The sequence below is a fragment of the Pongo pygmaeus genome, chromosome 7 (assembly GCF_028885625.2).
Source record: "Pongo pygmaeus isolate AG05252 chromosome 7, NHGRI_mPonPyg2-v2.0_pri, whole genome shotgun sequence".
NCBI lineage: Eukaryota > Metazoa > Chordata > Mammalia > Primates > Hominidae > Pongo > Pongo pygmaeus.
The window spans coordinates 36,968,989-37,257,346 of NC_072380.2; the positions used below are offsets into that span (position 1 = coordinate 36,968,989).

Sequence of the window (288,358 nt, forward strand, 5' to 3'; positions counted from 1 at the left end):
AGCAAAGCTTGGAACCAACCCAAATGTCCATCAGTGATAGACTGGATTACGAAAATGTGACACATATATACCATGGAATACCATGCAGCCATAACAAAGGATGAGTTCATGTCCTTTGCAGGGACATGGATGAAGCTGGAAACCATCATTCTAAGCAAACTATCACAACGACAGAAAACCAAACACTGCATGTTCTCACTCATAGGTGGGAGTTGAACAATGTGAACACATGGACACAGGACGGGAACATCACACACCGGGGCCTGTCGTGGGGTGGAGGGCTGGGGGAGGGATAGCATTAGGAGAAATACCTAATGTAAATGATGAGTTGATGGGTGAAGCAAACCAACATGGCACATGTATACCTATGTAACAAACCTCCACGTTGTGCACATGTACCCTAGAACTTAAAGTATAATAATAAAAAAAAGAAACTAAATTTAAACTTCATCAATTTCCCAAGTTTAGCTCCCACTCAAATGTCCAACGACATTGACATTAAAGAAAGCCCTACAAGGGACATTTCAACTTCCCTGCATCTGCCAAGTTCTCATGTTACAATTCCAACCCAGTTCTCTAGCATTGTTTAGCTTAATCATTTCAATGTCCATTCATTCAATAAATATTTATTGCATATCTACTGTGTCACAGGCACTGGCCTGAGCTCTGAGGACAGAGCTGGGCATAAGTAGCACCAGTTTCTCCATTCTTAGTGCTGACATTCGATCAGAGGACTTCATTCTTTCAATTCAGTTCAGCACTTCTAACTTCAGCCTCTCATTCTTTAAACAATCCAAACAAATTTTGAGCTTGATTAAAATATGCGATCACTTTTCCCATCCCTCCTCCTATTGTCCTCTTCCATTCATCTTCCATATTAATCTTTTAAAAGCATCAGTGTCACTTTATGCCACTCCCTGTTCAAAAATCTCCAATAGTTCCCCATGACTTATAGCAGGGAATCTATTGACATTTATAAACCTCCTCTCTCTGCCGTTTTTGAGGACCGCTGTTGTGTCAGCTCCTGTTATTGAGATGTGTACGGCCCAGTCCCCAGGTATATTAGAATGGAGAATAAAACACAAACTCCTTACACTAACTGCAGCTATGCCTGACTTCCCTTTTCTGTTCAGTCTTCTGAATCTCTGATAAAGGAGCATTAGTACACTCTGTTGTCAATTAACCTTCCATATCCCTGCCTGAGATGTCTATCTTTACCCTGATTCTCCTACCTAAAAGGCCCCAATACTTTTGATCCCTCCCTTTCTTTAGCAATTTGTTTCTCTTGAACTAATTTCTCATGCTATTATTTTAATCCCTATTTACCTAAAAAGAAAAATCGTCTCTTGAGAAATCAGGGCTTTATTTGATAAATGTGTGCCTTATTCATAGCACCTAAAAGTAGTGGGCACACAGAGGCATTGAGGGTGAATGCAAGGGTTTTTAGGCTTAGAAGCTGCAGACCTTGGTTTAACTCTAAGAGCCGACATAGTCAAACTCATTTTCCTTATATCTAAAACGAGAACTATAGCACTCGCCTTTCAAGTACTAAAGAATAAAATTAAAACACAAAGTTTTTTAAAAAAATAAACACAGCTATAAGCATGTTAATTTGCCAACAAGGAAACATGCCATTGAAGAAATTCACTTAGTTGTATAATAGCTAGAGAAAAAGAAATCAAGGGAGTTTAAGTGCTGGAAAGAAGGAGTTAATGGTGGTTATGCTAGTTAAGCTTTGAAGGCTGGCACTATGAATAGAATGAGTCTGTGGGTCCAGAACAATTGGTTGAAATGAGTCCCATTGTTCATGGGTTAGAACAGCTTCTTCAGTTACGCCCAGTAAGAGTCTAGAGTACTGGGGTCATTCAAAGGTTATGTCTTCCATCTGCTTCAACTGGCTAGGGTAACTTATGAAATACAACACTGAATTTTAGTATCTCCTAAGAAAGTGCCACCTTCAATGAAAAATGTCCTTTATAAAGGTTTAAAAAATCTTAAAAGCCAAGTAATTAAAATGTATATATTGTCCAGCATATAGTAAGCATTTAATAAATTATATGTGGCATTCTTATTGAGTAATATTTGCTCATTAATTAATTCTTAGATTGGCTCCAAAAGGCATGCCCTTGAGTTTTGGTTATCTTTGGAAATAATTTTGAAAATGAGAAGTAAAATTATTTTAATAAATAATATGTTAGCAGCTGTATGGCTGAATTGTGTCCCCCCGACCCCAAATTCATACGTTTCGGTTTAACTCCTAGTACTGCAGAACATGGCTATTTTTTTTATTTAGGGCCTTTAAAGAAGAATTACAGTAAAATCAAGTCAAAGGAAGTGGGGGCTAATATAATATGTTTGATTTCCTTATAAGAAAAGGAGATTAGGACACAGACACATAAGACAGATCTCAACAACAATGTGAAGACACCAGAAGACAACCGTCTACAAGTCCAGGAGAAAGACCTCAGAAGAAACCAATCCTGCTGACACCTGTAGGGTAAATGTGCCTGACACCAATAATTTAAGCATAACCTTAGAATGACCCTGTATGGTAGACACACTTTAGTGTGTGTTCTGAGCTATTGAATCTGGGAGTGGCCAACCTGAAGATTCATTCCTTGTCTATAACAAACATCTAAGCCCCACACCCTGTCCCATGGAACATAAGCCATACAGGGGATTGAGGGAGGCTCTGAGTTTGGGGTTAAGTGAGATTCCCAGGTGGAGATCATTAGGGGAAGCGTGTTCAGTGAAAATGCGATATAAAGTGCATGACATTTGGAGGTGATTGTGTTTTCCTGTCCAGCTTGCTGCCACTGGGGCATGCGGCAATGTTGTTCAGCCTGCCACCACTGGACCATTTCTATAAGTAAGTTGGTTATCCTGTCTAGCCCGCTGGCACTGGACTCCTCTGTATGTAAGACCCAATAAAACCCCATGTCTTGTTTGCTGGCTATGGGTCTATTCTTAGGCCTTTTGAACCTGGTTTCTTCCTAACTGACGTTAGTGGGGTTTGGCACAACACCACCTTGATGTTGGCTTCTAGCTTCCAGAGTTGTAAGGAAATGTATTTCTGCTTAAGCCAACCAGGCTATCGTTTATTATGGCAGCCCCAGCAAACTAATACAGGGGCTTTCATGTATTATATCTATTTTAACCATAACCCTGTGTAGTAGATAATATCCTCATTTTACAGATTCAGAAGCTGGGGTTAGAAAAATTAGGTACACTGGCTTGTATTTTTATATTGTCCTAACTGCTGGAGATCTCATTGAATCTTTAGGATCAGGGTTCAGACCAAGATAAGGCTGGTGAAGCACTTGCCTCAGGCTTAAAATTTAAGGGATGACAAAATATTCATCAATAAAGATAAACGGGTCTGGCGTAGTGGCTCACGCCTGTAATCCCAACAGTTTGGGAGGCCGAGGCGGCCATCCACCTGAGGTCAGGAGTTCGAGACCAGCCTGACCAACATGATGAAACCCCGTGTCTACTAAAAGTTCAAAAAAAAAAAAAAAAACTAGCTGGGCGTGGTGGTGCATGCCTGTAATCCTAGCTACTTGGGAGGCTGAGGTAGGAGAATCGCTTGAACTCAGGAGGCAGAGGTTGCAGTGAGCCGAAATCATGCCATTGCACTCCAGCCTGGGCTACAAGAGTGAAACTCCATCTCAAAAAACAAAACAAAACAAAAACAATAAATGGCTCAATGCAATATATTTTACATTCAACTTATTTTGGGGGTAATTGTAGATTCACATGCTGTTATAAGAAATATTACCCAGACTCTTCATGTACCCTATTCTCAGTTTCCCTGAAGGATAACATCTTCCAAAATTATAGTACAATATTATACCAGAGTATTAATCTTGATACAGTCAGATACATAACATTTCCATCACCACAAAGACCCCTGGTGTTGCCCTTTTGTAGCCACACCCACTTTCCCCATCCCACTCCCTGCTGACCTCTGAAAAGCACTAATCTGTTCTCTATTTCTATGATTTTGTCATTTCAGGATTGTGAAATAAATGAAACCACATAGTAAGTAAGCTTTTGGGGTTGGCTTTTTTCATACAGCGTAATTCTCCGGAAAGTCATCCAGGCTGTTGTGAGTCTCAGTGGTTTGTTCCTTTTTATTGCTGAGCAGTGTTCCATGGTATGGATGTACCAGTTTGTTTAGCCATTCGCTCACTGGAGGATACCTAAATACTTTACTTTGGGGTTTTTAAGAGTAAAGCTATTATAAACATTGTATACAGGATGTTTTGTTTTGTTTTGTTTTTTTGTCAGAAGATTTTGTTTTTATTTTCCTTTTTAAATTTTTTTCTTAGCTTTATAGATATAATTGACAAATAATATGGTGCAGGGCTTTGTGTCATAACTCTTCATTTCTCTGGGATAAATACCCAAGTATGATGGGAGTTGAATGTTTAGTTTGTTAAGAAACTATGGAACTGTTTTGTAGAATGGCTATATCATTTTACTTTCCTACAAGCAATGCATATGCAATCCAGTTTCTTCACTTCCTAACCAGCATTTTTAATTTTAGCCATTCTGACATATTAAGGGATAGCTCATTGTTGTTTTAACTTGCACTTCCCTAATGGATAATGATGTTAAATAGCTTTTTGTATGCTCACTTGTCATCAATTTATCCTCTTTAGTGAAATATTTGTTTATATCTTTTGTCTTGTTCTAATTGGATTTTGTGTTTCTTTAATGCTGAATTTTAAGAATTTTTATTAGTCTAGATATTAGTCATTTGTCAGATTTATGACTTGCAAATATTTTCATCCTCTTAAAAGATCATTTTTAAAAAGGTTTTTTAAGTCTAATTTATTAATCTTTTTCTTTTATAGACTGTGCTTTTGTGTTGAATTTTAAGAACTTTTGCCTATTGCTAAATCCCAAAGAGTTTCTTTTACATTTTCTTTTCTAAAAGTTTTATATATTTTCTGTTTTACATTTAAGTCTGTAATCCATTTTGAGCTAATGTTTTTATAAGATGTGAGACAGGTTGAGATTAATTTTTTTGTCTATGGATGTCCACTTTCTCTGAAAGGCTATGTTTCCTCCATTAAATTATTTTTACATCTTTGTGAAAAATTAGTTGGTCATATTGAATGGGTCTCTTTCTTGGTTCTCTGGTCTGTTCCATTGATGCATGTATCTGTTCTTCTGCCAATCATCCACTGTTTTGATTACTATGGATACATAAATATTGAAATCAGTTTGCAAGGCAAGAAACAAACTTGCCTTGTTCCTGATCTTAGGGGGAAAGAATTCTGTCTTTCACCACTAACTTTGGGGTCCCCTCTAGGCTTTTGGTAGATGTTCTTTGTCAAGTTAAGGAAGATACCCTCCGTTTCTATTTTGCTGAGAGATTTTTTTTTGTCTTGAATGTCAATTGAATCATGTCAAATGCTTTTCCTCCATTGATTGATATGATTATATGATTTTTGGTTTTAGCCTTTTAATGTAGTGGATTGCATTAATTGACTTTTGAATCCATCCCTGGAATAAACCCCAGTTGGTCATAGGTATAATTCCTATTATATGTTGCTGATTTATATTTGTTGATATTAATTTACAAATTGTACTATTTAAGAACTATTTTGATCTGAGGGTTTTTTGTTTGTTTTTGTGCTGTTGTCAGATTGATGCTGGTTTCATAAAATGGAAAATGTTTCTTTCTCTTCAATTTTCTGGGAAAATGTCGTTTGAATTGGTGTTAATTTCTTTTTAAAAGTTCAGTAGAATTATCCACTGAAACCATCTGGACACGAAGATTGCTTTTGGGGGAATTTTAAAATTATGAGATCAATTTTTTTAACAGTTGTAGGGCTATTAAAATTTTCTATTTCACATTTGTGGAGTTGTCTTAGTGTTTTCTGACAAATTGGTTCTTTTCATCTAAGTTGTTAAGTTTATATATAGAGAGCTATTTGTAATATTCCCTTATTATCATCCTAATGCCAACAAGGTCTCTAATGATATCCCCTATTTCATTTCTGATTTTGGTAATTTATGTGTTTCTCTGTCTCTCTCTCACACACACACACACATCAGTCTTGCTAGAGGTCTTTGTGACTTTTACTGATATTTTCAAAGAGCCAGTTATTTGTCTTATGTCTTACCGTTTTTATTTCTGTTTTTATTGGTATTGTTTCTTTCATTCTCCTTGTTTTTGGTTTATTTTGCTCTTCAGTTTTTAGATTCTTAAGGTGGGAGCATAGATTATTGATATGAAACTTTTTCTCCTTTCCTTTTTCTTTTTTGAGACAGGTTGTGCTCTATCATTCAGCCTGAAGTGCAGTGCCAAAATCGCGGCTCACTGCAGACTTGACCTCCCACCTCAGCCTCCCAAGTAGCTGGGACTGCAGGCATGCACCACCACTCCTGCTTAATTTTTATTTTTTTATTTTTTTATTTTGTAGATGAGGTTTTGCCATGTTGCCCAGGCTTGAGCTCCTGGGCTAGAGTAATCCACTCACCTCAGTTTCCCAAAGTGCTGGGATTATAAGCATGAGCCTCCATGCCCAGCCCTTTTCCTCTTTTCTAATGAATACATTTAGTTCTGCCAATGTCCCTCTCAGCACTGCTTTAGCTGTGTCCCACATATTTTTTATATGCTGCATTTTCATTTGGTTTAATATACATTTTGATTTCTCTTCAGACTCTTCTTTGGCCTATGGATTATTTAAAAGGGTGTTGTTCACTTTCCAAATGTTTAGAGATTCTCCTGTTATCTTTGTTACTGATTTCCACTTGAATTCAGTTGTTGGACAGCAATTCAACATAAGCTCATTTTTCTATAAGTTTGTTGAGGTTGAATTTATGACCCAGTACATGGTTTGTCTTCATCCTTTGGGCACTTGAAAAAAAATGTGTATTCTGCTGTTGTTGGGTGGAATTTTCTATGAATATAGATTAGATACTATTAGTTGATAGTGTTGTGAGTTCTCTTCCACGTTCTTACTGATTTTCTGTTTAATTTGTCTATTAATTATAAAGAAGGATAAGAGAGAGGACATAAATTACTAATGTGAAAAATGAAAATGGAGGCATCACTACAGATACCATGGACATTAAAAGAAAAATAAATAAATACTATGAACAACTATATTCCCCCAAAATTGATAACTTAGACGAAATGGACCAATTTCTTGAAAGACACAATCTTCCAAAGTTCACACAAGAGGAAGTAGACAATCACAATAGGCCTATATCTATTACAGAAATTAAATCAGTAATTAATAACCTTCCAAAAGAGAAAGCAACAGACACAGATGGGTTCACTGGCGAATTCTACCAAATACTTAATGAATAAATTATACCAATTTTCTCCAATTTCTTTCAGAACATAGAAGCAGAGGAAATGCATCCTAATTCATTCTATGAGGTCAGGATTACCTTAATATCAAAATAAAAAAAATACAGAAAGAGAAAACTACAGGCCAATAGCTCTCATGAACACAGATGCAAAACTTTTCAACAAAATATTAACAAATAAAATCAAACAATGTATAAAAAGAATTGTATTCTGCAACAAGTGAGATATATCTCAGGTATGCAAGTCTGGTTCAACATTCAAAAAGCAATTAATGGAATCTGTCACTTCAAGAGTCTAAAGAAGAGAAATCACATTTTTATATCAGGAGATGCAGAAAAATCATTTAACAAAATTCAAAACCATTCATGATTAAAAAAAAAACCTCTCAGCAAACTATGAATAGAGAAAAACTTCGTAAACTTGATTTTTTAAAAATCTACACAAAACCTACAATTAACATGACCCATAATCATAAGAAACTAGAAGCCAGCCAGGCGCAGTGGCTCACACCTGTAATCTGTAATCGCAGCACTTTGGGAGGCCGAGGCAGGTGGATCACAAGGTCAGGAGATTGAGACCAACCTGGAAAACATGGTGAAACCCTGTCTCTACTAAAAATACAAAAAAAAAAATAATAAGCTGGGTATGGTGGTGCATGCCTGTATTCCCAGCTACTTGGGAGGCTGAGGCAGGAGAACTACTTGAACTTGGGAGACGGAGGTTGCAGTGAGCCGAGATTGCACCACTGCACTCCAGCCTGGTGACAGGGCGAGACTCCATCTCAAAAAAAAAAAAAAAAAAAAGAAACTAGGAACCTTTCTGATAAGATTAGAAACAAAGACAAAGCAAGGATATCTATCTTCTCTCACCACTTCTTGTTGATATTACTCTGGAATTCCTAGCTAATGCAACAAAGACAAGAAAAAAATTAAAAGGTATACAGATGAAGGAGGAAGAAATAAAATTGGCTTTGTTCACAAATGGCAATTAAAGAATTGACAAAAAAAACTTTACTTGTAACCAATAAGTGATTATAGCAAGGTGCACAATAATACAAGGTTAATATTTATAAAACTCAGTCTCTTTTCTATATACCAGCAATGAATAAGTACAATTTGAAACTAAAAGTACAAAACCATTTACATTAACTCCCACAAAAATGAAATACTTTGGTATAAATCAAACAAAATTTTTATAAGATGTATATAATGAAAATCACAACACTCACATGAAAGAAATCAAAGAACTAAATAAATGGAGAAATAGTCTATGTTCATGGATAGGAAGACTAATATTGCATGATGTCAGTTTTTCTCAACTCTATCTATAGATTTAACACAATCTCAATTTAAATCCCAGAAGGCTGTTTTGTGGATATGAACAAACTGATTCTGATGTTTATAGAGGGAGGCAGGTGACCTAGAATCGACAACGCAATATTGTAGGAGAACGAAGTCAGAGGACTGATACTACCCTACTTTAAGATCTACTAAAATGTTATGGTAGTCAAGACAGCATGGTATTGGCCAAAAAAAAAAAAAAAGTAGAAAAATTGTTCAGTAGAACAGAAGACAAAGCCTAGAAACAGACCCACATAAACATAGGCAACTTGATCTTTGACAAATGAGCAAAGGCAATACAATAAAGCAAAGGGTCTTTTAAACAAATGGTGTCAGCAACTGGACATTTACATAAAAAGAATCTAGACACAGTACTTACACCCTTACAAATATAAACATTAAATATATCATGAACCTAAACGTAAAATGCAAAACTAAATATCTCCTGGACAATAACAGGAGAGAACCTAGATGACATTAGGTATATAATGACTTTTTAGATACGACACCAACAGCCTGATCTGTGAAAGAAATCATTCATAAATTTGACTTTGTTAAAATTAAAAATATCTTCTCTGTGGAAAACACTGTCAAAAGAATGAGAAGACAAGCCACAAACTGGGAAAAAGGATATTTGCAAATCACATATGGTAAAGTACTGTTAACCAAAATATACAAAGAATTCTTAAAACTCAACAATAACAAAAATACAACCTCGTTTAAAAAATGGCCAAAAGATCTGAACAGATAACCTCACTAGAAAAGATATATGGATGGCAAAAAAAATAGTATTTAAAAAGATACTCAGTATCGTACGACATTAGGGAATGGGAAATTAAAACAACATTAAGTTATTCTCACACTACTATTAGAATGGTCAAAATCCAGAACATTGACAATGCCGAATGCTGGTTTGGATGTGGAGCAATGGGCACTCCCATTCATTGCTGGTCAGAATGTAGAATGTTACAGCCATTTTGGAAGACAGTTTGCCAGTTTCTTATAACTCTAAACATACTTTTACTATACAATTCAGCAGTGGTGCTCTTTGGTGTTTACCCAAATGAGTTGAAAATTTACATCCACACAAAAACCTACACATCAATGTTTACAGCAGCTTTATTCACAATTGTCAAAACTTAAAAGCAACCAAGATGTTCATGACTGTTTTATATATATATCCATACAGTGGAATAGGAATGAGCTCTCAAGCCATAAAAAGACATACAGGAAACTGAAATTCACATTACTAAGTAGAAGAAGTCAATCTGGAAACACTATATACTACATGTTTCCCACTATGACATTGTGAAAAAAGGCAAAACTATGAATACAGTAAGAGGACTAGTGGTTACCAGGGATTCGGGGGAGGAAGAGAAGAATAGGGAGAACACAGAAGATTTTTAGGGCAGTGAAACTACTCTATGATACTAGAATGGTGGATCCAAGTCATTAGCATTTGTCAAAACCCATAATAGGTACAACCTCAAGAAAAAACTCTATTGTAAACTATGGACTTTAGGTATTAATGAAGTGTCAATGCAGGTTCATCAATCATAACAAATGTACCACTCTGGTAGGGATGCAGGTAACAGGGGAGGCTGTGCATGTGTGGGGGCAGGAGGCATATGGGAACTCTGCGTACCTTACAATAATTGTTGCTGTAAAACTACTGTAAAAAATAAAATCTGGCCGGGCGCAGTGGCTCACGCCTGTAATCCCAGCACTTTGGGAGGCCGAGGCGGGTGGATCACAAGGTCAGGAGATCGAGACCATCCTGGCTAACACGGTGAAACCCTGTCTCTACTAAAAATACAAAACAAAACAAAAAAAAATAGATGGGTGTGGTGGCAGGTGCCTGTAGTCTCAGCTACTCAGGAGGCTGAGGCAGGAGAATGGCATGAACCTGAGAGGCGGAGCTTGCAGTGAGCCCAGATCACTCACTGCACTCCAGCCTGGGCAACAGAGCTAGACTCCATCTCAAAAAAATAATAATAATAAAATAAAATAAAATAAAATATTTTAAAACCTGACTTCATATTGGCCTTCTCTGACACAATTCCTGTAAGGGTCTTGGGCACCCTGTTTCATTTTCACAAGTGTCCCCACTCAGTTACCAATTTAATCTTTGCTGGCTTGGCTGGAGTGGAGCCAGTTTTTCTGCAGTATTTGGATAAAGCAGAGTAGCTATTTTCTAAAAGTTTCCTGTCTTAGTAGACTGCCCCTTTCCTGATCCTTTGACTAGTGAAAGCATCTGTTTGCTGCTGGGACTTGTTGTCTGTGCTCTAATTGGCATTTGTGGGTTGCTTGCTTCTTCAGTTACATGTGCAAGTGACACAAGGTGAAAAGAAAATCGAGCGAGTTCACTGCTGTGTCATTCCTCTGGTCCTGAGGAAGCCTTCTGCCTTCATTACATATAAAACGTATGTCCAAGGTTTTTAGTTGTACTTAGTAGGAGGAATAGGTGAAAGTATTTGCAATTTATCTTTTCAGGAGCACAAGTCCCAGTGCAATAATTTAAAAAATCAAAATTAATGCAAAAAAATGCATGATGAATAAAATATCAAAACTGTAAAGGCAGGATCAGTATTACTAAAGTTTCCTCTTCTTTGAGCCTCCAATGTGGCCCTGTGCAGCACCATTATTGATCTTGCCTATATTTAACATTTAGAATTTGCCTTCCTTTAGCAAAGAAAACAACAACCAATGGCTTAACAAGAGAGGCATGGTTTTTTTTTTGTTTTTTGGTTGTTGTGGTTGTTGTTGTTGTTGTTGTTGCAGAGGGGAAGTCCTGAATCAGCAGCTCTGTGCTAGGAGATGCTCCATGGCATTATCAGGAATTTGGGCTTCTCCCTATTGCACCATCTTTAGCCTGTGGACTCTTTTTCAAGGTCACTTTGTGGTATTCATGGCTAGTTGAGGCCAGAAGGAGGAAGAATGGCTGGAGAGCACAGATGGGCTTATGTTCAGCTGAAGCAGCATTTTTCAAGTAGCCTTTCCACAAATTCTACACATTTCCATTCACATTTTCCTGGTAAAGAGATCCTTTTGCCTCTTCTAGCTAAACATGAAGGTTGAATATAGTCTCCAGTTCTGAGCTGCAATATGCTCAGCTAAGAATCAGGGTTATCTATCTGAGGAAGAAGAAGATATCAAATGTTGGAGGAAGGGAATTAACAATCTCTGCCATACATATGCCACTTGGTAAGTTCCCAAAGTCTGAAAGAGACTGGCCCAATTGCTGTATATCTCAAGATGCTGTAAATGTTGGTAAATAGGAATAATTTGCTTTGGAGGGAAAAGCAAAGTCAAAAGCAGTAAGTATAAATGCAAGACCTCAAGGTACATGCACACTGAGCACTGCTGGAAAACATCAACACTCACAGTTCCCGTCCACCCTTTTCCTGGGGCTGACTTGGAAGTTCTCACTTATCATCCTGGTCAATGTGAATGGATGCTACTTTAGATCCAAAGGGCAATATGTCCTGTTCGCTGAAACAAAGTGTACGTTTTTATTTCCCAATATCCATCCCATCACTCTAGACATTTAAGAGGCAAGTTCTCATCAGCATTCGGGATACTGTGGATGATATCAATGTGTTCACATTTCCTGCTATTAAACTCTCTGTTTTCACTGCTGACAGCTTTATGGGGTGGATATAAAGTTTTCTTGGGCGGCTCATCAGTCCTAGAGTAGCATACCTATTCGAGAAGGAGGGACAGAGCCCCTTATTGTAGCAATTTTGAACAAGGTCAAAAGTTTTTCTGGCATGACCCAACCCAATGCAATAACAGGACAATAGCTCCAAGCCAAGGGCTGAAAGGCAGAATTTTATTAAATCTTCAAGGAAAAGGGCAAAAAAAAAAAGAAGGCCATGCATCTGCAACAGAAAAATTTATGTTTTTTTAAAGGCTAAAAATAAATAAACAAAACCACAGAAAAAATATAAAGCACACATGGAGTAAAACATACCTGTTCTTTTTTTAGTTTTCAATGATTTTTTTCATTGTTTTTTAATTTTTAGTTTATGTGTATGTATATTTTTATATTTACATACCTTTTGATATATTTATACATTTAAATACAAATATATTTCATTCACCTGATTTACAGATTTTAATATAACACAGCTTTTTTAAGGTTAATTCAGAAAATATTCTCATATACTTCAACTTGGAAGAGCAGGTGGAAAAAAAGAAAGACATAACACTTGAAATGACCTTGTCAACTGGAAAACACTATCCAGATATTAGGAAGAGGATTCTGGCATTACCACCATCCAAGAGCTAAGCGTGCAGTCTTACCTCTCAGAGAGATGAAAATATTCCCCAAAGGTACACATTTAGGAGGAGTCAGAGTCAGGACTCAAACTGACATAAACTTCTACCTGCAAAATACATGCTCCTGTCCAGGTATAAGGACACAGTAGGCATGAATAGCAGTGACGCAAAGTGCAACAGCCAAGCCATACTAGAGAACAGCCGAGAGCAGGAGTGGCCTGGTGCCGGGCTTCCCCAGGCTTCATGAATCCTGACATCACCTTCTGCCATGCACTTAGCTAAGGGTCTTCATGTTCCTTACACCTATTACTCATTTTTTGAAAATGTGATATTCCTGTGTAATCTGTGTTCATAGCTCTCCAATTCTTTTCTACCCTTGAGCCACACAAAGTGCCTCTGGTGGTGAATTAGGAGGAACTGTGCAAAGGATTAAACAAAAATGACCACATCACTTGACCTTAGAGGAAAATGAAGTTAAAGGCCCTTTCCTCCCCTAGGCTGATGATTTCTTACTCTGATTAATGAGGTTAGCAGGAAAAAGCCATTCTGCACCCATCTCCACTTCATTTATTTTAAGACTGCATGCAATTGTATGAGAAGGCAACAATTGCCCAGTTGGTCACTGGAGAGTTTCTGTCTCTCCCTCTCTGACCCACTCACTTCTATTGGCCAAGTGCTCTCAGTGTGGGGCCACTTGTCCCAGGGCACTTTGAAATGGGGATGTGTGTTCCTCCACTCAGTACCCATTTCTCTAACTTGCCCATTATCTCTCTTCTAGAATTCTCAAGAAAATAGTTTTTAATTCATTAGCAACTTGTTAGCACTGGGTTGCCATATCAATTCTTTTTATGATTATGATTATTATTATTATTATACTTTAAGTTCTAGGGTACACGTGCACAACGTGCAGGTTTCTTACATATGTATACATGTGCCATGTTGGTGTGCTGCACCCATTAACTCATCATTTGCATTAGGTATATCTCCTAATGCTATCCCTCCCCCTCCCCCCACCCCACAACAGGCCCCTGTGTGTGATGATCCCCTTCCTGTGTTCAAGCATTCTCACTGTTCAATTCCCACCTATGAGTGAGAACATGTGGTGTTTGGTTTTTTGTCCCTGTGATAGTTTGCTGAGAATGATGGTTTCCAGCTTCATCCATGTCCCTACAAAGGACATGAACTCATCACTTTTTATGGCTGCATAGTATTCCATGGTGTATATGTGCCACATTTTCTTAATCCAGTCTATCTTTGATGGACATTTGGCTTGGTTCCAAGTGTTCGCTATTGTGAATAGTGCTGCAATAAACATACATGTGCATGTGTCTTTATAGTAGCATGATTTATAATCCTTTGGGTATATACCCAGTAATAGGATGGCTGGATCAAATGGTATTTCTAGTTCTAGATCCTTGAGGAATCGCCACACTGTCTTCCACAATGGTTGATCCAGTTTACAGTCCCACCAACAGTGTAAAAGTGTTCCTATTTCTCCATATCCTCTCCAGCACCTGTTGTTTCCTGACTTTTTAATGATCGCCATTCTAACTGGTGTGAGATGGTATCTCATTGTGGTTTTGATTTGCATTTCTCTGATGGCCAGTGATGATGAGCATTTTTTCATGTGTCTGTTGACTGCATAAATGTCTTCTTTTGACAAGTGTCTGTTCACATCCTTCGCCCACTTTTTGATGGGGTTGTTTGTTTTTTTCTTGTAAATTTGTTTGAGTTCATTGTAGATTCTGGATATTAGGCCTTTGTCAGATGAGTAGATTGCAAAAATTTTCTCCCATTCTGTAGGTTGCCTGTTCACTCTGATGGTAGTTTCTTTTGCTGTGCAGAAGCTCTTTAGTTTAATTAGATCCCATTTGTCAATTATTAAGAGAGATGTTAAAGTTAACAGAGGAACTTGAAAATCTTTTAATGCTAAGATAACACTTGCCTGTGAATACAACACTATGGAGAAAATAGGTAGGGATGTTGGAACTTTCAGTCACTCCCTAGAGACTTCTGCCAGGATCAACCTGCTCCCAAGGGTCGAATTTGAGCTCCCTGGCAGGCTTCTGACTTGAAGGAAATATGTGGAGAATAGTCATATCCTTTGTCCTCTGAAGTGCCACTGGTTTCTGTGGGCACTGCAAAAATCCAGAGATTGAGAATGGTTTGAAAAAAAGGTGCTTTTGTAATTGAGAGAAATGTCTACAGCTGTGACTTTCGCCTCATGGATTCTATGAGATCTTTTATTTTGCAATTCAAGACTGCATGGGTAGCAAAAACAAATTATGTGGCATATCAGAAGCATTAAGTAAAATTTAAAATAGTAGAATAATATATCCAGTCACATCACTGTATATAATCCTGTTTAAGAAATGGTTCTTTCCTTTGTTTGTTTAACTTAGTCTAAAATTTCATCAGATACCTGAGGCATCATTATAAGATTTTAAACCAAGATTAGTTCAGCATGTTAAAGAGGAAGAGAATATTTCTCCTCAGAAATTCAGTAAAAATGGGTTGAAATGTTGAATATCATTCCTCTTAAATAAAGCTGACAGAATATAAATCACCCTTAATGTGTCTTATCCTCTTTAAAAAATGCACCAGGAGAAAATGGTCTCTGCTCTTCGTATACTTTGAAGGGTTTTAATCCTCATTCATTTTCTAACTTAGGTGCAAAACAAAGGACACTGAAGACCAAGGCAAGAGTTGGGTTTTCATACTAAATGAGATTTCTGGTTTACTTAAGATGTTGCCCAATCCAGAAATCATAATCTCAGAACAGCTGCCAAATTAGGAGGCAGTTCTGGGTTTTCCTATCACCTGACATTTTCCAAGTTTGCCCTTTGTCCAGACCCAGAGTTCATTTTCATGTTAATCAAATTTGTCGAGTTACCAGGTGGGCAGGACCACCTGACCTTGTGAAGCTAGCTCATCTGTTTCTCAAACCACGAGCAGTCCCTGGTAAGAAGTAATTCTTGTTAAAAAGAAGTAGAAACCCCCATTCGTGACCAAAACAACTTTTAATTAGAATTACACAAAAAAAGAGCATTTTCTGTAGATGTTCTCCACTTAACAATTAAAACATTAAATATTTATGTTTTAAACAGAAAATACATTTTAAAAAGCCTAGGACCCTACTGCATTGAAGCCTATAATTATAGGAATAATCTATATATGATTGCTTTCTCAAATTAGAAACACTAATTACCTCAGCAAGTTAGTCTCGGATTCATTTGGTGTAGACTTATACCTTTATGCATGAGCGTTGCTAAGCCAGGATGATCCAAGCAACCTTAAAAAATCTCCTTTATCTGCAGGCCTAGGCTGTTTGAGCTCAGTCAGTATTCATGAGAAATGTCCTGGCAATTAGTAGTGAAAGCACAGAGAGAGTCTGATAAACTAAAGCTCAGAAAATCTTTAGGATTCAAAATGGTGAGATAGTTTAAGGTAGAAATTGATCACATAGATTTCAGTTCTGGATTCCTAAAAACAGATGTAGCAGAGGATTTCAGGTACAGACTGATAAGCCTTTCTTTACATGGGGTGCCCAGTAAAGCATGGTATTGAAAATCTGTGGTTAACTTTGACACAGAGAGGAACGATGCCATAGAGTTTCGTAAGTACCTGGTCAGCGATAGGCACTCTAGGTTAACATGACAAAGGCTAAAGTTTTCTATAGAAAACATAAGGATACTCTTGGCTAAATTAAGGCTGTATTAAGTTTTATTAGAGCTGTCAGAACAGAATCTGTAACAAGGAATCCAGATTCTGAAAACATCTAGGTGCCAAGGTCATTCAGATTTTATTGATCTGAGGACCTGAAAAGGGAACTGATCCATGGGGAGCATTGCCGCTGCAACAAGACAAAGTACTCGATGCTTTCGGCAGACATCATTTCTTTTCATCTGAACACAGACCTTATGAAGTAGGTATTATGAATCTTCATGTTCACATAGTTTACTAGTAAGTTATAGCACCAGGTTCAAGTCCAGGCCAGTGTGACTCCAAAGCCCATACATTTCCCACTGCATTATACTGTTTATGTGGAGGAGGCAGTAGGCATTGGACAGTAAGTAAAATTAAGTTAGCTAAATTACAAATGCATTCATGCTTCGACCTAACCATTCTACTTGGAGTAATTTACTTTGAAAATATACCTGCAGAAGTCCAAAACATAATTCCCAAAGTTATTGACTGCTGCATTATTTGTATTAGTAAAAGCCAGGAAAGAACATTAGATGTATCGTAATAAGGGAGAGGTTAAATAAGAAATGATGCAATTATACATTAAATTACTATGTAGCCAGATAAAAAGGTTGAAGAAAATAAATATACACTTACATGGAATAATCTTTAGAAACAGTTAATTAAAAAACTAAGATGAAGAACACTGTATATAATGTTAACATTTATGTGAGAAACAAGAGGAAATAAGAACATATATATATGACTTTGTATATTATACACATCCTTAAAATAAGAATCATCAGGAAAAACAACCAAACATTTTTTAAATGTTTACCTAGACATGGTAGAGAGCTATGGGGTGAGGGGACAGAAATAGAAATTAAATCTCTCTGAACTTGTTGTTCTGATTTTTAAGCCACGTAAACATCACACAATGCCTAAAAGTAAATAATAATAAAATAGAAAAACAAAGCAATAAAAATTTTAAAGTGAAAACCATCTGAAACAAATGAACTTTATAATATTGGCCACATGGAGCAAGTAATTATTTCACTGTCATTAAAAATAGCACTGATCTAACACTGGGATATATTCTAAGACAAAAAAAAAATACGAAAATAAAAGTAAAACTTTACCCAGAAATTTTGTTTTGTTTTCCTCAGTGGTAATATTTATTTCCTTGTTTTGAATCATTTCTGTGAATATTGTATTATGCTACAAATAAATAGTTGTTTGTTATTTTATATCAAGATTTCATTTGTAAGGGAAAAGAGATACAAATCTAAAGTTCAAGAAGTTAAGTAAATCTCTTGTTCAAGTTAAAATAAAAACAAAATGATAAATTCATGATTTTAAAAAATGTATCCATGAAAGAGCCGAAGAGCAATAATACCTAAGTAGTATTGGGCACCACTTATGTCCAAAATTTGCTTTCTATACAGCATTCTTCTCTAAAGGTGACCATCCTTATTTCTGAAAATAATAGATCTGTTTCCAGATCTAACAGGGAAAGTACAGTGTTGGGACATTTTTTGGTCCCAGAAAGCAAAAAGTATTCCAAGATTAATGGAGTTCTGTCAAAAGGACCCAGGGCCCAGTCAAAAGGGATTCTACCAATCAAAGTTGAAACAATCTGAGTAACAAAATAAAGAAAAATGTATTTGATTGAAGCATATCGAATATATACAATTTCAGACTACAACGATGCACACACACCCCTACACACTCACATAAAAAAAAAAGCTTCCATTAGACATGGAAGCACATCCATCTCTTATACTAAGTCCTTCTGTGGAAATTGGTAAATTAATGAATTAAGTGATTATACTTTTACTTTATAGACCATAAAGTGTCACCAAATAGCCCTAATTGATGAGGGAAAACTTTTATTATAGAAAAGCATTGAATAACAGTTATAGATGGAATGACGGGGAAATAACACCACCATTTAATAGCTCCTAATAGGTATTTGATTCAGGCAAGGAGCAGGAATGAACGCTAAAATCATTAACTGGCAAGTTGATGGTGCTAAAAATACTGCCACATAGATAATCTCCTAATTGTAAAGGGAAAAAGATAACTTTACAATGGAGAAATCTGACTGCCACTATCATGAAAAATGAATCAACCAATCATTTTATGCCTCCTGATAGGATGCAACATGAAGTACCTAACATCATCAATAACTTATTTTGTTAAATGTGGTTAAATATAAACAACATAAAATGTACTATTTTAACTGTTTTTAAGTGAACAGTTCAGTGACATTAAGTGCATTCATATTGATATGCAACTATCACCACCATCTATCTCCAGAACTTTTTATCTTCCTAAACTTACCACCCATTAAACACTAACTTCTTACCTTCTCCTCAAAGCTGTGATGACCATCATCCTACTTTCTGTCTCTAAGAATTCGACTACTCTAGGTACCTTATATATGTGGAATTATACAATAGTGTTCTTTGTGACTGGCTTGTTTCACTTACCAATGCTTCGATGTTGTAGCATGTGTCAGAATTTTTTTCTTTGTAAAGATGAATAATATTCCATTGTGTATATTATACTAATCATTGTCTGAGCATTGGGCCTATTTATTCCCCCTGAAATTATCATTTATGAACCCTCAGAATGGCCACATTTCTCCGACATTCCCTTCCCCTATTAAGTTGGATATACAACTATGTGTACCTCATTCAGTCATTGGATAACTATCCTGAAATTCTCCAGTGCTTATGAACATTAAATTTATTTGTATGCTTTTTCCTCCTATTAATCTGCCTCTTTACCAGTTCATTTTTAGTGAATCTTTATCACTGGATTTCTCACAAGAGAAATCCTTCCTTTAGACTGTTATATGTTATATAACAAATTTATATATATTATATAATAAATATATATTATATAACGTATATTATATAACAAATTTGTTTATTCATGCAACCTTTGATGGACACTTAGGTAGTGTCCACCTTTTGGCTACCATAAATAATGGTGCTATGACCATGAGTGTATAAAGATCTGGTCTACTCACTGACTTCAGTTTTGGGGGCTATATACTCAGGAGTGGAATTGCTGAATCATATAGTAATTCTATGTTTAGTTCTTTGAGGAACTGCTTTACTGTTTCCCACAGCAATTGCATCATTTTACATTCTTACGAGCAAGACAAAAGGGTTCCAATCTCACCACATTCTGGCCAAAAATTGCTTTTTCTGGTTTTGTTCGTTTGTTTGTTTGACAATAGCCATCCTAATGGGTGGTAATTGGAATCACATGGTGTCTCTCCTGCTATTATTGTAGATCTGCCTTCAATTCTGTCAATATTTGCTTCATATATTTAGAGCTCTGATGTTTGGTGCATACAAATTTATAATTGTTATATCTTTGATTAATTGACCCTTTTATTATTATACAAGGTCCTTCATTATATCTTGCAATGGTTTTTGACTTAAAGTCTATTTTGTCTGATATTAGCATAGGAACCTCTGCTTTCTTTTAGTTAATATTTACATGGAATTTCCCACCCTTTATTTTTCACTTTCAACCTATGCATATCCTTAGATCTAAAGTGACTATGTGGTAGATAGCATATAGCTAGATCCTTTAAAACAAAAATCATTCCATCAATCTATGTCTTTTGTTAGAGAGTTTAACCCATTTAAATTTAAAGTAATTACTGAAAGAGCAGCACTTACTTTTGACATTTTGTTCTTTATTTTTCATATACCTTATAGCAGTTTTTGTCTCTTGTTTCCTGTATTACTATTTTTTTGCTTATTTAATTTTTTATAGTGACATATTCTAATTACCTTCTCATTTTATTTGTGTATATTCTATAGATATTTTCTTTTTGGTTACCATGGGGATTATATTTAACCTCCTGAAGTTATAATAATCTATCTTAAATGAATACCAACTCAATTTCAATTGCATACAAAAACCCTACTCCTTTGTAGCTCTGCCCGCTTTATGTTATTTAGTCATAAATTACCTCTTTATATATGTGTACCTGTTAACAGATTTATAATCAATTTTATGCATTTGTCTTTTAAACCTTATCAAAAATAAAAGATTGAATTATAAGCCAAAATTACAATAACAATTTTTAAAAATGTCTTTGTACTTACCTTTATCAGAGAACTCTATATTTTTGTATGGCTTTTGAGCTACTATCCGGCATCCCTTCATTTCAACTTGAAGGACTACATTTGGAATTTTTTGTAGAGCAGATTCAGTGGTTATGAACTTTCACAGGTTTTGTTTATCTGAGAAAGTCTCAATTTCTCCCTGTTTTTTGAAGAACAGTTTTGCCACATACAGAATTCTTCATTGATGGTTTTGTTTCATTTATTTTTTTCAGCTTTGTGTACGTATCATCCCACTGACTTCTGGCCTTCAGTGTTTCTTCTGAGAAATCCACTGATAATCTGGGGACACACTGATAATATTGGGAAATTCTGTGATGTATCCATGACATGAATAGTCATTCTGCTGTTGTTCTTCTCAAGATTCTTTCTTTGTCTTTGACTTAGCAATTTGATTATAATGTGTCTCACTGTGGGTCTCTTCAAAAGTTTGTTGATCATTGAGCTTCTTACACTTGTAGACCCATGCCTTTCCTCAAATTTTGAAAGTTTACAGCAATTATGTTTTTCAAATAATCTCTCTACCCTTTTCTCTCTTTCTTCTCCTTCTGAACTCATCTAGTGTGTGTATTTGTCTGTTTAACGTGCCTCATAAGTTCCTTAGGTTCTGTTCACTTTTCTTAATTCTTTTTATTCCTCAGATTAGATAATTTCAAATGTCCTGTTTTCAAATTTTCTGATGCTTTCTTCCTTCTGCTTGAGTCTCTTGTTGTATTCCTGTAGTAAGTTTTTTAATTCAATGATTACATTTTTCAGCTTCGGGACTTCTGTTTGGTTCTTTTTATTAAATAGCTTCTAGCTCTTTGTTGCTCTTCTCATAGTGTTCATTTATTACTTTCCTAAGTTTCTTTAGTTATCTGTCATGTTTTTATTTAGCTCTGCAAATATTTAAGACAGTTATTTTAAAGTATTTTTCTAGTAAACATGATGCCTATGTTTTTTAGGGATAACTTCTGGAGATGTATTTTCTTCCTTTGAATGTGTCACAATTATTTATATGACAAATATGGGAAAATGTTCCAATTGTTTGATTTAGGTAGAGGATATATGGGTGTAATTGTACTATTCTTCCTGCTTTAAAAGATATTTAAAACTATTAAAAATAAAATGCTCAAAATTCAAGCGGTCTAAGTAGAGTAGAACAGGATTAAACCACTTATAAGAGCAGAAACTTGTGGTGGAAACAAACGGGGAGCTGAAGTAGCTAAACACAGTTCACAGTAGTTGGAATACTCCTCAGTCCCCCTGATTTTTCTCTCACTCATGTTTCTCTAGTACATATGTGTTAGACAATAATAAGCTGGGAATGTTTGTACCTGTAGATGTCAGATGAGGTTGATACTTTCCTTCTCCATAGATTACAGGCAACATAAATATAGAAGCAGTATTTTTTGTTCCTTTTGTCACTCCTTATAGCATCTACCTTTACAGACACTGCCATGGTTATAAATTACCAAGAGGCTTATGAAAATTTTAAGAGGGGAGTGACAATGATAAACATTGCTATAATTTTGTACTTCAACCTCTGTCCATACTTCTGTGAAATGTGACTTTACAGTACTTCCCAACAAAAGGTGGAATCTATTCCTTAATTGTTTGCATCTGGGCTGGGACTTGCTTTGACCAATAGAATACAACAGAAATGATATTTGTACCAGTTCCAAATCTACCCTTCAAGAGGCCTTGCATGCCTTCACTCTCTCTCAGAATCCTCCCAGCCACCATGTGAACCAATACAGGCTAGCCTGTTGTGTACTAAAAGATACCTGCTCAGTTCTCCCCAATACCCCAGCTAACAGGCAGCCAACCTGGCTGACCATAAGCTGACAGATGCATAACTGACAACAGAGCAGAATAACTGGACAGCTGAGCCTAGCCCAAATTGCTGACGCACAGAACTGTGAGCTAAAAAAAAAAAAAAAAAGTTATCTTTTAAGAGATGGGGTCTTGCTCTGTTGCCCACGCTGGCTACAAACTTCTGTTCTCAAGCAATCCTCCCACCTCAGCCTCCCAACTGAGACTACAGGTATATGCCGGAGCAAATGTCTCAAATGGTGGTTGTTTTAAGCCACTCAATTTGAGGTGGTGCTTTGCATAGAGAAAGATAGATGATGCTAAAGATGAAGGGGGATGATTTTAAAAGGAAAGAGAGAAGGAAGAAAAAAATAAAAGAGCTCCTGAGCATATGTATGACTTGTTTTCATGGATCTCTTAAACCTACATTTTTTTTAATTATAGTTTCTGTTGCATTGGCAGCATTTAGCAAAGACACAAAAGTTATGTTGCATTACTTCTGTTTTCTCATGCATGGGATCTGAAATATTTTTACTGATAAAAGAACTCATTATAATTCAGGAGAGTTTATCTCATTTGCCATTAGTTCATATCTACAGAAGGAGCATCTGTCTTCCAGCAATTGGTAGCTACTTAGTCTCACCTATCAGTTTTCCCTTTGATCAAGCCCACATACCAGAACATTGTTGCTTTCCTGTGTCTGTTACTACTTTACTTTTTTAACTGCTTTACTTTTTTAAAGCTGTTAATAGAGTGCTAAGTGAGGTGACACCTCAGACATTGACCAGATTCCAGAAGACACAAGGATTCTGGTCCCCAATTCGAAGCTCCTAATTTCTTCCTCTACCTCCACCATACACCACCTCTGAGTATAAGACAATATACCAGGAAATACATGATGAATATTAGCCAGTAAAAAAATACTGACAAAGACCTAAAAACTGATCAATATCAAAGTCTACACTAAAGGTATTTATTTGAAATATTTATTCACAATCGGAATGTCAGCGTGCTGTCTTGATCCTGTGTAAGGATCTCAAAGAATATCTGTGGACAGAGAAGATTAAAGAAAAAGCAGAAGAAGTAAATTTAGAGAAATATCAAACTAAAGAATCCCTCAAGTGCTTCCCCTTCTCCCTCCGCCTCACCTTTTCCCCTGCCCCACCTTTTCCCCCGCCCCATCAAAGGTTTTGAAAAATTGTAAGAAGTCTGGGAAATTCAGAGGCTGAGCAGAGCAGAGATGCTTATGTTCACCAGAGAATAAGTTGGAATAAAATAGAAGAAGCAGAAGAGACATCTGATCCACTTCTGCTTCTGTAATATTGGCTTCAGCTACCTTTCTCTTGGGTCCTGATCTTCTCATTCAGTGAGATGCTCTGACAGATTGAAATAAAGTGATTAATGCAATAAATTTAATTAATGGACCTGTCAAGCAGTTCAGCTGCAGTAGTTAATGTACTTCTGTGGCCCTCTCATCCCTCCCCACCTAGGGTGAGAGGGACAGGAAACCAGTGGCTCCCAACACACTATGCAAGAGAATTGCCCAGATATTTTAGTTAAAAAGGTAGACAAGACCCCATCCCTGACCCACACTGAAATCAACGTATTTAAGGATGGGGGCCTACTAATTCAAATTCAGAAAACTATCCCAGTTAATTTTCCTGCAGCCACTCAGATGCTGGTTCATGGATAAAATTTTGGAAATCACTGGAGAAGATGAAATTAAGATCAAGATTTTATGATGTGATATTTGTAGAGGTTTTGGTAGAGTTAGCTGACTTCTATAGAATTAGTTTAGACACTTCCATAAATATGCCATTTGAGTGAGACTCTAAAGCAGACAACACAAATATAAATACCTACAGAATAAACAGGCAAGCAGAAAGCGCCAAAAATCGGAGACTAAAGCCCTCTCTAAAAGTCATAATCCATTACTGCCATTTAAAAATGAGGGCACAGTGAGATTGTTCAAATACATACAAACATTTAGATATTTTAAAGTGAAATTTCTTAGTTTTAAAATTGTAACAACTTAGTTATAAAAACTTAAAATACTGTTTTAATGCCTAACTGGATGCTTCTATGGGTCTGAACATGATTGCTCTATGAGCTGCCTTTAGGTATCCGCAAATAAGTTGTTACCTTTGTATAATTTCAAACTATAATAAAATTCTGAAGTATTCCAAGTATCAAAAGATGTTAAGCACAACAAAAAATTACCCCAGATTGAGTAATGACTAATCTTTACCAAATCTAATTTTTTCACTTGGTATGCATTAGGGTAGTATAGACATCATTCAAAACACAACTTGTATGGGGCTCAGCAGCACCCCCTCCGCAAACACAAACTTGAACACACACAGATATTATCTATCAGGGTCTATCTGTATGATGTTATACACACCAGGTGTTTGTTTTAGTCTGGAGGAGGGCACCTTATTCAGGGAGACTTGGGATAATGAGATAATGAAACAACTACTACTACTGGCAGCGCTTCCTGAACTGTGGTTTTTGACTCCTTGTGGAGAAAGATGTTAAAACCACAGGATAAAATAGCTGTTTCCTTGAGTCTTTATGGGACTCTGAGTACAAGTGCTGCTTGGGGGTCTGGGTGAGAAGGTCAAGGTCAACACAAGCCAGGTGATGGGTATTCTCTGGTTACTCTATAGCTCCAGCACCTGGAGGACTGAAGGAGACTATAGCTTCATTTGGTGTCACTGAGATGCTGCAGCTTTTATGGAGGTGGGGTCAGGGCTTCAGCGTCATTTGGAGGGGCAGCCCTGACAGTGCCAAATATGGACTTAGAGTCACTTGTGAGCAGGCACCACCTACAAAGAGAGCACAGTTGATATAAGCCAATTGGTTCCTGTATGTTCCTGTATGTTCAATGAAACTATGCAGGCAACTCCCAGAAAATTGATGCCTCTGCACCACATACCTACCACCATCACCATCCATGGCCCTACTGAATGCCTTATTTACCCTAATGATTTCTGTTAAGGACAGACCTAAGCCAATTTAGCCATTCAGAGTCATCAGGTTCTCCTTGGTAAATATTAGTTGCCTCCAGTGACTAGTGATGGCTGGAGCCAGTTGTTTTCTCTACAATGTTATTGCTAGATGCTATGTTAAAAAAATACAAATTCTGAAACAAGTACCAATACTTACTAATGAGCAGGCATCAAAACATGCAAACAATGAGGTCTTGCAAACTTGAGGAACTGCTAGCTCTCCACCCTTCCCACTCTTCTCTTTTGCACTCCACAAGGCCACTAACAGCTCATCCTGAGACAACCCTACAAATACTCTGATGGCAGAAAAGCAATGTTTCTAGTCTCATAGAGCAAATAATTCTCTATTAGGGGAGAAAGTTGGGAATAAGTGGAGTTTTAGAGCTGAGGTGCTCCTCAAAAAATATTAGCCTGCTGGGATCACAGAGGATTAATCGTGCAAGACTAGATTTTTCTGTACAAACTTTTCCAGCCATCATCTATTGAATGCTATTTATTTCTCCAACAACATATTTTTAATATTCCTTATGTCAGTTAATAAACCCTCCAGTACTGAATCAGACTGTGATATGTGAAACACACTCCGTGTAGCTACTTCTGTGAAGTGTGAACTGTGGGATACAGTTTTCTAAATTCCAAACAACCACCTCTGAAGCATACTTAAATGGAAATTGCTGGGTAGCATTCTTTATTTATGTGATCATCCCTGCAGTATAGATTCATGTTAACTTGCACACACATCCACACCTCACACTCTCCAGATATATTTTAGATAATAAAATAATATCCCACAGGACACTATTTTTGGACAAGGAACCTACTTTATAGTGAATTAACGTTATAGTAAAGGAGATTAAGCTCGTAGGTTTCACTGATCTTACTCTCTATTCAATTGTTTAGAAGCAGCTGGCTCTGTAAAATAGAATGGTAGATGAAGACTCTGGCACAATGTTAATTAGGAGAAAATACCACATGAGACAGAGGTGTTGCTCACAGGCTTGGTATCCACTCTAAACAGCAACCAACAAGAGGCTCTTTCTCCCTGAATATATAGGCACAGAATTCAACTGGTTGAAGTCAAAGGAGTCCCTCTTGTTTTTATACACATAATGGTCTTCTCACAAAATTTCACCTTATGCAGAAGCAAATATATACCTCCTTGACAAGCAAGATCAATTTTATTGGCCAATATCCCAATATTTTAAACCTCCTTTCCTTCTGTTGAATCAGTGGCTGGAGAAGCCCAAATTTATCAAGTGGATGTCTCAGCTTCATATACAATGGAACCATTGTTTAGTCTCCTGCTGGAAGCACCACTATTCTCCTGAAATATTAAAATCTTAAAACCATGGGAGCCTGAGGTTTATCTTGTATTGGACAATGAAAAGAGTGGTATATGGCAGTAATAAGACTTGTTGCCTGATCATTTAATATGGTTTGGCTGTGTCCCCACCCAAATCTCATCTTGAACTGTAGCTCCCATAATTCCCATGTGTTGTGGGAGGGACCTGGTCAGAGATAATTGAATCATGGAGGCGGTTTTCCCCATACTGTTCCTGTGGTAGTGAATAACTCTCAAGAGATCTGATGATTTTATAAGGGGTTTCCCTTTTTGCTTGGCTCTCTCATTCTGTCTTGTCTGCTGCCATGTTAAGACATGCCTTTCCTCCACCATGATTGTGAGGCCTCCCCAGCCACGTGGAACTGTGAGTCCATTAAACCTTTTTCTTTATAAATCACCCAATCTCAGATATATCTTCATCAACAGTGTGAAAATACCATTATTTGAATCTCCTTTCAATATTTGGGGAATTCTTGATGAGAAGCACAGCATACCTCCCCACTATAAAAGCTGATTATTCCAGGTAACCACCATCCAAGCCTCTTTTGTAGTTAGTGCATGGCATGTGGTCTAAGCATAGCTAATAACAAGCACTCATTCTGGAACTTGAGTAAGAAACTGATGAAACAAAGAATCAAGATAGGAAGAAACTTCTCTGCAAGCAGATGAAAGGTACATCTAGCTTCCAAGGTCACCAAGCTATGAAATGCCAACAACAGCATCCAGTGATGAGTGTCACAATGAGCCCAATGCCCACTATAGTGCTCAGGGATCATATTAATTTTCTATTGCTGTATAACAAATTATCACCATCTTAGCCCTAAAAACAACACACATTGATTTTCTCACCATTCTGTATGGCAGAAGTCCAGGTGGGTAAGACTGACTTCTCCATTGCAGGTTTCATAAGGAAGAAATCAAGGTAGTGGCCAGTCTGAGCTAATTCCTAGAGGCTCTGGGGAGAATCTGTGCAGAACAGGGGCTCTTCCATGGTTTCCTGGTGACTTTTCATGTATTTACATAGCTCATGCATGCAAAGGCTTGAACAACAGCTTACCTGAGCTTTAGAAGAATACTTTGTGATCCTTCCAGAATAGGAGAGGCTAGAAGGATGATGAGGAGCTTCTGTGAGGCCATCTCCCACTGAACCTACCTCTCCCAAGTGGCATTCATGAGATGATATGGTTTATTGTGGCTTCCCAGGTTATGGTGAGGAATGGGAATGTCTTCTCTGCTCCCCTGAAAATGGAGCTGTAGGATATAAGACTGCTTAGCTACAGTGTAGAATTATCTCCTCAGCAACACCATAGCCCATAATCCATATTACAGCCCCCTTTTGTTTCTGTATCATTCTTTCTGCTGTGAGGGATTAGGACCATTGGGAACTGCAGCCCTTGGTTAATCTTCCCTCTTGCTGTCTATATAAGTAAATCAGCTGTTTGAATCTAAAAGTGGCTTATTGTATTTTTACTAGTTTAAACAGTAAACGAGTCTTGCCTTGTCTTGGGTTTGCTTGGAGACCTGCTTCCAAGCTCATCCAAGTTGTTGGCAGAATTTAGTTTTTTTGTGGATGTGGGCTGAGTCTCCCATTTTTGCTGACTGTCTGCTGGGAATGGCTCTCATCTCCTTAAGGCTCCAGTCAACCCTCATCATGTTGCCGCCTCCATCTCCACACCAGCAATGGTGAAATTTTTCTCATGCTTCAAATCTCTCCAACTTCTCCATCAGATCTCTTCTTTCTCCTCTCAGAAAAAGTTCTGTGTTTTAAGGCTCATATTATAACATTGGGCCCACCTGGGCAACATGGACTAGTCTCCCTATTTTAAGGTTCATAAACTTAATTACATTTGCAAAGTCCCTTGTCATGTAAAGTAACAATGTCACAGGCTCTGGAATTATGGTGTGGATATCTTTTGGGATACATTCTGCCAACTAAAATTGGAAATGATGTTGGCATCTCATCAGACCAGATTTATGGCACAATTTTAACTCTTGCTCTGCCTAGATGGCTTTCAAGCTTGGTTCTACAGCACTTCTAGCTACTCAAGCTACTGTGAGCTACTCAATATTCCTCTATAAATCCCTCTCCTGCTTGTCAGAGTCAACTTTTATTTCTTGCAAGTAAAATTCTAACTGATACAGATCCACATCATTTTTAGCACTGTTGACAAATATTGGATGACATTTCTTAGGGCTTAAAAATTTTTGCCAAATGATCATAGCCCATAGACTGGCTTACAAATATATCCTTCACAACTTTCAAATAACAATGACATCTTGGCATAAAAAGCTTCCCTTTCTTTTTTGAGACAGTCCCCTCTGGGGCTTGTGGTATCAATGTCTGTAACTGTCTTATGAAATAATTCCTTATTCTCGACTGACCATTGTAAGAGAAAACAATTGAGAAAGTAGTCACCCAAACACCAACACCTTACCTCTCACTCCCAGTGAGAATCTTCCATCCTACTCTCCCCTCCCTCAGTCTTATTCTCAGTCAAGCTTGTTACACAAATACCATCTGGAATTGCAGAGGATGCAATCACTCCATATCATTTAACTTCTGCTACTGTACTTTGAACTAATTGTTCCCCTTCCTCTAGGAACCATCAGAGGTAACCCCACAATATCTTGCATCCCTGCTGACCTTAGGTACCACCTGCACTCTTGTCCCCTTCCTGCTTGGGACCCCTCATAGTCTGGTACATTGCCTTCCCCTTCCTGCCCATGCAAAGCCTACACTGTGCACTTTAGGTAGCCTCACCTGGAAAGAGCTAGTCCTTCTTCAACACTTGCTGATTGAGCCTTTACTGAAAGCTGGCATTCCCCAAAGGACTCCATTTCTCCAAAACTCCCCCAGTTGAAGGCCTTTTATATCCCTCTCTCATTTCCCCACACTGCAGAGCCATGAGGTAGTATGAGTGTTCTCTGTGCTCCCTCTTGCCTCTTCCATACCCTTTCTCCTTCCTCCTGCAATATCCCACCTCCTCCGATACTCAAGCCACCAGAATATACCAGAGATGCTGCTCCCTCCTTGCTATCATCTGCAGACATCTCATTCTTTCCCATCTCTTAACTGAAGAGGTTACCAAGCAAAATGGCTTGCTCCTAAATGCACAGGAAGCCAATATTATATCCCTGGGTTTTTGAGAAAAGAAAAGCATTTTTTATTGCAAGTCAACCAACAAGGAGACTAGAGTCTAACTCAAATCTGTCTCCGTGTACTGGCTCCAAGGCAGTCATTTTATTAGAAAAGGTTTAGGGGGTGAATTGTGAGATTAGCGGGTAATTGGTAGGCGGAAAGAGGAGGACTAAAAAGTTCTCAGGCATGCACAGGTATCTCTTCACTGCCTTCTCATGAGTCAGTCGCATGTGCACATTTGACGGGCATTAGTATGAAACATGTGGTCGAAATTTGGGCCGTGATGTCAGCAAGCCCATTCTGTACAGACTTCAGTTGGTCATATTGGTTCCAATCAATTTTAATCAATTTTTGGCAGTCTTTTAAATCTCATAAGTTGGGGGAGCTTCAGCATTTCAGCAAGTCTTTTGTTGCTATTTAATCTCCCATCCTACAAACTCATGAATATGTCTTAGTCATTCGTTTCTTTAACTATTTTGGGCACAGTTTCAATTTGATATGGTTTGGCTGTGTTCCACCCAACTCTCATCTGGAATTGTAGCTCCCATAATCCCCACAGATTGTAGGAGGGATCTAGTGGGAGATAATTGAATCATGGAGGCAGTTTCTCCCCTATGGTAGTGAATAAGCCTCATGGTAGTGAATATGTCTCATGAGATCTGATGGTTTTATAAGAGGTTTCGTTTTTTGCTTGGCTCTCATTCTTCTCCTGCCTGCTGCCAGGTAAGATGTAACTTTGCTCCTCCTTCGCCTTCTGCCATGACTCTGAGGCCTTCCCAGCCCTGTGGAACTGTGAGTCCATTAAATCTCTTTTTCTTCTAAATTACCCAGTCTCGGGTATGTCTTCATTAGCAGCATGAGAACAGACTAATACACAATTCTTGTGCTCTCTGCTCAGATTCCACCTTCTTAAAGGAGCCTTCCATGCCACCCCATCTGAAGTCACTTTACCTCCACCCCATTTCTTCTCTAGCCCATCATCCTGTTCATTTCCTTCAGAGCATGTATATTCTGAAGTTTTTAAAATTACTTTATTCATTTGTTTAGTGTCTGTTTATCCTCATTGGAATAAGCAAGGTCTTCATCTTTCTATTTCACAGATATAACCTCAGTACCTAGAGTAGTGTCTGACACTTTAAGAAAAATTACCTACCTGAAATTAAGTCACAGTTACATGAAGTTCTACCTTGATGTTTTACCCGAATAGCCAATTTTCCTACTGCTATTGATAGAATAGTAAGCTTTGTTCCTGCTAACATGCAATGTTTTATGATATATTACATAGCGATAAAGGGATTTTGTACTCTGTCACTTGGATGCATTTGTCTGACTGTTCTGGCAAAGCCAAACTGTTTTCATTACTGTGACTTGATAAACTTGGTAATAACTAGTAGGACAAGTTTCTTCCCACCCCTCCTTTTTTTTTTTTTTTTTTTTTCAGACAGAGTCTTGCTCTGTTGCCCAGGCTGGAGTGCAGTGGCAAGATCTCGGCTCACTGCAATTTCTGCCTCCCGGGTTCACGCCATCCTCCTGCCTCAGCCTCCCAAGTAGCTGGGACTACAGGCGCCTGCCACCACGCCAGCTAATTTTTTTTTTAAATACTTTTAGTAGAGACGGGGTTTCACCTTGTTAGCCAGGATGGTCTCGATCTCCTGACCTCGTGATCTGCCCGCCTCGGCCTCCCAAAGTGCTGGGATTACAGGTGTGATCTTTTCCCCTTTTAAGCTTTTCAGAGGAAGTCTCTTTTATATGGACATTAGAGTTCAACTTATTAGGGCACTTTCAAGGTACAATGACAATGGAGTAAATCATGAGTGGAAAAAAAAAACTTAAATTTGATTATATAAAAATATGAACATTTTGGGAGGCTGAGGCAGGCGGATCACCTGAAGTCAGGATTTCAAGACCAACCTGGCCAACAAGGTGAAACCCTGTCTCTACTAAAAATACAAAAATTAGCCAGGCGTGGTGGTGCGTGTCTGTAATCCCAGCTACTTGGGAGGCTGAGGCAGGAGAATCATTTGAACTCGGGAGGCAGAGGTTACAGTGAGCCAAGATTGTGCCACTGAACTCCAGCCTGGGAGACAGAGTGAGACTCCATCTCAAAATAAATAAATAAATAAATAAAGTTAAATAAAAAATAAAAAGAACTTTAGTATGTTGCAAAACACCAGAACCAAACTTGGGAATGCAGCAGTATTTGCGTTGGGGTTAGACAGACACTGTGAGTCCTCTTAAGGAATCAAGTCAAACCATCCTCAGGACCAGCCTCAACCTGCCATCAAGCTCCCAAAGGCCCTACCACCACAAAATGCTCAGGGACAGGGCAGGGATGCCGCACAGAGCCCATCACTTGGAAATATCTGGGAGCCAGTGAGAAAGAGAGAACAGCAACCCTCAGCATAATCAGGATTTAAATGTGTCCACAGATCTGACAGATGGACTGGACAGAAAGCAGGAAATGGAGGAGTGTGTCTGGAAGAAAGGGCATGCTGCTTGATGCACTAGAAGCCAACATCATGGCTTTGGATTTTTAAGCAAAGAAAAGCTTTTTATTGTAGAGCAACCAACAAGGAGAGTGGAGTCAAGCTCAAATCTCTCTCCCAGTGCTGGCCTGGTATTTTTATTAGAAAAGGTTTAGGGGATGAATCTGGAGATTAGTAGGTGACTGGTGGAAGGAAAGGGGAGGTCTGGAAAATCCTCGGACATGTGTAGTTGTCTCTTCATGCCTACTCCTGGGTTGTATGCATAAATTCACAGGGAGTTAGTATGAAGTATGCAGCCAACATTTGAACGAACTTGTTTTCTGTGCAAACTTCAGTTGGCCATATTGGTTCCAACCAATTTCAGCCAGTTTTGTTATTTTATAAGCAGAGGGAGTTTTGGCATTTCAGCAAGCTGATTTTATTTTTTGTAATGTCATCATGTAAACTCAAGAATTGGCTACTGGTTTCTTGACCTCTTTGGGGCACAGTTTCAAACGTGTCAGAGCCTAAAGATCAGTGAAAAGGCTGCTCAAGGAGTGGGTGAAGCTGGCCTGGCCATGCCTGTTGCAGCCCCTCTATTCTTGGAGCCCTCTGCTATCTGAGAAGGAGAAACCTAAGGCAGGAAGGAGCAGAAGGAATTCTGTTTCCAAGAACCCAGTGAACTGGTGTAGAAAGCTCTTTCTGAAGAGCTGGTCCTGCCAGTCAGTCACAGAGAAGATCCCCTTGTTGGTTCAGGAATGTGGAGAACAGCATCAGGCTGATGGCCAAGGATGATGAGACAGAAGGAGCAGCCATCATAGAAAGGTACAGATGCCTGATTTTCCAGTTCCTCCCCTTTCCCTAACCAAGTTCTAGGGAATAATGGGGTGAGAAGAACCCCAGTAGAGTTCCATCAGGAGGTGGAGACTCTAATTTGTGGAATTTGGAATTGCTAAATATTTGTAATCACTGGTAGGCGAGGTCAAGACACCTATGAGCTACAAATAAGAGAACCAAAGGGTTAATATTATCTTCAATGGAAAAGATGTTCTTAACTCAAATAAAGGACTAGCTTTCCAATGGAAAAAAAAAAAAAAGTCAAACTGTATCAATAGATAATTTACTAGTGAAGGACTGTGACTTATAAATGCACAAGTACAAATACTCAATTTGAAAATAAAAATAAAAATTAAATTGATAAAAGACATATCAACTGAGCATATATATATATATATATATATATATATATATATATATTTTTTTTTTTTTTTTTTTTTTTTTTTGAGACAGAGTTTTGCTTTATTGCCCAGGCTGGAGTGTAATGGCACAATCTCAGCTCACCACAACCTCCACCTCCCGGGTTCAAGCAATTCTACTGCCTCAGCCTCCCAAGTAGCTGGGATTACAGGCATGCGCAACCATGCCCAGCTAATTTTGTATTTTTAGTAGAGACAGAGTTTCTCCATGTTGGTCAGGCTGGTCTCGAACTCCTGACCTCAGGTGATCCACCCGCCTCAGCCTCCCAAAGTGCTGGGATTACAGGTGAGAGCCACTGCACCGGCCTATACTTTTTAAATGTTAAATATAATAATGTGGGTGAAATGCAGAAGACCTAGGAGTTCCAGTAGGCATAAAAATATTTCAAGCTTCCTAAGAAGAGATTTGGCAACAAATATCAAACACTTTAAAAGAGCTCATCGTCTTTAAAATCGTAATTTTATTTTTAGGACTCAACCCAAGGAGCTCACTGGAGATGGAAACAAATATTTACAAAGATGCTTATGCAGCATTTTAATCATAAAAACATTGAAAACAGCCTAAATATGTAGGAGATGGCTAAATAATTAAGATAATGTAATAAGTGTTACACAGTCATTCAAACGATGTCTTAAAGTAATGTTAGTGACATGGAAAATATTCCATATATAATGTCCAAAAGAAGAAAAAAAGATGCAAAACGATATAGTATGATTACCTACAAGCCATAAAATCACTGAACTGTACCTCAGGCATTACCCAGGCCACTGCGATCATTTTATGGATGAAGAAATTAAGGTTCAGAAAAGAAATTAAAGATCGGAGAGGATAAACGACTTCCTCAAAGTCACAGAGTTAGTTTGGAGCAGAACCAGGACTAGAATTCTGAAGTCCCTGAACTCTCCACTGAATGTTTCTGAAACTGGCTCACAAAAATTTTCCTTAACCATAATATGCATGTATGCGTTTTTTAGGGGCTTCCAACCTCCTACCTATATCACTACATTTCTCTCTCTTTCTCTCTCTTTGTCCCCCACCCCCTTTTTTTCCATTACTATTACCCTTATCAATCTATTATGACTCTGGCTACTAAAACTGCCTTATCTCCAAATCCTTATCTGACTAGGTAAAGGGAATTCTTTTTTGTTCTTTTCATCTGTATCAGATCATTAACACTTTAAGAGATATACATTCATGTCTACGGCCATACCACACTGAACACGCCCGATCTCATCTGATCTCAGAAGCCAAGCAGTACTTGGATGGGAGAAATATACATTCATGAGGGGAATGTCCCTAGGCCTTCTCAAATTTGCAAATCTGAAAATACCCCTATTACATATCATTTTTCCATAAAATGCTATATAAAGTACAACTTAAAATTTTAAGTGACCTCCTTAGACAATTAATGATTCTATAAATTCAGTGCTGAAGGCTTTTACACAGCTATTAAAATAAATTCTGGCAGAAATAGTTGCAGAAATAGTTCCACAGATTGCTCACTCTTGTTTCTCTGTAGAATGCATGATAATACTGAGTTGAACTCATCATTTGACTCTATTTTTTTTCTTTTCTGTCTAAGAAGTATAACCTTTGGAACCACTTAACTTTTATCCCAAACTTAGCTACTGACTTTCTTTTCAAGGCCATTTTTTCAAAAGAAATAAATGTGTGTTTTCATGCTTGGTTTTTTGTTGTTGTTGTTCTTTTGTTTAATTCAATCACTACCCATAGCAAGAGGCAGTGCTGAGCAGAGAACAGAGTTGCGTCTAGATTTAGACACAGGGAAGCCAATTATGTACTCACCTATTAAGATCACTCTAAAATACTAAATTTGAATTCATGATGTCGTTGTGATGGGGGGTGCCTGTAATCCCAGCTACTCGGGAGGCTAGGCAGGGAGAATTGCTTGAACCCGGGAGGTGAAGGTTGCAGTGAGCCTAGATCAAGCCACTGTCTCAAAAAAAAAATAAACAACAACAACAAAACAAATTCATGATGCCTGCAAAATTATTAATTACTATGTTACAAAATAATTGAAATTTTAAATGTTATCCCAAAATGCCAAGTTTTGTTTTCCTTTAGAGTTTCACTCCTAGTAAGACACTTTATCATCTCGAGTCTATTTTTTAATATTTTCCTTTGCCTACCTATCCCACTTCCAATTAGCTGAGTGGCTATTGTGTGTTCCTAATCTCGTCTGTAGCGCAGTGATAAACACGTTACCAGTTGCTCAGTACTTACCTGTTTGTCTGACAAAAGATCTGCAAACACTTCAGGCCCAGATTGTTAGTGGGATGGAAGCAGGAAAAGTCTAAAATGCATGCTCTTGGGATACCCCTATGGTCTTATACAACTCAGTCTTTGATTTCCTACATTATCCCAAAGCAAATGCTTTGCTCTATTATAAGCGATTAAAATCTATCATGACCTATCAAGTCCTTTCTTTAATGAAAGTAGAATGAGAAATATGTCAGTTAATACAACAAATGAAAGGGGGAAACTGCACTGTAAAAGTATGGTTGAGGAATCAAATTTCACTGTCCCTTGCATGAAATAAAATAGAGATGGACATTCTACTAGTCATGTTCTTCTTTCCTTATCTAGAAAATACCAGTCACCTCAGAATTATTGGATAAGTGTGTTAAGACAAAGTCTGGCCTCATCATGCTGACAACCATGAAGGGTCTAGAATGTGGCCCAAAATGCTGGAAGCCCAGACTTCTCACTGGTGACCTAGGGACAGGCCCTGTTCATTATTACATACATATTTGGGACTTTGAACAATTCAATTATATTTTATCTGTACTTAATCTTGGAATATCTTTCTGTTACAAATTCATTTTGGTTAAGGGAACATCATAAAGGGCGTTTTTCCTACAATTATGATAAAGCTCACCAGCTTTTAGCGACTCTTTGCATCTAGGAAATAAATCTCAATTAGATTTCACATGATAAATACTAGTGTGTCTTGCCACCATTCCCATATGCAGTCATAAACAAGTCCTCACTATTTTACTCACAAATGTCTCTCAATTCCACCCACCCTTCTCTGTTTCACCCTTATCCACCTCCACGCTGTCCTGATTGTGCACTGACCACCCTTTTTCATTCTGGTTCCCCACCAATCTCTTATTCTCATTGCAGAGAGACGAGAGATTTAGAAAATGTAAATCTATTGTCAAATCTAGGCTTAAATGCTTCAAAGGTTTTCCAGTGCTTTCAGGAAAAAAAAAATGCACAGGATAAAAATCCAAGGACCCAAGAGCCTTGCACACTTGGCCTGACTCTAGCCATGTCCAGTTCCACTGTCTACATCTTCTCCTCACCTTAGCCCCGTTGTTCTCCAACCACCAGGTTGAAGGCTATGTCACCTGGAGAGTGGGACCTGGGCCGTAGGAGAAAAGGGTGGAGAGCAAGCTAGGGATTGTTGTCTGTTAAGTGTCCCAGGTGATTCTAATATCAGAATTGAGAACTATGCCTCTCAAGTAGTTTGGAGCAGGTACTTTACTCTGAAATCTCTTTATTTATTTATTTATTATTTTATTTTATTTTATTTTTTTTGCGACAGAGTCTCACTTTGTCTCCCAGGCTAGAGTGCAGTGGCACGATCTTGGCTCACTGTAGCCTCCGCCTCCCAGGTTCAAGCGATTCTCCTTCCTCAGTCTCCCAAGTAGCTGGGATTACAGGCATGTGTCAACATGCCCAGCTAATTTTTGTATTTTTAGTAGAGATGTGGTTTTGCCATGTTGGCCAGGCTGGTCTCAAACTCCTGACCTCAGGTGATCCACTGGCCTCGGCCTCCCAAAGTGCTGGGATTACAGTCGTGAGCCACTGCGCCCAGCCTCTGAATTCTTATAGAAACTTATCATCTTCATTCATAGTACTTATTTTTATTTGTAATTTTACACTGGATCATACCCTTGAAAGTTCCTTGGGAGCAGCGACTCTGTGTAGCATAGTGGGCAAGTACCTGCCACCACATAGAAGCTTCTCTGTAATGACTTGTTCAATGAATGAATGAATAAAGGAACAATGGCAAGCTAGTTGATTATTTTACTTAAAATATTTACTATGATACAGTGCATTTTCATTTTAAAGACAATAAAAAGTATATTTTAACAATTTTTTTTACTTTTTTTTGAGACAGCATCTCACTCTTGCCCAGGCTCACTGTAGCCTCAAGAACTCCTGGGCTCAAGCGATTCTCCTGCCTCCACCTCCGGAGTAGCTGGGACCACAGGCACATGCCACCATGCCCGGCTAATTTTTTTAGTTTTTGTACAGAAGGGATTCCCTTTATGTTGTCCAGGCTGGTCTCAAACTCTTGGGCTGAAGTAATTCTCTCACTTCAGCTTCCCAAAATAATGGAATTACTCACATAAGCCACTGTGTCCCACCAAATATATATGTATACACATATATATACATATATATATTTTAAATGCCTATATTTTCACACTAAAAGATAGCAAATGACCCTGTATTACATTTCCTTCTGGTCTTTTTTCTAAGCATAAATATTTCAATATTAATAAAGATAATATTGTACATTTAATGTGGCTACTTAAAAAAAAATTAATATTCTTGGCCGGGCGCGGTGGCTCACACCTGTAATCCCAGCACTTTGGGAGGCCGAGGCAGGTGGATAACAACATCAGGAGATTGAGACCATCCTGGCTAACACGGTGAAACTCCGTCTCTACCAAAAATACAAAAAAACTAGCAGGGCGTGGTAGCAGGCGCCCGTAGTCCCAGCTACTTGGGAGGCTGAGGCAGGAGAATGGCGTGAACCTGGGAGGAGGAGCTTGCAGTGAGCCAAGATGGCACCACTGCACTCCAGTCTGGGCGACAAAGCAAGACTCCGTCTCAAAAAAAATAATAATTATAATATTCTTTTGTGATAATTTTCCATACTATGAATGGCAAGATAATCCACCAATGGATGTCTTATTGTTTTCATTTAATACTTAGGTACTTTCCATTATTTTTCCATTAAAAACAAAAATTATTCTTTTGAAGTTTTTTTTGAAGTTCTAATTACTTCCTGAGCATAGATACCTTAAAAGTGAGTTACTAGGCTGGGCTCAGTGGCTCATGCCTTTAATCCCAGCACTTTGGGAGGCCAAGTCAGGCGGATCACTTAAGGTCAGGAGTTTGAGACCAGCCTGGCCAACATGGTGAAACCCTGTCTCTACTAAAAACACAAAAAATTAGTCAGGTGTGGTGGTGCGTGCCTGTAATCCCACATACTCAGGAGGCTGAGACAGGAGAATCAGGTGAACTCGGGAGGCAGAGATTGCCATGAGCCAAGATCACACCACTGCACTCCAGCCTAGGTGACACTCCGTCTCAAAAATAAATAAATAAATAAATAAATAAATAAGTTACTCAGTTAACAAACTAAATATTTTGATGCTTCTGCAATATTTACATTTTTAACAGCTGTATATGAGGCAATATTTTTGCACTCATGACAAAGAAAGCTTTCTTTTATATGAGTTTTCATATCGTTATCAAATATTAGCTGTTGTCTTCATCACTGAATGTTCATGTTTCTTTTCATTTTTCCAGTAGTGTTCAGTATTACTTACAAATTTTATGAGTTATTTATAAGAGGTACAAAATTTTGTACCAATTATTTGTTGTAAAAATGTATTGCTTGGTTTTCATTTTATGATGTTTATGAACTATAAAGAATTTAATTGTCATATAACCTAAGAAATCTATTTTTGGTTACTTTTTTCATTCTTTTTATGCTTAGAAAGTCTTTTCCCCTACCGTATCATATAAATAGTAACTGGATTTTTTTATTTCTGGTTTTAATTTTTTTATCTTTTTAAAAGGCATTTATTAGTAAATCACACTCTAAAATTAAGAGGAGACATGGTATAAGGGAAAAAAACCATGCTTTGGGATCAGAAGATTAGGCCTTCTATTCCTAATTAAGTCTGTGATCTTAGACACATCAACTCACATCCTAGAGTTAATTGGGTATCATAACACTCATTATCTGGGACTGTTATTGTAAAGGAACTGTAAAATGGCTAGATCCCAAAAATGTTATTTCTTCCTCCTTCTCCCCTTTTCACATATGTTCATTCTTACAGTTCCTGACATTTTCTCATCTGGAATGACTCTATCTCCTTTATCCTCTAAATTCTACCTGGTCATTATTATGGTCTCTTCCTTAAAAACAGTACCTGATCTCACATCCCTCCTTCGGGTTGCACTCTTGAGGTTATAATAAAGTACTAAATTTATTTTTCATAGTTTTTCATTGTGTGTCTGTGTTCGCTCTCATCGCATAGCTATCTCTTCCAGCAAACTCAATGTTTAAAATATGAACAGATTTTGCAAGATGTTGTGGAGGATGCAAAAGAAGATCTGAAACTCTCAGCTTCCTACCCTACCCAAACCAAGAAGATAGTACTTTTAAAAGATAAAGGGAAGGGACAAATTAATCCCAGACATGTACACCAAGCAAGGAATGGCAAATGATGTATCATAGGTTATATCCTCTTCCTGATGCATTTCAGAACTCTGGAGCTGTCCCAGTCTCCAGAGTTCAGACCTCAAACTGAAATACTTCTAGGTGACGTTGGCTCCACCTGCTAGAGCCCACTTCTTCCTGTCTCCTAGGGGACAACATTTCCTGCAAAGAACCACACCCTCCTCATCTGGCTGCTCCTCAGGAGAGCTCTTGTCTGTGCAGGCTGCAAATGCAGCTAATTAGGTGTGGTGACTGGCTTCAGCCTTTCCTGTGCTTTTCCCTTTTCTCCCACTCCCACCCCCTTTTCTTTCTCGTTAGATTGAAGAGGTCCCCTTAGATAGAGCATGATTTCCAAATCAGAGTGGTGGAGGCAATCAGGAGTTACCTAAAGCCCTTAAAGTTCCTTCATTAACATGCAGTGCCCCTTTGTAATGAACCATGTGGCCAGAAACAGGAAGGAGGTTTAACCTCTTTACAGAGAAGCAGCCTCAGATGCTGAAGGTTTCACTGTCCAAGATACAGGCAGCAGCTTACAACAGATCTGCCTGTAAAGCTTAATAGTGAGAGCAACGATTTTGGAGCCTGCTAGACTGAGCTGTGAGTCAAAACCACCACTTATTTGGCTCAGAGACCATGGGCAAATCAATGAATGTCTCTGCCCCTGAAATTTTTAATCTCTAAAGTGAATCAATATATATCTATGGTGAACCCCAAATATCTAAGTCAGGTCTCCAGTCAATTTAGGAAGTTTATTTTGCCAAAGTTAAGGACGTGCATCTGTGACACAGCCTCAGAAGGTCCTGATGACATGTGACCAAGGTGGCCAGGGTACATCTTGGTTTTATACATTTTAGGGAGACAGGAGACCTCAATCAATATATGAAGCTGCACATTAATTTGGTCCAGAAAGGCGGGACAGCTGGATGCAGAGAGGAGGCTTCCAGGTAACAGGTAAATAAGACACAAAAAGTTGCATTCTTTTGATTTCTGGTTAGCCTTTCCAAAGGAAGTAATCAGATATGCATTTATCTCAGTGAACAGAGGGGTGACTTTGAATAGAATGGGAGGCCGGTTTGCCCCAAACAGTTGCCAGCTGGATTTTTCCCTTTAACTTGGTGATTTGGGGGTCCCAAGATTTGTTTTCCTTTCACACTACTATGCACTTACTGTTGAGATGATTTAGTGAGGCAGTCTGCAAAAACTGTTTAATATAGAACTCTGTGCTCAATAAATAACAGCTCTTATTACAGTAGTCCCCCTTTATCCACAGGGCATATGTTCCAAGACTCTCAGTGGATGCCTGAAACCCAATACATGCATACAGTACAACGATGATTCCTACACATGCAGAGCTACAATAAAGTTTAATTTATTAGTTAGGCACACTAAGATATTAACGACAATAGCAAAATAAAACAAAATAACAACAATAATAACAAAATAAAACAATTATAACAATATCTTGTTCACAATTTCACAGATAGAAGATTTGCTCTTACTATATCTCTTAGCAACCTCACCATACAATTTCTTTTCTTTCCTTATGGAGAATTTTCACCTTTTCACTTTAAAAAAAAGCACTTGATGGCTTCTCTTTGGAAGATCTGAATTGCCAGCATCACTAAGGTTGCATTTGGGGGCCATTATGAATAAGTGAAGTGGCATCATTCATCTGGGGTAATACCTGAGGTTCCTTGTCCCACAGCCACAGAAAACTAGGATTTGGATACACCAGGGTGAGGTTCAGAGCAGAAGTTCAATAGGCGAAAGAAAGAGAAAAGCTCTCTAACTGCGGAGAGGGGTCCCAGTGAAAATGAGTTGCCAGTTCCTTTGTGAAATGAACAGGGTTTTATAGACTACCTTGAGGAGGTGGTGTCTGATTTGCATAGGGGACAAAGAATTGTTTGGACCAGATGTGCCATTTACATAGTGTGCAAAGAGGCTGGCTGCCGCAGCTGAATCTGTTGTTATGCAGACGGTTCTCTACCTGGCTGACGCCATGTTGCCTGCTTCTTTACGGTACACGTGGCAACAAAAATAAAGGGAAGATGGAGCCTCCATGTTGAACATACCTGGCTTTCAAGTAGCCCTTTTCTATTGGCACAGCTGCTGGCACGTACCTGTGCAATCTTCCAGCTTGCTTAGGTCTGCAGCTCCATTTTTTTGTGGGAAAAGAAATAATTTGGGGACTGCTCTTTATTAAAAGGGAAATTCCACCGAGGACTCTCTTACCCTCACTATCTGCCTAATTCCTTTTTAGCTCCTGTATCATAAGGGCGACTTGACCCCAAGCACTACAATTCCACCACACTCAGTTTAATAACCAAGAGGGCTCCTAAGTGACTAGTGGGCAGGGAGTAGAGACAGTGTGGGACCTCTGGTTAAAAGGATTAATGTCCTTGATGGAGGTGGAGCAGGATGATGTAAAATTTTATCACACTACTCAGAATGGTGTGCAATTTAAAACGTAGACATCTTTTATTTCTGAAATTTCATGTTTAATATTTTCAGATTACAGCTGACCATGGGTGGCTAAAACCATGGAAAGTGAAGCTGTGGATGACGGGACTGCTGTATTATTATTGAGTGCCCGAGTGCTGTCGCACTGAGGGCTTGATACTTCAAATTGAGAAAGAGCTTTCCTCATAGTACCTAACTTGACCTCATACTGTCTACGAGGCTTCAGGGTAGGGTAGGTGTTTTATCTCCATGGATTATGTAGGGTTTTGTTTGTTTTTTTGTTTTTTCCCAGATCTGATAAGTAGCAAATCCAGGACTCAAAGCCCTCCCTGGAGGATCCAGGGCACTTTTCCCCTGGCCACAGGCGCTCTTGCCTTTCCAGTAGAGGAGCTCCAATTTGTGGAGGCCGTGATTCCCCTGTGAATAATGAGCTTCTAAACAATGAAGAGTGGTTTGTTTGGTTTGTTTTCATTCCATCTACTAGAATCAGCCAGGTAGTATTGAAGCCCAGAAGCCTTGCTACTGTGTGCTATCAATTTGTTCAATGATTATTCAAGGAGCAGGTGATTTCCATTAGATGGTCCATTAAATGGGGATGTGTGTCTTTCAAACTGGAAACTCTCAGCAAACAGAGAAGCAGAACTGGCTGGTCTGCCTCCCTAGGAGCCACTGTCCCCAGGCTCACCTTGGGTGGGAAGGATAACAATGTGGTTATCTGACTGTTGTGTGGTCAGGCCAGGTACTAGACTCTGAACATATCCACTGCCAACTGTTATCTTAGCCAGCAGTGAGAAGGATATGAGATGGGTCAGGGAGGGAAAATGACAACCAGTGTGTGACAGACAGGTTTAGAAGAAGACTCTAGAAACCAAAAGAGCTCACAGAAGCTTATTTTCTAGCTGGAGAAGGGGTTAGCTAAGCCAAGAAAGAAAGTCCTAGATGATCCTTCTAACATCACCATGATCTTTCTGGGGAAAATGAGTTAATTACCTTCTACCTTTCTGTGTTTTTGTTTTGTATGGGCATATTAAATGGGGAAAATGGTTAAGACTCTCCCACTTATGTCTTGATTTCTGTGTTAGACCTTGGTAATCTATGACTGAGATCATCTTGTAACATGGTCTTTGCTGCAAGAAAAGCCCATGCTCAGGAAGACATTTTGAGTGGAGATGCAATAAATGAGTTTATTTTTTAATTCTTTCACTAAGTTTACTAATCCAAGGATGGTGATCCAGGACAAGGATGAACTTTGCAAACCTAAATCCTCTCTGGATTTTCACACGTTACCTGTGTTACACGCAACCACCCTGCCTAGTTATACTAATGAGATTCATATCCATAGCCCCGAACACTTGTCCTTCCAGTTTCATTGAGGTGAGCACCAAGGTAATTGCCAGGAAAGTCGTCAAGGGCTCTCCTGTATCTCATTGTTAATCAGGACTGCATTTCTTTCCCCCTATTCTGATCAGGGACTGCAAAGATGTGATTTCTGAAGGGTTTATTTGGCACACCCCTGGGGGAAAAAGAAAAAAAAAAAAACACACACAACTTTTCCTTATAAAGGGGGGTGGAAGTGGTGGAAGTTGTGGGGGGGGGGTGTTGACAGTTCCCTAAGGGCAAAAGTTAGACAGTGTTGCCCTCTGCTGGCAAAATTTCCCAAGAGCGACCTTTGCTTTGAAGAAACTGCAATGACACTGGCTTGTCAGGGACTGGACACAGGGCGTGCGGGACACAGCATACTTGCGTGTGGAGAGGAAGGTGTCACTTGCTCAGAGATGGCCATTCCATAGAGAGTTGCTACCTTGACAAGCAAACAAAATCTTGCCACCAAGTTGCTATGCTTTCTCCTTTCACTATCTCTCCTGGCCACAAAAGATTTGATCTTTATCTCATCTGTAGTACTCCCTTCTCCCATCAGTTCAATGCTTGTTAGAAATGAGATTAGAAGATATTTTAAAACTCAGAGGATTTGCCAAATCAAAGGTTTTTCCAAATAAGCTTACCATTAGTCCTCATGACTGCTTGCCATCCTAGGGTTTTCTTTTTTTCTCCGAAATACTATGCGTGTGGATGAATTGGGGTAGCTCTGCTTTCGCAGTTTGAAGAACAAATTCTTCTGCCTGGGTCTCAGTTTCCTCCTTTTTAAATAGAATGAACAGAATTAAGTGCTAAACATATTTAATGCTCAATGACTCTTGTACCCCAATACCTATCCATATGGTTTTTGCATTTTATATTCCAAAGACCCATAATTCAAGGACATGCTGAAAAAAGAAAATAAATGTATTAATGCAAACAGCTCCACATCAAGGGCATTGCATAGAAAGGCAGCTTTTAGACAAATGCAATTGAAATCACAATACTGATGAAGAAAGTCAGAAATACCAATAAGGAAGGCAACATTACCCTTTGATGGGAGAAAGAACAAAGCTGGGTGAATAAGTAAAGCTCTGCATAAGAATATGTTAATCATGTAAATTTGTTTGAGTTCTTTGTAGATTCTGGACATTAGCCCTTTGTCAGATGAGTAGATTGCAAAAATTTTCTCCCATTCTGTAGGCTGTCTGTTCACTCTGATGGTAGTTTCTTTTGCTGTGCAGAAGCTCTTTAGTTTAATTGGAAGGATATGAACAGACACTTCTCAAAAGAAGACATTTATGCAGCCAAGACACATGAAAAAATGCTTATCATCACTGGCCATCAGAGAAATGCAAATCAAAACCACAATGAGATACCATCTCACACCAGTTAGAACGGCAATCATTAAAAAGTCAGGGAACAACAGGTGCTGGAGAGGATGTGGAGAAATAGGAACACTTTTACACTGTTGGTGGGACTGTAAACTAGTTCAACCATTGTGGAAGTCAGTGTGGCGATTCCTCAGGGATCTAGAACTAGAAATACCATTTGACCCAGCCATCCCATTACTGACCCATCCCATGCCATATAGGATTTATAATCCTATATACCCAAAGGATTATAAATCATGCTGCTATAAAGACACATGCACATGTATGTTTATTGCGGCACTATTCACAATAGCAAAGACTTGGAACCAAGCCAAATGTCCAACAACAATAGACTGGATTAAGAAAATGTGGCACATATACACCATGGAATACTATGCAGCCATAAAAAACGATGAGTTCATGTCCTTTGTAGGGAAATGGATGAAGTTGGAAACCATCATTCTCAGCAACCTATTGCAAGGACAAAAAACCAAACACCACATGTTCTCACTCATAGGTGGGAATTGAAAAATGAGAACACATGGACACAGGAAGGGGAACATCACACACTAGGGCTTGTTGTGGGGTGGGGGAGAGGGGGGAGGGATAGCATTAGGAGATACACCTAATGTAAATGGCGAGTTAACGGGTGCAGCACACCAACATGGCACATGTATACATATGTAACAAACCTGCACGTTGTGCACATGTACCCTAAAACTTAAAGTATAATAATAATGATAATAAAAAGAATATGTTAATCAGTTTCAGGGTATTTCATTTGCCTTATGCATGCACCTTATAGCATTTGTTTGTATTTTCTTGTAAATATGTGAATTAAAATAAATTTTATTATGGAGAGTTATTTTATCTATGGTGTTTTAGTTTCTCTCTTAATTGAAAAACTACTGGGCTGTCCTCAAACCAAGAGGGACCTAACGGCCAGTCCTTTCAACTCCTGCCAGAGCTCGCAAGGAGACAGGAGGCTGTGGCGAGGAGTGTTTGCATGAATGTGCCAATTCAACAAGATCTGATACAGAAAGATGGCTTTCATCTCCTATGCTGTTGGGGGGTGACAACTGTTTTTTAACCTAAGCCTCATGTTGGGACTCAAACAGATACACAGTTTATTGTAATTAGGATTTTGGAAACACATTCACACAGCACCCATGGATATAATGCAACCAGCCACTGGGCCAAGGCTTGGTGATTTGCTTTAGTCTTTTAATGATAGACCACTAATTCCAAACAGGAGCGGTAGAGAGGATGGGCAAAGGGCTGGCATCAGAAGCTTGGCCAGAGTTGCTGGTCAGAACTGCCAACAGTGAGTCTCCACTGCTGTCTCCTTCACTCTGCTTTGTGGTGGACATTAAGCATTCCAATAAAATCACCAGCTTGATGCTCAGCTGGCCTGATTGCTGAAGAGACTGATTGCATTATTCATTCTCATGAAAAGATTTTTAGGACTCTCAAGGATCTATAGAGATTATATTAAAAAAAAAAAAGCTCCAGAGTTATCAACAGTTTAATTTATCCTCCTATTCTCTCAAAAGGAACAAAATCACAGAAGACAATAGACAGAGCCTGAACAGAAAACAGGTTTTCGCTGAGGCTGAACGAGTTTGGAAGCCCTGCATGTTATGGGATTGGGTGCCCCTCTCTTAGCCTTTTATTTTTTCTTATTCATTTCCCCTTTCCACTTTTTTTCCAGACAGGTTTCTCTATCTTCTTTAAAAAATAAATAAACAACACCCCCTCCACCAAAAAAAAAAAAAAAAAAAAAGCCCCAAAACAACAAAAGCTTGCTGCTTGCTAATTCCCTATGAAATACTTCCATCTACTGGCTGAATGGAGAAGACTCATATTTTAACTTTTGTTGAATTTGTACCACAATTTATGAACACCACTCTTCAAATATTTAATACAAAAAATTAGGAATCGCAAATCCAAAAATTAAAGAAACTGAGAAATGCTTTACTTTGTATTTAGCAATAGACCCAAGTAATATCCCCATGTATTTGATATAGGTATGAACATACAAATGCACTTTGCAAACACTCAAAATGAGGCACAGATCTGCAGTACTGCAGAAAGCAAATTGGTGAGAAAAAAGGAATTGAGAGACTAGGGAGAGCAATGGTAAGAGATGATCTTTCTGTCAAGCCAGTCAGGATATTTTAAATCAGACCACATAGGGAACAAGGCCGTGGCGTTAGAGATAAGTCAGAGACAGTGGCCAAGGTAACCACATTCTCTCTATGAAGAAAGGTAATTCCGTGAGATCTAAAAAGAAACCAAATTGGATTTCAAGTTATGTTATTAAAGGGGATGCCTTCAATAAAAAGCCATTCAGAAATGATGCTTCTTCCTTTGTGTTCATTTTTTAAGAGTCCATTTGGAGAATGAGGTCAGATTCTAGAAATATGGTAAGGTGTTTACAGTCTGTTACAGAAATAATCTAAGATTATAGAATAAAAGATTGGTAGTATGTCAATGCCAGAAGGGATCTCAGAGATCATTTCAGACTCTTCTTTACACTGATGAGAAAACTATGCTTCAGGGAGCATAAGAAACTTGTTCTGAGTCTTATATTTCAGAAGTATATTAACAAATTCAACAAAAAATACAAATAAAATTTAGGGTTTCCATATGGATTTTAAATGCATTATATTGTTTGTAATATTCTTTCGAGAGTTGTTAGTTTCTAAAAGCAGATCCATATGCACAACAGAGCATCACAGACATCCTGCTATTGGGTTAACATTTATATCACAGTGAAACGTCTTGCTGTGGTTTGTCCATTTAGAATAAACAGGGAACAACAGACTGCAGAGAAAATACAGTGCCTTTTTCAAAGGGTAAGTCTCAATAGGTCATGAGGCGAAATAAAATATGGATTGAATTATGTTCCCTTATTACCTGGGTGTGGTGGTGTGTGCCTCTAATCCCAGCTACTCAGGAGGCTGAGGCAGGAGAATCACTTGAACCTGGGAGGCGGAGGTTACAGTGAACTGAGATCACACCACTGCACTCCAGCCTGGGTGACAGAGCGAGACTCTGTAGGAAAAAAAAAAAAAAATGTTCCCTCAAAAAGAAGCTTCTCTGAAAGTAATTAATATGTCACATACCCTATTGGTGAAATGTAAAAAGAGGGGTTAAAACAAAAATGAATCCTTAAGGAGGTCTAAGGTAAAGACTTCGTGACTTAAATAACTCCATGTACACACGTTGAGAAACTGAAGCTGTAATCTTTAAGTCAATTTCCTCAGTGAGAGATATAAGAACTCAGCAAGGAGAGATTTCCCTGGAAGCCCCCGGCTGTGATGGGCTTTCGCCATGACTCTAGTGCTCTGTGGCATTAAAGCCATTTCCATCCCCAACTTGCTTCTGCCATTGACTGGCTGCATGAATTGAGGATTGAGGCTTAGCATTTCTCAATGGTATGAATTTCCCAATAGTATGAATGTGCTCTGAGGATATAAAAAAAGCTCTGCTTGTAGAAATAGAGAAATGTGGGGTTATAGCATTAAGTGCAATGGATGCATTTAGGCACTTAAGAAGGCAACATTACAATATAATTTATTACTTCCGGTAGCATTGCAAACACACACACACACACACACACACACACACACGTATTCATGAGTGCTGCTATCTACACTTAAAAATGTAATTCTTACTTTCCTTTCTCAGATATGGCATGTTTCTTCAAGAGAGTAAATTTTTAAAATTAAACATTTATTCAATCCCATTATAAAGTATAATTTTCCAGAATATTTGAGTGCCCTGAGGTAAATTATAGAAATGTGTACAAAGTGAAGCAATTTTTCTAATCAAATCACAGACATGTTAAAAAATCCATCTGAACTAAAGAAAAGAAAAGAAAAGATTCCGTAGCACAGTCTTCATTTCTTAGATTTACTATTAAAGGCATAGCAGTGAAAAGCCTCCCGGAACCACCCAGAGGTATCACTCACAGACCCAGGATCAGCTTTGAGGCTTCCTGGCCCTCATGTCCCAAATGCTGACTTTTCCCGACATCACTCACACCTGCCCACTTGTGTCTCTTCCCACCAGCCCCATCCCATCAGGACTAGCGTCCTGTCACTGTCGAGACCAGCTGTCTCTGCATGAAAACCAGTGTGATGCTTTTACAACGGAAATGCAATGACTTACCTCCCTTCTTTAGAACCTATCAAATATTTCCTCTTGACCTTAGGATAAAGTTGTTCTTGGTTTAGCCTAAGCTGGAACACAAAGTCTTGCATAATCTGGTTCCCTTTAAGTCAGCCAGGTTGGAAAGGGTCCCCGGAACACCTCCAACCAGCCTGCGCACTAGGAGAAATGCGCACTGGGGTGGAGACACGGAAGTTCATGCCCTTTGGAGCAGGGAGGAGCCTGGCCCCTCCTCTTCCTGTGTGGAACCTGGGATTCAACTTGCTGGCGGGAAGCGCCCGAGCAGGGACTCGCCTTGCGAGAGTCCCTGATTCGAGCCTCTTTTCTTCCTCTTCACTCAATACAACTCTCCCCTACTCACCATTCAAACCGCCTACGAGCCTAAATTTTCATGGCCATGGGACGGACAAGGACCCCGTCTTTAGCCGAACTAAGGAAAAGTCCTGCAACACCTTTACACACGCCCAGCCTTCTCTTGGGTCACTGCGTTCCACCTGGCCGATGATTAATGCACTTCAGCACTTTGGGAGGCCGAGGCGGGCGGATCACGAGGTCAGGAGATCGAGACCATCCTGGCTAACACGGTGAAACCCCGTCTCTACTAAAAATACAGGGGTGGTGGCGGGCGCCTGTAGTCCCAGCTACTCGGGAGGCTGAGGCAGGAGAATGGCGTGAATCCGGGAGGCGGAGTTTGCAGTGAGCCGAGATCGCGCAACTGCACTCCACCCTGGGCGACAGAGCGAGACTCTGTCTCAAAAAAAAAAAAAGAAGGAAAGAAAGTGCATTCTCCTTTCCACATATCTTCTCAGCCTGATCATGCTCTACCCCAGCTTCCTTAACCCCTTCTGTAGTCCTGGCCTGGGAAGCTTTTCATTCTACAGACCTCAGCTTCAAACAAGACGTATTTGAGGTAGCTTTCCTGACCCCCTCGATCCTCACTAGGTTAGTTTATTTTCTAAACACTTTTTGCAGTTTGTCATTGTAAATGTCTTCCTCAGTTGACTCTCTTCTATGAGGGAATGAACTGGATTTGTCTTAGTGTCCCTGGTGCTCCCAGTCCTTGGTATAAGGTAATTGTTAAACACACACACACAAACACACACACACACACCACAAAGATTCTAGCTTGCAGCTGGTAGTGAAAAAAATAGTTATTGTTTTTTATTCTTATCAAACCATCAACTACAAGGAGAATACTATCTTAATTACTGTGAAGGGTATCATTGCTTCAAAATTCTCTACCTTCCAAGTTCTGAACACTGAACTGCTACCAAGCTACGAAGGGCTATGCCTAGTCACATGTCCACCCATCACCAAATAACTCACTAACCGAGAATAATTACCAATTTTTTTTTCTTTTTTTTGAGACAGAGTCTCACTCTGTCACCCAGGCTGGAGTGCAGCGGCACGATCTCGGCTCACTGCAACCTCCACCTCCCGGGTTTGAGGGATTCTCCTGCCCCAGCCTCCCGAGTAGCTGGGATTACAGGCACCAACCACCCCGCCTGGCTAATTTTTTTGTATTTTTAGTAGAAAGGGGGTTTCACCATGTTGGCCAGGCTGGTCTCAAACTCCTGACCTCAGGTGATCTGCCTGCCTCGGCCTCCCAAAGTGCTGGGATTACAGACGTGAGCCACCGCATCTGGCCATAATTACCAAATTTAAATTTGCAAAGATGGTGACACTTTGACACTTGATCCAAATCAGGTGCCCCTTTCACTACACACACATACACACACACGCACATGCACACACACAATGAACCATGCATTACACACTATGGATGATGCTTTCGTCACAAGAACAGTTTGCCATCAAAGATGGGAAATATGGAGCAGAGAAATCTGGATAACTTGGGTTAAGTTTCATGCAAATTCAGTATTTCATTCACGTGACAAATATTTTTGAGGATCAACAATGTATTCATTCAATCGCCAAATATTTACAAAGTCTACACATTCCCAGGCATGTGCCAGGTACAATACTAGACAGAGTAATCGGTGATGAGTAAAGCGGAAATGATATCCCGTGCTTGTGGAGCTTACAGTCTTGTGAAAGGAGATAGAAAATAAACCAGGCAACAAGTAAATCACATAACAACAAATGTTGAGTACTATGAAGTGCTATAAAAGAAAGAGTCAGGGCACAAGACAGGGATGCCCTCTCTCGCCACTTCTATTCAACATAGTGTTGGAAGTTCTGGCCAGGGCAATTAGGCAGGAGAAGGAAATCAAGGGTATTCAATTAGGAAAAGAGGAAGTCAAATTGTCCCTGTTTGCAGATGACATGATAGTATATCTAGAAAACCCCATTGTCTCAGCCCAAAATCTCCTTAAGCTGATAAGCAACTTCAGCAAAGTCTCAGGATACAAAATCAATGTGCAAAAATCACAAGCATTCTTATACATCAATAACAGACAAACAGAGAGCCAAATCATGAGTGAACTCCCATTCACAATTGCTTCAAAGAGAATAAAATACCTAGGAATCCAACTTACAAGGGATGTGAAAGACCTCTTCAAGGAGAACTACAAACCACTGCTCAAGGAAATAAAAGAGGATACAAACAAATGGAAGAACATTCCATGCTCATGGGTAGGAAGAATCAATATCATGAAAATGGCCATCCTTCCCAAGGTAATTTACAGATTCAATGCCATCCCCATCAAGCTACCAATGACTTTCTTCACAGAATTGGAAAAAACTACTTTAAAGTTCATATGGAACCAAAAAAGAGCCCGCATCGCCAAGTCAATCCTAAGCCAAAAGAACAAAGCTGGAGGCATCACGCTACCTGACTTCAAACTATACTACAAGGCTACAGTAACCAAAACAGCATGGTACTGGTACCAAAACAGAGATATAGATCAATGGAACAGAACAGAGCCGTCAGAAATAATGCCACATATCTACAACCATCTGATCTTTGACAAACCTGAGAAAAACAAGAAATGGGGAAAGGATTCCCTATTTAATAAATGGTGCTGGGAAAACTGGCTAGCCATATGTAGAAAGCTGAAACTGGATCCCTTCCTTACACCTTATACAAAAATCAATTCAAGATGGATTAAAGACTTAAATGTTAGACCTAAAACCATAAAAACCCTAGAAGAAAACCTAGGCAATACCATTCAGGACATAGGCATGGGCAAGGACTTCATGTCTAAAACACCAAAAGCAATGGCAACAAAAGCCAAAATTGACAAATGGGATCTAATTAAACTAAAGAGCTTCTGCACAGCAAAGGAAACTACCATCAGAGTGAACAGGCAACCTACAAAATGGGAGAAAATTTTCGCAACCTACTCATCTGACAAAGGGCTAATATCCAGAATCTACAATGAACTCCAACAAATTTACAAGAAAAAAACAAACAACCCCATCAAAAAGTGGGCGAAGGACATGAACAGACACTTCTCAAAAGAAGACATTTATGCAGCCAAAAGACACATGAAAAAATGCTCACCATCACTGGCCATCAGAGAAATGCAAATCAAAACCACAATGAGATACCATCTCACACCAGTTAGAATGGCAATCATTAAAAAGTCAGGAAACAACAGGTGCTGGAGAGGATGTGGAGAAATAGGAACACTTTTACACTGTTGGTGGGACTGTAAACTAGTTCAACCCTTGTGGAAGTCAGTGTGGCGATTCCTCAGGGATCTAGAACTAGAAATTCCATTTGACCCAGCCATCCCATTACTGGGTATATACCCAAAGGACTATAAATCATGCTGCTATAAAGACACGTGCACACGTATGTTTATTGCCGCATTATTCACAATAGCAAAGACTTGGAACCAACCCAAATGTCCAACAATGATAGACTGGATTAAGAAAATGTGGCACATCTACACCATGGAATACTATGCAGCCATAAGAAATGATGAGTTCATGTCCTTTGTAGGGACATGGATGAAATTGGAAATCATCATTCTCAGTAAACTATCGCAAGAACAAAAAACCAAACACCGCATATTCTCACTCATAGGTGGGAATTGAACAATGAGAACACATGGACACAGGAAGGGGAACATCACACTTCAGGGACTGTTGTGGGTTGGGGGGAGGGGGGAGGGATAACATTGGGAGATATACCTAATGCTAGATGACGAGTTGGTGGGTGCAGTGCACCAGCATGGCACATGTATACATATGTAACTTACTGCACATTGGGCACATGTACCATAAAACCTAAAGTATAATAATAATAATAATAATAATAATAATAATTACAATAAAAGAAAAAAAAAAAAAAAAAAAAAAAAAAGAAAGAGTCAGAAAGCCGTAAGAGAGACCTAGGGAGAACTGAAGGACAGCAAAATAGCAGCCACTACTGAAGTGAGTGCTCTGGACAGAGGAAACAGAGGCATTGTGCTATAAGGGCCTGGACCAGGAAAAGGTTTGCACGTCCTCATAGCTAAGAGGAGGCGGTATGATTGGAGCGCAGCATAGATGATGTGTCGTGGGGTAACCAGTCGCTGTGGTTTGCCAGGACTAGGCGGTTTCTCCAGTCACTGGACTTTCAGTTTTGAACCTGGGACAGTTCTGAACAGGGACTGTTCGTCACTGTAGGTTCAAGATGGGTTTGAAGAGACTGATTTTGAAAGCACCTGCACATTTTTCAACTCATTTGCAGACAGTAATATTATTATCGTGATAACAGCATATTAGAAGGACAAACTACCTGCCTGTTCGAATTGAATGGAACCCTTTTTATGTTCATAGAGCAATATCTGCAAAAAGGGAAGAGGTGCCCAGGATGCATTATAATACAGCAGAATCAAAATACTTTGAAAATAGTGTTAGCCCAAGCAGCGCCATCCTGTAAACCCCTGCCATTTTGCACAGCCTGGTTAGGGTGGAAAATTCCCCTGGAGGGGCTCGGGCCGTGAGAAACATCCTGGCAAGTCCCAGGCCTAACTGTCAGATTGCAGGAAATTCTTCCCTTATCACATCCTGCCCTGCGGCGACCCATACTGCCCCACCTCTCCTGTGGGGACCTACAACTGCTCCAGTCTGTAAGCAGGGCTTGGGCTCCAGCGCTGTCTGGTGTTCCCCTTCTGCAAGTCTTTGTCCAATAAACCTGTGTTGCTGTTGAGCAACCTCCCCTTGTCTGTTTCTTTTCTCCATCCTAACAAATAGTAAATAGAAAAAGTGAAGAAAATGAGAAAATTAAAGGGATAATGATAGATTAATCATTACTTAAAATGGAGAATACTAAGTAAAAGATGTGGATGAATTTTGGCTTGGAAACTCTGATCTTGTCCACATAGTTGTAAGAGTGTATGCACACACACATATGTGAAAGAGATAAACAAGTGATTTCTCCCTCCCTCCTTCCCTTCCTTCCTTCCTCCCTCCCTCCCTTCCTTCATTCCTTCCTTCTTCCCTCCCTCCCTCCCTTCATTCCTTCCTTCCTTCCTCCTTCCCTGCCTCCCTCCCTCCCTTCTTTCCTTCCTTCCTCCTTCCCTCCCTCCCTCCTTCCTTCTTTCTCTCCCTCCTTTCCTTTACTTCTTCCTCCTCCTTTCTTTATAATTAATGCCATTCAAAAAAGGAACTGAAATGGCTAATGGCATCTTATATTGAGTTTTATGCTTTTCAAAATATGTTCACACTACCTTCTTGAATCCCCACAATAATTCTATCAAGTAGGTATTATCTTCCACATAAAATCAAAAGACTACGAACATTAAAATGACTTGTTAGACATCACACAGTAACTTAATAGAAGGACTGGGCTGGAACGCAGGGCTCCTAACTCCTAGACCAGTGTTCTTTTAAACATCGCCCTTTGTTATTAGCTAGCTCAATGACAGGATTTTGTAGAAATTATAGGTAAGCTTAAAGGCAGGAAATGTAACTGTGGCAGCAGTCCTAGGAAATGCTACAGTTATCTTCTGAAACAGCCTGCCAAACAGCGTGGAGTCATGGCAGGCTCCCAAGGACAACGTGATGATTCCTCTTGGGCCTCTTCACCTGGTGTCAGGTTATCTTCGTAGTAACTGGGGTGAACTAGGCCCTCCACTGGGCTCTGACATTTCGCCTGCCACTTGTGCACACTGAAAGGCATGACATTTCTTACACCTTTGAAAACATCAGGGAAAATCAAAGAAATTTCTCTCATTCTGAACTTTACCTCTGCTGGGCCAAAGGTTTGCTGCCAGGGCAGTAATAAAAGCAAGAAAGAGGAGAGTTCCATAAAGAAGAGATAAGTGGAATGGATTTATGGGCTGAAATAACAATCAACCAATGACCACACTAGTTAAATTGCCTTCTTCAATACCTGCACTCTATACTATGCCTTTCTTATGTAAAGAATAAACAAAACCTTTTTTTTTCTGTTTCAAGGTAATCTTGATTTTCATTGTGTGTAATTAAGGAGTACAACGTGATATTCTTTGGATTGATGCACAACAGATACACATATTTTCAAGTCACGTGATAATTTAATACATTCACATAATTTGTACAGATCAAGTCAGTGTACTTGGGATATCAATCAACTTACATATTTGTATTTTCTGTATGCTGGAAACATTCAAATTTTTCTCTTCTAGCTATTCTTGAATGTACAACAGATTATCATAAGCTGTAGTCACTTCACTGATCTATAGAACATTAGATGTTATTTCTTCTATCAAACCAAATATTTGTACCCATTAATCAACTTCTCTTTATCCCACTTCTTTCCTCAGCCACCCTTCCCGGCCTCTGGTAACCATGAATCTACTCTCTATCTTTACGAGATCCACTGTTTTAGCTTCCGCATATGAGTACAAATGCAAAATGCTCTTTTAATATACTTATGCATAGTGAAACAGGGACTACAGTCAAGCAAATTCACGTATCTATCATCTCACAGAGTTAATCTTTTTTTGTGTGCGTGTAAGAAGAGCCCTTAAAATCTACTCTTTTAGCAAAAATCCTGAATACAAAATAATTTTGTTAATTATGTTCTTTGTTCTGTGCACTAGATCTTCTAGACTTACTCATTCTGCATATCTGCTCCTTTGTATGAGGGATAAATAAAAACTTTAAAGTACTTCTCTCTTCTGTCCTTCCAAGCCCACTAAGCATGTGGCATCCTCCCAGATAAACAACTCATTCACACACATAGTTGGCTGTTGTTTCACTCCAAAGGAGTTGATTTGAAATTATTTGATTGCCTTAACTGAACTGATAACCAGCTGATCATTGCTACAGATAATGGGATTTCTTCAAGGCATAGAGAAAGTCAGTAACAATCCGATCTAGAATTATGATTTTTTGACTATTCATATTGTAGGCCCTAGCCATCTCCAGTTGTGTATTCATTCACAACCCATGAGCTGGCACCGGGAGACTGGCAGACCCTTGTTCCTGGAACCTCTCACTGGTTATCACGCCTAACGTTGGAACACTGTGGTACAGTGAACTCTGATTCCTGGAATTGTTACCAGGTGACCATGATGTCATCAAATGGCCTGGCAATTCTGTCTACTGATGTCTCGAACATGTTTCGGACTAAGCAACGAAATGAAACTTGGGAAGACTTGCCAAAAATGTCCTGCACAACTGAGATCCAAGCAGCATTCATTCTCTCCTCCTTTGTGACCTTCTTCAGTGGACTCATCATCCTGTTGATCTTCAGGCTGATCTGGAGATCTGTTAAAAAATGGCAAAACATCAAGGGAACAGGAATTATCTTGGTCAGTTTCCTTATTAGGGATCCCTCTGTGTGAAGTCGGAGATGAGTTTGGGGTAGTTTTGTGTTTAGTAAAAGATCTAAGCTTCATTCAGTTTTTCAAGCTAACAGAGTCAGCTTCTATGGCCTGGTGCCTCAGAACGGGTGGTAAGCCAGACCTCAGGCCACATTTTGAAGCCTGAAGAGACAGGGCCAGGCCTCTTCTCTCTCCCATCACTGGAAAAAGCAATGTTTTGTGTGGATAATGATTAATGTTAGCTCTGGAAACGGAGGTCACTGTTCTGAAAAAAAGGTTCATAAACACTATGTCCATGCCTCTATCTTGAATTTTAACAAGACAATTGTGCTAGGTCATAGAAAGGAGGTGAAAGGGAACAAGACATCAACGTCAACCTTGCTTTCATAAATTGTTCATGCATAATGCATGTGTACTGACGTGTACATTGCCTTTTGTGTACCATATGAAGACAATACATTGAGTTGCACATACACAGAGAAGCCCATGCATACATGCCTGTGCCATCCAGTCATAGATGCAAGGACATTTCTTATACCCAAACAAGCTTAGCAGGAGTTGATGTTGTTGAATAACAGCTGGCAAACGATGATGATGAGAATAAATGATGTATTATACAGATAAGGCATTGCTTAAGAGCTTGAAATAAAGCTCTCAAATGCTGTGTAATGGATGTTCTATTATCAGAGATCAAAGGCAAAGAGTTTTACTATACCCTGTGTAGTTTGTTTCCAATTTTGCTTCCCAAACTTTCTTTCTCTGATAGATTATAGCAATTTCCATAACACAACACATTTCACCTGTGCATCATAATATTGAAAATTTGCTTAAAACATTTCTTTTAGTGCTAAAACCTACATAAAATACAATTTATAAATTGGTAAGTTTTAAGGTTATTGGTAATATGGAATTTTGTTTTCCATATTTGAAAATTATCCAATATTGAAGCTTATAGATTTTGTTCCTAAACAGGTTTATTCTATTGATTATTTCTACATTATGGATTTTAAGCAGTGGCACAATAATTGGAGAAAGAATTCTGGGATACTGACTTATGGGTAAATAGCTATGATGAATCTGCATCCTTGTTTCTACCTTGTTTTGTTGTTGTTAATGCACAACTGAATTTGTAGGATTTTTAAATCTTCTTAGTCTTCTGCTCCAGGCAATGTTCTTGTTCTCCATTATGTTCATTTTGTGTGATTACAAAAATGTGAGAGTACATTTGTCAATTTCCTATATTTTTCATTTCTTACTCTGGTGTAATTTATGTCTACACTTCAATCCAGGTGTGCCCTTTAATTACAAATATTTAGCAAATGTTACAAAATGTTAAGAAGTGAGCCTGAGCAACCAGAATGCTGTACCATTCTGCTTTCGAATCTTGAGGAAAGAGTTTGATCAAGTTGAGTTACTTTTCAATAATTTGTTTTGTTACATCAAATTAAGAGTGACCTGTTTTTCTCTAAGCCTTTGGAGAAGTTGGACAAATGCAAAAAAAAAAAAAATCAGAAATCTAGGTGTACTGTGAAGAGTTATTTTAAAAATTATTTGGAGAGTTACAATTTCTCTCCTTAAATGTGTGTTTAAAACATTTATTACATCTATAAATATGATTTTATTATATCTTAGGACCAATTTGTTTTTCCACAGAAGGTAGTTCCAATTTTATGATGGAATTCAAATGAGTATTCTATATTAATGTCATACCTAGTATTTTTTTAAATTAATTCTCAGACAACATTTAGAAACAGACATGAGTCATGTGTATTAGAGGGCAAATCATTGATCAGGATGTGAAATTTTATCAAAGAGTTTTTTAATGAGACTTCCCTTCTTCAGAAAATATGAGTAGAAAAATTAAGTGATTTTGAAATCCTGGCTTCATATAAAATGAGCTTTTTTGGAAGTCAGAGGGACTCATCTAGCTTGGTGTGGGTAGTCCTAGTTGGTTCGTGTATTTCTTTGTGGTGGTTCTAGACTATTATCAACAAACAATTAATGCCAGCTCAGGCCTCAGCCTTTCCTCATTGCCTGGTATTAGGAAAGTCATTTAATTTCGCTATACCTTGGTTTCCACATCAATATAAAATTTATTTAGTCATGCCTAACTTTATCGTACGAGATTACTGTAACATTCAAATATAATAAGTAAAGACATTCTATAAATGTGAGGAAGGATTTATAATTTCAGAATACAACAACACCAGGCAAAAAACTAAAAGCAACACAAAATTGCTGAAAACTTCCCCCTTCTCTCACAAAATGCGGACACTTAAGTAATCACCTAAAAAAATCAATTTGTAATCTTTTTTTCTTTGTCCACATATCTTGATGAAAACTGTTATGCTTATGCCCAGAGCAGAAGGAAGCATGATGCTCCCAATTCTGATCGTTGCAATGATGTCAGTTTGAAGGGTCTGGGACTGAGTATACATGAGAAAGACATGGAGGAAGACTGCAGAATTCAGTACAAAAAAAAGCTGTGCGGAAAACCAGGAAAATGCAAATCCAGTAAAATCCCTTTTATGAAATATTGAATAAGCAACTTCAGGGTTCCCTGGTTTGGACAAGATAGAGCGATTTTTGACTGATACCATCACAAGAGGCTCTATCAACATAAGTAAAACAGATTTCTTTCTCTCAGATCCAGCTCACATTATAAATTTCTTTCTCTTGATTATAGGAACTGTTCACATCAGGTACCATCGCTAGGAACCATGTAAGAAGCCTCCACTTTCAGGGACAATTTCGTGATCGTATAGAAATGTTGCTTTCGGCCCAGACCTTTGTGGGGCAGGTGTTGGTAAGTACATTTTCGGTGTTAGCTTGCTAACAAACTTTAGCCATAGGTGTGATTATAGTCAGTATAAATCAATTGATTCCCTAGGTAAACAACTGATGTTCCTTTGGTCGTCTTTTCTGTAATATCACCACCTCCCCATCCCCACCTCCTTGTGTCTACCACTCTTTACCCATTATCTTGCTTTGTTTATCTCTGGAGTGAATATAATTACTAAAAATTGTATTATATTATTATAATAATTTTATAATATTAATATAAATCATGATATATTATTAATAATGTTATATAATTAATATGTAATACATTATCTGTAATAATATGTAATTATATGGAATAATTATATAATTATTAGTAATTATATTCTTACTAATTATAGTTAATTACTAATTATATAATTATATATTTATAAATAGTAATATATATTTACTAATTGATTATATATTTATAATTATATAATTACTAATTGTGTATTAAAATTATATTTTATATTTATTTTCAGTCTTTCCACTTGGAAGAAAGCTTTGTTAGGGCAATAGTTGTGAGCATTTGGTTCTCCTTATATATGCAGATGGGTGTGCACATAGATATTTTCAAAAAATGTTTAGTAAACTAATCAGACCTGAAGTCTATAGCTACTTTCCTCTTCTTTGATTTCAATAGACCTCTTTATTTCATTATGCAAAGTAGCCTTTAGTGTCCCTCTGTGACATTTATCACTCTACTTCCTATTTTAATCTCGGTAATTTGAACGTATTAAATCTCACTTTGGGCATCATCTCCTCGGGGCATCCTAACCTTACCTCTTTATTAGGCTAAGAGTTCCTCCTCTAGCTTCTGTAATATTCGTTGAGCATTGCTATTAAAATTATCTGTGCACATGCTTGTCTCTCCCAGAGTACAGTGAGCTCCTGTCCATACTATGTCATGGAAATGTTTATTTCCCATTGTCAGGAAATAACAGATGCCCTATAAATGAAGATTGCACTGATCATCCTTTCAGTAGTGTAGTTTGATCTAAAATATGAAAAGATGAAATTCGTAATTAGGGGTATGCTGCCATCAGATGGTCTTATGGTGGAAGTAGGTTCATGTGAGCTAAAGATTATCCTCTGTTTTTTATAACTAGCAAAAACATGGCTCTTTTCCAGTTACTGTTTAATTCCAATCTAATAAATTGCTAAAGCTTGGTTGGAAGTATTAAGTAAAACTCCTTTCATAAAAGCTGCAGGGAATGTTGAATCATCTGGAAATGTGCCTCTCCTTTTTCTGTCTTCTAAAGTTTTTGATCTCCTTTGCTGAAATCTCTGTGGGTATGACCCATTGAAGAAGGATTTTGTAATTCTCTCTGATGATATCAGGGATTTCTTGGTTAGGATCTCTTCAAATGTTCAAGTCATGTTTGTATGAGAAACTTTGGGAATAATACATTAAAGGTCACTAGGGTGAGGGAGAAGGGAACTTACAACATCCATCATATGAGCATTGCATATGGGAAGTGGGTGGGAAAGGAATGATGAAAAATTATATACCAATAAAAATTACTTATTTAATGAAGGGAAACTGTATTATTTTAACCTATAACAGCTGGTGATTATCTAGTTGGAACAGCAGGAGGCAAGGAGTAAAGCTTAGATTAGAATAAATACTCTAGGCCGGGTGCGGTGGCTCATACCTCTAATCTAGCACTTTGAGAGGCAGAGGCAGGAGGATGGCTTGAGCCCAGGAGATCAAGACCAGCTTGAGCAGCATAGCAAGACCTCACCTCTACAAATAATTTAAAAGTTAACTCAGCGTGTTGGCCTGCACCTGTGGTCCCAGCTACTCGGGAGGCTGAGATAGGAGGATCGCTTGAGCCTGGGTGGTCAAGGCTGCAGTGCTGCAGTGAGCTGTGATCATGCCACTGCACTCCAGCCTAGGCGACAGAGAGAGACCCCCTCAAAAAAAAAAATACTCTAATATTGAAAGGCATGACTGAGCCTCTTAGAGATCCCAAGTACAGTTTTAAGTTCTCTTAAAATGGCTTATAGTTCCTTCCTTCTATCCTTCTTTCCTTCCTTTGTAATTCGTTTACTTCTTTCAACAAATATTTATTGTTTGCCAAGTACATGCTAGGCCGACATTCTAGGTATAGTGGAAAGTTCAGGCAAGAGACTTGCATTTAAGAAACTTAAATTCTAGTGAGGGTAGATATGAAAATTACATACATACATAAATAAGATAAATTCAGATGAGGAATGCCATGAGGGAGATATGAGTGAAGTGTTTGTGAGGTATGGTTGTTATGGAGTAAGATCACAGTGATGAGAGAAAAAAATCTCTAAAAAGGTAAGATTTGAGCTAAAGCATGATGACAAAGAATAAAGCAATTGAAGAATTAAGGAAATAGAGTTCCAGATTGAGAGAATAGAATTGTGAAGGCAGAGCTCCACAAGAGTTTACTGCAAGTACCAGAAGGAGGCTCCTATGCTAGGGACATGGAGGGCACGGGACAGCGAGGTCTGAGAAGAGACTGGAAAATGGCACAATGTCTTAAGATTCATAGGGAGGAGCTAAAAGACTCAAAGGGAATCACTCTGTTCTAAGGTAAAGGGATGTCTGAGATCTTAAAACATGAGTTGACATGGTCTGATTCTATTTTAAGGTTCAAGAGGCACTAAAGGCTGAAAATAAAAGAACTGTCAAAAGTAAGCCAGGAAAATGATGGTAGAAATTAGGAATACAATTTTAATATCACGTAAGTTTAAGTTCAACAAAATTCAACCATAACCTTTGAAATGATAAATGTAACAAACCACAAAGAAGATATAACATCATTAACATCACTGCACCAAAAATATAACCCCAAGATAGGTAAAACATTAAAAAGTTATTTTGATAAATGAAAAATAATTAAAATAAGTGAACTAAGTATCAAATGCAAAAAGTTAGAGAATAAAAACATTAAATCTAAGCAGAATAAATTTAAAAGATAGTTAGAAATTAATGAATTATAAAACAGCCAATTACTTCAAACAATGAAATAGAGAAATCAATAGCTAGTCTATAAACAAGGAAAAAAAAGGAAAAAGTACAACTATATGAAATAAGACATTTAAATGAGAAAATAAATATAGATAAAAAGGAAATTGAAAATATATATATGCAATTAACTTTGAAAACTAGATGATTTTTACAATAATATGAATTACCAAAACTGTCCATAAAAGGAGAAATTTAAACAGACAAAATATCTGGAAAAAACAAAGTTGTCAAAGACCCATAATCATCATCACCACCCTCCCTTTTTGCCCCTTCGATGAGAGACTTGGGTGATTTCAAAGACCAGTCTATAAAACCCTCAAGGACTAGCTATCTCTAATGCTATTTAAACAGCTCCAGGTCATGGAAAAGAAAGCATTACATTTTCTTTTCCAATGAAGACACAGTACTTATATGAAAATCCCCCCAAATAGCAAATTTTTATATACCCTACAAACTAACACCCTTAATACTTTGAGGGAGAATACATGGGCAACCACTCAACAGAAGACAAAGAAAAGGAATAAGGAGGAAGAGGAAAATAGGAAGAAGGGAAAAAAAGGAAAAGGGGAAAGAGGAAAAGAGAAAGAAGGAACGTGAGAAGGGAACTCCAACAGTCAAAAAGATTCTCTTCAAAAAACACGCCCTCTAGAGGTCTTCCTATATTATTAATATTAATAGAATATGACAAGGTATCGATCAACTCTGTAGCATCTATGGGTTTGATGTTTAGTGCATCTATGGGTTAGGTGTGGTATATCAATTACCTGCGGAAAAAAGCTTTCTTCTAAATTTAGTTCCAAATATGATCCTGTTCTCAAACAATTATCTTATTCCTTTTTGAGATTTTGTGTTGTTGTAAATTATGTAACTGACTGTGTTTCTCTATTGCTTTGTGGCCAGAAAATGTAAAACCAAAATTATGGCTTATTTTTAGCAAGTGTATCTATTTTTAGCATCCTCCCAAGCACTACTGTATGCTCACATTCTGTTTTTCTGGCCTCTCTGGCTTCTTTTTTTTTTTTTTTTTCAGGTAATCTAGCATTTTGTGTTTTTGTATTCTGCCTTAAATCCTTTCTGTAAATGCATAACCTTTTCAGTGAACATGTAATCCTCTCTGTAGATAAATTAAGCCCCTAGCAACAACAACAGTTGTCAAACTTAGTATACAGAATAACTAAATGCACAAATAAAGCATCATAATTCATTTGGAAATGGGAAAGAATATTTCAAAAATGGTGCCTGGAATGACTAAATTACTTATTTTGCTGTTTTTTGCTCATTTTCCTAATGTAATGCAACCTCTCAGAAAAAAATAAGAAAAACATAAAACATATTGGAAAAGATCAGTCTCTTCATATTTTATATGCATTGTTTATGTGAAAATAAAATAAACCTTTTCCACCACCTTGAGATGAGCTGTATCTTTATCTTTGTTTTTTTCCACTTCCTTTCCTTATTCCATATTTTATGTCGAATATACCATCAAGCATCAAGAATTTACTTTTGTATATAGCATGAGAATACAGTTTAGAGATCATTATCACATGAATAAAGAAAACACTGGCAGGAAACACTACACTATCTTCCTAGAAATTTTTTTGCAGATGATTACCTTGTTTATGTTTTTCTCTGCAGTGATCATTTATGGATATTATTGTTTATCTTTTCATGCACATGATACAGTATTTTAAAAGTACAAAGTAAAAACTAAATTCCTTCCTTACCCCTATCCCCAGAAGCAAGTACGTACTGCCATGAGTTTCTTCCTTCAAAGCTCTGCAAATTCTCAGCAAGATTGTCAGATTTATTTTATTTAGGTGTTCAGGCCACTTAGGATACTCTTCTCCTCCTATAATTGTATCTATAAATATAAATTTTGAAATAATGCGTTACTTCTTGTGGCACTTGTTTGTGGAGAGTAGTAAAGTGTATGTGGCTCGTGAAGCCAGTGGAGGTAAAATTAGATCTGAATTCAGGTTAGTCCATAGATCCTGTCTTCAAATAGGGATACACCCTGCAAGAAAGGGAGGGATGTCAACAGGTTTCTGAAGGGTCAGCAGGTGGAACAGTTCTCCAACTTTCCTAGGTTCTACTTCCTAATAGTGATGAAGCTGCAAACTCCACATGCTCATTTTCCTTTTCCCCACTGCCATTTCACAATCCGTTTTTCAAGAGAGGCACTATCATTACCTGCTTTTTAAATGAGGAAACTGACACATATCTCATAGAAATACAATGTAAAATTTATAAAGTGGGGATGAAAAATACTATCTATAGATTTCAATAAATGAGCTAAAATATAAGAATAAGTTAACATTGTAATCATTATTATAGTGTTGTCATTATTACATGAGTTAATAAGTGTAAAATATATATAGGTTCTGCATATAATAAGCATTTATAGGTATTGTTATTAATATTTGTATAAACAAAATATCTCAGGACTTATATCTATAAACATAAACAATGACTAATATTGATGTTGAACCCTGTCTCTTTCTAACAATAAGTGATATCTATAAATACCTACATTAATTTGAAAAACCCAAATGTGGCACATATACACCATGGAATACTATGCAGCCATAAAAAATGATGAGTTCATGTACTTTGTAGGGACATGGATGAAGTTGGAAACCATAATTCTCAGCAAACTATCACAAGGACAAAAAACCAAACATTCGCATGTTCTCACTCATAGATGGGAATTGAAAAATGAGAACACTTGGACACAGGAAGGGGGACATCACACACTGGGGCCTGTTGTGGGATGGGGGAGGGGGGAGGGATAGCATTAGGAGATATACCTAATGTAAATGACAAGTTAATGGGTGCAGCACACCAACATGGCACATGTATATATGTGTATCAAACCTGCATGTTGTGCACATGTACCCTAGAACTTAAAGTATAATAATAAAAAATAAAATAAAATAAAAATAAATAAATAAAAAGAAAAATCCATCTCATGGATGAATTTCTTATAAAATTTTACTTTTTGTTTTGTAATGATCAGCTTATAATGTTGTTTAATAAAAATTATAATGACAATTCAATCTAGAAAAAAATATATAAAATAATATTTTGAGGCAGATGTCAAGAAATTTAGATTCCTTTTTGGTTTCTTGCACCTATCTTGAGATTTCAAACGTGCTCTCCCATTTTTCCATTTGTTTATTATGGGAAACAATATTTGTTAGGGGCATTAAGCAGTAATTACTAATCAACATGACATTTTATGTTGTAACTAGGATGATCATAAACACAGATTTCTGCTAGTTGTCCTAGCGTAATTGTTAATAGAGCCTCTTTTATTCTTAAAAGTCTATATATGGTCAGGCATAGTGGCTCACACCTGTAATCCCAGCACTTTGGGAGGCCGAGGCAGGTGGATCATGAGGTCAGGAGTTTGAGACCAGCCTGACCAACGTGGTGAAACCCCGTCTCTACTAAATATGCAAAAATTAGCCAGGCATGGTGGTGCTCGCCTGTAATCCCAGCTACTCAGGAGGCTGAGGCAGGAGAATCACTTGAACCTGGGCAGCAGAGGTTACAATGAGCTGAGATTATGCCACTGCACTCCAGCCTGGGTGACAGAGCGAGACTCTGTCTCTCAAAAAAAAAAAGGTCTATATGTTTGGACAATAAATAATATAGTCACCTTTGTTTTAAATGAAAGCAAGTCACAGGTCATTTTCCAAAGAAGAGGAGCCAACAGGGAGAACACAACTTTGTCTCCTTGATAGCCCCACAGATTAAATTCCAGCTTTGATTAGAAAGAACCTTTTTTTTTTTTTGGTATGCCTCTTTTTCTCTAATTTGCACCTTTCTTCCCCTTTCCTCATGGGTCATGTTCCTACCTTTTGGTCTCATTTAGCTTTTTTGGAGATGTACATGTTTCATTAGTCTCATGAAAAAGTAGCTTTATTCATTAATTCTACATACATAAATATATATATACCTCAGTGTGTGAGTACAATTTATACACATACACATATGTATAATTAATATCTTCCTTCGCCTTCTTAATTTTAGTATTTTTTTTCCAATTTATCTTAATTTTCCTTTTCTCCCCCTCTAGTCAGTTATATGAACGTATCACATGCTACACCACCAGTTCAGGATGAGCATTTTCTCATAAACTTTTTCTGGTACCCAAACTGCTTCCTCTTACCAGCCAAAAGTCCATCCTGGCCAGGCATGGTGGTTCATTCCTATAATCCCATGACTTTGGGAGCCTGAGGCAGTAGAATCACTTGAGCCCAGGAGTTTGAGACCAGCCTGGCAACATAGTGAGACCTCATTTGTACAAAAAATAAAAATATAATTACCCAGGCATGGTGACACACATCTGTTGTCCCAGCTATTTAATTGAAAGGCTGAGGTGGGAGGATTGCCTGAGCCCAGGAGGCTGAGGCTGCAGTGAGCTGAGATTGCACCACCCACTCCAGCCTGGGCAACAGAGCAAAACTCTGTCTCAACAAAAACAAAAACAAAAACAAAACAAAACATAAGAAATGAAAGTCCAACCCAAGCTGAAGAAAGAGAGGTCTAGTTGGGCTCTAAATTTCTTGGGAGGAATCCCTAAATCCATGTTTCCTCTTTGCAAGGAGATGGGGCAGGGAGAGCTAATTCCAGCCCACAGGGCAAAAAGGATTAATGGGTAATAAACACATTGCTCAATGGTTCTTGTGAAGCTTGCCCTTTAAAAAGAACATCCTCAGGACAGGTGTTTTCAGTGGCAGTGGCTCACACTGTTAGCTTTGGCAGAGGAGCCTGGGCTCCTTCCCCCTAGAGCCTCTACCTGCCTCTGTCACCAGCAGTGACTAATCTTGGATGTCTCATGCACTTGGCACTTTCTCTTAATCACTGACCCTGATTGCAGATACCCAGCAGCTCTGTCAGTAATCCCCCTCACATCTGGCATCCACATCCATGCCTTGTCCAGGCTGTCAGTAATCATCCCCTTCAAGGCCAGAAAGTGGCTGGTCAATGAGGGGCACAGGGACTTGGTAGAAATGGCCCCCAGGATGGTGTGTACCTGATCCATCCCAGACTGGCACCCCAGGAAAGTTCCTCAGTGGTTGGCCGAAGGTGATGTGGGGGTTGGGCTGGACACTTGCCCCTTCCTTTGCAGAAGCAGTGTGGTACTTTCCAAACTTCTCCTGTCCATAGTTCCCTGAATCTGTGTCCTGGAGGATCTGGCTGTACTTGACTTCCTCCTTCCAACATCGTATTGATGAATTCACTGGACAATTGGATCTTCACAGAACTTGTGTTCTTGGCTGGGGCAGCTTTGATGAGTGTCTTTCTGAGATCCAGCTCATCCTTTGCCCTCTGGATCAGCTTGGCCTTGGGCTTGGGGTAATATTTGTTGTCAGTCTGGGCATCCCTGTATTCAGGACCAGAGTTTCATCATCTCCCTCAACTTAGCCCAGAGGCACAGGACAGCACCACAAGCCCAGGCTAGGTCCCACCATCTTGCACAGCCTTCACCGTGGAAACAGCTATCTGGGCTGGCCAAATTTTCCAGCTTCTTGAGTTGAAATTAATTGTATCCGAATTTTTCCTCTGAGTACTTCTTTGGCTATATCTCAGAGACTCTGCAAGTAATGCTCTTATTTTTATTGATGCATAATTCATCTTTTAAGTTGTTTAAATTTTAATTTTGGTTTTTTGTTTGATACATTATCTATTTAGAGAAATGTTGTATGCTTTCACTTTCCTCAGATGGAGGGGTTTTCGATTGGGGATAGAGTGGCTATCTTTTCTACTTTGGTAGAAATTTATGGTCCAAGAATGTCAAAGCTTTTATGATTTCTACTTCACGGAATTTATGGAGAAATTCTTTTTGCCTAGTACATGATCAATTTTTACTACCATGTAATGGAATTTTGAAAGACTATTTGATGTATAAGCAATACTAATTATGTTATATGTGTTTTCCGTATCCTTAATTATTTGCTGAATGATTGAAAAGGACATGTCAGACAGCTTCATTTACAATTTTTTAGTTTTATTGACTGTCATGTATTTCCAGCAGACTTTGAATGATATATTCTTATACGATATCCACTGATATACAAAGTCACCTATTGTATCTTCTTGGTTGATAGTGCCTTTCATCATTATGAAATATCCATTTTTGCCAAATTTTGTATTGTTTTTGGCTTTGTTTTGCTTTTGCTGCAATATTTTGGAATGCAATATTAGCATGTAACATTGATCCTCCTGTTTTCATTGTATTCCTACTGGACTAGGATATCTTTGCCCAGCTCTCTTTCAATCTTTCTTTCTTATTTCTTCTTAAGTATGTCTCTTGGAAGTGTCATATAGCTGGATTTTTGTTCTTGTGTTGATTTAAAAATACATTTATTTTTTAATTTGCCAGGAGAATGTAATCATTTTCCTTTATGGTGATCTATTTTATTGGTATTTATATTATAATATTTGGAGATTAAATATACTGCATAATAGAATATCTAAATATTAGTGGCTTAAACAAACAAATGGGAGATCTGTTAGCAAGAAAGAGAGAACAGGTATTGGACACACACTAGGAGCTCTGCTAGGGTCTGAATTTCCTATCTCACCAGAGAGGCAGAACTACATGATGATTGTGAATTTCAGGAGATTTTGGTTCAAACACTTGCGCCTCCACTTCCTAGTATGTAATCTTGAGTGAGTTAATTTTTCTAAATTGGAATTCATTCACATAATATGAATATAAAGGAGGTTATAATAACATCCATTAGAGTGTTGCAAGGAGAATTCTATCATAATACATGTAACCACTCAAGGCAGAGTAAGCACTGACCATTGGCTGATATTTACATTTCTACTTTTTTTTTATTACTTTAATTTATTTTTTGGCATCCTCTACTGTGGATAATTTAATTTTAATAGACTATTATAGGCATTATGTAAATCAAATGCAGAACAAACTGTCTGCTCTATATTTCTCTGTGTATCTTTGTGTGTTTGTTATATCTATATGCTCCTTTTGTATGAGAATAATTGCAGGGGAGTTCTGGTAGCATTATACATCTAGCATGATTTCTTCTTAATATTCGCTTTAAAGTTTAAAATTACATTAAAACCTAATTTTATCAGTTTTATTATGTACCAGTTTTTCTTACATAACATACTATTTCTTTCTGAATGTTTCTTCTTTTTTTTTTTAAAGAAGTGCCCATATTCATTTGCCATGGGGAAGTGTGGGTAGTATACTTTCTGAATCTTTGAGTGTCCAAAAAAGTTTTTTTCTTGCTCTTACAAGTAAACAACAATGTGGTTGAGTTTAGAATTCTTGGCTTGCAATCTGTTTTTCCTAAAACTCTGTAAAAGCTGCTCCAGTGTTTTCTAGCACTTAGGGCCACATGCCAGGTACTAAGCTATTGTCTAGCAGCTCCAATGTAGCCTCTCTCCTCTGTTTTGTGAGGCGGGGCCAGAACTCAGCAAGTGTGCCTCTTCTGTAAGCCTGCTCCTAGACTCTGCCAATCGGGAGTACAAGATGAGGCAGGAAGCCTAGAGGTCAGAAAAGGGAACTGTTTGTAGCTTCTGTGTTTCGTGTCTGTTCCTTTCAGTCCCACCTACTCAACAGATTTTTAGTCCAGTTGCTGTACTTGGTTCTTGTTTCCATTTTTTTTTCTTCCAACACTGCCACAAGCAGCTCACAGCATCTCTGCAGAGGCACAATTACCATCAGTGCCAGGATCCTTCCTCTTAAGTCTTGAGGACTAAGCTGATTATTTTATCTTGCCCAAATTCCTATCTAAGGGATGTGGGGAGTCATGCCCTACAAACCATAAATTCTCATCAGATGGGTTTTATTTAACCCTATATATTGTGAGTTACTTTCCAATCTGAATGGCATAGCATTATGCCAGAAGAAGAAAGTCAAAATATTTTACCCCAAAACATGTTTCTTTGCCGTATTTTGAAATGGCCCTGCAAAGCTGTCCTTTGTGGGGGAATATTTGCATCTGTAAAGAATCTCTATTAACATAGCTAGATCTTTTTCTTCCAGGCCCTCCCAATCCTAAAGAACTTAACTAAGAGTCCAGCACATTTTTAAGATCTGGATAGGAAACACGTGTCATCTATTGTCTCTAAGGGCAGCCATCATAAGACTTCAGAAGAACCTTGTTCTCCACAGTCTTTAACCTTAACCTGAACATTTCCTTTCTATCAACCCCAGGTCTCCAGACAAACTCAACCAATTGTCAACCAGAAAATGTTTAAATTTACCTATATCCTGGAAGCTCCCCACCACTGCTTTGAGTCCTGCCTTTCTGGACTAAACCAATGTATTTCTTAAATGTATTTGATTGCTATGTCATGCCTCCCTAAAATATGTAAAACCACGCTTCACTCTGACCACCTTGGGCATGTGTTCTCAGGATCCCCTGAGGGCTGTGTCACTGGCCATGGTCACTCATATTTGGCTCAGAATAAATCTCTTCAAATATTTTACAGAGTTTGACTCTTATCGTCGACAGTCTGAATCCCAACTCCAAAAAGCACCTCTTTTAAACTACTAAATTTTCAGAATTCCAACCTCTTTTTTATTGATTCCCCAGGCACCAGGGTGCAGAAGCTCATAGTTAGTTATGCCCGTGTTCCTCTTTTTGCCTTTCTGATCCTCCAATCCTACTTAATAAATTTTTAAAATTCAATTCTCTTAAAGTGACTGGTGTGACTTCTGCTTTCCCTTCTGGATCCTGACAGATACAGATTAGAAAGGAGAATAACAAAGTCAGTCTTACTCTCTTTAGTTTGCAGATAACCCGTGTTTTTATATTTTCCAATATAGAAAGTTATAGCCTATCTTCAAAATCTGAAATTTTGCCATGATATGGCTGTGTGTGTGTCTTCTTTCAATGTTTCCTCCCTGACAAGTCTTGGTGGGCCTTTTAGATCTAGACTTAGGTTAGTTTTCAGTTCAGGGAATCATCTTTTGCTTTTTTCTTTAGCTGTTCTTTTTTTGGGGGGTGGGGGCAGGGTAGAAGTCTTTGTCTTATCCTTCTAGAATGCCCATTATACTTGTTTCTCTTGCATTTAACCTCTCTGCCATTTTTTTTTTTTTTTTTTTTGATGGAGTATCACTCTGCTGTCATCCAGGCTGGAGTGCAGTGGTTCAATCTCGGCTTACTGCAACCACCACCTCCCGGGTTCAAGCAATTCTCCTGTCTCAGCCTTCTGAGTAGCTGGGACTACAGGCACACACCACCACACTTGGCTATTTTTTTTTTTTTTTTGTATTTTTAGTAGAGACAGGGTTTTACCATACTGGTCAGGCTTGTCTTGAACCCCTGACCTCAGGGGATCCTCCCACCTTGGCCTCCCAAAGTGCTGAGATTACAGGCATAAGCCACCGGGCCCGGCCCCTGCCCTTTTAATTATAATTTTTATCTCAGTGTTTTTGCTTGGTGGTTTTGGAGAATTCCTTTATTCTAGTTCACTTTCATCAGTATCCATTCTGCTATTCAGTACCTCTATTGAGACATTAATTTTGTCAATCACATTCCCTCCTGCCCTAAGACTTCTCTCACTTATCATTCCTTCTGATTGTAGGCTGCATTTATTTTATCAGTATAATATCCTCTCAAATCTCACTAGAAACTCTAATTGTAACTTTAAAATGTTGAATCGTAACAGATTCTGTGTTAACCCTTTCATGAATGTCATTCCATGTACTTTCTTTGCCTGATCCTCCTGTTTTCCTATACTTCTCAGAAAACAGGCACTTATCCATGATATGTTAATATTTCCAAAGTTTAGAGTACTCCTGGTGCCCCTTTTAAACAAACTGCATTGGATTTTGTTTCTTATCTGAAGACCCCCCACATCTATCCTCTAACTAAACAGGGTTTTTTAGATCCCATTGTGAAAATCAAAGTCCCAGGTTTCTATGTGTTTCCTCATAAAGATAAGCTTGGGGAATAAGGCTGGGGCCAGCAACTCTACAAACAAGGCTCTGTCTGGATGAGGTCTCCACTCTTTCAGTTAATTTTTCTTTGACTTCTTTCTGATGTGATTCGTAGAAAAAGAGCTGTTGCCACTAGCCAAGAGGTTCCTCCTCTGAGAGTGCTCAGCCTCAGGGTGTCTCCTCTCGGCCACTATTTGGCTGGGTGGTCCCATCTCCAATCCATGGCCTCCATGGCTCAGGTAAAGGGCTTTCTACCTGTCTCTGAACAGCCAGCTCTTCCAGATTTTGCTCCTCAAACCCAATGAAAAATTTACAGCTCTTCTCAGAATTATCTATCATTTCTACCCGACTCACTGAACAGTGTCAGTCAGAGCCCTGGCATCAGAAAATAGTCATCTTGCGAGTTGGTAAGAATGACTGACAACAGTATATGTTTGAAAAAGGAAAGTGTTATTGGAAGGAAAGAAAACTGCGGTAGAGTTCAGCAACGTGCTTCAGCAAAACAGGACTGAGTGTTCACCAATGTGCTTCAACGAAACAGGACTGAGTGTGCAGCAAGGTGCTTCAGCAAAACAGGAGTGAGTATGTTGAGATGGATTTTTCCTTAGGGGTGTTTCTGGACTTTAAAGCAGGAGCTTAAGGGAAATTTGAACCATATTAGCCACATGGGTCATCATAAATGATTACATTTGTAGACATTTTGGTGCCTTGATGTCAACAAGGGTTGCGCAATGAGTTTCTACATGCATGCAATCCAGAGATGTATAGAAATTCTAGTTACTTATAAATTAGGGGGAAAGAAACATAGAACCAGATGCCTGCTTTAGATAATAGGAAAGTCTGATTACTTGTAAATTCCTCAGGTAAGGAGTTTTGAATATGGATGGTCTGCTTGATGGGCACCAGGTGATCTTTCCTCTCCTTAGTGTCCACAAAGCTGTCAGCTCCCAGCGCCTTCTTTTGGTTTTAATATACATTTTGCTGTTGGTTTCCTATGATTTCTGGGTAATAATCTTTGGGTTTGTGGTATTCAATTCTTAGTTTCTATCTTTTTTTTTCTTTTTAAATTTACTTACATGTTTTTATTCATTTCCATGGGTTGGGGGGGGTTTGTAAATGTAAGTCATATATGCCATCGTCTTTCCAGAAATCTGTCAATATTTGATTTTTACTTGAACCTTTTATGGGATTTCATAAGAGAAAAAATGTATATAATCATATGTAAAGAAAAGCAAAAGGATTTCATTAAAATTATTAATAATTATCAATATGCTGCTATTAAATGTATATATGTGTGTATATATACACACACACACATATATATATCTCCACTCCCAACAACTTTTCTGAGCTTCAGACCACAGTTGCAACTGAATATCTGCATGAAACCATCAAACTTAGTACTATCTTCATCAACACTTAACCTAGATTTTTTAAATGGAACTTACAGGGCCAAGCGCCTTGGCTCACACCTGTAATCCCAGCACTTGGGAGGTCAAGGCGGGCAGATCGCTTGAGGCCAGGAGTTTAGGACCAGCCTGGCCAACATGGTGAAACCCCGTCTCTACTAAAAATACAAAAATTAGCCAGGCATGGTGGTGGGTGCCTGTAATCCCGCTACTCGGGAGACTGAGGCAGGAGAATTGCTTGAAGCTGGAAGGCGGAGGTTGCAGTGAGCCGAGATTGTGCCACTGCACTCCAGCCTGGGCAAAAGAGTGAAACTCCGTCTCAAAAAAAAAAAAAAAATGGAACTTACTATAAGAGCTGAGACCCCAACACTACCACTTACAAAGCTCTTGAAAGAAAACCAGTTGAAGCTCCTAGCCTCTTACCCAATCACTTGTAAACTAGGGTCAACTTGAAACAGAAGAGCGTTTTTGGAAGGAGCTCTGCTGTTGGAGAAATGTGAGGGTACTTTCCTCTCATCTCAAACTTAGGACAGGAAGCTGAATAGGGACCACTCAGAAATCTCAGTTCGCCTTCCTTGGAACTTTGGGAGCACAGAGGACAGGTCTGTGGCTCCTTTGTGGCTCATTGTTGGCTACCTGCTTTGTGTCAGACGAGTTGCCACCCAGGACATAATCTGTCCCTTCCAGTGTTTGTTGGAACAAAGAAACCTTAAGAGTTTCCATGTGCCAGATGTGAATCACATGGGAGAGACTTCTATAACCAGCTGAATGGGGAATCTGGGAGGATAAGAGTTCCAGCAGAAAATAGGAGGGTGAGAAGTAGTGAGAGAAGAGTGGCCGTGAGAGAACAGGCTTCACCGAAATCAAGGGAACCACAAATGGGATGCTTAGCCATTAAATATCAAAAAGATTGTCTTTCCTCTTCCCCTTCCCCTTGCATTTTCCCCCTTTATTTTGCTTTGTTTTATTTTCAAAGAATTTCACTTCTAACATACCAGATGATTTGCATATTAATTATCTTCATTTGTCATCCAGGCTGTGATGTCAATGAGGGGGCAGGGATCTTTGTGTATATTGATCACTGCTGAATAGAAGAATACTTGGGTCCCAAGAGGAGCTAGAGAAATATTTGTGGAATTTGAACATGAATTCAGTTGGAATCTCCAAAGAACAGTGGGACCACTCATGAAAGTAAACATTAAAGACCTTTCATGCCCAGAGAGCCCCAGGGTGTGAGCTTCATGATCTAACACCAGTCAGAGAAGCAAGTTCCTTCTCTGATGTCCCCTTTCTGATCCCTCCCCACATGGAGCTACAATTCTGGAGAGGTCAGAGGTAGCCTAGTCAGAAGAATCTAGGAATAAAAACCTAGAAATGGTTAATAGAGATGAAACTGAGTCCTTTCACAATATACATAGCCCACCCAAGGAATATCTGAGCTAAAATAAAGAGAAGATTTAATCCTAAATGAAATCCAGAGTTTCATTATTAGAATTACGCTGGACTGAACATGTTCAAAAGCTGGATGGTTGGAAACTAGAAATAACTGGAGGAATGTTAAATTACCTAAAATTAACCTGAAATGTCATGAAGGCTGCCAAAGATTTTATCCAAACACCCCCAGGGCTTTGAATGGACAGTTTCCAATTGCATGCCCTGAGTTACCCCTATTTTACAGAGGCACTGGCATGGTAAAAAAAAAATCACCTTCTTCTCACTTGTAGCATTTTCCCTACTGTGAAAATTCTGGCTATCCTTTAGGGAACACATGTCTGGAATTTTTTCTATAATATAACCAATAATTCAAATCCAGGGTCTATTTCCAATAACCCCTTCTTTTCTAGCATGCGATAAATTGCATAAAGCCTATTAAGCCCTTAATAGATGTTTGATGAGTGAATAAGTGATCACAGGAAAGGACCTCTTGAGATCAAAGATTAAAAGGCTCTAGAAGCAGCAGGAAGGACGAACTGTGTATTCTGAAGTGTGTGCAAGTTAAAATTAGGTAAGTAAAATGGGTACATATTCATTTTTTTAATACTCAGTAAAGGTCCAATCAAGTTTTCTTGAATCGATAAACAGATGAATGAATGAATGAATGAATGAATGCTAACATAAGTGAATATGTGAATAAATGGCTACACGTACACAGGCATGGTAAAAAGAGAAAACACACTTTTGTCAATTTATTTAATGCAAATGAAGTGGATTTAGACATTTGTCCCTGTTTTTCATTTTCAGGTGATCCTTGTTTTTGTACTAAGCATTGGGTCTCTTATAATCTATTTCATCAATTCTGCTGAGTGAGTACATTGTCCAGTCATGCTTGTCTGCTATTATCAGTATATTGCTCGTCTAATTTGGAATTTTCTCCTCAGGAATAATGCTTAATATACTTTCACACACACATGCACGCACACACACAAGCTCATAAAAAATGATACGTTTGGCTTCTCCCAGTAAGCACTAAGCCCAGCTCTGCAAAATATACAAGAGTTTTCTTGTATCCTGCCACCTTCCACTGCTAGGGGTCAGGGTGGTCTGCAACCCCCACCCCAGATTTACTCTGGAGTCTCTGGGACACCAGCCTTCAGCTTTCTTTCCCTCACTTAGGCCACTCATGAAGGTTTTATATGTCTTTGGTTTCCTTAGGTGTTGGAACAGAAACTGTCGTAGTTTCAGGGTTTCTCATAGGTTTCAAGCAACTTCAGATGGTATTGAGAAAGGAAAATGCCAGCCCTCACCTGTGACAAAGAAGCAAATTGTTGCCTGCTGTCCTCTGAAAGCGTCCCTTTCTTATTTCTCAGGGTTAGGGCAGCTATTTTGGACAAAGCCCAATCTAATCTGAATTCCATGTCAATCACTTGGGAGTTATATTGGATTTCTAGCTAAAATGGAATTGGGATTGCAGGGCCACAGAAAGCCAGGCAACTTTAGAGAACCTAGGGAAACTGGTTGTCTTTGCATTGTAAATTCCTAAGAGATATTTTAGGAGATTTTCTTTGAAATTGGTTCAAATCAATCCATTTGACCTAGAGTATCTCTGTATCAGAAGAGAATAAAATGAAAATATACTCACTAGATAGATGATCTTGCAAACCAAGAAGAGCCCCATCATCTCTCTGGCTCTGAATCCCCACTGTTAAAATGGAAATAGAACCAATACATACTATGAAAGAAATTGTGGGTAATTTTCCTGTTATTTCCAGTGCCATGGGCAGTCCACTGGTTTTGTTCATGCATTCCTCTACTCCCAAGAGAAAAGTTAATTTCCTTGAGATCTTAACTTAAGTGTCTGGATTCATGGTGAATAAAGAAAAATTTTCCTATTCTTTCCCTTTAGTTGGTCTTATATAGACACCACTTTTAAAATGTTCATCTTCACAAACTGTCCTTCTTTCTTTTCCAGCCCTGTTGGAAGCTGTTCATCATACGAAGACAAAACCATTCCTATTGATTTGGTTTTCAATGCTTTCTTTAGTTTCTATTTTGGATTGAGAGTAAGTACCTATTGAAAGTGGGAGTGAATATCCAAACACCACAGGCACAACATACAGAGAACTAACCGTGTCTCAGTTAGTCCTACAATCTGCCCGAGTTTTCAAACTCTAAAGATAGATCATCTGTGCCCTAACTTGTTAAATATATACCGATCCCTAAAAACTCTCTCTCCTGCACGTGAAACCCTAAACCAGGTTAAAAGTTCCAACACAACATGAAAGTAATTCTTTTGTTAAATGCCATCACCGTGTTCCCATGGCCTCCTTACTGGCTTCCCATCTTTACTAATAATGACAAGCGAGCAGAACTTGAGTAGCAAGTCTCTGGAGATGTCCTTGGCTCCACTGGTGGCATGCCAGCAATACAACTGTGGAAAATAACTTTGTATCTTTGTTTCATTTTGTTACACTCATTTGTTAAATATTTCTCTCACTCGAGGTATTTATTAAGACCTGCTCTAGATCTAGATTTCAATCTCTTCATTTCCTGTTTGTGGGAGACTAATGTGTGTATATAAAATATACACATATATGTATGTATATATAGGCATGCTGTGTATAAAAACATACCTTTTTTTTTTTTTTTTTTTTTTTTTTAGACAGGGTATTGATTTGTCACCTAGGCTGGAGTACAGTGAAGCGTTCTCAGCTCACTGCAACCTCTACCTCCCAGGTTCCAGCGGTTCTCCTGCTTCAGCCTCCCGGGTAGCTGGGATTACAGGCAGCTGCAACCATGTCCAGCTAATCTTTGTATATTTGGTAGAGATGGGGTTTTGCCATGTTGGTCAGGCTGGTCTCAAACTCCTGACCTCAAGCTATCTGCCCGCCTTGGCCTCCCAAAGCATCCACATAGCATATAAATATATGTGTCTGTGTATATGTAAAATAGAAGGAGATCAAGGCTTCAGCTGATAAGTAAAATGTAGCTGAATAGTGCTATCTCTTGTGTTCACTTTAAAATTCTTGAGGGTAACAGAATTTGTGTTATTCTGTTTCCATTTCTTAGTTTATGGCAGCTGATGACAAGATCAAGTTCTGGCTGGAGATGAATTCAATCGTAGACATCTTTACCATCCCACCAACCTTTATTTCTTATTATTTGAAGAGCAATTGGCTAGGTAAGTGTGCTGTGGGAACGGGTAGCAATATCTAGGAATAAAACAAAAACTCAACGTTCATTTATAAGTATCTATTTTTCATTTTTCCTTAATGCCTGACTGTCATTTTAAAAACCTCTCACCTTAATAGTATGGTTTTGTAATACACTTGCAGAAACCTTTTGACTTTAACACTTAGCAATGCAGCAGGCACACAGTAGGTGTTCAATAGTTGTTGATGGAATTGACTGTATTTGTAATGTGAGAGGCAAGGCTCCAACATCTCATTCCCCTGGTAGCACCTTTATGCTGGGATCCCACAGGAGCTGGGGGAGATGAAAAACCTCCCTTTGTCTTTAAAAGCTAATCATCATCTCCATATGTGCTATGGCATTTTAGAGAATTATTTAATTAGTTGTTTTGTCTTTAAGGTGAATGTGTTGACAGTGCATGGACATTATGTAGCTTTTATCAGTTTCATGTAATTTTATATTATGATTTATTATCTATAAAATAAATATGAATTCCATTCCTTGCTAATGTTATTATCATACCACCTAAACTAAAACATCATTCAAACATTGTGAAGCATATCATAGAGATTGTATAGTCAGGAGTTTAAGTGGTTAAGGGAAATTTTGCTCTCCGTTCTAAAGAAGAGTTAAATAGAGTAACATGAATAGTCCCCATAATATGTGAGGCATATTCTACATGCTTGATATGGATGCTATATCATATGGGGAATAGTCCCCATAATATGTGAGGCAAGCTTCTACATGCTTGATATGGATGCTACAACTCTGTGAGGTTGGTACAATTATAATAGTACCATTTTACATTTTACATTCCCATCTTACAGATAAGGAACTAGAGAAGGCGAGGGGATTGCCTTAGGTTATAACAGTGTCCGGGCTAGCATTTGAACTACAGCTTATGCTGTTAAACCTATAACATGAAAATAGATTTGGAACATGTCTAGAAGAAAAAGAATGTAAGCGATTCCAATGGTGTTATAATGTAGGCTCACTCTGGAGTCACCCTCTGATTTTGGCAGCTTTCTCCTTTCCATTGGTTTGTAGGTTTAAGGTTCCTAAGAGCATTGCGGCTGCTAGAACTCCCTCAAATCTTGCAAATTCTACGAGCCATCAAGACCAGGTAAATAGCCCTGACTGAAGTACTGCTTACTTATTAGTTTGGATTAGAAAATGAATGTATTAACTGGACCTTAAACTCAATGCATTTCTTATCAGAATTTCAGTGCAAAGATCATGTAATCTCTCAGCTGCCAAAATATTATTTGTTCACATTCTCCCATTATATTACATCTTACACTAGCTGAAAACTTTGCAATCCTTTTAAAGAGCTGGTTTAGTCTTTGTTTTGTAAAGCTATGGTGTATAAGTTTATTTAGGTTTTAATTCTAGGTCCCTCCACCAAAAAAAAAAAAAAAGTCAAAGTAATTCAGAGGCGTTGGTTCTATATATTTGCTTTAGTAACTCATGTCTCTGCTGGCTAGGTAAAAAAAAAAGAAACACTTCTTCAGCCATATTGGAATGTAAGACAATTCCCCGAAGCATACATTACCCAGTAGCAGCAAGCAGTGAATTATTTCTTGCAGAAATATAGCCACCTAAGTATTTCCAGACAATAAGAACAGAATCCAAACTACCTTTGAGCAGCAATACTTGTAAAATTTTAAGCGGTTTGGTCTGTTACCCACTCAAAATCTCCATGCCTTGACAGTCAAATTAGAAGCATCAAATATTAGAGGCCAGGTGGATTTCACTGCTATGTGTTTATGAATTATGAAGAAGCTGGAGGAAGAAAGTCTGGTCTTGTGTGATGGGTGGTCCTGCCTGAAAACCAGGGAGATCTCAGCTAAGCTCTAGGGCTCTCCTTAGGTGACAAGGGCCCCTCTGATCTTTCTTCACTTAAAGACCCTGTTATCAGTTCAGCAGTCTGAGTGACTTTATATTTTTGTGTTCTGTTCAGAATTTTATTTTGCAAATCTGCTCCCTGAATTTCTACCCCTTGGATTCCTAGCATAATGCATTGCATAGTATTATGTTGGACAATATAACAATCTCTATGATCCACATGTAGATATTTTAAAAAGTGATATGAGGCTAGTGGATATCGCAGCAAAATTCAAACTTTCCAAACAAGTATATGTGACTGGGCAAGTTTCAGAGCTGTGTTTCTCAACCTCTAATGTGTATATGAATCAAGCAGAGAATCTTGTACCAATGCAGATTGGGAGATCGGGGCAGGGACTGGGATGCTGCATTTCGAATATGTTCTCAGGTAACGCCATTCCTTCTGGTCCATGAGCCACACTTTGTGTAGCAACATCTTAGAGGATGAGGTGTTTATGTTGTTCTGGAATCTGTTAGACCCAACAGCTCTTTGTCTCTCTTCCTCTAGTAACTCAGTGAAGTTTTCCAAACTGTTGTCAATAGTTCTCAGTACCTGGTTCACAGCTGCAGGATTCATTCACCTGGTAAGCATCTCATCACAATCCCTAGTGGTGTCTGTTGTTACCAGCATCCATTTTTTGAAAAATGGAAGGAAACCTGCTGAGCCCCTGTCTCCATCACTGTAAGCCAGTTGGAGGTGTGTCTTTCTACTTCCCATTTTCAGGTTTTCTTTACCCTCATATTCTCACAAATATGCGTCTCCTACAATCAAAGTGTCTCTGTTCCCTCTTCCAACTTTCAAAACCTACTCTTAGGGAAAGACCTAGTAAGCTCCAAATGTATCAGCAATAGGTAAAATGTATCACTATATCTTATAAGGGTTCTGGCATTAAAAAAAAATTAAAAAGTGAAGGAAACAAAGCCAGTTACAGGATTTCAGACTTATAAATGCTGAGACATATAAGGGAGGATTTACTGTTGCAAAGGGGAGTTTGGTGGCTTTCTTGATCCTCCTGAAATCAATCTGTATACCTAGCTGCCTCCTTTGCCTGTAGGAAAGTCTGGTTCTTATCCCACATAATGAGAAATCTAGGAAATGGATCTCAGCTGTAGGAAAGGAACTCCTGGACTTTACTTCTTGAGGACAGTTGAGGAGCAGTCATTAGCAAATACAGAAATTGATGGGAGATGTTAAAAGCCCGCAAAAGCCTTTGAGATAAACAAAACAGAATGCATAACAGGTCTTTTTTATCTGAGCCCTTCTCTCAAAATTAATATAAAACAATAACAATTTTAAAATACATTAAAAAGTTACCATTGTTCAATTCAACAAGAAAAATGTCAAATGCAAACAAGGATATGAACCTTCAAGAAATCTGAAGCTCTCTACATCCTCCTCAGCACTCAGGAAGGAGAGAGATTTTCCTGAAGTGTCACAGCACTAAAGGCTGATTCCTAGATTTAGAGAATTGAACCTTAGAGTCCTGGGCCCACCAGGGGATAAGCAGACATTAGTGTCCCTGTAGAAACCTCGTGGCCACCACAGGATGCTAAAGGAAAAGTCATTAGGACTTTTTTTTCTTTTTCCTTTAATAGCTGTCTCAATGAGAGGCTCTAAGGCTTAATGTGGCCTACAAGCATATTATTATATTTGACCTAATTATGGTTTTTTTTGTTTGCTATTTTGTGTCACTCGCTGACTTTTATGAAGAGCTCACATAAAAATCAGAATTTCTGAATTCTTTGGGAAAATATAAAGTTCTAATAATCCCATTCTCCCAAGGCCACCAACAGCCATAGCTGAAGAATAGCTTCGGATCACGAGGTCAAGAGATCAAGACCATCCTGGCCAACATGGTGAAACCCTGTCTCTACTAAAAATACAAAAATTAGCCAGAAGTGGTGGCATGCATCTGTAGTTCCAGCTACTTGGGAGGCTGAGGCAGGAGAATCGCTTGAACCCAGGAGGCACAGGTTGCAGTGAGCTGAGATTGCACCACTGCACTCCAGCCTGGCGACAGAGCAAGACTCCATCTCAAAAAAAAAAAAAAAAAGCTTCTCCCTATAGCTTCTCCAGCTTCTCCCTATGTACAGCAGGTGCTCTTGGGTTTAACACAGTCTCTGCCAGGCCTACTTGAAATCATTATAGTCTTGCTCCACTCCTCTAAGGATATGAGCATGTTTCCCTGCTGGACATCTGGTATCCCAGGAAAGGAGACCTCCAGCAAGGATGTAAGCACAGAAAAAAGGAGAAGCAATCAGATGGCATGTGAATTAGACAGTGCCACTTTGAGCCATACCAGTTTCTAGAACATTAAAAACCTAGAAAATCTATATCCCAGAACAAAGAAAATAGCAGATTTTATTGAGGGGATATTTGAAATGACAAGCCAGAATAAAAGCTATGGTTGCCCTAACTCACCATCTTCCCATTCTCACACTATCCTTCAGCTAAATGATGATATCATTCAAAGATGAGTATTAACTAGAAAGGAATCAATATGACACCTGTGCCTAAATTCTGCTAAAAATAACAAGAAGGTGTGTTGGACAGCAGAGAAATATTAGCATAATAGAAGTTACAAAATAAAACAGTTATGAGAGCAACAATTAAGATAATTTGCCCAAGGTAACAAAGGAAAAGTTAAGAAAAAAAGTCCTTTATATTTAAAAAATAAAAATAAGTTTTTTAGAAAAACTGGAAATGATCCTTCATAGAATATTTATACAGTTTTAACCAAGGGATTATTAAACAATAGAAGTAATTGAAAGTGGGCCAAAAGATATCAGAGAAAAATAAGAAGAAGAGTATTACGGAGCTAAAAACCACATTAGAGGGAAACAAAATATAATAAATTTGACAAAATCACATTCAAAACATGATGGACAGGACTGGAGCAAAAATCTTGACATGGAAAATAACAAAGATACTCAAATGGTTGTAAAAAAGAAACATGAAAGGACAATATTGATTCAACCTACTGTAAATATCATTAGGGTATTACAGAAAATAACACAATAAATGGGACCAGAAAGGTGTTTTAAAACAAGGTGTTGAACCTGTAGATTAAAGGATAGACTGCATTCCATGAAAGATAATTCTAAATTATTAATTCTAATCATATATTGGAGCAGTTACAGACATCCTGGGATAAAAAAGATAATCCAAGCAGAACAAAACAGGGTCTATACAGGGGAGAACCAATGAGACTAGCTTCAGTTTTCTTGACAACATTGGTCTATACCAGAAGATGATACAGCAGTGTCCATAAAGTTTGCATAAAAGAAAGTGTAACCTGTCCTGTAATTTTAAGCATGCAAGGGGAAATGCACCAGTGAGCTTCTTTTGAATCTGTATTAATAGCTTAATGATAAAATTCAGCCACATAGGAGATTAATGGAAAGAGAATTCAAGAATGGGGAAGCCATGGTAAGAAGTAGTGGTAGTGGCTGGGCACGGTAGCTCACACTTTTAATCTCAGCACTTTGGGAGGCCAGGGCAGGCACATCATTGGAGGTCAGGGGTTTGAGACCATCCTGGCCAACATGGTGAAACCTCGTCTCTACTAAAAATACAAAAATTAGTCGGGCGTGATGGCAGGTGCTTATAATCCCAGCTACTTGGGAGGCTGAGCCAGGTGCATCACTGGAGGGCAGGAGTTCGAGACCAGCCCGGCTAATGAAACCTAATCTCTACTAAAAATATAAAAAAATTAGCTGGGCATTGTGGCATGCACCTGTAATCCCAGCTACTCTAGAGGCTGAGGCAGGAGAATCACTTGAATCCGAGAGGCGGAGGTTGCAGTGAGCTAAGATCATGCCACTTCACTCCAGCCTGGGTGACAGAGTGAGAATCCATCTCAAAAAACAAACAACAAAAAACCCCTGATATTTTGGCCAGGCCCCTTGGCTAATGCCTGCAATCCCAGCACTTTGGGAGGGCAAGGAGGGGCGGATCACCTGAGGTTGGGAGTTCGAGACCAGCCTAGCTGACATGGGGAAAACCTGTCTCTACTAAAAATAGAAAAATTAGTCAGGTGTGGTGGCAGGCACCTGCAATCCCAGCTACTCAGGAGGCTGAGGCAAGAGAATTGCTTGATCCCAGGAGGTGGAGGTTGCAGTGGGCCAAGTTCATACCACTGCGCTCCAGCCTGAGTGACAGAGCAAGACTCCTCTCAAAAAAAAAAAAAAAAAAAAAAAAAGTAGTGGTAATGATTACTGAATGGATAAAAAATAGAGCTAAGACATAACCAAGGTAATTATCACTACAGACTAGAATGTAGATGCACAAATAAAATTAATATAGCTAATATAAATGTTGATGGGCAGGTAAGGGGAGATGAGAGAGTGTCCTCATATTCTTTTTCCTAGTGTATCTTATCTAAAGTTGAAACAAAGTTTAAAATAATAAGAATTCAGTTTTGAAATATGGAGCTAAAATAGATAATGATTCAGTCTGTTAACATTAGTCCATAATACTTTACCTTAACTGTATTTCCCACCTTGGATTGATGGGTCAATGCTAACATGGTTAAGAGGAAGAACAGTGTGAATAAGTGGACCCGCAGAAGGCTGCCAGCTCCCTTCCTCCATAAACTAAAGAGATACTGAGAAAGTGAAAAGGGATTTGAAACACCAAATTATTACTCCCAAGGACAATGAGTTAAATTTTAAAGCATTCTTTAAAAAATTATAAAGGATATTTCCAGGTTAAAATAAATTTAGTTTTACTTTGTACATGTTGTGCCCTGTCGTATTGAATCCCTGTACTACGACATTGTAAAAGGCACTATGGGATTTTAGCTTAAAGGGAATTGTGCCAATAAATATGAATGATTTAAATCTGTGTGACTTAAATTTGGTTTTCTTGTAATGTATGTCTTGGAAAATAGTGAAGACTCCAGAAGTCAGTGACTTTGCAACAGTATCCACTATCAGCCATAAGACTTAAGAACAGACATATAATCCCATTCTTACTTTGGAGAGGAGTATTATAGGGGTCCACACTCTTAACCTATTCATTAAATTTAAGAAAGGATCAGCACTTGGCACATCACTTTTAAAAAGGGAACAAATATCTGAGCAAACTGCATGGTTTCTAATTTCCATCTCAGTTCTTAAAAACAAAACAAAAAGCCCCCTTCCCCAGTCAGACATCTCTAAGATTTTATCATCTTTTGTGCTAAATAGAAATGGAAAACATCTAGAAAATATGTGAGCTGAGGAGAGAAAAGGATCTAAAAGAAAAAACAAAGAAATGAATATTTTATTATAAACTATGCATGTATAAATGTATGTTATATACAATATGTTATATTATGCAATATTTTACATATATTTATAATGTATGTAATAATGTGTCTAAGTTACTTCATTTATCTAATATAAAAATTCTGATAAATTTAGTTTTCTTGAAAGGTGAAGACTCAAAGAAAAAATCAGAGGAAAATATTTTTAAAGGTTTTTTAAAATATTTAAAGTTAAAAAATAACTTTAAAATTTAAAGTTATTTTTTAAAAAAAAATCACTGAAAAGACCACTGTGCAAAGAGGGAAACAACTTGGAAAAATCGGTTTGTTTTTCCGTAGACACTAGCATTCTATGTGCTTAAGCTCACTGAAATGAAGTGCTCATTTAAGTGCTTCTTTCCTTAATGATAATCCTAATCTGGTTAAAAAGTGAGAATATGTCATAATTGCTCAGTCTGAGAGCCTTTGGAGTCCCCTGGCTCCAGGATGCAATGCTTGTGCCCACTTGAAAAGAAAGCCCAGAGGCATCTGTCCCCTGTGGAGCTTTTCAAATGCTGTGCTGCAGCTACAAGCCATCTCAGATTTCGGCAATGATCACAATTAAGGAAACCAAGACTTTATACTCACTACCCATGATTTACAAACTCTTCCATTTATGTAAACTCTTCATAGCAACCTGAAAGCCATTTGGTATTTCATTTGGATTAAATGAAGTGCAATTAATCTAATGTTTTGCCTATTCTTTAAAAATCTTCTCTTGGATTCTATTCAGACATTTCCTGAGTCTTCTCTCTTTGGACAGGTGGAAAATTCTGGTGATCCCTGGCTCAAAGGTAGAAATTCACAGAATATATCATATTTTGAGTCAATTTACCTGGTCATGGCAACAACGTCAACTGTTGGCTTTGGAGATGTGGTAGCCAAGACATCCTTAGGACGGACCTTCATCATGTTCTTCACACTGGGGAGTTTGGTGAAGAATATTTTTAATATATTTTGAATATAGCTACATAAACCAGAAAATATTTGGTTAACAGTAATCAATGAAGCAATATAGGTTTAAGAGTGAATGTTGCATTACTTGGGGCACATATCAAGGGCAAATGAAAAAATGCACAGATCCCATGTTTTCCAAACTGCATCCCCTGGAGCTCAGGATAAAATTGCTTGGTTTCCAGGAATGAAGGATAGTAGACAAAGGAAGCAGAATTTCCTTATTAAGCTCTACATTGATTTGAGAAAACCTATCTTCCTTCATAGTTTGCCCATCAAATTAAAGTCTTTCTTCTAAAGAGGAAGGATATTTGAGATTTGATCTGAAGAAAATTCCATTCCTCCCAGCTCAAATGAGTAACCTTTCACTAAAACAGCATTTAACTTTAGAGATATGAACATCTGTGCCTGGTTTACGAGTGTAGCAAAGGCAAAAGCCTTCTTTTCTTTTAGTGACTTTCATTTCAATTCCTTAAAAACCACAAAAGAGTTCTCCACTCCACTTTTTTGATATCTACCCATCCACGGTCTCACATCCCTTTTTTCAGTCATTGTCTCTTAACCCTCCTCTGTCCCATATGCTTTCATTTTTCCAAGCCCCAAATAGAATAAAGTCAGAGTGAGAAGGGAAGTTAGAAGTGATAAAAGGAGGGCCGGGCACAGTGGCTCAGGCCTGTAATCCCAGCATTTTGTGAGGCCAAGGCAGGCGGATTACCTGAGGTCAGGAGTTCGAGACCAGCCTGGCCAACATGGAGGCATTCCATCTCTACTAAAAATATAAAAATCAGTCAGGCATGGTGGCAGGCACCTGTAGTCCCAGCCACTTAGGAGGCTGAGGCAGGAGAATCCCTTGAACCTGGGAGGCGGAGGTTGCACTCCAGCCCGGGAGACAGACAGAGACTCTGTCTCAAAAACAAAAACAAAAACAAAAGTGATGAAAGGATAAGACATGTGGTGAAGTCACCTTGCTGCTATCCTTTGCTTTCATCATTTTGAATACAGAAAAGCCTTGTATTAAATTTTAACAAAATTCAAAGGCTGAAATAAGGAAGAAAAACTAGGTCCCTTTAATATGCTATCATGTGCTCTTAGATGACAGAAAGTTTTATGTGCCCTCCTTTTCCTTTCTAATCTTGACATTTTTGGAGTATCCATCAAAATAATGAGAACTAAGGTTTTATTTGCTGATCAATTTTAGATATTATTTGCGAACTATATACCTGAAATGGTGGACCTGTTTGCTAACAAGAGGAAATACACCAGTTCCTATGAAGCACTCAAAGGAAAGAAGTAAGTAGTGTTTTAAGTATAATTTCTACAGTTTAAGAAATTCTATTAGCCATATATCTCATTCTAGACATCTATTGTCTGGCTTAGCTGTAGAACCCAAGGCGAATATATCAGCAACATCCTGCATTCACTAAAAAGGATTGTGCTAAACTAAATACCACAAGAAAATGATATTTGCTACTTGACCCAAACCGCTACATAGATGCTCATAAGAAAACTAAATCAACTAAAATGACAGATAATGTTGTAATTCACTGTCAATAAATATTATTGATGATGGCACTATTTGTACATTCGTTTTCACTAACTTCTCCTATAGCCATTACCAATTGTCTTACTCATTTTCCTTGTATGGGTAACTTATGGCTAACTTTACATAACAGATCAGATTAAAGCCATGATTCCAATTAAAAATAATTAATTTAATTCAGTTGTCTTAGCCAAAGCTCCCCTAAACCATCGGGGGCTCATTTATGGATGAGGATTTGCCAGCGTGAGAAGTTTCTACCCTGTCTTCTATAGCGCCTCCTAGATGACTGATTTTTTTTCCATGCCACAGCCATGTGTTCCCAGGAGGAAAATGGAGTGGAGTTGTTTTTATATTATTTCTTCTTGGATTCATGTTACCTTAGCTTCCATTAGGTTTTTTTCCCATCTAAGACAAAAAGAATGAAATGGAGATCTTAAATTCGATGTGATGCTTTTTAAAACTTAATCCCTGTCTGCTGTAATGAAAGAGGCATAACGGAGATAGGCTCCCTGAAAGCAGTCTCTTAATACAGTTGGATGAAAACTGTAATTGATCTAGGACTATGAAGAGGAAAGGAAAAATATGATGAACTGAACAAAAGATAAATAATGAGAAGCAATGGATTTAACTAGATAAGCCAAAATCCGGCCTCATTTGTCTCAGGAAAGGCCTATGGGACACACACTAAATCAGTCAATAGTTCTGGGAACTTTAATGTTAACTTAGGCTAAAATTATGTTTTCAGTTTTCTTCAATGACTAATAGGAGAAAAATAGCTCCTTTAAATGCATTAAACCTAAGAAAATTTTTCATGACAAAAACTATATGCATAGAGTTCTGCATCTGTCTTCAATGTCCCTCCACTGGGCTCATGTTTTTGTAACTACCAGATATTTGTAAATGTGGAAGATAAGCTGAAACAATCTGGAATGTGCTGCTTTCTCAGCCATGATATTTGGCTGAGAAATGGAAAAATTGATGAACTTTTCTGCTCCTCAAGAAAAAAACAAACAACAACAACAACAACAAAAAACCCTCTATCAGACAACTAGGAATCAAGTGAAAAAATGAAGTAAAAAGTCTATTATAAGTTATAAATAAATGTGAAAAATCTAGCAATAGTAATAGTTGCTCTTGTATTCTTAAAAAGCTAGGTGCAATTTAAATGTTTGGCATCATATTCTACTTGAGATGAGATAGAAGACTGTGGATAGCTGATGCTTCTTTTGTATTAGAAATGCAGTCCTTAGTGTTTCAATGTTTAAAATCTGGGTGATGCAGGCCAGGCACAGTGGCTCATGCCTGTAATCCCAGCACTTTGGGAGGCTGAGGTGGGCGGATCACCTGAGGTCAGGAGTTCAAGACCAGCCTGACCAACATGGAGAAATCCTGTCTACTAAAAAAATACAAAATTAGCTGGGTGTGGTGGTGCATGCCTGTAATCCCAGCTACTTGGGAGGCTGAGGCAGGAGAATCATTTGAACCCAGGAGGCAGATGTTGCAGTGAGCCGAGATCACACCATTGCACTCCAGCCTGGGCAGCAAGAGCAAAACTCCATCTCAAAAAAAAATAAAAAAATATCTGGGTGATGCAAATACCATATTTATTGAAAACTAAGTTTAAGCTAATTATTCATCTCTAAATGCTGACAGGAAGGTGCTTGTGTTCCTCGGATGATCCATCTCACCTGTTCTTGCTGCCTAGGTTTATTGTGGTCTGTGGAAACATCACTGTGGACAGTGTGACCGCTTTCCTGAGGAATTTCCTCCGCCACAAATCAGGAGAGATCAACACTGAAATTGTTTTCCTGGGAGAGTAAGTATATCTGTATGGCTCACGGGTTCTAAATTAATACTTAAAATATGTGTGTATATTTTTAATGCAAGAAAATTACCTCACAATATTTATAGAAAAATTAGGTATTGATCATAAACAAAAAAGAAAAGAAATCTTTGACCAAGCTAATCTCTGCAAATATTTTGGAATATATCTTGTCAGATGTTCTTCTGCATAGGTACTAATATGATTTAAGTGATTATTATTTGGCATTTAGGTTACTCTACACGTTATTATCATACATGACTATAATCTTATGCAAAAGCCTGGTGCACTTTATAATTATTATTCTGTTAATTCTCAGAATTAGAAATGTGAAGTTCAAATCAACACAGAAATGATTGTTCTTGATGCTGTTGTTGTTCTATGCAGTCTATCTTTCCACTAGCAGAGCCTAAGTCAAATATTTTGTCAAGCACTGGGAAATACATATTTAGTACAGAAGGATTTTAAGTATAGCTTAGGTATACAAAATGATTTCTTATATTTTAATTTTGTAATTTTCAATTTGGTAAGATTGGCTAATTTTCTATGTTTTGACTGTTGGCTTTTCTCTTTGAAATTTCTCTTTCTTTCTTTCATCCTCTCCTATTAAGTGGATTACCTGTTGCTTTATTGACTTTTCTACTCAATATATGTTGATACTAGCCATTTCGTGTTATATGTTATACATGTTTTTCTTCCAAATTCACCTTTTAATTTTTTTCATGCTTTTATTTTCATACAGAAGTGTTTGATTTGCATGGACTCCACTCAGCTCATTCTTTTAGTGTTTAAGATCCATGGAATTGCTTTTGCCTGCTGTGTAGAGAATTAACTTCTTTATTTTTCTCAAATGATTCATCAGTTACCCAAATATCATTCACTAAATAAGTCAGCCAGATTTTGAAATGACATTTTGATCTTACATAGGATTGTATATAGCATCGCCTCCATCTTCTGGCACTGTGTAGTTGAGCACTCTACTTTTGCATTATGACATGTTCAATTCACCATAAATTTGGGCCTTCATGTATGGAATAACCGATAGCAGTTTGAAGCACTCTATGATGTTACTGACAGCCAAGAATTCCGTTTAAGTAGCATCACTGTGTCCATCTTTCTAGCAATTTGTGCATTATTTAAATCTTTTGTTAGAAAACAGTAAAAACAAAGAGTACAAAACTAGAGATTAAAAGCTAATTATTATAATCCAGTTGAGACAGAGAGGAAATCAATAGATGTGTGACGTGTTTTACCCATCGTTGCATTTTTATGGACTTACATGCGTTGTTGTATGTACTTACCAAGATAATGAACAAATTTTTTTTTAATTGTGAAAAATGTGGAAAGTATCTAGAATTTTGTTAATTTCATCTATACTCCAATGACTGCAAAAATTTACATCTTCTCTTGGACATTCTCTGTGGCTTCGTGTTTACACAACTAATTGCCTCCTGGATATGTTTAACCTAGTGTTATGAAGGCCCCTCAAGCTCAACATTCTCAAAAGTGAACTTATGATCTTGTGTTCCCCTTTCCAACTCAAAGGCAAACAAACAAAAATCAAAGAAGGAAAGCAAACAACATTTTCTATCCTAGTAAATGAGACCTGATTAATATACTTCCTTAAAACAGAAACCTGAGTATTATCTCTGATACTCCTGTCCCCCTCAATCCTTATATACATTTTCATCAATACCATTAACTTTGTCTCATATGTAAATCCTAATTCTATTTCCACCATTTCTTCTCCACTACCACAACTCTATTCATAGTTAAATCTTGTCTTCCCAAAATTTCTCTAAAGGCCACTTTATTTGTTTATTCTTTGTGCTCCAAAGCTCTTCTCCCTTTATATGACCAATTTATTCCCATCCTTTCCACTCAGAGAGACAGTCCCTGTCCATTCTATCTAAATTGGTGTCCTCTAATTTCCTTCTATCTCATTACTCTATTTTATTTCCTTTAAAGCAATTATCACAATCTATAATTGTGGTAGAGTTTCCTTTAACACAGCTGTTAACATTTCTTTCTTTTGCTATATGCCCCTTCTCCCATTTAAATGTGAATTCTCTTTCTTCTCCCTTTGAATCTGGACTGACCTGTGGCTTAATTTGATAAACAGAACACAGAAGATGTGACACTTTGCTACTTCAGGCCTAGCGTTTAGGAGGATTGACAGTTCCAGCTTCCACTTAGAGCCCTGAGTCATCATGTAAAAAGCCATACTACCTTGCTGGAGAGAAGGCCTAGTCAGCTGTCAGCTACTCTAGTCACATAGCTGAAGCAACAGTCATGTGTATGGCCACTTTGGACATTCCAGCTCCCTGTGAAGCTCCTGGATGAATGTACCTATGTGGATGCCCCTAGTCAACAATACATGGAACAGAAGAACAACCTAGCTGAAACCAGCCAACCTACAAAATCATGAACATAGTATATTATTGTTGCTTAAGGTCTATAATTTCTAGGATGGTTTGTTTTGCAGAAATAGATAATTGATACAACAAGTGGTACTAGAAGTGGGGTGCTATCATACCAAGAGCAAAAATGTGGCCTTTTCCTTGGAACTGGTGGAGACAGAGGCCAGAAGAGTTGCATGGAGACTCAGTAAAGGCTGGAAGAGCAATGAGGAAATTGCTGTAGGGTGCTGGAAGAAGAACAGCCCATGCATGGTTTTATGGCAGAATTTTAGTAACACTGTCACCAGCAATAATATGGAAGACAGGAAATGTACCTAATGAAATTGTGAAGCTAAGAAGATTTCCCAAAAGAAAGTCATTTACTCTAGTTTAATCATGCATGCTAAGGTATTATGAGAAAATTCAGCAAAAAAAAAAAAAAAGAAATTCTTTAGTTTTCGAGCAGAACTTAGAAGAAATATAGAAGGCCCAGAACAATCTTTCCAGATGGTCAAAAAAAAGGAAGAATGACCTCAGAGAGAAAAAAAATCAAATTTAGGGTGCAATCTATAATATTTGACCTCAAGGTCAAAATTGAATCAAGGATGCAACTGTAAGGTCATTTGTTAAGACCTCAGAAAGATTTAAGGTGGTGACTTACAGAGGCTCTCAGTCAGGCAAAGGGGCTGCAAAGAAGCTTACAGACATTCTTCTCGGAAGCCTGACATTGTCAAAGTGGAGAGAGATCTGTCTGCAAGGAATCATGGATCTGACTTTTAAAGCATGACGTGAACCTGAATTAGGTTTATAGAAAATACTCAACAGAATTCTGCTTCAAACAAAATTTTTCTGATAGCAGCCCTACCAACTTGAAGTAAAAGGGAAAGAAAGAGTTGAAAACGAAAAAAAAAAAATGCTTCTGAGCCCAATTTAGCACACACAAGAATCAGGCAGAGAAAGCTACTGAAGTATAAACATAGACCTTTTATTAAAGAAAGGGAGCATGATGACTCAGGATCAGAGGACAGAGAAAAGAATTACGGACAATAGATTAACTCGTGAGCACAGAACTGGGCCATAATTGAGAAACATTCTCTACCCCTAATAACACAAGCTCAGATTTCAGAATTTCTGTGGACCCGTGATTTCTCAGTGCCCTCCGTTACAACCCCCACCACTTTTGATGGGGCTTGCCCGTTGCAATTTTCCTATCCCTGTTGGTGTCATCATGGTGAGTTGGCTGTTGGATTTGGGGTATTCACTTCTCCATTCAGTTTACAGGTGTTCACATCAGGACTAGATGTATTTAAGAGCCCCCATCCAGGTCTAGGCCTAATTTAGATGACAAGATCCAGGACTTTGAGCTGATTCTATAAAGAGATGAGACTTTGGGAGGAAATGTGAGAGTATTTTGTACAAGGGAGGGATGTGGATTCTTGTGGCCAGGATGCAGACTGTGGTAGTTTAATGATGGCTAATAGCAATTCCTCTTTATACATACAGATGATCCCTGGTTTATGATGCTTTGACTTAAAACATTTTTTTTTTTTTACTTTATGATGGTGCAAAAGCCATATGCCTTCAGTAGAAACCATACTTTGTATACTCACTTTCAGTACAGTATTCAGTAATAATATAAGATACTCAACACTTTATTATAAATGGACTTTGTGTTAGATATTTGACCAAATGTAGGCTAATGTGAGTGTTCTGAGCATGTTTGAGGTAGGCCAGGCTAAGCAATGATGTTTGATAGGTTAGCTGTATTCAAAGCATTTTCAACTTACCACGTTTTCAACTTATGATGCGTTTATAGGGATGTGGCCCCATCATAAGTTCAGGAGTGTCTGTATTCTGCTTCTCCTACCAAAAGTGGAGTCCATTCTCCCTTCTATTGAATCTGGGCTAGCCTTTTGACTCACTTTAACCAATAAGATATCAACAAGTGACAATATGCCAGTTATGCCAGCCCTTAAGACTCCTGACAGCATCTGCTTTTAGTATCTTGGAGCCTTGAAATATAACTATAAAAATAAATACACACACATCTATGTATGTATATATGTATCATACATATATACATACATATATATACATATGTATGTATGATGGAGAATAAGGTCCATCCCACTGCCAGTCTTTCCAGCTAGCTCAGTCGAGGCAGCACAGATGTAAATGATGCCATCTTGGATGTTCTAGACCACTAAAGCTCTCAGCCAAAGTCAGTCCTATAAAGGACTCTAACAAAACCACAGGGAACAGAAGTGTCACCCAGCTGAGCCCAGTCAAAACAAGGAATACAAAAAATAATAACTTGTTATTTTAAGCTACAAGGTTCTTGTAAGATTCTATACAAAAATACATAAATGATACAGTATTACCATTTTCTTTCTTTGGTTACTTGTTTATTGCTTGAACAAAGCAGTATCTAACATATTACTCTATGAAATGTTATGAAAATAAAATATTAACTTATATTTCCATAAGTCAGACTGCTTAGTTGCATGCAAGAAAAACTATGGCTAAATTAAGCAGAAAAGAATATAAAAATAGATATTACACAGCTCTTAAAACCACCAAAAGCCAGATAACTAGGCTTAGAGACTACACAGCAAGGAGCAGTGATGATGTGATACCTCTTTCCTTGAGTAATTTGTTTTATGAGTGGGCGCATAAAGGTCGACTTCCTTGTCATTCTTTATGCTGACTGCATGTGTCTTATACATTTTGTATACGTACTATTTTTTACAATACAATTTAAAAGATGAGAACTTTCTAGGTTTGACAAAAGAAATCAGTTCTCGGATGAGAAGGTACAATAAATCATGTATACTTCCATGTACTTGAAATGTGAAAATCAAAACATAGGGATAAAGAGAGGCATGCATGTGAGTGTTGTCATAACAGAGGGGGCAGCTAATTCAGCAATTGTTAGGGGATGGGGCAGATCAGAGTACGTATTCAGAAGAAAGTACCATTCAAGAAAGTATTAGGTTGGTGCAAAAGTAATTGTGGTTTTGCCATTAAAAGTAATGCCAAACAGTACGTGACTGTAAGTTACACATCAAAAGCGAAATACTTACCATGAAGTGTTTATCTCTCTTTCCCTTTCCCCAGTCCTACTGCTCAGAGACAACTGCTTTCAGTTCTTTCAGACTTAGTATTTCTTCAAATTTTAAGTCTAAATTTTACCACTTTTTTGATTCCTCAGTTATAAATGGTATTTATTAACCATCAGATTTGCAAATGAGAATTGTTCAACACTCTGCATCACTTCTATTGTTTCAGTATTATGATCTTAAATCTGTAGTTACACGATTAGTGTTTATATCATTGTGGCAAATAAATATTATTCATTGCAGATTCAAGTAAAAGTGTATAAGGATAACAGTATATTTCCTCAAAATTTTATTTTCAATCCTCAATGATTGTTTCATTTTATAATATGTTTATCATATATCTTATATCATATAGTATATATAATAGAGGTACCATGTGAATGACAATAAATATTTTCCGATTTCTCCAATATGTAATAATACAATAGGAACAAAAGTTGAGTGAGAAATTTCTAAGAGTTGCACATGGGTCATTGGACTATAGAAAAAATATGCCAGAACATTTATTCATGTCTAAAATAACAAGGAAATAATTAATCTCCTTGTTCAAACCTATTTTTTTTTTTTTTGAGAAGGAGTTTTGCTCTTATTGCCCAAGCTGTAGTGCAACGGTGCGATCTCAGTTCACTGCAACCTCTGCCTCCCAGATTCAAGTGATTCTCCTGCCTCAGCCTCCCAAGTAGCTGGGATTACAGGCATGCACCACCACACCCAACTAATTTTGTATTTTTAGTACAGACAGAATATCACCATGTTGGCCGGGCTGGTCTTGAACTCCTGACCTCAGGTGATCCACCCGCCTCTGCCTCCCAAAGTACTGGGATTACAAGCGTGAGCCACCACACCCAGTCCCTGTTTAAGCCTTTTTTATACCAAAATATAATTCAAAATATCACTTAGAATTAAAGTGATTATAAAGTGAACATCCATGTAACTACCACTCAAGTCAACAAATAAAGTAGTGCCTCCTTATCTGCAGTTTTCCTTATCACAATTTCAGTTATATATGGCCAGTTGTGTTCTAAAACTTAGTGAGTACAGTACAATATGGTATTTTGGAAGAGAGACTGCTTGCATGTACATTTTATTACAGCATATTGTTATAATTATTCTATTTCATTATTAGTTGTTATTGTTAATGCCTTACTGTATCTAATTTATAAATTAAATGTTATTATAGGTATGTGTATATAGGAAAAACGGTACTGTATATACAGGGTTTGGTACTATCTGTGGTTTCAGGCATCCCCTGGGGGTCTTGGAATGTATCCCCTTCGGATAAGGATGGATTACTATATTCCATAGCTAGCACACCAACACAACCCTCTGCAGTTGAAGCTCCATCTTTAGTTCCTAGAAGTAACTACAGTTCGGACATTATATCTTATTATTTTTTGTCTTATCTTCTATGCTTATTTAGAATATTATTTTCCTTTTCCTGTTTTTTTAAACCTGTATAAATGGAATATAAATTTATTTACCTCAATGTTATGTTTGTTAGATTTATCCATATTGCAACTGCAAATAGTTGTATAATACTTATTTTTATTGCTGTGTAGACAATATTCTATGAATGCACCACAATTTTTCTTAATCCATTCAACCATTGGTGGCATTTCTCCCCTGTACTTTGGCTATTATAAAGAATGGTGCTGTGCAAATTTTTGTATATGTATCTTGGTACCCAAAAATATAATTGTATGGTAATAAAGTTTAAATATTTTTCTTAGGTAGAACTGTCAGTTGTCCGAAATGATTTGAACGATCTGTACCATACCAGTAGCCCTGAGAGTTCCTGGTGCCCTACATCCTACTAACACTGGAAATGTAACTCGACAAACTAACACTTAGAAACAGCAGTCTTTTTAATCGTAGCCATTCTTGTGGGTAGTACTTTATTAAGATAGTGGTACTTCTTGTGGTTTTAATTAACATTTTTCTCATTACTAGTGAGGCCAAGCATCTTTTCAGATCCGTAAGCCACCTGGACTCCCTCATAATAAATGATGATCCATTTGTCTTGACCATTTTTATGCTGAATCGTTAGACCTTTTTTATTTGCATAAGTTATATGTGATTGGAACCTTTGTCAGGTACATGCATGATTAAGCTTATTTCATGTTATAAAATCTACCGACTTAAAGTTTTATGACAAATTTCATTAAATTTACCTTAACATTTAACCTTTTGTTCTATTTATCTCTTCTTGCACCTCTGCTCTTCCTTCCTATTGTAATGATTTTCTTCATGCCAAAAAGTAAAAAAATTTTGGTATAAGTTTAAGGAGTACAAGTGCAGTTTTGTTACATGGAAACACGGTGCAGTGGAGAAGTATAGGCTTTCAGTGTAACTGTCACCTGAATAATGTACATTGTACCCATTAAGTAATTTCTCATCTCCCAACCCCTAAAACTTAAATTTTCCTTAAATGCAGATCTACCAGTGACTAACTCCGTTGGATGTTGTTTGTTTTTTTAAGTGTAAAGATGTCTTTTTTTTTTTTCATTCTTGAAGGACAATTTCACTGATACAGAGTTACAAGCTGACAGTTTATTTACTTAAGAACCATGAAATTTTATTCCACTTACTTCTGACTTCTGTTGTTGCTATTAAGAAGTCTGTTGAATTACCTTGTTGAAAGAGCTATCTTTTTTAAAGGTCATACATTTTACTTAATATGGATATATGTTATACTTTTCCTGTGATGTGTATAGGTTTGAATTTCTATTAATTTACCACAGTTAGGATGCATAAATCTCCCTGAGTCTCTGGATTGGTGTCTTTGATCATTTCTGGAGGATTCTCAGTTATTTTAATTATTTCTTCAAATGTTGCCTGTGTCACCTTTTTGTTTCTCCTTTTCTTCCGGGATTCCAATTACAGGTTAACTCTGCTAGCCTTTTTCTTTTTTATTGTTCCAGTTATATGTCCTGATTTTTTATTTTTTTTATTATTTTATTTTATTTTTTGAGATAGGGTCTTGCTCTGTCGCCCAGGCTGGAGTGCACTGGCGCAATCTTGGCTCACTGCAACCTCTACCTCCCGGGTTCAAGCGATTCTCCTTCCTCAGCCTCCCCAGTAGCTGGAATTATAGGTGCCCACCACCACGCCTGGCTAATTTTTGTATTGTTAGTAGAGATGGGGTTTCACCATGTTGGCCAGGCTGGTCTCCAACTCCTGACCTCAAGTAATCTGCCCACCTTGGCCTCCCAAAGTGCTAGGATTACAGGTGTGAGCCACTGTGCTAGGCCGTGTAACCTGAATTTCTTATCCTCTCTTTTGAACTTATCTCTTCCCTTTTTATATCTCTGTGTTGCATTCTGGATAATTTGTTTTGACCTAGATTCCAGAACCTTAGCTCTTTTTATGTGTTTAATCTACTTATAAATTCATCCATTAAGTTTTCAATTTCAGTTATTATATTATTCAGTTCTAGAATTTACATTTGATTCTTTTTTTAAAAAAAATAACTTTTATTTTGATTTCAGGGCTACCTGTGCAGGTTTGTTATATAGGTAAACTTGTGTCATGAGGGTTTGTTGTACAGATGATTTCATCAGCCGGGTATTAACCCCAGTACCCATTAGTTATTTTTGATTCTTTATCAAACGTCCTGTTTTTATTTTTTGCATTTCTACCTTACCTTTTGTGTATTTCAACAAAATAAGCATAAATATACTGTAGTTAGTGTCCAATAATTGAATGCCTCATGTCTTTGATTTTACTGGCTGTGGCTTCTGCTGAATGTTACACATACTGTCTTGTTTTCTTTCTTTCTTGTGTGTGTGCCTATTGTCTTACATTATGCACTGATTCCTGTTTTGCACAATTATACATGGAAACACTGTTAACTTAGAAACATGATGTTACCTTCTTCCAGAGAGTGTATTTCTTTACTTCTTTGAAGCACAACAGGGCACTTCTGCCTCAGGACCATCTAATCCAAGCTCAATGCTTGAAACTCTCTGTACTTCCTAGGTGACAAACTCAGGATGACAGCCCATTTATAAGCTAGTTTATTCAATTTTACCCTTCTTCTTTGCTTCTATGCTTTTGTTATGCCAGTTTATATTTTGGAAAATATATCAAACCCTTCATTTTGTATGTCAGGGGAACTGCACTTTTTTGTCCTTTGACTTGTGTAACAACCAAATGTTATCTCAGATTGGTAGCTGCTTCTTCTGAATTATAAAATGCGTTCAGGGGAAGAAAATTGGACTTAACTCCCGAGTTATTGATTTCTCTTAAGTTTTGGCCTGATAACTCTTCATTGTCTGCTTATATCATTGATGACTTCTTAGGAGACATGTTTAATATTTCATCCAGCTTTTTTATATATCCTCAGGAGGGAGTTGGCTGAAGTTACCTAATTTATTATTCTTGAAAGTAGAAGCTCTCAGCTCTGTTAATATTGTATGTATGCAAATATAAACAGAGTTCTCACTTTTCCACATATGCTGATGGTCATTTATCACATACTGAATCCAAAGTGTTCTAAGGAAAAGGGGGAAGTTTCACTCATAAGGACTGATAATTTCAGAGTATTTGAAAATATTGTAATTGATAGTGGGCCTGATAATAAAGGTGTATTGAGCCCATTGTACCATTGTAGAGACTTGGCTTTAGGGAAAGTAATTTTCTCTGTGTCAGTTCTGATTGTTGGAGTACTTTGAGTAGAGGGATGACATGATTCTTCATCAATTGTGAGAATTGCAAATTTCTTCTTCAGGTTTGTAATTTGCCTTTTTACTGAATATTACATGTTTTTAATATTTAAAAATTTTTAATATTATCACAAAGATTGAATATTTTCTATGATATTAAATCACTTTTTGTTTTTTGTTTGGAAAATCTTTCCCTATCCCAGTGTTTAGAACATGTTGAACTACATTTCCTACTAAGATTTAGTTTTCTTCTTTGAGTGTTAGAAAATCAGGATGAGATTTATTATAATTCTTAGTCATAACATTCATAATTGGTTTACACATAAGCACATTTTGGTTATCTATGTTACTAGTTCCTTTTAATAATTTTGTAAGCACCAATGCATGAACTCACCACCAAGGTCAAATTTAGGACAATAATCTATATCTAACTGTATAATCCTCCCCATATTTCAACTTATGGTCAATTTTTTAAATATCACTACCATTCCTTCTTTCGCATATGTTTTATTACATCTATATTCACATCTAAAATGTGCATATTAGTTTAGACATGTTTAACTTTATAAAAGGAATACCATACCAATGTAATCTTTGGGATTTTATTCAGTTTATATTAGTAAGATGCTTTCATATTTTTGAATGTTGCTGTAGTTAATTGGTTGTTCCTGTTAGTGATATTCATTTCCCTCAGTTCCACTCTTCTTTTGGTGTGATTAGGGTTATTTCTATGTTTTGCAATTGGAAATAGTTTTGTTATTAACATGCTTATATATGGCTCCTGGTGGACACACGAAATAGTGTTTCTGTGTGCATGTTTTTGTGCATTTGTGCTTGTACGTGTGTGTGCTTAATAGTGTCAAGTATGTGAATGTTCATTTTTAGGCCATTAATCATTTTTTCCAAGTCATTGCACCATTTGCAAGCCTATCAGGAATGTGTAAGAGACTTCATATATATATATACACACATTCTTTCTAACAACTGGTATGGTTATATGTTTTAATCTTTGCAATGAAATCAATGTAAAATGGAACCTTCTTGTGGGTTTTGATTTCTATGCCCTTTAGCGCTACAGATGTGGAGCTTCACCATTTTTACTAGCCACACATCTTTTCTCTTTCCGTGACATACTCATCCATGTGTTTTGCCTATTTATTTTTTTACTTAACTATTGTGTGTGGTTTTTGTTATTTAATTTTAGGAATGTGTAATATATTATTTGCAATAATTCTTCATCAGTTGTGGGAACTGCAATTTCTTCTTTCAGTTTAAAATTTGCCTTATTACTGAATATTACATATCTTCTGATGCTTAAAAGTTTTTAATATTATTATAGTCAAATATTGAATATTTTCTATTCTATTAAAGCACTTATTGTTTTTTGTTTAGAAACTCTTTCCCTATTCCATTGTTTAAAATATGTTGAACTACATTTCCTACCAATAATTTTAAATTTTTGTTTTTGTCATTTATGTCTCTAACTCATTTAGAATTGTTTATAGAGTAAGATACATGTATAAAGTTTTTACTTTATTCCATATAGATATAACTATAGTATCAATGCCAGTTATTGACCAAATCCTTCCCTCTCCTCACTGATCTGGCATGCCACCACTGTGAATAGAGTACTTTCTATTTTATAGATAAATTTTATATATTAGTCTTGTAATTAATTTGTATATTAATCTTATATCTAATCACATAAATTTTATTTTTTTCTTTGGTAATGTTAGGGGTCTCCATGTAAATAATTGTATATATAATTAATTGTAAAATTATTTATATTTGTGTAATTATAATTATTTGCATTAAAACAATTTATGTTTATTTTATTGTCTTTATAATAAAATAAATATAAATGAAGATTTATAAATCTGTATGAATCTTTATCAAATTTTCTATTGCTGCATTCATACTACAGTCTTTTAATTACTAAATCTTTATAACTAGTTCTATCTATCCCTAGAGCAAGTCTTTTTACCTTTTATTTTGTTTTTTTATAGTTGACAAGCTTTACTTGGCCCTTTATATTTTCTATAAATTTTTAAATTATTTTATCATGTATACTATTTTATTATGAAAAACTGCAGAAATTTAATGCGAATCTAATTGAAACTTTAGATGCAGCATTGACTGCTTTATGCTACAAACTCTTTCCAACTTTTACTATACTGGGGTTATTCATTTATTTAGTTCTCATTTAGTACCCCTTAATAATGTGGTATGATTTCCCAGGTAGAGAGCTTACTAACTTTTATTTCTAGGCACTTGGTATTTTCTGATATTAGTAAAAGTAATATCTTCCAGTTGGGTTTACTAGTTGTTTGCTCTTAGTACAGGAAAAACACAGTTAAATTTTGTATATTAGTCTTATATCTAACCACATAAATTTTATTTATTTCTGTAGTAATATTAGGGGTTTCCATATAAATAATTATATTTATATTATTTATATTTGTATAATTATACTTATAATTATTTACATTAAAACAATTTATCTTTATTTTATTATCTTTGTAATAAAATAAAATAAATCTTTATTAATCCAGATTTATAAATCTTTATAAATAAAATAAATCTTTATAATAAAATAAACATAAATTGTACACATAAGGATTAGAAAGAAGGAAATAAACTATTTGTCTGAAATAATATAATTATTGCTGAGACATCAAATATAATGTTGAAAAAGAGCAGTGATGATATCTTTTCTTTACTTCTCATTTTTAAAAGCACCTTTAATATTTTTTCATTAAAGATATGTTTTTTATTTTAAAGATACTTGTTGGGTTAAAAATATTATCTTCTATTTCTAATATACCATGAGTTGTATTTCTTAACTCCGAAGAAATATTTCTGTCAATTTGTCTGCATCTGAGGTGATTATGTAAGTGTTGTTTTTTAATTTGTTAATGTGGTGAATCACACTGATATTTTTGATAATATGATTATTTTGTCTTTTTTAGTATTGGTTAGGAACTATTTCCTATTTTTAATGTCTTTAAAAGGCTTTGTATAAAAATGAGACTATGTGTTGCTTTAAAGTATGGTAGAAGTTAAATGTGAAACCATGTAGAACTAGTGGTTTTCTACATTTTATTGGGGGGGGTATGTGTGTTTGGGTGTGTAGGTTTGTGTGTGTGTGTGTTTGTTGTGTTTTGAGAGATTTTAAACTACAGCTTCAATTTCTTTAACAGTTTAGGCTTTTTATTTCTTCTAGAGTTAGTTCTGGTAAGATATACTTTTAAGTAATTTGTTCATTTTGTCTACGTTTTCAGAGCTGTTGACATTTAGTTATTTGCTGTCTACTTTTGTTATTTTTTATATCTACTTTGACTATCTGTATTGTATCTTCTTTATTCAATATTTGCATCATTTTTGTCTTTTATTTTTTCTCCATTAACTTTACAAAACTTTTGTCTATTATGCTAGGTTATTTTTCAAAGAACTGACTTTTGATGTGGTTTATCTTCTCTGTTTTATCTTTTTGTTCCTTTTTCATTGTTTCTTATTCTTGTTTTTATCATTTCTTTTATTCTTATTTCCTTGATCCTATTCTGTCTCCAAAGCTATAAATTATTCCTAAAGCACTGCTGTTGTTGTATCCCAAAGCATATATATTTAATATTTTCAACATATTTCTAAGGATAATGATAAAGAATTGTTGCAATTTCTTCTAAGCCCATAATATTTTTAGCAGTCTATTTTTTTATTCCTAAATCTGAAAACTATTTTTATTTGTGTTTTGGTTAACTTCTAAGTTAATTGTATTGTGATCAAAGATCATTATATATAATAACTGTGTTTTTGTACTGTGTTGAGGCTTTCATTGTCTGTCAAGTAAACTACCATTTTGATAAATATTTGTGTGTTCTTTATAAAAATTAGTTCCTCTAAATGTTCTTTGCAGAATTTATAAATATTAAACATGTGTGTTCAAAATCCATGATGATTGTTTTCTGCGTGCTCTATCAATAGTTTAAAAAGATATGTCAAAATCTCTCATAACAGTGGCAGATTCATCAATTTCTCCTTCTAATTTTTTTCATATTTGCTTCTTATATTTAAAAGCCATTTTATTAAATGTATAGTTGTTTTAAAATGTTATGCCTATTTCAGTAACTCAGTTTTTTAAATTAAATAGTGAACTTTTTCATCCTTAGTAATTACATTTTTTAAAAAAATAGCATTAACTTGATTTGTATTTTTTCATATTACTATGAGGGATTCTACTAAATGTACCAAATATGTTATAAAAACCTCTAAACCCAGAGTCAATCATCTTTTTTCTCTCATTGCTGCCACATTCTTTTTTGTCCAGGACCCCTCCTTCTTTGGAACTTGAAACCATATTTAAATGCTACTTGGCCTACACAACGTTCATTTCTGGATCTGCAATGAAGTGGGAGGATCTGAGGCGAGTTGCGGTAAGATCTAGTTGTTTTTGTTCCTTGTAGTTTTCCTTAGTTGCAACAATTAAAATGATAGGATATATTGCTTTTTAAAAAAGGTATTATTTCAGCTTCTTTAATTGGTGGAAAATATAACTTCCTCAACTTTAAAAACAATTGTAAAGGAGGTGTAGTAATTGACCTCCAAATCTGATTTCAGAAAGTCAAGCAGACCTCACTGTTTGCCAACACTTATATTTAAATTATTTATTTCACAAAATTCTCTATCTAAATCAGTTTTATTTTATCAGCCTAAGAGGTCTGAAAAAGGTATGGATAGCAAGGTGTGTTTGATCTTACCACACAAATAGAATTCTTACCAGAAGGCAGATCTCTGAGTCCGTCAGCTTTAATCAACTTCTCCTCCTAAATGCATGGATATGCTTTCCAACAGGAAAAACATGAAGGAAAATAGTAGAAATTTCATTAAAAGTTGTGACTAAAAATAATGAGCAACAGCCAACCCTCTAGACAGGTTTGGCTTAAGATCAAAGGCAGCTTCTTGTCATGTTCTCAGTCTCGGAGAATCAACAAACAGAAAATTTTCTGTTTAAAGCCAAGATCTATAGAGTAAACATGAAGAATTGACAGACCCAGAAAAATATTTCTCTTTCCTGCAATTTAGTACTGTAAGAGCCACTTCAGTAATTTTCTAGAACTTTGAAATTCACACTCCACCAATATTAAATAACTGCTTACTTAGAGCCAAGTAGACTCCCAGTTCCTCTGTTTTTACTGTCCTGAAAGACAAATAAATACACAGACAGTTGCTTATAAAGGTCTTAGGGCTTATCACTAGGCATCAAATAATGGTGATGGTTGGTAGGAAAAATATAACTCCGTATTTTACCCATTTGAAAGCAATCTTTTACGTATGTCAGAGACCCTGTGCCCTGGCCCATCAGCTGCAAGCCTTGCCCGTTGCAACATTTGCAGGACAACAATCCTGATGTAAAGACATCCTCATTACAACTCATTCCCAAATGTGTCCTCTTTTGTGTTAGCAATTTTATTACAAAATTCTAAGAAAACCCGAAAGGGGAAGACCAGAGTATTTCCCATGTAATTAACAAGGTGGCTCCTGTCCGATCTTGAAGGGTAGGTGGAATCTGCAGAGGCATGCCTGATTATAGCCAACCCTTTGTGCAGTGATTCCCATGCTGAAGATATTTCCAACATTATGAGGTAAGAAGCTGTGTTTTGTATGCTATAATGATTATTTTTTTCTATCTCTTTTAAAGTAATGCTCGGTACATAAGCATAAATAGGAGAAAATGCTGTCTATCATATCACTAGGTTCATCGTTTTCCAAGGTTCTGCCTACTTTTTGCCCCCTCCCCAAGACTGTGCAGATGGATGCAAAAGGAAATGAAAACAGAGCATCCTGAGTGTGAATGTGCTTCTCCATATAATTCCCTGAAGTTTCATATGTATAGTAGCCATCTGAATTTAAGAAGCAAGCATACAAATAACTGATTATTGTTCAGATAGAACCATTATAACTAATATCCTCTCCTCAAAAACAAAGATGCAATTTTATGAACCCTATTAGTGCACTTTATTTATTGGGATTTTTCTGTAGTAGTTGTAGTGAAAGATTATGCATGGTCCGGTATGATGTGCTTTTTGACCATCGGTAAGTATTTTCTTTTCTTTTTTTTTTTTTTGAGACGGAGTTTTGCTCTTGTTGCCCATGCTGGAGGGCAGTGGCGTGATCTAGGCTCACTGCAACTTCCGCCTCCCCGATGCAAGCAGTTCTCCTGCCTCAGCCTTCCAAGTAGCTGGGATTACAGGCATGTGCCACCACGCCAGGCTAATTTTTTATTTTTAGTAGAGATGGGGTTTTACCATGTTGGTCAGGCTGGTCTTGAACTCCTGAGCTCAGGTGATCTGCCCACCTCAGCCTCCCAAAGTGCTGGGATTACAGGCTGGGCCACCGTGCCTGGCCTGACCATGGGCAAGTATTTTCAAGATGGCTAGAGTCAGTGCTATTACATTAAACTGTGAACTCTTCTAGCAAGAACGTGACTTGTGATAACAAAGATCTAACTGTGATTATGATGACAATGGCATTTTGGCTAATCCAGACGAACTTCCAATCTCCAGAGTAAAATAAACACAGATAGCTGAAGGTGACATTACATATAGCAAGAAACAGCTGAAAATCTGTACCATACATAATACAGTAAATATGAGGTAGATCTTAGTTTCTTAATTTGTAAAATGAGGAAGTTGAATTAGACAGTCTATGAACTATTTCAAGCCATAGACTACCATCAAATTTCTATTTTTACATGTAATTATTAGGTTTGGGTTTGAAGGCTAAAACATGAAACTGTTGATTTCCTTCTCAAGAATTGGCCTCAGAAGAAAGAAGAACACAGTCTTCTAATACCAAGAGATAATCATTCCATAGATTTGGTTGGCAAAGTCATGAAAACAATGATGCTCTTCTGTGTAGGCTACTAAAAACATTTTTAGAAAACAACACAACAATAAGCTTTATTATAATGCCAAGTTTTTCTATGCTTACCTACATATCAATTTAACTCTGAATTAAATTATATTACAAAGCCCTTTGGCTATGACACATGACTAATGAGAGTGTTCGGGGTTTATATAGGGTGCTCTCTATCAAGAACTATGACTCTACCACTAGAATCATCATACAGATACTGCAATCCCATAACAAGGTATAGTAACATTCTAGCATATTCCATCTCCTTTTATCTATATAGCTAGACGAACTTTTTTATTTTCTAATGGATGTGTAAATAAAAAGTTTTTGCCAATCATGGGTAAAATTTGGAGTCTCATTAAGATGGATAATCACTTAACAATGTAAATTGGGGGAAGAATTAGAGGTTTAAGCCATTTGACCTGATTTTGCAACTCTAGCTATTTTTGTTTCAAAAAATGAGAGCCATTGACCACTAACCACTTTCAAATGCTGAATTTGTTCTTATCATTTTCATTGACCTGGGCACCACTTTTATGTGCAAAAATGAAGAATATATGATTTCAAGTAAATTAAGAAAAAGAAAGACATCCATCCATAAGAGCTTTCTTGAGGTGTGTTTATTCCTAATGCTTGACCTGCTTTGTACTATGGAACAGGTTTATCTGCCAAAGATTCCCAGCTGGAACTGGGACACTGGAGACAACATCATCTGCTTTGCTGAATTAAAGCTTGGATTTATCGCCCAAGGCTGTTTGGTGCCAGGCTTGTGTACCTTCCTAACATCTCTATTTGTGGAGCAAAACAAAAAGGTAACCTTGTAAATTAATGTTGGTTCTTGGCTCTGTCCCCATGTCCTACATATTAGGATCAGAAATAGGAAAAAAAATTGAGAAAAGCATCAAGGCTCCAAGAAATGAGATTTGACTTCTGCTTGGGCTGGGAAGGGATTAGAAGATCAGAATTTAAAAGTCCCAGGTACCACATTGACCTTGAAGAAATCATTTATTTTATTCCTGCCTAAGAATATTTATCTACAAAACAGAAAAAATATAACTCTGCTTCCTACCTACAGTCCAGGATGTTTTAAATCAAAGTACATTCATCAAAGTAGAAGCATTGAGTTATTGAAAGTGAAAATATAAATAAAGGTTATATTATTAATGAAGGATTCATATATTTCAATACAAATTAAATCCAAAATAGTAATTGGTATAATAATTATATTCATCAAATAGAAATTATACAAATAGTAATTAAAATCTAATTTTTCCAGGTTGTTTTAGGGAGAATTCCATGCAGGAATAATAACAGTAACCACATGATGAGTGCCTACTGTCTTGTGTTTCTCCTTAATAATATGTTAAGTTAGTATCCCAGCAGTGAATTGGTGAAGCTAACTAACTTGATCATACAGTAAGTTAGTGAGCCGCAGAGCTAGAACTGTCTGGTTCACAGTGTTGTTACCACAATGCTCTATGCCTCTGGTGTTATTTCCACACAATGTCTCACATCAAGATTTTTGATATTTTTGTCTGAGACAAAGTAAGGGGCTAAAAGTGACTCTTGGGATAAATTTTGGTAGCACAAAAGGTGGTGTTCCAAATATCATTTCCATGAAATGCTCCAGGCAAGGTGTGCTAGCCCTTGGCTGGACCTGGTCTTCCTTTTATAAAGCGCTTTAAATGACCTTACTTTCCATTTAATTCTGAGTCCATGCTTGCCTTTCATACACTTGACTTCCCTCTTGACCTCTCTTTGGTCGCTCTTTCCTCTGTTCTCTTTTTTCTGTGTTCAGTACAAATGTTTGCATCTTTTTCTGTTTCTTCCCTGGTGCTATTTAAGGAAAAGCAAAAGAGGTAAGAGGTGCTCTGGCCAGCTATATGCTAACTGCAACAAATGGAATGCTTCTGTATTTCCTTCTGTGAATGTGAAGAGATGTAATATACAGGTGAAAAGAAATGGCAGTCAGGGTGGAGGGAATGAGCCTTCATGCAGCTACAACACACAAGCTTTTACTTCCATGTAGTGGTCACTGTATACAGCCTAGAAAACGGTTGATAAGGACACTGTCTTTGTGTTGTATATTTAGAAAGTAGCAGAGAACTTCAATATTTCTTGTGATTATTGTGATTTCAATCTCCATGGTTGGAGAAAGTAAATGGAAATAAATGGAATGTGAACTCTATATGAAGACTTATCCTCCTTCATGAAACTATAGAAGATAGGGATGTAAAACCATCCTCTTGTATTTTTCTTATTTAAAGAGTTGTGGCCAGGTGTGGTGGCTCATGCCTGTAATCCCAACACTTTGTGAGGCTGAGATTGGTGGATCACTTGAGCTCACGAGTTCGAGACCAACCTTGCCAACATAGTGAAACCCTGTCTCTAGTAAAAATATAAAAAATATTAGCCAGGCATGGTGGCATGAGCCTGTAGCCCCAGCAACTGGGGAGGCTGAGGCAGGGGAGTCGCTTGAACCTAGGAGGTGGGGGTTGCAGTGAGCTGAGATCACGCCACTCCACTCCAGCCTCGGCGACAGAGTGAGACTCTGTCTCAAAAAAAATAAATAAATAAAATAAAAATAAGATCTAGAGTTGTAACCTTCCCACTGAAGATGATCACCTGTCATTATTTATACAAGATGGATTTTAGCTTACAGGAATTGAGAGATATTTGTGGTCTCCATAATGTTTTTTTGAGTGAAGTCTGAAATCTACTTTCAGGAATCCTTACTGAACAGCATCAGGCAAAATATGTGAAAGCTGCATTATTCTTTGGTGCTTTCGATTCTATAACAAACTATCGACTTTGTTTTAATGGCTGGGACTCCAGAGTTTTATGACTGATTTCTCTCAGAGTAGGCCCTTACTTTCCCTGACTGTCAATTTCTCTATCTATAAAATTAAAATTATTAATCTCATAACTGGCTTTTTCCAAGTATTGAGTTAATATTTGTAAAACTTCTGAGAACTCAGATTAAAAGGCCTTGAATCAATGCCATGTGTTTTAATTATATTGATCATATTGTGAGAAATTGTAGCTTGAAGAACATTTCCAGTTGGTCCTGGGTTCAGAGCATGGCCTTAAACTTAAATTTACATTAGATCTGATCCAACTGGCTTACTTAAGCACTCAGATTCTTTTATCCAAAATCCTCCTGTTTTCCTTTCTGATCTTTTTAAATCTATCTCAGGAAGTGTTCTCCATCCCCACACTATCATTTTTTACCTTCTTTCAAACATTGAAACATTTAGATTAGAAGCACTAAGCCAATTTATTTAGTTATTGGAAATTAGTGGTATGAACCACCTAATAATCAGAGCCCTCCTCATGAGAGGACTTTAAGAAAGTGGGAAAAGGAAAAGGATTCATTCAGCTGAATCTTGGTGGTGGAAGTAGGCACTGGAACGCCTGAAATAGTCTGTCCTTTTTAGTAGGGCAGAATTGTTTGTCTATGTGTTTGTTTTTGTTTTGCTTTTTTTTGAAACTGCATCATGACCATCTGAAGAGAATTTCTGAACCAGCCATAACTCTCCGCAGCAACAGTGCTCCTAAACGTTTAGAAATTCAAAATTTTCATCTGAGATTCTGGGTTTTAAGAAGACTGTCTTGCCATATCAGAACAGTGTGGTGGTGATTCTCATGGCAGTAGGTGGAGAAGGATGAGTAAAGGGTCCTACACAAACGTCAGCCACGAGTTCCTAACAGCCTTTCTGTTGGGTTGGGTGCATTTACCAGTTTTGAGATATCTTTCTCCTTTCACATCTCCCATTTCTCTGGAAACCTACCGTTTGCCTTGATTTCTCCATTCTCTCTTCCATGCATCAGGATGGCCCTTCAAGTTCATTTGAACTTATGAAGGGTTCTGATACTGGACAGAAGCTGTGAGTATTTTCTTCTTTGAGGTATATGGTTAGTAGAAAACTAAAATATTTTAAGCCAATCTTGAGTAGTCATATCCAGAGAGAGAGAATTTAGATTTCACATTAACTTTTCCATCTGATTTTTACTAACTCAAAAGCTGAAATCAGGACTGGGTGATGGAGAATTCTCACTGCCAGCAAGGAAACTTGAATGACATCTGGAAAGAAAATAAGTAATGATGTGTCTGCCTCATCCTGAACTCTGGTGAAAATAGTTGAGATGGAGTTAGCTTTTTAGTTATTCCTTTAACATTTCTCTAGTTAGGCACTAAGATAAATCTCTTTTTTATGACTTACATGCAATGAAGACTCGTTTGTGCTTAGCAGAATATGCAGTGTGAATTCTAACATTCTACATTCCTTGTCATTTTGCTTCGTGTGGCATGATTATGTATTCCAGGTTACGCCTAAACAGACCTGGCAGAAACACTTCTTGAATAGCATGAAAAACAAAATTCTGACCCAACGTCTCTCTGATGACTTTGCTGGAATGAGCTTTCCTGAAGTTGCCCGGTAAGTGAAGTGTGAAATACTTCCCTCGTTCTTCAGACAACAACGTTCTTTCAACAACGTTCACTGAGGGCCCACTATAGGCCAGACTCCATTACAAACTGAAGATCTAAGAAGGGACAGCCCAGGGTCCCTGAAACTTAGAAGTTTACAGTTGGGGTGGGACAATTTCATCTCTGTCCCAGTTGGCGCAGTGGCTGTTGGTTACTTTAGGTGGATTCACTTACAAGGGATCATTCCACATTGGGAGTTCTTTCCTCTAAGATGTTGGTTTCCTCCTAGGCACAGGGCACAGAGTGTTAGTTATTTTGTTGTTCACTGACCCCTTGCTCTCCTTATGTCTCCTCGTCTTCCTTCCCAGGCTCTGCTTTCTGAAGATGCACCTCCTGTTGATAGCCATCGAATACAAGTCCCTCTTTACAGACGGTTTCTGGTACCAATAAGTCTGCTCATCTCTTCAGTTTTTTTTTTTTTTTTTTTTTTCTGGAGAATCTTTGTGATTAAGACTTTTTCCAAAGATGCAGCTATAACTAAGCTCTTTCCCTTTGGTGGATTGGCTGAGAGGCAGCCTCTGGGGCTCCCTGACTCCTCTGCTGTGCTGTCTCTGATGGCTTGTGTTAGGGTGGTGACCCTCTTGGGCAAACACTTCTCTTTTGTTCCTCGGACCCTGCCCCAGTTCTCTCTCAGGAGCAGAGAGGAGAAGAAATGGTCACCTTCTCAGATCTGTTTCTCTTAATAATATTATCAGATCTTGACCATGAAATAATACCACAAAGTTGAATTATTTGTGATAAAAATGTTCCCACAAACACTGGCCATGCAAAGTAAAGGACAATGCTGGGCACGGTGGCTCATGCCTGTAATGCCAGCATTTTGAGAGTTTGAGGCAGGTGGATCACTTAAGGCCAGGAGTTCGAGAGCAGCCTGGCCAACATAGTGAAACCCTGTCTCTACTAAAAATACAAAAATTAGCAGGACATGGTCATGCACCTGGGCCTGTAATCCTGGCTACTTGGGAGGCTGACGCATGAGAATTGCTTGAACCTGGAAGGCAGAGGCTGCAGTGAGCCGAGATCATGCCACTGCACTTCAGCCTAGGTGACAGAGCAAGACTCTGTCTCCAAAAAATAATTTTAAAAAAAGTAAAGGACAAAATATGGCAAAATGGGAATCTGACCAGCCGACTGGACAAAGGCTTTTGTTGATAGAGTTGATAAAGGAGACCTATCATCACCAGACATCAGCATTTCCCAAAAACCCATAAGTGAATAAATATGAAAGTAAGAGAAGTTATCACGTAATGCGAAATAAAATTCAGAGCAAATGAAATATACATAAACATAAATGGAAGAAAAGGTGGAAAAGAAAGACAAATAGATACTATAATATAGAGAAAAAGATCTGTAAAAAAAAAAAGAAAAGGGGTGGGGCTTAAATGGGATGAGGGCAAGAAAGACTGTGTGTTGGCTCATGTGTACTTTTCAGTGAAAAATTAACTTGTGCTAAATAGGAATTAATAGACTAGTTTCTGATCCTGACTGATTTGCTGGCCCTATAGCCATGGATAAGGATTCATCATTTGTGGAATGAGGAAATAGTGTTAATGAATCTCTCACGCACCTTCCTGTTCTAAAATTGACATTACCAGAAATTGTAAAATTATAGGAAAACATTCAAAATGCAATAATTTTCAATTATATCGGATGGACTATAAAGGAATTATTAAATGTGAAAAGTTTGGAAAGAATCAAAGACCTGTCTGAGTTGACAGGATATAGAAAGCATCTGGGTAGAAGACATCAGTGGGATTATAAAAAGCAAGTCATCAAGAAGAGAATAACAAGTAGTATTGTCTGGCTGCCTAAGTTCTGTTTAAAAATCCTGCTGTGCTCAAGAAAATCTCACAAGCAAAACCTCTGAATGTAAACATCTGCATAAATGAGCCTCCTACTAGAAACAGGTCATAGTAAAATGGGTAGACTTGGAATCATAAGCCAGGTAGTTTGGGTTTCAGACTGGCCCAAAATTTTATCAAGTTTTAGTAACAACTTTGTTTTTCAATCACCTGGATTATATGTCAGAATTATTTGCATAAGTTTTTTTGTTTTTGTTTTTGTTTTTGAGACAGAGTTTCATTCTTGTTGCCCAGGCTGGAGTGCAATGGCACAATTTCGGCTCACTGCAACCTCCACCTCCCAGGTTCAAGTGATTCTCCTGCCTCAGCCTCCCGAGTAGCTGAGATTACAGGTGTGTGCACCATGCCTGGTTAATTTTTGTATTTTTAGTAGAGACGGGGTTTTACCATGTTAGTGTTCTCAAACTCCTGACCTCAGGTAATCCACCCACCTCGGCCTCCCAAAGTGCTGGGATTACAGGAGTGAGCTACTGTGCCTGGCCTGTTTGCATAAGTTTTAAAGACTTATAGATTCCAAAACCCTACTTTTCACTGCAAAACCAAATCTTCAAGGGTGAGCCTGAGAATTCTTTCTCAAGTCTCCATGATACAATTGGTTTATTCACTGGAATCTGGAAACTACAACCACATGCCCTTAAGATCCTTTCTACCTCTTAACATTCTAGATTTCTGTAAACTTTATTAAGATGACAGTTAGGACATCACAGACCAGAAACATTAATATTTATTTAGCAACTAATCTCATATAGATTTAAGAGGCCCTGTTTACTACCTAGCACACATGTACCTCAGTGAAAAGGGGATCTATGGAAACAGAGATTTAACTTTGCCTTCTCACTGGGAAGTCTGGCGAATCAAAAGGATTAAGTTCTGATTTGGCAAATGTATTGATAAGAACATTCCCTTACATGATTGACACTTTGTGACCAACACTGCTATAGACCTGTTACATATGTTAACTCTTGAATAATCCTCACAACAGTGCTGTGAGATGGGTACTATTATTATTAGTCTCATTTTACAGAAGAGGAAGCTGAACCCCAGAAAGTTAAATGATTTTCCCAACCTCACACAACACCCAAGTGGCAGAGCCAGGATCTGAACTCAGGTCCTCTGGCTCCAGGGCTGTGCTTCTGTAACCATTCTGTAGTAAATTCACTGCTGCCATTATTGGTAGAAGGAAGACTGCACATTTAAATAGTTGGACTTTAAGCAAATATATTGAAATTCTGGGGGAAAAGCCTATCTTTTCTCACCTTATAATTCCTCTTCTAATTGGCAAGCTTGAAGAGATCGTAAGACTTGCAAAAGACTTGGAGAATTATAAGAATTTTTCTTAGGGAATTATTTGTCACCTGCTAACAGATGAAGCTGGATCTGACCCCAGTCACTTACTGTAATGATTTTGTTCCAGGGACAACCATTCTCTGATAGAGCAACCAGCCAAATCATAAAGAGAGAATCAACTAATAACTCCATGTTAGGAAAATCCTTAGGAGAGGCTCACCTCTTTTCTCAAATACAGTCAAATATATGTTTTATTGTGACAGTATCGTCATAGCTAGATATTTAGTATGAGTTCAGAGAAACCTTTCTCCTTTAAAAAAACAAAAAACAAAAGAAGCAGCCAGGCGCAGTGGCTCATGCCTGTAATCTCAGCAGTTTGGGAGGCCGAGGCAGGTGGATCGCCTGAGGTCAGGGGTTTGAGATCAGCCTGTCCAACATGGTGAAACTCTGTCTCTACTAAAAATACAAAAAATTGGCCAGGATGGTGGTGCACACCTGCAATCCCAGCTACTCGGGAGGCTGAGGCAGGAGAATCACCTGAACCTGGAAGGCAGAGGTTGCAGTGAGCCGAGATCGTGCCATTGCACTCCAACCTGGGCAACAAGAGTGAAACTCCGTCTCAAAAAGAAAAAAAAAGTCTATGTAAGACACAACTAAGCATGCATCTGCTAGTTAGTGAGCATCAGCCAATAATATTTAAGGGGCCACAGTTGTATTTTCTTTTCCTTCCAAAGTTAAAATCAATTATTTCACTCACTAATATGTCAGTAAATACTCAGAAAAGGCCATCCATTGTCTGAGGTAGTAATCTACCTGAACACAGCTATACAGCCTGGGTCTATTCTTGGCATAAGACTGAAGAACTTTGGCCGTGCAAGCTCATTTATTTTTGTGAGGGTCCTCTAACACTTGAAAGGTGTGAGTATCCCAGCAACAGAATAAGCTTTGCCAGAATTAAAACTTCACCTCATTTCGATGTGAATACAAGAGGAGGGATGATTTTTGAAGGAGGAAAGAAGAACTTCGGTTCTGCAAAAAAGAAGTGAGGGGAGTTATAGGGTTGTAAGATCTCACCATAGACATCTGAATTGAAGGAAATAAAGGCAGGAGATCCTGATAAACAGGGAGAAATGTCGGTAATTTGAAAAGCCATAGCAGAGTACTGCATCAAAGAGTATCATGGACAGAAAATTACAAAACAATATTCTCAAACACATAAACCACAAGAAAATAGAAAATCAAAAGGTTCAAGTAAGATAACAATAGAAATAATTCACATGGTTCCTGCTGTCAAAAATCTGGCAATCAAAATAAGCAAAACTGAAGTCAAAAGAAATGCACAACCTCAAAAACTGCATAGGTGAATACAAGAAACTTTTGAATCCAGCTGGTGAATTAAACATTAACTTTCAATGGCAAGTGGCCTAAAGATGAGCACTACTAGTATGACGCTAAGCCTGGCAATTGTGTGGTCTCGGCATATTTGTCATTTGATAGCTTAAATCAGCAAGATGTTGTGCACCTGAGTTGGTCAGACCATCTCAGATGCATGACAGAATCCAGGAGAGACTTCCCCGCAGGTCCACTGCGTGTTCAGCTCACTGATCAAGTTGTTCCCTGGCTCCTCTCTGCATAGTCAGCCCCAATCAAACAAAGAATTACAAATGTCAAATTCACATTCTCCACTGTGTTTGGCAGTAAAAGGAGGTTGAATACGATTAACTTAGCAACTTAGAGAATCCATTGATCATAACAGAAAGAGGCACCAACTGTTGCCACTGAAATCAGAGGGAAACATTACCGTGTGTTTATTTTTTGTTTCCAGTGGTCTGATACTAAATCCACCTGCACAAGTTAGGATACGTAAGAACACATTAGGGTTCTTTATTGCTGAAACTCCAAAGGACGTCAGAAGGTAATTTTTTTATTACTTTATGGGGGAAAAGCACTAAAGCAACTACAGCTTAATGGGAGGCCCACTGAGTCAGCACCATGCCTCCTTTGCGTTAAGACTCATAAATCATTCTTGGTTTTCTTTCATTGTCCAGAGCCTTGTTTTACTGTTCAGTCTGTCACGATGATGTGTTTACTCCTGAGCTAATTACAAACTGTGGCTGCAAAAGCAGAAGCCGGCAGCACATCACAGGTAATTACACTTTATTTCTGGCTGTCCTTAGCCCAGCCTCTAGGGAGCTGCCAGAGGAAAGAGAAGAGGGTTCCATCTCTTAAAAGGCAATGTCCATTTGAACTTGGCCAGGAAGTGGCAGACATTTCCTCACTGACCACACGAGAGGTGAGAATCAGTGTTTTAGAGCTGGAAGAAACCTAACTAGTTATCTAATTCAATTCCTTTAAAGGCAGGCAAATGCATTTTAAGAGATCCAGTCACTTTGTCCAAAGTTACATAGCCAGTTAGTGGCATCACCAAACTCAATCCCAGGCATGCTGACTTTCAGCCCATTGCTTTTTCATGATTTCACAGTTTTTCACAACTTCAGATTGAAAATTCAGCCTATATCTGACCACTTGGTTGGCCATGAGGATGCTACCTCATGACCATACCTTGAGTACCCTGTTTACTTAATGGATAGCAAGAAGTTTAAAGTTTACTCATCCTGACATGGTGCCGAGGGAATGTAATTTTCTCTATTTTCTCTAACTGAACTCAGCAGTTTACCAACACCCCTTTCCACTTAATGGCAGAAAAGAAAAAATTAGTCTCAAGCATTCATAATCACTTAGTCCCTTCTGGTTTAAAATTTAGCCTCGGCCAGGCATAGTGGCTCATGCCTGTAATCCCAGCACTTTGGGAGGCCAAGGGGGGTGGATCATGAGGTCAGGAATTCAAGACCAGCCTGGCCAAGATGGTGAAACCCCGTCTCTACTAAAAATACAAAAATTAGCTGGGCATAGCAGCGTGCGCCTGTAATCCCAGCTACTTGGGAGGCTGAGGCAGAGAATTGCTTGAACTTGGGAGGCTGAGGCAGAGAATTGCTTGAACCTGGGAGGCAGAGGTTGCAGTAAGCTGAGATCACACCACTGCACTCCAGCCTGGGCGACAGAGTGAAAAAAAAACAAAAAAAAAAACTTTGCCTCATCCAGGTACATTCAGACTCTTTGTGTAAAACCCCAGGGTTTCAGAATTTAAACTTAAGTCAATTCAAAATATGAATTTTCTATCAGGTCTGTTTTCATCCCTAAGGTTCTTGTTCTCTCCTTCTTCTCAGAGTGCTATTTAAATGCAAGAATAAGCTGGCTTAGCATCATGAGTGTTCTTGCAGTGAACCACAAGTCTTCATTGATTCCTCCTGAGGGTCCTCATTAACTTTGGTCTGCAATCGTTACCTTCTGTCACCTCTGCATCAATGACCAAGGAATTTGCTCCTCCTGGCTTTGGGTCAGGCTCTATCACTTGTTACTGAAATCCATTCTCCTAGTCTTGAAGTCTGCAAAACTCTTTTCAGTAATCCTTGTCTTTTCATTCCTTTTTAAATTTTTTTCTGTTACTTTTAGTTCACATGTAATAATTGTGTATATTTTTGAAATACAGAGTGATATTTTGATATAGATATACAATGTATAATGATCAAATCAGGGTAATTAGCATATCCATCCATCACCTCCAACTTTTGTCATTTTCATGTTGTGAACATTCAAAATCCTCCCTTTTAGTCTTTTGAAAATATACAATAAATTATAGTTAACTATGAAGGACACTATAAATTATTCCTCCTGTCCAGCTGTAACATTGCATTCTTTAACCAATCTCTCCCCATCTTCCCCTCTCTCTCCCCTTCTCATCCTTTAATAACCACAAGTTGAGTCTCTACTTCCATGAGCTCAATTGTTTTTTAGCTCCCATGTGTGAGTGAACATGTGGTGAACCTAATGTCCTCCAGTCTCATTCATGTTGCTGCTAATGACAGGATTTCATCCTTTTTAATGACTGCATAGTATTTCATTGTTTATACATATCACATTTTCTTTATCTATTTATCTTTTGATGGACATTTAGGTTGCTTCCATAACTTAGCTATTGTGTATAGTCCTACAATAAACATGGAAGTGCAGATATCTTTTTGATACACTGATTATTTGTATAGATACACAGTAGTAGAATTGCTGGATCATATGGTGGATCTACTTTTAGTTTTTTGATGTATTCCCATACAGTTTTCCATAGCAGCTATACTAATTCATGTTTCTACCAACAGCATATGAGTTCCCTGTTCTCCACATCCTTGTCAGCATCTATTGTTTTGTTGTTTGTCTTTTTTGTAATAATCATTGTAACTGGAGTAAAATGATAGCTCATTGTAGTTTTGATTTTCATTTCTCTGATAATTAATGATGTTAAACATACTTATATACCATGTGTATGTCTTTTGCAAAATGTTTATTCAGATCTTTTTCCTATTTTAATCAGATTATATATTTTTTGCCATCGAGTTCCTTTGATATTCTGGATATTAGTTTTATGACAGATGAATGGTTTGCAAATATTTTCTCCCATTCTACAGGTGTCTCTTCCGTCTGTTGATTGTTTTCTTTGCTGTGCAGGTTTTGGTTTAATATAGCACCATTTTTCTATTTTTGGTTTTGTTCCCTGTGCTTTTGAAGTCTTAGCAATAAAATATTTGCCTAGTTTAAAATCTTGAACCATTATTTTCTTCTAGCAGTTTTGTAGTTTTGGGTATTCCATATAAGTCTTTAATCCATTTCGAGTTAATTTTTATATGGGGTGAAAGAAAGGGGCCTAGTTTCATTCTTCTGCATATGGATATCCAGTTTCCCCAGCACCATTACTGAAGAGGATCCATTCCACTTGGTGTGTTTGTGGCACCTTCATTGGCCTAATGTTATTTTAGTCTCTCTGCTGTTTGGCATTTTAAACTCTCCTCCTTTATATGCATTTGTATGTCAGGACGTGGAAACTTCAGTGGGTTTCTCTCCACATTTCTCCCCACTTACAGATGCTGTCTTGTTTCTTCTTCTGCAGTCCTCTTGCATTGTTGCTAGACACAGTTTCAAGAGCACCCCACCAATAATCCATATGAAAAGGGAAGCATCTCTCTCATTTTTCTCCTTGCACATCAGACAAATAATCACATTTTCCTGGCCTAGTCACCCCTTATCAACCTGAAGCACTGTATATATGTGTGGGGGAGGGAGTGGAGAACTGGGTTCTTTCTCAGAGATCAGGCTCTGTCCTATCTTTATAACATCTTTATTCAGATATATTTCAAATACCATGAAATAAATATATATCCATTTACAGTGTACAATTCAATGAGTTTCTTTATACAAATAGAGTTGTGTAGTCATCACTACAATCAATTTTAGAACATTTTCCTCACCTCAAAAAAAACCTCATACCCAATAGAAGTCATTCCTCCTTCTCCTCAACCCACAGCCCTGGAAACCACTAGTCTACTTTCTGTCACTGTAGATTTACCTATTATGGTCATTTCACAAAAAAAAAAAAAAAAAAAACGAAACAAACAAAAAAAAACCCACAACAACAACAACAAAAAAGGATCCTATAGTTTGTGGCTTGTTGTGTCTGGCTCCTTTTATTCAGCCATGCTGTAGCATGTATCAATACCTCATTTCAGCCGGGCACAGTGGCTCATGCCTGTAATCCCAGCACTTTGGGAGGCTGAGGTGCGTGGATCACTTGAGGTCAGGAGTTTGAGACCAGCCTGGTCAACATGGTGAAACCCCATCTGTACTAAAAATGCAAAAATCACCTGGGTGCGGTGGTGCGTGCCTGTAATCCCAGCTACTTGGGAGACTGAGGCAGGAGAATCTCTTGAACCCAGGAGGTGCAGGTTGGCAGTGAGCCGAGATCACACCACTGCACTCCAGCCTAGGTGACAGAGCAAGACTGTCTCAAAAACAAACAAACAAACAAAAACCCCACCAAAAACCTCATTTCTTTTTCTTGCTGAATATTATTCTGTTGTATTTTTCTTGCTGAATAATATTCTGTCATATAGATCTATACCTCATTTTGTTATACATTTATCTATTAATGGACATTTGGGTGGTTTCCACCCTTTACATATTGTATATAATGCTGCTGTGCACATTGGGGCACAAATATCTGTTCAAGTTCCTGCTTTCCATTTTTTTTATGTATACATCCAGAAGTAGAATTGCTAAATCAAATGCAAATTCTATGTTTCATTATTTGCGGAATCACCACACTGTTGACCACGGCAGCTACACCATTTTATGTTCCCACCAGAAATGCAGAAAGTTTCCAATTTTTCTACATTCTCACCTACACTTACTTTTCATTTAAAAAAATAATGGTCATCCTAATGGTTGTAAAGTGGTATCTCATCGTGGTTTTGATCTAAATTTTCCTAAATGGTATTTTTTCATGAGGATCTTATTGACCATTTACGTATCTTCTTTGAAGAAATATCTACTTTGATCCTATTTTTAAATTTGATTATTGTCTTTCTACTGTTGAGTTGTATAAGATCTTTATATATTCTAAGTACATAGTCCCTCATCAGATGTATGATTGGCAAATATTTTCTGCCATTCTGTGGTTTTGCTTTTCATTTTTGTTACATACTTTGAATCACAAAATTGTTTAGTTTTGATGATGTTCAATGACGTATTTTTTATTTTGTCACTTGTGCTTTTGTGCAATATCTAAGAAGGTTTTGACCAACCTAATTAGGTTTAGGAAGATTTACTCCAAAACTTTCTTCTAAAAATTCTGTATCTTTGGCTCTTACATTTAGATCTGTGATCTTTTTTTTTTTTTTCCTTTGGTACAGTGTCTCACTCCATCAGCCAGGCTGCAGTGCAGTGGTGCAGTCATGGCTCACTATAGCCTCAACCTCCTGGGTTCAGGAGATCCTCCTGCCTCAGCCTCCAAAGTAACTGCGATTACAGGCCCACAACTATGCCCAGCTAAATCCTGCATTTTTTGTAGAGATAGGGTTTTATCATATTTCTCAGGCTGGTCTCGAGCTCCTAGGCTTAAGTGAGCCACCTGCCTCAGTCTCCGAAAGTGCTGGGATTACAGGCATGAGCCAATGTTCCCAGCCTCTATGATCTATTCTGAGTGATTTTTGTTTATGGTAGAAGACGAGGATCCAACTTTACTCTTTTCATTGTGGCTATCCAGTTGTCCCAAAATTCATTTATTCAAAAACTATTCTTGTCAAAAAACAATTGACTTTAAATATCTGGGTTTATTTCTGGGTATCAATTGTATTCTATTAATCTATATGTGTAACCTTATGCAAGTACCACACTGTCATGATTACTATAGTTTTGTAGTAAGTTTGACCCTGGGAACAATAAGTCTCCAACTTTGTTATTCTTTTTCAATATTATTTTGTTTAATCTGGATTTCTGCATTTCCATGTGGATCAGGATCAATATGTTAATTTCTGCAAGGAAACTAGCTGGGATTTTAACTGTGAGCCTATTGAATCTATAGATCAATTTTGGAAATATCTTAATTATATTAAATCTTCTGATTTATTGATATGGTTTGGCTCTGTGTCCCCACCCAAATCTCATCTTGAATTGTAATCCCCATGAGTCAAGGGAGGAACCTGGTGGGAGGTGATTGATTATGGGGACGGTTTCCCCCACGTTGTTCTTGTGATAGTGAGTTCTCACGAGGTCTGATGGTTTAAAGTGTGGCGCTTCCCTTCTCTCTCTGTCTCTCTCTCTCTCTCTCTGTCTCTCCTACTACCATGTGAAGAAGGTCCTTGCTTTCCCTTCGTCTTCTGCCATGATTGTAAGTTTCCTGAGACCTCCCCAGCCATGCAGAATTGTGAGTCAATTAAACCTTTTTTCTTCATAAAATAGTCTCAGGGAGTTCTTTATAGCAGTGTGAAAATTGATTAATACACGATGAACATATGATGTCTTCATATCTACTTAGATCCTCTTTAATTTCTTGGAACAGTGTTTTATAGTTTTCAGATCATAGGTGTTGTATTACTTTTGTTAATTTGATTACTAAGTATTTTATTTTTATTGCTACTGTAAATAAAACTGTTTTCTTAGCTTTATTTTTAGATGGTTCATATGTAGTATATAGAGGTACAATTGATTTTTGTATATTGGTCTTATATCCTGCAACCTCACTGAATGTGTTTATTAGTTCTAATAGTTTTTTGATTGCCTCTTATTTCATTTTCTTGCCTAATTATCATGGCAGAACCATCAGTACATTCTTAAATAGAAGTGGTGAGAGCTTGTATTTTTACTTTGTTCCTGACCATAGGGGGAAGGCATTCAATCTTTCACCATTAGTTATGATGTTGGCTGTGAATTTTTCATAGATGCTCTTTATTTGGTTGTGGAAATTCTGTTCTATTCCTATATTGTCAAGGTTTTTTCTCATGAAGAGCTTTGATATTTGTAAATTTTTTTTGCTTTATTGAAATAATTATGTGGTTTTTGTATTTTATTCTATTAATGTGGCATATTGGATTAATTGATATCCAAATGTTAAACCCACCTTGTATTTCTGAGAGAAATCTCACTTGGTCATAGTATAGAATCTTTTTTATACATTGTTGGGTTTGATTTGCTAGCATTTTGTTGAGGAATTTTGAATCTATATTCAATACAAATTTTGGTCTTTAGGTTCCTTTTCTTGTATGTCTTTTTCTGCTTTTGCCATCATGTTAAAACAGGCCCCATAGAATGAATTGGAAATTCCCTCCTCTTTTATTTTTTGGAAGGGTGTGTGAAGGGTTAGTGTTAATTCTTCTTTAAGCATCTAATAGAATTTTACTTGTGAAACAATCAGGGCCTAACTTAACATTTTTTATTATTAATCAACCTCTTTACATGTTATAAGTTTTTCAGGTTTTCTACTTCTTCCTAAGACAGTTTTGGTAGTTTCATCTACCAATTTGTTCATTTAATCTACATTATCAAATTTATTGATTTATATACATCTAATCATATGAGTATACATCTGATCATATAAGTATACATGTTGTATACTTATGTGTACATATGATATGCATAAGTATTGCTTTATATTTCTTTTATTTTTTCAGACCAGTAGTAATAATCTGTCTTTCATTCTTTATTTTGGTAACATGAGTATTCTCTCTTTTTTGCAGCTAAACTTGCTACAATGTTTATCTATTTTGTTGATCTTTTCAAAAAGAACAACTTTGTTAATGTTTTTTTTCTAATTTTTTCTATTCTATAATTGATTTATTTTCATTCTAATTTTTATTATTTCCTCCTTTCTTCTAGATTTGGGTTAACTTGCCTTCCTTTGTTCAGTATCACCTAAGGTGAAACATTAAGTGAAGTAATTGATTTCAGACTTCTCCTTTCTTTAAAAAAGGAAAAAAAAAACTAGGCTGCCAGGTGTGGTGGCTCACACCTGTAATGCCAGCATTATGGGAGGCTGAGGCTGGCGGATCACCTGAGATCAGAAGTTCGAGACCAGACTGGTCCACACACCAAAACTCCATCTCTACTAAAAATACAAAAATCAGCCAGGTGTGGTGGCACATGCTTGTAGTCGCAGCTACTCGGGAAGCTGAGGCAGGAGAGTCACTTGAACCTGGGAGACAGAGGCTGCAGTGAGCCAAGATCATGCTACTGCATTCCAAGCTGGTTGACAGAGCAAGACTTCTCTCAAAAAATAAATAAATAAATAAATAGGCATTTATATCTAAAAATTTCCCTCTAAGCACCTTTAGAAGCATGGTGTATTTTTAATGTGTTATGTTTTTATTTTCATTAATTTAAAATACTTTATAATTTCCTTGTGTTTTCTGTTTTCTTTTTTTGTATGTTTTTGACCCATTATTTAGAAATGTGTTGTTTTTACTTTCACATATTTGTGAATTTTCCTAATTTTCTCTTTTATTATGTTCTTATTTAATTCCATTGTAGTTAGAAAGCATACTTTGTATGACAAATTCTTATAATATTTTAAGACTTGCTCTATTGTTTAATACATGGTCTATCCTGGAGATTATTCAATGTATACTTGGGAAGATCATGTATTATTCTGTTGTTGGATGGAATGTTATATGGATGTCTGTTAAGTATAGTTGGTTTATAGGGTCAGTTAAGTATAGGTTGGGGTGTGTGTGTGTGTGTGTGTGTGTGTGATTTTTACTTCTTCATGTGGATTTGAATTACTGCCTAATGTGCTTTTATTTCAACCTCAAGGAATACTGTTAGTATTTATTGTAGGGTTTGTCATATGTCAACAAGATCTAAGTTCTTGTTAATCTTAAAAATGTCTTAATTTATCATTTATTTTTGGAGGATAGTTTTGCTAACTATTAAATTCTTTGTTGGCAGTTGTTTCTCATTCAGCACTTTAAATATTTCATCCTACTTCTTTCTGGCCTCTATTGTTTCTGATTAGAAATAGCTTTCAATTTGATTGGTCATCCTTTGTACATGATGAGTCACTTCTGTCTTGCTGATTTGAAGATTCTCTGTCTCTGTCTTTGAGTCTCACATTTTTTATTATGACAGGTCTCCATGTGTCAATCTCTTTAAATTTATCCTACTAGGAGTTTATTAAGCTTTTTAGTTGCGTAGATTAATGTTTTTCAACCACTTTGAGAAGTTATTGGCCATTATTTCTCAAATATTCACTCTACTCCTTTCTTTACTCTCCTCCTGGATCTTTCATTAAATCCTTTGGTACACTTGATAATGTCCCAGCGGTCCCTTAGGCTGTCTTCATTTTTCTTAATTCATTTTTCTTCCGTCCCTCAAACTGTATAATCTTCATTCACCTATCTTTGAGTATGCTGATTCTTTTTTTTTTTTGCATGCTCAAGTCTGATCTTTAGTTCCTCTTGTAAAGTTTTTATTTCAGTTCTTGTACTTTGAACTCCAAGATTTCTACTTAAAAAAATTTGTAACTATTTAATGATATTCTCTATTTTGTGAGACATCATTCTCATATCCCTTTTGGTTATTTATATATAGGTTTTTAAAGCTTTTCAAATATATTTAAATTAGCTGATTTTAAAAGTCTTTGACTAGTAAGTACAATATCTGAGCTTCTCTCAAGGACGGTGTCTATTGAGAGCCTTTTTCCTGTGTATTTTTATCTTTCTTGTTTCTTTCCAAGTCTTATGACTTTTTGTTGAAAATTAGACATTACACAGGTTATAATGTGTTATTTATGGAAATCAGATTCTCCAGTAGACTTTCCAAAAGTCTATCTCTCTGTCATTTGTGGCCATTGAATTTTCTATTCTGTTAGTTTAGTGGTAAGCTTATAATTGGACAATGATTTTTGTTAAACACCTGGAACCAAGAAGTTTCTCAGTCTTTGTCAAAGGATTCTGTGTTTGTGTTGGGGCATGCCTTCAATATTCAGCTGTAAAGTTGACAACTCTGTTTAGCCTTCATTTTCTGCTTGTATGAAACCTCAAGGTCAGTCAGAGATGAGAGCTTTGGAACTTCTCAGGCCTTTCTGCTTATGCATACAGCTTTACACAGTTCTGGGCATCTTCATTATCATTTAGATTTCCAGTAATATTCCAGAGTTTTTCAAAGTCCCTTATAAGTAAGAAGACATTTTATTCTTCAGTTTTCCTTTTATGCTTTTATTTGGTCTTCAATTTGCCCGGCTATCTGTTGCCTCAGGCACATGTGACATTAATATATTTGATAACACTCCCTGGGAATAGGCTTGTAGCACTAGATAAATGCAAATGAGGTTGAAAAAGACAAGCCATTCAAGTAGGGTTATGCAGGGAACCACCAGACAAGTCAAATGATGACTCTTCTTTGGAAATAAGGCTTTTGAATAACTATATTTCTGTTGTACTCCCTCTAGCGCCAAGAATATGGAGTATTATGTTTTGAAAGCTATCGATGAGCTGTGGAGCTGGAGATGAAACTAGTGTAAATTAAAACAACACAAATCTTATATCTCTTACTGCTATCTATTTATTTCTCTTGACTAAATGTTTTCAAGGCTCCTGTTGGTTAGTTTCCAGAGTTCTGAAAAAAAAATAATTCTCACAAGTTTTGCCAGTTTATTCTATTTTTATGGAGGGGCAGCCTATCTCGGGTCCTTCCTCTACCTTTTATTTTATTTTTTTTTATGGTATCTTGTCTTCATTTTTTAAAGGTAGTTTTCCTGGGTATAAAATTCTTGGTTGGCAGTTTATTTCCGCACTTTTTTTATGACATCTTATTGCCTTCTAACCTCCGTTTTTTCTGCCAAGAAGTCAGCTGTTTCACATGTAAACCACATTTTTCTCGTGCTGGTTTCAAGATTTTTCGTGATGTAGGGCACAATTTACTCCACAACAGTCACATTTTGAGGTTCTGGGTAGACATCTATTAATATTTGCGGAGACAGTCTCCAATTTATTAACCCCTCTAGTGAATAATTAACATCAGTTAATGTACTTTTCAACTATAAAACTTTTATTTGATCCTTCTTAAAATTTGTATTTGTTTATGGATAATGTTTCTTTAGGGAGATATTGTCATCATACTTTTATTTCTTTAATCAGGATTTCCTTCATTTCTTTCAACATATTTAGAATATTGGCTCTTAATATTTTTTCTGCTAACTCTGACATGGACTCTTGCACAGAAAGTTTCTTTTGCCTGCTTTCCCCACCCTGTGTATAGCTCATGCTTTCCTGTTAATTTTCATGTCTCATGCTTTCCTGTTACTTTGCATATCTCATATTTTGTGTTGAAAATGGATATTGTAGATAATTATAGCAGCTCTGAAAACCAAGGCTTGTTGTTGTCACGGTTGTTTAGTTAGTTGGTTAGTGATTTGGCTGAACTGTTTTATAAAATAAATTTCCCCTAAGTGTGAAATCTTTGATGTTGCTCATTGGAGAGTGCAGCCTTGGCCTACAGTGCTTAACAACCATTGGGCTTATAGTGGTTTTAGCAGGGCTCGTTTTAATGGTCTCTTTCCCTGATCTCTATGGTAAGCTCTCTGCCTCTGTTGGTATCACACCCAGCTCCTAGACTACACTAGCAGGCTGCCTATTATTGTTTTTTACTATGCCTGAGGTATCTATCGCTCCACAGTATTATGCAATTAAATTTGGGCCCCTTTGTAAGAGTGGTTTCTAAGACCAGTCTTTGCAGTTTGTTCTGTCCCTAAGAGAACAGTTATTAACTGTATTTTTTCTGGTTCACTATGGTAAATTCTGACTTACGGTTTATCTTGTTCTCATGGAGTTACTAGCCTCCAATTAATTGTTTACCACCAAAATCACTGTTGTCAAAAAGCACCCTTGGGCTTGAAATTCTTGATACTCTGTTCCAAGTAAAATCAATTCCTTTGGGCAGAGCTTCAGAGTTCTTTGTTCTTATGGCCTGCCTCTCCTCCTGGGCAAAATCTCTGAGCCATTGCTCCCGAGCTTGCAGGATGGTGGGTGGTATTGGAAAAGAAGACGCCTCTGTTGAAGTGACACACCTGTTTTATGAGTAGGACACTAGCACTGGTGGTAGCCTCTGGCTTTCTTTGTTTGCTTCTCCCACTTTGAAACCTCTGCCTTGGGGGTGAGCTGGAGCCAGGGAGATTAATGCTTCATTGTTTTCATCCTGTGATGCCTAAACAGAGCCTCACCTATAAATGAGAGCTGTGAAGAGTAAGAGAGTCTCTATCCTCTAGGATGCACTCACCTGAAACTTAGTTTCTGCAACACAGAGTGGGAAGGGGATGAGAAATACTGAGGCCGTGTCCCTCACTGGGACATAGCACAGCATTTGACTGGGAGCTGGAGGGAGGGGGAGCCCTGCATTCTTGAGCACACCTGTCCAGAATGAAGCTTTTATCACACCCAACTGGGTTTGGAGGAAAGGAAACAGTCTCTGGTTCAAGTGCCAAAGATTCTTTCTGCCCTTACTAAGATTTAGTGTATTTTATTGAATACAAGTTTTCTTTGTTTTGTTTTGTTTTTTTGTTTGTTTGTTTTTTGTTTTTTTGTTTTTGTTGTTGTTGTTGTTGTTGAGAAGGAGTCTTGCTCTGTTCCCCAGGCTGGAGTGGAATGGCTTGATCTGGGCTCATTGCAAGCTCCACCTCCCGAGTTAAAGTGATTCTCCTGCCTCAGCCTCCCGAGTAGCTGGGATTACAGGTGCCTGCCACCACGCCCAGCTAATTTTTGTATTTTTAGTACAGATGGGGTTTCACCAGGTTGGCCAGGCTGCTCTTGAACTCCTGACCTCAGGTGAACTACCCGCCTCAGCCTCCCAAAGTGCTGGGATTACAGGCGTGAGCCACTGCGCCCGGCCACAAGTTTTCTTCATTTGCTATATGTTCACAGGACAATTTCTAGAGATTTTCAATGTGTGTGTGTTTATGTTTTGATAATTTCACTAGTTAGGGCTGTTTCACTGAGGAGCCAGTTTATGAAGCTTCTGCTGCTGCTATTCCACACCCAAAACTAAAGGCTCTGTCTTAACATTATCTTCTGTGAATCTTTGTACTTCCCCTTGAAAGCCTAAGACAATTTCAAGGATGGAAAAAACAAAACAAAACAAAACAAAACAAAACGAAAAACTGTTCCTATGTAATTTCCTGAAATCCCTGTTATCTACATCCTGAAATCCCTATTTCTACAGGGTAATTCAACTGAATGCTTGAATCTGAAGAATATTTTTTCTTAAAATGTCTTCAAGACTTTATTTTGGGACTGGAAATTTAAACATGGACTGCTTACATTCAATAAAAATGTGAATCTTTTTTGAAGCAGTGGATGAGTCTGACTAAATAGGAAGAAAGTCCCATTAAAGGAAGGGCCCATAAAAAAGAACAAGATAATACACTAAAAAGTATAATCTCACTATACATGTCATCCTATTATATGTAAATTTAGTATAGTTTCATGCAGTATATATAAGCCTTTAAACACAGTGTACAAACCAAACTTTCTGAAAAGAAATTACACATACAAGCACACACGTGCATATACTTCTGTCATTCTGCAAACAAAAATGTTTTATAAAAATAAATAATCATCCCTTTTTAGCTGACTTTTGTGACTTTACTATAAATATTTTAAAACAGAAAGTTGCTCTAGTATAAATGTTAAAATATTTCTGTATAAAAAGGAAGATTCTGCCTTTATATTTGTAGACATGCCAAATTTTACCCACTTCTATGACATGTATTTTATGATATCTAGGGATAAGTTAATGAGACTTTCAATTTACAATCTAGTTTCTTAGCTTCAATGTAGTCATCATACTCTTCAGAATCTTTCATTACTCTTAAAATAGAATAATTTCTTTTTCCTACCCTATACTGTTCCCCAATCACCAGTATTACCAAATCTATTCCACTCCAGCTGGAACTCTACTAATCTGGTACTGAGATTCTAAAGTAACAAGCAGCAAATGATCAACTGTTACTGACTTCAATATGCCAGATGATGGCAGCAGAGTACCATGAAATGCTCACAGCTCAATGGCTTGGTGTGTCGATTTCAATCTGGAGATCCTGGTTCTAACTAAAACGTGCCAAAAGAGAACACTATTTTAGAAAGAGGCTGCTTGACCACATAGTTTTAAATGTCATGATAACATCTGGGCATTCTCTTAGAGAATTAACTTTCAAAAAGGGCTTAGGAACTTATCAATAAATGACAACATAGAAACCTTACACTGACTGAATTAGTACAATTATCAGGTTGAATATTTTATGGGTTTAGAGCCAGTTAAGAATATCCTCAGTCCACTCCCTTCAAACAGTTATCTCTTTAATGAGTTCATTAAATTTCCTTGGTCCCACTGCTTTCTCCCCGCTACTATACTCAATGAGAACTCAGAAGACTTGAGTTGTGATCACAGCTATTCCACTGATTACTGTGGTTGGCGAAAAACATGTTAGCTTTTGGGGTCTCAGTGTAATCATCTCCAAAGAGGGGAATTCTTAGTGTCTATGGCCCTTTTCAACTCTGGTGCTCTATAATTCTGAATCCTTCTTTTTTTGATTACGTCCATTTTTCCAAACTAGAACCACACTAGAGGTTCTCCAATTAAATTCATAATCAAATATTTTACAGAAGAAACATAGAGTGCTGGTTACGAACATGAATTCTGGATTGGCCATTTACTAACTGTGTGACTTTAGGCAAATTATTGAAATTTTCAAGGTGCTTCAGAGTTTTTTGAAATGTTGACAATAACATTGCATATCTCGGAAGGTTAAATGGGAATATCAGTACATAAAGAATATATAAATTGATTATATTAATATAAAAAGCATTAAGCCTAGTGCCTGGCCAAGAGTAAGTTCTGCATATATGATCATTATTATGCCACCCATGGGAGCACAAACTCAAAAGGAATCTTTTTTTCTTTTTTGATCAATGAAATACAGATAAAATAAGAATTGAAAGAGAATTCCTAATAGATTGTACTTATTCTAACCCATTACCTGATTTTTTTTTTTATTTGAGATGGAGTCTCTCTCTGTTGCCCAGGCTGGAGTGCAGTGGTGTGATCTCAGCTCACTGCAGTGTCCGCCTTCGGGGTTCAAGTGATTCTCCTGCCTCAGCCTCCTGAGTAGCTGGGACTACAGGTGCCCACCACCATGCCCAGCTAATTTTTTTTATTTTTAGTAGAGACAGGGTTTCACCATGTTAGCCAGGATGGTCTCAATCTCCTGACCTCTTGATCCACCCACTTCAGCCTCCCAAAATGCTGGGATTACAGGTGTGAGACACCGCTCCCGGCCCATCCCCTGATGATTTTTGGGTTCACAGCATAAACACCAGTAGGGCTAAGCCTTCAGAGTAGGAGGAATAATTGTCTTTCTGATCTTCTTCTTAATGGAATTAGATAAGTTTTTGGGCGTGAAGTTTCCCAGCCTCAACTCTACAGTTCACTACCTGCTACGTCTTCATTGCAGTTTCTAACACCTAGGATTTAAGAATAGTAGTATTCAACCAGGGCAAGGAGGGGTGCATAAGAATCTTTACATGTGATAGAGTAGAGGGAATGCGCAATTTGGAAATAGCCCTTAGGAAAGTTGTGCCCAAATTCTCCTAATCTCCACCCCTTGAGAACTGTTTTAGAGTCTGCATTAAAATGCTACTATTCTGCAATAGAGTCAAATCTAATGGAAAGCAGAATTCTGAAAAGGAAATTGGAAAGAGGGTGCAAAAACAGTTAGGGACAGGAAAAAAAAATGACAAGAAATGAGTTAAGTAGGTGGTCCAAATATGGATTTATTTTACTTTACAGTTTTCTTTAGGTTTGGCCCTGGGTCACTTTTTGTTTTTTATAAACATTCCAGACTATTAATTGACCTTTTTAAGGAGGAATGACCCCAGCCAACGTTTCCTAGGGAGGAGAACTCCAAACTCATAAGGTAGCGATTTAGCTACCCTAATGAATCTACCAGCTCATCTTCCCAGCTTAGCTTATTTAACAGCAATGAAGAAGAGTCAGAGGTCCCATGGTCTTACATTAGGTAGGAGAAAGAATAGAAGATAGTTCCTGCATATTTTCTTTTCTAAGAGTTCAGGACCACATGTACACCAAATTTCAATAAAAAGAAAAGCAACTTGGTAAGAAGTCTATAAAGACCCTACACAGATATATTGCACTCCTATATTTGTGTCAGTTGCAATTATTCTTCTAATGGTACAGTTGTGTGTGGCTTTCCATGATTTCCAATCATTAGCATTATTTCTGCCCCAGCTGAGGCCTTCTTTCTCATCCTAATGACTACAATAGCTTTCTACTTGGCCTCCCTGGCTCTGGTCTCCTTTCATGCCAATCCATGCCATTTTTCATAGCTATAATAATTTTTATGACATTCTGATCATGAATGGATACGTAAATAAATATGGAATAGATAGGCAACTGTTACCCCACTTCTGCAAGACTAAGGCATGGGCTTGCTCTGTTGCCCTGTTGCTTTTTCAGCTTCTAAAAATAGTGGTTTTTATCTAGAATATGTAATATCACTTTTTAGGCGTGTCACAATGAGTGGTAAAGTACTACATTTTATAAATAATTGCAACAATTTAGCTATTTAGTAAATTGGAGAAGATTTGGGATAATCTGAATAATATAGGCATTATTTTCACTCATTTGAACAATGATAAAACTTCTTGAGGGAGATAGAAGTAAGTGGAATTATTGCTATCCATATGGAAATCACATATGAGGCATTTCTTAAAATGCAGTCCTATCATGTATTCCAGAAAAGGAAAGATTTGCTTGTTGCTTTCAAGGGAATTACTTTTTGAAAGAGAAAGATAACCAAAATGTTGGCCATGTATTTAGAAGGACTTTCATTTTTTCTAGTCATTTATAGGTCTCAGATCCCATGTTTTTTTTTTTTTTTTTTTTTTTTTTTTTTTTTTTTTTTTTTTTTTTGGTATCCAGTGCTTTACCTAGAAATCTGTAAGGTATCCATAGGGAACTCATGGTAAGTCATGACAAGACATTAACAGTCTAGCTAAAGTGTTAGGAAAAATCCATTTCAACTTTCCTCGCCTAAAATAGATTTAAAATATATTGCACACTGTTGGCTATAGGTAGGTTAGATAGATAGATAGATAGATAGATAGATAGAAAAAATATCAAACAGAATGAGATCAGAGAAACTTCATTGCTTATCTACTGCCTTGAGGAAGGGACTTTGTCTTGTTTTTTTCTTTAATTTTTTCCTCAAATATTTGAAGCAGTATTGAAACTGGGGAGAAACTGTTGCAACTTCTTTATCTGCCCTATCTTGCAACCTGGTTAATAAACAATTTTCAACTTCCTTTTTGAATGCCATTAGAATTATAGAATTTAGACCTGGAAGGAATCAGAAGAGATCACTTGGGCCAGTTTGTCCTTGACCTTCAGGTGGTCAACACCAATCAGAAACATCAGCAATCGCCATACAAGCTGTTCTGTCCACCCCACACACATGCACATTCTTCCATAATTACGAAAGCTTTCAAAATTATAAAAATCATTAATGTGTTTTCAGATGAGGTTTTAAGAATGATTCAAGGAAAGATTCAAAGCTTTAGCAAAGATTTTGAGAGTTTCACAGAAAGCACTCACCCCTCCCGCTTATCCTTCCCCCAACCCTCATTTTTTAACAGCTGACAAATGTTATTGGCTAGAGAGTTAGGCTTTGAGAAAAGGAGAGACGTCCTAAAAGTTCTATAATTCCTAGGCTAGTTTGGGCATGTTGTCTTAGACATTCCATAACTCAGTTTCCATCACAACTAGCCAGCCTTTAGAGACTGACAGTTGGTAACACAGCTAGTCCTTGCTCAGATTTTACTTCAGGTGTTCCCTTCCCAAGCCGTTCCCCCCAGGGCAAAAGGTAACCCTGAAATAAGGAAGCATCAGTCAAGTGAAGGCTTCTGAGGATTACAGGTAGGGTAAACTTAATTCCAAACCCATCTCTTAGCACACCTGGGTGATGCAATCACTGCCAATTTAAGTTGAGAAATCACATATCCAAAGGATGTCCTTCTTCTTCCAGAAGTGTGTTTTGACTCAGTTGATGTTTTTATGGATTAGAATGGTACAGAAAAGAATTACATCAAAAGAAAGACATTTTCTTGGCTTTTTCTGTCTGCCACTGATCAAAATGAGGTGATAAGTGGGATTAAGGGCTTGTCCCACGTGAACGCCCCACTGTGGCTAGTCCAAGTACAGAAATAATGCTTATGTTGAGACAGTAGGAAAAGGTCATGTCTCCTTTCTCCACTTGGGTGGGCAGGGGAAGAGGAGTATCAGTGATGACTGCCCCTTGATGTGGTCCACCTCCTTATTAACTTCTGCTCAGACAATCTCTCCATCTCTGATCACCAAGCAATCAGGTTCTGGCAAGCGGATCACACAGGCTCTTTGAAAACTGAAGAGAAGCATTTAATTTGCAAAGCGTTGTTTAGAATATGTTTTTTAAACATCACAACAGCAAGTGCAAATTCTTATTGTGTGACAATGCCTACCTAGCCCAGAGGGTTGAAAATGATTCTTGGGTTGAATCTGGGTTCCAGGATAAGAACTGCATGATTACATATCAACATATGGGTTCAGGAAGAAGTAATGGCTCACCTGTCACATTTTTCCATATTAAAATGGCTTCATGGTGCTCATTGAATCTATTAATTACAACCTTCTTGCATGTATCCTTATAATCACCTTTCAAAGTCATGGTAGTATCCCCATACTGAAGGAGAGAAAATGATTTCCTTTTGTGTTATTTCCAGATTTGGAAATACACAAAGGCTTTGATATGCATCTACTGTAAGATCAAGATTCTTCAAAAGTCAAAATTAATAATAAAGAAAGCCTCAAAGAAAACATAAAGCAAAAGGAGGTGATGTCCAAGCAGAATGAATTGCAAGCCTGGGCAGCATCTGCAGGAAGGAGACAGGATTTTTGTAGAGTGATGCTTTCTTAGCGTCCTAAGGTGCCTCTAGACATGCTGTAGCAAATGCACTTGGGTGAATTGGGAGGGGTGATGGATTGGAAAGGTGCAGCAGCTACTGAGTAGGTACTTATTTTAAACACACCATATGGAATTGAAATTCTCTCGCACTCCCTAATTCTGTAGAAGGAAACCAAAGAGTTTGCTACAATTCATCCTCTTCTAACTAGGCTGTAGCTGAGACTCCCCAGCCTTTCCCTAGTCAAGGGTCTATAAATGGCTCAGCCAAGGGGAATAGTCCAAAAATCCCTTGTGAAGAGATGTGCCAACTCACTGAGGTTTCTATCCTATTGCAGTGCCATCAGTAAAGAGAATGAAAAAATGTCTGAAGGGAATCTCCTCTCGTGTATCAGGGCAGGATTCTCCTCCAAGGGTATTTGCAAGCACTTCAAGCATATCAAACTTCACCACCAGGTAAGAACTGCAGAGAACCCTGGTCTTCTATAGTTTTTTTGAGAATCAGTGGGCCATATATATTGTATTTAAACCAGAATATTTGCTTTATAAACTCCTATACTGACCAATGGAATTGTTCCTCCCCAAAATGAGATCATCTCCACCTTGCCCATATCATTAAGCTAATCAAATACATCTCTTTCTTCCATTGCTCAAATCATCTGTACCCATAATAACCCAAAAGTTAGATACCCAACTTTCTTTCAGACCACCTTTCAGGCACTTTAGAAATGTAAGTTAGAGCCAAATTTTAGCAGCTCCAAATAGCTTTTCTGTTGTTAATCAATCCCCTATTTCCAATACATTCAAGATGTGATTGTCTTAGTTTTTGCATCTGCAAAATATGGGCAACAAATCCCTCCCCCCTGCCCTTTTCCTTGCAGCTTTTTAGTACACTAAAACCTCCACTAACCAGAAAGCAGAGTTGGAGGAGGGTGACCTGCTTAGTTGATTTTAATTAGAGGGGCAATCCGAAAGTTCTATCATTTCAAACTTTAATGAAAATAACTCTGTAGTATCTTGACAACATTTCAGTTTATTAGGGATAATATACCAGGAAGACATTTGATGATTAAAAACTGTGATTATCTAAGGGTAAATATATTATCAAAGAGTCATTATACTCTGGCATTACATAATGTTATAAATATTTTGTAGGTGTTTTATAGTGATTAAATGAGATTAGGTATTTAAAGCACTTTACTGCTGCAGCCAGTATGGAAAACAATATGCAAGTTCTTCAAAAAATTAAGAATAAAACTACTATATGATCCAGCAATCCTACTTCTGGGCATTTATTCAAAGAAAACAAAATCAGTATTTCAAAGACAATTCTGTACCCCCATGTTCATTGCAGCACTATTCGCGATAGCCAAGACACAGAAACAACCTAAGTGTTATTCAGAAAATGAATGGAATAGGGCTGGGCATAGCAGCTCATGCCTATAATCCCAGTGCTTTAGGAGGCTGAGCTGGGAGGATTGCTTGAGCCCAGGAGTTCAAGACCAGCCTGGGGCAATATAGAAAGACCCCGTCTCTGCAAAAATTAAAAAAAAAAAATGAGCCAGGCATGGTGGCACACAGCTGTAGTCCTAGCTACTTGGGCTATTGAGATGAGAAGATTGTTTGAGCTCGGGAGTTTGAGGTTACAGTGAGTTGTGTTCATACCACTGCACTCCAGCCTGAGTGACAGAGCAAGAGCCTGTCAAAAAAAAAAAAAAAAAATGGATAAAGGAAATGTCATACACACACACAGAATATTATTCACTCCTAATAAAGAAGGAAATCCCTCCATTTGCAGCAACATGGATGAACCTAAAGCACATTATGCTAAGTGAAGTAAGCCAGACACAGAAAAAGAAATACTGCACAATATCGCTTATATGTGGACTCTAAAATAGCCAAACTCATAGGAACAGAGTGGAATGGTGGTTATCAGAAGTGGTGGGTGGGGGAAATGGGGAGCTGTTGGTCAAAGGGTACCAAGGAATCACTTTGCTTGATTCCCGGCTGCTAGTATTTCCTCATTAAATGCTGCTTATTATTGCAATGATCAATTCTTATAGCCAGGAAGGTATTTAAAATTGGGCCAAGAGTGTAATAAGTGCAGAGCCTTCCAATGATGTAGATTTTGCAATAAATCTTTTACTTGTACTTGGTTTTGATACAATTTACCTATTTCTTTTAACACACAGAGAGTCCTCTTCTGTTTACCTGAGGATTCTGGATTGTTGGGTTTGGTTAATGGAAATTTTCCTGTACCCTCCCAAAGGTGGGGTGGGAGTCACAAGTCTGCGCCACCAATTTTCCCTCCCTTTTATGCACTTTCTAAGAGCAATATAAAAGTCTGGGAATTACAGTTTGTGCCCTTCCTGCCTTCCAACCCCAGATTTTATGAAGTGGATGAGATAGCCTATGGGAAAGCACTGAGAACTAGTTGAAGGAAAGGTCTTGGGGCATTTCAGGGACCCAAATTTTGCCTGGCTATTTCCAACAACAAAACAGTTACAGATGAGCACTGGGATCTGCAGATGCATTTTCTTCAAAAATCCTTGGTAAATAGGCATTTATTGAGTAGCCTGTATGTGCTAAGTAGGCACCATGCTTGATGCTTTTGTAAATATAGAAATCATGTTTCAACTTCCATGCTGTCTAGATGGGTAAACAAGATGGGTTCATATAAAATGAATCAGAGGCCAAAGAAAGAATAAGTGATAGTTTTTGACAGCACAGTAAAGTGACTATAGTTAATAACAATATATTGCATATTTCAAAATTACTGGAAGAGAAGATGTAAAATGCTCCCAATGCAAAGAAAGGGTTCACTTGTGAGGTGATAGGTATTCTAAATACCCTGACTTGATCATTACACATTCTACACACATATCAAAATATCATGTGTATCCCATAAATATGTACAAATATTATGCATCAGTACAAATATACAGAAAAGACAGGTTAATTTTATTTCCTAAAAAGTACAAGGGAAAGAAGTTGGAAAACTTTCACAATAAAAAGTTTTTGCAGTTCAGTATAAACACATAATAAAAGCCAATCAATTAATCAATCAGAGGCCAAATAAAGTGATACTCTTTCAAGTGCTACATTGATGGTTCTGGCAGAAGGTAGGGGAAGACGAGGTCAATGAGAGCTGGAAAGATTGTTCTAGAAAGCTTCCTGTGAGGGGTGGGATTTAGAAAGATGGGAGACAGTGGGAATCTCAACTCTTGTGAATAGAGTGACATGGATAAAGCCTGGGGGGAACGTGGCATTTTCCATGTAGCAGCTAGCCAGCCTGACAAGAGGAGAGAATGCACGGTAGAGTGTCATGGGAAAGTCTCAAATTTATCAAGAACACAGTCTTAGATTTTGGTATTGTGCATGCATGCATGTCTGTGTACACTATGTTTATGTTAATGCAAAGTTGTTATAAAAACATGATTCAAACTTGAAAATTGTTTGTGAAGACATAAAGACAACATATGTGATAACACAGAAAATGCTCCAATCATGTTTGTGCTTTTGTTTATTCTCTCCCACATCTTCTCTGTGATGGTAAAGGGTTGGGGAGCCATAGATAATCAAACGCCACAGAAAATTCTCAAGTGTAATTTTACCCATTCAGTTTCACTGGCTTTTCTTTCTATTCTTTAGCACAGCTGTAAAAACAAAAATAATTTAACATATCGGAATTTTTCCCATTGGTTTTAATTCCCGTTGTCTGTAATAAACAAGAAAATGGTTTAAAGCAGGCATCTAAAGGGAGAATGGATCCAGATAACCTGGTTCATCTGCATACCTGGTCTGTCAGCCCTATTTCTGGTTGGGGATCCCTAAATATGCTTTTGACCCCGAGTAGATCAGAGATTGTGATAGTAACCCATGAAGATGATTGCTAAAGCTGATGATTAATTCCCTTGCACTTCTTAATTCAAAATCAAGGTAGGTTTGCATGAATTAAAGAGCTTTAAACAAATAAACGAGGGCCACACTTCAGAGTTTTTTAGATGGTGGTATATCCTTGAACAAATATGTTCCATTTGAGGGTAAGTCTCTGTGATATTTCATCAACAGAGTTGGTTAGTTCAGGTGACTTACGTACCGTGTTAGTGGGTCGGTGGTAGAGTACTCCCACTTAGTACCATAGAAAACAGTTTGTGTTTGTTTTGTGTTTATGTTGTAGGACAAAGGGAGTTCCAGCTAGCAAATTGGCAACATATGTCTAGAGGATCTATGTTTGCCATAACAACAATGAGTGGTAAAATAAACTGGATGGCTTAATAGAGACTAGGAGGCATTTTTGGAAAAAAAAATGTAAAGTGTGTGCTATGTGCTATTTGTGATCCATTTTTTATGCATTAATAGTCTTGCATTCACAAACCAAAAGCAACATATTATTATTTATAGTTTTGCTGACAATGAACTTGATATTTTTAAAGATGTAATATTCAGGCCACCAGTGGGTTTTCCAGTAAGTTCAGAAACTACTATTTTCTATTCTTAGTACTTAAAGCACTACAGACAGCCCTAACTTATACAAAAGTTATTGTCCAATATTTTACGGTATCCCTGGTGTCTTTCTTTTCCCATAGAATAAGCAATGTTATAAATAGCAGTTATATTGTCAGGCTAGCACACAAAAGACTGTTTAATAGATGGTAGTTAAATATATATTTGTTGAATGAATAAGTATACAAACATTAGCTCTATTTGCTTGAATTTTATGTCCTTAAATCAAAGGATCATATGATATAAGAGAAAGAAAGTATTTCCTGTTTCTTTTCAGGGAGATAAAGTTAGACCTGTGCAGTGTTTTATAGTAAGTGAAAATGAATCTCATTCATTTCTGGAGCTCCCTGGTCCTAGCTTCCAATTTCTTTACCTTGGCCATTCCACTTTGGGTGAGTTAGGACAGTTTTGCCCACTCTACCTATTACACAATTATTTACTATTCTCTGCTTCTTCTCTATCAAAACTCTCTTCTTTAGTAAAACTGATTTTAATTAGATATTAGAAAGAAAAGGTTTAGATACAACTGATTTGTATGATGTTGTGACTAATAACACCATAACCACAATAAATTATCAGCTTTCTAAAAAGTAGGTGCGAATAATCTCAAATGAATAGTGAAAGATATTTAATCGGTGAAACAAGGCAGAAATTTCCAAGCATTGTATAACAGACCTGGGCCAGGAGAGGAAATCATTTTTAATAGAAATGCTTGTTTTGTTTGGCCCTATCACACTTTCCCTGGAAATTCTCCCTACTGGGTCTGCTTAAGTCAACTTATGGCCCATATTGAAATCTAAATACTCTTCCATATAACATCCCTTCTCACCATGTCTTAATGGTATCTATGAATGAGATCACATTTATAATATCAACTTCATCTCCATCCTCTTTATGTTCTTTTACAGATACCAGAGACCATAAATGCTATTTTTTTCTCTCTTTGCCAATGTCCAAGCCAGCCTTAGTCCACAAATATTAGCCATGAGCAATAGCACCTATGGCAGACATGAGCTCCAGATCGCCATCTTCTTAGCTTGTAAGCTTCAGTTTTCTCATCTGTAAAATGAGATGATATTAGAATCTAATTGAAATGTTGTGAGGATTGGTTGAGACAGGACTGACTCAATTCTTATATAGCGCCTAATATACATAGTGAAAATACAGCAAGTGAAAAATGTTTCATGCTGTTGTTGTCATTGTATTTCCTATCACCATCTGCTGTCATGTCTCTGGTTCTTAGACTTCTACGTTTTTGCTACCACTTTCTTTCGCATTTTAGAGGAGAGGTTACAGAGTTCAAGCCTCACAAGATTTAATTCACTGTCTACAACCACCATTTATAGACCACCAGCCTGACAAGCATACCAGCAGGGTTTTCAGTGAAGATCTATGATGCAGTAGTTCCCATTGGTAAGGTCACTTTGCCATGTCCAAGTCTGCCTATAGCTTGCTATTCTCCCTGCAGAACATTCTTTTCCATGGCAATTCCAGCTCCTTCCTTGGCTATTTTCCAGTGCCTTCCAGTCATCCTATGGCAGTCTTTCATTTCCAACCAAACTGTAGTCCATCCTGAAGGACTGCCAGGATAGGCTTTGCCAAGCTGGAAGCTTGCTAGTAAGTAGTGCACTGGCTGTAAGGATGTAAGAGGTTCAATTCAACTGGAATAAGTTGTTTGTTTCTTTTCTGGCACATCTATTTCCAGCCCTACATAATTTATGCCCATGCATGACTCCTGAGACACCTGTCCCTATGACCTCTCACTTTCATGCCCCCTCTGCCATACATACCCTGTTGTCTCAGGAAAAGAAGCTGAGCCCTTCCTCCCTTTTTACTCTCAGTTCTGTACACTTTATCGAATTATGTGTCCCAAACTATTCAGGCAAGAGAATCCCCATCTATTAGCCTCAATGATGTCTGAACTCCTACTGAGAGCCGGCCTCTGAGTCCACCTAGTGGAGGCAGAAGATCAGATACAAATCACCGTACATGGCTCTTTTCATGTCATATCTGAGCTTTCTGAAGAAATTGATCAGATGAGATTATCTGAGCAATTCCTTTTATCCCTTCTTATTTTATATTAAGCTTTTAAAACTACTTTCCCTCCAGACAAGCATAGACTTTCCTATTTGAGTGTAATGTAGCCCATAACTAGTAAATCAAAAGCATTCTCTAGTTCTTTCATTCATATATGCCTATTGAGTGATGCCTTTACTGTAGCATTTCAAATCATGTTCTGGAAATCTACATTTACTTAACACTGGCCAGTATTTCATCTTCTAGAGTTACCTTTCCCCAAGAGTCCAATTGGCACTTATGTTTCCCATTCTATGGTTTTCCACCTGAGATTCTAGAACCTCTAAAATATGCTTTCTCTCATTTTAATTGATGGTATAATTTGGGACCACCAGAATCCCTAGCAGGGCTATGTGTCTGCAATGAAGTTTAATAAATATCTTCATCAGGTCTCAATAGCAAGACCAAAGAAGACAGCAGGACTAAATATATTCACATATAATTATAGGGATAGTCTAGGGGTAGGATTGAAAATATACATGCATGTATACATATAAAAACTATACTTTTAATCACAATGAGCCTGAGTTCCAAAGACAGATGAAAGAGTTAAGGTGGCAGGGAATATAGGAATAAGAATTTTGAAAAGATGACTAGGTATTTTCCTTCAGATCCTATAAATACCTCTTTTCTAGTTCTTATTTTGTATTCATAGGTGAAAATCCCATTTTTGGGAAGCAATGTGCCACAGTCCTAGCAAAGTACCATATATATATATATATATATGTATATATATATATATATAGAGAGAGAGAGAGGGAGCAATAATTCATCAAGTATGTATTGAATAATCGGATTCTTTAGATTAACAAATAAAATTTTATTGTTATTGCTTAAAAATAGCAGAAAAATAGCTTCAGGCTTCATAAAAGCATCAGAATTGTACCATAGAAAAGTCAGCATCTCTCTTCATTACTCTCATCTCCCTCATCCTGCCTAGCTTTGCAGACTATAATAAAGGAGAGACAAGGCATTTTGTAAATATCTTTGTGAGTCTGTGGACAGGTCTTTTAAAAAACTAAAAACAAATTCTCCCGGAATTACAGGTATGGAAATTGATTTGGCTTTGTGCTAAGATGAGAAGTGGCCCTCAGATCATTGCGATAAAAATTACCATGGGATGACTGATCATTTACTGAGTGCATATATTTATTTGCATTAGTTAACTAGTATTTGCATGCTTTTATTCTTCATTTCATTTATAATCTCCTAAAAGGCAGGAATGAGACCTTGTCTGTTTAGGGTCATATATAAAAGACCAACTCTATTAGACAAGGTGAAGGTTATGCGAAGCTTAGTCACTGTTTCTAAGTAAAACTCTCTTCAAGGCCTTGAGACATGACTTGCATAGTTTCCAAGAAAAAAAAACGTGAAGTAGGCAAATCGCACTGATTTTCACTTTGTGTTATTTGTCCTCTGAGTAACACCTTACCATCGTCTTTCTCAGGGGCTCACAGTCCCCAGGTATTTAAATGTCCTCATCAACATCTATTATCTAAAACTTCATTTGCAAAAACAGAAGAATAAAATATTAACCCTTCTGGGGCAGTTTCCCTTTCATCATGGATCAAGGACTTCAGCTAAGGAAAAAAGCCCTAACTAACAAATTTCAGGTATCAACGTAAAGGGGAGGTATAATTTTAGGCAACATCCGATAAGAGTCTTCTATGTACGTCCAATACCACATCTCGAACCCTATCGCATGCTATGCTATGTTAGCTTTTTGGCTTCAGAAAGAGAGATAAAGGGGGACGCCACCCCGCCCTGTAACTATGGTGGGGGCTCCAGCAGTAAACTGTAGAGTGTCAGATCACAGTTCTGTGATGTTCATGCTCTGTGACCATGAGCAAGTCACTTACTGTCCTGTGGCTCAGATCCCCCATCCAGTAAAATAAATAATACAATCTCATAGAAATGATGAGAAGATTAAGTATAAGACTTTGAGAGAAGTTCCCAGCATTGAGTAGTAAGCATTCAATAAATGCTAGCAATTATCGCTACACAAGAGTCAGGAGTGTCCCATAAAATAATTGAAGTCAAGGTCTGGAGAGTTACCGCAAAGCAGCTTTCTGCTAATATTAAAATTCTGCATTTGTGCTAACACCAGCAGTTTGAGTAGGTAAGACAGAGGACTTAGAGATGAATGTTATTTCAATTAACATCTTGGGCTGGGTGCAGTAGCTCATGCCTGTAATCTCAGCACTTTGGGAGGCCAAGGTGGGTGAATCACCTGAGGTCAGGAGTTTGAGACCAGCCTGGCCAACATGGTGAAATCCTGTCATGCCTGCCATCCTAGCTACCCAGGAGGCTGAGGCAGGAAAATTGCTTGAACCTGGGAGGTGGAGGCTGTAGTGAGCCAAGATTGTACCATTGCACTCCAGCCTGGGCAACAAGAGCGAAATTCCATCTCAGAAAATAAACTAACCAAACAAACAAACAAAAAAACCCCACAATTTACATCTTGTGGGGGAGGCAAAGTGGCAGCAAAACTCACTTTTAGTAATAAGAGAGGTAGACCCTGTCTCATTCTCCCCAGGAAGCAATGTGGTCCTTGCCTACTAAGAATAATTACTTTCTTTCTTTCCTTCCCCCGGCCCCCACCCCCACCACTTTCTTTAAAGATATGAGAATGTAAGAATTCTCCACCCATATTAGACCATGCTTGGCTCCTAAGACCACGCCAGTTTTGATAGTGAAAGTCAAGGACACAATCATAATTGTCCTCCTCAACTTAGCATCAAATATAATGGCTGTTTACCCAACACTATAAATTATTGGCTTACACAACACAATATATTATTGGCTTTTATACAATTATTTATACTTTTAAAAATAAACATCAAGAACAAGTGAGTGTGGAGTCTGTAACAATCCCCATTTAATTGGGAAAATCTTTCTTGCTAAGAGAGGGTTAAGAAAAGGCACTTTTAACAAATTCTTCTTCTTCTTGAATGCCCATTTGAATGCCCAATTTTGAATGCCCTTTTGAATGCTCAAATTCTTCTTCTTGAATGCCCTTTTCTCTCCCTGCTCTCTGTTCCACAGCTGGCTGAGGACTGCAAGCACAAGGCAGGCAGAACTTCAGGGCTGCTGGGCAGCTTTACAAGTTGGCAGCTGTCTTCAGCACATGCGCAACAATCAGGACAATAAAATATTGTTCATTGCTTTTACCCCACAACCAATTAGGTCAGCTGTAAATATTGGAATTGCTTGGTAAACATGCTGGAAGATTGTGCTGACTTGTTAATATAAGTGAAAATGTAATTAGATTTATAACACTTTTTTTCCAAGTCATAATTTACAACAGCAACAACAGGAGAAAAAAAAATCTCTTGCAACCTGCTGAAATATCATTATTAAAATGCACATGAAAAGTCAATTATGCCAGAGGGAGGTATTTAAGAGAAGTGAGTTTCCATACTGTGGGATTACACCGTGGGGATTACATATTTCTTATTTATTTTTTTCCCTGGATCTTTTCTGCTGCCAAATGAAAAGGAACAGATATTTTACTTATTTCACTCTGAAATATTGCTGCAGATAGTGCTAAGAAGTAAACCAAATAACTGACTCCCTGGAAACCTACTCAATTCTCTTCAAAGCCCCAGGAAAAGCCGAGTAGTCACCATTCTTTTTTATTTATAAGCCCATCTCGCTTTAAGCAATAGTCATGTTCCTTAAAACATGTGGAAATCATTTTTTTTTCCTAAATGCTATTCTGTTTTACACTCTAAATGAGAAGATTATTATATAGAATTCTGTGGGGGCAGTCCTTATGTAAAGATAATAAATAAGCCCTCATTTTCATTTTAAAATCTGGAGTTTCCCCTGCTCACAGGGTCATAGTGGGAACACCACTCTACCCTCACTCAAGGATGGTACAGAGTGGCAGGACATTCATGTGATGTCCCAGGCACAGGTGCCAGCCACCATGTGCCCTCCCTGGGCAGGAGATCTTGGTGGCATCATCCCTGAGCTGGGCTTCATCCCATGAGGAGTGTTTGGGGCTCTGTGGGTCAGGTGAGGACACAACCATTATTGTCCCCCTCAAATGAGCATCAAATATAAAGGCTGCTTACCCAACACTATAGATTATTAGCTTACCCAACACAATATATTATTGGCTTTCATACAATTATTTATACCTTTTAAAATAAACATCAAGAACAAGTGAGTATGGAGTGTGTAACAGTCCCCATTTAATTGGGAAAACCTTTCTTGCCGAGAGAAGGTTAAGAAAAGGCACCTTTAACAGATTCTTCTCCTTGAACGTCCCTTTCCCTCCCTATTCTCTGTTCCACCAGAGGGGTTCTGTTCCTTCCTTAGAACCCCTCTGTTCCTCCCAGAGGGTTTCTAAGCCCACTTGCAATCATAACCCAGCCAGGTTGTTGCCCTTCTGCTTCCTGGTTTCCTCCTAATGAATGTAAGTGGTATTATATCTCATCTACATTTAAGGTACCAGTGGGGAAAAAGCGAGTTAAAAAAAATCATAAGGCCATGTATAAATGTGAAAGAAGCTGCCATTTTCTGTCCGTCTCAAACTTCTAAAGTGTTCTGTTTAGATAATGGAAGAAATCTTTTAATGCATTTTATTAGAATTGCTAGTGCATATATTGCAGATAAATTACTCTTTAGGGAAAGATTTTGGTGTTGCTACATAAGAATCAACCAAAATAAATCACATGTATATGTGTGTATATATACACATATATGTATGACTTATTTATACATACCAATACATACATACATTACATATATACTTTACAGATATATAATATATATTACAGATATATAATAATGTTATATATGTTATTATATAAAACATATATACATTACAGATATATATACACACACACACATTACAGATATATTATATATATACTGGAAGATCTAGAAGAGCTAAAAATAAGGAGTGGCAAAGTTTACAGACTTTGATTCAAAGTAGCCTTTTAATCCAGTGATACGGCTTTGTAATTGAGAACAATGCAAATGACCTTCCAAAATAAAAATGTCCAGTTTTTATTTACTTATTGCTTGTAATAATTATGATTAATACCTTTATATTCACATTTTATTACAAGTAAAGAGCACATTAAAATTTCTGGTTCATAGAATAATATTTTTATGAAAAATATTTTCGTGCAGATTAGCTAGCTTTGCTTCAACTAAAATATTGTTTGATTTTATACTCAGTCAAGTCTGGTGCCTGGATTTTACACTGTTTAGGTATAAATATAAATATCCAGAGACCTTCTTTCTAAAAATCCCTGTTTTCGGCTGTTGCCCACAGCATAGGTATCTGCTGCCAGGACCATGGGCAACGTGCTTTCTTTTTTCTCACTTGACTTCTGTTTTATTCCTTTGAGAAATTCTTTAATGGATCAGCCTTGGAAACCAGTTTTAAGAGACTTAGAGATAGCTCAGAGGCAAAAGACAGTTTGAAGGGATTTTCAGGGCCAGGTCAAGTATCTGCTTGGCTTGTGAGTTTAGTCTTCCAGGAACAGTTCCAGTATCTCCTGCCCACAGCCACCGAGGTCCCACTCAAACTAATCGATTTCCATAATGCATCCCCTAGGCCCACCCAGGACAAGTTCCGAGCTGAGCAAAAATAAAAAGTCTATGAACCCACTGGCATAAGGCTTTGACTTCTCTACATAGATTCTATCTGTGTTTCTTTACAGCTAATCGGGAAAGATTTGGGTGAATGTGTTAAAAAAGAAAACAGACAAGGAACCATCCTGGGTGGCTTTTACATTTTTCTGTTTTTCAAAGTCAAAGAGCTATGTCAGAGGACTCTCAATCTTTAGGGAATCAGGAATAAGATCACAGAAGAAACATGTTTGTATAATTACACAAGCAGATCATCTCTGTCAACCCTGATTCTATCCCTCCTTCCAACAGTCTTTCAAGGTCTATCTTCCCATCTAGAACCATCTTCTTTCTTGGAGGTAGGGCAGGGTAGGCATTCCTAATGAGGTGCTCTGTCACCAGACATTCTTACCCCCACCTCCAGATCTGTGGAGCTGCCTCAAGTTCTCCTCCTCCTTCCCCTTCTTCCTCCTTTCCTCTCTTTCAGTTCACCTTGCAGCCACTACATTTGCTTCTAGTATTTTTTCAAGCCAAGAAATAAGAGTAGAGAAGAGATGAAACCGTACTTTCCAAGGTGGGTGTGTATGTAGGTATGGATATAAAAATGTCAGGGGATAAGAGGCTTCTTTAAACCCTTGTCTAATAATATACCCCCTGGCTGGCCTGTTTCCACCCTGAGAATCACAGCACACATACAAGGCCAGATGTTGGTGATGGGAGCACTGAAGCGGAAAGGAGGTGAGGAGACAAGAGAAGAAATGGAGAAGTAGGAAGAGCAACTGGATTCTGGAAAAATAATTTACTATACCAAAATACTAAATTACTATACCAAATAATCTACTATACCAAATTGTAGAATACAATTATAAAATCAACACTTTTCCCAAGCACCTGATTTCTCTCTAACTCTCTGTTACCTGCACTTAGAAACACACTCTAAAATAAGCAAAAACAAAGGGCAAAGCAGATGATCTACAGTGAACCCAGCAGGGGCTGCAGATTGCTCACATCTGGGCTAACAGTTGGGGTAAGGATTCATAGAATCAAGTGAGGAAGATGTGAGAAAGGTTTCTCTCCTCAATTCAGTCAAGCCTCTTGCTTTCTCTATTTTATTCCTAAGGATTTCTTGAATCTCTAGTTTTTCCTTTTCTTTTTTTTTGAGACGGAGTTTCACTCTTGTCGCCCAGGCTGGAGTGCAATGGCATGGTCTTGGCTCACTGCAACCTCTGCCTCCTGGGTTCAAGCAATTCTCGTGCCTCAGCCTCCCAAGTAGCTGAGATTACAGGCGCCTGCCACCACACCCAGCTGATTTTTTTATTTTTAGTAGAGATAGAGTTTCACCATGTTGGCCAGGCTAGTCTCAAACTTCTGATCTCAGGTGATCCTCCTGCCTCGGCCTCCCAAAGTGCTGGGATTACAGGCATGAGCTACCACACCTGGCCTAGTTTTTCCATTTTTAATTCAAATCCCAAATCAAGCTACCATCTTCTCTTCCTAGACAAACACTGAAATATCCTCTGGTGTGGTCTTCCCATATCTACACTTGTCCCTTCTTCTCCGTTTTTATATCACAGCTTGAGGGATGCATAAAAAATGAAAATGTGAAATACTGCTTCCCTGGAATGGTTTCTCCATGCCCTTAAGAATGAGATCAAAATCCTTAACAATGCCCGTTGTCATATAACTCCTATCTCTCAAAAGCCGTCTAAACTCGAACTATATTCTACCCTCTCACTTGTCCAAATATGCATTATACTTCTTATCTGCCTTGGTCCTGTGTGTATACATAGAATGTGCTTCTGTCTTCCCATCTTTGCCTAATAAATTCTCACTGCATTCCAAGAACATTCCAAAACTCAACTCTAAATACCCCAGATTACCAAGAGAAAAAGGACTTTGTATTTTATTAACATCCCAAAAATATCTAGCTTCTCATTATAAGGAATGATCTCTTTTCAAACAAAAATATGTCTCTCAGGTGGTATTTTAAAAAGCTGATTTAGCAATAAAATATAAGTATTTAAAATAATGCCCAATTAGTTGCAAGTAAGAGAAACCAATTAAAAATAAAGACAAGAAAATTTCTGATAAGGAATTTCAGATCAGAAAAACTCTAAGGGAGAAAGTGATGTTGGCCTTCAGGTGAGACTGGAGCCAGGAATGGGCAATCTGTGTGCCCCACCCAAGGAGGCTGCTCTGTCAGCTGCATTCTGCCACAGGTCCATGTGAGCTGTGGTGTAGACCTCACCCTCCGCACAAAGGCTCTCTTTACCTCTGTAAAGCAGCAGATGGTTGTCCCTGTCCTGAAGTCATATCCCTGCTCACAAACTAGGTGACTAGCTTCTCAGTTTCCCAGTTTCTCATGACAAGAAGAGAGTATCCAACTGACTCAGCTCAAGTCAGCTTTCTGTGTTATATCAGGAAGTGGAGACTTTGGAAACAAACCTGACCATTGGGTAGGGGATGAAATAGTTCTCAAAGAAGTAAAGGAGTGCAGATATGGACTTGGAAGAAACGCCAAAGGAATTATTCCAAATAAACACAAGAACAATACTCATAGTAAATAAATACTTTTAAGCATTATCACATCAATTAGGACATATGTGTATATTTTATATATATAAAATATAGTTATACATACATATCTGCCCTAATTGATAGGATAATGCTGAAAAGTATTTACATATTTTATATAAAATATTTATTTATATTGTATATGTATATAAATATATAATACATTTTAATACATTATATAATATATGTTTTATATATATTATATACGAACAATTTTATATATATAGGAAAATTCAGACTGGCTTTCCTCTCAGGTGAAATTTACTTAGCAACTATGACAGTAAATCATTGGGACGTTGCTGAAGTCACTTTCTCAGATCTTCTGGAAGGCCTACATTGAGTGGGCACCGTAAAACATTGGTTTATGGCTTGGGTATTTCTTGCATTTTAATAAGGCTTGGAAACTTAGATGTTATTCACTGCAGCTGCCAATCAAGTACTTGTGCAGTTCAGGCATATATGTATGTGTGTATATATATACATATATGAAATATATGAGATATATAAAAATATCTTTTTAGGTTTTATATATATACCCATATATGCTGTAATTTTATATAAAATTACATGTTTGCTGTACCTACTAGGTACTCAGTGGTATAGCACACACTTGTGGTATAAATCTAACCTTGAGAAGTATATGTCTGGTATGCAAGAAAAATTAGCTATCAATTAATTGCAGAATCGATTGAATAAATTAATGCAGACCATATTTCCATCTAATATTTGTTGAGTGCCTTTGATATGCATTGTGCTTTCATGAATTTATTAATGAGAAGGCTGTGTTGAGGGATGGGTCAGGTATTGTGCTAGAGATCAGAAAACTGGGGAAATTAATAAGGAAGGCTTCCTGCAGGAGGCAGGTCTTGAGCTGCATCTGAAATGCCGAATGCTTCAACAGCTGGTGTTCTGTGATCTGTAGGAATAAGAAAAAAATTGTTACAAAGCAAAGCAAACCTGATTGGCTTTCCCTCAGGTGAAATTTACCTGGCAACTATAATAGTAAATCACTAGGACTTTGCTCAAGTCACTTTCTCAGATCTTCTGGAAGGCCTGCCTCGAGTGGGCACTGTAAAAGATTGGTTTGAGGAGGAGCCAAGATGGCCGAATAGGAACAGCTCCGGTCTACAGCTCCCAGCATGAGCGACGCAGAAGATGGGTGATTTCTGCATTTCCATCTGAGGTACCGGGTTCATCTCACTAGGGAGTGCCAGACAGTGGGCGCAGGTCAGCGGGTGCGCGCACCGTGCGCGAGCTGAAGAAGGGCGAGGCATTGTCTCACCCGGAAGCACAAGGGGTCAGGGAGTTCCCTTTCCTAGTCAAAGAAAGGGGTGACAGATGGCACCTGGAAAATCGGGTCACTTCCACCCAAATACTGCGCTTTTCCGACAGGCTTAAAAAACAGCGCACCAGGAGATTATATCCCGCACCTGGCTCAGAGGGTCCTATGCCCAAGGAGTCTCACTGATTGCTAGCACAGCAGTCTGAGATCAAACTGCAAGGCAGCAGCGAGGCTGGGGGAGGGGCACCCGCCATTGCCCAGGCTTGCTTAGGTAAACAAAGCAGCCGGGAAGCTCGAACTGGGTGGAGCCCACCATAGCTCAAGGAGGCCTGCCTGCCTCTGTAGGCTCCACCTCTGGGGGCAGGGCACAGACAAACAAAAAGACAGCAGTAACCTCTGCAGACTTAAATGTCCCTGTCTGACAGCTTTGAAGAGAGCAGTGGTTCTCCCAGCACGCAGCTGGAGATCTGAGAACGGGCAGACTGCCTCCTCAAGTGGATCCCTGACCCCTGACCCCCGAGCAGCCTAACTGGGAGGCACCCACCAGCAGGGGCAGACTGACACCTCACACGGCCGGGTACTCCAACAGACCTGCAGCTGAGGGTCCTGTCTGTTAGAAGGAAAACTAACAAACAGGACATCCACACCAAAAACCCATCTGTACATCACCATCATCAAAGACCAAAAGTAGATAAAACCACAAAGATGGGGAAAAAACAGCAGAAAAACTGGAAACTCTAAAAAGCAGAGCGCCTCTCCTCCTCCAAAGGAATGCAGTTCCTCACCAGCAACGGAGCAAAGCTGGACGGAGAATGACTTTGATAAGCTGAGAGAAGAAGGCTTCAGACGATCAAATTACTCCGAGCTACGGGAGGATGTTCAAACCAAAGGCAAAGAGGTTGAAAACTTTGAAAAAAATTTAGAAGAATGTATAACTAGAATAACCGATACAGAGAAGTGCTTAAAGGAGCTGATAGAGCTGAAAACCAAGGCTCGAGAACTACGTGAAGAATGCAGAAGCCTCGGGAGCCGATGACATCAACTGGAAGAAAGGGTATCAGTGATGGAAGATGAAATGAATGAAATGAAGCAAGAAGGGAAGTTTAGAGAAAAAACAATAAAAAGAAACAAGCAAAGCCTCCAAGAAATATGGGACTATGTGAAAAGACCAAATCTACGTCTGATTGGTGTACCTGAAAGTGACAGGGAGAATGGAACCAAGCTGGAAAACACTCTGCAGGATATTATCCAGGAGAACTTCCCCAATCTAGCAAGGCAGGCCAATATTCAGATTCAGGAAATACAGAGAATGCCACAAAGATACTCCTCGAGAAGAAAAACTCCAAGACACATAATTGTCAGATTCACCAAAGTTGAAATGAAGGAAAAAATGTTAAGGGCAGCCAGAGAGAAAGGTCGGGTTACCATCAAAGGGAAGCCCATCAGACTAACAGCAGATCTCTCGGCAGAAACCCTACAAGCCAGAAGAGAGTGGGGAATATTCAACATTCTTAAAGAAAAGAATTTTCAACCCAGAATTTCATATCCAGCCAAACTAAGCTTCATAAGTGAAGGAGAAATAAAATACTTTACAGACAAGCAAATGCTGAGAGATTTTGTCACCACCAGGCCTGCCCTAAAAGAGCTCCTGAAGGAAGCGCTAAACATGGAAAGGCACAACCGGTACCAGCCGCTGCAAAATCATGCCAAAATGTAAAGACCATCGAGACTAGGAAGAGACTGCATCAAGTAACGAGCAAAATAACCAGCTAACATCATAATGACAGGATCAAATTCACACATAACAATATTAACTTTAAATGTAAATGGACTAAATGCTCCAATTAAAAGACACAGACTGGCAAATTGGATAAAGACTCAAGACCCATCAGTGGGCTGTATTCAGGAAACCCATCTCACGTGCAGAGACACACATAGGCTCAAAATGAAAGGATGGAGGAAGATCTACCAAGCAAATGGAAAGCAAAAAAAGGCAGGGGTTGCAATCCTAGTCTCTGATAAAACAGACTTTAAACCAACAAAGATCAAAAGAGACAAAGAAGGCCATTACATAATGGTAAAGAGATCAATTCAACAAGGAGATCTAACTATCCTAAATATATATGCACCCAATACAGGAGCACCCAGATTCATAAAGCAAGTCCTGAGTGACCTACAAAGAGACTTAGACTCCCACACAATAATAATGGGAGACTTCACACCCCACTGTCAACATTAGACAGATCAACGAGACAGAAAGTCAACAAGGATACCCAGGAATTGAACTCAGCTCTGCACCAAGCGGACCTAATAGACATCTACAGAACTCTCCACCCCAAATCAACAGAATATACATTTTTTTCAGCACCACACCACACCTATTCCAAAATTGACCACATACTTGGAAGTAAAGCTCTCCTCAGCAAATGTAAAAGAACAGAAATTATAACAAACTATCTCTCAGATCACAGTGCAATCAAGCTAGAACTCAGGATTAAGAATCTCACTCAAAACCGCTCAACTACATGGAAACTGAACAACCTGCTCCTGAATGACTACTGGGTACCTAACGAAATGAAGGCAGAAATAAAGATGTTCTTTGAAACCAGCGAGAACCAAGGCACAACATACCAGAATCTCTGGGATGCATTCAAAGCAGTGTGTAGAGGGAAATTTATAGCACTAAATGCCCACAAGAGAAAGCAGGAAAGATCCAAAATTGACACCCTAACATCACAATTAAAAGAACTAGAAAAGCAAGAGCAAACACATTCAAAAGCTAGCAGAAGGCAAGAAATAACTAAAATCAGAGCAGAACTGAAGGAAATAGAGACACAAAAAACCCTTCAAAAAATTAATGGATCCAGGAGCTGGTTTTTTGAAAGGATCAACAAAATTGATAGACCGCTAGCAAGACTAATAAAGAAAAAAAGAGAGAAGAATCAAATAGATGCAATAAAAAATGATAAAGGGGATATCACCACCAATCCCACAGAAATACAAACTCCCGTCAGAGAATACTACAAACACCTCTACGCAAATAAACTAGAAAATCTAGAAGAAATGGATAAATTCCTCGACACATACACTCTTCCAAGACTAAACCAGGAAGAAGTTGAATCTCTGAATAGACCAATAACAGGAGCTGAAATTGTGGCAATAATAAATAGCTTACCAACCAAAAAGAGTTCAGGACCAGATGGATTCACAGCCGAATTCTACCAGAGGTACAAGGAGGAACTGGTACCATTCCTTCTGAAACTATTCCAATCAATAGAAAAAGAGGGAATCCTCCCTAACTCATTTTATGAGGCCAGCATCATCCTGATACCAAAGCCGGGCAGAGACACAACCAAAAAAGAGAATTTTAGACCAATATCCTTGATGAACATTGATGCAAAAATCCTCAATAAAATACTGGCAAACTGAATCCAGCAGCACATCAAAAAGCTTATCCACCATGATCAAGTGGGTTTCATCCCTGGGATGCAAGGCTGGTTCAATATATGCAAATCAATAAATGTCATCCAGCATATAAACAGAACCAAAGACAAAAACCACATGATTATCTCAATAGATGCAGAAAAGTCCTTTGACACAATTCAACAATGCTTCATGCTAAAAACTCTCAATAAATTAGGTATTGATCGGACGTATCTCAAAATAATAAGAGCTATCTATGACAAACCCACAACCAATATCATACTGAATGGGCAAAAACTGGAAGCATTCCCTTTGAAAACTGGCACAAGACAGAGATGCCCTCTCTCACCACTTCTATTCAACATAGTGTTGGAAGTTCTGGCCAGGGCAATTAGGCAGGAGAAGGAAATAATGGGTATTCAATTAGGAAAAGAGGAAGTCAAATTGTCCCAGTTTGCAGACGACATGATTATATATCTAGAAAACCCCATTGTATCAGCCCAAAATCTCCTTAAGCTGATAAGCAACTTCAGGAAAGTCTCAGCATACAAAATCAATGTACAAAAATCACAAGCATTCTTACACACCAACAACAGACAAACAGAGAGCCAAATCATGAGTGAACTCCCATTCACAATTGCTTCAAAGAGAATAAAATACCTAGGAATCCAGCTTACAAGGGATGTGAAGGACCTCTTCAAGGAGAACTACAAACCACTGCTCAAGGAAATAAAAGAGGATACAAACAAATGGAAGAACATTCCATGCTCATGGATAGGAAGAATCAATATCGTGAAAATGGCCATACTGCCCAAGGTAATTTACAGATTCAATGCCATGCCTGTCAAGCTACCAATGACTTTCTTTACAGAATTGGAAAAAACTACTTTAAAGTTCATATGGAACCAAAAAAGAGCCCGCATCGCCAAGTCAATCCTAAGCCAAAAGAACAAAGCTGGAGGCATCACGCTACCTGCCTTCAAACTATACTACAAGGCTACAGTAACCAAAACAGCATGGTACTGGTACCAAAAGAGAGATATAGATCAATGGAACAGAACAGAGCCCTCAGAAATAACGCTGCATATCTACAACCATCTGATCTTTGACAAACCTGAGAAAAACAAGCAATGGGGAAAGGATTCCCTATTTAATAAATGGTGCTGGGAAAACTGGCTAGCCATATGTAGAAAGCTGAAACTGGATCCCTTCCTTACACCTTATACAAAAATCAATTCAAGATGGATTAAAGACTTAAACGTTAGACCTAAAACCCTAAAAACCCTAGAAGAAAACCTAGGCATTGCCATTCAGGACATAGGCATGGGCAAGGACTTCATGTCTAAAACACCAAAAGCAATGGCAACAAAAGCCAAAATTGACAAATGGGATCTAATTAAACTCAAGAGCTTCTGCACAGCAAAAGAAACTACCATCAGAGTGAACAGGCAACCTACTAAATGGGAGAAAATTTTCGTAACCTACTCATCTGACAACGGGCTCATATCCAGAATCTACAATGAACTCCAACAAATTTACAAGAAGAAAACAAACAACCCCATCAAAAAGTGGGCGAAGGACATGAACAGACACTTCTCAGAAGAAGACATTTATGCAGCCAAAAAACACATGAAAAAATGCTCACCATCACTGGCCATCAGAGAAATGCAAATCAAAACCACAATGAGATACCAACTCACACCAGTTAGAATGGCAATCATTAAAAAGTCAGGAAACAACAGGTGCTGGAGAGGATGTGGAGAAATAGGAACACTTTTACACTGTTGGTGGGACTGTAAACTAGTTCAACCCTTGTGGAAGTCAGTGTGGCGATTCCTCAGGGATCTAGAACTAGAAATACCATTTGACCCAGCCATCCCATTACTGGGTATATACCCAAAGGACTATAAATCATGCTGCTATAAAGACACATGCACACGTATGTTTATTGCAGCATTATTCACAATAGCAAAGACTTGGAACCAACCCAAATGTCCAACAATGATAGACTGGATTAAGAAAATGTGGCACATATACACCATGGAATACTATGCAGCCATAAAAAATGATGAGTACATGTCCTTCGTAGGAACATGGACGAAATTGGAAATCATCATTCTCAGTAAACTATGGCAAGAACAAAAAACCAAACACCGCATATTCTCACTCATAGGTGGGAATTGAACAATGAGAACACAGGGACCCAGGAAGGGGAACATCACACTCTGGGGACTGTTGTGGGGTGGGGGGAGGGGGGAGGGATAGCATTGGGAGATACACCTAATGCTAGATGACGAGTTAGTGGGTGCAGCACACCAGCATGGCACATGTATACATATGTAACTAACCTGCACATTGCGCACATGTACCCTAAAACCTAAAGTATAATAATAATTTTTAAAAAAAGGGTTGGGTTTCCTCTGTGTTATCCAGTATTTAATAATCTATTATACCAAAAATCTCAGATATAATCTCTTTCCCAGTTTTATTTATTGTAAAGAGTGATTATTGATACATACTGAAAAATTAGGTATAATCAATATGAACTTTCCATCACAACTGGAATTGATTAATTGAGATCATAAATTTAAAATGTAAATATACCTGTAACACAAATTACATATTTTTTGTTTTATTGTTAGAAAATGTAATTATATGATTACAAAAGTCTGAGAATAAAAAGGTAAGATTTAAAAAAAAAATTGGTTTATGGTTCGGGTATTTGTTACATTTTAATAAGGCTTGGAAACTTAGATGTTATTCACTCCAACCGCCAGTCAAGTACTTGTGTAAAAGCAAGACAAACGTAACAATAAATGCTAAGCACTCCAGCGTACAGCAGCTCTGGCAGGATGTACTGCAGGCTTTATGAATGTATGAGAGTGAATATACAGAAGCTTGGGAAAAGGTCATTGGTATTTTTGGAGCAATAAATCAAGTATGGAAAGATTTGCATTTTGACTGTATAACATGCAGGACTGGATTAGAGGGAGAGAATACTTTGAAGTAATATTTCTCTGCTGACTTGTTTTATTAGCTTCTTTTAAACATGTTACATTATTGCTTATAGAATTTCATTTACTCGGATTGGCAGCTTGATAAATACGTCTATTGGCGATGATTTGGATTGCTCTGGGCATTAATATTATTAAAACCTGTCACAAGGAAATGTCTGAAAGATGACTTACTGTAAAGATTGCAGCATGAAATAAATCATCCAGTGGTATTTGTTACCATTTATGGCCTCTTGGAGCTGAGTCAATCCCTTTTTATGTTGCATTATTTTTCAAGTTTTTATAGCCTTACATTATATATTGCTGTCAGAAATGAACAGATGGGGTGTCGAACACAGGCTTTCTGAATAATTCCCACCCTCCAGTTATCGGTATGAAGGACAAGTGCAAAACTGTGCGTTCTCAAGCAAAAAGGAGAGAGAAGGAGGTGGGGAAGTTGCTGTTGAGGAAAGGGATCCCTTTGTCAGATGCTTTAGGCCAATCCCACCAGCTGGTTGGAATCCCTGACTGGCAGTCACCCTGTTTGGGTTTCAAGCAAGAGATGAGGTGGCTGTATCTGGCACCAACAGCCAAAAACTGCAGTTTTCAAATGCATTTTTTCCTGAGTGCCTCTTGCTGAGACACCCACCTCCACATTTGGAGGTAAATGTGTCATATTACTTTTTTCCTAAAAAGCTGAGGAAAAAAAAAAAAAAAGAAAGATGCGCAGAAAGAATTGAATATTCTTTGAGTGAGTGACTAATACTGCAAACATCCTGTTATTGGGCTTGGGGATGGGACATGAAGGATTCTGAGTAATGTGGATTGCTTTGCAGGGCCCTGGGCATCAATATAAAAAAAAATAAAAGGAGCACCCTGGAGGTTCTCAACATCTCACAGAGGAGGCAGGAACATGGTGCTCCAAGACTTCCTACACACTGAAGGGCAATGTGCCCTTAGGGGTCATTAGCTGCCCCCACTGACAAGACCAGGCAGCCACCAAACCTTGCGGGAGCCCTTCTGCAAAGCTCTGAACCATTGCAACCATTGCAACCATTGGAGGAGGAGAGAAAGTTAACTCACTAAAAGGCCAGACAACTGTTTTTTGTTTGTTTGTTTTTGTTTTTGAGACAGCGTCTTGATCTGTCATCTAGGCTGGAGTGCAGTAACACCATCATAGCAGACTTGAGCAATCCTCCCACCTCAGCCTCTGGGGTAACTAGTACTACAGTCATGAGCCACCATGCCCAGCTAATTTTTAAAATTTTTGGTAGGGATAGGGTCTCACTGTGTTGCCCACTCTAATTTCAAACTCCTGACCTCAAGTGATCCTCCCACCTTGACTTCCCAAAGCACTGGAGTTAACAGACGTGAGCCATTTCATCTGGCCAAGCCAACCAACTTTTTAAGAGGAGGGGGAAACATGAAATTTTCCTCACCTAGTCTCCACACACACTACGACGTCCATTCTGAGTAGTTGTACAAAGTACTAGCATATTATAGAGGAACAGAAAATAGACACAAAGCCTAAGTGTCTGGAATTCAAATTCATTGCTCACCATCTTGGGACTTTGAGTGAGTCACTTAATTTCTCTTCATCACAAAATGTGGATAAAAATATTTTTTCCTGCCTACCTCACGGTGTTGCTGGGAAAAGTCAAATCACACACACACACACACACACACATTCAAGTTTACTGGCCCCTACATTTGTCAAAGATAGGTATTTGAGTCACCATGTTACAGTCAGATTCTTACCTTGTCTCCTATAAAGCTCTGCATCTTCATGAGTTTATCAATCTCTGTTACTCATCTCCTCATCCCCAGATCCCTAAATGTTCAGCCCTTTCTCCACCATCTCTTAAAAGTGCTACCTTACTAGGAGCGATTTGCAGACAGTCATCTACAGCCTCTCCAAAAAGAGACCCATTCTCTCTTACCACACCTCTTGACTCCCTTGTCTCAATCGTTTCTTCGTTTATGTCATTTCTGAAAGGACCTTTCATATGAGTTTCTTGTCTATTTGTCTCATTCGTGTGAGGATGTCATTTGGATAAGCCCATTTAAAAGTCCATATTTACCAATCACACCTGAAACCGGCAGGGCTGTGGAGGAATGTTTCTTCCCAGGCAAAGTTCACAGCGTTGCTCCTTTTCATTTGAGATCTCATTCCTGAGTAGCACAGAAAGTTTTTTGTCCTTAACCCAGAGAGAGAGTGTGTAAAAGGGTGAATTTCAGATAGTTGAGTTTATAAAGGCAGTCAATTAGGTATGTATGCCAAGCTAGAATTTCTGTATTCCTGTGAGAGATACCTCTTGTCCCTTCTCTGCCTCTTTTTTCTCATTGCCTCTACCAAAGGACATTTGCATAAACCCCATCGTCCTCACCAAATTGGGAGCACTAAGCCTCCATAGGCTGATACATAAACATTTCATTATTATTATTATTATTTTTGAGATGGAGTTTTGCTCTTGTTGCCCAGGCTGGAGTACAGTGGCACGATCTCGGCTCACTGCAACCTCCTCCTCCCAGGTTCAAGTGATTCTCCTACCTCAACCTCCTGAGTAGCTGGGATTACAGGCATGTGCCACCACACCCAGGTAATTTTATGTTTTTAGTAGAGATGGGGTTTCTCCATGTTGGTCAGGCTGGTCTCGAACTCCTGACCTCAGGTGATCCTCCCACCTCGGCCTCCCAAAGTGCTGGGATTACAGGCGTGAGCCACCAGGACCTCCCGCCACATTTGTTTAACTCTTAAATATTGCATCAGTCTATAAAATATGCATTTCTCTTTTTTCTTTCTTCTCCTTCCCTTCGTTTTCTATCCATCTCTTTTTTGCCTTCCTTATCTTTTGCATTTTACTTTTACAAAGATATATCGAATGAGTCATCAAAGTTCTTAGCATCTTCTGAAAAAGCATCATGATGTCTGTGTTTCCACATAGTAATTTTCTTGTCTCATGAGAAGTTATAATTCACCAAGCTGAACAATCAGTGAATTACCTTTTCTTTCCTCTGGACATTTAGCGTGAACCAGCCGTCAATGTTCTCTCACCATGCTGAGAAAGTTGATGCTCACCAATTTCCTCTTCAGTTGGTGGCCTATCACGCTTTAAAGAAGAGACACGTGGCACTAGGCTTGATGTCTGGCTCTCTTAGTAACTGGCAGTCATATATTCTCTCCAGGCTAAATCCCCTATCTGTGAAATTAGAGAGAAAATGATACGTAGTCATCTAAGCTTTGAACTTTATCATTTACTCCTGTTCCTGCTGTCATATCCAGAAACAACCTCAGGGTAACAATTTCTCCTTGTTGTGCTCTGCCTTTTCTGGGAGGAAAGACTTCCACTGGCTTGGCAACATGGCTCACACCTGTAATCCCAGCACTTGGGAAGGCAGAGGTGGGAGGATCACTTGAGCCCAGGAATTCAAGACCAGCCTGGGCAACATGGTGAAATCCTATCTCTACAAAAAAAAATACAAAAATTAGCCAGGTGTGATAGCTTATGCTTGTAGTCCCAGCTACTTGGGAGGCTGAGGTGGGAGGATCATTTGAGCCCAGGAGGTCGAGGCTGCAGTGAGCTGAGATGATGTCACTGCACTCCAGCCTGGATGGCAGAGCCAGACTGTCTCAAAAAAAAAAAAAAAAAAAAAAAGACTTCTGCTGATTATAGTTGCCAAATATCTGTGTCCAATCAGTTGCAAAATACTACCTCATGCAGAGTTCATAAATCCTCTTCCTTCTCCTAGTTCAGCTTTCATTTTAAAAAGTTATCATAAATTCACTAAAACCATTAATTCATGTATTAAACTATCTGAAAGGTAGGGATGCATCTTCAGTGTGTTGGGTGTGGGGTTGGGAAGACATGCAACTTTGACCCAGAGTGACCTGAGATAATGAAGTTTCATAGTAATGGCTAATTACTGTTACCCACCTCTTTATTATTAATTCCACAATTCTGGCACATAAAATAACTTAATCATTTTCAGAATTTGCATGACTAATGGAGTGAGTTCTGATAGAATAAGGATAAGTTTCATAATTAGGTTTTGCTGGGAACTTGAGCAAGCCGGTCTATTTATAATTTGGTCAGCTCCTGATTTTTAATGAGGACATTGAGAGGGACTGAAGCCTCTGGCGGCATTCACTTCATATTTTAATTACCCACAGTAATTCTGACAATTACACATATGTCATAAATCACATCATAATGACCCGTGAAGAAAGTGTATTTAATTACTGAAAGGGGAGTTTTCAGGTTAAACGTGTGGCAGGGGTATGCCGTGGTGTGAACCACATTTGAAAACCAATAGCCGGGCGCGGTGGCTCATGCCTGTAATCCCAGCACTTTGGCAGTCTGAGGCGGGTGGATCACCTGAGGTCAGGAGTTCCAGACCAGTCTGGTGAACATGGCGAAACCATGTCTCTACTAAAAGTACAAAAATTAGCCAGGTGTGGTGGTGCACACCTGTACTCCCAGCTACTCCGGAGGCTGAGGCAGTAGAGTCGCTTGAACCCGGAAGATGGAGGTTGCAGTGAGCCAAGATTGAGCCACTGGACTTCAGCCTGGGCAACAGAGTGAGGCTCCATCTCAAAAAAATAAAAAATAAAAATAAAAACCAGGAAAAAAGAAAAAAAAGAAAGAAAACCAAGCCTCCTGTTTCTGTGGCCTAGGAGAAACAGTCTTAATGAATAAGGAAAGCTGTGGTTGAATTTCTAGTTTTAACTCTGGCTTGTAAAGATCTTTGAAGTCATCACTCCTGTTCTTACAATAACAAAAAACTAAACAAACTGAAAACTAGAGACTTTTCTTGGCCCATCAGTGAAACTGAGGTTATAGGGCAAAATCCAGAAATGTGGAGAATTGCAGCTGAGATTTGCTCACTGGGGGAAGCACTGAAGCTGTAAACTAGTAGGAATATTTACATGATAACTGGGATAAATTACTAGAGGCTGAGTGTGGATAGGGTATAGAATGAGAAACTCCTGGGGGCACACTTTGGAGGGTTTTGCCTTCAGAAATCCTACCAGGTTCCAGGATTTTTCCAATGAAAGGCCTAGAAAAAGTCCCTGAGAGATTCTGGCAGGGTGAGAGAAAGAGTAACGATTGTGAAATACAACCAGAGGCCGGGCACGATGGCTCACGCCTATAATCCTAGCACTTCGGGAGGCCAAGGTGGGTGGATCACCTGAGGTCAGGAGTTAAAGACCAGCCCGGCCAACATGATGAAACCCCGTTTTTACTAAAAATACAAAAATTAGCAGGGCATGTTTGTGGGTGCCCGTAATTCCAGCTACTGAGGAGGTTGAGGCAGGAGAATCACTTGAAGCCAGGAGAAGGAGGTTGCAGTGTGTGAGACTGCACCACTGCACTCCAGCCTGGGCGACAGTGCGAAAATCTGTCTGAAATTAAAAAAATAAAAAAAAAACTGAAGTCAGGAGTTGGAGACCAGCCTGGCCGACATGGCAAAACCGCGTCTCTACTAAAAATACAAAAATTGGCTGGTCATGGTGGGGGGCGCCTGTAATCCCAGCTACTCTGGAGGCCAAGGCAGGAGAATTGCTTGAACCCAGGAGGTGGAGGTTGTGGTGAGCCAAGATTGTGCCATGGCACCCCAGCTCAGGAGACAGAGCAAGACTCTGTCTAAAAAAAAGAAAAAGGAAAAAAGAAATACAATCAGAGCATTCTCCATTACAAGGACCTGCTCTCCAGGGAAAAAAAAACTTTCCCAGGGCTTTGCCTCAGCTGAGGGAATGGCATGTCTCCTACTCTACCCCTGTATCACCTGAAGAAGAAAGGAGAAACATGGGGAGTTAAGATCCATGCTGATGGTCACAGCCTCCAAAAACAGACCCACTAAAAATCTGAGACTTCATCATACAATCATATAATCTTCCTGTATCCCACACATTACCACCACACCAATAGGGCTTCAGTATCACAAAAGTGAATTATAGTTGAAAGAGGTGCAAGGTACAGATTATTCAAGAAGGAGTTCTTAGGAAAACCCAAAGACAACAAAGTAGACAAAAGCAATGACACTAGAGGAATTTAGAGCCTCTGAACACTACAGCTACAGCAAACAAACAGTGCAATTCGTAGCTAGATTAACATAAAACCTCACACTGAACACCTATTTACCTCAGTTCTTATTATCCAATACAACATATCCTATTGTAAAACAAAATTGCAAAGAATGCAAAAAGCCCAAAACAAAACAAAACTCTCTCTGAGATGTTCAATTTAAAACCACACCATTTATAAATTCGGAAAGGAGACTTTATTTCTTGTAAAAGGTTACAGCCTGTAAGGTGGCCATCCCACAAGCCGGGAAGTGTGCCTCCAGAAAAAACCAGAAACAGGAATTTCAAAGGAGAAGGGGTTGAGGTAGGAGCTTTATGTTGAACAGGTTGGCAAAACATACATATTCAACAGGTTACAGGAAGAGCTATGAATATGCATGCAACATAAGACCCATGTTTACCTTGGGGTGGAGACTTACTACTTTTTTAATGTTAGCTTTAGGGGTACAAGTGGTTTTTTGGTTATATGGATGAATTGCATTGTGGTGAAGTCTGAAATTTTAGTGTACCTGTCACCAAAGCAGTATACATTGTACCCAATATGTAGTTTTTTATCCCTCATCCTCCTCCCAATGTCCCCCTTCTGAGTCTTCAGTGTCCCTTATACCACTCTGTATGCCTTTGCATACCCATAGCTTAGCTCCCACTTATAAGTCAGAACATACAGTATTTGGTTTTCCATTACTGAGTTACTTCACTTAGAATAATGGACTCTACTTTCATCTAAGTTGTGACAAAATACATTATTTTGTTGTTTTTTATGGCTGTGTAGTATTCCATAGTGTATATATACCATATTTTCTTTATCCACTCATCAGTTGATAAGCACGTAGGTTGTTTCCATATCTTTACAATTGTGAATTATGCTGCAATAAACATATGTGTGCAGGTGTCTTTTTGACATAGTTACTTATATTGCCTTTGGGTAGATACCCAGTAGTGGGATTGCTGAATTGAATGGTGGATCTACTTGTGGTTCTCTGAGAAATCTCCATATGTTTTCCATACAGATTGTTCTAATTTACATTCCCAGCAACCGTGTAGAAGCATTCCCTTTTCACCACATCCATTGTTTTTTGACTTTTAATAATGGCCATTCTGGCTGGAGTAAAGGTATATCTCATTGTGGTTTTAATTTGCATTGATCTGATGATTAGTTGAGCGTTTTTCTGAAAATGTTGAGCATTTTTTCACATGTTTATTGGCCATTTGTATTTTTTTTGGAGAAATGAGACATTTAAATGTATCACAACTAGTCCCTAAACATCAAAATGCCTTTTCAGGGCATGAAGCCATGTAAGAGTGTATCTTCTGGAAACCAGCCAGAACCAATCCATGGTTGATGATCTTCTTATCTGTAGAAAGTGGTGAAATCAGTCTCTTGTCCAATAATAGCTGTAGTTAGGGCTGGTAGAACAGAGATCAGTTAGTCAGAATGTGGTGGTGAACTACAAATTGTTTTAATATTGCTCATCTTGAGGTCAGTGCTTGTTTAGCTGCTAGAGAAACAAACAAAAAGTTTTGTGGCAGTTAGAATGTCATTTATTTCTGAAGTGTAGGGTACATGACTTAACCCTTGCCTAGAATGGTCTTAAGTTCCATTTATAATTTGGTATCTTATTGCCACAAAGTGTCTGTTCTGTCAGTTTCATAATCTCTATTTTAACATTAATACTTGTCAGTAGTTATGTTGAAACAATAGAAGGGAGGGGGGTATCATGAGGCTCATCTAATCTTCTCTCCTGTCATTGCTGTGAACTCAGTTTTTAAAGATTTTTCTGGGGTGCCCTTGCCCAAGAGGGAGTCTGTTCAGTTGGTCAGGGAAAGGGGGATTTAGAATTTTATTTTTATTTTATAGAGGAGAAAAACCAAGTAACAGAGACAAACTAAGAGATGATACCAATTTGGAATTATCAGAATTTGAAATAAGTATGATTAATATGTTAAAGACTCTGATAGAAAACATAGACAACATGGAACAACAAATGGACAATGTAAGCAGAGAGGTAGAAATCCTAAGAAATAATCAAAGGAAATACTAGAAATCAAAAACACGGTAACAGAAATAGAAAATGCCTTGATTGGCTCACCAGTAGACTGGACAGTGTGAAAAGGAGAGTAGCTTTTCCTCACACTCCTCCCTCCCCCACAACACCACTCTGGCTGCACTGTGCTCTGAACTCCAGGCTTCTGCTAAGCCAGTGCCACCTTCATCTCCGTTCAGCCCCATCACGATTATCTTCCAGGACCTCATCAGCCACAATGAGATGTTCTCTGACATTTACAAGATCCGGGAGATCACAAATGGGCTGTGCCTGGAAGTGGAGCAGAAGATAGTAAGACAACAGGGAACACTGATGACTCACTCATTGGCAGAAATTCCTCCTCTGAAAGCACTGAGGGTGAAGTTACTGAAAGCACAATAATCACTAGTGTTGATATTGTTACAAACCATCACTTGCAGGAAAGCAGCTTCACAAAAGAAGCCTACAAGAAGTATATCAAAGATTACATGAAATCGATCAATGAAAAACTTGAAGAACAGAGACCAGAAAGAGTGAAACCTTTTATAACAGGAATGAAGAACAAATCAAGCACATCTTTGCTAATTTTAAAAACTACTAGTTCCATTTTTTTTTTTTTTTGAATTTTTGAGATATGATCTTGCTCTGTCACCCAGGCTGGAGTGCAGTGGCATAATCACAGCTCACTGCAATCTCTGCCTCCTTTGTTCAAGTGATTCTCCTGCCTCAGTCTCTTCTGTAGCTGGGATTACAGGCATGCACCACCATGCCCAGCTAATTATTGTATTTTTAGTAGAGACAGGGTTTCACCATGTTGGCCAGGCTGATCTCGAACTCCTGGCCTCAAGTGATCCACCTGCCTTGGCCTTCCAAAGTGCTTGGATTACAGGCATGAGCCACATGCCCAGCAAAACTACCAGTTCTTTATTGGTGAAAACCTAAATCCACCTGGCATGGTTGCTATGCTGAACTACCATAAGGATGGTCAGTATGACCCCACATATGATTTTTTAAAGAATGGTTTAGAAATTAAAAGATGTTAAGAAATTTGGTAATTACTTTGGATCTATCACCTGTCATCATAACTGGCTGCCACTTGTCATCAGCACAACACCAGAGATTAAGACAAATGAGACTGATGTCATCTTGAGCTTTTTAATTGTTTTGACTCTGATTTATTTGGTGTGGAGGCATCACTTTTAAGGAAAAAAAACTTGTCGCGTAGATTGTCTAAAAATAAAATGCATTTAAACTCAGAAAGAGAGAGAATAAGTACTCTTGAGGATACATCTTCAGAAATTTTCCAAACTGATATAAAAGGGCATAAAGAAGAATAAAAAATAAGAACAATATCAAAAGAAAGTGGGACAAATTGAAAATGTGAATATATGCATAACTGGAATATGAGGAGGAGAAAGAAAAATGGAGAAGAAGCAACGTTTGAAGTAATAGTAGCTGAGACCTTTCCAAAATTAATAATGCCAACCCACAGACCTGGAAATCTCAGAAAACAGGTAGGATACATAACAAAATATATACAACTACTCATATTATATTCAAACTGCTAAGAAAAAAAAAAGAAAATTACAAAAGAACCCAAATGAAAAAGAAGTCATCTTGCCCATGGAGAAACACAGAAAATAATTATAGTTGTCTTTTTGTCAGAAACCATAAGTAAGAACACAGTAGAGTGAATTAAAGTATTGAAAGAAAAAACCCCATCAACCTAAAATCCTATTTGCAGTAAAATTTTTCTTCAAAATTGAAGGAAACAGGCAGACTTCCTCAAACAAAAACTGAGGCAGTTTATCACCAGCAGGCTTACCCTACAAGAAATGTGAAAAGATGGTAAGAAAATCTTCAGGCAGAAGGAAAATTATATAGATCAGAAACTGAGATCTATATAAAGAATATTCAAGACAGAATAAATGAATTAATTTTTTTATTTTTAATTGACTTAAAATATAACTGTTTAAGGTATTCATAGTAAAATTGTAAGAGGTGACCAATATACCTAGATACTTGAAATGAATGACAGCAGTGTCATAAGAGATGGAAAGGATGAGTTGGAAATACTCTGCAATAAGCTACGTGCACTATACATCAGGCAGTGTAGTGTTTTTCAAAGAGAAACTTAAATCAGTTAAAAATATATATTGCAAATTTGAGGTCAACTCCTAATTTAAAAAAATAAATATAAGTGTGTTGTGCTACAAAAAGAGATAAAATGAGATCATATAAAATGCTCAATCAAAACCAGAGAAGACAGGAAAGAAAGAACAAATGTAACAAATTAGAAAACAGTTACAAATGTGGTAGACATTAATCCAACCGTATCAATAATCTTTTCAATATGAGTGGTGTAAATACAATTAAAAGACAGCTATTGTTAGAGTTGATAAAGAAACAAGATTCGACATGTGCTGTATATAAGAAATCTACTTTTAATATAAATATTTGGACAGATTAAAAATAAAATAATGAAGAAAGATAAATCATGCTAACACTTATATTTAGTACCTTTTTTCTTGATGTCTATTGTGTTTATTATTAGTATAGCCACTACAGTTCTCTTTTAATTACTATTTTCATGCCGTTATTTTCCATCCTTTTACTTTCAACCTATTTTTGCTTGGAATCTAAATTCTGTCTCTTGTAAATGAAATACATATTTTATGAATATTATTACAACCTCTGCATTTTTATTAGTGTAATCTATTTATACCTAAATTGATTATGAATAATGAAGCATTTAAGTCTGCCATTTGGTATTTTTTATATATGTCTCTTGTCTGTTTTTAATCTATTCCACCATTACTGCCTTATTTTATTGTTAAATAGATATTTTCTATTGTACCATTTTAATTCTCTTGTGATTTCTTTTAGAGTATTTTTATTTTATTAGTGGTTGCCTTGGAGATTACAAATAACAGCTTATAGCAATATAGTTCATATTAATACCATCTTATTTTCACAGTACATAACTATTTTACTTCTATGTAGCTCTATTTCTTTGCCCACCTTTGTGCTATGATTATCATACAAATTACATCTTTATAATATTAACAGGTTCATCAACACAATCCTATAATTGCTTTACAAACTTGTGTTTTAAGTCAGTCAAGATAATACGAAAGGATGGATGGATGGATGGAAAAATGGATGGATGGATGGATGGACGGATGCATAGAGAGATAATACTATCTTTCCTATTTACCTGTGTAATTACTTTTACTGATACTCTGTTTCTTAATGTGGATGCAAGTTAAGGTTTGTCATCCTTTCATTTCAGCCTAAAGGAATTGTAATACTCTTTAGTATTGTTTATAATAAAAGTTTGCAAACAATAATTCTGGCCATTTTTCTTCATCTGAAAATGTCTCAATTTCTTCTTCATTTTTGAATAATACTTTGTTGGATATAGAATTCTTAATTGATGTCTTTTTTTTGAAAACTTTATATATGTTCTTCCACTGCCTTCTGGCTTTCATGGTTTCCAATGAGAAATTAGCTGTTAATCTTATTAAGGATCCCTTGTAGATGCTGAGTTGCTTTTTACTTGCTGCTTTCAAGACTCCTATTTGCCCTTGGCTCTGAAGAATTTGATTATGATATAATCCAGGTCTGAATCTCTTTGAGATTACTCTACTTAAACTTCCTTTAGCTGCTTAGATATGTTAGGTAATGTTTTCATTAAATATGTGAAATTCGTGTCCATTTATCTAAGTTTTCTTTCTTCTTCTTTCTCTCTCTCCCCTATTTCTGGAACTCCCATTTTGTGTATGTTGATACACTTGATGATGTCCCACAGTTTTCTGAAGCTTCTGTGTATACTTCTTCAATAGGTTTTTATTTCTATTTTTCTGACTGCATTATCTCCATTGACTTATATTCAAGCTCATTTATTCCTTCTTCTGCCAACTCAGGTCTGCTGTTGAGCTCCTCCACTAAAATTTTATTTTCAGTTATTGTACTTTTTAACTCCAGAATTTCCATTTGTTTTTTTCTTATAATCTATCTCCTCATTGATATTTTGTATTCAGTGCTATATTGTTCTCATACTTTTCTTTAGTTCTTTAAAAATGGTTTCAGTTAGCCCTTTAAATATATTTATAATGGCTCTTATAAAATCTTTGCCCAGAAAGTCCAATGTCTGGGCTTCCTTCAGGATAGTTTCTATTGGTGTTCCCCGCCCCCCGCCCTGCCCCCGCCAGGTATGGTCCATACTTACTCTGTCTTTGTGTCTCATAATTTTTTGTTGAAAGCCAGGCATTTTAAATAATGTTGTATGACAACTCTAAAAACTATTTTGCTATGCTTTATTGTATATTGACACTTAAATCTCTACTCAGTTAGCTTTATGGTCAGCTAATGTTTGCACTGAGATTTCCTTAAATGTCTTGAACTGATAAATCTTCTTATATTTGACAAGGGATTCTGTGTGCATGTTGAGGTAATTACTTTGACATTTTAGCAGTTTACCTCTTTGCCTTAGCCTTCATTTTTGGTTTGTGCAGTCTCAAGATCAGCCAGAAGAGATTAGGAATATCTCAGGTTTTTTTCCCCTGGGTGTATTTACAACTCTAAACATGCACATTGTTTTATTTTTATTTAGTTTCCTACAGTGAATGTTTCAAAACCTTTTAATACCCTCTATAGAAGTCTGTTATTTTCTTTTGTTTTGTTTGAGACAGAGTCTTGCTTTGTCACCCAGGACAGCATGCAGTGGCACGACCTCAGCTCACTGCAACCTCCGCCTCCTGGGGTCAAGCAATTCTCCTGACTCAGCCTCTCAAGTAGCCGTTATTACAGGTGGGAGCCACCATGCCTAGCTACCTTTTTTTTTTTTTTTTTTGGTAGAGATGAGGTTTCACCACATTGCCCAGGTTAGTCTTGAACTACTGACCTCTGGAGATCCACCTGCCTCAGCCTCCAAAAGTGCTGGGATTACAGGTATGAGGCACCACACCTGGCCCTCTCTATAGACTTCTAATTCTCCAGCTTTTTCTTTTGAAGATTTTATAAGTCTTTTTTTGGCCACATTGTTAACTATAACTCAGATATTTGCAATTTTAAAAAATTGCTGCTGATTATTTTTTTTAATATGCCTCAGGAAAAATTCCACTGAGAAAGCTCCCAGGCCAAATAAAGATAAGCCCTGTGAGAGTGCATTTCCAGGGAGCTGCTAGAAAGCTCAAATAGTAACATATTCTGTGAATAAGGATATTTAACAGCTTCAGATCTATTATTTTCTCTCTGGTGGCTGCTGGACTGCTGGTTTTTAGAGCTACTGTTATTGCAAGGCTTCTGATCTTGAAGGCTACTGTTGAATTAAAGATAGTGGAATGGGAATAGCACTTCTCAAAAATGCCATCAAGCTTATTGTTCTTACCAAGATCTCACCATTTTTCTTTAACAAATACTCCTCATATTGCTTCAAGTCTCTGGTTTATTTCCAGAACTCTGAAGATGTTGATTTTGATAATTTTTTTGTCAGTATTCTCATTGCTTGTGTAGAATAGTGAATATTCAAAGGCCCTAACTCTGCCATTCTGGAAGAATGCCCCTTGTAGTTACTTTTTGTAGTTATTTTTCATCTTCCTATTAAACTTGTAATGGTCCCTCAAGCTGGTTTAAGATCATCTCTTTGCAGCAACACCTTCCTTCATCTCTAACTTGACACTTTTAATCTGCAAGCCAAAAATCCAAAAAGCTTAGAAATATAGATAATTCATGAAAAAATTTTCCATTAACAAATTCCACTGAGTATTTGTGATATCTTTGGTCTATGCAAATGCTATTTTAAAATGGTGTCAGGCTGCTTTCTAGAATAGAAGTCAAAATCCACTTCACTACCTGTTTTTATATGGTTGCCGTACAAAAGCATTGTGTTTAATTTGCAATGAAAGTATAGCTGTGGTTAAAGACTACAATACACGTTGATATTATCAAACTTGGCACTTATCACAATATTCCCAATTCATGGTAAAGCCATGGTTAGAAAAATTATAAAATTTTAAAAGAACATCTTAACACAGCAGAATTTGCAACCAAAGTTTGTTTCTGAGTGACTCACTTATTAGCCAAGCAAGAGAAGTCATTTACTAATGGTGAGTCAATTATATTGTGTTTGATTGCAGCAGACCAAAAAAATGTATCCAGACAAAATAAAAGTGCCTAGTACTATTAACCTTTTAGCAAAAATCATTGCTGGAAGAATTGAAGACATCAGAAGCAATATCAATATCACTTAAAAATGAGGAAAATAGTTGTGAGTGGTTTCCCTTGGCTTTTAATATGTTAATATACATTACTGATACAGCTTAGTTATTGTGTATTCAAGGAGTCAATGCAGAGTTTGAAGTGCCTAAATGGCCTCTGTGAATAGTCTGCATGGCACTATTACGTGTGAAAATATATTCAAAGAAGTTGAGAAAATATTAATTCAGTATAATCTGAAGCAGAATCTGCTAAGATGTATTACAGCTGATACAAACATACATGTGGACCAGAAACAGTCCTAGTTAGACAAATTTACAAAGTTCGTAAAATGTAAAATGCATAAAGACTATAGTCCTTATTGTGTTATCCATCAGAAAGTATTTTGTGAAGAATATATGAATTTATCATGAGTTATTGAACCAGAAGTGTCAATGGTGAATTTCGTTAGCTCTCATGAACTTTGCCATTGTTAGTTCCATAAAGTTTTGTAAGAAATAAAATCTGAATATCCTGACTTACCCTACCACACATCAGTTTAAGAATTTAACAATAGTAAAGTTTTTTGTGATTTTTTTTGAAACAAAGTCTCACTCTGTCACCCAGGCTGGAGTGCAGTGGCACAATCTCAGCTTACTGCAACCTCTGCCCTCACAGTTCAAGTGATTCTTCTGCCTCAGACTTCCAAGTAGCTGGGATTACAGGCACTGACCACCACGCCCAGCTAATTTTTATATTTTTAGTAGAGATGGGGTTTCACCATCTTCGCCAGGCTGGTATCGAACACGTGGCCTTAAGTAATCTGCCCGCCTCGGCCTCCTGAAGTGCTGGGATTGCAAGCATAAGCCACTGTACCTCGCCTTTCGTGTTATTTTAAAAACCTGGATCAAGATTAAAATGTTTCTGAATAAGAAGAACTGTGCTGTCAACCACTATTTCCGAACACTAAATGACTTCGAAACTTACTATTCACTGCAGGTTTCATCATCTCTATTAACAAATTTAAAATTGAAAGTCAAAGCAGAGCTAACATGTGAAACTTATACTATCATAATTACAATGACAATCATCAGTCTTTGAATCACAACTAATATCATTCTTCTTTATATACTTCCCATGCTGTCAAAAGTTAAAATAAAAAATGAGATTACTATTTCCACACAAATTTTCCGTAGATATATTTTCTGATCTCAGTTTCAGCTTTGTCGTTTTAGACCTTGATGCAAGTGCTAAAAAAATTCTGTATTTCAAAGTTTACTTAACAATGCAAGTGAGAAGTTTCTACCTAAACTTTCATTGCAAGTGATTAATCTGCAATATAATGACATGCTAAAAGGCAAATATCAAAAGAATCTAATAAAATTCTATAAATGCCTTCTAAGCAATAAATATGCTCAATTATTATAGAATCTTATGCTCTTGGAGCACTATCAGTATATGATAGTACCTATCTGTGTGAAAAGACATTTTCAAAGATAAAATATGTTCAATTTTGTTGTTGTCAACCTTAACATATGAATATTTGCAATTAATTTTGATTATAGAGAATATTAACTATGGATGCCAATTTTAAAAATCCCTTAAAAATTATTTTTTTCATTAGTAGACCTATAATTTAAGAAATTTAAATTACTAAACTATTATATTTTAAATATCATCAATGAATATTTATAAAAACTTATTTTCTTTCTTGTTATGTAAGTACCTACATGATATCAATTTAGCCTCTTGGCCTGAAGAGCTTAAAATATTTATATCTAGCTCTTTGCAAAATAAAATTTGTCAACTCTGTTCTAGATAGTTAAGATGAACAGTATCACATCAGATGTCTGGAAACAATAGTCAAAGATTAGATTTGTGATAATTTGATAAGAGCAATAATTTTCATTCCAAACTATTAATAAATGTTTTGAGTTTAGATTAATAGGTTGTTGGAAAATTGGGAAAAGTAGGGGTAAATAATACTTTTAAAGAGAAATTGACTCAATTATATAATCTTAATTTTCCATGGAAACAAAAGTAATAGTACAGCAGATAAAGGAATCAAAGAATAGAATGCGATGATCTTTAAGACATCTAAAATTTGGTGTGGTTACTGTTGGACTTTTACCCCTGGAACTCTGAGAAAGAAGGTCCGTTCCTTTGAGGTGATCAAATAGAAGAGGTTGGAGGAAGATTTCAGAGAACATGCAGTTTATTTTCTTTTTCATACAGTAAAAAGAGCTTAGACATGATTGGGAATCTATTTCAATGGAGCTTTTGATATAAAAAAGAAAGAGATTATAGGAAAACATTTCTTCTTGCAAAATAATCAAGAAACTGATCACCAGGAAGTGAGATATTATTTATATTTGTATTAAGATAGTTTCATACAGATGCCAATTTATTCTAGTCTGTAAAAGCCAAAGTTGATTACCTAAAAAACTTTCACAGTACACAATTTTGCATCTTCCATTTACTCCACAAGATCAGTAAAGAGAGAGATGCATGTGCTTCTGCCTGAGTTATAACTAGTGGTGAACCATGGGGTGATTTTGTTCTTGCTATGGGACAATAGCAAAAAGAGTCTGAGTCAAAACTCACTTATCAGCATGCACAGTGGTTCCACTGTGCAGACATTTGATTATACATAAGACAGAATTTTATTGCCAAAAGCTGTGTGTATGTGTGTTTGGTGGTGATTTTCAAATTGTAGAACAATTCCCATAAAATTTATAGACTCATTCTCTCTTTCTCCCTCTATTGTAGAAAAATTCCCATAAAATTTATAGAATCATTCTCTCTCTCTCTCGCTCTCTGTCTGTCTTTTTCTCTCCCCCCATAAATGGCTGCAACTAAGTACAAAACATTTACAAGGCAATAAATGACTTCCAGTATTTCCCTCTGGAGCTTTAGAATAAGAAGTGGAACATCTAAATAGTTTCTTGATGCAACATGTCTTAGCTTCAAGGAATCCAAATATGAATGTCACTAAGAGTCACACATCAGGAAAGCTGAGGACTTAATGACCTTTAGAAACTCCATTTCAAATTAGAGGTGAACAGAGCAGGGTGAATATCCTCCTTCTTACCCCTTTTCATTTTCATTCACCTTTAATTTAAAAAACTAAAGCATAGGAAACATCTAAGCATGAGTGCCCCTGCCTTACTGAGGCTATCTCACCCTGCACTTCTACGGCCCACTAAAAATCTCTGATGCTTACCTTTCATCCCTAGTCACAGCCCTACACTAATCACATCTTCTTGTTAAAGAACACTGTCCATAACCTTTTCCCTCCCACAAGAGACTTCTAATTTTAACTTTTCATCTTTAATCAAGGCATGCCTCCTTTTAAAAATAGCCATTGTGTAACACACAGACTGGGAGGACTCCATGTCGTGAGTGATCCCAAATGGCCTCCATCTCCATTATCTCCATTGCTTCTTGACAGGTCGCTGGTACTAAGTAAAATGTTATAACACTCAGGATGTCTGTATTCACAGGCTTTCCTCCAGTGATGGCTTCCAGATGTGAGGAAATTTTTAAAGTTTGTGGTCCTCAACACATCATCATTGGGTCCTTCCAATGTTTTCAAAAATCCATAATCACAAGCACACTATGTTGACTCCATTTCAACATTCAGCCACAGGGATTTCAGAGAAACTAAGCAATATGGATAAGAAGAGTTCACAAATAACTTCCTATTTCTAGAGAAAAGACATTAAAATATTCACATACCTGCAATCATTTTAATTTCCTCTGCAGAGTTTGATACCTACCCCCTGTATCCCTCTCTCACATACGTAAACACGTGTGCACCTCACACCAGTAACATTTTGATGGGTGCTATTGTTTCCAGTCCCAATTCCTTTTGGGGGTTATTAATGTTAATAATTTTCCAGGCCAAGCCTCCCAACCCACTGCATAAGGAAAGCATTTATGTCATGTTGAACCCTGACCTGAACTCAATCCCATAAAACCTTGGGAAGTGGATCAATACAGTGAAAAGGGAGGTAGTTTTCAGATATCTCATGCTTCAATTCCCCATCTCCATACCCCACCAAAAAGGAAAAAAGAAAAAAAAAAACAGTCTTGTGTCTGAAATTTGCATTTGTTTCAGTAATGCGTTTTAGGATTGAAAGTGTCAGAGTAACTGACTTCATTGTTCAGTTCCTTGTCCAATACACAAAGAAAACTCTATGCCACAACTGTCTATGGGAGGGAAGTATTTTTTATTTAGATCAACTTCTGTACTTACAATGCAAGTTGATATTTAGAAAGTGTTGGAGAGTGTGGGAAAGAGCATCTAAAACTACAACCTTATGCTGAAAAAAATTGGCTGAAGAAATTGCTTTCATGAGGATTGAGACTTGCCCTGAGCCCCAGGCTCTTCTGCCAAGGGCACAGACTCCGACTTTTATTAAAGGTACCTGCCGCTCTGGGTCATGTCTCATTTGTCCTAATGTTGTAGAAAATTCCAAATGCAATTTCCATGAAATATAAAGGGATTTAAATGAGGGTTCATCTGAAGAATGGGTGAGAAAGAAGGAAATTGTCTTTTTATCTTTCCCTTTTCATCTGGTAACAATTTATATTCAGAGATGCCTATACAAATTCACAGAAAAAGCTCTGCAGAAAAGCTGTCAGTTTTTACTTATCAGAAATAAAGCAAAGCTTAACAGACAGAAGTTTAAATATGGGCTCAGATGTGGGTTTATCTAATAGAAACTCTATCCTAGTCTTGCCTCACCTGGGCTGGGGCCGCTCTGATCTTGGGTCTAACTTCTAAGCTAGAAGATAGAAAAGAAAATGCCTTCATGGAGATTTCAGATTGTAAACATTGAAAACAGAGGCCATGAGTTTGACAGAGCCCATCTGTAAAGCAGCGTTTAAAGGCAAACAGAACACTCTGCTCACAGCTGATCTGGTTTACCTTAGAACACAGTTTACATTCTCCTACATAAACTGAAATAAGATTATACTGAATAGAATGATATCCCGAATTTTCATATACCTCCTGTTAAAAATACCATTTACAGATGTTTTTTAAATCATATCTTTTATCTCTACTATTAAAGTTTATAATTTAATAATGACTTCATGAAGACTCTGTGTATGCAAAGAATCAGGAGAGACCAGGAAGCAGAGAGAGGTTGAAGAATACAGAGGCTGTTTATCTTAAAACATTTCAGGGCTATTGGCCTCCTAGCTGTCTTCTCTGTCTTCTCTTCCATTAAACATCAGCAGAACTCATCAATAAACACAGAGGTGTAGAAAGTTTTCTGCACAACGTGGAAGGCTTTCTAGGCATGATATTCCAAGTGTTTTATTCTTTCTTTCCTCCTCTTCCTCCCAGAGAGCTTTTCAAATTAGCACAAAGAAGTATCGCCATTTGGGCAACAGAGTGACCAGTTTTAGCCCTGAAAGTCTCCGTGTCCTAGCAAACCCAAGCAAAGCAGAATGGCCAGTAGACAGTGTGTTTATTTTCCTCTTCCCAGATGGTTTCCTAAGGTTTTCCCAGATGGCAACCAAGGGGGCTTGGTGCTTTGGAAGTAACCAGGCTGCTGTCAATGTATGTCACATCCCATGAGATTTCATGGCAGGTCTTTTTAAAATTTTACCCGGTAAAAGAGTAACAGCAAGGATTAACTGGCCAAGCTGGATGCAAGACACAGAGCCTGGTGCCTGTTTCACTCCTCATGAAAAAGGAAGGAACCACAGAGGCCTTTCTAACAGGGAGTGTGAATTATGTCCCCAGTTGCTTGGTCCTGAGAGTTTCTTGGCACTCACAGGATCTCTTTTCAACTTGCTTATACACAGGTTTCTGGGGAAATGAACTATACAAAATTATCAATTTTTTTAAACCTTAAATTTCCCTCCAAGGTAAAATAAAACGCCTCATAATGAATAAACAGCAATGAGATGAAATCCAGAAAAATTAAATCATAATGTGGCCATAAAGATTAGGCTCAGTTTTTAATATTTGACTACAATATGTGTATAGGTGTGGGAGGGGGTATGTGAGTAGGATCAGGTGGGAAGAACTGATTATGTAACCTGCCCTTACATTCCCCAATTTTAGGTGATTTTTCCCCCATAACATACAGAAGTCATCAGAATTGACAATAAGTGGGTGTTTCCAAGTCAGGTGTAAACTGAATAGCCTTGCTATTTATAAAGTCATTGGAGAGAGGGCAGATGTAGCCTTTGATATACAAAAATCTCAGAACCATCAAAGGCATCCTGTGACACAGGATTTTTTTCTTGATTTTTGGCTAGAACTTGACTATTACATTCAAGAGACAGTCACAATGGATTTTTCAAAAGATTGAACCAAGAAAGCCACTCAAACTGCTGGACACGCAAATGCTTTTCCCTCCTTCTATCTATGCTAGAACTTCCTGAAAGTTGTTATTTTTGTAAAACTCAAATCTTGCCCCAAAAATATATTGCTCTGCATCTAGGCCAGAAAACTCTCTCTTAAGAATTTACAAGCCATCTGTGGGGTTTTAAGGAAATTTCAAGTAGAATGGTCATAAACCAGGATTTCCTAACACAGCCAAAAATGAGGTCTACAAAAGAAAAAAAAGGAATTGTAGAGGCTTTTTGAACTTTCTAATAAATATTGTGAACAGTGGAAGATCTCATTTTTTGGCAGATCACCTTCAAGAATCATCTGAGTCAAATCTGTAAGTTGGAGAAAATAATGATGACAAATTTACATTCTTGGAAACCATGCCTCCTGACCTAGCACAGTGAAACCTAGTCCACCTTCTTAATAGAAGTTTTCTTACATGGTTTGGTCTCTCTCTCATCAGGTGCCACCACTGGCAACCAAAGGCACAGGGTTTATTTATTTTTTCCTTTAACTGATAGGATTTATACAGGATAAGTTGCTAGGAACATGGGAGAATAGAAGTTCTATTCAGAATGGTCGCAGAAAACAGAGCTGCCTTTCCCTGCTGGAACACGTTCAAATGACACGTTCTGCTCATGAGGCAACACGTTCTGCTCATGAGACACAGTCTTCATGCATATCAAAGCAACCCAAAGAAAAGCAGTCATCAGAAAGGAATGCTGATTTGTGTGCTGCTCTACACAGCCACAAGCGGACAGGCTGCAAAAACTGTTCTTATCCAGCAGCTTCCAAAGCTGAAAGCTGGAGATGGGACTCTGAGAACATTTCAAGGTTCATTGCTTCCTGGATGCTCCTAGACAGAAATACAACACGCTGTTGCTTGGGCAGTAAGAAGCAAGACTTGTGACCAGGGAATCAACCCCACCATTATCCCAAACACATCCTGCTGAAGGCCATCCCATGCAACTCCAACCACATTTCTTGCCAGTCGCTCCTATATACAAAGCCCCCTCCACCTTGGTCAGGCTTTGACAGATCTTTTTTGACCTGAATGGTACCCCGTGGCTACCTTTTCCTCCTATAGCATAACCTTTATGTTCTATTCCTTGCTTCCATGTTCTAAGACTGCTAGTGCTGAACATTCTCATAGATGATTTATTAGTCTCTTAGGTAGAGTATGTTTCTATAAGGATCCTGACATTTGCAAAGCATATGGCAGAAGGGAGCTTTAGTTAAGGGATGGTGATGTAAATTGCATTCGGTTTTGCTTTGGCAAGGACACCAGATGGATGCCTTTATGATGAAGTGGGTTTCCTTCAGCATTTTTTAAATATCAGTCTCCAACAGGTGTTTCCTTTAAGGCATATCTGTTTTTCATAACATTAGAATGAAGAAAAATGTTGTCTGTGACAGCTTGTATACATATATCACACTTTTATTATGATAAAAATGTACAGTGATTGATTCCCTATTCTGAGTCATGTTAAAATGTGCTTGGCAGAAGATCATCTTAAATTTGCCAAAAGGGCATTTAATTACCAGACCAGACTCTTCATTTATCATGAGGTTGGAGAGGGTGGAGAAGGAGGGGAAGTAGAGACAAGCTGAAGAAAGTGACCAGAAGGAAAGTAGTAGCAGCAGCTGTAGACTTGAGTGCTGAGGGCAGACAGCAGGGAACCACCTCCTAAAAGGTAACATAGCTATTTCCAAATTGTTCTCAAAGAGTCCCTGAAAGACAGTCACTACCAACTTGGTCATGATATGTAAACACATGTTCTGAGGATCCTAGGGAGAGTGTCTAGGAAGTGACTCTTAGATGGAAAGAGGTTCTATGGATGAATAATATCATTCATCAATGCTCCAAATCCTGATGAAAATCAAGACCAGACTCAGGTATTAGCTGTGCTTGCTGGTGAGTCCCATTAACAAGCTTGGCATAAGGCTGCCATCAGGGTCCTGTCTGGTACAATTAAGAGAGCCTGTGGGGCTTTTGGAACTTGGTGTTGGAACTCATGGCTTATAGATATTTAAGTTGCCAAAAGACATGTTAATTTGAATGAACAGGGTAACCCATTTTGGTCAAGCTGACCTTGAAGCTTATATGTTACATCGTCTAGCCAGGCAAATGATTAGAATTCACTAAACCCACTAAGTTTATAGGTAGTTCTTAAGTGCAAGAGGAGATTAAGGATTGCATCAAGACCTTTTCCACTCTTATTAGGAATTACCCTCTCTGACTTTCCAAACCTGTTTCTAGTATCCCATTCCCCCTACCCTGGCTTCTCCTTCTAGATCCTCTCTGTCCTATTACTTTAAGTTTGACACTTCAATCTAAGTTAGAGTAAGTTCTTTTGTCTGAAAAAAAAATAAGATGTAAGATATCAATTTAGAAGCTAGCCTGCTTGAGGAAAGCAAAATTGCTTGTCATTATGTTGAGGTCTGAGTTTGGGGTCTAGGCATTGAATAATAAACTGTATTAATTCACAAGGAAACCCCCTAATCCTGCAGCATGAAGCGGAATAGATTGTATTTCTCCCAAGATGTAGAGTAAAATCACATGGGAGAACATTGTTATCAGTTACATCTGAGATGAGCAGGACTGAATCTGTAATGTGACACACAGTACAGTATATTCCAAAAGGCTGTAGGGGACAATCACAGATACTTTTAAATAAATAAATAAAATAAGTAAGTGTGTAAGTAAATAGTAAAAGCTTTTGTGGTCAGATAAGTTGTGAAACACTGGATTATACAATTTTTAAAGGATTTCTATATTGCAGAAATCCTTTTATATGCTGTTGTCAGAACCTTTCACAGGCCAAAGTGCACTGTGACTATATTAGTTCGTTCTCACACTGCTAATACTTGAAACTGAGTAATTTATAAAGGAAAGAGGTTTGGTTGACTCACAGTTTAGCATGGCTGGGGAGGCCTCAAGAAGCTTATCATCGTGGTGGAAGGGGAAGCAAAGAAGTCCTTCTTCACATGGTGGCAGGAAGGAGAAGTGCAAAGTGAATTGGGGGGAAGCCCCTTATAAAACCATCAGATCTCCTGAGAACTCACTCACTATCACGAGACCAGCACAAGGGTAACCATCCCCATTATTCAATTACCTCCAACTGGGTCCCTCCTATGACACATGGGGATTATGGGAACTACCGTTCAAGATGAGATTTGGGTGGGGACACAGTCAGATCGTATAAGTGACTGTTAAAGAGGGGCCATTCCTCTCAAACTTTGGTTACTCCTAGGATGTCTCCAGTTACTAATATACCATGGAACATGTGTTTTGCAAAAGGAATTGGTGTTAGAATGAGATGGACTTATGCCCTGGTAACAGCTATGGAATCTCAGTGGCTGAGCACAAGAAAGGTTTATTTCTTGTTCACATTACATGTCCAGCACAGGCCAAGCAGGCCAGGGCACTCAGCTCAAGGTGCCCACTGCTGCAGCCAGGCTAGGAGAGACCCTGAGAACTTCACCTGAGAGCTTCTCACTGCCTGGACCGTCTCTTCTCACATTTCACTGGACAGAGCTAGTCACATGGCCCCACCTACCTATCCCTACACTCAGGAAGGAAAGCAGAACTGGATATGGTGAGGTTGGTAACCTCAACTTCAGCAGTCTATTCAAATGCCAGTTTTGCACTTTGTTAGCTCTTTGACTTTTATCCATAAAATAAGGGCAGGTAGTCTTTAAAGTTTCTGGCAGAGACAGAAATGCTCACTGAACATTTCAAGTTACTTCCCATGTTCCCCAAGCCTCTAAAAGTCAGCAGAAGCCATGTGACTAATTCTGGCCAATGAGATGTAAGGAGAAATGAAGCGAGTCACCCTGGGCCAAGGCAGTTAGAGGCCTAGGCTTGGTTCTCCAGTTCCTTTCTCCTCTCCTGCCTGGTGACTGAGGAGGATGCATGTTCCAGATGTTGAGGCCATAAGATGGTAGAGCCTCTGTCCCCCAGGCTCTGGATGGCTGTGTGGAGGAGAGACACCTTTTCACCTGAGTAAAATATATAGAGTAGGTGAGAAGAAGTAAGCTGTGTTGTGTTAGGCCCTGGGGATGTTGAGGTTATTTCTGCAGTGTAAGCCTAGATTTTTCCTGGCTGATATAGGTCTTTCTAATCCTTGATTTTCTGTAATTTGACAAGGGTTTTCTTATTCTCTCACAAGCAAATATGCATTCCTTAGGATGAAAGTGGGATTTTTCAAAAGAACATCCAACCCTGTCAGGGATTGAATATATTATGAAACAAGCTTGTGTCTAACTGCAGTGTGGGGTGGCCACGGGGATGACATTGCCAAGACTTAGATCAAGATCAGAGCAAAGTCTAGGCAAATGCAGACCAGTGATGAAAGCTTTAAAAAATGCAAAAAGTATTTACTAAATCAAGATGTTTCAACAGGGACCCATTGAGAAAAACACATGGAAAGGAGACAGGAGGAAAATAGACTAAGGAGAGAAATATCACCCATGATTGAATCTCTCACAGCTATTTAAATTCTATATTCAGGTGCCCAAAACACTGCTCATGATATCTGCCAATGGATAACAGTATCATACAGTATCAAAATTAAAAGCAGAAATAACTATCTTCAAGGTACATATGATCTAAGGCAAAAAAAAAATCCTGATGTGGCTTTTGCCCAAAATGCTTAGTGTGTCTTCAGCTATGATACAGTCTGGGCTCTTTGTGCTTTTCAGACCTAAGCCTTTATTCTAGAGTCTTACAGACCTGAGGTCATTCTACTTATGCTATTCTCCTCTTTGAGCTCAAGGCTCTGATGAGTTTTACATCTCGGCTTTGTTACAGAGGAGCTCCAAATAGTCTCAAACTAACTCTCCATTCTTCCTATTCAGGACTCTACAACATGATGTAGAACAAGATTCTGACCAGCTTGATAGCAGTGGGATGTTTCACTGGTGCAAACCAACCTCTTTGGACAAGGTGACTCTGGTAGGTGATCTTGCATCATCAAATCTCAAATAAGATAAAGCATTTCTTAGGGTAAATGATGTTCTTGTTAGTCATAAGCACCTGTCACTTTTCTTTGTAAACTGTGAATTTGTCAAAAAAAGAAAAAAACCCACATCCCTCACCAGCCATATGAATAATGTGCAAAGTAACACATGAGGCATTTGACAAAGCCTACATGAGCAATATGCTGGAATTTCAAACAATTATATGTCTTCAACTATTTCCTCCCTCCTTTGACAGTTTAGCTGACTCAGTTATTCAGAATAATGCTCTCCTGAAGTTTTGCTGTTTTCCTAGTAAATCTAATTAATAAATGCACCAGGGAAACCTACTGTTTACAAGGACTCTGCAGTCTTTTTTTTAAGTAAATAAGCATTTTTCTAATGTATTGGTTTTGAAATTTGGATTTTTCTGTAGTGATTTTTCTTAAAGTTGGCTCTACTTAGATTTAACACATAAGCCACAAATATGCCTCCTAAACACTCCGTACAACCTGGGTGAATCTTTGTAGATATTACAGTCATGTCCTTGTCTCTCTTCTCAAAGAGACAAACTAACTCAACTCACAGAAATGCCTGCAACTAAGATGGAAAAAATCTTGTATCCTAACCCAGGGTCTGGCACCTGCTTTCTAGATGCCCACCTACTGTAATTTTCTGGAGTTGGAAACTCAAGTATAATCTTAGTGGTTTACATTACAAGTAGTAGCTGATAAATTTAACAAATAAAAATGATTGCTTGCGTGCTGTATGAAACCTATATATATTTTTTCATATATGACTAATTGATACTTATATATATTTTCTTGCTTTCCAAAAGTAGTTTAGTTCACTTTTTTTGATAGATGCACACATGCATACATACACATCTTTGTGGCTCAGCGCCAGTGTCCTGACAGAATATATTTCAACTTTTGTAAAAGCATGATCCATCATTTGATCAGAAACACGAAACTGTCAGAACTGTCATACCAACTGGAAGACTATTAGGGTTGCTGAAACTCACCATTTTAGCAATTATGCCTTATTCTGAACTATACAAAAATAAACATCCGTTGAGCAGGAAGCCAAACATATTTTCAGTGGGAGGCAAATCTTTAGAAAGGTCAGGAAGTTGATTGCAGATTGAGACATTTGAGACCAAAGGATGGAAATAGCAGAAGTTTTATTAAATCGTATTTATTAAGAATGCAGACAGGTTGCCATGATTGATATTTCCCTTATGATACTTGATATGGAATATAGTTCAGAATACCAACTGGGTCTTTTGTTAAGTTTAGGATGCCTTCTAGCTTTAAAACTGGTAAGGAATTTGAAATGTGTGCCCCTAGGAAAGAAATATCTGGATTGCAAAATTCGGGGTGTCTTTAAACTTGGTTTCATTTGCAAAAGGGTCAAGTAGAAATGATCAATTTAAGTTACCTTGAACAAATAAGACACCCTCTCCTTCCTCCAATAGCCACCATCTTTCTTAATCAGGAGACAGTTTTGTGCCACAGTTTCTTGGAGAAATTGCCTCTCTAGCTGTGCCCATTAATGCACTCGGCCATGTATCTTGTTTCTAATTGTTTAGTTCTACTCAGAAGAGCAATTGTTGGACTTTAGACATGTTACATTAAATACCGTCAGAGGCTTCACTATTCAAATTAAAACTAATCGGATTAGCTAGAGACAATTATTTAATAGATTTGGTTAAGATTCATATCACTCTAGGAAGGCTCTCCAGACAAGTAGCTTTATTTCCCCTCACAGGGAGATCTCTCTTGGAAGGAGGGTACAGTACAGTATTTCCCAGTATATGTTAATTTGGTAAACTTTAATTGTTGAAATGTCAGATGTTACTTATTTATTCTGTTAGACTTCATCAATGCCTGTTTCATAGAAGATTGCCATTTAACCCAGCAAAGGACTGGCATAAAGAAGAATGATATATCCATTTGAAGTATTCTGAGTCTTTGTGTGTCTAGGAATGCAGGGAATGCTCATGCTGAAAATTAAACTTACTCTGTACCAGCTTCTAAATGTCCTCCTTTGAAAATATAGAAATTCAATAACTTTTAGATTTGATTGATAGTTATTGAACAACTTTTAGTGAGTTAAGAAATAAACACTTTGAATATATAATGTCCTACAACAAAATTAAGTCTTTGGGGTTTTTTTCCATTTTAAACACAAAGAAATTGAGAACCAGAGAGGTTAAGTAATTTGCTCAGTCATATAGCTAACAATAGAACCAGAATACAAAATCATGTCTTCCGACTCCGAGTCCAGGGTTCTTTCTGTCACATCCCACTGCTGTTAAGAGGAGACATTAGCCATGCTCTGAAAGAAACCACACATAGGCTTACAATAAGTTTCCCACAGGAATATCATTCTTTAAAAGTTACATTTATTGTTTTTATGAGTCTCTATGACTGTGGGAGAAACTTAAATATATTCCATGCATATTCTTTTGTTTTCAACTTAGAGACACAGGGGCAATGTTAACAATTGGCAATGCTGATAGTAGTATGAGACATATTCAAATGTTTGAGATCAAATGAAATTTTTTTTATTATACTTTAAGTTCTATGGTACATGTGCACAATGTGCAGGTTTGTTACATATGTACATATGTGCCATGTTGGTGTGCTGCACCCATTAACTTGTCATTTACATTAGGTATATCTCCTAATGCTATCCCTCCCCCCTCCCCCCACCCCACGACATGGATGAAGCTGGAAACCATCATTCTGAGCAAACTATCACAAGGACAGAAAACCAAACACCACATGTTGTCACTCATAGGTGGGAACTGAACAATGAGAACACTTGGACACAGGATGGGGAAATGAAATTTTTATAATATTTTTTTTCTTGTATGCACTTTGCGTGATGAATTTCCTTGATGCAGGAGTCTATAGAATCAGTTCAGTATATTCAACTGAACCATATGAAATTGCCATTGTTCAACCATTTTTGACCCATAAAAAGGTAAATTCATGTGGTTCAAACTAATGAATGAAAACCCACTTAATACTGCAATATGTTATACAGCTTGCTGTAATTTTCAGGACTCACTAGAAGACATAATTTAGCATTGAATTTGGAATGTCTTAGGCTTTCACTGAATTTTACTATGGCACATACAAGGCTAAAAATGTGTAATAAAAATCAAGAAATACTTTCTCCATTTGGTCCAATGATTTCACACCCTGAGGAATGATGCTAATCTGAGTTTTAGTTGATGCATTCCAAGCTAATAGAAAACTAGAAAGAAAGTGAAATAAAAAGAAATTCCACAAAAAAGTAAAAGGTGTAATTGCACCACTTGTGCATGAGTTCTCTTTTTTATAAACAATTTGCAAAATTATATTCACCTTATGAAAGTAGAGCTGTGGATGTACCTAGAAGAACTGGGAGGAGGAGAGGGGGCCTACTTGGAGGGATTCTCATCTTGTTTATGAAAATGACCAGACTCTGGCATCCTTATCCTTAGAAACGAACTGGCAAGTCAAAACATAAGTTTCAGAACCATATTGTAGCATGTGTATTTGGAGATGCCCACTCAGCCCTGATGGGGCTTCGGAACTTTGTAATGCCCTTGAGAGCCAGCAACTATACCAGGAAGGAGCTGAAAGACATAGTGTTCATTGGGTCTCTGGACTATCTACAGAGAGAATGGCGATTCCTCCGGAATTTTCCCCAGATATACATTCTGCCTGTAAGTATCATATAAGGAAAAGTTAATATTTATAAGGATTTCAATATTAATAGGACTAGAATTAATAATGATAATAATATTGCAGTTCTACAGTGCTTGCCAGATGCCAGAAACTTTTCTAAATATTTTACCTATATTAATTCATTTAATCTCAAAACCACCCTATGGGGTAGGTATTAAATTTATTGAACTTTAAGCATGGGAAGAGTAAGTAACTTGACCAAGATTTCACAGCCAGTAAGTAACTAACAAAATTAAGATTTAAATCCAGATATTGTGGCTCTTGAGTTAATGGTCGAATCACCATGTTTTATGGTCTTTGTACAAATAAGAGTTTCTCTGCATTTCTGAGTCAGATTATAATTTAATGGCTACACCTAAGCTAATACTGGCCAGCATTTGTGCTCTAGCTTTTTCGTCTTTTCTGGAGACATTTTATATGGACCATATAATGCCACATGGTCCCTGATAGCGGTATGGAGAGGAGGGATTTTGCTTGTGTGGTATTGCTGTTGCAACTATATTTTCCCTGAACTTGCATAGATCTATGTCCCACTCTATGTCACAATTTCGCTGGTTGAGGAGTCCATTATGTACACTGTGAAATGCACCAAAGCATTTCATTTTCATGAGATACGCACCAAAGCGTTTTCATAATGCTGGCAATATATTTGAAAGTAATGGCAAAAACCATGGTTACTTTTGCACCAACCTAATGTAAGGAATAGTTTTCAAATTTCAAAAATAATTATCTCAAGAAGCAAATTGCATTTGCTTTTTTAAAAAGCCACTGTAAGTTTCCCTGTACTACCACTCCTGCTTAAGTCCATTGAAAAGAAGAAAAAAAAGAGCAAATCTGATCCAGCTAGTGTTAGGAATTAACACTATATTAGACTCCAACCTACCGGAATACAGTACCAGACTGATCTCTGTTTTTCCACCAAAGAAAGAAGCGACTGCCACTTTGCTAGTTAACCCACAGAGTACAAGTAGGGCCAGGTGTTTGTACTAGCAATATTGTGAGGATGCACATTTTGCCTCTAGATCCATAACCTCTCTTTTTCTGAATTTTTTTCCTCATCACTGTTACCCTGACCCTACTCTCTTCTTCCATCTGAGTCAGTGGCACAGACTTACGTTCCTCCCTCCCCACTCTCCTCTGTCTCATCCAAACTTGCTTTCAGGAAAGAATCTATGAAATTTATTCACACTAAAATATTAATGTTTGATGAGGTTAAATGTGTCAGATATGAGGTAACTAAGTTTTAAAATCAAGTCAGTGAAAGTTGGAGCTCAAAGCTCAAAAATTACATCAATCACAAAGAGCCACCACCATGAGCCATGATATAACATCCCTCCATCAGACAAATGCCTCCTCTCTCTGTTTTCCTCTCATTAGGGATGTGCACTTTATTCTGGAGACCTCCATGCAGCCAACATAGAGCAATGCTCCATGTGTGTTGTCTTGTCCCCTCCACCCAAGCCATCTAGCAGCCAGAGTATGGTAGACACAGAAGCCATCATGGCAACCCTCACCATCGGATCCTTGCAAATTGACTCCTCCTCTGACCCATCACCCGCAGTGTCAGGTGAGAACAGCACCCCTGAAAAGAAGAAACTAGGATGTATGGGAAAAGAAAAGAGAATTAACTCCTCTTCGAAGTGTTTTAATTATGGGGAGCAGGAGGGTGGGACAGATGTCCTCTGAGGTCCCTTCCAATCCTGAGAATCCTACAGTAGAAACAGCCCGCAGTTCAGTGCTCTGGAATTCTAAGTCAAATGGATAATGGCGTGCATCTTCTAAATGGAATGCACTTAACACAGTTTTTTTAATTTTTAAGGAAAAACTATCACAATTTTGAAGTGTTATCATTTTTGTTGTTATGATCAGTGAACATAGTATGTGGTATATTACTTTAATTAATGAGGTACTACTATAGTTATTATTATTATGAAATTCTCATTGAATCTTATAGATCTAATGCAATCAAATTCAAATTGTTAGTTTTGTGGTTGAGAGAATGAAACATGAGTCTCTTTTACTTTTTGAGATGATTTCAGTATATGAATTTTAGAAGACTAACATCTTTTCTAACATTCATAGACTAAAACCGTCATACTGCAACTTCAGACTAGAAAGAGATGGTGAGGGAGATGCAAGGGTCTTTCCAGGATGGGGATCATGTCTTTTTTCCCTTTGTGTTCCTCTCAGTGCCTATTGCAATTACTGTCATTCGGTTGATGTTTAACAAATACTTGTTGAATTGCAGCAAATGAGCTGTGACACCTGAGGAGCTTCCACACATTTCACTATGCCCAAAATGTGCCTATGGTCAATCCCCATGCAAAATTGTGATTTTCCTTCTCCGTCAAAAAGGGAAAAAGCTTATACATTAGTCTATTTCTAAAAATTGACTACCATCCCCTCAACCTAATCTAAAAGTACTATTACTGAAGAATTTTCTGTATCTAAAACAGATTTCCAATTCTAGAAATGAAAGTAAGTCATGACTGGAATCCCCTGGATCAAGCTATGTTCCTTGGGAACAATTGATTCTCTGTATCAAGATCAGGTACTCAATCCTTGGGTCATGCAGCCTGTGACTGCAGCTGCCCCACTTTGCATGGCACTTGAAGAGGTTAGCATTGAAGGCATTGCAAGGCTTTTCATGATAATGGCTGTCGATAACAATGTTCATGATTCAAACTGGGAATCCAAAAATCTCTCTCTGACTCCTAGACACTGTTGCTATGCAAGAAAATATAAGGTTATTGGCACAAAGGAATAAAACAGTAATCTAATCTTTGGAGGGCAAACTAAGCCAGCTATTAGACAGACCTTCACTAAGCAACCAATCCTGACCCAGAGACTAGGTTTTCAGGGTGTTTTCCAAAGCAGAGCTAATAACAAGGCACTTCATGAATATCAAAATGCCATTAACAGCCAGACTCAGGAGGGGTGAGCCCTACCTCTGCTGAGCAAATCTGAAGATTCATAAAAGTGCTGTTTTGTTCTGCCATAGGAATCCTTAGCTTAGCAATTAGGGTCACTTCTTGGATTCATTCATCATTTGTGTGTGTGTGTGTGTGTGTGTGCATGTGCATGCTTGTAACTGTCCATAATTGGACAAAGAAGAAGTATTCACTTTAAAAGCAGTATAGGCAGGGCGCGGTGGCTCACACCTGTAATCCCAGCACTTTGGGAGGCCGAGGCGGGGGGGATCACAAGGTCAGGAGATTGAGACCATCTTGGCCAACATGGTGAAACCCTGTCTCTACTGAAAATACAAAAATTAGCTTGGTGTGGTGGCACATGCCTGTAATCCCAGCTACTCGGGAGGCTGAGGCATGAGAATCGCTTGAACTCATGAGGCAGAAGCTGTAGTGAGCCGAGATCGTGCCACTGCACTCCAGTCTGGTGACAGAGCAAAAAAAAAAATGCTTATAAATCCATATACAAATGAAAATCCATGCACAATATAAGCCCAGGATAACTGACAACACTGTAAGTCATTTAGTTGATGGTCTAGGTGAATAGTTCTTCCTGTTATTACTATTATTGAAATTTCACCTTCTTTATGGACTAGACAAAACATAAACCTATGATTCTAATTTTAGTTTCCTTTATATCTAGTGATTTTCCTACTTTATTCATTCAATCAACAAAAAAAATTGATTTTTTTATGATGTGTCGGATACTCTGTTACAGGCAAGAAGGTTGCCCTTAAAGGAGGAGCTGACTGGTTTTTGGGGAAGGAGGTTGAGGAAAGAAGGAAAAAACATTGGAAAGGCAAAGAGAAAAGGAAGGAATGTCAAAAAAATTGGAAAGGCAAAGAGAAAAGGAAGGAATGTCAAAGTATTTGAATCATTATGAGTATGAATGTGCTTATGTGAAAAGATGAAAAGAAAAGGTTAGAGAAGAATGTGCTGAGTTGGGCTTGTTTGGATGGGATCACACCCATTTGTGTGACGGGGAAACATAGATGCAGATAGGCTCTAAGGACACACCTAATGAAGGCGTCAGGTCTGCTTACCTGGCACTGTCACATCAGTGAGGTCACATTTATTTATTTATTTATTTATTTATTTATTTATCTATTTATTTTTTGAGATGGAGTCTTGCTCTGTCGCCCAGGCTGGAGTGCCGTGGCGTGATCTTGGCTCACTGCAAGCTCCGCCTCCCGGGTTCACACCATTCTCCTGCCTCAGCCTCTCAAGTAGCTGGGACTACAGGCGCCCACCACCACGCCCGGCTAATTTTTTGTATTTTTAGTAGAGAAGGGGTTTCACCATGTTAGCCAGGATGGTCTCGATCTCCTGACCTTGTGATCCGTCTGCCTCGGCCTCCCAAAGTGCTGGGATTACAGGCTTAAGCCACTGCGCCTGGCCATGAGGTCACATTTTAAGAGCATTTTGAGGCAACCTGTGAATAGCAAAGGGCTGTTACCCGGAATCTTCCCCAATTACTCTGGCATCATAAGTCTCTATCTGGAGTTTGTATTAATAATATAGAAATTCCCAATCTTCACAGAAGCCTGTTTGGCTTTCTTAATCATTCTTCTCCTTCCATAATAATACTCCTCTTTCACCATGCGTTAAGAGGTAGAACCAGGAATACACACCCCCAAGAACTGAAATTATAAAGGATTGTGAGATTCTACCAGGAGGCAGAAAGCATCGTCCACAATCAGCACTAAAATAAGATTTGCTGGTAGGCAGTTTTCTATCCCTTTCACTAGGGGATAGAGTGGTTCTCAACCAGTGGCAATTTATCTCCTGAGGTCACCTTATGATGGCTGGAGGCAGTTTTGATTTTCACCACTGTGGGAATGCTATCACCATCTAGTGGGTAGAAGTCAAAGATGCTGCTAAACATCTTTCAATAAACAGGACGGCCTCACACAATTAGAAAATGTCAGCAGTACCAAGGTGGAGAAATTCTGCCCTAACCTATCTGGTGAGCCCTTTGAGGGATCAGTGGGCTTTTCCACATCTTTGTAGTCATGATAAACATAAATGTGAAGCCAAGCTAGGACCATCAAGGCTATTCACTGCAGAAATTCACCAATGGAAATTGGATGGGGCGGGGGTGTTTGAGGGAGCAGCAGAGTGAGGAATCTCTGAAGGATCAGTGAGAATGCCAGGCCTCCTGGACATCTCCATGGGAAATTTTAGGTTTTTCTGTAATACTCTAATTACTGCCCTGTCACATCACAAGGAGAACAGGTTGGCAAACCTAGGTACTGAACTAAATAATCTGTGGCATAATCTAAACATATAACAGTAATTAAGCCTGACAACTTAATATGCTACTGAAATTTAAATGTACAGAAGTAATCTACAATTAAGCAATCTTTTGTAATAGCACCCTGCCAGGCTGGAAGATTTCAGGTATAATACTGTGTACTATTAGGTAGCAAAAATATTGACATTAGTAAAATGTACCCAGGCTATGATCTGACACATTCAAATGAACCATTGCTCGAAAAGGAGATGGAGTTAAGGTGGAAATTCAGATGCTCTCCTTCAGCCGGCGTCAGAAGCAGATTTTCATACAGCTGCTTCAGCTGATGTGAATGTGTCTGAACCCAATTAGAACACTAGATTCTAAAAGTCAGGATATTTCAAGTCCTTTATTAGCAGAGAACTGGAATCAGAAAGTGGGGTTCAAAGGGGGATTTACCCATAGGGAGGTTTCCCCTTTGAAGAAAACTGATTTCAATATTTTATTGAAAATTCTAGTCAAACCTTGTATGTTTTAATAGGGCTACAACTTAAGTAGGTACCCTGAAAAGGGTATGGGCTTTGAAGTTGGTACTGATCAGGCTGTGAAGCCGCCTCCATTATTTACAAGCCATGTGATCTTGGGCATGGTATGTAAATCCTGGCTGCAGTTTTCTCATCGTCAAAGGTGATCTCACTATGGGTAACTCACAGAGTACATGTAACAATTATATAATTCTTATCTCTTTACAGTGTCCATTGCTCACAGCAGCCAGAGATCTTTTACACATATTCATCGGATAATCTCATTTCCTTACTTTAAATTCTACAATGTTAACTCATGGCAATTAAAGGAAAATCTAGGATCTTGCAAGCCAGCAAGGAGCTTGGATTCTCTCCTCCTTCATCCTGTTCACACTGGCTATTTCCCACCATGGGTTATTTATTGCAACCCTTCTGCCAGGATGACTTTTCCTTTTTCCTCAGATTCTGTCTCAATGTCAGAGAAGCCCCCATTTGGGACCTTATCTAAAGTCATGTCTCCAAACTCAATGACTATCCTCTAAAATTTGGGGTTTTCTCAAACTCATCAATATCTGAAAATATTTTGTATTTGCAACATGTGGTATGTAACCGGGGCAAGGACTGTACATAGTTCTAGCATGGAGTAGATACTTTAAAATATTTAAAAAGGAAGAAAGGGAGGGAGGAGGAAAAGAGTAGGAAGGAAGAAAAGGAAAGAAGGAAGGAAAAAAGGAAGGAAGAAAAGAAAAAATGGAAAAAGAGAAAAGAATGAAGGAAAGGAAGAAGAGAAAAAGAAAAGAGGGGAGAAGAGGGAAAGGGAAGAAAGAAAAAAGAACAGGAGGAGAGGAAGGGAAGGAAGGAAGGAAGGAAAGGTGGGAGGGAAGGGAAGGGAAGGGAAAAGAAGGGAGGGGAAAGGAAAGAAGGAAGGAAAGAAGGAAGGAAGGAAAGGGGAGAGGGAATGGAAGGGAAAGGAAGGGAAAAGAAGGAAGGAAGGAAGGAAAGGAAGGAAGGAAACAAAAGGAAGAAAGAAAGGAAAGGGGTGAGGGAAGGGAAGGAAAGGGAAGGGAAAGGAAAGGAAGAAAAGAAGGAAGGAAGAAAGGGAGGAAATGAGAAAGGGGAGAAAGAAAGGAAGGAAAGAGGAAAGGAAAGAAATTGGAAATGAAAAAGGGAAGGAAAGGAGGGAAGGGAATAGAAGAGAAGGGAGAAGAAAAGGAGGGAAAGAGGGCACATGAAACAGATAAGGCATCTTAATCTGAGAATAAAATAAAACTTTAATTCCCCCAAGTCTTCCTGCATTATGGAAATCTCAGAGATATTTTTAAGGAAAAACAATTTAAGGTATTTAGATCCCATCAAGAGTAAGAATTATCAGTGAATTATGATCTCTAGCCATCTGTGTAAACCTTCCTCTTTAAATAGTTGTGTGAATCCAGTTAGCCCTCTGCGCTTCCATTTCCTCACCAAAAACTGAAAAATTTTGCGAAATTCTGGAGGTCACTGATGGTTCTAGACACAAACCAAATGTCTTGGGTTCTTCATGAGGAGCTTCAGTTTTTATCCTACATTCATTACTCAGAAATTTAGTAGAAATCAGAAATATATTCAGCTCTACTCTGCATTAACAAGAAGCGGCTCTTTTCCATCTCAGTAGTGAGGTGGAAAAGGTATGAAATATTGTACGTAGCATTCCCTCTGGAAACAAACCTCTCTTTGGATTTCCCCTTTTCCTTCCTGGTCTCCACCTCAGTGGCTCCATTCCCTGTCATCTTCCCATTGTCTGTTTCTCAGGGGGCCTTAGCACAGAGCTCGCCTGCATTCATTCCACTTCTCAGCCCTACCAATTACCCCACTCAGGGAACAAAGTATCTTCCAAAGATTTCACTCTCTTCTAAGCAGCAGGGAATCTTAATTACAAGTAGATCTTGAAGGTTTACAATATTTTTTTCCTCTTACATCCTCAGAAAACTTTAAGAAAGTAACCAACAATCGTAAGCACAACTTACAATGCCATTATGGTGTGTTTTTCTTTTTCTTTTTCGTGGCACCCTATTTTCCCATTTTCCCCACCAACTTCTTTTTTTTTTTTTTAAGATAGGGTCTCGGTCTGTCACCCAATTTGGAGTGCAGTAGTGTGATGATGGCTCACCATAAGCTCTGAACTCCTGGGCTCAAGCGACCCTCTCACCTCAGCCTCCTAGGTAGCTGGGATTTCAGCTGTGCAACGCTACACCCAGCTAATTTTTTTTTAATTTTTGTAGAGAACAGGTCTTTCTATGTTGCCCAGGATTGTCCTGAACTCCTAGACTCAAGCAGTCCTCACGTGTCAGCCTCCCAAAGTGTTGACATTATAGGTGTGAGCCACTGCACCCAACCTTCTATTCCATTTCTTTCCTCTTACATTTTTAGTTTAAGTTGGAGACTAAACCTCTGATGTCATACTTCTTTTTGAAACTCACCACATGATAAAGCTGTATCAGGCCAGTGCTGTGCATCCCCTGTTTTGGAGTCGAGTCTCACAGAGGTTACTGCAGTGCCTTATCTCCGAAGACAGGAGGGAAATGTGTCTACAACCTGAGCACAGAGGTCAAGGGCTCTCTGAGTGACATCCCAGCTCAGTCTTTAAGAAACCCCACAGCCTTCCATATGGAGACAGGCAGGCAGCCAGTTCTGCAGAGACAACAGCAGTGCCTCAGCCCAGTGAGGAGCTCAAAGAGGCAGAGAATACCCGGAGCCAGCAGCCACTTGCAATGTGTCCTAAAGCACTCATGGGGACAGCACCACCCATATATTTGCAGTTTCCAAAAAATGCTACAGGCAAATTGATGTGGTTTGAGCTACTGCCTGACTGAATTGTTACCTAGCACAGCCACTCAGTGGAGAGTAAGCATATCTTAACTGTGACATCAATAAGCAACTACTGGGAGAGCTTTGCCTTTTTTTAAGTCATTTGAAGTGCCATTGAGAAAGAATAGACATAACCAGGCACGATGGCTCATACCTGTAATCCCAGCACTTCAGGAAGCCAAGAAAGGAGGATTACTTGTGGCTGGGAGTTTGTGAGCCGCCTGGGTAACATAGCAAGACCCCATCTCTGCAAAGATAAAAATAAAAATAAATTAGCTGAGTATGGTGGAATGTGCCAGAAGTCCTAGCTACTCAGGAGGCTGAGGCAGCAGGATCACTTGAGCTCAGGAGTTGGAGCCTGCAGTGAGCTCTGATAGCACCACTGTACTCCAGTCTTGGTGATGGAGCAAGACCCTGTTTCAAAAAAGGAAAAAAGAAAAAAAGAAAAAAGAAAAGAAGAAAGACCCCCCCGCCCACACACACACATACCCACTCCCCTCCCCACATTTATCTAAAGGAGATGCTGAGGAGACCCACGTAATAATTTTTTGTCTAAACATAGTAAAGGATTTGGGAATTGCCCATGAAAGTAACTTTGCTAAGATAAAGCACCAAGTTACATGATATTCTTCTACATTTTTGACAAGTTTTGTAAGGCATTGTGTTTGCATTTATCACCTCTTTTCTTCTTTGCAGAGGAGACTCCAGGTTACACAAATGCACATAATGAGAAATCAAACTGCCGAAAAGTCCCTATCCTTACTGAACTGAGTAAGTGGTGTTTCGAGGGGAAAATTCAATGGAGAAATTTTTGTGATATATAATTGATGTTCCAAGGATCTTTTTAGAATGCACAGTCAAAGGACTCAGGAACCAGAATGGGGCTCAGAGCTTTAAGTGCTTGCCCGGATGTTACACCGGGCTTTGATCCAACTGGGGACGTCGGTATATCTGGTGTCAGGGTTCAGAAATGACATCTACCTTCTCCACTCTTCTAGTTACCAGGAGAGGGAGGGGGACCAGCAACCAGCTTAGTCTTATTCAGAGGGAGGGGCCATCGAGATGAAAACTGCTAGAAAGAATCTCCCTGTACTGACTAGTCAAACCCATCACAGGACTTTAGGTCAGATGCCTTCCTTTCCAGCAGTGACACCAGGGCTGAGGCCAGGGTAAGGCAGGGGAGGCATGTGGGGTACAGACTTAGAGGAGGTGCTTATCCTTGGTGTCTCCAAATTTTGTGTCCCGTGTATTTCCCCCCGTCACTTTAATCCAAGCCCTAAGTGATACTTTCCTAAAATAGGCAAAAAAAAAAAAAAAAAAAAAACTCTCAAAGAATTAACAGAATATGCTGTTATCTGTCACCAACACCTGTACAAAACTTCCCTAGGCACGAGGAGCTGTGGGAACAGAGGACAAGGGAGGGAAGGCAGGGAAGGGTGCCCAAGTGCCTTTGGTGGGGTGCATTGCTGGGGCACCAGGGGACGCATTGGGTCTGTATTCAACTATACTGAGTATAGTTGAAGGGAAAAGGAGAAAATCCCAGGCAAGAGGTGAACGGTGCCACTAGCGCAGATTGAACCAATTCAGAGATGATCTCTAAAAACTGGTCCTGGCTGTGATTTGACCTGATTTTACTAACCAGAAAAATGCATAATGGGCATTTTATGAGCAAGATTACCAAAACCACTGGGATTTATCCCAAATTAGGTGAACATCTAGAACTCTTAGTCCTGCAAACAAAGCAGGGGAACTTAGAGAGGAATCAGTAGGTGTCACTGCCACGTGAGCTGGGAGTGACAGTGTAGCAGGTGAGAGGTGAGGCACTGCCTCATTGCTACCTAGCTTTCCTGGCCATTTTGTGGAGTAGAGGGTGTTGAAGTTCAGCTCTGAAGATCCTAGACCCCTGGATCCTAGTACCTGCCTGCCTATTTGGAACCACCTTGAAGCTGTCTACTGCAGTTTTTAATTATATTTTACTTTTTTCCTCCCCCCTTGAACCATCTCTAACTCCTGAGCTGTATACAGTTGGTTCTCTGTATCTGTGAGGCATTGGTTCCATAACTCACTCACTCTCCACTGCTCCCCTGGCTCTACTTCCTGCAGACACCAAAATCCATAATGCTCAAGCCCTTTATATAAAATGGTGTAGTACTGTCAACCCTCTGTATCCATGGGTTTCCATTCAAGAATTCAATTAGTTGAATTCTTAAATGCAAAACCTGTGGAAATGGAGGGCCAAATGTATACACCAAATGCATTAATTCAAAGAAGAGTGTAAGTTAGAGTGGTTGGGAAGAAATCAACCAGTTTCTCACTGACCCAGAGGTGCATCTGATCACTCTGCAGGGACTCACAGGCTTTGTTTCTGGCACCTAGTAGCCCTTGTCAAGTTAGCCTAACAACCTACTTGCCAGCTTGTCCAGGTTCTTGTTGTCTGGCTGGATGGAAAGGGTCATGTTGACGTGGGAGTTGCAGGTCTGATGTTCTGTACCACTTTGGTACAGAATGGATGGAGATCTGAAGGAAATGGCCAGGAAAGCTGAGGCCATTAGTTTAGGATGATACAGCAGAATTTGGACAAAGGCTCATGGGATATTTGTGTGTGTGTGTGGTGTGTGTGTGCGTGTGCGCATGTGTGTGTGTGGAGGGTTCACAATGCAAGAAGAGAAACGTAGAAGTGCACAGGAGACGTGGGTTGATATTAGTCATACCTTGCTCATCTTTTATGAAAATAAAGCTGTTCTCAGAAGAAAATGATTCATTAATATCACTTCATTCATTAACATCACTTCCCCTAAACATACTGAGGAATAATTTAAGGCATTAGGGGATAATCCAGTCATAGTAAGCAATGGATTCTGAGTTGCATGTCCAGCAGATTTGTTTGGATTGGTCATTTCAAGAACTGTAATGTCAAGAACTGTGGAGAGTCTAAGGCTATCCTATTTGCAAACCAACAGGTGCACCTACCCCAGTGTCATGGATGCTGGCAGAAGATATAAGAATCCTGGATCAGAGACCAAAACAAAACAAAACAAAACCAATCAGTTTATTACTCAGAGTAATAACAGCGGCCAGAGTATCCTCGTTTTTGTATTGGTTGCCCAAGCCCTGCTTTCTATCAGGTGACATGAAGAGGGCCAAGTGACACCTGTACCCACAGTGGATTGCTTTTTAGGATAGGAACCTGAGCTCAGGAAACCAGAGTCTTTTATAACAGGCAGTAAGCATGCCTTCCCTTTGCTCCTGTGGGAGACACCATCTCTGTCTTCCAATGCTGTTCTTGAGACAAACATTCTTGAAAGAAGATTCTAGAAACAAACTTTGGGAGGCTGAGGTGGGTGGATCATTTGAAGTCAAGAGTTTGAGACCAGCCTGGCCAACATGGTGAAACCCTGTCTCTACTAAAAATACAAAAATTAGCCAGACATGGTGGTACATGCCTGTAATTCCAGCTACTTGGGAGGCTGAGGCATGAGAATTGCTTGAACCCGGAAGGCAGAGGTTGCAGTGACTGCACCACTGGGCAGACTGGGCAATGAAGTGAGACTATCTCAAAAAAAAAAAAAAAAAAGAGTCTAGGAACAAAGGCAGCCTGTGCATCTCCTCTTATGGACCACAATGACCAGCTGTATTCACCTCAGAGGCTGCCTACAAGGGTCTGAGTTGGAGCCTGGGGCCAGTATAGACATGCTGATGGATAATTTGGCTACTGCTGTACTGGCCTCAGTTAGGATGATTTCCTAAGCCCTTGCCACACAGAGTGTCGTCCATGAATCGGCAACCTCAGCAGCATCTGGGAGCTGGGTGGGCACGTAGACTCTCAGCCCTCACCCTAGATCCAGTGAATCAGAATCTGCATTGCAACCAAATCCCCAAGTGATTCATATGTGCATTACATTTTGAAAGGCACTGGGCTTAACTGACTCTAGGAACCCAAGTAAATACCAAGTCATCTATCTCATAGTATTTTGAGAAATAAAAGACTTTAACTGGGGTGACCATGTGTTCCTATTTATTCCTATGATTCCAGGGCAATTTTTGAGCATGCTCCCTTTTGCTCCTCCAAAATATCCTGGTTTGAAAGATAAATTATGCAAGGATGACAATCAGAACACTTCTTGAGAAACTGAACCTGTGCTCCAGCAATGTCCCCTTGATGGTGAATGTACCCAGTAGAACTATGTCTTTTGTGGGAAGAAAGATATTTGGAAAGGAAAGAAAAAAAAAATACTGAAAAAGGAGTAGATCCCACAGAGACCCCAAAGTAGACATCAGATCTTTTGATCAAGTGGTCACCCCTTGGCCTGCATGGATGGCACTTCTTATATTCTTAACCTGATCTGCTTGTCTTTCCTTTTTGCCTCTTGCCTTGCAGAAAATCCTTCCAACATTCACTTTATTGAACAGCTTGGTGGACTGGAAGGGTCCCTCCAAGAAACAAATCTGCATCTCAGCACTGCCTTTTCTACGGGCACTGTTTTTTCCGGCAGCTTCTTGGATTCTCTCCTGGCCACGGTAAGAAAAGCTAAGCCACGGAGCCCCCAAAACCAAGCCCTCTGCAGAGAAGTGAGCAAGTGGTGTAAGGCTGAGTAGATGATAACACCTCACAGTTCTAAGTTCTCTTTGATTTTCAAAAACAAGCTTGTTCCTATACGTTAATTTATCTTTTCTCATAACTACGTGGTGTGGGAAGCAACATTTTCACATTTTCAAGATTAAAAACTTGAGGCCCTTGCAGCCAGAACCCCTGATGCCAGGAAGAGTGAGTGTCAGCCTCTCAGCTTCTAAGGCATCACTGCAGACCAGGTCCCTTGGGATCAGAGCTCAGGAGATACCACTTTCCCTTCTCTCTAAAATCCTCCGAACAGCTTATGTGGAAATTGGCCATAAAGGGATCCTGGGTTTCAAGGAAGAAGCTCTGGCCTTTGCTGGTGAGTTTTGCTCAGAGCTAAGTCAAATCTCCCTCCATGTTCCTACTGTCATGGGAGGCATTCTTGACTACATGGTTGTTCTTTAGTTTTCAGCACCTCTTTAGCCACCTGGCAAACCTTTTCCATCCATTAGGATTCCCCTGGGTGGAATTAATTCATCCTACAAATGCCCACTGAACACCTACTCTGCACAGGGAACTGTTGGGGTGCTGGGGAATCCGCAGTGTGAGAATGACAAAAGCCTCACCCACATGGGGCCTGCTGAGTGGAGGGGATTTACATATGCATGATAAATAAGTAAGACAGAGGGATGCCAGTTAAAGGGCTAAGGAGATGTGAGATAGGAAATGTGAAATTTGGGGAAGGAATTGCAAGATTCAATAACATTGCCTTCTCAGGGAAGGCGATGCTGAGAAGGCAGCATGTGACCCCAGCTCTGGGGGAGAGGAGAGAACACAGCATTCAGAAGCAGTGAGGTGGGAGTTGTTAGAAATAGATAATTGGTGCTGCGAAGAAAAGTCAGCATGGAGACAAAAGACCTCTCAGCAAGGCAATCTTTACTTTCTGCAGAAAGGGTGCTCAATGGCAGATGGAACAATGGCAAGAGCACACTTGAACAAAGGAAAAGCAGACATATTTATCCCTTATGCATTTGGGTCGTCCTTACTGCTGTGTCCTGCATCCATTGGCTGGAGCTGGAACTCACAGTCTTAAACTGATACCCAATTTGCTAATAACCTAAAACTTTCCTAAATAGGTAAGTGCAAGAAAGAATGAAGAAGGAGAGGAAGTTGCTTACGAAAGGTTTAAGGAAGCAATAACATTTCCACATAAAGAAGATGAATAAGCTATGAGCCAAGACTTGCCTGGGTCTGTCCAGGCATGCCTGAGTAAGCCAAAGCAAATAACTGGGTAAAAGTGTAAGAACTAATAGTTGATAGGACGCTTTAGAGTAAGGAGCTATTATTCCTAGTGTCTATTATTTTATTTTTAAACCAAGATGAGCTTTGAAGAGCAACTTTTCTGCTTTCTACAGAGTACACCCCAGGGTGTTAAATGAATTTCAAATTGACTGAGACTCATGAGATCGGTGTGTAGCCATTTGTGAATGACTTGCAAAAACTCTTCCAAAGGAAAGCCACATAACCCACTGCCTCCTATACTCCTCCTACCCGGGATTTTCAAGAGAAGAGCTGCAAAATGGCTGGATGTCAATATGCAAATGCTTAAATGCAGAAGAATCTGAGCACAGTTGATGAACTTGCTGCCTCCTGGAGGTCCACAGTGAGAGGCATCATGCCTGAATTTCAGGAATGCTTCAAGGCACAGTTTGCAAGTTTAAGGGAGCACGGCTGGGCATATCCATCCCCTTCCTGACATCAATGCCATTCGGCATGACATTGTGTTGCCCTGGGCTCTGCCTCTCTAAGCCATGGTAGAGGTCTCATACACCCCATCAAGCTCTTAGAGACAGAATACCACTTCAGTGGTAGTTTAACATTAAACAAATTGGTAGAGTGCAAGGCTCCTAAAGAGTTAAGCAGCTCAGCCTTCACTGAGCCAGGGAGGTACTAGAGGAAGTCAAGTCAGGTTACTTTTCTGAGAAGGTAGCTCTGTCAGAGAAAGTGTTATATCATTGTCTGTCACTGATATGTCAATTAACTCACCTGGAATTAATGACTGGAGTGTCAGGCAGGAGGTGACTTTCGATGAACTTGACCTGTCTGCAGATACATTTCAGATGGGTTTCAGGTCCCAGTTCTCTTCAGAGATCCTTAGATGTCAGGCAGCTTCATGCCTTAAATTAAAGTTGAGACTTAATTAAACACCATCAGCTCACACAGGCAGGAATAGAGCCACAGATTCTATTTAGAGTTGGTCAGAAGGGCAGGATGGACAGGGAAGGGCTGGAAGCGTAAGGACAACAATGAATAAACACACAACTAGAAGCCAGTATGAGGAACACAGATTTGGTCATGACCGTGATTCCTCCCACCACTCAGCACCTGATCGTGACATTGGCCTTGGGTGGTCTAAAGACTGCAAGTTCTTCCCAGGCTGCCTTCAAATATTGGGTCAATGGGCTTCACTTGGTGGAAGAGGAAGATTCTTGCTAGAAAACAAAATGTGCTACATAGAGAATAAAGGCCACATAGCGTGACCTAAAAGTGAGGTCATCACATGAGGTCACAACACACAGTGGATCATCAGCTTTGCCTTCAGAACTCTTGGTAAGTACTTATTTTAGGACTGGCATTGGCTCAACTGAATTTGGGCAGGGACAGCAATGGAGCATCAGGGAAGAAGGCATCTTCTATGTCAAGGGTGCCGACTGAATCTTGAACCTCTAAATCTCTACCTAGCAGTTTTCCGCCCCAGCTCTTGAATCTTTAATGTTGTACGCCACAGGAAAATGAACACACTGTAACACTATTTAATGATGAGCTGAACTGGGCCATTGGAAGTAATTGTGAATGCTGATAATTTTTGTTTTCCTTCTCTTGTTTCCCTTCTCCCTGCACCTGATTCTACTGGTTCTATGTGCCCTTATCAGTGTGGGGGTGGCTTCCCATCACCAAAGAAAGACCCAAGGATCAAGACTGAGCCTCCAATCTCATTGTCTCCTTTATTCCGGGGACCATTTGATTTTGGGTGGACTCTGGATCTTACCACCCGGTCACATGGAAATACCCTCGGAGAGGAAGAGAACATTTATCACCTTCCAATAACAACATCTAGAGTCACTACAGCAGCTCTTGAATATGTTCTCAAACACTTCATTTATTCTCCGTATGTGCTGGAGCATCTCCTGGCTGAGGGTTGGTAGGAAGGCAAGGACCCTGATCTCCCCATTAACTTAGAAAGGCAGTTGTGGGTCCTGGAGCTATGACTCTCACAGACCCCCAAGGCAGACATTGCTGATGACCACAGTTCTCATCCCTCAGATCATACCTTTTCCTACGTAGGTCTCTAGGCAATTTACTTAGATGAGTTTTCTTGTTGAGATGATATCAAGAATCATAGCTATTGATCTTAACAGGAGTGACATCTCTCAAGCACTTACCAAGAGCCAAGGAATTCACTAAGTGCATTACCTCCATTACCTGGTTTAATTCTCCTGTCAAATATGGAAGCTTAGCTGGGTAAATAATCTGCCAAAGGCTGCATCATTTACCAGTAACGAGTTGGTTTTCAGATCCAAGTGTATGTGATCCCAGAGTCATTCCTCCTGACACAATCAACTGCCCCTCCAGAAATCTATTTCTGTAATGATCAGTGTTCTTGCAACACAGGGATTTTCAAGTTTAGTTTAGAGGGCTCCTTCCCTGACAATGTTCTGTGCAGAAAGAAGGAGATGTGCCCACCCTGCCTTGCCCACCCACACCTCTCCCCTCCATCAGAGCAACTCCACTTTCTTTTTTTGTTTGTTTGTTTGTTTTTCTTTTTTTTCTTATTATTATTTTTATACTTTAGGTTTTATGGTACATGTGCGCAATGTGCAGGTAAGTTACATATTTATACCTGTGCCATGCTGGTGTGCTGCACCCACTAACTCGTCATCTAGCATTAGGTATATCTCCCAATGCTATCCCTCCCCCCTCCCCCCACCCCACAACAGTCCCCGAAGTGTGATGTTCCCCTTCCTGTGTCCACGTGTTCTCATTGTTCAATTCCCACCTATGAGTGAGAATATGCGATGTTTGGTTTTTTGTTCTTGCAATAATTTACTGAGAATGATGATTTCCAATTTCATCCATGTCCCTACAAAGGACATGAACTCATCATTTTTTATGGCTGCATAGTATTCCATGGTGTATATGTGCCACATTTTCTTAATCCAGTCTATCATTGTTGGACATTTGGGTTGGTTCCAAGTCTTTGCTATTGTGAATAATGCCGCAATAAACATACGTGTGCATGTGTCTTTATAGCAGCATGATTTATGGTCCTTTGGGTATATACCCAGTAATGGGATGGCTGGGTCGAATGGAATTTCTAGTTCTAGATCCCTGAGGAATCGCCACACTGACTTCCACAAGGGTTGAACTAGTTTACAGTCCCACCAACAGTGTAAAAGTGTTCCTATTTCTCCACATCCTCTCCAGCACCTGTTGTTTCCTGACTTTTTAATAATTGCCATTCTAACTGGTGTGAGATGGTATCTCATTGTGGTTTTGATTTGCATTTCTCTGATGGCCAGTGATGGTGAGCATTTTTTCATGTGTTTTTTGGCTGCATAAATGTCTTCTTTTGAGAAGTGTCTGTTCATATCCTTCACCCACTTTTTGATGGGGTTGTTTGTTTTTTTCTTGTAAATTTGTTGGAGTTCATTGTAGATTCTGGATATTAGCCCTTTGTCAGATGAGTAGGTTGTGAAAATTTTCTCCCATTTAGTAGGTTGCCTGTTCACTCTGATGGTAGTTTCTTTTGCTGTGCAGAAGCTCTTGAGTTTAATTAGATCCCATTTGTCAATTTTGGCTTTTGTTGCCATTGCTTTTGGTGTTTTAGACATGAAGTCCTTGCCCATGCCTATGTCCTGAATGGTAATGCCTAGGTTTTCTTCTAGGGTTTTTATGGTTTTAGGTCTAACGTTTAAGTCTTTAATCCATCTTGAATTGATTTTTGTATAACGTGTAAGGAAGGGATCCAGTTTCAGCTTTCTACGTATGGCTAGCCAGTTTTCCCAGCACCATTTATTAAATAGGGAATCCTTTCCCCATTGCTTGTTTTTCTCAGGTTTGTCAAAGATCAGATAGTTGTAGATATGTGGCATTATTTCTGAGGGCTCTGTTCTATTCCATTGATCTATATCTCTGTTTTGGTACCAGTACCATGCTGTTTTGGTTACTGTAGCCTTGTAGTATAGTTTGAAGTCAGGTAGTGTGATGCCTCCAGCTTTGTTCTTTTGGCTTAGTATTGACTTGGCTATGCGGGCTCTTTTTTTGTTCCATATGAACTTTAAAGTAGTTTTTTCCAATTCCATGAGGAACGTCATTGGTAGCTTGATGGGGATGGCATTGAATCTGTAAATTACCTTGGGAAGGATGGCCATTTTCACGATATTGATTCTTCCTACCCATGAGCATGGAATGTTCTTCCATTTATTTGTATCCTCTTTTATTTCCTTGAGCAGTGGTTTGTAGTTCTCCTTGAAGAGGTCCTTCACATCCCTTGTAAGTTGGATTCCTAGGTATTTTATTCTCTTTGAAGCAATTGTGAATGGGAGTTCACTCATGATTTGGCTCTCTGTTTGTCTGTTATTGATGTATAAGAATGCTTGTGATTTTTGTACATTGATTTTGTATCCTGAGACTTTGCTGAAGTTGCTTATCAGCTTAAGGAGATTTTGGGCTGAGACAATGGGGTTTTCTAGATATACAATCATGTCATCTGCAAACAGGGACAATTTGACTTCCTCTTTTCCTAATTGAATACCCTTTATTTCCTTCTCTTGCCTAATTGCCCTGGCCAGAACTTCCAACACTATGTTGAATAGAAGTGGTGAGAGAGGGCATCCCTGTCTTGTGCCAGTTTTCAAAGGGAATGCTTCCAGTTTTTGCCCATTCAGTATGATATTGGCTGTGGGTTTGTCATAGATAGCTCTTATTATTTTGAGATACGTCCCATCAATAGCTAATTTATTGAGAGTTTTTAGCATGAAGGGTTGTTGAATTTTGTCTAAGGCCTTTTCTGCATCTATTGAGATAATCATGTGGTTTTTGTCTTTGGTTCTGTTTATATGCTGGATTACATTTATTGATTTCCATATATTGAACCAGCCTTGCATCCCAGGGATGAAGCCCACTTGATCATGTTGGATAAGCTTTTTGATGTGCTGCTGGATTCTGTTTGCCAGTATTTTATTGAGGATTTTTGCATCAATGTTCATCAAGGATATTGGTCTAAAATTCTCTTTTTTGGTTGTGTCTCTGCCAGGCTTTGGTATCAGGATGATGCTCGCCTCATAAAATGAGTTAGGGAGGATTCCCTCTTTTTCTATTGATTGGAATAGTTTCAGAAGGAATGGTACCAGCTCCTCCTTGTACCTCTGGTAGAATTCGGCTGTGAACCCTTCTGGTCCTGGACTTTTTTTGGTTGGTAAGCTATTTATTATTGCCACAATTTCAGCTCCTGTTATTGGTCTATTCAGAGATTCAACTTCTTCCTGGTTTAGTCTTGGGAGGGTGTATGTGTTGAGGAATTTATCCATTTCTTCTAGATTTTCTAGTTTATTTGCATAGAGGTGTTTGTAGTATTCTCTGATGGTAGTTTGTATTTCTGTGGGATTGGTGGTGATATCCCCTTTATCATTTTTTATTGCATCTATTTGATTCTTCTCTCTTTTTTTCTTTATTAATCTTGCTAGCGGTCTATCAATTTTGTTGATCCTTTCAAAAAACCAGCTCCTGGTTTCATTAATTTTTTGAAGAGTTTTTTGTGTCTCTATTTCCTTCAGTTCTGCTCTGATTTTAGTTATTTCTTGCCTTCTGCTAGCTTTTGAATGTGTTTGCTCTTGCTTTTCTAGTTCTTTTAATTGTGATGTTAGGGTATCCATTTTGGATCTTTCCTGCTTTCTCTTGTGGGCATTTAGTGCTATAAATTTCCCTCTACACACTGCTTTGAATGCATCCCAGAGATTCTGGTAAGTTGTGTCTTGGTTTTCGTTGGTTTCAAAGAACATCTTTATTTCTGCCTTCATTTTGTTATGTACCCAGTAGTCATTCAGGAGAGTTCCCTTTCCAGGGGTGACAGACGGCACCTGGAAAATCGGGCCACTCCCACCCGAATACTGTGCTTTTCCGACAGGCTTAGGAAATGGTGCCCCAGGAGATTATAGCCTGCACCTGGCTCAGAGGGTCCTATGCCCACGGAGTCTCGCTGATTGCTAGTACAGCAGTCTGAGATCAAACAGCAAGGCGGCAGCGAGGCTGGGGGAGGGGCGCCCGCCATTGCCCAGGCTCGCTTAGGTAAACAAAGCAGCCTGGAAGCTTGAACTGGGTGGAGCCCACCACAGCTCAAGGAGGCCTACCTGCCTCTGTAGGCTCCACCTCTGGGGGCAGGGCACAGGCAAACAAAAAGACAGCAGTAACCTCTGCAGACTTAAATGTCCCTGTCTGACAGCTTTGAGGAGAGCAGTGGTTCTCCCAGCATGCAGCTGGAGATCTGAGAACGGGCAGACTGCCTCCTCAAGTGGGTCCCTGACCCCTGACCCCCGACCCCCGAGCAGCCTAACTGGGAGGCACCCCCCAGCAGGGGCAGACTGACACCTCACATGGCCGGCCAGGTACTCCAACAGACCTGCAGCTGAGGGTCCTGTCTGTTAGAAGGAAAACTAACAGAAAGGAGATCCACACCAAAAACCCATATGTACAGCACCATCATCAAAGACCAAAAGTAGATAAAACCACAAAGATGGGGAAAAAACAGAGCAGAAAAACTGGAAACTCTAAAAAGCAAAGTACCACTCCTCCTCCAAAGGAACGCAGTTCCTCACCAGCAACGGAACAAAGCTGGACGGAGAATGACTTTGACGAGCTGAGAGAAGAAGGCTTCAGACGATCAAATTACTCCGAGCTATGGGAGGATATTCAAACCAAAGGCAAAGAAGTTGAAAACTTTGAAAAAAATTTAGAAGAATGTATAACTAGAATAACCAATACAGAGAAGTGCTTAAAGGAGCTGATGGAGCTGAAAACCAAGGCTCGAGAACTACATGAAGAATGCAGAAGCCTCAGGAGCCGATGCGATCAAATGGAAGAAAGGGTGTCAGCCCTGGAAGATGAAATGAATGAAATGAAGCGAGAAGGGAAGTTTAGAGAAAAAAGAATAAAAAGAAATGAGCAAAGCCTCCAAGAAATGTGGGACTATGTGAAAAGACCAAATCTACGTCTGATTGGTGTACCTGAAAGTGACGGGGAGAATGGAACCAAGTTGGAAAACACTCTGCAGGATATTATCCAGGAGAACTTCCCCAATCTAGCAAGGCAGGCCAACATTCAGATTGAGGAAATACAGAGAACACCACAAAGATACTCCTCGAGAAGAGCAACTCCAAGACACATAATTGTCAGATTCACCAAAGTTGAAATGAAGGAAAAAATGTTAAGGGCAGCCAGAGAGAAAGGTCGGGTTACCCTCAAAGGGAAGCCCATCAGACTAACAGCAGATCTCTCGGCAGAAACCCTACAAGCCAGAAGAGAGTGGGGGCCAATATTCAACATTCTTAAAGAAAAGAATTTTCAACCCAGAATTTCATATCCAGCCAAACTAAGCTTCATAAGTGAAGGAGAAATAAAATGCTTTACAGACAAGCAAATGCTGAGAGATTTTGTCACCACCAAGCCTTCCCTAAAAGAGCTCCTGAAGGAAGCACTAAACATGGAAAGGCACAACCGGTACCAACCGCTGCAAAATCATACCAAAATGTAAAGACCATCGAGACTAGGAAGAGACTGCATCAACTAACGAGCAAAATAACCAGCTAACATCATAATGACAGGATCAAATTCACACATAACAATATTAACTTTAAATGTAAATGGACTAAATGCTCCAATTAAAAGACACAGACTGGCAAATTGGATAAAGACTCAAGACCCATCAGTGTGCTGTATTCAGGAAACCCATCTCACGTGCAGAGACACACATAGGCTCAAAATAAAAGGATGGAGGAAGATCTACCAAGCAAATGGAAAGCAAAAAAAGGCAGGGGTTGCAATCCTAGTCTCTGATAAAACAGACTTTAAACCAACAAAGATCAAAAGAGACAAAGAAGGCCATTACATAATGGTAAAGGGATTAATTCAACAAGAAGAGGTAACTATCCTAAATATATATGCACCCATATAATACAGGAGCACCCAGATTCATAAAGCAAGTCCTGAGTGACCTACAAAGAGACTTAGACTCCCACACATTAATAATGGGAGACTTTAACACCCCACTGTCAACATTAGACAGATCAATGAGACAGAAAGTCAACAAGGATACCCAGGAATTGAACTCAGCTCTGCACCAAGTGGACCTAACAGACATCTACAGAACTCTCCACCCCAAATCAACAGAATATACATTTTTTTCAGCACCACACCACACCTATTCCAAAATTGACCACATACTTGGAAGTAAAGCTCTCCTCAATAAATGTAAAAGAATAGAAATTATAACAAACTATCTCTCAGATCACAGTGCAATCAAGTTAGAACTCAGGATTAAGAATCTCACTCAAAACCGCTCAACTACAGAGCAACTCCACTTTCATCTGTGATATATTAGAGGCGCCTGCATAAGATTCAATTGCACAAGAGACGTCTGTTGTTAAGAAGATTTTGGAACTCATTTCCTTGAAGTTAGGATGCAGGACCAACAGAGAGGCATAACATAAACAGAATCCTATTCTCCTCTATTCTGAGACAGTTTTCCAATTTCCAGCCAGAAGTCTGGTGCGGGAGGCAGGAGTCAGTCATTTTGCCCAATTTTGCATGTCCCTTTTATCCATAATATCCCTCCACAGAGACTGTCTTCTGGGTTTGACACTTCCAACCTGCAGCCCAGCTTAATGCACCAAGAGATCTGTGTCCCATTGCAACATAAGAGGTTACAGAGGTTACAATTAGACTCTAAACATTGGTTTTCTTGATACCCGCACTATACAGAAGGTCAAGTCTAAGAGCAGATGCATTCAGGACAGGTTCCCTGAGTGTATCTGCTAATGCTTCAGCAGTTTCTGAAACAAGATGACAACACCAGCCATTACTTCAATCCCAGTGAACTATGTTTTCAACCAGATATTAAGGGCCCTCTTCCTTCCCATGTGTACTCAGACACCTCCATAGTGCTCTTCCACCTTTCTCTCTCCACCGCTCATAATTAACACCAAGAATAAATGTGCGAATCCCAAGAAGGCCACAAAGCCCACAGTCATGTGCTGTGAACTTGTCACTGCTTAGAAATACTAAGGTTTTGTTTAAATTTTCATGCAATTTTAAAAATTCTATCCATTGATAGACCTGTGCTAGTTTTTTCAATGTAAAATAATGGGTTTTTCCCTCCAAACCTTCTGATACAGTTGACATTAAAATGGCTTCAAGTATTCCTGGTATACTACCCTAAACTCCTGACCCAGCTGTAGAAATATGCCTATAGGATATAATTCAGATTTGCTTTTAATCCTCTATCAGTTCAATGCTGTAAACATTCAAATATGGTGGGGCAACCAGGCCCATATGCAGGGTTCCTATCTGGTTCTACAACAAAAGACTTTCAAAACTAGATGTGAACTTGGGGAGCACTTTCCCTTACTTGTAAGGAAATTCAAGCCCACACAAATTACATGACATTCTTAAGGTCACTTGGCTTGTTAGTTGCAGTTTTCCTACCCTATACTCTCACTCTGAGATTAGAAGTATTTCCCAAAGAATGTTTGATCTTAAGGTCTTTGAGAATTCTCAGAATGAAAAGCAGCATTTGGCTAGGATGTTAGCATCTATACCATTAGGTAATATTCTAGGTTATGACAGGGACCACAACATTCATGGTAGCTGAAAGTTTAAAACATTATGGGCAGCAACATTTTCTAACATTGAAAGTCCAAGTTCCAGTAAATAAGATGATATTAGAAACATTGACAAAATTTGAAAGTCCGAAATATTTCAAGTGCCCTTCAACTTGCAGATTTTCTTGTGAAGGACAAGAGGGATGGATAGAGAGAACAAGAGGGAGAGAGAGAACTAGAGGGAGGGAAGGAGGAAGAGAGGGAGGGAAGGATTAAGGGAGAGAGGAAGGAAGGAAGGAAGGAAAGAAGGAAGGAAGGGAGGGAAGGAGGGAGGGAGGGAGAGAGGGAGGGAAAGGGAAGGGAAGATAGAAAGAAAGAGATATTGAGAAAGGTCTGGTCCAGAGAACCCCAAATAGTAAGAATAGGAGATGAGCTCACAGAAGATGGGTGACATGTAAATCCCATTATTTTTCTCAATATAGAATTATAATCCTTTTGATGTCAGAACTGAAGAAATGATATATTCAAAAGCTAAGCCTCTCTCAGTTAAATATGTAAAGCACGTGTTTCCCAAGAGCTATTGATACCAGGATAACCCTAGAATTTACACCTTTTCTTTAATCAGTGGAGAATTATTCTAACAGCATTATGTTTGATCACTCTACACTATGGCCACATGTTCTTAAACGGATTGTGGTTCAACCTGGATTTATGTCCTCCACTCCCCCCCTCCCTGCCCAGATACTGGGGACTTTATTCTATAAGCACCCTCCCAGGTGGTAGTGGGATGTAACAAAGAAGAAACATAAGGAGGAAGACATCACTCAGGAAATTCCTTTAGTCTGGGGACTAGGGCGAAGTCATCTTTTAACCTAAAAAATACTGTAAAAGTTATTTTTATTATCTTCTAATTCATATAGATATTATTTCTTGTCAACTTATCCCAATCACGTCTACATTTTACCAGCAATATTTATTTGTTAAAAATTACCTATCCATTGAAGTCAATATTCTTATAGCTTTCAAACACCTGCCTTGTTCAGTGCACTACTGAGGATATGAGTGTTATGTAGACATAGCCTATCTTCCGAAGGAGCACATCATCTTCAGGAAGTATTGCTCAGTCTGATCTGAGGACAACCAGTGTCAGAATCACTCAGGGTGCCCTTTAAATTCCGATTCCCACTCCTGTCCATATATTCTGATCCAGGAGATCTGGGATCCCAGAAATCTACAATCATTAATATCACTTCAGATGATCCAGATACATGAGAAGCAATGATAAAGAAAACAGAATTTAGCAATGTGTGCAGTATATTTTACTTAATCCTGCAAGCAATGCTAAAAGGTAAGTATTGCCAGGTCAACTTTAAAGATTATAAAATTGTTGCTGAAAAAACAATCAGCCAAACACAGTGGCTCATGCCTGTAATCCCAGCATTTTGGGAGGCCAAGGTAGGTGGATCTCTTGAGGTCAGGAGTTTGAGACCAGCATGGCCAACATGGCAAAACCATGTTTCCACTAAAAATACAAAAAAATTACCCAGGTGTGGTGGTGCACGCCTGTAATCCCAGCTACTTGGGAGGCTAAGGCAGGAGAATTGCTCAAACCCAAGAGGCAGAGGTTGCAGTGAGCCGAGATCGTGCCACTGCACTCTAGCCTAGACAACAAACAGAGTGAGACCCTGTCTCAAAAAAAAAAAAGAACAAAAAACAAACAAACAAAAAAAACCATGAATTGCCCAAAGGCACCCAGCTAGGATATGACAGTCCAAGATTCAAACTCAAGTGTGTTTCATACAAGCAACTAACTGTAAAAAATTGTAAAATATAGAAGAATGAAATTAAATAAAACCCAGTGCCCATGGAATCCCAAACAAAGAGAAATTTCATTCTGCTTAGAAGACCCAGGAAAGAGTCACAAAGCTGATGAACCAGAGTTTCAGAAGCAAAGGCATGAAGAGGTAAAAGAACTGCTTAAGCACCTGTAGATAGACTAGCGTGCCCCAGAGGGAACAGGTCATGGAGGAAACAAGCCTGGGAAGGGGGACTGCATCATATCCTGGAGGTTTTGAAGGCCAAAGTGGAGACAGAGGGCCTGGTTTTGTGTCAGGATACTAAAAGGTTGAGGAGGTGGAGGTCATGATCTGATTTGTGTTTCTGGGAATTGCTATGGAAGCATTGTAAACAATGGGTTGCAGATGAGAAGAAAATCAAGGCAGAACAAGAAGTAAAGAGGTTCCTATGATAATCCAGATTTCAGAAGATGGATCCCTGAATTTGAAAATAGAGAAAATAAATGGTAAATGAATAACAATTGAAGTTATTCCTGATATTTATTATAAAAAAAATGATATAGATCAATGGAACAGAACAGAGCCCTCAGAAATAATGCTGCATATCTACAACTATCTGATCTTTGACAAACCTGAGAAAAACAAGCAATGGGGAAAGGATTCCCTATTTAATCAATGGTGCTGGGAAAACTGGCTAGCCATATGGAGAAAGCTGAAACTGGATCCCTTCCTTACACCTTATACAAAAATTAATTCAAGATGGATTAAAGACTTAAACGTTAAACCTAAAACCATAAAAACCCTAGAAGAAAACCTAGGCATTACCATTCAGGACATAGGCATGGGCAAGGACTTCATGTCTAAAACACCAAAAGCAATGGCAACAAAAGCCAAAATTGACAAATGGGATCTAATTAAACTCAAGAGCTTCTGCACAGCAAAAGAAACTACCATCAGAGTGAACAGGCAACCTACTAAATGGGAGAAAATTTTCACAACCTACTCATCTGACAAAGGGCTAATATCCAGAATCTACAATGAACTCCAACAAATTTACAAGAAAAAAACAAACAACCCCATCAAAAAGTGGGCGAAGGACGTGAACAGACACTTCTCAAAAGAAGACATTTATGCAGCCAAAAAACACATGAAAAAATGCTCACCATCACTGGCCATCAGAGAAATGCAAATCAAAACCACAATGAGATACCATCTCACACCAGTTAGAATGGCAATCATTAAAAAGTCAGGAAACAACAGGTGCTGGAGAGGATGTGGAGAAACAGGAACACTTTTACACTGTTGGTGGGACTGTAAACTAGTTCAACCCTTGTGGAAGTCAGTGTGGCGATTCCTCAGGGATCTAGAACTAGAAATACCATTTGACCCAGCCATCCCATTACTGGGTATATACCCAAAGGACTATAAATCATGCTGCTATAAAGACACATGCACACGTATGTTTATTGCGGCATTATTCACAATAGCAAAGACTTGGAACCAACCCAAATGTCCAACAATAATAGACTGGATTAAGAAAATGTGACACATTTACACCATGGAATACTATGCAGCCATAAAAAATGATGTGTTCATGTCCTTTGTAGGAACATGGATGAAATTGGAAATCATCATTCTCAGTAAACTATGGCAAGAACAAAAAACCAAACATCGCATATTCTCACTCATAGGTGGGAATTGAACAATGAGAACACATGGACACAGGAAGGGGAACATCACAGTCTGGGGACTGTTGTGGGGTGGGGAGAGGGGGGAGGGATAGCGTTAGGAGATATACCTAATGCTAGATGACGAGTTAGTGGGTGCAGCACACCAGAATGGCACATGTATACATATGTAACTAACCTGCACGTTGGGCACATGTACCCTAAAACTTAAAGTATAATAATAATAAAAAAGATTGCATTTAGATAATATATAAAAATAGAAATTCTCATTTTAATAAAGCAAAAGTCTAATTTAGATAAAATGAAGGATGAAAAATTACAAATATTATATATTCAATAAATCTGAGAAAACCTAGTGGGTAATATATTCCAATGACCTTTCCACGTATGTTAATATCTGGTCCACACTGAATGTTGTAGCAATCTTGGAGAAAGAGACTTTATTAAAATGGCTGGGATTATTCAGACTCAAGCTCATTTCAAAAGAAGTTTGCCATGTCTTCCTCTGGTTTCATTTGGATGCCAAAGATTCTGAAACCCTATCCATTTAATTATTAAACACCTATAATTTCTAAAGTATAGTGAGAGCTATGGGAAATCCAAATACTAATAAGACCTATGTTAATATCTGTCCCTAAGTAGGTCACAAACAAAAGGATTATAAGTAAATTCACATCCAGAAGGCTCAAGTATAGATGACAATAATATCATTAGTTCCCCACTGGAAAATCTACAGAACATCTCAGTAAATATATGTATTTTTAAATATACATTGATGATGATTAGGGTATCTGTGGCCTGACATATATACCTCCTCTGGTCATTTTGGGAAGAGGGGAATGCCTGGTGTCAGTATCATTATCCACTTTCTTCTTCATCTGAAGTGTAATCTCCAAGGAACAGGAACTGGGTCAGTATTGTTTTCTCTGCACTTGGCCTAACCTGGCACAGCACCCAAACTGCCATCCTTCAGCTGCATTAGATAATGATAATGAGAAACACTGTAGTACACCATCAGGTCCATGTTAAACAGCAATGCCCACTAAATCTCCAAGACTTTACCCCTCCACAGTTCACATATTGGCTCTTCTGACTTTGCATGTGGCTTGTCCTTGTTTTCCAGGCCTTCTACAATTATCATGTCCTGGAATTGCTTCAGATGCTGGTGACAGGAGGAGTAAGTTCTCAGCTGGAACAACATTTAGATAAGGATAAGGTCTATGGTGTGGCAGATAGCTGCACGACGCTCTTGTCTGGAAGAAACCGGTGTAAGCTGGGGCTTCTGTCCTTACACGAAACCATTTTATCAGACGTTAATGTGAGTCTACTCTTCTCAGAATTCAGTTTTTCACTTCCGTACCTCTCTGAGCTTCTGAAAATGGTCCAGGCTATTTGGGTTCATAGATGTCCCATAGCACAGAAATGATAACAATAAAAATAACAAAAAAAGAATACAAGTTTATATTATTCATAGAGTATTTTACAAATCACAGCGTGTTAATATGTTATATTTATTTTTATAATAATTATGGAAAGTAGATGAAGAAGTTGTTATTATCCCCATCTTCTAGATAAATAACCCGAATCTACAGGGAGCATGGGAGAGGCCTGGCAACTTTGTACCTTGACAAGAGTATTCATAATAATTATAACAGCTAATGTTTATTGAGTATTTTCTCTGTGCTTGTCTTTTTTAGTATTTTTTCCACTTAATCTGTCCATGGATTTATATGGTAGGCATTATTATTAATTCTATTTAACAGATCAAGAAACTGGAGCTCAGAGAAGCAAGGACTTGCCAGAGACCACATTGTCAATCAGTGTCAGAGCAGGGACCCAGCTATAGCAGTTTGACCCCGGGCCTGCCTACTCTCCCTATACTTAAAATGCTAAAGAAATCTGATAAGGTCAGCTGAAATCAGGCAGAAGACTTCTGTATGTGGTTCTAAGAATCTGGCTGCACTAGCCAGTGGAAAATGTTTGCATTTTCTTAGCCAAGGGAGCTGGTAAACAGTAGATTACAGCAAGAGATAAGATAATAATTCTGGAAAATTCTAACAGGGCATCCAGGCATTTGGGAATCAGAGTAGGGTCTAGCCAAGAAATGAGAAATCTACTTGTCATTGTGGTGCCTTCTGGTTTGGTTTTAATTGGCATTGCATTCAGTTATCCAGTGTTACTGCTAGGGGCAGGCTTTTCCAAGGAAACATCTGTTGTTGATTCAGAGGACATTAGCAAAACTCCCGGGTAGAACACTATACCTGGTGCATGTCGATGTGTGCTGCCAAAAGGGGCAAGACCCATGTTCTGTGCATTAGCATTTAAGGTGTAAACCACATTCCAGAAGCTGCCTCTTTGTAGTCTGGTCCTTTGCATTTCCGTAGTCCCGGATTGCTCACCTACAGGTGGACTTGTAAGTGTATATAAACCCAGGAAACTGTTGCTAGCAACTTCCTGTTGGCATCAAAGAGGATGGTAGACTTGTCCCCACTCCTGTCCCTCCTCTCTCCATTTATGCCATGTCCTCCCTTTGTTCTTTATCCTGAGGAATCACAGAACTGTATGGATTGATCTCTTTTGATCTTGCTGAGCCCATTTGCTGCTGCAGGGGCTTGAAATTGTTGTCTATTCATAATGATCTTGTTGGCTATAGCCAGAGAATAAGGTCCAGACGAGTATTTGGGACTGTGATCTGTTTCACAGTAGGATAAGATGACTCTCAAGAGGTCATTTAACATCCCAACTCATTATATATCTCAAAAGCTGCATTTTCCAACCTGTGGCTCATTGTTAATTCATAGTGGTTACCAGAATGGCAATGGTAACAAGGACAAGCACAACAACATGTCACACCCCACCCACCAGAAGCTCTTGAAAGAGCCAGAATGATAAAAACAATCACTGGGATTAGAGTTTCAGAACTAATCATACTCTTAATTACCTATCCACCTGGCAGTGCCACCACAAAGATATTAGTAAGTGGCTTTCCAAGCTTCTACTACCAGGTAAAGCAAACGACACTCCAGTGAGTGCTTATAATTGCTTGATCAAAGTGCCCAGCAGACATATTTTTGTCTTTTCTCTCCCCAGCCAAGAAACACCTTTGGACAACTGTTCTGTGGCTCATTAGATCTTTTTGGAATCCTGTGTGTTGGCTTATACCGAATAATTGATGAAGAAGAGCTCAACCCAGAAAACAAAAGGGGAGTGTGCTAGATTGGAAAGCACCATCCACCCATTCAAGCATAAGAACCAAAGCTACTTTATTCAATGTGAAAGAGAATTCCAGAGCTCAGGGTCCACAGTTACAAGGAAGGGTGCATGGGAAATAAAGAACTATGTAAGAATAAGGAGGGATGGGTATAAACAAGAGGGACCTGAATAATTAGGGTCCTATTAATATTGGCCATGTAAGAAGAATGGAGTCTCTGTCCCCCAGTGAAAATTGAAATGTGGAGCTAGATTTTAAATCAGCTCCATGTTTCAATTTTGTAACTTATTCCTTATCCATGTCTGTACAACTTTCTAAAGCTGAATGCCACTATCTACATTTGAAAGATGTACTTGTTTTCTGCTGGACTCATTGGGTAAATATTGATTGAGACCTACTTGGCTAGCCATGGTGCTTTTTACATATAAATCATGGGGGTGATATGTTCGGCTTTCAATTTAAAGAAAGACCACTCTGACAGCCCCGAGGAAGATAGAAATGTATGTGGAGGGGAAAGGGAAAGGAGAGGTTACAGTCTAGAGACAACAAAATCGTGTATGCCCAGACTAAGATCCTCACAGTGGGAATGGACAGGATTCAGAAGGGAAGAAGAAACTGAAAGGAATAGAGTGGAAATAGATCTATGGAACCTGTTCCAGGGGAAAGGAGAAGGAAGCCAAATTACTCAAAGTGGAGTGGTCTTGAATAGAAAATAACAGCAACAATTTTTTTTGGCCCACGGGAGAAAAGGAGGAAAAGAAGAGATGCCAAGGCAGATCTAGCTCTAGGTGAGGGCTGTGTTTATGGGAATTTTTATTTTGCACTAGGATTTCTCAGTGCATAGTCATTGCTGAGAGAAAGATGGAAGAAATAGTATCAGGAGTTGAGAAAGGAGTCAATGTTTAGATTAGCTGCTGAGAGGAGTGGAAGAGGAGGCTTATTGTGGATTTGTGAAGCAATCCTAAACCATACAGTGAAAGAAGAAAGATTGCAAATCCCAATGCATTGAATAGTAGATGTACTCAGAGTTAAGGGAGTGAGAGAGAAAGTATGATGAGAAGTTGTAGTCAGCAGTGATTTATTGAAATGTAACATTTTAGAGGTGGAACAATGTTAGGAATTAAAACAGCTAGGACATGGCCAGGAAAGTGGTTTGGAAGTCAAGGTCATTGGATACTGGAAGTCATAGCAATACATCTGAATGCTGGAGTTGTAAACCACATAGACACTGTAGGCATGTAAAATGATGGCTGCACTAGAGTTTGAAAGGAAAAGCATGTCAAGTGCCAAAGGACAAAATAAGCATCGAGGTCTACAGATGACTCTGATGGATGGGGAAGGAAGGTGCCATGGCTTTATAGTACCCACCAACAAGACAATGGGGGAGGAGTGATGTTCTGGAAATAGCTCTCTCTCTCCCTCTCTGCCTGAACTCCACCCCCCACCAAACACCTCTGTACAGCCCTTGCAACATGATAACTGGGAAAATATACAGCTTATATTAATACTTGATCTCAGGGGAAAAATTGATATTTTTGTTTTAAACAGAATATGTGATCTTGTTCAGCAGATGTTTTTAAAAATAGAATTGAGGCTACAGAGGACTCAGTGGGAGAGATAAAAGTGGGTAGGTTATTCAGTGAAGGAAATTCAATGGTGCCTTGAGATCTATGCTAGGAAATAGGTGATCATTTGAGGCACTAGTGAGGCAATGCAGGATGAAAGCCATACAAGGCTACCCTGCCTCAATGTTCCCACATAAGCACTGTTGCACTCATTACTTCAGCTCACATTTTTGGGCATTTGCTATGTACCTGATGCTGTGTTAAGGGTTCTGGATATTCTTTAGGGTTCATTAACATTCGCTATTTGCTTGCCAGTCAGGGTTTCAAATGAAACTGTTTTTTTCCAATGCTTTTCTCCATTGGCCAGGCTACATTCTGTGGGAAAGTTGGTGGCATAAGCATTAGGTTAGAGTAGGTCTAAGTCAGGATGAAAATACCTGAAATATATGTCATCTTTCTGTTGACAAAGCTTGGCTACATGGTCAACATTGTGCCAGCTGAATTCATGAGTATAGTGTCTTTTAAAATCAAATAGACCTGGAGTAAGGCCATTAGACATCAACCAATCCAAACCACAGTCTTCCCCCTCTTCCCACTGGAACAAAAGATGAGCGCAGCAAGGCCCAGGGAAGGAGGACACCATGCCCAGAGTCAGAAGTGGTTGGGTTCAGAGGTAGGGATGAAATCCAGCCCCCTCATTCCTACTCTAGAACCTCTCCTCTTGCACTGTGCTACAGGAGTAAGTACTAAATAGCTATTTACTATTAATCAGAAACCAATGAAGCAAAACAAAACAAAAACGTTTCCTCTTTGGGCCCAGCAAAATGACCTCTTTATTTGGGCCACTGCCTGTCTCCACACTGGCCAGCTGCAGAGGCTCAGCATTTATCTTTGCCTTGTCTTACAGGTTTGTGATCACCCGGCCAGCCAATGAGTTCAAGCTGCTGCCCTCAGATCTTGTGTTTTGTGCCATACCCTTCAGCACTGCTTGTTATAAAAGGAATGAAGAGTTCTCATTGCGAAAGTCATATGAAATTGTAAATAAAGCATCACAGACAACAGAGACACATTCAGACACAAATTGTCCTCCCACCATTGATTCAGTTACTGAGACATTGTATTCACCCGTCTATTCTTACCAGCCGAGAACTAACTCCCTCTCTTTTCCTAAGCAAATGGCATGGAATCAGAGTAGAACAAACAGTATTGTATCATCTCAGATACCTTTAGGTGACAATGCAAAATAAAATGAAAGGAAAACCTCAGATGAGGGGGTTTATGATGAGGACCCCTTTGCATATTCAGAGCCGCTATAGACCTGCCCATATTCTTCACGTGCTCTTAACTTGCTGCTTACAAATCATCTCCCGATATGCTAACTTTGAACAAAGAAAATAAGAATGGAAGCATGCCATTTTTCTGCCCATTGCTTAGTGGTTCAGGAAGGCCACACTGTTTCGGATAAGACAAAATTATAATGCCACTGGATCTTGTGTGATAAATAAAGAAATATATGATCAATGCTTCTGTAAGGAAACTTCATTGCTCCTGAGTAGAAAACATGTTCATTTGAGCTGCATTAAAGAAGTCCTCCAGTACTTGCTGGATTCCCCAGGTCAGGAAATACAGGTAATCAAGATAAAAATGAGAATTACTCAGACATAGGAAAGAAGTAAACAGACCCCCTTCAATCAAGAACCTTACATTTTCTTTTATCCCAGAACAGGCAAATAGTAAACTGGTATATATTTCTCTCTTTCCCTCCCCATAGTATTTTTCGTTATTCCATTGTATTTTTATTTCATTTCTTTTTATAGGAGGTGAAAAGCACCAGATGAGGAGATGTGACTGGAATTGGAAAACAATTTGTCTATAAGACCTGGGCATATACCTGGAACATAGTAGAGGTTTCATAAGAATGAATGTTAGAGTATCCTGGGATGGGGTGCCTGAGTGAAATAAGAGAGATTAAAGTATGTAACCTTCCAAATTATCTAATTCAAGAACAGAGACATCATTGCATAAAAGGTCTGAAACATTTCCCTATTCCATATTCCAAAGCAAACCAATCCACCGCTCTATAAACCTTATCTTACAATTAAGTCATTTCACCTAGAGGTTACTGTTTACATTGTAAACAAAAGTTCAGCATATCTAGGATGTATCCACTCCCAATTGGTTGTCTTACAGTGATGAACTTTGTAAGCAAGCTCCTTGCATTATCAATACAACACAGGTAGAAGAGTGGTGGAGGGACAAAGAAAATAATTAACCATTTCTCTTAAATTGTTTTATATAACATTTATTGTTATGTAAATTGTTTACATAACAATTATAATATCCTTGACATTTTTAACAATATCTTTGCTGATTTGGTATTATTGCTTCTGTTTTACAGGGCAAGAAACTATGTCACAAATAGTATTGCCAGATCAAATAAACATGCCCAGTTAAATATGAATTTCTGATAAAAGAACAAATAATATTTTTATTATAAGTATGTCCAAATTATTCCATTCAGCTAGTAAGTGATTAAATCAACATCCAAACCTGGTTTATTTCACTCCAGCACTTGTAGACATTATGCTTTGAAATATACTAATAAAGAAAATAAAACAAACTAAAGAAACACAAAAATATCCATCCAGAGGAAATACAATTTTGCATCAGTTAAGCTTTGGTTGTAAAGAAATCAATTCAATCTATGTGGAAAACAGAGTAATTGTAAGGAAATTTGTCAGGAACCAAGGAAATTTAAAAAATTTTTTTGAAGTCTACCAAAGTCATTTTCATCCTTCCCCCTTTTCAGATAGACTTTGCTTTTCCATATATATGGCAAAATATATCTTCCCGCAATTCCAAATTTATAGGTAGAGTTCTAGGCATATCAAAGCTTTAACTGACTGTCTCTAAATCTCAATCCTAATTTTTAAAAGTATTTGATGGGCTCAGCTTTGGCCACTCCATTCCAACTATTAAAGGCTGAGGATCAGGGTGCCTCTGAATGAAGGACTGTGCTCAGGGAAGGGAGGAGGGTCCACGGCCTGGGATGAAGTGCCACCAAAACCTATTGCAAAGACAGTATTAGTCCCTTTTCCCCATTCCCCTGGCCAGTCTGTACACATAGCAGGTTTAGTAGAGATAAAATGTTCCTGAGAAAGAAATTATGGATTGGCTATCTATGGATATTCAAAATCCAGTATTTTAAGGAAATGAGTACTGGAAATCTGGCTAAGGAAATATCTGTTGCAACTACAGCCAGTGTGTGAGCATTCATATTGTCAGTATTGATAAATGAAGTTGGCAGAGTACCCCTAAATTTATGTGCCAAGTCATTCCATAGCTCCGGAACCCAACTCTTAACCTGTAAGTGACAACATTTTAATAATACAAATCATAAACACCAGGTTCTTTGGCAATATGGTGGATATTTAATTCATAATAATTGTTTGATTCTTGTTAATAGAAGAACTGATATGAAGACAAGGGAAAACATACAAGGAATTTAGTTCACAAACAATATGTGGACCAGAAGTTCTTAAGTTTTTTGACACTTTAATACTTTCAAAATTGGATGACAGCTACAGACTTCCTCCCCAGAAAAATTTACATATGCATATATTTCACAAAATTCCTCATGTAAGTGGGAAGAAGGACATGGATCACTCTGTAGTCTATTTATTATCTTTCAAAATCCCTGATACAGACTTTTTATAATCAGCAGAGTGGTCACCAGATAGAACATAGGAGAGGGGAGTCAAGAGACCTGAGTACATGCTTTGGATATCTCATTAAAGATTTTTTGTTTATTTGTTTGTTTTTAATATTGGGCAAAGTCTTAAAACCTTCCTCAGCTCATTTTGCTGTTTGCAAAAGGATAAAGTTGAACTAGAAGATGCCGAGCATTACTTCCATCTTCGTTTATTCAACACATTTTTTTTTTACTTCCTACTATGTATCAGGCACTGTGCTAGATGCCGAGGATAGAGCAGTAACCAAGACAAAGTTGCTTTCTCCATGAAGCATACATTCTAGTTGAAGGAGGCAGAAAATAAGAAAGAAAACTAGCATCGTTAGAGCATAGTGAATAAACCAGAGGAAACATTACATGAGATGAGACTGGAAAGATAGGCAGGACCTAATTAATAAAGGCTCTATAGACAAAAAAGATTACATTTGATTCTAAGTGCGATGAGAAGCTCTTTAACAATTTTAAATACTGGCGTGAGTGATGTGATTTACTGCTTATCCATGAACAACACAAGTTTGAACTGCGTGATATACAGCTATTCATCCTCTCTTGAGACAGCAAGACCAATCCCTTCTCTTCTTACTCCTCCTCAACCTACTCAGCGTGAAGATGACACCTCCTCAACCTACTCAATGTGAAGATGACAAGGAAGAGACCTTTATGATGATCCACTCCCATTCAGTAGTAAATGTATTTTCTCTTCCTTATGATTTTCTTAATAATATTTTCTTTGCTCTAGCTTACTTTATTGTAAGAATGCAGTATATAATAGATATAACATACAACAATGTGTGTTAATCAACTGTTTATGTTATTGGTAAGGCTTCTAGTCCAGAGTAGACTATTAGTAGTTAAGTTTGAAGGGAGTCAAAATTTATATGTGAATTTTTGACTGTGTGGCAGGTTGGGGCTCCTAACCCCTGTATTGTTCAAGAGTCAACTGTATATTTTTCAAAGATTAGTGTGGCACTTAGGGTTTCAGAAGTATAACTAACTGAATTCAAATGTATTTTCTCTCTGCTAGAAACACTCAGAAATGCTAGGTAAACTATAATAAATTTTAAATATATATATAGCAGTTCCTTTTTTTTTTTTTTTTTTTGAGATGGCATCACGCTCTGTCACTCAGGCTGGAGTGGAGTACAGTGTCATAATCTCGGCTCACTGCAACCTCTGCCTCCCAGTTTCAAGTGATTCTCCTGCCTCAGCTTCCTGAGTAGCTGAGACTACAGGCACATGCCACCACACCCAGGTAATTTTTGTATTTTTAATAGAGACGGTGTTTCACTATGTTGGCCAGGATGGTCTCAAACTCCTGACTTCAAGTGATCTGCCCACTTCAGACTCCCAAAGTGCTGAAATTACATTATAGGAATTACAGGCATGAGCCACCACACCTGGTCTATAGTAGTTATTTAAAAAGAAAGAAAACTCTCAAGCAGAAGCAGGAGGGAAGTCATAGCCAGAGAGGGTGCCTGTGAGAGATACAGGACTAATATGTAGGACTGTTTAGTCAGTGGCTGAGATTATGATGTCATGGGGGAGCCATAAGATGAGATGGGAACTGAGAACCAATATAACTTTAAGCTGGGAAGGACCAGCCCATCTGAGCAAGAAGCAATAGATAGCCTCCTTCCACTGGCCAAAAGAGGACCAAGAACATTTATCTTTGCTTAGGAATCTGGGTATGAAAAACACCTATCATGAGAAATTGAAGCCCCAAGCTCATATCATGTGCTGATGTAATATTCAAATTTACACCATGTGTGGCAGAAATTTGAAACTGAAAATGTAATAAAGAAACATCCAGTTCCAAACGAGTAACACTCTTGGAATGACATGAAAAAACAGGGAAATATGACACTACCAAGGAAACAAAATAATTATCCAGTAACAGATCACAAATAAAAGGAAATATACAAAATGCTACAAAAGGAAATCAAAATGATAATCTTAAAGACATGCAGTAAAACACAAGAGAATAAATGTAGGCAATTTGATGAATCAGGAAAAATATCCATGATCTAAATGAGAAACTCAACAGAGATAAATACTGTAAGAAAGAACCAAACAGAAATCTTAGTGCAGAAGAACTTAATGAATAAAATAAAAATGTCCAAAGCTTCTATGAAATACTAGACCAAATAAGAGAAAGACTTTCTGAACTGGAAGACAGATCTTTTGAAATAATGCAGACAGATGTAAAAGAAAAAGAAAAAAGAGCTTAAAAGAATGAAGAAAGCCTATAGGATTTATGGGGCACCAATAAGCAAACAAATATTCATATTATATGAGTTCCAGAAAGAGAATAGACAGAAAAAGGCATAGGAAGCATACAAAATGAAATAATAGCTGAAAACTTGCCAAGTCTAGGGAGAGAGATGGACATCTATTCCAGAAACAACAAAAATCCCCAAATACCTTCAATTCAGACAGATCCTCTCTGAGGCATGTTATAGTCAAATTTTCAAAAATCAAAGAATTCTAAAAATAGCAAGATAAAAATGTGAAGTCACATATAAAGGAATCTCCATTAGACTAGTGCAGATTTCTCATCAGAAACCTTACAGGTCAAAAAAAAAAATGGGATTATACAGTCAAAGTGCTGAAAGAAAATAAATCTGCCAACCGAGAACACTGTATCCAGCAAATCTATTCTTCAGAAATGAAGTAGTCTTTCCCAGACAGGCAAAGACTGAGGGAATTTATCACCACTGGATCAGTCTTACAAGAATCACTTAAGAGACTTCTACATTTGGAAGTAAAAAGGCAATAGTAATCATCATGAAAACACACAAAAAAATTATAAAACTCACCTGTAAAGCAGATACAAGAAGAAAAAAGAAAAAGGAATCAAACCTTATTGTGACAGAAAAACCACCAAAAAACAATGATAAACAATAATAGAGGAGGAAATTTTAAAAGGATATACAAAACAACCAGAAAACAACAAAATGATAGGAGTAAGTCCTCCCCTATCAATACCTTTGATGTAAACTGATTTCCCAATTAAAAGACACAGACTGGCCAAATGGGTTGTAAAAATAAACAGACATAACTACATGCTGCCTATGAGAATGCAATTCACCATATAGACATGAATAGACTGAAAGTGGAGTGATGAAAAAAGATATTCCTTGGAATATCAAATGGGTACCAAAAGCAAGCAGGAGTAGCTACATTTATGTCAGATAAAACAGACTTTACATCAAAAACTGTAAAAAGAGACAAAGAAGAATATTACGTAACAATAAAGGGATCAATTCAGCAAGCGTATATAACAAATGAAAATATATAGGCATTAACACCAGAGCACCCAGATACATAAAGCAAATATTAGATCTAAAGAGTGAGAGAGATTCCAGAACAATAATATTTGGGGACTTCAACATCCCATTCTCAGCATTAGACAGATCATCTAAACAGAAAATGAACAAAGAAACACCAAATTTAAGGTGCACCATAGACAAAATTGACCTAACACATTTATAGAACTTTTCACCCAATAGCTGCAGAATACACATTCTATTTCTCAGCACATGGAATATTCTCCTAAATTAACCATATGTTATGACACAAAACAAGTCTGAAAAATTAAAAAAAAATTAAAATCATACCATGTATTTTTTTCTTACCACAATGGAAAAAAACTAGAAATCATTAACAAGAATATTCAAAAATATACAAATACATAAAAATTCAACACCATATTTCTGAGTAACCAATGAATCAAGGAGGAAATTAAGAAGAAAAATTAAAATTTCTAGAAACAAATTGACATAGGAATACAACATACAAAAACCTATGGGACACAAAAAAGCAGTATTAAGAGACAGGTTTATAGTAATAAATAAATGCCTACATTGAAAAGTAGAAGTATTTCAAATAAACCACCTAAGAAGGCACTTCAGGGAACTAGAAAACAATAACAAACCAAACCCAAAATTAGAGAAGGAAAGAAGTAATAAAGATCACAGCAGAAATAAACAAAACTGAGACTATCACATCACATAAACAAAACATAAAATAAAAACCACATCATCATCTCAATAAATGAAGAAAAGATTTTCAATAAAATTTAACATCCCTTCATGTTAAAAACCCTCAAAAAACTAGGTATAAAAGGAACATACCTCAAAATAACAAGAGCCATCTATGGCAAACACACAACCAACATCACACTGAATGGGCAAAAGCTGGAAGAATTCACCTTGAGAACTGAAATGAGACAAGGATGCCCTGTCTCACCACTCCTATTCAACATAGTACTGGAAGTCCTAGCCAGAGCAATCAGGTAAGAGAAAGGAATAAAAGGCATGCAAATAGGAAGAGGGGAAGTCAAACTATCTTTCTTCACTGATGATATCATTCTATACCTAGAAATACCCATAGTATTTGCCCAAAGGCTCCTAGAACTGAAAAACAACTTCATTAAAATTTCAGGATAAAATATCAACTTACAAAAATCAGTAGCATTTCTATACATCAATAACATTTAGGCTGGGAGCCAAATCAAGAATGCAATTCCATTTACAACTGCCACAAAAAGATTAAATACCTAGGAATACAGCTAAGCAGGGAGGTAAAAGATCTCTACAGGGAGAATTACAAAACACTGCTGAAAGAAGTCATAGATGACACTAACAAATAGAAAATCATTCCATGCTTACAGATAAGAATAATCAATATTCTTAAAATGGCTATACTGCCAAGGGCAATTTACAGACTCAATGCTATTTTTATTCAACTACCAACATCATTTTTTTCAGAGATTTAGAAAAGACTATTCTAAAATTCATATGAAACCAAAAAAGAGCTTGAATAGCAGAGCAATCCTAAATAAAAAGAGCAAAGTCAAAGGCATAACATACCTGACTTCATACTATTCCACAAGGCTACAGTAAACAAAACAGCATGGTACTGGTACAAAAACAGACACATAGACAAATGAAAAATGTTAGAAAGCCAAAAAATAAAGCTGCACATCTACAACCATCTGATCTGGAACAAAGATGACAATAACAAGCAATGGGGAAAAGACTCCCTATTCAATAAATGGTGCTAGAATAACTGGCTTGCCACATGCAGAAGATTGATAATGGACCCCTTACTTTTACCATATGCAAAAAAATCAATGCAAGACAGAATAAAGACTTAAATGTAAGACCTGAAACTATAAAAATCCTGGAAGCAAACCTGGGAAATACCATTCTAGACATAGGCTTTGGCAAAGATTTCACAATGAAATCCCCAAAAGCAATTGCAGCAAAAACAAAAATGGACAAGTGGGACCTAAGTAAACCAAAGAGCTTCTGCACAGCAAAAGAAATTATCAGCATAATAAACAGCCTACAGAATAAGAGAAAACATTTGCAAACTATGTGTTCGACAAAGGCCTAACATCTAGAATCCATAAGAAACTTAAATCAACAAGAAAAAAACAAGCCCATTTAAAAATGGGCAAAGAACATGAACAGACAGTTCTCAAAAGAAGGCACACAGGTGGACAACAAGCATACGAAAAAAAATGCACAACATCACTAATCATTAGAGAAATGCAAATCAAAACCACAGTGAGATACCATCTCATAACACTCAGATGGCTATTATTAAAAAGTCAAAAAATAGCAGATGCTGGCAAGGTTGCAGAGTAATAAGAGTGCTTGTGCACTGTTGTGGGAATGTAAATTAGTTCAGGCACTAAGGAAATAAGTTTGGGGATTTCTCAAAGAACTTAAATGAAAACTACTATTCAACCAGCAATCCCATTACTGGCTATATGCCCAACGGAATATAAATCATTCTACCAAAAAAATCATAAACTCATGTATTTATTGCAACACTATTTACAATAGCAAAGACATGGAATCAACGTAGATGCCCATCAATGGTGGGATGGATTAAAAAAATGTATATATGCACCATGGAATACTATGCAGCCGTAAAAGCATAAACTCATGTATTTAGCAGCAACATGGATGCAGTTGATGGTCATTATCCTAAATGAATTAATCTAGGAACAGAACACCAAATACTGCATGTTTTCACTTATAAGTGGGAGCTAAACATGGAGTACCCATGGACACAGAGATGGGAACAATAGACACCACAGCCTGTTTGAGTGGGGAGGGTGGAAGGAGGATGAGGGTGGAAAAACTACCTATTGGGTACTATGTTCACTATTGGGTGACAAAATCATTTGTACACCAAACCCCAGTGACATGCAAGTCACCTATATAGCAAACCTGCACATGTACCCCCGTACTTAAAAGTGTAAAATAATAATAATTTTTTAAAATTGTTTTTTCAGAAAATCTTTAGCTATACTAAGAAAAAAAGAGAAAACTCAAATGAATAAAATCAGAAATGAAGAAAAATGTTACACCCGATACCAACAGAAATAGAAAGAATCACTAGAAGCTATTACTAACAACTACAGACCAAAACATTTGAAAATCTAGAGAAAATGGATAAATTCCCAGATACTTACAACCTACCAAGATTGAACCAAGAAAATATAGAAAACTGAAACAGACCAATAATGAGTAATAAGGTTGAATCAGTAATAAAAAGTCTACAAAGGGGCCGGGCACAGTGGCTCATGCCTGTGGTCCCAGCACATTGGGAGGAAGAGGCAGGTGGATCACGGGGTCAGGAGATCAAGACCATCCTAGCTAGCATAGTGAAAACCCGTCTCTACTAAAAATAAAAAAATTTAGCCCGGCGTGGTGGCGGACGCCTGTAGTCCCAGCTACTTGGGAGGCTGAGGCAGGAGAATGGCATGAATCTGGGAGGTGGAGTTTGCCCGGAGCCGGGATCATGCCACTGCACTCCAGCCTGGGCTACTGAGGGAGACTCCATCTCAAAAAAAAAAAAAAAAAAGAAGTCCCCAAAGGAGAAAACCCAGGACCAATGGCTTCACTGCTGAATTCTACCAAACATTTTTTAAAAAGCTAATACTAATTCTTCTTAAATTATTCCAAAAAACTGAAGGGAGGCTAATTCTTCCCAATTCATTCTGCAGGACCACTTTAACCCTGATACTAACACCAGATAAAGACACAACAACAACACTACAGGCCAATATTTCTGATGAACATAGATGCGAAAATTCTCAAAAAAAAAAAAAAAACTAGCGGATTGAATTCCACAGCACGTCAAAAAGATTATACACGATAATCAAGTGAGATTTACCTCAGGGATGCAAAAATGGTTCAACATATGCAAATCAATAAATGTGATATAACTCATCAACAGAATGAAGAACAAAAACAATATGATCATTTCAATAGATGCAGGAAATATTTGATATAATTCAGCATCCTTTCATGATAAAAACTCTCAATAAATTAGGTATAGAAAGAATGTACCTCAACACAATAAAGGCCACATATTATAAACCCACAACTAACATTATATTTAACGGGAAAAGATAAAAGCTTTTCCTCTAAAAACTAGGACAAGACAAGACAAGGATGTTCACTGTCACCATTCTAATTCAACATAGTACTGAAGGTCCTAGCCAGAGCAATTAAGCAAGAGAAATAAATAAAGAGCATCCAAATTGGAAAATAGGAAATATAATCATTCCTGTTTGCAGACAACATAGTTATATATATAGAAAAACCTGAAGACTGCACCAAAATACTCTTAGAACTGATAAACAAATTCAGTAAATTTACAGGACACAAAAACAACATTAACAATCAGTAGTGTTTTTACACACCAACAAACTAGCTGAAAAATAAATAAATAAATAAATCCCATTTACAATAGCTAAAAAAAGAAAAACCTAGGAATGAGTTTTACCAAGGAGGTGAAAGGTGTCTACCAGGAAAACTATAATACACTGATAAAAGAAATTGAAGATGTAGGCAAATGGAAAACCCACGTTCATGACCTGGGAGAATTCATTTTGTTAAAATGATCATTCTACCCAAAACAGTCTAGGGATTTAATGCACTCTCTTTCAAAATACCAACGACATTTTTCACAGAAATAGAAAAAACAATTCTAAAATTTGTATGGAACCACAAAAGTTCTCAAATAGCCAAAGCAATCCTGAGCAAAAGAAGCGAAGCTGGAGGCGTTATACTACCAGACCTCAAAATATACTACAAAGCTATGTATGATAAACAAAAGAGCATTGTATTGGTATAAAATGGATACATAGATTAGTGAAATGAAATATATAACCCAGAAATAAATGGATACATAGATCAGTGAAATGAAGTATATAACCCAGAAATAAATACATGTATTTACAGCTTATTGATTCTTGACAATGGCACTAAGAACATTCATTAGGGAAAGGACAGTTTATTCAACAAGTGGTGCTGCGAAAACTGTGTATCTATATGCATAAGAATGAAACAAGACTCCTATCTCTTACCTTATACAAAAATCCACTCAAAATGGAGTAAAGACTTAAATGTAAGACCCAAAACTATAAAACAACTAAAATAACAAAGGATAAATCTTCAAGACATTGGTATGAAAAATGATTATATAAATAAGACCTCAAAGGTACAGGGAACAAAAGCAAAAATAAACAAATGAGATTATATCTAACTTAAAAGTGTCTGCACAGCAATGAAAACAATCAACACAGTGAAAAGATAACCTACCGAATGGGAGAAAGTATTTGCAAACTATTTATTTGACATGAGATTCATATCCAGAATATATAAGAAACTCAAGAGAAAAAAAGTCATCAGGTTAAAAATACAGCAAATAATCCAAATAGACATTTCTTAAAAGAAGACATGCAAATGGCTAACAAATATATGAAAAAATGCTCAACATCACTAATTATCAGGGAAATGTAAATCAAAACCACAATGAGATACCATCTCAACCCCCTTAGAATGGCTACTATCAAAAAGACAATAAAAAACAACAACAACAAATGCTGGTGAGTGTGGGGAGAAAGGGACCTCTTATACGCTGTTTGTGGGAATATAAACTAGTATACTATATTATGTAGAACAGTATGGAGATTCCTCAGAAAATTAGTACAACAACAATATGATCCAGCAATCCCACTGCTGGTTATATATCCAAAGGAAAGGAAATCAGTATGTTGAAGAGATGGCTGCACTCCCATGTTGTTTGCAGCACTGTTCACAAAAGTCAAGATATAGAATCAACCTGTGTCCATCAATAGATGAACAGGTAAAGAAAATGTGATAGACATAAACAATGAAGTACTCTTCAGCCATTTTTTAAAAAGAACAAAATCCTGTCATTTAAGGCAACATGATTGAGCCTGGAGGACATTATTTTAAGAGAAATAAACCAGGAACAAAAAAATAAATACCGCATGTTCTCACTCACATGCAGAAGCTTAACAAGTTGATTTTATGGAAGTAAAGAGTAGAATAGAGGTTACCAGAGGGTGAGAAAAGGAGGAGGTGGGAGTGGGGTAGAAAGGAATTGGTTAAGGATACAAAATGATGGCTAGATAGGAAGAATAAGTTATATTGCTCTATAGCACTGTAGGATGACTATAGTTAACAGTGCATTATTATATACTTTCAAATAGGTATAAAAGAGGACTTTAAATGTTCTCAACACACACAAAAAATGATAAATATTTGAGATGATGGATGGGCTAATTACCCTAATTTAATCACTATACATTGAATGTATTGAAACATCACTATGTACACCATGAATTGTGCAACAGGCAAGGTGGCTCACTCCTCTCATCCCAGCATTTTAAGGGAGGCTGAGGTGGGAGGATAGCTTGAGCTCAAGAGTTTGAGACTAGCCCAGGCAGCAAAGCAACACCCTGTCTCTACAAAACAAACAAAAATTAGCCAGCTGTGGTGGTGTGCACCTGCTGTGCACCTGGTGTGGTCCCAGCTACTTGCGAGGCTGAGGTGGGAGGACTGCTTGAGCCCAGATCAAGGCTGCAGTGAGCTATGATTGCACCACTGCACTCCAGCCTGCACAACAGAGTGAGACCCTGTCTTAAAAAAACCAAGCAAACAACAAACAGAAAATAACAAGTGTTGGCAAGGACATGGAGGAATTGGAAAACTTGTGTACTGTTAGTGACAATGTGAAATGTTGTAGCCACTATGGAAAATAGTGTGGAAGTTCTTCAAAAAGTTAAAACTTGAATTACCATATAATCCAGTAGTCCCAATTCTGATTATCCAAAAAAAAAAAAAAATGAAAACAGCATCTCAAAGGGATATTGCACATGCCCATGCTTATTGCAGCATTATTCACAATAGCTAAGAAGTGAAAGCAACTTAGATGTCCATCAGCAGATGAATGGATAAAGAAAATGTGGTATAGGCTGAAATATTATTTAACCTTAATAAGAAAGAAAATACTGTATCCATGCTACAACATAGACAAACCTTGAGGATATTAAACTAAGTGAAAGAAACCAGCTACAAAAAGACAAATACTGCATGATTCCACTAATATATGGCATCAAAAGTCAAACTCTTAGAGAGTAGAATGGTGGTTGCAAGTGGCTGGGGGAGAGGGTAAAGGCGAGTTTGTTTAATGGGTATAGAGTTTTAGTTTTGCAAGACGAAAAAGTTCCCAAGATCTGTTGCACAACAGTGTGCATACAGTTAATAATACTTTACTGTAAACTTAAAAATGGTTAAGGTGGTAAATTTTATGTTATGTGTTTTTGACCACAATAAAATAAATTGTTACATACATATAAATTAGTAGAAAGAAGTGAATTTATAACTTTATATGAATATGTAGGAATAGATGAAATCTTAAAAATTAATAAGCTAGTCATTCAATTTATTGTAGTAAATTAGAGAAAGAATGGTGGAGTAAACTGACATAAGTCTAAAGGAATTTTGCATCAGTCTTCATATTTCCCAACAAACTTGTCTGGAACAGGAAACCAGAACACAAATCAAGACTCTGCTTTACTCAATAGCTAACCATTTGTTATTTTGAGAAATAGGGAAAACATCCTCCATCAAATGGATTGTTTTGTTTAAGTAGCCTAAAGAAATACTGGAGCAACATTTGAACAGAACTGAAGAGTAGGGTAAGATGAAGAAGCTGGAGGCAATACGTAAAAATCTCTTTAAGATGTGTGGTTCAAAATATGGTCTGCCAACAAGCAACATCTATGTTACCTGAAAGCGGGCCCCATCCCTGGCCTATTGAATCAGAATCTGGATTTTAGCAACATTGATAAATGATTTATACATTAAAGTTTGAAAAGTAATATTTTCAAGGGATATATACATGTGCATGTATGTATGCAATATATGTGTGTCATATAATACACATGCACACATACATATACTAATATATACACAAATATGCATACACATAAATACAGACACACACAGTGGTTTCTGAAAAATTAAAACGATCTGGAGGTTTGGTTTCAATGAAAACTACCTCATTATAGTAACATATACATGTGAATGTGTGTATGCAATATATATGTGTCATATAGTACACATACACACACATATACAAATATATATACACAAATATGCATATACATATAGATATAGACACACACACACAGTAGTTTCTGAAAAATTAAAAAGATCTGGAGGTTTGGTTTTAATGAAACGACCTCCACCAACATTCTGCTGTTTGGCATGTTAACTTCTATTTAAGACATATATCTTCCAACACCTCCAATTAATTATAAAATTCTCAAGCTGCATACCTTCAAACCACAAAGGAGTTAAGGGAGGTTAAACTTCAATGAGATTGATGTATATTTTCCTGAAGGAAAAACAACTTACAGCTCAAAACTTAAGAGTTGTTTCTTCCAGGCCAAAGAAACACAAGAGCCAGAGCCCTGAAAGTCATCTCAAGTCAGTTCCTTGATTTGCATGCACAGGGCTCTCTGAACAGTGAGAAGGAAAGGAGGGAGTGAGAAGAATGAAGGGCTGCTGGGGATGGGAGGGAGCCAGCAAGGAAAGGCCCTAACACTAATTAGGTTTGAAAGACTACAGGATAAGGCCAGCCACTGCATGCTGAGAAGAAAGGAACCTGAGCAGCTGATGCTAAGTTCAGACTAAACTAGCTTCAAGTCCTCTGGGGACGTCCCAAGGTAAACCTGATCGTCTCTGTCATTTACAATCATTATCAGGCAGGCTGCTTCTGTAATTTTACTGGGGAGCCAATTAACAGATCCCTGAAGCTAGGGGGGAAATGTCCCAGCCCTCCTCTTGTTTTTGACGAGAAAAAATAAGGCAGCCCCTGTGCTGCTGTCTTCTGAGTGCTGCCTTTTCTAAAGGCAGGAAAGATGACTTCATACAATACAGATGCAGTGACTCCTCAGGTCAGGCGGATGGTGGGAGTCAGTTTTTTTTCTGCCTTAATTTACTCTTTTCTCAAGCAACCTAAATTAGCCACCAGATAGCCCAGCAAGCCCTGCTTCCTCCTTTTCTGAGATATGGAAATGCTGACCAGCTCTTTTACTCTTCTTTGCCTTCAAGAAAATGTCTTTGCAGCATTTCATCTGGTAAGAAAATGGGAAAGGCCAGCTAATGTGCTAAGGAGGCAGTAAAGGAGGACCACTCTTCTATTTATTGCTCAACGACACGTATTTTCTCCTGCCCTCATCCTTTCTCTTGCCTTCCCGTCACAAACTTGGTAACTAGTTGTCTATATTCAGTACTTTATTTCAACATCTCTGATTCACTACTCAAACCACCCAACCTAGCTATAAATCTACTAAGAATGCTCTTCCTAAGATCACCAATGACATTTGTGTCACTCAGGATACTAGAATATTTAGTGCTAGCCTGACTTGAAGCCTTAGGAGGACTCAGTACAGTTGATCCTCCTTCTCCAACCTGAAACACTGTCTTCCCTCGACTTCCATGATATAGCAATCGTCTAGTTTTTCTTTCACTACTCTGGCTGTGCATTCTCACATTACTTTTGATTCTCCTTTTCTACAACACAATTAAGTATTTGAATCACTCAAAGCTTGATCATGGACCGTCCTCTTTTTTCACTCTCAAGGATCCCTTAGTTAGGCAGACAAAAAAAAATTACTGGAGAGCATATAACTGAAATGAAAAGGACAGGGGCTATTTGCCTCTAGCCTTTGCTGTCATGCAAGAATGCAGGCTCGATGTTGCTAGATTTTTTTTTTTAATTTTTAAGAGAAACTGGCAATTCTGATATTTGTATGACATTATCCTTTCAAATTTTAGATTATGACTGTGAAAGAGTAGCTGTAGCAGACCAACCCTCACTCCAAGAAAAAAATTACAACTAGATAAACATTTTTAAAATTATCTATTTGAAGTAATCATAGAGCAACGAAGTCAGTAAGACCTTGAAAGGCTACGATCCAAGAAAAAAGAAAAACTTTGAGGTAAGCTCACCATTTTCTGCCACTTTTTCCTTAGGGCATCTGCCAGTTAGTACGTGGTACTGGACAAGAGATCAGGTTGAACTGTAAGGCTCTAGTTTTCAGCAGACTCATGGTCCTGGGAGAAAGAAAACAATTGGACAGGGGGCTATCAAGGTAGCCAGGTTTTGAGGGGACTCAGTTCAGGAGAAAAGAACTGGAAAGCAGGTCCTGTGCTGCTTTTCTCCTTGAGAAATTTATTTATTCCCAATATTTTCAGCATGAGAGGCTGAGCACCTAAGAAAAAAGCATTAGCTAAAAAGCTAGAAAGGTAAGCAGAGCTTTTGCCCTTCTCATAGTGCTAGAAAGATGAAAATTGGCATTCAAATCCTGGAAAGGGGAATAGACCCCCAAAACCATCTCTTGTTTTCACTGGGGTCCTCGAAAGGCCCTACTTTAGCATTACATCAAACTAGGAATGGAGCACTTCTCACAACATCTGAAATCCAGTTCAATGTCTTCTGTTCCCTGACTACATGAAGGTGATCAATTCCTACTGTAACTGCCTATAAGAAAAAAAAAGATAAATTATCTCTGCTAGAAGTTAACATTATTCAGAGCTTTTCTATGCTCTTTATACACTGTATCAAGCACTCAAGAAAAATGGTTAGCCTCAATATTATCTCTGCTTTTATTTACTCTTTAGGTAGGGCAGCAAACTTTGTTTTCTTCTTTTCTGAGTTATAAAAATGTTGACCATCTCTTATTCCTTTTTTACCCCTGCAAGAAATAAATAGGTAAATAATTATCATGAATGGCAGCAACAGAGAAACTCAAAAAAATAATAATAAACCAGAAACCGAGAAAAAAATAGATAGTGGAGATGGCCCACAGGCGATCTAGATATCATACATAAGACATGGACTTTAAAGCCACTCTAATTACCACGTTCAAGACATTGGATGACAAGATGGAGAAATTTACCAGAAAATGATCATTTATCCCAAAACTATTTTAAAAATACAAGAAGTAAAATTATAAATGTAAGAGACATGTTTAACAGTTGTTTGAGTAAAAAAGAAGGTAAAATTAGAGAACTGGAAAAAATGTTAGCAGAATAAAATCAGAGTATAGCATAGAGAAAAAAAGAAAACGTGCATAAATATGTGTAGGAAACGTGGTGATAATGCCTAAAATGTAATTAGATCCCCAGAAAGACAGAAAAGATAGAGCAAGTGGGATAGAATTTTATGGAAATACTAACCAAGAATTACTCTAAACTGAAGACATTGACCCACGCATTCAAGAATCTTTTATACCTCAAACATGAAAAAAAAAGAAGTCCTAAACACATCATGGTAAAATTTCTTTGTATTAAACTAAAATAGAACATCTTAAAGACATCCAGACAAAAAAGACACATTATCTTCAAAGAAGCTATGATAAAATTTATAGCTGACTTTTTAACTGAAGCAATGAAAGTCATAGGTCAGTGGAATAAAACATTTCAAGGTTTGAAAAAGAAGAAAACTAACTGGCCAGCATCCTAGACCCAGTGAAAATATCCTTTATAAATAAAGGCAAAATACAAACATTACCAGAAATACAGAAAGTGAAATAATTCATCACCTTATACTATATCAGAGTTATACTATAAGAAACACCAAAGAGAATTATTTAATCAAAAGAAGAGACCATAACTGGTAATATGGAAATACAGTACTGAATGAAAAGCAAAAAAAGTGGTAAATATATGGATAAATACAAATTAATACTGACCAAGGTAAATGATAGTAATTATCTTGTAAGATTTAAAATAAAAAAAAAATAGGAGTTGCTAAATGGAGGTAAAGATATCTAAGGTTTATGCATTGCTGGAAAATGATTGAAACACTGGTGAAAATGCTAATTCATAGTAACTTTATTAAGTGAAAGATACTCATTATAATTTACTGGGTAAGCATTAAAGGAATAATAAAAAGAATACATAATGAACTATAAAAAACAAAATGGAAAAAACTGTGATTGGTCAAAAGAAGGCAAAAGACAAAAAGGAAAAAGAAAAAAGCTACTAATAATCAAGTAGCAAGATGGTAGGCTTTAAAAATAAAAATAAACTATTTACTCAAAAAATAAAAATTTTCAGATTGAATAAACAGAATAAACAATCCCAATGTATATAATGCCAATGAGACACAGCTTAAATATATGGCACAAAAAGATTGAAAAAAAGGATAGAAAAGCTTATACCATAAAAATAACAGAAAGAAACTTGGCATAGCTATACTAATAGCAAATAACACAAACTTGAAGGTAAGAAACATTAATAAAGATATTAAGGGATGTTTTGTAATAATAAATATGTTAATCTAATGAGAATGTTTAAAAATTCTAAATTATATTTACCTAATAATATGTTCTTAAAATATTTAAAACAAAAAACGACAGCAGAGACAGAAAAAATAAATACACAAGGTAAAACATTTTAACAAACATTTCCTGGTAACTGATAGATTAAAGAGAAAAAAATCAGTAAAGATATGTAAGATTTCTAGATCCCTGAGGAATCGCCACACTGACTTCCACAAGGGTTGAACTAGTTTACAGTCCCACCAACAGTGTAAAAGTGTTCCTATTTCTCCACATCCTCTCCAGCACCTGTTGTTTCCTGACTTTTTAATGATTGCCATTCTAACTGGTGTGAGATGGTATCTCATTGTGGTTTTGATTTGCATTTCTCTGATGGCCAGTGATGGTGAGCATTTTTTCATGTGTTTTTTGGCTGCATAAATGTCTTCTTTTGAGAAGTGTCTGTTCATGTCCTTTGCCCATTTTTTGATGGGGTTGTTTGTTTTTTTCTTGTAAATTTGTTGGAGTTCATTGTAGATTCTGGATATTAGCCCTTTGTCAGATGAGTAGGTTGCGAAAATGTTCTCCCATTTTGTAGGTTGCCTGTTCACTCTGATGGTAGTTTCCTTTGCTGTGCAGAAGCTCTTTAGTTTAATTAGATCCCATTCGACCCAGCCATCCCATTACTGGGTATATACCCAAAGGACTATAAATCATGCTGCTGTAAAGACACATGCACACGTATGTTTATTGCCGCATTATTCACAATAGCAAAGACTTGGAACCAACCCAAATGTCCAACAATGATAGACTGGATTAAGAAAATGTGGCACATATACACCATGGAATACTATGCAGCCATAAAAAATGATGAGTTCACGTCCTTTGTAGGGACATGGATGAAACTGGAAATCATCATTCTCAGTAAACTATTGCAAGAACAAAAAACCAAACACCGCATATTCTCACTCATAGGTGGGAATTGAACAATGAGAACACATGGACACAGGAAGGGGAACATCACACTTCGGGGACTGTTGTGGGGTGGGGGGAAGGGGGAGGGATAGCATTGGGAGATATACCTAATGCTAGATGACAAGTTGGTGGGTGCGGCGCACCAGCATGGCACATGTATACATATGTAACTTACCTGCACATTGCGCACATGTACCATAAAACCTAAAGTATAATAATGATAATAACAATAATAATAAAAGAAAAAAAAAATAAATAAATAAATAAATAAAATAATTCCAGTAATAGGAAGTCAAAAAAAAAAAAAAAAAAAAAAGAACAGTGAGGCTGGTAAGAAATGCATTTGCAGTATAATACAATGTAGTATAGTTTCATTTCAAAAAAAAAAAAAGATATGTAAGATTTAAGTAGCAAAATAGAATAAATCAACATAATGGAAAAATATGAAACATGATATGCAACAACTGCTGAATGAACATTTTCTCCAAGGGCACATGGGATATTTACCATTTGATCATATTTGGATCATAAAGAACATCTCAATGAATTTCTAAGGACTGAAAATATTTAAAGTACATTTTCTGAGCACAGTAAAATTAAACTAAAAATCAATGTTTAAAAATCTAGAAAGCCTCTCAAATGACTTGAAATCAAGCAATATACTTCCCCAAAATCCATAAATGCAAGGAAAAAAGAAGAAGTTAGAATACATTGGGAATTGAATTACAATGAAAATATATGCAAAATTTAAGAAATGCTGCTAAAGCTATACTTAGGAAATTTATCATTTTAAATAGCTACATTCAAAAGAAAGATTAAAAATTAAGAACCTAAGCATCTTTCTCAATAAGTTATAAAAAGAAAAGGTATTCAAAACCAAAGAAACTGATAGTAAATAAATTATAAAGAACAGAAATTAATAAAATGAAAACAATACAACAAAGAAATTTTCAAAGCCAAAAGTTGTACCTTTGTTAACGTTAATCAAATTGGTTTACTCTATCAAAACTGACTAAGAAAAACATAGCAAAGCCATAAATGATCAGTATTAGAACTTAGAAAGGAAACATTGTATAGATCTTACATATTAAGGATATATGAACAAGTTTATATAATAAATTTGGCAACATGGATGAACTGGGAAATATTCCCTGAAAAGTATAATTTATCAAAAATTATGCTTTCAGTATAAACAAAACATCTGGAGGTTTCTTGTATGAGTCAGAGTCCAGTAGGGAATGGAAATCTCACCACTGACTTAAAAAGAGATTTAATAAAATAAATTATAAACTGATACCAAAAGATTAACTGTTAAGAGGGGTAAAGAGAAGTCTGAAGAATAGAAGAACAGCATATTTAGGAAGTAGCCATTACCTGTCTCCTAGGGCTGAGGAGAAGTACACAAGAACCCCCAAAGCTGAGCTGTGGGCATCATCGGGTGTGGCTGTGGCGCATTGGGTGCCAGAGAAGTTGTTAAGGTGCCAATGGGTGGAACTTGTGAGCAAAAACCACCTCCTTGAGTGCAGGTGAAAATCACTAGAAACAAACCTACTTGGGTGACGTGTGACTTTCTGGGAAGCCCCCCACTTGGGTGCCAACACAACTCACTGGGATGCCACCTGCTGAGGGGCTGATACAATTTCTAGGAAGCCACCCTCTGAGTTAAGTGAGAGTTAAATAGGTATTGCTAACCCCTATTTCATTCAAGCTTTTGATTGTGGCATTAGCTTCTGCAGCTCTCTCAGAGATGAGGGATTATTCCTGCTTTACTATCTTGGTAGGGAGGGGAAATTCCAGAGACTTTCACTCAGCACCTTTTACCATGATAGCACTCACACCCATGGGTCCAGAGTGCCATTGAGCAAATTCTGCAAATTCTCAAGTATGTCTGTTCCAACTACACACACAGGAACTACATGTGGGGGTGAGTCAACATGCCAGCTGGAGCCAATGAGAGAGGGATTCTGGCTATTACCTTATCACTATAAGCCTCCAGGTTGGCTAGGGGACCACAATGGCATTCTGGGGCCTTAGGAACTAGAATCAAAGCAGGGGCAATGTCTAGTAATTTTTTAAAGGTCTGAGTATTTCCTTTTCCCCAGGGTACAATTGTTTTAATAAATGGCCTGTTCCTAACCAGAGTTAATGTTTGTTTAAAAAAGATGGTGACATAAGCCTACATATAAATGGAGACACTTGGAGATTTTTAAGGAATAATAACATTTAAAGGAATGTCCATGAAAGAGAGAAAGAGAGAACAAAAGAACATAAAAAGACTCCAGGCTTAGGAACCACACTTCGAGACTTCTGGTTTCATAGAATCTTTAATTTATTATGATTTTAATTCTGAGGAATAAAATCTTAGAAATAGTACAGAAAACATTTACGTTTCCATCATTTGTAAGTGATTGTTATCAGCATTTTGTCGCACTTTAATTTTGTAAATAAAAGAAGATATTACAAATTTTTTTTCTTTTTTTTTGAGAGGGAGTCTCACTCTGTCACCAGGCTGGGGTGCAGTGGCGCAATCTCGGCTCACTGCAACCTCCGCCTCCTGGGTTCAAGTGATTCTCCTGCCTCAGCCTCCCGAGTAGTTGGGACTACAGGCGTGCACCACCATGCCCAGCTAATTTTTGTATTTTTAGTAGAGACGGGGTTTCACCATGTTGGCCAGGATGGTCTCAATCTCTTGACCTCGTGATCCGTCTGCCTCGACCTCCCAAAGTGCTGAGATTATAGGCATGAGCCACAGCGCCCGGCCAAAACTTTAAATTTTATTGAATCCTGAACCTAATCCCAATCTGTCCTCCTAATAGATGTGTATAAAGGTAATGATTACCATGAATTTAGTATATTTCCTTCTAATTTATTTTTAACTTTTACACATGTATATATTTGTGAATTATGGATATTTTTCAGTGTTTTTAATGTGCAAATATGGAATTTTACTCTTTTTATTCAACATATTATACATCTATTCATTGAGACATATATAAACTTAATCTATTTCTCTACATTTTATCATCTTTTAAACATATTTAATACATTTAAAATAATATAAGTGATATGAATATTATGAAACACAAAATATAGTCAGCATCCTTGAGCCTACCAATCAACCCAAGAATTAAAAAATTTCAATAACTTGAATCTATTTCTGCGTACCTTTTATATGGTTTTATCACATTTAAATGTGTATCTGAAATGGTTTTTTAAATTAGTTTTGGTGGGTTTTAAACTCTATTGTACTGTTTTAACACTTACCTTTTTCTCTCAACATTATGTTTCTAAGACTAATTTGTGATGTTTTGATATTTCTCATTCATTTATGCCAGTGGCTGTATAGTATAACCATTTCTAATGTCAATAGACATTTAAATTTTGTTTTGTTTTATTCATCATTATAAACTCTTCTGTACATTTTTACTGATGTGGTACACGTGTGCAATAGTATCAAGAGAATATATATCCAGAAATACAAAAATGTAATTGCAGGATTGTAGAATATGTGAATGCCTATCATTACATGATTTTTTTCCTTAAATTTTCTTCCTCTCTGACTGCTTTTAATATTTTCTATTTGTCACTGGTTTTGAATAATTTTATTATGAAATGTCTTAATATAGCTTTTTTCCTGTTTCTTGTAATTGATGACTCATTGAGTTTCTCATATCTGTGAGTTTAGAGTTTTCTTCCAATTTAGAAAAATTTTAACCATTATTTCTTGAATTTTTTGTTCTCTACCTCCCTTCAGGGACTTTGATTATGTGTATAATTAAACCTGTTGAAGTTTCATAACTATGATATATCCCTTCATTTATTTCGCTCTTAATTTGTCTCAACATTTTTTGTAGTTTTTAGAGTACAAATCATGCACATATGTATCCCTATGTATTTCATAATTTTTGATGTAGTGGTAATGGGTACTTTTAACATTTGAATTACAGGTTTTCTGTTGCTAGAATATAGTACTATTGATTTTTGTATATTAACTTTGTATCTGTGTTGTTGTCATACTCACTTATTAGTTATATTAACATTTTCCAGATTCCTTGGGTATTTTTACATCGATATTTATGTCATCTTTGAATGAAGTTTGTTTTACTTATTCCTCTCTAATGTTTACACCTTTTTTCTTTAAGGCACGGTCTGGGATATCCAATACAATATTGGAAGGCAAAAATGACTTTTATTTCTTTAATTTCACTATTCTGAAGACATTGTCTTCAGACTTTCATAGTTTCTTATGGGAAGTCTGTCTTTACTCCTCAGCATATGGAGTTTCTTTATTCTCTGGCTGCCTTTGTGACTTTCTCTTTATTTTTGATTTTCAGCAGTTTAACTATGATGTGACTAGGGGTGTGTGTGTGTGTGTCTGTGTGTGTGTGTGTGTGTGTGTTTGTGTGTGTGTGTTTACCCTACTTGTAGTTCTCTGAAATTCTTAAATTTATGGTCTGTTGTCTTTCATTAAATTTGGAAAATTTCAGCCATTAGCTCTTTAAATATTCCTTTTGCCTTATTTTCTGTTTTCCATTCAGTAACCAATTACACATATGCTACTTATATAATATTATCCCTCAGATTTTGGATACTCTGTTCAGTTTTTGTTTGTTTGTATATTTTTTATTTAACTATTTTTCTCCTTGTATTTCAGATCAAATCATTTCTTTGGTCTCTTTTTAAATTCCCTTATTCTTTCCACTCATGTATCAAACTTTTGATAAACCAGTCATTGAGATTTTTTATCTTTCATATTGTGGTTTTTTTAATTCTAGCATTTTTATTTGACCCCTTTCTTTGGCTTTCCTTTTTCTATTGACACTTTCTATTTGTGTACAATGTTAATATTTTCCATGAGTTATTTTAACATATACCATTGTTATTTTGAAGTCCTCATCTGATAGTTCCAACATCTAGGCCACCTCTAATTGTTTTGACTGCTGTATCTCTTGATAATTACTTTTCTTTTGATTATTTTCTGTCTCACAAGTCTTGATTGAATGCCAGACATTGTATGTAGAACAGCAGATGCTGAGGCCTATGTGCTAACTTTGTGTTGAAAATTATCTTAGAAAATTTTGTGTTGAAAATTAGCACATATCTTTTTCTTTCAGGTAAAGAGTTTGGGGTTTAGTTAATAATTCAGTGTATTTGGGTTTTGTTGTTGAAATAGTTACTTTGAAAGCCCTATGGACCTCAAATTCCTCCAGCAGCAGCTATTGTAACTTTGTGGTCAATGTTGGGTGTGGGGTGTAAGTTTGTGGTCAATGTTGGGCATGGGGTGTTGAAAGCTTTTTTTCTACTTCAATTTTAGCTTTCTGTAGGTCTTCTTTCCCTCTACCACATAGAATATTTCTCTTTATGCTCTGTCTTTCCCCCAAGCAGTCCTTTCCCCCAAGCAATGCTACTACTGGTTAATAGGTATACGATGTATGGAAGGAGCAGAGATTCTGGATTCTCCTGCTTCAGCCTCAGTTTTAGTCAGGCACTGCATACTTGATGTCATGGTTAGGGTTTTCTCAGTATGACTGCCCCTTCCTTCTATGGCTGCCAAACTTTGCCAGCTACCTATAGGGAGATCTTGGGCAAGAGAACACTTCCTGCCCCTCCCCAGTGGTCACCAGCCTTTGGTTTATACCAATGCAACATCCTTAAACTCAACAGGATTTTCCCCTTCCCAATGGAAAAGAGTTCTTTCACTCTTCCCTCAATGCATTTCCCTTTGCCACTCACTTATTACTCAGCACAAGGATTGTGATTAAGGATATTTCCTACATCTCCCTTAGGAGCATACAGGTTTGACTTCTACTCTTATCTCAGCATCAGTTCACCTTTTCCTGGGACCCTGGACTGGAAGGTCTCCTAGCCCGTTACCTAGAGTCAGAAGGCTTTTTCCCCCTGCTCCTACCCCAGAACAATGAATCTTTGCTTAGGCCTTTTCTGCTTTCCCTCAAGCAGTTAAAGTTTTGTACTTTGCATAAGAGAAAGGACCTGGAGAATGAGGAGAGGTCTCATGCCTGTGCACCTCCAAGGAGTCTCTCTCAGATCTCCTGCTCTGTCCACAATCTTTTGAATGAGCACCTGATGAAGGACCATAAAAAATAATTTTGTAGTCCATGTGGACTCCTCTTGTGTCTGAGGTTCTCAGGAATTCTCAATGTTATTCTGCCCCTCAGAATTACAAAATGTGGATGTTTATTCCTACCTACCATTATGTGGGTCACTTCTTACTTCTGTGCTCTGCAAAGGTGGAAAGATCTGTGTGTCCTGTCTTTGCTGAGAGGGTCTTGTCAGATTTTGGAATCTAGGGCACCAAGTTGCCTTGCAAACTCAGCTCTCCATTGGTTTCTTGAAAAGTGATTGTTTTGTAGATTACCTGGGGGTGGTTTATGCATTATTAGCTTGAGATTGATTTTTGTTTATGGCTTTCTAAATTCTAAGAAGAACCCCTGTAGTCTTTTTTATCAACATCTCAAATTAAACATGATCTTTACGATAATTTTATAAAGACAATGTTTATTTGGATTTACTGGAGATTTAACATTTTATATTTGTATCATATCATCTTCTTTATTGTGGTAAGAATATTTAACATGAAATCTACCCTCCTAACAAATTTTTAAATGAACAATACATTATTATTAACCATAGGCACAATGTTTTACAGAAGATCTGTAGAACTTAATCATGTTGCATAACTGAAACTTTATACCCATTGAATAGCAAATCCCTATTTCCCTGTTCCCTCAGCTCCTGGCAAACACCATTCTACTTTACATCTACATATTTGAATATTTTATATGCTTTATATAAATGGTATCAGCAGTATTTGTCTTCTGTGACTAGATTATTTCACATAGCATAATGTCCTCAGGATTTATCTGTCTTGTCACATACGGCAGGATTTCCTTCTTTTTTAAGTCTGGGAAATATTCTACTGTATGTATATGCCATTTTTTTATCAATTTATTTGCCAATTGACATTTAAATTGTTTCCACATCTTGGCTATTGTGAATAATGCTGCAATAAACATGGGAGTGCAAATATCTCTTCAAGATCTTGTTTTCAGTTCTTTTGAAATTGAGGTAGTGAGATTGCTGGATCATATGGTATTTCCATTTTTGATTTTTTGAGAAGGCGCCACACTGTTTTTCCAAAGCAGCTGCACTATTTTACATTCCCATGGACAGTATACAAGGATTCCAATTTCTCTACATCCTTACCAGCATTTGCTATCTCTGTTTTTTGAGTTTTTTGTTTTTATAATAGCCATCTTAACAGAGGTGAGTTGACATATCATTTTGTTTTGATTTGCATTTCCCTGATGATTAGTGAGGTTGAGCATCTTTTCATATAACTGTTGGCCATTTGCATGGCTTTTCTGAAGAAGAATTTCTTCAAATTATTTGCCTATTTTTAATTGGGTTATTTGTTTTTTTGTTATCAAATTGAAGGAGTTCCTTATATACTTTGGATATTAACCCCTAATCAAATTTATGGTTTGCAAATATTTTCTGCTATTCAGTAGATTTTCTTTTCACTCTGTTTTTTGTTTCCTTTACTGTGCAGAAGCTTTTAAGTTTGATTTAGCTCCATTTGTTAATTTTTGCTTCTGTTTCCTGTGCTTTTGGTGTCATATTCAAGAAATCATTGCCAAATCTAATGCCATGAAGATTTTTACCTATTTTTTTCTAAGAATTTTATAGTTTTAGGTTCTGTGTTTAAGCCTTTAATTCATTTTGGGTTAATTTGTGTGTGATATAAAGTAAGGTCAAAATTTATTCTTTTGCATGTGGATATGCAGTTTTCCTAACACCATTTATTGAAGAGACTATCCTTCCCCCAGCCCCCACCCCACCATTATGTATTCTTGATATCCTTGTGAAAGATCTGTTGCCCATATATGCATGGGTTTATTTTCAGGCTTTTTATACTATTCCATTGTTCTACATGTCTGTTTTTGTCTAAACAACATACTGCTTTAATACTGTAGCTTTGTAATATATTTTGAAATCAGGAAGTATGATGTCTCCAGCTGCATTATTTTTTTCAGGAAACTTTTTTCTACCTGGGTTTCTTTGTCGTTTCCCGTAAATTTTAGGATTTTTTTTCTGGTTTTGTAAAAGATGCCACTGGGCTTTTGACAGTGATTGCATTGAATCTATAGATCATTTTGGATAGTAGGTCCACTTTAATATTAATTTTTCAAATCCGTGAATCCACGAACATGGGATATCCTTCCATTTATTTGTATCTTCTTAAATTTATTTCATCAATATTTTAAAATTTTTAGTGTATAAGACTTTTACCTCCTTAAGTTCATTGCTAAGTATTTTAGTCTTTGTGATAATATTAATATTATAAATGAGATTATTTTATTAATTTCCTTTTCAGAAAATTTATTATTGGTTTATAGAAATACAATTGATTTTTTTTTTCTTTTGGAGACAGTCTCACTCTGTCACCAGGCTGGAGTGCAATGGCACAATCTCGGCTCACTGCAACCTCCGCCTCCTGGTTTCAAGCGATTCTCATGCCTCAGCCTCCTGAATAGCTGGGATTGCAGTCACGTGCCACCATACCCAGCTAATTTTTGTATTTTTAGTAGAGGCAGGGTTTTACCATGTTGGCCAGGATGGACTCGATCTCCTGACCTCGTGATCCACCCGCCTCAGCTTCCCAAAGTGCTGGGATTACAGGTGTGAGCCACCACACCTGGCCTTACAACTGATTTTTTAATGTTGAGTTTGTATCCTGCAACTTTACTGATTTCATTTATTAGTTTAACAGATTTTTTTTGTCTCTGTGGAGTGTTTAGGGTTTTCTACATGTAAAAGCCTGTCATCTGTAAAGAGAGATAATTTCTTCTTTTCTAATTTGGATGATTTTCATTTATTTATTTTTATTATTATGTTTTTGCCTATTGTTCTGACTTGGACTTTCAGTACTATGTTGAGTAAAAGTGGTAAGAGTGGAAATCCTTGCTTTGTTCTGAATCTTAGAGAAAAAGCTTTCAGTTTTTTTACCATTGAGTATAATGTCAATTTTAAGCCTTTCATATGTAGCCTTTCTAGGTTGAGGTAATTTCCTTCTATTTCTAGTTTGTTGAGAGGATGTTTTTTAAATCATAAAAGGGTGTTGAATTTTACCAAATACTTTTTCTGCATATATTGAGATGATCATGTGATTTTTATCTCTTGTTCTATTAATGTGGTGTATCACATTAATTGATGGGTATATGTTGCACCTAGGGATAAATCCTACTTTGTCATGTTATATGACCATTGAGTGCTGTTGAATTCAGTTTACTAATATTTTGTTCAGTATTTTTTGTGTCTATGTTCATCAGGAATATTGGCTTATGGTTTTCTTGTAGTATTTTTGTCTGGTTTTGGTATCAGGGGAATGATGGCCTCAAAAAACCAGCTTAGAAGTGTCTATTCTCTTCAATTCTTTGAAAGTAATTAAAAAGTACTGGTGTTAACTCTTCCTTAAATATTTGGTAGAATTCACCAGTGAAGCTATGTGATCCTGCACTTTTTTGGTTTTTTTGAAGATTTTGATTATGGATTTATTCCCCCAAGTAGTTATAGGTCTATTCAGAATTTCTACTTCTTCATAATTCAGTTTTTGTAAGTTGTACATTTCTAAAAATTCATTAATTTCTTTTACTTTATCTGTACCACCTCGTCTTGCATCTCAAAATGTTTTCCTGTAATAACGTTTCTTCTTTCACAATTGCTTAAGAAATTTTTGTAGCAATTTTCTGGTGATAAATTCTCTCAGTTTTTAGATCTCTGTAAATATATATCTCATCCTTATTACTGAAGTGAATCTTTATGATTATAAAATTCCTTGTTGATAGTTATTTTGAATAGCAAAGACCAATCACCTTAATAGTTTAACAATTCTCCTGAGTGGTCAATTGATTTCACACATGGATTTTACCTGCGCTTGGTGCTTGGACCTCCAAGCAAGGACATCAGTTGACTCAGAGTCATGTGATGAGAGTCCAATCAGCACAATGCTATCTAGAGTCATGATTAAAATCTGCTTTCACCTGATGATTATTCTATTGAAAAATGGAAATAAAATGAACAGATATTTGATTGCTATCAATACTTCTTGTGAGGTTACCCTCATTCTCGTAAAATACAAGCAGGCAACTACTTATCTCAGCTGAATAAATCTCTGAAATTGTGTTGTTCTGAACCCTGAAATAGCCTTAAAATAAGTTTTACTTTGGCAATAAATCTACAAAATACATACTCAATAAGCCCTGGGCTTTTTCTAAAGAAACATCCGTGATCATTGTCTCCTGAAAACTCCTGCTTCGCCCACTTTCATGATATCTCACTTTCCTGATTTTCTTCCTTTCTCACTGGTCACTCCTTCCCAGACGTATTGGATAGATCCCATTATCTAACCTCTAGAGTTAGAATGTTCCACAGATCAGACCAAGGCTGACTCCTCTTCTCCATGTTTACTATCTTCCTTGGTGATATCATCCAAGTCCATAATTTTAAGTATCTTCTAAATGCAAATGACTCTAAAATTTATATTTCAGCCCTTACATCTCCCACTGAGTTCCATGTGTCTATTAATGTCAACATCAACATCTTAATGTTGGGTGCATCTGAAATTCAATACGGTCAAGAAAAAACAATGAATTCCACCATTTCCTGGGCCCCAGGCTTCATCTTCTCTGTTACTCTGTGTCTTAGTTAACTCCACCCTCATGTACCCAATTTCTCAGGCCAAAGGAGAAAGGCCTTATCCTCTCCTTTCCTTATGTCCATATCCAATCTATTAGCAAATCTGCCACTTTTATTTCTCAAACATATTCTGGTTCTGTAAACTCATTGCCTGTCTATTGAATTGCTACCTCTTAGTTTACTCAAGTTCTTCACTTCACAACTGGACAATTTTCCTGGCCTCCTAACAGGTCTTGTTTTAAGTTTTAATTGAGTTTGTTTTAGGTAGGATTCTGTAAGACTCATTTGTTTATTTGGTACTGTATTCTTGACATTTAGAATAGTGCTTTGTACATATTAGATGCTAAATAGATATTAGTTGAATGAATGAATAATAAATGTGGGGTTTCATACCAAAAGAGCACCTTTCATAGTTTTACAAATTCTCACTTAATTCACCCATAAATTTATAAATTCTTTGTCAGAACATGTGTCCTGAAGTTTTATACCACTGAAAACATGAGCAGAAGCTGTTCAAGATAATAGCAGCTCATTATTTTGTTGCTATCAAAGATACTCCATCTGGGCATCTTCACTCATGGGGTTCTGACCCAAGACTCAAAGGAAATCTTACTAGCCTTCTGCCAAGAAATTAGTATTCCAAGAAGTCTAAAAAGAATTATCCTTTTGAAGATATTCTTCAGAACGTATGCCCTTTATTAATCCATGCATTTAGAGCATATTATTAAAATTCCACAGTTAATAGAATCTCCTACTTTCTTAAGTCATTCCAACAATTCCCAAATATTCTCCTCACTGTATGGCCATTTTTTTATTGCCTGTTAATAATCCCAAACCCAAATAACCTCATCTAACCCCACAGGGAAAACATCACCTTCCTACTGAGGTGATAAAAATTTGAGTACCAGAAATGGGTAAAATGGAAGATGAAGAAAAGAAGCTAGTTGTAATGTCAGAGAGGCCCAGGCTCCAGGTTTGGCTCTGTTGCTTTATGGGGCATGAATTTGAGGAAGTAGTCTACTCTCTGCAAATCTCATTTTTCCTACCTGAGAAAGGCTGCCAATATGCCTCTCTTGCAAGGTGCTTGTAAAGTATAGGCATAATCTACCTGGCCTGGCACATATGGGAAAAGTGCCGGCCCCATGCCTGGAGCTAGTTTTTTGTTTTTGTTTTCACAGAGTTTCACTCTTGTTGCCCAGGCCAGAGTGCAATAGCACAACCTTAGCTCACTGCAACCTCCACCTCCTGGATTCAAACGATTCTCCTGCCTCACCCTCCAGAGTAGCTGGGATTACAGGTATGTGCCACCATGCCTGGCTAGTTTTTTTGTATTTTTAGTAGAGATGGGGTTTCACCATGTTGGCTAGGCTTGTCTTGAACTCCTGACCTCAGGTGATCTGCCTGCCTTGGCCTCCCAAAGTTCTGGGATTACAGGCATGAGCCACCATGCCCAGCCACTGGTAAGCTCTTGAAAACTCTTCTGGTTCATCCCTCCAAGGGCTCTGTTTTGGCCACTATCAATCAGCTGTTACTGACTACTGTAACTAACACCAGTGGCAGGGCCTACCTCTTCCCAAGATCCAGACAACTTGGGGAAAGTAAGAAATGAGGAGTCCTGAGACAGTTGTCATAAGTCTCATTCATTAAATTAAATATAGCTACTCAATCTGACTTACACAGTCACGTGGGAGATGATCAATAAACATTCCAGAATGAATTAACAAATGAAGATGGAGGTTGTTCTTCATCAGTTACTTCCTAGATAAGTAGAGCCACATGTTTCATTGTTTTGTTGTACTTTACAGTTCAGAAACCTTTCAACTTGGCAGATGGTACAAAAATGAGTGCTGCTGTGTTGAGGGACTCAGAAGCAAGGAGGGTGGGGAGAGTGGGGGGAATTGTGAGTCAAGGAAGAGCAGAGATTTGATTCTGAAGAGCAAACGCTTACTGGGTCAAGGCCGTTTTTGCATAATTCTATTATCACCAAGAAGAAGAGAAATAATCATACTAGGTGTGTGCTATACTGCTCAGCGTGGCTTGTCTTACCTTACTTTTTGAAGTCATACAGGTTTAAGTGCTTTGTGTGAGTGAGTTGTTCAGAGGCACCTGATCAATAAGGCATGTGCTGTCAGGGTAAAGCAGGGAAGTTTTTGATGTTGACAATGACATATATTCTTGTGCAGAAAGGAGTAATCCATTTGGTCACAGTAATAAAAAAGTTGTATGTATTGCTTTGGAGAACAGAGGCAGTGTCATCAGGGAAGGCTGCTTCCAGGCAAGCTGGCCAGAGGACATCAGCACGCTGGTGGGTCAGCCCATTACCAAGAGGAGCCCTTTATTGCACCTCCCTGTCTTCTGTATGGAAAAATGGGCATTTGCACAAGCAACTGCATAGTGTTACTGAGAACATTGGTTCCCCCTCATCTTCTGATTACAGAGCCCAGGCATCTCATTAGTTAGCATCGAGTTTCTGCCCAGCATTGCCTCTTCCTGAAGCCCAGTGCAGTTCACAGCAAGACCCGTGTCCATCCAGGCTCTGCTGGTTCCAGGTGGGGCTTGTACAAAGCCTCCCCTACAGTGGACCAGAGGTGGCCAGGGAAACATTAGAGCTTCCGTCTTTCCAGCCCATAGCTCTTGTTCTCTTTCTTCAGATGAGGTATCTCATCTGTCAGTGGCTGCCTGAAATGGATCAGAGACAGTCTAAAGAAGAGAACATCAAATAAGGAAGGTGTCAATCATTTTAAAGGTGTAAACACTCTCCATCGTTGAACAGCATTGGCTTCGTAACAAAATGTCCTCCTTTCTAATTCCTCTATTCTACCTCAGTCTCTATGAATGATGCCAGGCTTGGCACAAGACGCTAAAACTCTTGCTATAAAGAGGAAAAAAGCTACCTCACCTCAAGTAGCTCCCAGCTCATAGTGGAGAAGCAGTCTGCAAAAACAAGCACAATGCAAAGAGGAGGTAGCAATGCATAGTGCTTAAAAGTATGGGCTGTAAAAACAGGGACTTCTTTCCTCCAAATTCCACCTTTCCATCTATTCACTGGGTGTCTTTACCTACTTACCCCTTTGGTACCTCCACTTTTGTTACTTCATACATCTGTAATGAGGACAAAATAGGATCATACATGTGATCCTTAGCATGATTTGGGCATTTAGTCAGTTCTTAATAAACGTTAATACTTTAAATAATAATTACCATGGAGAAATCTCTGTACTGTGTTCTTCAGATGGACAAAGAAGGGAGGAGCCAATTCTAATTAAGATGGTAAAGAAAGCCTTCATGTAAGTGAATTCTGAAGGATGATAATGGTTATGATTTTTGTTGTTACAATTGTATTTTAAAGCAGTTACTGTGTCCTGGTCTCTGTGTTAAGTACTTACAGGTGATGTCTTCTGTGTTCACAAAACAACCACAAAAATTAACTAAATTGCCCTTACTCCCATTTTATGGATGAACATAAGTGAGTATAGTCTGATTAAAAACAAATAATCTGTGAATGCACAGAGAAAATAATGAAATATTATTCAGCCTTAAAAAGAAGGAAATCCTACCATTTGCAACCACAAAAATGAACCTGGAGGTGATTATGCTGAGTGAAATAAGCCAGGCAAAGTATATGATCTCACTTAAATGTGAAATCTAAAAAATTCATGGAAGCAAAGAGTAGGAGGGTGGTTATTAGGCGGTGGGAGGTGGGGGAAGTCAGGGCATGTTGGTCAAAGGGTCTAAACTTTAAGTTGTAAGATGAACAAGTTCAAGGAATCTAATGTACAGCATGGTGGTGATGGACATGTTAATTAATTCGAGTGTAATAATTACTATACAATGGATACATATGTAGAAGAATCACATTGTATGCCTTGTATATATGCAATCTTTATTTGTCAATTAAATATTTGAAAAAAAACTAGTAATAAAGTTCAGAAGATAGAACTAAGAGCTTCCAAATGCACCCTTACAGAGAGAACACAGACTTGCCATATATGTACAAAGCGAAAGCAAACTTTATTATCAATTGTCACCTCTCTGGCCCCTGTGGGAAGGAAGGAAAGTCCCTGGTGCTGATGCGGAATTTGCTTTCACCCCTGCAGGCAGAGCCCAAAACACACTGATCCCAGAGGTTCAGAGTTTGAGCCAAGAGGGAACTGGGAGTCCATCTCTCCAGATGAGAAGAAAGAGGAACAGCACAGGCCAGAGTGTAGTCCTGTTATGTGTCTATGCGTGTTCAGAGAAGACCAGCATACTTATTTCAAGGGACGAACAGAAGTCTCATCATGGCTCTTGATAACAGCATCCAGGGCATTTGCAGGCCACTCACATTTAAGCAGATAATCCACAAGTCCTCCCAAACCACAGGGCATTTGCAATGAAGCTACTGAACTATTACAACATTGCATTCTCTTGCTTAAATCGTAAGACTTACAGGCTTCAACTAGTTTAGGTGAGAGTTTGGTGAACAAAGGGAAAGGTCCTTATTAAAAGCTAAACTGCTTAGAGCATCCAGATAACTCAAGAGATTTTTCTGGGGATCATTCCTGTGGATGTTCTTCACACAGGAAGAATATGAAAGGGCACACCCAAAGCAGTCTTAGGAGGGTGAGAACAGGCACAGAGTTGTGGAAAAGCATGGTGTGTATTCAGTGCTCATCAAGTTCTTCAGTATGATTAAGGCTTAGAGTGTTGGGGGAGGGTAGAAAAAGTTAAGGCCAAAGAATTATGCCTAGGCCAGTATGGAGGACTTTGTACTTTATGCTAGTGAGCTCTGGCTTTGTTTTGTATGCTTTCAAACTATTTCCTAGTTGTTTAATGACTCTTGAATTCACATTAGCACTTACAGCAGCTAGAGTAAAAATATGTAGCATAGGCAGCCACTGTAGATTTCCATGCCCATGGCAGACATTACTAATTGATCATAGCACTCTACTCCCTGAGCCTGGAAGCAATTTAAGAAATTCTTCACTGGAGTCCTCTAGACAGCTATTAACAATTGATCAGAGTTTTCTTGACTTAACACCTATCTTCCATCCCCGGCTCACGAGGAAGCCAAGTGTCTATGTGACAGATAAAGGTAGAGTCTTTCTGTCTGAGGCCCTGGTATGATCAAGGAGGTGGAGTCAGTGGTGCACTAGAGCTGACTTCACATTTCTTCCAAAATCTCATGATGCTGGTAGCTTGAAATTGGTCATAGTGGGAGTGTCTGTATTATAGAAACTAGCCAAATCTACAAATAAGGATTTTGTGCGAGGTTTTTGTTTTCACTTTTGGGGAGCTGGTTGTTAAACATTTGCTAGCACAATACTAAGCTAGGGGCTGGGGGCAGAAAAAGGATATCTACACTTCAGAGCCCAAATTGCCTTCTCTCCCCAACCTTCCCTGCAAACACTTGAGCGAATGTCTCCTTTAAGGTGACAACCATGGTAGGAAGTGACCAGCCACAAAAACTTTTGAGTGTGCTTTTGTTTAAGACCAGATTTGTACTTTAGAAAGGCAACCCTGGCTTTAATGTATTGGATAGACTGAAAGGGTGTAAAATCACAGATAATATCAGAGGCAAGAAAGCTAGAAGGTAATCTAATTGTCCTTGTCCAAATAAAGGATAATGAGTCTTGAACTAATGCAGGAGCAGAAGGAATAAAGTAGAGAGGACAAATATAATAGATGTTAGTGAAACAGAGATGATAGGACTTATTGGTTGATTGAGTGTCAAAGCGAAAAAAATAAAAACATTCAAGTTTCAAGTGATCTTGCTATTCACCATGACAGGGTACACAGGAGTAGCATATTTTGGTGGAAAATTGGTGGCTTAGGTTTAGAGCAAGTTGAGATGCCTGAGCAGTAGGTTTAGGAGGCTGAGGCTCAGAGGCACAGGCTTAACCAAAATGCATTTTCAAAGTCAGAAGATGGTGGGAAATTGAGAGCAGGTGATTAGAGGGAATCACTGGGGGAGAATATGAAGTGAGAAGACGTCCAAAGAAGAAACATGGAAACATGATATTTAGAGGGCACACAAAGAAATGAGTCAGGAAAGGACAGAAGGATTGACCAGTGGAGGAGGAGGAGAACTGGAAGACAAGCAAAGGGAGTTAGAGGATCAGATGGTCATGGATACAAAATGCCAGGTCGGGGTCAAGGAAGATACAGTCCAGTGAAGAGTAGGATTGGTGTAGCTGCAAGAAGATTGTGAGGGCCTTTTGCCAGAGAAGTTTCTGTGGAGTGCAGGGAGAGAAGGAGCCAAATTGCAGTTTCTTTGAAGAAGGAAAACTGGGAGGTGGACAGATGGAAAACAAGTCAAGAAGCAAGAATTTGTAGGCTTGGATGGTAAGAAGAGAAAAGAAGGTGTAGGATCAGGGGAGGACTTTAAGATGGACAACATGCTTGATCATAATTTTATAATATGAAGAAGGAGCCAATCCAGATGGACTTGCCCATTTGGGAAGGACAAAGGGAATCCCAGGTGCAACAGGTCCTTGGGGTGATAGGAGCATTGTCAGTCAAGGGTACAGGTGGAGGGAATGGCCTTAAACAAGATAAATAACAGCTCTTCCTACAAGACCTGAAGGAGGGCGTGAAAATAAATGCAAATATGAACAGCTTTTCAATGGCTGGAGATTGAGGATGTTTAAGCCTGATAATCTCAGTTGTCTCTTGAAGTTTGAAAAAGTTTAAGTAGAGGGGTAGAAGTTTGAAATAAGCACTGTAGGGAATAGAACAGGGCATAACACTCTGCTTTAAACCTACATTACATTTTAATGGTATAATGCCCATACATGATTTTATTGTACTGTTGTGTTTTGTCTATTTTGTGTCTCCCTTAGTAGCTGTATCATCATAGTCATAATAGCATGGCTCACACAGCATTACTAGTGCTTATTTGATTACCTGCTTTCCATATAGCAGTAACCCTAGATAGGGAAGGAATAGTGTATCTAGCCTAGCAAAGCACCTGAAATATAATGAATGATTAGCAAGTGTTTGTTGAATGGATGAATGATTAAGGAGTAGATGTCTAAATTAGTCCAGTCTTTCCAACTAAACTGTTAACTCCAGGGTGGGGATTGTGTCTTAACTTGGTTGGATTGCTCAGCATGTTTGGTACACAGGAACTACACAATAATGACACATTAAAATGAATCAAAGGTCGGGTGCAGTGGCTCACACCTGTAATCTCTGCATTTTGGGAGACCAAGGAGGCAGGAGGATAGTTTGAGCTCAGGAGTTTGAGGCTAGCCTAAGCAACATGGCAAGACCCCACCTCTATAATTTTTTTTTAATTAGCCAGAAGTGGTGGTGCACATCTGTGGTCCCAGCTACTTGGGAGGCTGAAGTGGAAGGATCGCTTGAGCCTGGGAGTTTGAGGCAGCAGTGAGCCGTGATTGCACCATTGCACTCCAGCCTGGGCAATGGAGTGAGACCCTATCTCTAAATAAATAAATAAATAAATAAATAAATAAAATTGAGCTACATAAGGACCAAAGTGTGAATGTGAGAAATCAAGAAGTACCTTCCAAGGGAGGAGCTTGAGATGAGATGAAATGATGGGGAATGCAATTCAAAACTAGCTAAACCTTTAGAAGAAAATACAATCTTCTTCTTCCCAGCAACTTCCTGTCATTATTATGTAAGTTTTAGGTAAAGGATCCTTTGAACATCCCAGTGCTTGGCATTTTCCATTTCTAAATGGAATGGTCCAATCATTACCAGAATCTCTCATCCAACCTATTCTCTGGTTTCTTGGACCTTAATCCCCATGGTCTAGAGACTGAGGTCCAGATAAAGTAGCCAATTAACATTGACTATTTCCCTGCATTGACTATTTCCCTGCTTTGTGGTTTTTCTAGTTCTAAAATCACACTCCCAACTGCCAGCCCTCTGAAACAATGAGAGAGAGAAACCCTTCAGGCAGTCAACGAGAAGCAGCTTCTCTCTGCTTTGCTCTGAAATGTCCCATAGCAAATGACAGTGGCAGGGAAATGTCTTAATAGAGCATGTTGTTTAGCATAATTGATGTTCAGATGCAGTGTTGGTAGATACAAGCCCAGTTAATTGGTCTCTCAACCTACATTAGCTGTTGCATTGCAGCCAATTAGGCAGGGGCCAGAGGGCCCTCTGCTCAGTCATTAGAGCTCTGCATACTGAGGCGGGGAAGGGCAGCAGTTAGGGAGCAGAGCTGGCGTGAAGGGCTTTGATGAGGTGTGTGTGCAGCTGCACCACGGCCAGAGCCATCTGTCCATTTAGGAGTGCGAGACCCTCAACGACTGATCTTAAAGGTGACAAAAGGAAGGTGACATTCAGGAGAGGGAAATCTGGGTGCTCCCCAAGGGGTGAAGTGCTAGAGGAAAGTTTGAAGATCATAGATTTGAAGAACATTGTCCCACAGCAATATTTCTGATGAACGAAGAGCCCGTGTCTATTCTCTGAGCCTTGATGTTATGCAGAATGCCCTGGATATAAAAAGGAAGAACCAGGCCGGGGGTGGTGGCTCATGCCTGTAATCCTGGCACTTTGGGAAGCTGAGGTGGGTGGATCACCTGAGGTCAGGAGGTCAGCCTGGCCAACATGGTGAAACCCAGTCTCTGTTAAAAATCCAAAAAAAAAAAAAAAAAAATTAGCCAGGCATGGTGGTAGGCACCTGTAATCCCAGCTACTTGGGAGGATGAGGCAGGAGAATTGCTTGAACTTGGGAGGCAGAGGTTGCAGTAAGTTGAGATTGCACCATTGCACTCTAGTCTGGGTGACAGAGTGAGATCTGCGGACCAGTGGCACCACCATCATGTGGTGTCCTAGGTTGGCAGGCCTCAGGCTCACTCCTGACCTGCTGAATAGGAGTCTACAGTTTAAGAAGCTCTCCAGGTGTTTCATATGCTCATTAAAGTCTGAGAAGCAGTGCTTTAGGCCAAGGATCAGCAAACAACTTTCATTGGCACACAACCATATCCATTCCTTACCCATTCCTCATGGCCGTTTCCACACTTCCATAGCAGAGCAGAGAATTTGCAACAAAGACCTAACAGCCCACAAGCCTAAAATAGTTACTCTCTGGCCCTGTTTTACAGAGAGAGTTTGCCAACCCCTACTCTAGGCTGCACTGACCAGGATGGCAGAAATGTCTGTAAGGAACCCATGTGACAAACATTTCTGTTCATCCTCAGAAGACAGGCGAACCCCAGATATTTAATTTATTGTTTAAATATAGTCATAGGGGCTGGGCATGGTGGCTCATGCCTCTAATCCTAGCACTTTGTGGGGCTGAGGTGGGTGGATCATTTAAAGTCAGGAATTTAAGACCAGCCTGGCCAACACAGTGAAATCCCGTCTCTACTAAAAATACAAAAATTAGCCAGAAATCACTTGAACCTGGGAGACAGAGGTTGCAGTGAGCCGAGATTGTGCCACTGCACTCCAGCCTGGGAAACAGAGAGAGACTCTGTCTCAAAAAATAAATAATTCATAGCTGTGTTGTGTCAAACCCCTATTGACTTCAATAGGGAAGGCACCAGGTTTGAGAGGCTGAAGAACAGATTCAGAGACATGGGATTTTATTTGGGGTTTATGTACAGGAGAAAGAGTCCAGTGGTGGCAGACTGGAAAAGAGATCCATCTTCTACGGTCCAGGGACAGCAGGCTGGCCAGGAAAACCATGGCCACCTGCAAACATCATGCAATTTCTACGGCATTTTTACTTCACACTTTCCACCCAAAGGCCTCTACCTGGCAATCTTTATTTAACCCAAAACTGGGGACCTCAATCACCTGCATGGCCTGTGTTCCACAGGACAGGCTCGGGGCTCGGATGTTTATCATAAATAAGGAACGAATCTCTGGGTTGGCCACGTCCACATTCCCTAGCTCAGAACACACATTCAGGTGCATCTGCCCTACAGGGTCATTCTAAGAGTCTGCTTAAATCATTGCTAGCAAGTGCATTTACCCTATGGGATCCTATGGACAGGTAGAGGAATATCTGTTAGGTAATAAATAACCTCAATTTCTAGGGGTTTAGAAGTTCATAAAGACTTCAGCAAAAGTTGGCAAAAACTTTGAACTTCCTGCTACCATGAATGAGTCAAATGGTTTTCAGAATTCTTTCCTCCACATAGAGAATAAAGAAAAAGTGATAAACTGAAACTAGTAATAAAACAATCACCAATTTTCTATATTGTATCTTTGAATGCATGTTTATTGTGACTAGCAGTATTTGCGTTTTTCCCAAATTTATCAAGAGGTGGCTTTGACTTTATTACTAGAGTTTGGGGATAATTTTACTCCCAACGATGTACCCACAGAGACCACTTTCTTCTCTCTTGTTTTTCAGCGTGTGAAATGTTACAGAGACATGGACCCTTTGAATGTTTGAGGTAGGTGTGGTGGCACACACCTGTAGTCCTAGCTACTCTGGAGGCTGAGGCATGAGGATCCCTTAAACCCAAATCCCAAGCTGTAGTGTGCAAGGATTGTGCCTGTGAATAGTCACTGCACTCCAGTCTGGGCAACATGCAAGACCCCATCTTTAAAAGAAATCGGCTTGGCTACTCTGCTTTATATGTAGCAAAAGAATTGTTGGAAATATGCCTTCCTTAGTGTATCCGCCCATAAAGAGAACTAGACTCCACAATAACCAATGGTTAGGAAGAGGCCTACTAAACCAACATTTCTGAAATGGCTGAAATATTTTGATAGGAGATTCTGGCTTCAAGCTTCTAGAAGACATGCACTTATAAAAATATTAAAGAGACACCTCACTGTTTTTAAAACCCTTGGAGTTTTTCCAAGCCCTAGCTACCCAAGTCTGTCTCTGTCCCTCAGTCTGACACGCATGCCCGCATGCACACACACACGCACACACACACACACACATACACACACACACACCCACACACACACACACACCCCACCAACAAAAGCCAGGCTGCAGCCTCAGACTCCAGACGCATGCATCAATCATAATTGCAGCACCGCTGGCAGTCATGTAACTGCTTAAAGACCTCAACAGCCTTCTGGCACTTAAAGGAAAAAAAAATCATCTAATTAATCACAGGTGAAACAGCTTGGACTGTCTCCAAAAGCCCCTGAATTTACTGCCAAGCTTTGATGCTAATTTTCTTTCTAAGTAACCCCCTAAAGAAATTTACGATTAGGTAATTAAAGTAATGAATAAAGAGATACTTAGGTGGAGGAAAATGAGGAGAGGGAAAAAGTCTATATTTCCATCCTGCAATAAACACCTCTGGGTATGCATCATTTGTGAACCCCAACTTAAAGGTCCCCAAGTGGCTTTCTCCTGAAGAATATTTTAAAAATCAATATTTGAAAGACCAAAATGAGGCACATAAATGAAGTTAGGAACAGGTCATTCGCTAGGTCCTGTTAGACAGGGAGGGAAAGCTGTCTTCTGCTGGATACTTAACTCTTAAAAAAAAATAATAATAATGTCATGGCTTATATCCTTGGGAAGGTTGGTAGTGGTTTCTCTCTGTGAGCTGATTGGATAACATCACTGGGTTTGATTTAGAGATCTCATCTTCCACCTATTCCCCATGTCCCTGCTGGGATGGAATCCAGATTTCTGGTTTTAATTGGTTTAAAAGCAATTGCTCCAGTCTCTTGTCCTTAAAATTGGAAATGTTCAGGGGAGGGCTTTGGGTTTTATTATTCCAGCCCTGATCCTTCCCTCAATCTCTGACACTTAATATTGGAACACTCCAGGAATGGGGAACTTTAGTTAATTGGTTACTTTAGATTACAGAATTAAACAGAAATGCTCATGTTTAAATAATTCATCAAACAAGTTTCTGCTAAACTCCTGAACACCTAGAGCTTCAACTCCTCCTGAAAAATCTTGGTAGCAACTATTTTTCTGACTTAATAAATACAGTGTAATAAGCATAATGCTTTTTTAAATAATTCAGAATCTTGAATTTTTGATCGAAAAGCTCTTTGCTCTGATTTGTGTGTACCCTTCGGGATCGTTTACAAGCTTCTGCAAGGAGAAATCAAAGCAGGTCCCCATGTTGTCTCTTTCCCACATCTAGCAGAGCATGAGTGCTCATTATTTATTACTGCTCAATGGTCTCCATGGTATTCCAGTTTATGCAAAGAGGGTGTAAGAGTTTTTACTAAATAAACACTGACTCAAAGTGTCATAGCCTGAAAATTTAGGTTTTTATTTTTCACTAAGTTACCATATGAACTTACATATTTAGTTTTGTACCCCTCCTGAAAAGAGAAGGGTGAAAATTGTAGATTTAGAATTTTGACTTGGAAGTGAGGTTGGCGATTTTATAGTCTGAAACTTCATTTCTGAGCTGAGGACATGGAGGCTCAGAGAGGTAAGATGATTTGGCAAAGACACACAGCCACCTAAGGGGTTGTGAAGATCATTCACTCTGAAGCCAGATGAATCTGCATATTGTAAAGCACTTCTGCTACTTGCCAGCTGTGGACCTCGAGAAACTACATGCTTTATTCTGAGTTTCTTTTTCTGATCCGTACAATGAGAACAATAAGTATTCTGAAGATTAAATGAGCTAATATAAGAAAGATGCTTAGCATCATGCCTGGGATGTGATAAACAGTAAAAATCACTTAGCTCTTATTAGTTTTATTTATTCATTATTTATTTATTTTAAAGGATCTTGTATTAAATTATAATTTTATATTTATTTAAGAAATTTATTTTCATCATTCACAATCCCTTACATCATTTACAATGATGTAAGTGAATTGTTTTCATCATTCACAATCCATGGAAGGTAAAGTCTTAGTCAAAAGTGGTGCTTTGGTTGCTCACAGCCAGATGGGCACAGAAATTCAGTTTTGTGGGAGCTGGACCAGAGCTCAAGTGCTCTGCATAAGAAAAAGCTACACATTTTCAGCCGGGCATGGTGGCTCACGCCTGTAATCCCAGCACTCTGGGAGGCCGAGGCAAGCGGATCACTTGAGGCCAGGAGTTCACAACCAGTCTGGCCAACATGTTGAAACCCCGTCTCTACTAAAAATACAAAAATTAGCCAGGCATGGTGGTGCACGCCTATAGTACCAGCTACTCAGCAGGCTGAGGTAGGAGAATTGCTTAAACCCACGAGGCAAAGGTTGCAGTGAGCTGAGATGGCGCCACTGCACTCCAGCCTGGGTGACAGAGTGAGTAAGACTCTGCCTCAAGAAGAAAAAAAAAAAAAAAGCTACACACGTTAGAGGTCTCTAATTCAGTGCTTTTTCTTCTTCCCAACCAATGTAGAACAATATGAGATTTGAAACTTATTCCTAATTGAGAATTGAAAGATCCTGTCCCCAAATTTCAGAACATGGATGAGCCCCCCTAGAAAGGTGGAAGGTAGGGGCAGGGGTCCATTTGAGGATGTGGGTGCCTCCCGACTCCTCCCGAATCAGCCAGATTTGGAGGCCACCATCCACACTGCCTAATCTCTCTGCTCTGCTTCCCAGTCCTAAGAGCCTCAGGCTCTCCTCTGAGCCTTTATCTGAAAGGCTAGAGAAGTTGGAGAATCCTGCCAAGTAGGAATTAAAAATGACAAAACAGCTGATTAGATCTGAGGTGACAAGAATGAGAAATAAAAGCCATTAGAGCCCATTTGCAACGTGCCCTCAGCGAGTCAAGTTTCAAGGTGTTCCTCCGAAGATTATTAATGGCGTGACAGTGTTTTCCGTGTGGAAATCTGATACGTGAAATAACACTGGCGTACACACGCTGCATTCTGGATGGTAAGAGGGGCCTGCCCTCATTTATTTAGTTTCACGGATTTGAAGAGACACCCTAATTCAACTGTCAGGGTGAGGGTCAGTGTGAGCACCCAGCACTTGAAGGAACAGATTTCCATGGTAAATAGTTTTCCTGTAAAGCAGGGGTCTGTCACCATGGCCCAGAGGCTAACCTGGACAGATGCCTAATTTTTGTGCAGACAACATGCAAAGAGTGATTTTGCATTTTAAAATGGTTGGTACAAAAATCAAAACAAAACTATGTGATGACCCTTGGAAGTGTTGTGATATGTATGCTGGTGTTTATAAATAAAGTTTTATTGGAATATAGTGTCCCTCATGTGTTTATATATTGTCTACGGCTGCTTTTGCACCACAACAGCAGTGTCGAGTGGCTGTGACAGAGATGGTGGGCCTGGAAAGCTTAAATTATTTACTATCTGGATCTTTACAGAAAAAGTTTGCCAACCCACCTTGTGTAGGATAGGTTGGCCATATTATTAACATTGCTTTTGCAAAAAGAAAAGTCGGCACAGCTTAGAAAAATACCAGAAGGGTTTCCTATAGCAAGCTATAGCCTCCACTTATAATCACAGCACGGAAATCAACGTATCCACCACTGTCCAAGGACAAGCCACCTAATCCCAAAAGCAGCAAGTTCCAGATTTTGTAAGAAGTCACTGGGCTTTAGGTCCTCCAGGCCCCTGGTGGCCATTCAGTTCTAAGAGAAGCCAACAGCTCCAAACGGCATTGTAAACATCTTATTCTTTCAGAAGTCGTCTCAGGCTAGTAATCAGGAATCCTGTGTAGTTGGTTACGTTAAAAGTTACTTGCATTGGTAAGGGATAGGTGAGAGCCCAGAGAAGATGTCAATCCTAATTATTTTCATCTCTACCCCTGCCTCAACATGCATCCAAATTTCATTTCTATGCCTAGACTTTTTTGCAAGATTTAATAAACATGGAATTTTACTCCTTTCTAAATTATTCCCCGCCTCCCCACAAAAAATAGCTGTGGCCTTCAACTAGTACTACCAATTGTGTCCAAGATACTTGTTATCCTAGAGTGACTTATTGCTTACGAAGTCACTTTCTGATAAGTTTATTACTATTATTTATAAATAGGAGCAATGTGGTAATCTTGAGTTGAAGAAAACTGTTGCTGTTGTTTGGATGACACCAGGGATGAGGATTGACAGGGAAGAACCACACTCACCCTAGATGCCTCAGATGCCAGTCTCCATGAAGCCACTCATGAAAACTCTCCCTCCTCAACATGCTCAGAGGGCTTTAGGGGCCAGGGACCAGCAGCTTCTTATCCAGCAGGACAGATGCAGCTGCATGTTCACAAACAATACAGAGGAGAAGGTAGTCCACGTCCAAGAGGAGGGACTCACAACAAATGGAGAGACCTTACAGGGAAAGGGCACAGCATGTGGCAACTTAACAAACGAAGGACAGTTGGAATTGAGTGGAGGAGATGGGTGGATTGCACCGGTCAGGGGGAAATTAATAAAGATTTTGAGACGAGAAAACTCTTAAACACTGAGCCATTTAACATCTTTATTACAGTGATGACTTCATCCAGTAGGGCTGCTATAACAAAATACTTTAGACTGGGTAATTTGTAAACAACAGAAATGTATTTCTGACAGTCCAAGAGGCTGGGAAGTCCAAGATCAAGGTTCTGGCAGATTCAGTGTCTGGTGAAGACCCATTTGTCACAGTCAATGCTTTCCCACAACATCCTCATTGGGTAGAAGAAGCAAATTTGCCCCCTCAAGCTCTTGTAGAAGGCACCAATCCCATCTATGAAGCTGGACCCCTCAGAGCTAATCAACTCCTAAAGGCCCCACCTTTTAATACTATCACATTTGTGCTTAGGTTCAACATAGAAATTTGGAGGGACACATTCATTCATTGCTATTCAAATCATAGTAAGTCAGCTGGTCACAAAGCCAGTCTCTTGACTTTTTAATTGAATGCTCTTTCAGAAAAGAGTAGACAAAGAACCTTTAACCAGTGTCTCAATTGCTAGAGGCAGGAAGTTTTGTAGTACATGGTTTTTCAAACATAAAATGCTACTTGGGTAGTCCTATCTTTGGTGAGGTGTAGGGAGAAAAAGTGATTCAAAATCCCAGCAGATTTTGAATTCTGCTTTTTTTACAAAATGAGATAAAGTTTGAGCACTCTCACCCCTTGACTAATGGGACCACAACAGCTTCAGTTCGTGGGGCTCCCCTGCAGGATAAATAATCTATATATTGAACTGTGGAATGCAGGTCAAGGGCTACCAAAAAGAATTCTGAACCAAATGCAGGAGCAAATCATAGAAATGACGTTTCTTCTCCTTCAGTCTTTAATCGTTCTTTTCCATAGGTCTTTGCGGTTTTTTTTCCTCTTTCATTCTTATCCATGAATACTGAGGGTTTTTTCAATCAAATCTGGAAGAAAAACCTTATTTTGGATTGTGATCTCACAAAGGTATAGATGAGAGGGGAAGTATGGGGTTAATTTAAATGACTTCAAAGGGTCTTTTTTGTTTTCTCTAAATGTTTTTCTTTTAAGAATGCATCCCTGAGTTATAAGCAGGTAGTCACATCAAACTGGATAGGAATTGTGAGACACTCAAGTTAATGCTCTTGCAAAAAAGTAGGTCGTAGAGAAACCTGATAGAAATTGTGTCTGAAAGTGGGAACTGTGACATAATACCCAATTCACAAATAATATCACAATCACTTCAGAGCATCATAAGAAAACAGATGTCCTATGAACAAGAGGCTCCATTTCAGCACTGCTCCCTGTGGCCTCCCTCTGGGGGTTGCCAATAGTTAAATTATCGAAGGTTGAAATTTTATGTGAACAAAGTCCCTTCCCAGGTGTCTGTACAGCTTTGCCTATGCCATCAAGTTCCTGTCCTTTGAGAAATGCAGAGGACTGTTATTGTCAGTGGGTTATGCCCAGTGCTTCAGGGTAGATTTCCTAATAATTGAGACCCCTGCCAGGCCTCCCACCTGGTCATCCAGCTAATAGAAGGGCAGCCTCGCCAGAGACTTGGCAGTGAACACCTTGTTCTGCTCATTGCCTTCCAAATAGCTGGTATAAATCTTCCAAGAGGCATGAGACCACTTCCAGCCCAGAAAATACCAACAGGGAAATGAAGGTGAAAACAATTGCTCTATTTAGGCAGAAATGTATATTTCTATATATAGAAGCCAAGATATTCCTCTCCCATCGTGCAGCCATGAATGTGTATGTGTTGTGTAGGGGAACTATTCTTTAGGGGGAAAAACCCACTAATTGGCAGTATGCTATTATTATAATTAAAAGCCTCTTTAACTAGAACAAAGTTTATTCCTGCAGAAACTCAGAAGAGGGCAAGGTGGCTGCAAGTTCCACCTAGAAGTGTCAGCAGGCCTGAACTCACCTTCCTCCTCTCCTCTCCTCTGATAGTCACAGGAAGCCTGAAACCCTTTTGACACTCACCTCGGAGATGACAGATTCTCCCTGAAGACTTGACACGGCAAACAAATGCATTGTTCTCCTTGTCAACTCACTATTGAAAGGTGATCCACAGCTAGCTGCAATTGGCCTCATTTGTTAGTGTTAGCAAGTGCTAGGCTGAAAGCTCATTACCCTGAGAAAAGCAAAAGCCGAGAATAAGTTCCTGAAATCAGGCTGCAGAATCAGAGACCTGTCAGCGAGGCCTGAGCGAAGGAAGGAACCACCTCCACTGGGTGAAGGAGCCCGTCTTGTCCCTGCCTCAATTGGCCCCATCCCCACCTCGAACATCTCCAGAAAATGGAATCACAGGGGTATTGTGTATCAGGAACATGAATTTCAGTTTTCTTGTCCAGTTTTCTTTTCATCATTACACGTGGCCTCCCTATGGAGTGAGAGAGCCCACAGACTAGGACTCTTAGGAGGACTTTGAACTTGTGGCCCTCTGTGGCAGAAGTGATTGCTCCATCATCTGAGTCCCCATAAATCTCGAGCCCTTACCCATTTCAGCATTGCACATAGAACCGCATTGTGCAATGTGTATGGCTGCTGAGAACTTTATGTGTCAGGCTATCTTTCTGAAACTGTGAACTCCTTAAAGAAATGGTTTTTGGGCCAGGCGCAGTGGCTCATGTCTGTAATCCCTGCACTTTGGGAGGCTGAAGCAGGTGGATCACTTGAGGTCAGGAGTTCGAGACCAGCCTGGCCAACATGATGAAACCCCATCTCTACTAAAAATACAAAACTTAGCTGGGCATGGTGGTGCATGCCTGTAATCCCAAGTACTCGGGAGGCTAAGGCACGAGAATTGCTTGAACCCAGGAGGTAGAGACTGCAGTGACCTGAGATTGTGCCAGTGCACTCCAGCCTAGGCAACAGAGCAAGACTCTGTCTAAATAAAATAAAATAAAATAAAATAAAATTTAAAAAGTCAGGGGTTTTGAAGACAGAGATGGGAGGATGGGATTTGGCCTGGGTTCAAAAGCTGGCTCTACTATATCCTCAAGGTCAACTGTCAAATCTTTCCAAGGTTCAATTTTCTACCCACACAATAAAGAAGTAGAGGGTGTTATGGGGTGAATTGTGTCCTGCACCTAAAATTCATATGTTGAAGTCCTCACCTGCAGTGTCTCCGAATGTGACTTTATTTGGATATAGGGTCTTTAGAAACATCATTAAGGTTAAATGAGGTCATCAGGGTGGGCCTTAATCTGATATGACTGATGTCCTTACAAGAAAAGGGAATTAGGAACCAGACAAGCACAGAGGAAGGACTAGGTGAAGATAAGGGGAAGGCCATCTGCAAGCCAAGGAGAGGGGCCTCAGAAGAAACCTCCCCTTTCAAGACCTTGGTCTCTAATTTGTAGCCTCCAGAATGGTAAGAAAATGAGTTTCTGTTGTTTAACCCACCCACACTGCAGAACTTTGTTATGGCATCTCTAGTCAGTGAATACAGGAAGGTGTGAGCTAGGACCCCTTCGGCCCTAACAATCCAGGCTTTTTGTTTATAACTTTGAGGATCACACACCCCTTTGAGAAGGTGCTGGAGGCTAGGGACCCTCTGGGAAAATGCGCATACACATAGAAGTTTGCAAACCATTCAAAACCTCAGTGATCTAATTATGGTTCTTAATGCCCTAAGGCCCCTGAAAACTTGATTGATGATTGAGAAGGAGAAAGGGAATAAAATTCCAGGTGATAATGAGATGTTTCTGAAGAGGTAGGCCCTTCATGGCCTGGTCAGGTGAAAGAATTAAAATCTGGGGGAATAAATAACGCAACTCTCACTTCAACTCATATTCCCTGAAAGGTACTTGAGTCCTTTATTCTAGGGGAGAAAAAATTTGATTCTCAGATTCCTCAGATTTTTTTTATTATCTTTGGAGACATCAGAAGGAAGAAAGAAGAGCCCCTCAGGGCATTTTTCTTTATCAGCTTTGCTTAAAAACACAAATAAACAAGCCAAACTTGATGTGCTATGATATTCAGGGACATAAGGGACATTTTTCTTTTCTGCCCACATCTAAAGAATGAAAGCATTTGGCCATCTCACTTTATTTGGAAGAAAATGGTATGTGATGGGCAAGGAAATGACGTGACTTAGATTAGTTCTAAACATTTTAGTTCTAAAAATGTTTAGCCTTTTCAAAGTCATGGCACTTTCAGAGAGAATTAAAGACTCAGACTTTCACTAGAAAACTCTAAGTAAGGCTTAACATGTTTCCTCTTATTTTTCCCACCCTGGTCACCCACTAATGATCTAAAACTTAACATCACCACCTGTACTGGACATTTCTGTATTCTCCTTTTTCCATCTCCCCCTTCCCCATTTCTTATTATGTAAAATCAGCAGGTTGAAAAGATCTCTATGGCCCCTTTCAACTAAAACAAAATTCTATGATTTTATGATTCTCTGAATCCCAGTGCTGCGGTAGCTCTAATTTCAGGCTTGTCTTTAATTCTTTGCCTTGCTTCACGGAGCAGGAGAATAGCTTATGTTGCAAAATGCATCCCAGAGAGTAGCGCCCCAGAGACCAAGAACAGGCCAAATGCAGGCATAGCTAACACAGCACTGCAGCCTGACAGGCTGGAGGAGGAGGGAGGGAGTCTTGCATGTTGATTGTGAAAAGCTTTGCTTGGCAATTTGGCTGTGCTGGTAATTATGGGAGGGAGGGTGACAGGGAGTTAAGTGATGGTGAAGATTTCGGTTAAGAGAGCTCTTCCAGGAGTTTCTCCCTAATTTACCTCTATTGAAGAATTGGGAGAGCTGGCAGAGCCTAGGATAAACCTTGCAGGGAGCAATTCAGCTTCCTTACCTGCCTAATTTTAGGAGATAACCATGATATCTGAGCACATTGCTTTTTTTTTCTTTTTCTTTTTCTCTTTCTTTCTTTCTTTTTCTTTCTCTCTCTCTTTCTTCCTCCCTTCCCTCCCTCCCTTCTTCCTTTTTTCTTTTCTTTTTCCTTCTTTCTTTCTTTCTTTTCTTTCCTTTCCTTTTCTTTCCTTTTATTTATTTCTCTCTTTCTTCTTTCTTTATTTTTTTCTTTTTACAATACTGGAAGAGGGCTTTCCATGAAATGGAAGGTCACTGACTCACCCTTAACCCTTCTTGTAACATGTCTTCTTAGGCAATCCTATCGGACAGAACCCAGGATAAGTCATGCATAATTTAAAGAAATTTCATAGGAATTAAATGAGATAACATAAGTGAATGTGATTTAAAGCTTGTCATATGTGAATCCACAAGGCAGGGGGTAGCAGAAGCAGCATTGGCTCTGTAGACAAAACTGGCTAAGATCTGGCTTTGCGTTTAGCACCTAGTAAGACCTTGCAACCAATCCTCTTTATGTCATACTTTCCCTAACTTTAAAGCAGTGTAAAAGTTGTTATTGTAATAACAATTACAGGGTGACTCAGGGGTGGTATTAGTAATAGGAGTAGTAGTAATAATAATGATTCTCCTTCAAAAGGAAAATGAACCACACTCTCCAGAAACTTCAGCTTTATCCTTAGCGCTGATGAATTTTCTCCCGGAAGGCCTCTCTCCATGGAGTTAGCTGGGTCACGAGTGTTCTGGTCACAATAGCTGCAAACGACATCTTCTAATTTGGAATACCGAACCCTGTTGCCACCTTTAAAATCATTCATATGAAGAATCACCCACCCTGAGCCACCAAGGAGTGTTTTACCTTTTTTTATGGCTCCAGGGGGCATCTAAGAGGTGATGAAACTTCTCTGAGACTGCCACAAAAATAATCTCAACTCTTGCAGAAGTACAAATTCTATATTTACAACTGTTATGGACATATAAATCCATGTTATAAAGACACAGTGGATATCTCTGGGTTATGGGAGTTATGGATGATTTTTGGCATCTTCTCTATATTTTTCCTTATTTTTCACTTCAATGAGCATACATTTTTCTTTGGAAGGGACTGGCAATGGTGTGAGGGCTAAGTATTTATCTTCCCTATTTAAGAAAATTAAGAAGACCCAAGAAGAAGCATGCACACACACACGCGCACGCGCGCACGTGGGAATGCATGTGCGCACATGGGAATGCATGCACTCACACAAATTGAGACACATACATCTGATTGAGGAAACTGGTTCCTTATGCCTAATTTCTTAACTTTCTTTCATGAGACAAAGGAAAACTAGAGCCTCAACTTTCCGGGTGGCTAATGGCCTTTTCTTAAATTCTGTGCTCTTCCAGTGACGTTATTTATTGTTTGGGTTAAGAAAAGAGAGACAAATAGAAAGAAGAAAAAGTCAATAACAATGCTCATGCCTGCTTCAAGGGGCAACTGGACCCTCACTGTTAACAGAGGAGGTGCCTGCGCGTCCAATTCTCCCTGAAAGCCAGCCCTGTTTTCTGTGCCTCATGGCAGACACATGAGTGATTTATTGCTCCTAACGTCTCTTAGTTTGTAATAAAGTTTTCAGCAGCTCTTTTTAGCTGCTGCAACCTCTGCCCCTGCAAACACTCTCTCTTTCTCTTTTTCTCTCTCTCTTTCACACACACACACATTCTGACTTCACTTTGTTCTTTTTTCACATAATGTCAACTCATAAAGCTTTCATCAAGTCAACCAGGTAGAAAAATCCCTTTTGCTGAAAGAAGCCTTCATTCCGGTCTGGGTGGTGGGGAAGAGTCACTGGGCAGGAGAGGGGATCAGCAGACAAGGTGGGGAAGAGGAGAAAGTGTGCTGCTGGTGGGAAAAGTTTTATGTGTGATGAGGTGAGTGTGAGCTTCACAGGGGCGTGCCCTCCTGATGAAAGGGCTTCTCTCCTCCGCTTTCCCTGGTTGCCAACATCCACAGAAGCTGACAAATCTGTCATTGCAGGAATGGGGGATGGAATCCATAATATACGTATTCAAAGCAGTAGAGCTTTGGATCTAATACCTAATGATGATAAGATGGCATAAGCAAAGTCAGGAATTCTTCCCTTGCAGCACAGACCAGCCTCTTGTGAGGAGTTCGGCTTCCCCTTCCTTCCTCCCAGGATCCTCTCACCCCCTGGTTTCCGTCTTCAGCCCTGCTACATCCTGCCAAGGTCACCCCTACCACCAGCCCCATCCTGCTCCTTAGAGCCTTCTCAGCCCACTCAGTTCATATTGGCTCGTAAGTACCCTAGAGCCATGTGGCAAGGAAAAGTGTTACTAGAAGAATAATACTTGGAGAAGGAAGGACCCAGATAAATCAAGACTACAAGGAAAGGTAGAGTAAGATGTGTGAGGTCCTTTGTTTTCTCAAGGGCCAGTGTCAATACATAGGAGTTTTAAGATTTGGGGAAAGGTTGAGTATTGCCAGAGCCCGGTTTTCCTTGCAAGAGGTTAATTTGACAGATACTCCCCGAATTCCTGCAATCCTCATGAAAGCTCCATGGTATTTTATACATGGAGGGCTTCCAGTGCTCCTGTGAAGCATCTGAACATTAACTTCACCCTTCCAGAGATGGATGGAGAAGACTCTAGTCTCTGAGCTCTGATTTTTCCCTCCCTTACTCATGGTACTTAGTAAGGGCAGAGAATACCCACTGCTATGTAGCAAATTAACTTTTTCCCCAAGTCAGATCGTAAACAGAAAGCAAGATGCAGTGAAGTGAATGCATGCAAATACCAAGAGACACAGCTTGCATTAATGTGCTTGGAAATTCTATGTTCTCTCTCCCCTCTACTTGAGTCCAGTACCGCAGCAAGATTTCCAAACACTGATGTATGTAGCCAAACAGCATTCTACTTTGGTTGGAATTTTCTCCTTTTCTTTGATTTCAGTAGTTTCATTATAATGTGTGGGGGGTTTTTTTTGGGGGGGGGTGGGGAGGGCATTTTTATTTATTCTACTTGGGGTTCATGCTTCCTGATCTGTAAATTTATATCTTTCATCAAATTTGGCAAAGTTTTTTTGTTGTTGTTTTTGAGAGACAGTCTCTCTCTGTCACTTAGGTTGCAGTGCACTGGCGCCATCTCGTCTCACTGCAGCCTCAGCCTCCCAGGCTCAAACGATTCTTCTGCCTCAGCCCACCATTACAGGCGTGAGCCACCACACCTTGCTAATTTTTTGTATTTTTAGTAGACATGAGGTTTCACAGTGTTGGCCAGGCTGGTCTCGAACTCCTCACCTCAGGTGATCCACTCGCCTTAGCCTCCCAAAATGCTGGGATTATAGATGTGAGCCACTGTGCCCAAGCAAATTTGGCAAAATTTTAAATCATTCCTTCAATTTTATTTTCCTGCTCTATTCTCTCTCTCCTCTCCTTCTGATACTTCATTTTTGTTAGACCTTTTGATATTAGTTTTTTTCTTCATTTCAGGTTTTAATGAAAGCCTATATATAAGATTACTTCATTCCTGCATCTTCTCAATTGTTTCTCCCTTGTATTTGCCCATTTCCTTTCCTGCTTGGTGAGATTTGGCTTTCTGTTCAAGGATCTTTTTCCGGTTTTTGGCCACTTTTAGCTTAGTGATGAAATGTTGCTGGGGCGAATGACTACGTGTACAGTTGAGCCATCAGCCTTTTCCCACTGCACCCTTTCAATGTCGACTACATATTTCTTCCTGTAAACCTGTACTATTTTGCCCATTTGCTGACCTTTATAGTGTCCTGGTACAACCTGAACTTCATCAACTTTTCAGATGGGCATGGATCAAATGTTGCACTTCTGTCTCCTGTCTCAGCTCTTTGGAAAGAGGGAAAGACATAATCTTCCTGTGAATGTGAGAAGGTGCATTGAAATGCCTTTGGTGGTTCTCGCTTTGGTCAGAAGTCACAAAGGGATTGAACTTCGTTTGGGCTGCTCCCACTTTGGTGATGGCCGCAAAAGGGAAGACAGCCACATGCTGTGTCGTTGTAAGCATTTATGAAAGATCTTGGTTTGGGGATTTTTTTAACTTTGTTCTTCAGATTGTATATTTCCTACTGCTCAGTCTTCAAATTTACTGACACTTCGGTCATCTCCAATTTGTTCTTCAGCCTCTCCAGTGATTTTTTAAAATAAACGTTTTTATTTGGGAATAATTTTACATTAACAGAAAAGTTAGAAAAATAGTAGAGGCTTCCCCTGTGTGCTATCACCTTCCACCCAATTTCGCTCATTGTTAATATCTTTCATTACCATGGTACATTTGTCAAAACTAAGAAACTGACACTGATATGTTACTGTTAACCAAACTCTGGACTCTTTTGCATTTTCACATCTTTTCCATTGGTGTCCTCTTTCTGTTCCACACCCAGTCTAGGGTACAACGAGACATTTGGCTGTCATGTCTCCCCAGTTTTCTCTGATCCATGATAGTTTTTTGTTGTTTTTCATTTTTAATGACCTTGACAGTCTTGAGGAGTACTGGCCAGTTATCCCATAGTATGCCCCAATCTAGGTTTGTCTAGTGTTTTCTTATGACTAAAATGGGCTTCAGGGTTTTGGGCAAGAATACAACAGAGAAGAAATATCCTCCTTGCTGGATCATGCCCGAGAGTACATGATATCTACACGACACCACTGGTGGTTAACCTTCACCACATCAGTTGATGTCCTGTTTGCCAGGTTTCTCCACCTTAAAGTTACTACTTTTTGCTTTCCCTATTTTATTATATCCTTTCAAAGAGAATGACTAAATCTAGCCCACCCTTGGGGACGTAAGGAGGAGTAAGCTCCACCTCTTGAAGGAGAGATTTTCTACATGTAGTGTTTGGAATTCTTATGTAAGTATGGTTTGCCTCTTCTCCCCTGTGCATTTTTTAATTCAATCATCTATATATATCCGTACGAACTCATGGATATTTATTTTGAATTTTAAGTAATAACCCAATACTAATTTATTTGTTTTGTTGCTTTAATTGTTACTGCTTTGACCAGTAGGTGCTCTTTCAGTGGGCTCCTGTGTTCCTTTGAAAATCTTCATCCGTGTGTGTGTGTGTGTGTGTGTGTGTGCGCACGCACGCGCATGCGTGCACTTCCTTACTTTCTGGTATACAAAATGCTCCAGGCCCACATTATATTTTATCTGTCCTAGCACTAGAATCAGCCATTTCTCCAAAGAGCCCTGGGTTTATGTTTATTTATTCATTCATTTTGAAAGAATTATATTTCCAAACCAAGATCTGAGTGCTCTGTGTACTTATTGCTCTCCAGTTATTTTTTTTTTTATTTCAGGTGTTTATTTTTTAATTTTAGAATCTCATTTGTTTCTTTATATAGTTTATATTTCTCTGCTGAGATTTCCTATTTATTTATTTATTACAAGCATATTTTCCCTTACATCCCTGAGCATAGTTGCTTTAAAACCCTGTTCTGCTAGTTCCACCATTTGGTAATACTAAGGTTGGTCTCTATTGATTGCTCTTTTTCCTCTTTTGAGTATGGGCCATGTTTCCCTATCTTCACATTTAGTAATTTCACATTTAGAAATTTTGGATTCTATCCTGAACATGGTAAATGATATGTCACAGAGATTGTAGAACTTTTATATTTTATATTCCTTGAAAGAGTCTTGATTTTTTGTTGATGTTGTTTGTTTGTTTGTTTGTTTTGGTCCTAGCAGGCTGTTAACTTGACAGGACTCAAACTCCAAACTCTGTTTCTCTATAGTAAAAAGCAGCTGATATCTCTGTTCAGTCTTTTTAGATTTAGACGCTTGAAGTTTGCCCTGCACTTGTGTAGTTCAGTGATGAAACATATATTTGGGTCGTTTATGCACAGAATTTAAATGTCTTCTCTCTAAAATATACTCCCTTACTTTCCAGTTGCTGTGGTTGTTCCTCTGGTTCTTCAGTCAGCAAAACTACAAGTTTCCACCAGAATTTTAGCCACTCCACAGGAGGCCAAACTAAAGCCTACACCTAGTTAAAGAGCCATAAAATCAGGAAATTCACCTAATGCCATTCCCCTCTGCCAAATGTTGCCCTGCACTCTAGTTTCTATGTTTGAGGTCATTCTTAAGTGCTTTTAGATTACTTTTTTTTTCTGGTATTATGTCCAGTATCAGTAGCTGTTATTTGTGAAAGATGTGGCCCAATTGGACCTACTCTACTATTACTGGAAGCACAACCTTGCTACTGCTTTTTAATACTAGGATCAATGTCCACTGACCCTGCTATTATTACACTTTGGTTGTCTACAAACAGTTTTAAAACTTTAAAAAGAAAATTCTACAATCTATGTGTTCAATAAAACACAAAATTTTATCAAAAACTCACTTTCAACATTTATAAATTTCACAGGAAACACATTGTACCTATGGCCTGGAACTCTCCATCTCCTCTCAGGAGAATACAGTCCAATCAAAGAAATAACTTGGCCACAACATATAAATAGCAGCATGCAGCAGCGTAAATAAATACCAACTAAGTGATGTGATAATCAATACTGGGCAGGAAGAGGTCTGACTGGGGTCATTTAGATCATGAAATCTTCCTAGACAAGGCACATATTGAGATGATATTGAAGAACAAATATTTAAATAAATGGATAAGAAATGACATTTTCTATGAGGAGAATAAAAATATGAACAAAAGGCATAATCTGATTTAGGGACAGCAAGTAGCTCAATTAGGCTGAAACAGAAAGTTCAAGTAAGGAAGTAATGTGATACAATGTTAGAACAGATGATAGAAGATCAAGACTCCAAAGCAAAGGTACTTGGATTCTATTATCTTATGAGGGATAGAACTAAGATTCATTATATGCAAATTATGCAACTGAAGAGCTCAGGACAAGATGCAATAGGATGTAACCTGCAGTTTATGTTGGCTGTGTGCTGATGCAACAACTGCAAACTATCAGCAGTAGTCTTTGGTTGAGGGTGGAGTCTCTACTTGAAGTGAGTAGACTTCATGTCAAATATCTGTGGAAGTGCTGGGTTTTAGGAAGGAATCTGGAACCAGCCTGAAATTGCCTAGGGAGAAAACTACCTTTCCTTGGTCCTCACTCTCTTAAGTCTCTACTTTTCTTATGTTTCTGGGAGGTGAGGGAAAGATGATCCCTACCACAAAGAACAGGTTGTAATTGAAGCAAGGAGATGCTGTGATTATAAGCTCCATGAGATCAAAGACTCACTCACTCATGTAACTCAACATCCAGGGGCCTGCAGCATCTAGCAACCAGTGAACACTAAGATTGGTCAGATGAATGCAGATGAATAAGGTAGAACTTACAAGTGGATTGCATGCTATTCTTCACACTTACTTCCCATACCCCTCTCTTTTTTTGTGGAGGTGTCATTTAAAAGTATTTTAGCCTATGAGTTTAGATTTGTGCTTTCATTAAAAGTGAACAATGGTTGTGGGAGTACAAATTAGTAATAAATCCTGAGGAAAAGGTAAATAAATCTCCAGAGACACAAATTTGAACCTTAGGGAAGTTCTTCCCCACATAAAATATTATTCTATAATGTAAAATATGGAGTCTCTGGGTTTGCTTGCATTATGAAGGTGGAAAATAACCCAAGGGGTAATTCAAACTATTTTTAAAATTTTATTATTACACTACCCCTGTAAATGCAGTATTATTTTCATATTAAATACGAGAAGCATGAGGTCCAGAGAACTTAAATACCTTACCCAAATAAACACAGCTTAGTAGGTAACAAAGCCAGCAATTAAAACCAGATACCTTTAAATGAGACATCAATTAGCACTAAGGACTTAGGTTAATAAGCTGGTTGTGGTGTCATGTTCATGATACGGTTTACAAATGAAGAGAAATCCATTTATGGAGTAATGATGGGAGGAATAGGCTCATGATATAGCCCCACGATGGGGCAGGCTTGGGGTTAAAGATGAGATTAATAGCATCACATCTTTCTCCTCTTGACACAGCCCGTAATCAACAGTCAGAGAATAGAATATGACTAAACCAGTGAAATTCAGACCAACTTTTCCTTAATCAACTTGATTATCAGAGCTTACCATAGGCAAAATTAGGACTATAAAGAGACCTTCAGCTGTCATGATAAAAAAAAAAAAATTACTACATCTTCCTGTTTGGAAATTCTACATTCCCTACTACTCCTTTCTCCATAGTCCTCCCCAAGTGCCCCAAATTAAAATTAAGGCTAAAACTCAGTCCAGAAAATCACAGACAACCCAGAAATCATCTCTACTTGATTTATTTCACTAAAATAGATCAATTGAGGGAGGAGGCTGCTGAATTTAGTCCTAGTTCTCTTTCATTTAATTACAGATCCAACAAAATTTATTGAAGACTTGACTATATCCCACATATGTTTATAGGCATGCAGGACATAGATATTAATAAGATACACTTCTTACCCTCAAGGAGCTCATACATAGTACAATTACATAATCTAAAACCAAAGTGACTTTACCGTCTTTAGGCTTAATTTGCTCATCTATAAAACAAATAGAACAACTCTCAGCCTTTTTCTGAGATGCTGAATATTCCTGTAGGTGTTAATGCAGCTTGTGCTGCATTGCGGTGTGAAAAGTAATCTATGAGAAAATTATTTTTACCTTTACACACTGCTTCATTTAACAGCCAAGAAGCAAAATCTAAACCATGTGGATGAATTAGGCAATTTTCTACCAAATGCTCTGAATTCCTATGAGACCACTAGCAGAGTCATATAAAATCACCTCATCTTCTCAAGGATTGAGGAAGTAGAGAAAAAGAAGGGGTATTGTTTTTCAGATTCAGTAAGGATTACCTTATTTAGGATTATATTTGTCTCTAAGTAACAGGGATTTAGAAAAGGGTCATCTAAATTAGGTAGAGGTTTATTTCTCTGTCACATAAGAGAACTTGGAGATAGATAACTCCAAGACTTAAATAGTTACAACGTTGTCAGGATGAAATCAAGTTTCTTCCTACTTTTGGCTGCACCAAATTCAAGCTCTATAGTCTTTGTTCATTTGGTTCAAGACAATTGCCATAATTGTAGCCATCACATTCTTTTCCAATAGCAAGATGTGTAAAGAAATGTGAATAAGCACGCTCCCTTCTACATTACCAATCCATCCCATTGGTCAAAACTGAGAAACATAGCCATGCTTCCCTGCAAGGGAGGCCAAGAAATTTAGTCTTTAGCCAGGGACAACGTGCCTACCTAAAATACAACTTCCTTCGAGAGAGAAAAATGGAACGAATATTTGTAAGGCAACTTAGCAGTCTCTATCACAGGAAGCATCAGAAATACATTGTTAAATATTCATTGACAACTCCTGGAGGTCTACTTTCTTCTTTGAGAGCTGCCACCTACTACTGTTTAGGATAACCTTAATTCTTAGCCAGTGGTTTTCAAACCTTAGCATGCATCAGAATCACCCGGAGGACTTGTTAAAACACACATTGCTGAGCTGCAGCTCTAGAGTTTCTTGTTCAGTAGGTCTGAGGTGGGGCCAGAGAATTTGCATTTTAGTGAAGTTTCCAGGTGATGGTGATGCTGCTGGTCTGGGAACAGCACCTGAGAATTACTGCTCTAAGCAAATTGACAAGACAGGAACAAAAGGAAAAAGGAAGAAAGCAAAAGATCATGAGTATTAATGATGAAATGGGCAATAGAGAATAGACTTGATGAAAATAATAATAATATCAAGTCATGAGATGGAAACACTTTAAGTCAGGACCTCTAACCCACCTACTAGGCCTCAGAAGAGTTCTTCTAGAGTTCCAGTACATTCCGGCTCATAACATAACCCAGATGCTGTTGCCCAAGAGATCCTGGGTGTGACTGTGACCTGACCTGCTTGACGTGCCTTTTTGGAATCAGCAGAAGCCACACTTTATTGCTCCACTTTGCTGAAATCTGATTTCTTCCTTACTTCTGACATATCATCTATTGTCCCATTGGAATTGCTGGCCTATGACCTGCCTGGGATATTTAGCTCATTTTTCCCTTGGTAGGGTAGAATGCTGACAAAAAAGTATCCATAATCAGCTTCCTCTCTCCCACAGTCTCATGAAATCAGTCAACTGGGAACTCCTGCTTTCCTTGTCATCTCTCCAGAACCCCCTAATCATGACATCTTCCATATGAGGGGCTGCCAGCAATGATAAGTCAGAAAATTCTAACCATTGATCAAGAAAGACAACAACATTGTCTACTTGGGTGGAGCATCTTACTTTATCACTGGGGGCTTGTTTCACCATTTGTTTCACATATGTTCTTCCCCCCTGAAACATAAATGTACTTATGGCTATGTGCATATGATTTTGATCTTACTCTTATTAGTACATGCTATTGGCCTACTCTAGTTATTTGTGAATATCCCCTCTCCTCCAGCTCATGTGAGCATCTGAGGCATCCAGCTCAGTGCCTGACATTTAGGCCATCAATAAGTACTAGATAGTTGATGCTGGTCTTGGGGTTTTTCCACACACATGATTTGTCAACAGAGCCTTGAGATTCTCTGCTGGCAGCCATGCCACAAGCTCCAGGCCTTACCTCCACCTGCAAGCACCAGCAGCCACAGGATGTAGCCACTTTCTCATTGCCCCTTCCCTCATCTGAAATTAGATAGTGCTCTAAACACTGGACATACTACTTTTGGAAGAGTGCCAGACCCTAATGCAGGCCTTTGGCAGGAACAAACACAGATAAAAGGGGTAGAATATAAATTCCTAAAGATTTTCTGTCCAGGAGGAATAGCAGATCCCTGAACTATACCAAAGGAATCCCAAAGGCAGTAGCAATCGTAGGGATTGATCCTGACCTAATGGGTCAGTGAGCGCTCAGAGTGAAGCAGACTTACCCTGCTGCCCTGTGTGTGTGTGGCAGATAGGGCATAGAATTTGACTCAACACTTTCATTCCCTCGCTGACTCATTTTGCTATAAATTGTCACCTCCTTCACAAGACTGCCCCATCAAAGATCCTGTGGAAATGATTTACCGAGAGATTTATCAGGGAAGTGAGAAAAATCAAGAAAATATTAAGGCTCTAACAGCCTTGCTTCTTCCTTCTTCTTCCTGTTATTCCTTTTGGCATTAGAAACCTAAAGCTCAGCCAGAAAGCACAAACAAATGAGGTTTTAAAGTCACCCATACCTCAGGTGCCAGGCTGTGTATGGAAAATGAAATTGATCTGTTTTAAAGACTTGATTGTGCTTAGAAAGATAGTTCCCTGAGCTCCGTTCATCTGCCTCAATCAGCTGCATTTTTTTTTTTCAGTCTCATTTCACTTTTCTTGCCACACGGATAAAGTGAGTGAGAACAATAAAAAAGGGAGGGAGTGAAGAAGGGATAGAAGGAATTAAAGGGCTCCGGAGTGAATAGGTAATTTGACTCACTATTTACATTGCTGGTGGAGATATTTAAACAGTTGGCCTACTGATGGCCCTTTAAATTGAGATTTTAGAGAAATTTTTAAAATCAAATAAACTTTGGAGTAATGAAGTATTCAGACTAGGAAGGGATTGGGCAGGGGTTATTACTGGCGAGGGAGTTGAAAAGATAGTTCTTCTTTTTCCTTTTTAAAGCCCATTGTTATAAACTATCAAAAATTTATGGCAATCTGTTATGTGCAAAAGCATATACTGGACAATTAAAAGTATAGTTGGGGGAAGATAGAGTATAGAGCACAGAGAAAAATGTTTTTTCTTGTATGTTCAAATGGTAAACATATATATAATATGTTGGAGAGGAAGACATTACTATGGAGTGTGATGTTCAAAAAATATTTCATGTACCAAGTGAGATTCTATAGGGTCTTGGGTGATACATAAACTTCAGATAGATGGAGGGGAGGTAGTTATTTTTCTAGAAAAAGGAAAAGGCATGAGATTAGATAAAAGGAGAGAGAGGGCACTAGAGATTACTGTGTTAATAGCTGCTTAGCAAAGTAATGAGCAGAATCCCATGGGGAATTTGTGGGTAAGATGGTAATGTTCAGTGAAGATTTATAAAATCTCCCTTCTACGTACTGACCAAAAGAATGAAAAATAAGCAAAATAGAGAAAGATACTTTTTTACTAATTATTATGATTAATGATCCTGGAGAATAATCTTACTTTGTGTCACAAACTCTGACAAATACATGTAAGATACAATTTGGTCCAAACGGAAATGAGTCATCAAAGGCTGACAACCCACACCCATTTCCAAGAAATCTATGCAGTGCTGTGGGAAGATGAAAAGAAATTCTATCTAATAATTTTCACAAGAATCCAATCCCCAATTTATTAAGATGAAGATGGGATATATGAACAGGCTATAGGCAAAAAAGCAAACACCTTACCCTGATTTTCTTTCTGCACTGAGGTCAAACATGCCTTATAAACCCAACTTTTGGAATAGAAGGTTAGATAGTCATGCCACATTTTATTTTGTCTAACATGACTTTCTAATGGTAGCATAGGCTGCCTCTGCAAGAAAGACAAACCCTTCCTAATACGTAGAAACATGATTTGAGGTAGAAACACCCCTAGCATAGGTGTTTCCACTGTGATACAAAGTCTGAATTTGCACACTAAGTTCCTTAGCTGCCCATGGCTAGAGCTCCTCACCCAGTGATTACTGAACAACCGAATTAATCATTCCAATCCCCCATCCAAGTCTCCAGATAAAATATAAAGGGAGAATTAGATTGGTTTGTAAGCAAACTAAAAATAGAGAAAGGAAAAACCTACTTCACTCATGCAAATATAAAGCCCAGAAAGAGCTTCTGTCATTAAAAGGTAATGAACAGAAAAACAAATGAAACAAGCAAGCAAACACAGAAGCTATGCAAAAATTCTGCATGACAAATGTACACACAAAGCATGAAAATGAATATAGATTGTAAGTTTTAGATGAAATTCATCCTCTGGAATAAGATTTAGTAAGAAAATATGAGGAAAATGTAGACAACATCATGCTTTTAAAGAAATTAAAGAAAATGGACTTTATGAAACAAATTGAGTAAGTGAAATAATTAGTAGATTTAGTTTTTAAAAGAGTTGCTAGAAATTAATAAACATTTATTATGATAATGCCGTTGCATTTAAGTGACATGAAATTTAGCAAAGATCAGAATTAACAATACAATGATAGAATCAGGGACACAAACTGAGATTTTAGAGAAAATTTTAAAATCAAATAAAGTTTGCAGTATGAAGACTATTTTGTAGATTCTAAATGAATTCAGGTTTTAAGACTAGTAAGGGGTTGGGCAGAGGTCAATATTTGGGGAATGAGCAGGCTTACAGAAGAGGCATCTAGACTGTAGGGAAAAGTCGCAAAACACTAAAAGTAGTAATATGTATGGAGAATAGGCAGAAAACAAGCATATGAGTCCAGGTGCGGTGGCTCACGCCTATAATCTCAACACTTTGGGAGGCCAAGGTGGACAGACCACTTGAGGCCAGGAGTTTGAGACCAGCCTGGACAACATAGTGAAACCCTGTCTCTACCAAAAATACAAAAATTAGCTGTGTGTGGTGATGTGCACCTGTAATTCCAGCTACTTGGGAGGCTGAGGCACAAGAATTGCTTGAACCCAGGAGGTGGAGGTTGCAGTTAGCCAAGATCGCACCACTGCCCTCCAGCCTGGGCGACAGAGAGAGAACCTGTCTCAAAAAAATAAAATAAATAAGCATGTATATGATCAATAAATGGGCTTTAACGAGAAAATAGAGCAAATGGGACAGAAACAGTATACAAAGACATCACAGAAGAAAATATTCCTAAAGTTAATGAAGATTTCAAACTGCTGGCTGAAAGAATTTATCATAAATATCAAAATTACCAACAACAAATATATATTATAATAAGTCTTGTGAATTTCAACATTTAAAAAATATGCTACAGGCAGGGTGGCAAAAGTAACTTACGAAGGAAAATAGTCAGGTTGACTTCAAAACAAATATTCAAAAACAAAGTATTCCAGAAGGAAATGGCAAAGTATCTGTAGAGTTTTGAAGGGGAGGGGAAATGAAATATGAAATTTTGTATATCCAGCCAAATTCTATTTATATGTATTGGCAATAGAGAAGCAAACTCAAAAGTTGATGCATAGCATTCTCCGAAAAACCTACTTGAGGAGAAAGTCTAACCAACTAAGAAGTTAATCAAAATAAGTCATGAATAAAGAATTATTAGAAAAATGTAATTTTGAACATTTAATCTATATAAACACAGTGTTGGACCCAAGTAATTTTGTTAATTATGTTGAAGAAAAATATTATAAATATCAAATTATTCAAAGACAAAGTGTGTTACATAGAAAATGCTGACTGACATATAATGTAGTAATAATTTTGCTAGGAAAGTGAATATAACAATAAAACCCAGATACTAAAGTCAAAGTCACCTGGTTTCTTCATCTTTAATAGACAAAAATTAATATTATTTACCTTTTCAATTGTATTAAGTTATAATTATGTTTTAGCAATTAGTTAAACACATCAAATATTCACAACCAGATGAAAATGTTCAGTTCTCAAAAAACTGACCCAGCAAGGAACATAAACACAGCAAAAGTTACACAAGTGAGTGCAGACCATGTGGCAACAGAAAAAATATTTTAAAAGAAAAATAAATAAGTAAAATGTGAAACAATATAAAAAAGAAAGCATAAAAGCAAAAAATAAAATAACAATATAAAACCAAAAATATCAATTACATTTATTTTTATAAAAGTAATTGATAACTTACCTATTCAAAGAAAAATATTAGAATGAAGATATAACTTCAGGCTGCAAAAAACATAGCTATAAAGAAGGTATTTATTAAGACTGAAACAAAAATGATAAGCAAATACATAACAGATAAATGAAAAGTAAAATAAAGCCACATACAACTGAAACAGAAGAAACTAGATTTTCAATAACTATGTCTTGCAATGTTGAATTCCAAATTAAAGAATTAAATGGGACAAAAAGAGTCCTATTTTATTGATGAAGACGTAATACCCAATGAACATATAACTCTCCTTCACTCTATGTGCCAAATAAAATTAAATTAAACTATATAAAATAATAATCTGCTTAAAATGAAGTGAAAATTTTACTGAAACACCCCAGGTATAGGAAACTTAAACACTGTCCAAATTCAAATATAAGATGCACTTAATGTACTAAGCAGATTATACCTGTTCTGAATGATATAACAAGTAAAGTTATGATATATACTGTATCATTTCAAACTCTATGTATCTAAATCCCATAGGAGATAAATAAAAAGGTTTCTATTGTTTATGAGCAAAATTTACATTTTTTTTAAAAAGTTGATTATACAAAATGTGAAGAAAATTTAAGTAAATTTCAAAGATAACAACACTTTTTTTTTTTACCACAATGCAACTAAACGAGAAATAAGTAACAGACGTACAAATAATTGACAAACTTAAATATTTTAAACTCTAAAAACCTCCAATCAATGAGAAAGTCAAAATCATAATTAAAATATTAAATAACAATAAAGAAAATACTCATAATCAAATTTGCTGAATGCAAACAAAATTGTTTCCAGTGGGAGATTCATAGCCTTAAACAACCTTATTACCAAACAAGAATTGGTAAAAATAATTAGTATTTAATTCAAAAGATTTGAAAAATAAGTAAACAAATCTAAGAAAACATATGAAATAAATTCGCACTTACAAAAACTAAGCTCAATAAATCAGTGCTTCATAAATTCCAAAGAATAAAACAGATAAATCCACTAGTTTTCAAGAAATTAGAAAAAAGAAAATATACAATACTAGAAGTGATAAAGGGGGCATACTCACAGATTTAATAGAAATTAGATAACTTAAAAAACAAAAACTTTATTTGATAGTATACAAGTAAAATTTTTTAAAAAAGGATAACAAGTATTTTATAGAAAAATTAAAGTTACTCAAATTTTCTCAACAAAGGTAAGAACATTTAAATTGATTAATAACCACTGGGAAGAAAAATTAAGGATACTTCAAACAGACCAGGTACTGTGGCTCACACCTGTAATCCCAGCACTTTGGAAGACCGAGGCAGGTAGATATCTTGAGGTCAGGAGTTTGAGACCAATCTGGCCAACATGAGGAAGCCCCATCTCTACTAAAATACAAAATTTAGCTGGGCGTGGTGGCAGGCACCTGTAATCCCATCTACTCAGGAGGCTGAGGAAGGAGAATCGCTTGAACCCCGGAGGCGGAGGCTTTAGTGAGCCAAGGTCACACCACTGCACTCCAGCCTGGACAACAGAGTGAGACTCCCTCTCAAAAAAAAAAAAGAAAAGAAAAAATACTTCAAACAAAAATAAGCGTCCTTCAACCAAAATAAAAATAAAAAACAAAGGACAGAACTCAAATGGTTCCAAACATAATTAATAGGGACTCAGGAGTTTTTTAATGAAATATCTAATTCTGAAAAAACGAGGGTTATTCCTAATGTCTTCCTGAGGCTGTAACCCTGGAAACAGCCTGGACTCACGGCCAGCTAAATCAGAAATAAATTTTAAAACCTTTATTTTTCTAGGCAGAATCAGGAGCCTGGAGAAGGTGGACAGTTAAATACAACATCAGTTCACACTTATTAAAAGCAGGAGAGGCAAAGTTCCTTGCCAAATTGGCTTGAAGCAATTGTGTGGCAGGTATGCTTTTAATGAAGATAATTTCTCCACCTTCCTGTTCTAATTTGATTTCTCTGGCAGAGTTGGGCTTCCTTGGCTTGGAGGAAATGTGCTTAACTGCCGCCATCTCAACCCTCAACTGTGAACCAGACAGAACTGAATTCTTTCACCACGTGGGCAGCTTGGCGTTTGACTTCCACATAACAGTGTGGCCTCCACCAAAGTCCTGGAGCGTCTCCAGGAGGAAAGGAGAGGCTGCCACATTTGGCTGGGACTGGTCACGTGATGTGAATGGCAGAGGCTTTGTCCACTTTAAGCTAAATTATAAACTGTATTTTCTTCCCAAATGTGTGACCCCTAGCTAGCTGGCCTTTGTAAACATCTCCACGCCACTGTATAAGTGCTCCTCAAGCTAGAAGTGTGGCTGGGCCTACAGACTCTGCTCAGTTCCAGAGCAGGCTGGGGCTGCACTCTTATCTCACCTCTGGGGCTCTCCACATTTAACCACACTTTTTCTATAGATTGCGTAAAAATGTCATGGCCATTTCATGGTTTTCCAAATAGGTTCAAAATTATATCTGAATGTGGAATGTCCCGCAAGGCCTGAACCCAGGCAGTCAAGGGTTTGCTAAGCATGTCTGCCTTCGTTTCCCATGGCAGCTGCAGCAAATCAAAATGAATGTCATAGTTTAAACCAACACATTTTTTTTTATC

The 288,358-nt window shown here is 38.2% G+C and overlaps 2 protein-coding genes across 2 annotated transcripts; both read left to right on the plus strand.

Annotated features, from left to right (window-relative positions):
- The first annotated feature begins 57,142 nt into the window (after nt 1-57,142).
- Nucleotides 57,143-221,142, plus strand: KCNU1 (potassium calcium-activated channel subfamily U member 1). The gene is given in 27 exon segments (XM_054497661.2): nt 57,143-57,349; nt 60,048-60,167; nt 76,770-76,831; nt 77,938-78,028; nt 79,035-79,146; nt 80,205-80,280; nt 81,550-81,625; nt 87,093-87,263; nt 88,482-88,573; nt 90,529-90,639; nt 105,152-105,257; nt 106,384-106,466; nt 107,905-107,974; nt 108,399-108,551; nt 112,066-112,178; nt 112,537-112,608; nt 117,203-117,292; nt 117,426-117,523; nt 136,099-136,216; nt 183,726-183,822; nt 187,321-187,545; nt 188,945-189,134; nt 196,834-196,908; nt 200,516-200,655; nt 216,174-216,368; nt 218,141-218,259; nt 220,734-221,142. Coding segments are annotated over 27 exon segments (3,459 nt in total). The 5' UTR covers nt 57,143-57,154.
- Nucleotides 148,636-167,355, plus strand: LOC129042851 (putative translationally-controlled tumor protein-like protein TPT1P8). The gene is given in 6 exon segments (XM_063669433.1): nt 148,636-148,697; nt 166,147-166,282; nt 166,475-166,619; nt 166,622-166,864; nt 166,867-166,902; nt 167,222-167,355. Coding segments are annotated over 6 exon segments (756 nt in total).
- Nucleotides 221,143-288,358: the final 67,216 nt, after the last annotated feature.